The sequence below is a fragment of the Chanos chanos genome, chromosome 4, assembly GCF_902362185.1.
Source record: "Chanos chanos chromosome 4, fChaCha1.1, whole genome shotgun sequence".
NCBI lineage: Eukaryota > Metazoa > Chordata > Actinopteri > Gonorynchiformes > Chanidae > Chanos > Chanos chanos.
In genome coordinates, this window is record NC_044498.1 from 23,670,626 (window position 1) to 23,934,104 (window position 263,479).

Genomic DNA, 263,479 nt, shown 5'->3' on the forward strand with positions numbered 1-263,479 from the left:
AGATGGTGATTATATTCCGGTAGACTCCTCTTATAGTCATCAGGTAACCCTGCTGTGCACAGTTTGCAAACCGTCTTTAAACCACGGTGAAAATCAATCTGGGGGACCTGAAGAGCATGACTGGAAATTGAATATGCACTTGATGTCTGCAGTTGCACCTTTTAAACAAACACTGTCGTCATTTTGCATATTCGCTGCACAGACTGCGTCAGGTTGGCAGTGTCTCACACACACACACACACACACACACACAGGCCTGTATTTAGACTCCCTGTAACAGAATCTGTGAGATGCTACAGCTTTTTAAAGGTCACTACTTAAAGCTCATTAGAGAAATAGTGTCACTCAATCCTGGAATTCTGGCAGTCTCATATTCACTGGGAAATGTGAAGCAAACATGCTAATCAGGTTGGAGCCATTGTAGCCGTGCCAGTGTGGGGAGATTTGCATGGTAATGAATACTGAATGCACTTCATTTGTGCAAAAAAAAAAAAGAAAAAGAAAAAAAGAGCTATGATTATGCCAGTCCATCGTAACATTGTAACAATAGCTTGATTAATATGTGCAAAATGTGTATATGCTACATCAGGTTTTGAGTTGGAGTTACTGGACTGTGCACTAAGCATGTTCTATTGGCAAAGCTGCCGCTGTCCATGGTGCTGAAACACACGCTGAAAGGCGTGCATTTGACTGCAGTGATAAAAAATAGATTAAATTGCTTCAGCCAGTTTTTGAGACTAATACTGTAGATATGTTGTTACTGTCCATTGTGTCTTTAGGGCTTTATTATGACTTTTTTTTTCTTTTCTGTTATAGGGTGTGATAATTTTGACAGTGCTTCAGGCTATTACCTTATTAGCAATTTGCATGGCAAGGAAATTAAACAAGAGAAGTGATGTGGTCAGCTTCTCATTTTGTCCTAATTCAAATGCTTTTCCAAGTGGGTCACTTTGTTCCCTATTCAGATGATTATAAATCATAGCTGCATCATAATAGCATTCAGGCGCCGTGTAGACATTTGCACAATAGCTATGTGACAGCTATGTGTGAGGGGCATGGAGTAGCCACAGTGACAGAAGTTAATGTGCTAGATGCAGGAAATAAAAACAAGAGAAAAAAAAAAACAAATTTCTGACAGTGAGGTTCATGTAAACGTGTTTTGCTTCAGTGACGCAGTCTGAATAGTTTCTTTTGGACAGGAGAGCTCTCTACATTCACCAGAGTTCTGATTGTACTGAGGGTCTCTGCAGTCAAAATCTTTAAAGGAATAACTGGCAAAGTTCCATCCTAGAAAAAAAAAGAAACAGGGATAAGAAAAAAAGAAGAAGAAGACGAAGAAGAAAAATCTTGTCTCACCGTGTGAAGCCTGTGTGGCCTCTGTTTTTTTTTTTTTTTACTAGACTGTGTTCAAGGATTTTGACCATTTATTTGTTTGTTTACAGTTGAGAGACTGAAGCAATCAACAAAACTCAGGGAAGAAATGTGAAGAGGCTGAGAAACTCTTCAGAAGTTCTTTTCTGTTTCTCTTTACTGCACAAAGGACTTTTCTTATTTTCCCTATAAAATGATAACACTTTTCATTAAGTAACTAAGCAACAATTTATCTAACTACAGAATTACCTCTCAAACTCACTAACCATTTAGCTGACTACCAAGTCAATGCTCTTCACCTGGGGCTCGTAGACTTCCAGTTGGTTCATTTTGAATGGTGGTCATTTTTGGGGTAATAGATCCTGTGAGAACTTGTCAATGTGTGAGTATAACACACCTACAGTGTCAACACAGCCAGCAGGCTAGCATTTTATATATGCACTCTGTCATTTAGCTGAAATGAGGAAAAAGGAAATTCAAAATGTATTCATCACACATACTTAATTAGAGCACTGTGTGTGTTCTGTCACTTGTCTGGCCTTGAATAATGTCTCCCCTTCTTTAGTCGTCTGTGTTGTCTCTTGGCTTTGGTGGTCTGCTGTATGTATGTATGTTCCCTTCTCAACTCTGCACTCTCTCTATCAATGTTCTAATGATCTTATATCTACAATGAGATGTGGACTTAGGACAGTATCTTTGGACTCTCTGAATTTCTTAAAAGAGAAAAAGAGAGAGAGAGAGAGAGAGAGAGAGAGAGAGAGAGAGAGAATGAATCCTTGTGCTAACTATGATTGTCAAAAATAACAGTTAGAAGAGTCAATATATTTACAGTCCATGCAGTTAAAGATCGTAAGCCTTTTTTTTTTTGTTAAATACTAGACGATCATCCATTCTGTTTAAAGCCTATGTCTTTACATGAGTCTGCACTCATATTTGAAGCACTGTCTTTGGTTTATAAAATCAAAGTCCTCACTATGTTGTATTAATGTTTTTCTCATTACTAAGCACCGGCTTTTGTTTCTGGCCTAGTCTTTTGGTAATGGGTCTCACAGCTGATCTTTCATTCACTTCTCTCATTACTCTGACAATAATGTGAGAATGACTCTTGTGTGCCTTATCCCTCCAGTGCGATCAGGCTCATTCCTCAGACTCATGGGACAGGGAAATAAGAGCCAACGTGGAAGAGACACCAAACGATGGCTCTGCATTAGTGTGTGAGAGTAATTCATACCACAGTCGCTGAAACCTTTTAGACGCTGTTAAGATGCGCTTTTGTCACTGGTGTCAGATCATCTTTCATTACTGTAGAAAATTACTGTAGTATTTTTAACATTGTATTTTTTACATTGCACAGGTAATGAATGTATAGGTTTTTTTTTTGGTTTTTTTGACGGGTACTCAGTAGAAAATGAATATTCACGATCTCTTCATTGGTGAGAGAGCGTATAACACAATGTCTTTTCCTTAAATAATTCAGAATGTTTTGGTTTGTACTGAATTTCACAGTGTCCCCAACCACCCTTCATTGTTCTGTCATCTTTCTACGCATTTTCTATCCTGTCAGCGTTGATAAAAAGCCGTTTGCATAAGCACCGTCCCTTTCTCCTGGCTTGCTTTTGACCCGCCGACCTGCAGACATAAAAAAAATGACTCAGCTGTGAATGTGCACGGACAGAAGATTACACCAGATGACCATTTGGTAGATTCCATGTGACACGCTGATATTACCTCCAAAAGACTGAGCACAGGGACGGACACAGTGAGTGACATAAAGCAGTGCGCAAACAGAAAACACTGAAATAGTCGGATCACTGGAAGATTCGTCTTCATAGGGTTCTTCCCCAGCAGCGCTGCTCTACAAGTAGATAACAGGACATCACTCTTTTATTACTTAGCTTTCGGTTCTGCCTCATTTCCATCAGCATTGCTTATAGGTTAGACTGTAAAACGGGCCAGGAGCCATTGATTAACCATTTACACCAAAGTAAAATGCCAATACCTTCTTATCTGCTTAGTAATAGCAGTAACTCTGATAGATATCTACAGTTAAACCCAAGGCTGCCTCCACCATCAGTTCTCTGATAGAGGATGGGCTAAGAATTATAGATAAAGCCTCATGTTTAATGGGATGATCCATGCTTTAACATGGGTCTGACTTTGGTTGCCTTGGGTTAAATAGGTATAGGTGGTAGATGAAATGACGATGATGTTTTTTCTACATATTGTTGTTGAGAGTTTTTGATCTGCAATCTTTTCACAGTTAGCTAAATTCACTGTATGGTTGTGTTTTTCATGCCTGTTAAATATTTGAAGGGATGTTTGTACTGGGAAACATAATTACACTCAGTCAGTCACAGCCTTTGTGATGGAAAAGTGTCTCTGCAGTCGACAGCTGGGAAATAGTGTGTGGGTCAGGGTGTGTGTGTGTGTGTGTGTGTGTGTGTGTGTGTGTGTGTGTGTCAGAAAGTCTGTCCACTGCGCCTAGAGAAAAGCAGCAAACTGACTTTGGCACAGCGAGGGCAAACAACCCTTAAACGCCCTGCTGATCTCCGACAGAGGCTGCCTCATTTAACTCGCAGTCAGCTCCATCCCAAAAGCCATCAGACATGCTCAAAACCCAGCCCTGTGTCAGACTCCTGCTAAAGTTTTTCAAATAATTTCCCTTTCTTATTGTTTTGCTTTTAAATAGAGGCTCCCTCCTTTTCCCAAAGCAGTTTCAAACAGAAACACATGGTGCCCACTGTAAGATGGCGTGGTGGGGGGCGGGGGGGGGGGGGGGTGCTGAAAGATGTTCTGCCAATGCACTGGATGGGTGGCAATGCAGTCTGCGCACTTTGTGGTTTTGTCATTTGATAGAAAGAGGAAGAGGGGAAGCCATCTGACAGTTCTGGCGAACGCACCGCCGAATCCACATTCCGACTGTTCGTCCGCAGGACTGAAACAACCGCTAATGACTCTGTCGTCACAACGAACAGCCATCTGCTGCTAGGGAGCCTTTTGGGGGGAAACATTTCTCTGACTGAGCGTAGTTTCCTTTTTCTTTCCACAGTCAAATTTTCTCTGAACACTTCAATAGTTATGCATGTAATATATTTTATAAGGGTGGTGGGCGGGTGAAGGAGCAGACATGCCTGAATATTTCCAGAAAACTCCGTGCTGGATTGGTTGTTTGGAAAGACTCTAAACCTTTTCTTGTTTAAGAATGGCTTTGTTCTCATGTCAGCTGGTTTGATTGGTGTTTGATGAATATTGTTTCCAACAAATGGGAGGAAACCCCGTTCTTTGATTTAGAGCCGGTGCCTGACTTGGCAGATGTGTCTTTGATTTTCTCTCTCTCTCTCTCCCTCCCTCTCTCTCTCTCTCTCTCCCTCTTTCCCAAATCTCACATACCATCTCAGTTCTAGCCTAGCTACGTTATGCTAAAACCTCAGTCTCTTCATGCTCTTATGGAGAGGAATCTAAGTCTACTCCTCCTTGTCTCTGAATCAATTGCTTCCCATTTTTCCTTTTTCTCATCTTTTTTTTCTTTCTTTCTCGAGCCGCAGGCACTTACCCTCACTTCCTCCCTTCAGGGAGTTGCACACGGCATGGGTGCCAAAAACCCACCCACTACAGCTGCAGTGTCGGCTGCTTTTTTAATTGTTTGTCATGCCTTTTTTTTTTTTTTTTTTGCCTCGCAGACAGAGGCTAAAATATCGACATGACCGTACGTGTCAGGATTCTGAATAATTAGCTATCAGAGATTTTCACCATCCTGAGACCTTGGACTCACAAAAACTCTAGTACTTAGATCATTTATTGTTGTTGTTGTTGCTGTTGTTGTTGTTGTTGTTGTTGTTTCTGTTGTTTTTCTCATATTTTTATATTTACCTAACAAACAAAAATAAACAGAGTGGGTATTTGACTGATTATAAACTTCAGGCGCAATCCTTAAAGTCAACCTGCTATATATGAGTATGGTATTTATTTATTTATTTTTAAATAAAAATATCTCTAAAACCTAATAATAATACATTTACCACTTTGCAGTTGAATCCAATGGCTGGAAAACTGAGACCATGATACAGCATCTCTGTGCTTTAATTGTCCTCTGCTTATGAATGAATACTTGAATAAACAGAGTCGCATCAGCTGGTGAAAAAAAACACACACACAAACATTATGGAGGCTGGTAAAAGATACAGCTGTCACCTGGAGTGTGGACGCCACGGTTAGAAACATCTGAACATAGAGGCACAAAAGATGGTTTTCACCTCACACACAGCTCAAGCAGTACTGTCAGTCATACGCGTACCCTCAGGCATCTCCCAGCATTTCACACACCAGTGTACCTGCCCACTGCCAGTCTTCCCCATATGCCAATCTCCAAGTCTATCGCTCTGCCAGGCTCCATATGTCCCTCTCATCCAAACAGTGAGAGTGGAGGGTACAGCTCTTCTCGGCTGAGAGATGCTGTCTCCATGGAAACAAAGTCAAAGAACTTTGGCGTCTCAGGGAACGAAAGCGCTTTGAGTGAACAGACCTCGCCCTTCCTCTTACCTTCTGAATGATTTTCTCTCCATGAAACACCGTGCATGTAACTCAATAGGAGTCAGCGAGAGGAGAAAACCCGAGCGGATTGCAGCTTTAGGCAGTACCACAGGCTCTCTGTCTTAAACCGTTTCTCCTGAGTCACCTGCCAAGCTTTTAATGAACTTTCATTTTGCGTTGTGCATAATTCATTAGCACACGACCTGACACCAGCAGAAACAACACTCAGACACATTTTAAAGTGTATGTCTATGAATTTTCATGTTTCTGAATATGTTTTACAGTAGGTTTTATAACACCCTGCACAAATCCCAGTGTGTTTGCTTAAAAGCCATAAAAGGTCATGTATATTGAGGAGAATATTGTAGTAGTGTATGGAAATGCCTGTCACTTTCAATGCAAGCTTGGTCACTTGGACCAAGAATTCCAAAATGTCTATATAGTCTTGGACGAAGGAGGTTGTAGAACGTAGGAAAATAAACAGCCAACTGAACAAAGTAATCAGCATCCCTTCTTCCCTTCCTATGTGTGTCTGTGTTTGCCTCTGTCTGTTCACTCTTTAGTCATTTCTGTAGCGTTTTTCTGGTTGGGCTGTTTGGCTAATCTGTGAGAAAGTTGGCAGGATTTCATTGGAGTGAGAGCTGCAGTCTTTGTGATCTGTGGATTGTTGGTTATAAAGAGCTTTACATTAGAAAGAAAAGCAACTGGCAGCTATCAACTGTACAGCCTTCCAGACCACACAGCAATACGAGGTTTAATCCTTCAAAAAAGAAAAAAAAACATCATCATCCTCTCTCTCTCTCTCTCTCTCTGTCTTTGTCACACCCCACCCTACTTTCTCCCTCCTCCCTCCCATGTGTACTGATGTATTAGAAAATCAGGAAGGCAAAGGTGGCCATACACTGAAGAGTAGAAAGTAGTAGAGAGAAAGCAGGTTTTTAAACAAGATTTTAATAAGAACTGTTTGTGGCAGTGCTGATCATTTTTAATATGTGGGATATTGATGAGAGAGATGACTGGATTGTACAGTGATTTCCCTCGATACCACTTGTACCCAGTAAATATTTGAGCTCTGACAGCTTGAAGGGTGAATGCTGAGTAGCAGGACAGACATTAGAGGATTGTGAGTGGATTTCTAAAATGTTGTGCTTACTTAACAAAAAAAAAAAAAAAGTCATTCATTGAGTATGCAGTGAGAACGCTGAGTGAAGTGTCAAATAGTTACAGCCTGAATTTTCATCTCTCTTCGAAAATGCATAGATTTCAACCTTGAAGAATCTTAATGTCTGATTGGAATTACTATTAAAGTCTTAAAACTTATGTTTATATAATAAACTCTTTTTTTCTGGCACTCGATGAAGGCTTAAGAATGGAAATACAAGGTCAAATCAGCCCTTCAGCATTGAGGATTATGCCTAGGCTTAGCCTAAGGAAATGTAGCTTGATCTTGGTGAAGTTAGTGTGACTGGAATCGACTTGATAATGCAGTGTTGTGTCAGAATGCTTCCTTCCTTCTGCTTCTTTAATTAGTCTTGCAGATGAGGTGTTAGTAGATGGAAAAATGCATTGCACTGAAACGTGAAGCTGGAGCACAGTAGCTAACCAGAGAAAAGCTGTGAAAACAGGGACTGATTTTAGCTTTACTGAAAAGCAAATTTCCTGCAAAGCCTTTGTTAATTCATAGTCTGCTTTTTTTTTTAATATGGGGGGTCATGAAGAGATTTCTGGAATAAAAATTTGATGAAATAGTTGAAGGAGAAGCCACTGACACAGAATATGACTTTAGTTTGAGAAGTCTTTTTTTTTTTTTTTCCTGCTCGTTTCTGGAAATCGTCTTTGAGCTTTTGAGATGAGGACATCTGTCGTAATTCCACTAGAATTCCTGATTTAATTTACTTTTGAATCCCAGAGACCTTGAATCTAAAAAGGGAAGCCATCTGCAGTTTTTGAATTCTGCACTGAGAGAATGAGGCAAGCATTCTTATGGAGATTCCACACCACATCAGACCAATCAGAGCATGATCATCAGAATCCTGGCTCTATTATTGGCTCAGAAGATCATTCCAAGCAACAAAATTAGCATAATCACAGCACATTTCATATTGAAATGATAGAGAGAAACGAAAAATGAAGGCTCTAGCGAGTACAGCAAAAAAGCCAGTGAGATTTTTATATTTTCATACAAAGAAGAGGAGAAATAGCTGTGTAGACTGACAGCGTTACTGTATGGGACATCAGTCAATTTCTTTTTGGATTTGAATCATCTGTCACTCTCCTGACTGTGTTTCAAAAGAGGATTGATGGAGCAGTGATTCTTTTAAAAAAAACGGCTTGTGTATAGTGATGGCTGCTTCCTGAGAAAACGCAACACCGCAGGCCAGTTACACACAGCACGTAGATGCAAAGCCAAGAGATTTCATACAAATTAACCCCTTAAACCCTCTCTCATACCAGCATATTGTGGTGACGGATCCTGATTCTTGAGGATAGGCCTTTGCTGGTTTTAGTTTTAGTGTGATACTTACAGGGAACTACTGTGTACTAACCTGCATCGTAAAATGTTCATTTCTGATGATAATGACATTTTTAGATGTTGTCCCGGTATTTTTCAAAAGCAAAAAAACATTGTTTGGTGCTCTTTCTGCTCTTTAAAAATCCATAAAGAAAACTGGAATTGAGTCTCTTGTACACCACTCTGTACATGTTCTGGATGATGTGTTCCTTTAGTGCTTATTTAAGTCTTTAACATTGTGCACCATGGCTCATCACCAAAAGCCCTGCTAAAAGTCTCAGATCCTGGATCTTGGTTTAACTCCTTGCAGCTGTTCACTTAAAGGTGAGGCATGTGGACAGCATCAGATAAATCAGTCACGGCGAGCTCAGGAGGGAAGATGTCTAATCTTCAGAGAGGTATGCAGAAGCGGAGCGTCATAAACACTGGCTTTAAGATGTAGAGAAACTCCGTGATTTGTGAGCAGTGAGAGTTCCAGAATAGGAAAAAGGGGATCAGACTTTTATGTTCGACACAAACGGTGTACGTTTACTATTCCTCTGCATGAACCTCTGCAGCCCAGTTATCTGCCGAGATGGAGTTTTTATTGGGCCTCAAGCTTGCATAAGGTTTGCATAGCTGCTTTAGAGGGGCAGTAAAAAGGGGACAGTGATTTTCCAAAACTTACTCGATATTTGCGAACAGGAGCCCCGTCCTGCGCACAGTGGTGATTTTAGAGCAGTAAATGTCTTCTGCTGAGTTTGTGAAGAAAAATGGATTTGATTAGTCGTCTTTGCAGTATTGTTGTGTTGATTAGAAATTTGCCATGTGAAAAAAAAAAAGCAATATACTTTCTGTCACAGCTTGAGGATCAGTGCCTACTTACAATTAATTTACACCATAATATGCAAGAGCACCAAATGACATTATGGTCTATAAACATGACAGACTGTCTCTCTCTTTAACGGTTAACGCTGAACCTCAGACCTGGGGGATATATATCTGTTGACAGGAAGCCTCTGCCCGTTTTAGCTTGAGTCAGCTAATGGCTTCTGTCAATGTTTTACAAGTCTCTTAAAGTGATGCAGTCCTCATCTTCTGAGTGTCTTTAAAAGCACAGATTCCCCATACTTTACAGGTCATTTGAATTTTTTTTTAAGCATGGATGCCAGAGTATGTTCATTGTTTTGTTTTACTCTTCTGAAGAGATCTTAAACAAAGCACCTAAATGGGTTTTTCAGCTTGTAGAATAGGTCGTAGATACTCCAGTAAAAATCTCCTTTGCTGTAAAGTCTTGTTTTACTCTCCTATGTGATACATCCAAACACACACACGCACACATGCACACACGCACACACGCACACATACACAGATAGGTAGATAGGTAGATAGATAAAGAAATAGCCAGACAGACAGACAGACAGACAGATAGATAGATAGATAGATAGATAGATAGATAGATAGATAGATAGATAGATAGGTTGAATAGTAGAGACCGTGGCATGTATATCACAAATATTGCAGCTGAATGCGTTTGCATTTGAACGGATTTAGTGAAAAGTTGAGACCCTCATTTTACCATAGAAAATATCTCATTAGCCAAGATCATTTGTCTGTGTCTCACAGACATCATTAATCTGTGCTCCCACATTGTATGTTTTCACTTTTGTATGCTCAGAGCGTACCGATAGTCTGCATATTACACTATGATTAAAAATCGAGATAGACCATGTTGCTGTGCAACTGCTCATTAATTGATTGCTGAGTTCATCTGGTTGTCCCCAAAGACGAGAAAAACCAACAAATAGAATCACAGAATTCTCATACTGAATGTAACTGGATTTGTGAATCGACTCCCTCTTTACTCGATATCTAATATGACAACAGAGGAGAGTCATTAAAATGAAATGAGCAAATGCTGCAGTCTCCTTGTCTCTCTAAATATTCCATGAGTATTGATCATTCCTGATATTTTGCAAATTAGGAGAATAAAAATGTCAGTTAAGAGGAGCCCCAGTCTCAATGATTGGACTGAAAGCTGGTGCAGACAAACAGAGAAAATGATATTTCTACTATTCCTCTGGTCTGTTTGTCTGGATTAGAGGTCAGAGTATGTGCTTGGTCAAGGCCAGTAACGTTGACCAGAGAATGTTCGATCCGAACGAAGGTCAGTAACCATGCAAAGGTTCTTTTATTTATAGCATGTGAACACCTCTCTGAAGGAGGTTCAATCAATGGAGATTCTGTGAGTTCATGTCCCCCGTTTGATCAATTCTGCATTGGGCAAGGTCCTTATTGAGAATCTGATTGATAAACAACAAACATCTATAGCCAGTGAGTGTGCAAAATGCATTCAGGCACTCCGCTGGAGCTCAGACATAGTCTACGTTATTTCATGTCTTGGCCCTGTGTTTATTACTATAAAGGGCAGTTTTCCAGAATTAAAAGATTAAGACTGCCACTGGACAACACCTCATTCTGTAGAGGTTTTCAATTAAAAATGAAGTTTAGTCTGAGGCTAGTCTTAATCCCTGTCTCAGTGGATAGCACTCCAGGGTCGTGTTAAAGAAAAGTCTCTGTGTGTTTTGCTGTATGGAGAAAACTTGTCCAATCTCATGCTGTTTGCCTCATTGTAATAATACTTTTCTTTCTGAGTTAGACCAGAGCAGGGCAAAAGAGGACAAACTTTGCGGGGGAAAAACAGTGATGTAGAGGAAGAACTGAAAGCTTTTGGTTGAAATCGCAATTTCAAACGTCTCAGGGTACCATACCACCTGTGGTGCTAACTCACCTAATTTTAAATATAATCAAGACACTAAGACAGACAGCATGAATTAAAAATGAGAGAGAAGATCTGTAGATAAGAGTTTGAAGTTGTGGTTAGATGAAAGAGCGATAGAATTATGCACATTGAAAAAAAAGTCTTTGTGACATTTTGGATTTATTAACATTATGTGAAAACTTCTGAAGCTTTGGAATTTTCAATTAGAACATAAAGGACTAAAGGTTGCCCCCCGCTGTGACAGAATACACAGAACTGCAGGGAATCTAAGATCATAAACTCATCACAAAAGATTCTGCTTCAGCCAAATTGGATTAAATTTCTGAAATAAAACTTTTAATCACATCAAAGTTGTAAAAAAAAAAAAAAAAGTGATTCCATCAAGGTAAACAGAGTTGTTTCCAAGTAGAACTTAGTAGGAACCTCATTCACACATTTTCATTCCTTGGTTGTCGTGCCTGTTCCCCCTCCAAGCTTTTCAAAAAACATCTATTCTGATGATTTTTTGCGCTGCCCCTCTCAATCCCTTGCTTTTATTTTGAAACATTTTATGTGGATTACACAAATTGGAATGTGCACATGATTACTCCATGGCTGATTAGTTTTATTTAATAGCTGTGGAACACCAAAGTGTGGTATAAAAAGAATGACTCCTTGTGACCTCAAAGAATTGAAAAAGTTCCTCCCATATATATATATATATATATATATATATATATATATATTTATATATATATATTTTTTTTTTTAAATTCTTAATGTCAAACATTCAGTGACTAAATTGGAGGGGAAATTATTCAACTCATACAAATAGTTGAGGTGAAAAGCTAAAATCTTTGCCTTCTCCTGAGAAGTATCTGTGCAGAGGGAACATCATATTAAACAGAATAAGCAGAAAATCCACACTGAATTTTAAGAGCAATCTATGAATAATTCATAAGTTCTCAGAAGAGAAGATCAGTGAGGAGGATGATGTGTCCGAGGTAGACATCGCTTCCATAACTCTGGCTAAAGCTAAAGCAGAGGGCTGCTAAGATCATGTTCTGCTGACAATTACCTGATAAACTGCTGTTGTTGAGTGGTTAAAAGAAAAAAAAAAGAAAGAAAAAAGAAAAGAAAAAAAAGGTGACCTTCCTCTGAAATGAAGGTTGCACTGCTAATGAAGGTCCCTTAATATGTTTGCATTGATTTTTTCTCCACTGCGTAGTGTGAACTGAGTGTAAGCAGACCCACAGTGATAGGCCAGGATGGATCTAGAGCAGAGCATCCACAAGCAATTTACAAAATGCTTTTCATATCTAATAAATAGATATGAACGTCATACAGTCTTAACTGCGAAATGTGAGAGAGTGCAGTTCTAGCTCTGACTGCAAGTCAGTCATGCATAATCAGTTTCTCCCTGTTTGCTTTGGTGAATCAGGAGCAAAGCACAGCTTTCTCTACGCTACTTAAGATATTTTCGCATCTTAAGAAGAGGAGAAGCCTCTTTGCATCTCAGATTTGACACTGAGTGCAGTACATATTTGACATGAATATCGTATTTGCATCAGATCTGAGTATCAGATCTCACTGAACTTGTCTCTTCTGATTGAATCTAAGCTGGGATAAGGCACAGAACATACAGTAATTCACCGATTTGATGTCTCGCTGATGTGGTTGGTTTGAAGTCTCACTCTCTGTGCTGACTCTCTCATAATGAAACCGTGCTCTTTACAATCGTGGTGTTGTGGTTTTCAATCATTCTCCTTTTGGACAAAACTTCCCAGCCCTGGTCAACCACAGGACGTGGGTTCTGACATGGCGTTTCCTCTAGAGACTGATCGGACTTCATGCTTTACCTGACTATTTGCCCCAAAACCCGTCTCGCTCCGGGCGATTGTCCAAATCTGTCTGGGCTCAGTCCCTATCCAAACACATGAGCGTGAATAAGAATGACTTATTCCCCAGCTTGGCTATGCAGCCCACATCTCTGCATGATCAGGTGATTAGTGGTGTTCACCTGCCGTGTGGTGACCGTTTGAACCCTGTGCTGCCTCTGCCGCAGTCTATGCTTTAGAGAAGTGTGTATGTGTGTGAATTCATTCAGGGTGGATTGAGGGTCGCCCCAGGACTGTATGAGGTCAGTAGGGGTCATTTACGTATTTCCCAATTATTCTGAACTGTATGACTGAGCAGGTTGGTTTAATGGGGAGATTTTCTGCTCTGCTTCACAGACTGGTACTGGTGCAGTGGAACTGCCCTCAAAATCTAGACAACTGATTAATGGGGGAATAAAAATAATCAGCTTACTGTGTGAGTTGATTTTTTTTTTTTTTTTGTCACCAAGTCTTTTGGAAAAGAATTTATGACATATAATTCTGAAACCTTTTGTCACAGATTTTACTGTAGTTATTTATTTATTTTTTAACCTTCCAAATGATAAGGTCCACCATTAACCCTGAGCAAAGTGTGGTTAGTTTTGAGGAACTTTGCTTTGAAGATCTCCCAACAAACACACAAGTCAGGAGAGAGAGAAAAGAAAAGAGCCAAAGATAGATTATTTCCTTTGAACCCATAGCTGTAGGGCTGATTCCTCTGTCTTCTTCATGGGAATGATATCACTACGTATTGAAAGCAGGTATAATTACAAAGACCTGTGACTTTCATATGGAGGTATGTCTTGCCTGTAGACTCAGTGGGGGGTAAGAAATGAAGCCTACAGTAGCATCCCAGTCTACTTAACATCTCCCACTGTTATGGTAATGTGCTTTTCCACTACTCGACATGTAGTTACCTACACGCCTTCTGTCTTCTTTTCCCTTCATGTTTGTTTCAACCACTGTCAGAGCAGTGAAAACATCGTCTGATGCAATGAAACACACTTCCCTTTTTTGTGATTTCTCAATACCCAACCCAAACTGTATAATGAAAGACTAATAGGGCTGCATTGGAAATCACTGACAGACAAAATGAGAAAGAGAAAAGAGGATGAGATTGGTATTTCACTTGGAAACACATATTTTGGACAGATGTGAAAAATTGGAAGTGTTTTTTCTTTCTAATATGGGCCAATCCATATTACATTTAAAAAATGCTTTCAGCGTTTCTAAATATGTGTTGTGTTGTTCTGAAATTATTCATAACCTTTCAAAAATCTCCACTCAACTCCATGGTTTATTAGAAATATTAACTTTAAATGTGGTTCGCCTTGAAATTGCACATTTAGAAAGTATTACCTTCAAATGAAATTTTTATTACTTTGTTCTTTCCTGATACAATTGGCAGGGAAAGGCTGCTGCATAGAGATCTGTGTCTCTAGGTAGAAGCAGCCTAAATAAACAATGATACTTTAAAAAAGAGAAAAGGATGCCCAGGTTCAGAGGTATGGAGAGCAGGTGGTCCTAACACTTTGTAAATATCCCAAACTTTATAGATCTTTGAACATGAAAGGGACTAATTCACCTTCAGACCCACGAGGCTTTGATCTGTCACTTGCCTCTCTTGTGAAGAGTTTTACCACATGTCTCTTCTTTTTAAGGTTTGAAATATGTAGTAAAGTCCATGTCTAGTTTCTGAGCAATGACAGAAGTGCGCTGACATACCAAGGAGGAGAAGTAGTCAGCACGCCAGCAACGACTGAACCAAAAGCCACTGAGGCTTCTAACTGTCAAAGAGTGTGTATGTAGGTCAACCACATTTAGCCATTTATCATCACACACCACAGATTCTCACCATTTTGATGCATTTAATCAGCATTTTCATGAAGATCATACTATGTTTACGAATTTTATGAGTACATTTGACCCACTGAACATTTTCCCTTCAGTTCCTGCAGGGACTGCTACTTTCCTTCAGATCAGCATCATTTGCTCTGCTATGCACAAACCCTCAAGGGACTCATCTCATTCCTCATACCTCATTCTTTGTCATTCTCTCTCTCTCTCTCTCCCCTCACATCCCTTGCCAACGCCTCAGCAGCCTCCTTGTGCGATGAGGGAGAGTTTCTTTGCCGGGACGGCAGGTCATGCGTGTCGGAGAGTTGGATCTGTGATGGAGAGCCCGACTGTCCAGATTCCTCGGACGAAACGCTCTCCAGATGTGAGTATACACCCTCACCTCCAGTCAGCATCTTTTCATCCATTCAGGCCCGACTTAGGCTATTACTTAGAGTTCTGAGGACAAGGAGTTTCTATCGTTTCCAAATGTTCAGTTTGAAGTTGGCCTAAAGCTATGAGAGTTATGAAAATAATGCTGTATTGTCCAGTCTACTAAATGCCTAAAATGTCTGCTTCTCTGTGTGACCATAGAAAAACTTGTTTTCTGTGTAGAAAGACCTTGGGGTAAAATTATTGAGCAAGGTAGAGAGACTCTAAATGCAGGAATGGAGAGGCATTATCATACACGACAACATAGAACTCCTTTGGTCTAAAAGACCTCACATACCCTTACTTTGCTGTAACATCCAAAGTTTTGCTGTTCCTTTAGTGAGAATACATAAATTTGTGGTATAGATTAAGATCAGAAGAGTGATGCTGCATATGATCTATCTGAAGACAGATCTCAGTTTTAGGTCTATGGCGAGTGCATTTATTTGCCAAATTTTCTTTTTACTGTAGTCTTTGTTGTATTAAATAAATGTTAATTGGGATATTGATGGTGGTGAACAGACAACTTTCTTTTTTCTTGATTGTGTTGAGTGAGTTTTATTCTTGCCTTTTATTGGAACGTTTCATGGAACTTTTTTACACACAAGTTAGCCTGTGAACCTGAATTATTTTTAATGGCAAAAACGTGCTGAAAGAAAATGAAAGGGGAAGGATCTGAAAAGGAGCCTGTTTGTTGCTCTCACAGACATTTCTGTACTTGCGGTAGGTTGTATGGATGTTGTGCGTGCTTTAAATACATTTAAAACACAGATTGTTATGTTTGCCTCTTAACTTGACCTGCAACAGGAGCTGAAAAACTGCCAGGTAGCCCTTTATATAAAAGCAAGGCCCTTCTATTCGCTTCTATTTTCGGATCAAATTTAGTTTTCACTGCAGTGCAATTTTTTTTGAAGACATATGTTTGAGGGCAAAACATTTGATGGATGACAGTAGTGAGATAAGAACTAATGGAGCAAGGCAAACTACTCTGATTCAGTGGACTAGAAAAAAAAAGAAAGATTAATCTGGGACAGATTATTTCTGTCTTTGGTTTTCTGTTTAATTAAAGTGTGTTTAAAAAAAGAAAGAAACATCCTAATGTGGAACCCATTAATGAAGGCATTTTTCATTTGCGCTAAATTTGGCAAAAGTCTTAATGTTTGGTAATCACAATTAATGCAATACATTTTTTTTGCAGTTAATGTGATTCACTTTTAAATCATTTGAGACCACTAATTTAAAGTTAAGTGGCAAAGCTGCATGAGTCTCCAAATTAAATTCTACACAACTGCACCAAAAATAATGCTAACCACATGGCTACAGGGACCACTAAAATCCCTCTCAATAAACATTGCATTAGACTGTTGTAATTACATTGTCTACCTGTTTAATTCCTTGCAAATTATTTTAGTGGGACAATATTTACCATTTTTTAAAGCAACTTTCTGTCATTGCACAGTCTAAGACAATGACATTGTGTGTGCTGTGCCTTGTAAACTGTGCACAAATGATAGAAAGCATGCTAAGGGGTGCTTTGGATTTTTTGCTACTTTTAATGTAGCTGAAAGATAAGGATTATTCTGAAGATTGTTTTTTTTTTTTTGAGGATGGAATTCTTGCACTATACAAATCTGAACTGGAGTTGCTTAGGACAACCAGCTGTGGGCTGACTGGACAGGAGAGTCCAGAGAACGACAGTAAAGCAGAACCACAGGTTACTCACAGGTTGGACAGTGATGAATAGTGTAGCTGAGGGAGATACCAACTACTGTGAGCTGACTCTGCCGCTGTGAATGGGACCTGGATATATACTTTATTTAACTGCTTCAGCTTGGAACCCTTTTCACATTTCAAAAAGTAATTTTTTTGGAAAATTGCACTCAATATACCTGCCACACTTTATGTCATTGTAGCTTTGATTATGTTTTAGGTTGTTATGGAAAACAACTGTACACACACAGACACACACACACACACAAGAACGTCTGAGGTGCTGACAAACTCCAGTGTTAGAGTATTTATTGGCACTTATATCAAAAGGTGAATTTCCCTTTGATGAAAAAATTCTGTTCTGCACTCTTTTTACACTACTGTGTATAAAACAGTGTGATTTGGTTCTGATAATCACGATCTAATTAGCTTGCTAGTTTATTATTCCTTTTAATAAAACTTTACATGTAAAATACCATGGAACCATGTCTTATGTTGCAGCCAAAGTGGAGAAGAGCTTCAGACAGGCTGTACTTTGAGTGATGCTGGTTTTATTTTTGTTATTTATCTGTTTGATGGTAATATTGCTTAGAAAGCCCTACATAAAAGCGACCGTTTCATCAGAATTGCTGACTAGTTTTTCAGCAGAACTGCCGACTAAAGTTCTGGCAAGTGCCCTAAAAATTCCGGAAATTCAAATGAAATCCTACAGTGAAAACATTTTTTTTTGGTTGTTAGCAAGTCAACAGTCAGGGCTTTAGAACACAAACAAATCTGATATATTATCCACCAATGGACTAGTTTTTGAAGTTTCAGATTCCTCCCTCACATAGTATAATTGATGCTTTTAGAAGTTTCCTGTAGCCATATTTCTTTGTGCCACCATGTACTGCTGTGTTATTATCTGCACTGCTATTATTATAAATTTTTGGTAGCAATTTTTACAATGCAATTGTTTGAAAATAGCTTCTCTTTCAAGGCAATATTCAAAATGCTCTAGCAAACACTTTTTCCATCTTTTCTGCCACAATGACAGTGGAGTTGTCAATCTCAGTGCATATGGACCTGTTATTTTAAAAATGGCCTGAGTCTTGAAACCTGGAGAAGGGAAACAGAGCCATTTACTCACAGATGGAGAAGCTTTATTCCTGTGTATTCTTTGGAAAATTTTTGGTGTCATGACACAATTAGTCAAATCAAAACAGAACTGTACTTGAACATAGAGCAGGGTTAAACCACACTGAAGTGTGCAATTATTTCTGTTCATAAACAGAATCAAACTGCTGTTAAATGAAAAGCTCTTCAATCCAAATACAACCTTTTCAAATGTTTGTCTTTTTTATATTCTGACGCATAAGTGCATGATGTTACATATTCTGATGTGTAGGCATGGTTACATAGCACACTGACCTAAAGGACTTTTTACTCATTTATTATCTTTGTTCTGCAGATAATGTATTAATTCAATCATTTTACATTTTGCAGTTGAGCTGTGTCAGCTTGTCATAACTTTATTTTATTTTTTTTCAGTAGGAAGTTGTCTTAAAATGAAAAGATGTGAATAAATTTCTGATAAATATGTTACCTGTGCTTTTCTCTGTGGTCATTTTGCTAGGGACTGGTGTTGATCTTACTGAAATGTGAAAATATGAAATCAACAACTAACTCTGTCCTCATGAACACAGCTACTGATGGCATCTGATCCAGTGCTCAGTCTGCTGGGCTGTCTATGTGGACATCAGTGGATTCCACTGAGAATCTAACCTTTGAGTCTTGTCTGTTATGAAACCTGTCTTACCCTGAGACCAGGAAATATCATCAGGTCCTTTTGCGATTTGTGAACGTGGTGATAAATAGTTTTATAGATGTAGTCCAGCACTGACAACAGTTTTATCGTACAATATGGAAGCTACAAGTGTACAATCAAAGACACTTACAAGTTTAAATTGACCTTGCTTATTCAGTCTATTCTGATTGCCAAAAACAGTTATTTTTAGTGTCTTACTGTAGGTACATACTGTAGCAAGTTAATATGCTACACAGGAAATATGCAGTTATCTACCGAGATGTTTTTACAAACTGTGTTAGCAGCTATCAGTTCTAATTGGTCTTAACTCTGTATTATCTTAAAGCAGAGAAAAATCCAAGAGGATCTATCGCCGAATCTCCTCTCTTATTCAGTCTCCACTCCTGTCCCTTCTCTAAATATTTTTGCTGTTATGGCAATTTGCTAGAGATATATCAGCTGGTATGATATGTTTTTAATTATTTGTGTGTTTGTTTTTAGTGGATGCACATAAATCTGCGGTTGAAGGAAAGGAAACACTTTTTGTTTTTCTTGTAAATAGTGGAATGTTAAGTCATTTTATATTAAAAATCAGGCTTTTTTCCATGAAAAGCTTTGACTTAAAGTTCACTATCCATCTCTCCAGTTACAGAATATACTGTAGTCTAGATAAGGGCAATTATTGTCTGTTTTTTATGTTGTTTGTTACTTGCCATGTAAAGATTCTTGTTTAGAGCTCTTTTAATCCAGTATCATTTTGTTTACTTTACAGTTTTGTTATATTATGGCAATAAAATATAATTACCTCTTAACCACTGCTTAATTACGTTATAGTATCTGGAACCCAGTGTGAGTGCATGGGCTAAGTCAACAAAACATTCCAGTTTTAATGATATGCTTGCAACTGCATACATAAATATGTAATTGTGTCACATTTCCCAAAGTTTGAGACTCATCTAACTGTGATTGACATTGACAGTACAAAAACTTGACAGCACAAACGTTACTCGTTGCTTTCTTGGAACATCCACTTATAAAGCATATGATGCAAGGATTACACTTTTTTTTTTTTTTAACCGAGTTCTACCTTCTCTATGCGGCTATATGTTGTTGCTTCCACCTGGATATCTCAGAAGTTCATCATTTACATAGTATTATCATCTTGATCACTGTGGTTCTTTACCATCACAGGACTGTGACAGATCCCTTGTCCAGAGACAGGTCAGAGGAGAGCTCCCATAGCACTGTAGTTTCTTTTGTCGGATGGGCTGTGAGTTATGCAGAGCCAAACCTGTACTTCACTTTCAGGGGGACTCAAAAGAATTCTGCCGATACTGACACATCATGCTTTGTTTATAGTCATACCAGAACTCTGCAAGCTATTTATAAATTCAACAAGTCAACTCTTCAGTGTTGCTTTGTTGATAATCTGTGTTTGCAATGTTCAGGTTTTTGGGCAGAAGTTTGTGAGGCCATGAACCTTTTTGTTTTTTTGGATTGCAGTTTCTAATTTGACCAGTTTGCAGAACTTTAGTCCTTCTCTTCTTTAGTCCTTATGTTTTTTTTTTTCAAATTTATCCGATTATTCTGATAAGTATGGTAGCAGTGTATATTTGTTGTTCTCTCTGTGTATTTTACTATATTTATAAGAAATGCTGCTATTTGTTCTTTCATTAAATGAAGCCGTGCTGGCTTTGTGACTGTCAGAATGTGTAACCATCCAAAATGAATGTATTGCTCAGCTGGAATGCTTTCCATTAATATCCCCCTCTTAATACATTGAAAGCACCTACAATGCTTGAATTGCCGTTGGTGGTGGTGGTGTGTGTGTGTGTATGCATATAGAGTCTTATCCAGTATGCCCATTATAATATAATATAAATATATTAACAATATATAATATAAAAAGCTAATAAAAAGTGATGATATGAAATTGGTCATAATTGTTGTGCGGTCGTACAGGGCACCATTTTTTTCATAAGGTGTTATTCATATGGATGAATTATGCCTGCCTACTATGGTGTTCAGAATCTGTTGTGACCTCATCTTACAGGGTTAAAAAACACATTTATAGTGCATTTCTATTATATTTCTATTATAAAAAGCATTTATAGAGCATTATGGAGAACGTGTTCACTGAGAGCATGTTTTGGTAAAGTAAAAATGGTAGAACATTTTCTTTGATTTGATTTGCTTTTAAAGGAAACAGTAGGATCTTTTGTTATAATATATGTATTTTGTATGAAAATGTTTCCATTATGTACCATATATTGCTCAGCTTCACATAACATCTTTATTTATGGAGTGTGAAGAGATGCAGCAGTGGTCTTTATGAAGTTATGAATGGATCATTTCAAATGAACTTCAAATGACACGTCTCTGTGGATGACAAGTACTTCAACCTTTGTCTTAACATTTTGTCAGTTCAGTTTCTAAAAAAGATATTTGCTTAGGCCTACATCTGACATGTCTCTTTGATTCTTTATTTTTAAAGAAAGACAGCTTGTTTTTAAGCACAGGTATGAGGCAGCTGTAATTTCAGTCTGCCCATTGGGTGTCTTCTAAAAACGAATTTATCTGTCACTTTTTCAAAATGTGGCATTTTCAGTACCCTACACTTTGTAGCAAGGAAAAATGGTGACATTTTTCACACTTAGCAATTAATTTATTGAGCAGTGTGTTGGTTTACGCAGTGGAAGATATTTATTATTAAAGGTTCAGACAATATTGCCCTATTCTGAAATGTATGTCGAAAGACTGTTATAAATAACTGCATAAATATCATCAAACCACACCAAACTGTGAACATTCACCCTTCCCCCATCACCCCTCCCAGTTCTCCCACGCCAGATGAGAGCTGTGTTTATTAGTTTACTAAGGGTGACTTTGTTCGTGGTCTCTCTCCGATGGAATGAATGGTTTACAAATGGACCCAGTCCTTAGGAGCACATGTCTGTAGGATGGAAGGATTTTGGGGAGTAATGCTGCGTGATATTGTGTTATTAAAGGAACGTTAGAAGCACTGGGTTTCACGATTCAAATCGTGGGTAATGTCTGTGAACTTGGTTTACATGCATGTGAATATGTTTTCTGAGGTTACTGGACAAAGGTTGAGAGGTACCGTGAATGTTCTGTACATTCTTAGACATGTTTGATTTGGGTCCTCATTAGAAGTGGAGAAGCTACAGTTTACGCAGATGGCATCTGATGTTTCAGCTCCTGTGTGTCAATGTTTTTTTGATAGACAGGCGTCAGTTTTCAAGTTAGTAAGTTGTGTGTCTTTGTTTGTGGAAAATGTTTACTTATTATTTAAGTTGTACTACCAAGTGAGGGCAACTCCCCAGAAATTTCATAGATCATAGAACATAGATCAATGAGGTGCTTCCCACTTTTTAAGAGGTTTTAATAAAAAAAGTTGGATTTTAAATCCTGTTATACTCTACCAGTTCATCCCAGTATCTCTCCCTCCTACACTCTCTCCCTTCATAATTCCACAAATTTATATGTATATATTATTTAATCTTTATATGTTTTTCTCACTATTGAGGCACATATTTGAATATATTACTGTGAGAGTCTCCACTGACCTCCATATTCCAACATTGCACAGAAATAGCAGGGTTTTGGGCTTTGAAATCCTTTTAATTTCTTCTCAGTCTTTCACTCCTGGTTGACTCCTCCCTTGTGACTGGTGCCATCTGCTAGGGGAGGAGAGAGACACACAGGCAAGCAGAGTGCCAGCCCAGGCTGAGGCTGTGTGAGGGATTACAGTCTAAGTGTGAACAAGGGGGAAGAGTTCAAATAAAGCGAAGAATAGAAACACGTAGACCAGTGAACTAGTGTCTTAAAGAAAGATGCTTTGACTTTATTGCAGTGCAGTGATTCCTGCATGGTGTGATTGATGGATAGTGACATGTATTGGCACTGTAAGGGTACTGGTACTGTCTCTTTCAAAAACACACACACACACACACACACACACAAACACACACACAGCACACTCTTCACCAAAACTATTCTTTAACCCCTTTGATTCTCTTCACCTTTATAGAACTTTGTACTTGTATATTTAGACAGAATTAACATACAGAGACCTTGTAAAACAACCTGACTACTGAGACTTCAAAATACAGCGAACTGATCTCGTTAGGGATTCTAGAGCAGTTACTAGACATTATACATGCTATACATACTATCAAAGACATAGCAATAGGGGCATTTTTAGGACAATATAGATCTAATTATCTAATCAAAACCGCTTTAATAAATTGTTTATTTTTAGGTAGGTCACTTTTCTCTTTTTTTTCAGTTTTAGACATACATACAGTAACTGTCCTCACATCGATATGTAAGAAAATAACAGTGTAGGAGCATTCCTACCGTTTCTCTAGCAGATCAAATGGTTCTGGGCTAGGAAACAATTATGTTCTGCATAGTTGTAATGTGGCAATAAGCAAATAATGGGTTGTTGAAAATGTTTTTTTTTTTTTCTGCCTCTTTGTTGAAAGTGCACTCATAAATATTACTTTGTGAATTAAATCAATGCAAAGGGGACCCCTGGGCACTGAATGAAGTCATTTATGGAACAGATTTAATCACGCGCTCTTTATGGAATGCTTTTTACATCTTCTCTTTCCTCCAGTCAACATGCACCAGACAGGCTTAGATGTTCTCTGTTCTAGCCAAGGCAATTAAGGACTGGGTCAAGCTCAAGAATTACTGGTGTTTCTACATTGCCTTCATTTCTCTGCCACCGGAGTGCATTTCTGAGATGTTGAGTAAGTAAAATGATGGAAAGATCAGTTTTGAAATAGCAGATTTTATTCAGTGCATTACCAGTTCCCAAATGTGCACCAAACGTCACCGAGGTACAAATGGGCATTAGCTGATAATGAATAATGTTGTTTCTTTTGATTATGTGAATGAGTCACACAGTAACCTGTAAATGCTTTCATATCTTCTTTATCAACCATAGAGCTTGGAGTGGCAGCCACAATATGCAAACTGATGAATGGAACCAAATTGCTGATTGCACTTTTAACTAATCAGCCACTGTTCCTGAAGTCATCAAATCAGAACCTCACAGCTTGGCTGAGGGGTGAAGTGATTCAAAAGGTCCATTAAACTATTTTGGCCGAATTAACATTATGTCCTCCAGACATGATGATGATGATGATGATGATGATGATGATGATGGTAATCTTTAGCATTGATCTTACCACGTTCTTGTATAATTATAAGGACTTTAATGAGCCACTAATTATTTTGTTTAATGGTCGTGTGATAAAAAAAGAGTAAACGAAAACCCTCCTTTTTGCCTGATAGGTGTGTTACATGTGTTAACTGTTACCCTTGAGGATACATACTGCATGTATTTTTGTTTGTTTGTTTGTGTGTTTGTTTTGTCCTAGAGAAATACAGTGTTAAAGGTGCTATCTAACAGTGCAGAGGTGTATTGTGCATGTGGGATTCACCGTTTAAATCCCAACTCTTTCACACTGTGGCCAGTTCCAAGCAGACACAATTGGCCCTGCTCCCTGAGTAGGTGAGTCAGCCAGGAGTTCTGTGCCCATCACAGTCAGCAGTCATAACGGACGCTTGGCTTGTGAGTTGAATCAGGCCAGTAGCACTCCACTTCCAAGTGTTTTACGTCACTTGATGGTACTACAGAACTTGTTGTCTGGAAGAATGAATGACTGAGGAAACGTGTGCAGGGCTTTTTCTCTTCACCTGATCTGACCGCTGTGTGTGTGTGGTTGGAAGGACATTTGTCATCATGAGAAAACAAAGCAAAACTTGAAGACAAAAATGTGCCACAGATATCTGTAAGAAATGTTTTGTTAATGCGGTAAAACACACGTAACACATGTACCCTGTGTTGTTTCGTATACTTTACGATACTATTTGTTGAGATAATCTGTGGTATTTGAATGGCAGAAAAGCTTTGTGGACATTTGTATTTTGATTGTATTCAGAAACTGAATACATTTTTTTTTTTAAATTCATATCCACTTGTCTCATTTAAAAGAAGAGAAAACTATGAACACTGTTTCAATAAGCTGACAGTCAAAATCAGCAATTTTTTTTCCCCTCTAAAACTTAAATTCTGAAAACCTTTTCACTCATTTTCTCCCATTAATGCAATGCATATACTCTGATGAATGGAAAGTTTTGGGTGCACTAATTTCCCTTCCACACCAGTGTTCCATTTGAAAATATTCATCTACATTACAAAAAACTTGAAAGTCTTTAGTTTCTCTGATTTTTTCTCCTCTTCTTTATTTTCCAAGAAAAAAGTCATCTCTCAGCTGTGAATAGCCATCTGTCTGTCACTGTGTAGTTTTGCCCAGCTCCTGCAGATCCGTTCTCGTAATCTCTTTAGATTAGTTTCTAATCCATTTGAAAAGTGTCACCAGAGGAGCAGTAGTTGCCAGTGCTGTTTCCATAAATCAGCGTCAGCTCACAAATCACATACAGACTGCTCAACCAAGTATCCACTATCCACGGGAAAGAACTGTAGCTACTGGTTGGTTTGTGTCCTAATAAGTAAAGTGGCTGGCTCACCTGGTGTGCACTTTTTCCAACATGGACATTTTACAGATACTCACCCAATGTCAAGCTGAAGTTTGGAGACTAATTAATGGTATGAATATGGTTTGCTCTCAAAAATCACCCCTCTAACTAATTAGCAAAGGCGGAGTGGTATTTGAATTAGGCTCCTAATTGCAACATTAACTTAGCACATTCTGTGTTAATTAATTATTTAAATGAGTGCAGAGAGTGATTGGGAGGCATCTAATACCTCATCTTGATTGAGCAACTTCGCTTGCTTCACAGTAATCAGTGCCTCTTTGACAGATATTTATGACGGTGAAAGCGTCCAAAAATGTCACACCATGCTGTTATACACTGAATACCCTCAGGGCTGACGGATGACAGCAAATGAATTCTAACACAGTCATGAATCTGGTGGGATACTCTGAAACCAGTTCACATTTAGAGTACAGTCATCTGGTTTCAATAGAAAATGAAGTAGAAACACCATAACATTGCCTGCTTTTGTGGGATTTGCCTGTTGGTGTGTGATATGAATTACAATTTTGGCGTTGCTATTTAGCCAGTTGGCGTATTGCACTCTAGTTGCTTCTTTGTTTGGCCTGCTTAAGAAATACATTGCATATTTGTCAAAGTCCAGTTCTTTTAGAAATGGAGTTCACTTTTCTTGTTAAAATCACTGATGACACTCTCTGTAGCTTTATAAAGATGAATACATGCGTATGAATTGGTTTTACATCTGCAGCTTTAAAAGGGTATACAGTCATTTCCCAGGGCTGCACCGCTACACTTACCATAGGGAACATGTATGTTGGCACTCATATGCATGAAGGGTCATGTATTACCTACTAATACATATGAATCATGTGTAAGCCACTAATGTACATGTAATGCATCTCTGTTTAATAAATGAAATATTCAGGGAGAATAGAGAACAGGCCTAATGAATGATTAATAATGCTTAAAGCACACCTTATTAGCCACTTACACAGACATGTATTTGTTATATATTAGTAGCTAACATGCGATCCCCATACTAAAGTGATACCAACTACAGAAACAGTGGCTTGTCCTTTGGCTGACCCTAAAACGTTATACTCTGTTGAAATTATTGCATGAAAATAATGTTAGACCAGATGTTTTCAACCTTTTCCAGTCCAAAAAAAACACAGGACAGGGGGTTTGGGGCCATATACAAAAGTAACTTGAAGAAGTCATACCTCAGTGAAATGACTGACCCTGATGAAGGACACAGGGGAGATTGGGCTTCACAGACAAAACTTACAAAAGCTCTCAGAGCGCTGGTGTCAAACTGCATTCGTTTTTCAATCAAGGATTCAGAATGCATTTTCGCGAGGACTTTTTGTTGCCAAAGGCAGAAGGATCCTCATGCTTTTGTGGTCAGCCAGGGGATTTCCCTCTGGCAGCAGATCCAGTGCTGGAGGAAAGGTCTTGAGTCTTATGGGCTCTTGGGCGCGCTGTCTGTGAATAGTTCGATCAGTATGTCTTCCTCAGAGACTCTTTTTTTTTTTTTCTTTTTGGTGCATTTTCCTTGAATTGAATTTACATTTATTTTGTCCTCTTAGCAGCACTGAGCCCCAGAAAAGAACTTGAAATTGACACTCAAGTGTCTCCAAAAACATTCAAGGACTGCACTTGACCAGAATGTTCCATGACTCATTCTTTCCAATTTGTCATCTTTCTTAGAACATCATCCAGTTGTTTACAAAGCTATACTGCACTGTTCCCTTGTATGTAATAGTTCAAGTTTGTTCAGATTTACAAAATATCCATTAGATACTCTAGTTTCATAGCCAGAATGTCAATGTCAACCACAACAAACATATGTTTGTTTCTGAGTGACTCTCTGCTCTCCAAGAAACCATTGGACTTTAGCATGGAATAGAGGAGCAGTGTATTTCACCTCCTTAGCTTCACATTGTAAGGAAAACAGGCACATCTGCCATGTTCTTCCATGAATCAAACTTTTTGCTGTTATAATTTGTTGCCCAACTTTTACCACACTGTGTAGTCCGTGGGCTATTTTTAAGCTCGTCTTAGCTTCTGAGACATCATGGTCATTTTCTTTAAAAAAAAAAAAAAAATCTATCGTTCACTCCATCAATCTCCTAACATGATGTGAGTCAGGCAGAAATAACAAGACAAAAATAATAAATCAAAACACAAAACATAGCACTGAATAATATCAAAGCAAGTACTGGTTTAAACATGTGTACTTTTCCCCATCAATATTATGATTACTTTTGTACCACTAAATGAACCTGAAATAAGTATACTCTCATGAACCCACTGTATTACCTCAAAGGGTGCCTAGGAATCTTCTGACCTCTGGTGACATACCCCAGTATTTGGGTTTCATAAAACATGAAGATTCGCTTATCTACCATTTGTTAACAGAATGGTTCAAGTTAAGGCGTGGTGAATTCAAAGATATTCTTTTTGATGATTTGTGAGGTGATGAAATGTAAGATTAAAATGTGGCAATTGTGGAAGATCTTTTGAATAATATACGCTCATTCCTGAGATGAGAAAAGCATGTTGAGCACTGTGCTATTTATTTAATTTAGTTTCAAAGTCAACTCAGAGAATATCATCACCCAAAAGCTTTTCTGTGCTTTATCCTGCCTTTTCTGCCGAGACCCTCAGACTAAGCACAGGAGAAACCGTATTCCTGAGAGAGAGTGAGATGGAGAAAGAGAGAGAGAGGTGGTATTTTTAAGTTTTCACATTTGTTAAATTATGTATATGGCTTTTGCTGAGATCATGAATGTGGAGCAAAAGTCCGTTGGGAAGAGCTTTGGGGAATCTGTTAGGTTACGGCCAGTTCTCTCTCTCTTTCGGGCCAAAAAAGCTGAGAAGCAGAAAAACAAATACATTGCACTGCCTGAGTTTTAGTGCCCATTTAGCATTAGCAGGCAGTGAGTGACATGAGGAATAATTAAATGTGACTCATCCCATATACTTTACAAGGACTTCCTTTGACACTACAGCAACTTCCTGTGCATTCATTTTATCATCAAAATCCAATCGGCAGCAGCATAAATGCGAGAGACAGAGGATAATTGAAAATTACTCGGACGCTTTTGTGAGTAAATTAGGATACAGCTGAAGACAGTGAATTTCCTCTGACCTTTGTGTTGTAGCTGGGCATGTGTTCTTGAACCATGTGGTTTAGAAATATTTTGGGGAAACTCTTAGCACCCAGGGGTGAGGCACTGAGATGTGAGGGAACTGCAGATGTTTTGTTTGTAACTGTCCTTTTTCCCCTTTCCTCTAGGCTCGCAGGAAGTGCTGGTTAGATGCCCTCTGAATCATATGCAATGCATCGGCACACAGGAGTGCGTTCACTTCAGCAGACTCTGTAACGGAGTGGCAGACTGCGAGGATGGCTATGACGAGGGTGTTCACTGTCGAGGTTTGTTCATTTTGACATATTTGTGTGATGAAAATTGCCTCAGCTTTGACCTTGAATTTATTTGAACAGCTGAAAGACCGTCAAGCAATATGACCTATGAGATTGTGTTTTTCTTCAGGACATGGACCTCAAAACTTTTGGAAAGTGGTTTGAGAAAACTACTACAATAGACTAACAAGTCATACTTGCACTACACAGAATTTTCTGAGAAAAATACTGATAGCCAAGTTCTTTCTATTTAAGGCATCAAATGGTGTGGACTTCAGGTAACAGCTCCAAGAAAGACTGAAGCTGTCTCAGACCGTTTTGTGAGAATCTGAAAAAAAATGAAAATCTGAAAAATGTTGTGAAATAAAAATCTCTGAAACGATTTCAAACTGGGGAAAACTGATAAAATTCATCTTTAAAGTTAAGAACTATTAAATCAATACTGCTCAAATTAAAATCTGGAAAGGGTACCTGAAATGTTAGCATTTCATGATTATGCAATTATAAACATGTGAGAGATGATTCATTTTTAATTGTCATGATGACTGCAGATCATAGTAGTAGTCAGCCAGCCCATACCCATAGATCTGCCGACAAAACGGATAGATTTTTCAAACCAAATGGTCCTAGCTGTTCCACCACCATCTCCATCCCTATTGTCTTCATAGCAGCCGTGAACATGTATAGACAGCAGGAAAGCCAGAGGTGTCGAGTAACACGCTCCTCAGGAACAGCTACGGGAAGATTTACATATATATTTGTTTGTTTCTTGGGCTCTGAGAAAGTGGTGCGCCTTGAGACTTGGTCAATTTGCTTATGTGTGCTTTGTCTGAAAAAAAAAATGGGTTTAAGGCTAAGAAATTGTTTCTGTAATTCAGTGCATTAGAAGCCAGGTCTTATCCAGGTTCACTGATTCAAGCATAGCTGTGTTCACATGCACTAAATAATGCTAAGAGTGAGAGAACGATGTGGTCCATGAAAGCTATTGACTGATTAATGCCCAAAGTTTGCTGCCATGGTGATGGATTGCAAGAGAGTAATCTGGGATACAGAGAAGCCATTAGGTTCATTGTTCCTGTCGGCAGAATATATGTATTTAATTATGACTCTTATAAAATGAGCATATGGGGACATTTATCACTCTCACCTTGGTTTGAACCGTAAAAAACACATGTCAGCCCATTCTCTCACTAACTGTCGTACAAGAAAACGTTTTCCCCCTCCATCACGTATCATAAATCTTGACACCGTGGAATGCATACCATATATTGTTGATATTACACGCTGTGGTACTGTCTTGGTCGGATTTCAAGCTAATCACCCTGATCACATGAAAAACAGAGAGATGGGGAGGGGAAGGGATCAGGGAGCATGAGAGAAATACCACTTTTCTCTCTCTCTGGTAAGTTCTATTTCTCTCGGTCTCTCTCTCTGTGCCTCCTATGTCCTGCTTCTTTTCTTCTTTTTTGTTTTGTTCTTTTTTTTGTTCGTATGAATGTATTACATTCGTATTACAGTTCGTATTACAGTTGTGGTAAATGAGGAGTCTTCCCTGGAACCTGACTGGTAATGACTATGAGTGGTTAGACTGTCATTTCTGAACATGTGCCCCATGATCTCTCCGGAGTTTATCTCTGCCATGATTCTGTGTGCTGGCTGAATCTAGGACAGGGGTCGGAAAGGGGTGGGGGTGGGGCTGTCTGTGGGAGGAAGAGGAGGAGGAGGAGGAAGAGTGAGTTTTATGAAGCCAACTGGGCAAATAGAAAGTTTTTCGCTCTCTCTCTCTCTCTCTCTCTCTCTCTCTCTCACTCTCTCTTTCTGTCTCTGTCTCTCCCTGTGCATGAATATACATGACAAATCAGACGAAGCACCTTTGGAACACTGACCGCATGAAGAAAAGCAAACCTACAGTATGAATTATTCATACCTTTACACTATAACTAAGACCCACAGTTCTGCTGAAATTATATTCTGCAAAAACAGAAAGAAAAAAAAACTGCAGGAGTGATTAATTCAACCGTGATGAAAGATATATTAAAAAATAAATAAAATCACTTTGCTTTGATTTTGAACACAGTTGGCTAGTCCAAAGATGACCACATCATGAATAAGTCTCTCCATACTGTTTTTATTTTCTGACTGAGGCCAAAATGAATGGAGGTTGAACTGAATGGAAACACTTTTAGTAATTACTATGCAGACCATGTAGCGGTTATTTACCATTTGTGATTTCGCTATACATTTTATACTTTTATTCTAGACAACAGGGAAATAACTGAGTGGAGCAAGTGTAGTAGTTTCTGAAATGAAAGACAATCAAACACACACACACACACACACACACACTCACACACACTCTTGAGTATGTTTTATTCTTTGGGATTTCTACCATGCTGCTTGTTGTCTATGTTTGTGTCTGTGTGTCTGAGTGTGTGTGTGTGTGTTGCAGTATCTGTTTGTATCTTTCTGTCAGTGAGAAATGGTACCAGCTCGCAGATGACCATTGCTTGTACACTGGAGAATTAGAGGAAAGGAAAACACTATAGTTGTTCATGGCAGGAACCCCTCCCACCCTAGATTACTTTCTTTTCTTTTCTCCCCCACACACAGTGTATTTTTAGATTATGTAAATAAGTATTTTATATTCTGTTATTCACTTGAAAACAGAATGAAAACAGAAGGAGTAGATATGAAGTGTGAAATGAGGAACTTAGAAGAAGTTAGAAGAAACCAATAACCAAACATACACCAGAGGGTAAAAAAATGTGTAATACATATTCACACATTTGATTAGTTAGTTTCTCTCTCTCTCTCTCTCTCTCTCTCTCTCTCTCTCTCTCTCTCTCCCTCTGTCTGTCTCGCACACACACACACACACACACACACACACACACACACATCTAAAGCGTGACTTTTGTTAGTCCGAATAAACTCTTTATTGTAATAATCTGTCAAATTATATGGTTGTTCCATATTGATCCATATTTCTCAGTCCAGATAACAATAGTCCTTAATAGGCAATTTCAGTTGCATACTGACCTACGTATCAAAAGTGTTTATATACACTTTGATTTTCTGTCTTTGAATGTCAGCTTTGCTGTCCCAGAGACTACATTTCTATGAAAAGCTTACACACACTGAGGACACTATTGATTTTCATCAAGATGATTCAGAATGGCTTTGCCTGAAAGCTAAAATTCAACAATTTGACATCCATCCATTTCAGTGGCTGAGATGTAATCTCCTGTTATAACTGCTATAGTCAACACTTCCTCAATGTTATGCTACTAAGGAAATGCTTTTTAACTTGAATCCAGCAGTTCTAATATTTTCTTCATAAGCCTGTCTCTCTAGTCTTTGTTCTCTCTCTCTCTCTCTCTCTCTCTCTCTCTGTCTCTGTGCCCCCCCCCCCCACGCACACACTGTAAAGACCTGAATTTTTTTTTTTTTTTTTTTTTAATTAGAATTTCTCAGAACTTCTCAGTCCAGATGTAAGGTACATTCACCTCTGCTCTCAACCTGGGAGTTCAGCTTTTACATTGTGTTGAGGGAAAATGAATCATCGGAGACACACAAGGCTGTTATTAACGTATTAATGATGAGAGCTAGCTTCTATTGCTGCGGAATGCAGCTGCTGTCTCTTAGGTGACCTGCATTCATCCAGACATGTCTTTGATTTTCTGTCACCATATTCTGTCTGTTCAGAGCCTATCAAAGTGTCTGAATTATCTGTGTGTATGTCAGCAATATTTTGATACTTTAATGCTGCTTTGGAATGTGATTTTAGCTGTTCTTTGTCCTTACCTGTTTGTGGATGTGAATTCAGATGATCTTATAGACTGTGGTCTCAAAATGTTCTTCATTTGTGTTTGTACAGCTGTTCTCCACATAACTGACAGAATCCACTATGTTCCTGCAATGAGTTATGATGTGCATTTAAACCTTAACTCTGTTTAGAGACACCAGTAATAGTATTAAAGAGTAGTTGATAAAGAATGAAAGATTGCAAGAAAGTTCAAGAGCTGGAGCAGCACGACCAAAAATTCAAGCAGATCTCAGAGCGCACATAGACTGCTATACCGCAGCATATGAAAGGAAGAGGAAAGTATTCTTTGTACACATCTGACAAAGATTAGGCAAAGACTGTTTTATTCTGCTGTGTAAATGTTTAAGCAAAATAACAGGTGGTTTTGCTTTTCTTTTTGGTGGCCTTGCTACTTCAGTGATTCATTCCTTCTTTCTTTTTTTTCTTTCTTGTTTGATTTTTCTCCCAGGCGGAGTAAGGCAGTAGTTTTTATTTTTCTCTCAATGCCTTTCACATATTTGTTTGTTGGCATACTTTTGAAAGGCACAGCAGAACACAACCTTGGATACACCGGAACTTTCTGCTTTGAATTTTTCAGATTAGTGCTAACAAGACGTGTTGCTAACACAGTATTGTAAGACGGAAAGGGCCTTGCACTGAATTTGTTTGTGTTACTGGAAGTAATGAAATGCTTGTTCCGTTCCGATGCCGCATTGTCTGTCACTGATGAATACAAGGAATTGTGCCAAACAATATACATTGTCCTGTACCGTAAATTAAATAAAAGGCAGATGAAACTGGAAATAGAAAAAAAGCTTTGGTGGGAATTACAATGGGCTTTTATATGCTGTTCTACTCAAATCTCTTGCTCTTTTGCTCTTTTGTTGGACTTCATGTCAAAGTCAAAGGCATGTACCGATCACCCTTCCTGCAGCATTTATATCTCAAAACCCACTGACACACTGCCATTCCCTCCTTTCCACTTTGAACTGATTGATCTAAATAGACCCTCCTCCTTTTTATTTTCATTTGTTACCTCAGTTTAAAAGTGGGCCAAGAATTGAGACCCATTTTGAGTGATTTGCCGACCTTAGTCGTGTCTGCGTGTCAAACGTGAATTCAAGTTTTCTGGTGAGCTAATCCTCCACTCTACTCCCCTTCCAAAGTTCAGCTAACATTCAGCTAAGGAAATGTCAAAGTGAATGTCCCTCTCTAGAGCTTTATAATAAGGTACAGTGATTCAGGAGTGTAATTTGTCCACTTACAAAAAGGTCTCCAAAGAAAGGATGACAAGCTCCATTTGGCCTTCATTTCCCTGTTTTTTTTTTTGTTTGTTTCTTTGGTTTGGAATATCCCAGTGGAGACAAGGTTTTGATGCTCTTAATCAGAATTTGAGAATGAGAGACTGCTTGCACTCATGTACTTGAGGAAATATTTAAACATATCCTCACATTTTTTTTCTCTTTTGTTCTCTGTTCTCTAAATTGGATGACATTGTTGATAATCCTCATTAGCAGATTGTTATCACTCTGAACATCTGTAGTTTCTCCAATTTAATAAAACATTCTCTGCCACCCACTATTTCCTACGGTTAAATTGTCCTGGCTGTACTAAATAACAACAGCCAGGGTAGGAGAAAAAGAGAGGCTAGTCTAAGTTTGTGCTTTCTGTCATTGTATTCAGTTATCCCATTCTGGGCCTTATTACTCTCCCTTGGCTTGAGCTAAGCTGGCTAATGTGGTTTCTCTGTTGTGTCTTGGAGACTGGATACATCTGATTACATCTGTCAGGTAAGAGGTGTTGATTAGACGTGAAACCCAGCCAGTCCTGAATCACACTTACATCTCCAGCTTTTGCCGTTTCTCTCTTTTATTATGTATCTCAGTTACATCTCCAGTTTCACTGTTGCCTGTTTTATTTTCGTTACTTAGACAATTTGTGTGTTTTTTTGGGTTTTTTTCCAGTGCTTCATCGAAATGTCTAGCAGTTTTATTGAACTTGATTGTAACGTATTCTTGTATTCAGAAACTGTGTTTACGTACATAAAACGCATCTCCCATCTGCTCACTGAATGATTAACATGGTCAGGTTAGCTTACATTGGATTAGAGAAAATTGTATTCTGTGGAACGTCAAAACTCTAGCTGTAGAAGCGTGGTGCACAAACTCCGTTGTTCATCTTGTTTTTCCCTAACTGACAAAGTAGTTTGGTCTCTGACAGCGTCCCACGGTTTGTATCTATATTTATAAAGGAGGCTTTTCTGTTTGTACTACGGCTCTCTGGTCACCCACCTACCGAGTTTCTGAGAATCATCTTTCATCGATGATGGGGTGCCAGTCCCGCACCCCCGGAGGGGGCTGGCCGCCCTAATGACGGGGGGGTTTTAGGTGATCCCATAGCATTTGAGTAATAGCACTGTCAAAAGACTACACCACTCTACTTTCTATTCCTATGGTTTCCTGTTGAGTCTTTCCTCTTCTTCCACCACCCCATAGAGGGTTTCTCTGTATGGGACCAGAGACTGGGGCCTGAGTAATCGGCCTTGAGCTTCAGAGTTTGCTCACTGGCCTTGGATTGCTGTGAAGGCACCTGGCAGTGTCGTGGATTGCTCTCGTCTCAGGACCCCTGTTGGCACAGCGCTTTATTGACTTCCCTTCCCAGTCATTGTGTGCAGGGTATCAGTGTCCCCATGCGGGCACACACAGCCAGAGGGGGAAGAGAGCTGGAGCAGTACAGATAGAAAGCTACCGAACCCCCCCCCAGTGCAGGGAAGCAGCACTGTCTGCCTGAGCTCCTACTTTAATGGTCTCTTTCGTAGTCAGACTCGATTAGTATGCATCATAAAGGCAGAGAATAGCCAACTCAGCCATGCGAAACATCAGTTTCACTCAGAAACGCCATTGTTTTTTTGCCCCTCTGTGTGCGAGCTGATTTAACACCATATTTAGGGTAAATGATAGTCTCACTCTGTTTTCCAACACATTTTGGCCGCTGTAAATAAATTATTTCTGTCTAAATACTTTATAGTGGAGTCTAGTGCACAGTGTGAGATATGAAAGGAATCACTATTCAAAACGTTATGATTGTTGGATGTATTTTGAAGTTTTTTATGAATGCTTCTTAAATGTCTGTTCGGTCTGGAATCTCATGGATTCCAGACAACAGTTTTAACGTAACGTCTCGCTATTTATGATTTCGAAATAATGCAATGAAAAGAAAGCATGACAGTCTGTTCATATTCTGAAGAGTCTGTCAAGTGCACAGGCAAAAAATGTTCCTAATGTATGTGCATAGGTGTATAATCCTCTTCAGAGGAGTCCTGTCTGAAAAATTGGTACATTGGTACAGTACAGACTAATTAGGACTTGAATGGGGTTTTTTTTGGTCATATTCCATGGGAATATGCATATTTCAGTAATTGTATTACATCAGTTTCTGTTCTGTTACACTGGAACTCCAGAGCATTCTGTGGTTTTATGTATATTGATTCAAATGTATTCAGCATTCAGTTAAACTACTTAAACCAGTTCTTTAGGATTATGGGATTAAGTCCCCAGTGTAAAGCAGTTAAAGTTTTCTGCATATTAGAGAAATATGTAATGCATCATTTTACCCCTTAAGTCTCGCACTAAGAGTGGCCAAACTGGCCCTTCTCTAAGCCTCATCAGAGGAAACTGCACTCAGCACAAGTCCCTGCTGCTGATTGGTCAGTAAAGCCGCTCTGCTCCTTGGGAAATTAAACACAGCTCAGAAGCTTTTGGACAGTTGGGCTGTGGAATTTTTTTTTTTTTGGGGGGGGGGGGGACTTTTGCATTTTTTGTACATTTTGTTAGTTTAGTCTATCAATGCAAATAAAATAATTTTTGGGTAGAGCTCACAATACTAATATATATATATATATATATATATATATATATATATATATATATATATATACACACATACACACACACATATATATTTACAGGCCATTCCGCCGAATCGGTGCCTTTTCCATCCCCAGGGCATCACATGGATGAACATGCATGAAAAGGATCTGTATAGTATATTATATTATCAAGCAAAGTGTCCTACACTTTGTCCTAATTGCAATTTGAAGTTACATCACATATAACCTTAACAAAAACAACCTAGAACGCTGAAAAAACAGGATTTTAGCCTGTCCCCACTGTATATACACTCTACACTATACTTAACTATGAAATATAATAATTAGAATCCTTCAGAAATCTAATTTTTTGTATATTTATGTGACTGTATTTCCAATTTAGACATAAAATACATTCTGTCATCGGAAATTCTTAATATGTTAGTTAAAATATACATTTTAGTCATGTCCCCAGGTTTTAACTCAGTCACTCTGACACATTCCCCCCTTTGGAACCCCCCCCCCCCCCCCCCTCTAAAGTCATACGATCCCACTTTATTTCAACATGCCAGAAGCTGCTCACCTTGGAGACCTGATGCAGATATGACTATGGCCCAGCGCAAGAATTACACCAGACTCCACTAAAAACATGACATTTTCCAGGGCGTGGGTCCCTGTCTCAGGGCAAACCCATTCCAGGGCACCCTGCCTTTCAAAAAAAGGAGAATTCTTCCCGGGGTCCCTGCCAACGTATCCAGGTTCGTTTGCGTTACCGCACTGGCTGGCTTTGCACAGCCGCCCTCTCCACACGCCTGGGTTCTGGAATCTTACCCAAACTCCCTTTTGATCGTTGGGGTGTGACAGAGGCCAGAGGCCTGTTCTTTCGGAACAATGTTCGCCTATCTCTTAGGATCGAGTAACCCATGTCCAAGTGCTGTCCACATGGACCCCTTCTCCACTTCGACTTTCAAGGCTCCCATTTGAAAATTTGTTACGACCATCAAGAATGGCGGCTTAGGTACTGGTAGTCAATGTAGAGATCTGAGGACATGCTTAATATGGCTAGCTTTTTGTATTTGTTGTTTTTCTTGCCTTTTGTAGAGGAATATGGAGAACCCATACTGTGGAGAGGCAGGAGCCAGACACACATGCTGCAGGGGGAGGAATTATACCTCATATGCATACGCAAAAGCACACGCTCACATACACGCACACACACTCATACAAAAGGATGCACACACAGTTGTTACTACTTTTATGTTGTTATTTAGACTAAGGTATTTTTTGCCAAATATTGTCACCTCTGTTTTATGTTTGCTTAATTGAAAAAAGCTCTGTGACATCCAGTTGTTCTCACACACACTAGCACTCATTCCTGTTACTCAATGCTCATCCCTGTTACCAAATGTTCATTCCTGTTAATTAATAGTTTTTTATATATAAAAAAAGATAAACCACTTATTTTTCAATTATGTTTGGTGCCTCATCTAAACAACTGTTTGTTAAATCACATGATAGATTTTTGATAAAAATTGAGGTTGGGGTCTCCCTTAAAAATAAAAAATGTTTTTTTGTTTTTTAAAAAAAATACACGTAACCAATTATTTCTTTAAAATACCCATTTTATTGAGGGAACAACGAAGAAATTAATTGGCAGGACTTTTAACTGATATTTAAACAGCTGTAAGAGTTTTGGTAACAGGACTGAAAAAAATGCAACCATCTTCCATTTAGAACCTTGTAAAAAAATAAATAAACTGGACCATTACACATTTTGAATAGTTAAACATGTGTGTTATTAGATGTAGTGCTGAAAAAAGATAAAGAATGAAGTTTAATTTTGAAAAGATACAACATTCAAATGGCACCGAGTCGGCAGAATGGCCCATATAATGGCCTTTCTTTCTTTCTTTCTTTCTTTCTTTCTTTCTTTCTTTCTTTCTTTCTTTCTTTCTGTCTTTCTTTTTGTTTTTGTTTGTTTGTTTATTTGTTTGTTAGTAACAATACAATAATTCTCACAAGGTGACCTGCCAGGCGTTTCAGTGGTAATACTAACATATGAAATAAGTTATTGATATTGACCTTATTAAAATTGATTGCAGCCTGTGTTGTGCAAGCACTTGTAAATCACTGTGATTTTTCAGCTGGTTCAGGGATCGATGAATACAAGGGGAAGTGAGGGAGTTTTTCCAGCAGTGGGCGGCTGTGGGACTGCTCTTGGAAGAACGTCTATCATTATAAACGCTAAGCGCTGTTCAGGTGATAAATATCACAAAGAGGAGCGTAAATTTTCTGTTTACGGCTGTGTATGGACAGATACCTCTGGTTGCGCTGTACTCTGCATTAATGTCACTGAGGAGGAGGTCTTCAAGAGGCACTAACTTCTAACAGCAGAATTATGTTCCTGTCACAAGACTTTATCTGCTCCCGGCATTCATCATCCTGAAAGACACCACTCTTTCAGTGAACTTTTCTTTCTTTTTTAACAGTTTTGTCAAGTTTGATTAATCTATTTATCAAAGGCAACTAAAGTGACACACTATCCTCTACTGATTTCTTAGAAATGAAAGGACATTATTCACAAATGATTGTTTTTCAGCACGCTAGCCTGTAATTAATACAACTTAATAACTGACCTGATACAGTTTTTTCTCTCGTATACATTGCACTTTCTTCAAAGAGCATCAGACTTGATATCAATACGAACTATGTACCGCTTTTTCATTGTTTTTTGTTTGTTTGTTTATTTGTTTGTTTCCTGTGTGTTTTGTTTACAGAGTTATCAGGGAGCTGTCGTGAATTAAGGTGTGAGTACAGCTGTGCGATCATGAGGAATGGCACGACATGTTTCTGTGGTGATGGATTCGAAGTGAAGGAGGACGGGAGAACATGCAGAGGTGAGTCTGCCGTTCTAGAGAGCATGGTGACTTACGCACGTTTCCCACCAACATAAACACACCAGGTTATGATCCCTATTTGAATCTAAAACACTATTTGACTGAAATGTGATAGCAGTGCTAGATCATACAGCAAATATTCACTGTTTTTCTCCGGGGTACTGAAATGTGCTCCAGTCCAAACAATGCACACCTCTCTCTCTCTCTCTCCATCTCTCTCTCTCTCTCTGGCTCTGCCTTTCTCTCTGGAGGTAATGCCGTTTAGTTTCCCTGCCCATGTCGATACGGCAGGTTAATTTGGTTATTTCTGTTGCAATGAAGCAATTTAAACATGTGCAGTGAAACCGAAGACTCTCTGTCAATCTCCCATCAGAGGAGTTATGCAGCTCTAACAATGACTAGTGGCAGCATAGCTGGTTCACAGCAGGATTACCAGTGAAATTAAGGATGGGACACAGTTTAAGCTATGGTAGGCTGTAGATCACATTTCTACAATAACTCTAACCCTAAAGGTGTCCAATCTGCCCTCTAGTTATTTTTTATTCTAAAAATTGTCTGTTCATTACCGTAACCACATAATTTATGTATAAGTTACAAGTCCTCTACACATCACCTGGTACTGTACTCACTGTACATGCATAATCTGCATGGCATATTTCCATATTCATAAAGGCATAAGTAGGGACGGCGTTGTTGGACTGCACTTAAATGAATGTAATGTATTTGGGTCAAGTCTGAGCATGTGCAGTAAAAGAGTGTGGTGTTGTGTGTGTAGACTATGATGAATGCGCGGTGTATGGGATGTGCAGTCAGTCCTGTCTGAACGCCTATGGCTCGTATCACTGCAGCTGCACCGAAGGCTACATCCTGCAGCACAACAGAAGGTCCTGCAAAGCCAAACACGGTGAGACAATACATCATAAAGGTTATTTTTGGACTGCTGCCTAATAAGCATATATATTTTACATACATCTCATTATCACCACAAATGTGCAGTAGAAGATGAAAACCAAACTAACAAAAGACAAGGAATTTAAAAGTTTGACCGGAGTTTTTTGTTTGTTTGTTTGTTTTTTCCTAAAGTGTTTATACAGTGTTTATAACTTGTTATGAAGTTGTTATAAACAATTTGTAATATAATGAATAATAAAGTAATATGATATAGTAAACATATAGTAAAGTGATTGTAAGTTAATACCAGTTAGTAAACTCTAAATGTAATATGCATGTTTGCTTGTGTGTGTGTGTGTTTTAATACTTATGAATTTGGAAGCCTTTGTCCTGAAACCAACCTCAGAATGAGGTTTCCCATAGACTGCAAGTCTCATATGGAAGAGAAGTAGCATAAACCTTAAAGACTTGGCCTGACCAGATATGACTTTTAGTGTGGAAAAGGCATGTGGACAGAAGGAGGGCAATGTGTTGGGGGGGGGTCGCTCTTTACAATGAGATTTGATATATTTCACTGTAAAACCAAACTTTGACTGTCATTTATGTTTGAAGTCGTCAGAATGCAAATGAGGTAAGGAGCACAGGTGTGTGGGAAGACTGTGAGATAAATAAGTTAGGACTTAATGAAGAGTGAGTGAGCCCCTCCCAACCCCCACCCCCAGGCTTCATGAGGCAGTCTGTGCAATTTATAATAATGATTTCACATCTAATTACAGTGTGGTATGTTCATTTGGTGTGGTGCAAAAAAAAAAATACAACAACAAAAACAACAACAAAAAAACCCCAACTCTGTCCTGAAGTTTATAATGAAGCTAAATTCAACCAGATTGCTCTGCTACTGAGTATCTCATGTGTGAATAGGCTTGTCTCTCTGTTAAAAGAATTCAGCGAAGGAATTTATGACAGGTCCACATGCTAGGTGACACAACTGGTAGAAATGGCCATTGCTGATGGTCATGTAAAATATTATTGTGTAGTTTGATTCATGGGGTCCTGATGAGAAAGTTTGTTGTCTATCTAGAAACTGATACACCAGTCTTTCTTATTTATTTATTTTTTTTAAAAAAGTGTATTGAAGTGTATTGAATGGTCACTTAAAGCTTGGTAAAGGCCAGAGCATGTGTCTCTCAGTGTGTGTTTGGATGCAGTTTGTTGGAGATTGCCGGAGGCCTGATGCCGTGTACTCTGATGGAAAGCTGACTGAAACTCTGCTTTTCACTCCATCTGACAGCTCTCCTACCACGAGCAGATGAAATAGCTCTATAGACAGGACTAGACTTCAAACTCACCATCAGAAACTCAACTTAGATTTTAAAAAAGAAACAAAGAACAAAAGAAGAAAAGAAAGAAACAAACAAGAACATACACACACACACACACACACACACAAACATGCACACAGACATGCACACTGTTGAATTTCAGTGGTAATAATCAGACTTTTTTTTTTTTTTCATATTTTCCTATGATGGAGTTTTAATGCATTGCCAAGCTCTGAAGTCATGCAATGATAAAAAGAAAAAAAAATCTGTATATAACTAAACCCCCGATACCAATATTGTGATCCAAAATACAACGTTTACCAGCGATTTCTGTCAATTTCTGTGAATTACTTCTTGTATCTCTTGTGTGCGATAGAGTCTCTGAACAGAGATGCTTAAATGGATTTTGCCAGAATCATTTCCAGGTGGTGGATCCAATTTCCCTCCACAGAGAAGGAGCAGATCAAGGGGAGCAGACGCCGAGAGGGAAGAGTAGATGTCAGGAGATAAGAGAAAAGCATTTTTTTTTTTTACAAAGAGGGGGGAAACGTGATTTATGACGTGCATTAGTCAGGCCCATTGTGTGCTAAACTGTGGCGGATTGCGGGGGATAAATCTGAGCTTGTCCTGCTGAACTGGGCTCTCCATGTCTCCCAGCAACTACACTTGCCCTTACTGCATGCTATTACTTATTGCTGTAAAACACTCTCTCATAGGTTTTAGACCACAAAGACGTTGCCTCTAGAGCATTGCTCAAAGATCACCTTTCAGCTGAGCTTTATTTAACTGCCTTTCTACCTGTATTATGTGTCTTAATGCTTTTTAGCCTTTGAAAAATGATGTGTTGATAATTTGTTTCTTGTTGTGTGGGATTATTGAATGAAATGAGAAACAGTCATCCGATACTATCAGTGAACAATATTTATGTTGTCTGAGCTGATTAATCTCTGTCAGATCCAGGCTTATATCACCTCCAGGATAGCACAGCAAGCTGTAATGAACAGAGTTAATTTGATTGTGTAAACATCCATCTTGGTGTTTCCTTTCTTCCAGAACCCGGGGACAAAGCTCCAGTGTTGCTGATTGCTAATCTTGACTCTATGACAGTCACCTATCTTAATGGATCCTCTGTGCCTAACCTGAGGTCAGTGGACATGAGCGGGATTCGCACTCTGGACTTCAGCCATGGAGAAGAGACGCTGTGTTGGCTCTCCAGCAGTGAGTCAGCAGGGCAGCTGTGGTGTGCCAAGATGACCAAACTTAAAGGGCTCTCTGAACCTCGCCACATACGGGTCGGACAGAACATACAGAGTAAGCCAGTCGTTTTATGTCAATGGTTTAGGTTATAACTTTGTTTGGAGATGTTATAGTGCGTGTGTGCCTGTGTGTGTGTGTGTGTGTGTGTGTGTGTGTGTGTGTCTGTGTGTGTGTTTGTTTGTGTTAGGGGGCATTGTGTGTTTGCATCCAAGTTAAATAATCACAATTTCATTTAAACACAGTTTTATTAGGATTTTCACATGAAACAGTGTGTGTATGTGTGTGTGTGTGTGTCTGTGTGTTTCTCTGTGTGTGCATGTATTCTCTTTTACGTCTTTAGAAGGGCTCCTCTCAGAAATTTGTATAATCACATTCGTCAAGGTTCTGATGTCAGAAACTTTAATGACCGAGTCCTTTTGCAGCCTTTGACTTTGTATTCATTCATATTTGTCTTTATCTTCATACATAGAGGTGAAGTTCAGTACAAGGTTAAGATCAATGTCAGATCATTTCATGAAATTCTGATAAATATGTCCTTATTCCTCAGGTCAGTCTTATCCTTAAAATCATCAGCCAGGACTGGACTTAATGTGCAGTATTACAAAGTACACTGGAATTTTGAAATTATACAAAGCAACAATGCACTGATTAGCCCTCAGTGCTAATACACTAGCTTTATTTCTCTTTCTTTAATATTTTATTTAACATGGTTTTAATTCTGATTATTAGTTCCCTTTGAATGTAGTATCCACAATGAATCAGATATACAAATTCCTATCATAACAGCCTTCAAAGCACTTGTATAACATGCAGCGTCTTAGATGTTATGGTGTGCCACACACACACACACACACACACACACACACAGGCTTGCATGTACAGAACTAAAATGTCTCATAGTGGGCCGCAAAACTCCTGTAATGTACAATATCATCACTACCTTGTTTCTAAGTTTATTAATGCCAAAAATAAGGAATTATGTAAACCTTTTGATGCTTCCTAAATGCATGTAAAATGTGTTATGTATATCTGTATTCATAAGACGCTATGCCCAATAAATTTATGACACTGTTGATCAGCCGTATGACTGACAGTTCAAATGAAGTCCTGAACATTTTCCTGGCCCGAGACATTAAAGACCAACATGAATCCCCTGAGGGTGAATTAGGTTCAAATTACTATCACATCAGTGTAGCAGCCTCATACTGAAACTTAGTGTCTCTCTCTTTCACACAAACAAACACTCTAGGACATAGACCAGGACACCGTTTCTCTTTGATGATTCTGTTATGTTTGGCATTAGCATCCTGAGCAGTGTTTTAAACAAGTGTTCTTGGCAATTTTAAACGGCTTTTGAAGTTCACTACGAACTTTGTGTGCATGGCAGCATGCAGTCCATTCACTAATGAACCTGCACTGAAAGTGTGCAATTAATCAAATTTTCATCTCCGATTTTATTCAACATGACCTGTTTAATTTGGATTTAATGAAGAGAGCTTGTGTCACAGGGTTAAGATGATCTAATTAAGCTACCATTCAACTTATGGGGGGGAGGGGCAGTGCTTTCATCTCGTAATTTGACACCACTTGAAAGTATGAATGTGATTTAAATCCTTTACATGCTGATGTGAGTTAAAAGCAGACTCTTTGTAACACAGAAAAACAATGAAGGGTTTAGGGTTTGGCGTGAACATTTAGATAATTCATTATTAACAATAACACAGCTGAGAAAAGTACATGGATGTCTCACTGTGAAATCTTGTCCGTCCTGCTTAAAATTGTGTCTGTTAAAAGAACCCCACATGAAGCAGTGTGCATAAATGCCAACTGTAGAATATGTGTTTCTGTCTTCATCTTGTATTTTTTCTCTCGACCAACAGATGTGGAACACTTGGCTATTGATTGGCTGACTGGCAACGTCTACTTTGTGGACAGAATCAGTGACAGAATATTTGTATGTAGTGAGCAGGATGGTACCTGTGTTACCATTATAGACCTGGATCTTCAGAACCCCAAAGGGATCGCCTTGGACCCACTGATGGGGTGAGTTAGTGTGAGATTGCACCCTTGCCCTGTACGCCTGCATGCAAACCTTTGAATGAAAGCTTTGTAATAGCTTTGGATGGGAGTTGACAATTTTATTGCCCATATACATATATACATACACACACACAGACACACACACACATATATATGCGTGTGTGTGTCTGCGTGTGTGTGTGTGTGTATATATATATATATATATATGCGCAATAAAATGATCAACTCCCATTTGCTAGGATCCGCTAGGATTTTTCTTGCCTGTTCAGTGTCCGGAAAGAATTTATTTAAACTTACCTGTCATGCTTCAATAATGGTCTATGTTACAAACGCAAATACAATGTACACCTAGGTTGACAAAAGATTAGCAATGACTTCCAATCAGTTTGACAATTTAGTGAACAGTAACGATTAAGCAAAACAAACAATGATGATTGAGCAAAACCTCAACATTAGCCGCTAAAATGTAAGCTATTTCGAAACATCTGTAGCCTAAAAAGGCCAGGCCTACATGGCATCTGATGTAGCCTATACACTACCAGGTAACAGGTAACACTTTATTTTCTCCTTTTTTCATTGCGGCAAAGTCCTCTGCTACCGACTTGAAATCAAATGCGTCCAATGTGTCTTTGCAACTTGCAATGCACATAAGCCGCGTCACTCTCTCCTCCTCCAGACGACTTTGCAGCACTGTCTTAATTTGCATTATTACCGGACATTTTGACCGGCAAGATTTTTAATTTATCGTCCTTTTTTCTTTAAAAAAAAAAATTTACCAGGCGAAGCCGGTAACTACCTCCTAACAGTAACTCTTGTGTACACAGACACACATATATATATATATATGTGTGTGTGTGTGTGTGTGTGTGTATATATATATGAATGTGTATCTCTCTCTCTCTCTCTCTCTCTCTCTCTCTCTCTCTCTCTGTCTCTCTCTCTCTCTCTCTCTGTATACAGAGAGAGAGAGATAGAGAGAGAGGAAGTGAGAGTGAAAGAGATGTTGAGAAAGAGAGATATTGAGATGTCGATAGATATGAGTCAGAGTTTCATAAAACCCTAACAAAACCACAGTCTGATTAGCAAACAGTATATATTCAAGAAATCTGGACAACAGAGTCACTATTAGTGATTGAATGATGGTTATGCAGGTGCTGAATTGTCTAAGACATTTGGATCATTATTGATCATATTCATGGGCCTCCCAAAGCATACTGATGGTGTACCACAGCAATAGCTATGAATGAGAAACTAGCACCATAGCTCAGACTCAGCAGGATGGATATTTCCATATTCAGTGCCCTATTGCCTGCTCTCTGACACACTTTGTTCCAAAGTGAAATGAATCAGTGACACCACTGTTCCAGTAAACAGTCATTTGTATGCAAGGCTAAACACTTGGCCACTGTCAGGGTTTTGTGTGGCTCTTAGCTGACTAAGACTCTTTTTCACCCAAAATATAGCTCAGGTTTACAACCTGAAATGCCTGGCTGTGTGCTGAGATCGCTGTGGATTGCTCTTACTGTACTGTTCCTTTATAAAAGGCTACAGATTTAAACCTCTCTCCTCTCAGACTGAGATTAGCACTTCTTCCTTTCCAAAGCTGTGCTGTGGTGAAATAAGACATATTATAGGTGTAATAGTTATACTTATTTTCATGAAAAAGCCAACATTTCAATTTTATTTGATGCATATATGATTTTAGTACCACACTATAAGTAATATTGCAAAAACAGCTGAGCTCACATGTAAAACTAAACCTTTGGATAATGTGTTTCACCTCAAACTTGGATTTTCCTTCCAGAAAGCTCTTTTTCACCGATTATGGAAGTGTAGCCAAAGTGGAGCAATGTAACATGGACGGAACCAACAGAACCAGAATAGTGGAGTCTAGAACAGAGCAGCCTACAGCTGTCACATTGGACCTGGTGAAGAAGCTGGTCTATTGGGCTGATACCTACTTGGATTACATTGAAGTTGTGGATTATGAAGGCAAAAACAGACAAACCATCATCCAGGGGACTACAGTGAGTACACACCTACGCTTACTTTGGGACTGGCTTTGAATTCCCTGTTTTGGGAATCTGAATGTAATTGAATTCATTCTTTACCTGTGAGAGCTTCAGAGGGAGGAAAAAAACAAAACCGAAAAACTCATGGCCATTTTGAAAGTATGTTGACATTTTGAATAGACGCATACATGAATATAAATTGTTATGAATTTATTAGAAATGCAATGTGCTTCGTAGAAGCTGTTTGCATCTTGCTGAAAAGCTTATTGATGCGTTTAACCCCGTAGGGTTTTTCTTCAGACAGTACATCAGCAGGACAAGGACAATTAGTTGGTCTTATGAGGCGTCTGGCATGTTTTAAGGGATCTCATGTTGCATGCAGAATGTTGTTTATGAATTCCATCTGCTCATACACGGAGAGCAGCTCTCCTGCAAGCCCTCAATCTTTAATAACCATTACCCATTTTGGTTTAACGCGAACCATATGTAATATTTTCATCCGTCTCGTATTCAGTTCTTTGATAAAATCTATTCGTCCGTTGTTTCTAAACTACTCTTTATTTTCAAACTTTGAATTGAAAATAAAAGACAATTACTTGCTAACAGGCTATTCATCCATTCGCCTTGCAAGGTCTTAATGTCCACTGACCTTTCTTCTCAGTGGATCAATCTTTTTATGAGTGGTAATTCGTGTCTGTATCGTATGCCATAATGTATTACAAATAATATTTTTAGCATTCAGGGCATGCTTTTAAAGAGTTATGAAAAGAGTTTTCAGTGGAAATCTTTCCATTTTGGTGAGCTTATCTATTTGAATGTCTGATTAGTTTAAGATTTGGCTGACTGTATCAGTTTGTGAATATCGGGTATACCTAATGAACGCAAACAACTCTGCTTTAGTGGCCTGGACTCCGTGAAAAGGATTTTGGTTACCATCTAATGCAAATGTGTTTTTCCAAGGATTAAGCTAAAGCGCGTGATTCTCCCCGTCTCACTCCTCTGCGTCCTCTTCCAGGTGTCATACTTGTATGGATTAACACTCTTTGAAGATTATTTGTTTGCCACGTGTTCCGAGTCCTCTCAAGGTACTAAAGTGGACATTTTGAGGATAAATCGCTTCAACAGCACAGACGTTCAGAGTGTCGCCTCTCTGGAGCATTCCAAGGCGATTCGTGTATACCACAAATTGACCCAACCCACAGGTAAACATACTGCTTTTGTAGCCCTGCTGAGTTCCATCCCACTGGATGAATTTAATCTGTAGTGGTAAATGCAAATGTTTCATCTTTTTGGGAAGTACAACTCACTTGAAAGATTTGCTTTTCTTCGGGCTCAAGGCCAGAGTCTGGATGTGTGGTACAGCTGAGCTATTTCCATAAAATTAATCATGCTTAAAAGAGACTTATTTGGCCTCAGATCCTCCGCTAAATGATTAAAATGCCACTGACAGCTGTATGTGGGGTTGAATAAGTGTCATGTAAGTAACAGAATGCTGTATGATGTTTTATTAGCATTTCCTACATTGTCTGATTAGTGTCAAATTAAATGACATGTCACAGTGACACGAACATACATCTTATGGATGCTCTACAATAGCTATGAATGTCAAACCACATATGCAGCATAAATACACCACGCTACTGTTTATATATGACAGCATTATTCATGCTCTCACATCTACAAGCATTGTCAATACTGCAACTTCTCTCCCTCTCTCTCTCTCTCTCTCTCTCTCTCTCTCTTCAGTCAGGAGTCACGCCTGTGACCTTGACCTGTATGGAAAGAAAGGCGGATGTTCCCACATGTGTCTTCTCAGCGGTAGCTACAAATCACGAGTGTGTCGCTGCCGCGCTGGTTTCATCTTGGGAACGGACGGCAAATCCTGCAGAAGTAAGACAACAACTAATCATATTCGGCTGTCTCAGTAATGGGCCATGGAGCCTATACGCTCAGCAACGGGAAACTCTGACGTGAATTATTTTGCTGATGTCCTTAGAAGACTGTTCACTGGCATCCATATCATATATCACTCCTACATTGCCACGCATGGGGAGAAACTGAAATTCAATTGAAATGACATAATTTATTGACTGCTTTGAAGATGATGCGCTGATATCAGCTCTTGGGAATGGATGTGTTTGGCATATTCTAGGAGTGGACTGTTTTGAAAACTGATACCTGACCCTATTTAAAAATCTTCTGCCTTGATCATCTGAATAAGCGATGTGTGTAATCTCCAGCAGGGTTGTGACTGTTGCTTTGTCTTTAGGGATTGATGCTGTTGGGATGTTGTTAAGATAATGAGGTAACAGCCACTCCATTGACTTTAATGGTAATGTGACTGTGTAGAGATGGTTCGCTGAAGGCGTGTGGTGTTTTATTTGGCCAGATGTACCCTAGCTTCCCATTTTTCTTTCCATCTCTCTCTCTCTCTCTCTCTCTCTGTCTCTCTCTCTCCCTCCCTCTTTGTCTCTCATATTGTATAGATCTCATTGCTATGCTACTCATGCATGGTAATTGCATTGTTCTGTGATTTTATTCAAAAATTGTCTCTTGGGTGTCAAGGCACTTTTCTCCACCTAATGAATGTGTGTGTGCGTGTGTGTGTGTGTGTGTGTGTGTGTGTCCATTATGTGCATCATGATAAGTGGCTTAAAGAAAACAGACAAGGAGAAGAATCAACTGCTCATGTCACAGTACCAGATACCACACTCTCAGATAGTCACATACACACACATACTCACACACACACTGAATCTCTTTCCTCTCTCTCTCTCTCTCTCTCTCTCTCTCTCTCTCTCTTACACACACACACACACACACACACACACACATATGCACTATATTCACTTACACATTCTCTCTCTCTCTCTCTCTCTCTCTCTCTCTCTCACACACACACGCACACGCACACACACACACAGACTCTCTCTATCTCTGTCTTTGGATCTATGCAGGGCTGCTCAGTGACACAGGTCTCACTCTGTTAATGTAGGCATTTGATTGCAGACATCATTTTATGCCAGAGTCCCTCAGTCTCTGTTTGATGCCCCTTTCAATCTATCCCCTAGTCTTTCTCTATCTCCAGAGCCTGTCGCTCTGTCATATCCAATGAACAACCCAGTCAATATAAACAATATCTCAGCAACCTGCTAATGAATTGTAAAACAAACGTCAACAGTATAATGTATGTATGTCTGGCTCAGGTTCCTTCTCTCGCTTGTCCCAATAGCATAGCCACAGCTATTCTTGTGCTGTTTGCAACTGAAAGATGATTGATTTGATAAAAGCTAATCAGTGGAACTAATTCCTGTTTTAATTAAGGTAATGTAATTAGCTCAGTCGTCTCGCTTTTGGATACATTTTGTCAAAGAGTTTAATTTGCAGTGCTGAAAGAAGGGGAAAAAAAGGCTAATTATGTCAATTAATTAGACACTGACAGTTCTCAGGGTAAAGAAGATTAGTTTCTGTTGGTTTGTTTATTTTGGCAATCTTGTCTCCTTAGAGCCGAAGAATGAGCTTTTTCTGTTCTACGGGAAAGGGCGTCCTGGGGTCATCAGGGGCCTGGACATGAATATCAAATCAGCCGATGAACACATGATCCAGATTGAAGGGCTGGTGAGCCCCCGGGCGCTGGACTTCCACGCCGAAACTGGACACATATATTTCGCCGACACCACCAGCTTCTTAATAGGGAGACAGAAAATTGACGGGAGCGGGCGTGAGACCATCCTTAACGATGGTGAGTCCTGAAAAGGCCAAGCCTAACCCCTCTCTTTTATTTTGATGGAGTATTTCTAATCCATTCTCTGCCTCTTCATGACTGCCTGAAAATATGAGCTCTTTCTCGAGCGGTCCTTTCATTGTTGCATAATAAATGGTTACTCTAAAATGCCCTAGCACCGCATCAGCTGTGAATACATCTGGGCACATGGCATGATTCGTATGGGAAGTTATCTATCACATGTTTTGCAATAAAGCATTTTTCATAACGGCATTGCTTGCTTGACTAAATCACGTACCTGCAGAAAAAGAGAGAAGTGATAGATCTGTTTGTCTCAGGGCTGATCAGATGGAGATAACGGCTCTCTTTCTCTCTCTCTCTCCCTCTCTCTCTCTCTCTCTCTCTGATGAATGTTTTTACCTCTGTTGTTTTCTTTCACTTTGCCAGACCTGGACAATGTGGAGGGAATTTCGGTGGACTGGGCAGGAAATAACTTGTATTGGACGAATGACGGCTATAGAAAAACAATTAGCGTGGCTCGTCTGGATCTGTCCTCTCAGACCAGAAGAACTCTGCTGGAGGGAGACATGTCCCACCCCAGAGCCATAGTGGTGGATCCTCTAAATGGGTAAGACTGTCAGTAAACTGTGGAGCTGTGTGAACTATAACTCACATATTTGTCCCTTCTGACCCAGTTCTTCATACCCAATTAACCACAATCTATTAATCCCTGCCCCACATCCAATGCTTCACACCCAGCGCACTCACACACACACACAGACATACACACACACACACACAACGTCCCCTCACATCGTGGTCATCACAGTTGAGTTGAGTGAGTTCTCTACCATTGACACACGACATAATCTCATGTGGTGGAGTGGGAGCCCATTTGCTCAACTCTGTATTAAACAAAATAGACGTGAGAGGATTGTTTAACCCACAAAGGCAGCGTGTCTAGTCCAAAACGCATGGACTCCCGGTCAGCGTCTGTATCACAGTCGAGAACTCAGGGTGGGAACATCAGATCGAACACATGCGTGAATTGTTACCCAAAGCATTAAGAGGGTGTGCTTCTCAGGAGTTCTACAACACACATCATAAATGTTTGAGTGTTTGGCCTTAGACTTAGAATGTACCTTACCGCTTAGCAGGTGTGTGAGGGTACATACTTGTCTCAATGTAAGTTTAAGAGTGAACAAATTTGACAAAAACGTTTCCCGGGGTTCACTGTATTTCCCAGGAAGCATTGCTATTTTGATGTTATCCTTTGTAAATCTCTTGATTTGATCAATGTCGTGTCATTTGAGAGAAGGTCATTTGAAACGGGCGGAAGATTGACAGTCAGAAATGCTGGTAAAGAATTGAAGTGGACATCATCACTTTGCGACAGTAATCAGAGAGAAATGTTCAAAGCAAATCTAACGACGATGAGGATGTGAACTGCCATAGAGGCAGCACTTACTGAGTCAAAGAGCTAACAGACTTTGACTCTCTCTGACTTAAGCAGCTTAAAGATTTAAAGGCAGGTATCAGAACTGACTCGAACTTCAATGACGCCTCTTTGGTTTGTCGACTGCAAACCATTTAAAAGCGTCTCCTCCCCTCTGCCTCACAGACACACACACACACAAAGACCCACACACACACACACACATACACACACACACACACACACACACAGACACACATGCACACACACACACACCATAGTGTTGCATTTTCAGAATTCTTTACAGTAGTTGCGTCCCTTAATAGAACAGCTGCTGCTAAAATCACTCCAGTACCTCGAGACGCTCATTGAGAATAATTGCTAGGAGACATCATGAAAAGAAAAAAAGAAAAGAAAGTTCTGTAAAACCTAAAATTGGTTTCTATTATCAGGCTATACAAACCAGTGGAGGGAAACCAATGAATGAGACATAATGCACTTTCAGACATGCATTGCAACCCTGAACTTATCTAGACATTACCTGGAGTTGTATGTGAGAACGCAAATGTCCGAATCATTTGGATCAGACATTAAACAGGCTGTACCCTACCAGCTCCCTAGTACAAAATCTGAGTAATGTCTGATTGAGTCCATGTGTGAATAGAGCAGGTCATTGTCCAGAGAATTCACGGCAAGCAGGTGTGCATGTTGATGCTGTTTCTATCATGCAACTGGCACAAATCCAGAACAATACAAACATCCAAGGGTGAAGAAGAAGGGTCATTTACACAAAGACGCCAATGAAAATGTCTAACTGGAGAGATGACGAGATTCGGGAACTTCTGTCAGTAAGGGCCGATGGCAAAATCGTCAGAGAAATTCAAGGAACCGCAACAGACTTGGCTGTTGATGACCAAATTACAAACCGGCTACTGCTGTAAACAAAACACTGCAACTTCTGCAGCGTACTTTTTGCATCACGTCCTGCCTCCTGCATGCTCTACACACCTAAGCCAAACGGAATAGGTCCAGTAGGTGAGAACACGTCTGACATCTCCGGTTGTGTGCTACATGTGTGAAAGGGCAACTCTGGACAATGTCCGGACCTGATTTTCTGGACATTGTCCGGAGTTCATATGAGAAAATGGTCATACTGAAAAAAGAAATATATATGCTTCCCAATTTTGGCCAGCCTCTTATGTTTTTCTACATTTCATGTACTTAATCCAAACAGCCAGTGTTATCAAACATCATCTGCATCCAAGCTGGCATTGTCTCTTTATTGTATAGAAATTTCTTGATTTGTTATTAGGAGTTGAATTGGAGTCATAGCATGTCAGGTCCAACCTCTGTATGCAGTGAAAGTTTATAAATGCCTACATCTGTTGCTGACCATCTCAAAGGACCGGACATCTTCAACTATCCTCTCCTCCTTAGGGTGGCCTTCCCTTTTTTTTGTTCTACTGACATCCCTTTTTTTCTCTGTCGTCCCTCCCTCCCTCTCTGTTGGTGTCTCTGTCACTACTGTCTGTGTTAACATGATAAGATGGTGGATTTGCTCTTGCGACTTCCTGGCCTTAATCGTGGTTTCTTCCCAGTGTCTCCGTCGGCCGTTCTTCTTTTCACAGCACGGGCCGTCACTCAGCACGCCGTCTCATGCATAATTCAGCAGCTTGCCCAGACACTAACTTAGTAGTGGAGTTTGATTCTCCTCGCTGTCACTTGCCACAATATACATGTTCTACAGTGTTAGTGTCGTCATAGCACAGACACTACAAAGAACAAAAGGGTCCTTTTAATTGAGGTAGGAGTGGAATTCTTTACAATAACCCTTGAATGTTTTAAATGTTAGAGGTGAAAGAAGAGACCTAAAACACTTGAACTGTGTGACTGGCCTTCACTTGACTGCCTTCTCTTTCACTGGAGAAACATGTAGAGTGTAATGCAGAAACAATTCATATATGAAATCTTTTGAATAACACTTCTACTCAACTATTCAGATCCATTTATATAATGTTCTGTCTACCTCCTCTAAGAAGCTGCTGCCCTTGATTCTTAAGTTTGTCAAACTTGGCTTTTTTTCCTAACTGACAAATCAGGTTCATATTTTCATGTAACTTTTTTTTACTTCTTCATATGTAATAAAGCTATAGAAACACAGTTGAATAAAACTGAAAAATTATATTAGATCCAATGATGTTCAGTGATGTGATTGTTTCCAGGTGGGCAAAGTAAGACTTTTTAGAATGGTCGTGTGTTGTGGGCTATTGGGTTAACCTTGGATCATTTGTCCAGAACCACGTTTTGGTGCAACACTTAATAAGACCACACTTAGAAGATTTATCCAAACTTAACTCACAGATATTCTTTTTTTGGAATACATTATATCCAGGTCTGGTCACAAAACAAACAGTATTCATTGGCAAAAACACAAGACTTCTTTAAGGAACTTAAATATATTTCTCTTACCAAATACTATTGGCTTCAACAAGTAAAACTCTACTGTATTCTTAGTAATCTGTCTGGTCTTATTGTTTTTCAGGTGGATGTACTGGACAGACTGGGAGGAGGATGAGGTGAATGACAGTATTGGGAGGATAGAAAAGGCATGGATGGATGGATCTCACCGTCAGATCTTTGTCACATCTAGCATGTTGTGGCCAAATGGGCTAACCTTGGACCACGTGTCTGGAACCATGTTTTGGTGCGATGCCTATTACGACCACATTGAGAAGATTTACCTTAACGGAACGCACAGAACGGTTAGTGAGTGAGTGAGTGACAACTTCTCCTCTGAAAAACGACAATAGCGACCAAACAGTTGAGCATGAAGTAGCAAGAACAAGGCTTTCAGATACATTTTCAGCTATATTTGTCAACAGTGATCTCTTCAAAGTGCTTCTGATTCTCTTGAAATTTGCTGAAAGCCTCTTAACCTTAAAAAAAAGGAAAAAAATAACAGCTTTTTTATACAGTGCGGTAAGTATAGAGCTTTATCTTTTTTTAAAGCCGGCTGTCCTGTCTTTTCATGTTAAGGTGGTCTACAATGGGAAAGAAGTGAATCATCCATTTGGAATTGCCCATTACCAGAACTATATTTTCTGGACGGATTACATGAACGCCTCCATTTTTCAACTGGATTTGCAGTCTGGAGATGTCACTCTTCTGAGGAGTGAGAGACCTCCCCTCTTTGCGCTTCAGGTGTACAACGCACAGAGTCAGCAAGGTACATACTTTAAACTCAATATGAGCTAAATCTTTGAAAGATATTGAGTTGGTTCGTGAATTCTTGACAGCAATTTCTCCTGAGACTGCATTTATCTGAAAACCAACTTAAAAACCACATAGTTTAATTTGAATGTAAAGTTTTATGTGTGTGATTGTGTGTTTGACCTTTGAGGTGTGGAATTAGCATGTATAATATATAGAATATGTATGCTGTGATCCTCATTCACCTTTTAAAGGGCTAAATATTCCAGAGAGTAATGCAACCCAAGCGTTGCTCTAAACTTCTCGTAACGAGTTTCCAGTGGTTTACGATGGACATTCTGCTGGTAAAGTCGTTAATGATAATTTTAACCTTAAGATTTTGTGACTCAAGCAGTTTTTTTGTATGTTCTTTATCCAATAAGTTTAACCTTTCTCATTTTTTGGAGGGGGGGGGGGGTCATTTGATCATACTTTCCCCAGATTTTTGGAATAATAATTGTAGGTGGTTTTGGCAAAGGTTGGTAGTCCAGTGGTCTTTGTCTTCTTTCATTCCTGGTAATGCAACACTACACAGTAATGATAAATGACCGCACTGCTGCATAGCAAATGGCCGACCCATCTCATCAAGTTCATTGCTTTCTGTTCTCGTGATATGTTTTTTGAGTGATCAAATATTTACCAAGTGATTAAAATGATACGATATCACTGCACACAGGAGACTGATGTTGAAAGACATGTTGCAATAGATCTAAAAGAATGCAATAGCTGTCACTGTCATGAGTGTATGAGCCTTTTCATGCTATGGATATACAGTTAGAGTGGATGTATGCTGCTAGTTTACGGTCTAATGACTTGCCATGCATTTGTAGGCCGTTTTAACTTCACGGTCATGCTGTGCGTCTCCGCCATCAGACTTTGATCCGTTTTTATCGTTGTGACGGCTCCCGCTGAGAGAGAATCATAGATGTTATCCTCCCAAGTTTGGGCCTCTCATATCTAATGACAGTCACGGGTGCAACAGTCCACACAGGAGCATCTAAGCAGAGAGTATGTTTCACTGGGGTTAACATGGTTTTGAATATTGCCAATCAAGAGTACTGGCTTTATTATTATTATTATTATTATCATCATTATTAGTAGTAGTAGTATTATTGTTGTTGTTGTAATTAAAATTGTTGTTTGATGTCAAAGCAGAATCCAAATCTGTGTGCTGGAAGGTTTGTTTGTTCATTTTAAAAATAGCTGATGACAGTTCATTTCAAAAGACTAAATCAGTTATCATAGCGATTAGAGATGCAGGCCTTTATTTAGAGGGTCAGCGATATTGCCTGTTATCTTTTTCTTTTTTTTTTTTTGGTTTTATCCTATTTAATGATTGCCTCTGGTCGTGTTTCCAGAAGAACAAATCTGGCCTCTAAAAACTAAAAGCATGATAATGTGGCCATGAGGTCGGTTAGAGTTATCAGATATTAATGCTTCTTTATTACATATTATGATACATAATGTAATAGCCAATATGACTCTATTATATCCAGCAAATCACTGAGTGTTACCATGGACACCATGAGATTATGGTATGACACTTTCCCATGTGACCAAGGAAAGGCATATACTCATAAGTAGGTTTTACAGAAATATGTAATCTTCACTTTAATCCTTTAAAGAAGTAGTAGGTAAGTCATGTTGATGCTGCAACATTTTTAGAGGTGTTTACTCCATCTGGCCTTGATTACACTTATTGGCAGGCACATATACCTGCCGGAGAGCATTATGGGAAGGTGAGAGTCTGCAGTAAAGCACAATACTCAGCAGAACACCCGCAGCCAAGTCTCAAAAACAACATGCTGCCCAGTTTCTGTCCATTTTAAATGTAAAACAGATCTCCAGCTCCAGTGTACTTACAGCATGTATTAAATATATTTAATGCTGGTTTTGCTGTTGCTGCCATATGCTTTGTCATTGGTTCGTTTCAGTCTAGTTCATTGCCAGTGTTGTGCTGACAGAAGTGCCAAGTCGTTCAATTTGGCAATTGCCAATACCAAGGATTTTAATCACATCCTCCATTCATTTAGGATTACATCATTACAGTTAATCTATAATCAAAATTTTGAGTACTATAGGCATTTCATTCCTTGTATTGATGTTATTTTAGAAAATTTGATAAATTTGATAATTACATTGCTGCTATATTTTACAGATTCTGTAACTTTTCAGGACAATAAGGAGGGCCAATGAGATTCCATGCTTGGCAGCAGCCAATGAGAGCCACTCTTTTACAGAGCTCCTTGTATAACAGCATCACTCTTCAGCTCGATTGTGCCACCACGGCAGAAGAGTAATAGAAATAAAATGTTTTGATTTAGCCAATTTTGATTTAGAAAATGAAACATAAAAATAGTATTGAACATAACAGATAGACAAACTAAACTCATTTTGATTAATGAGGAGGGTGTGTCAATGGTTTGTGTCAGTCATTTGTTCCTGCTTTGGTTTTTATAAACATGCCTCCTCTACAAACACTGCAAATGCCTCCACTACAAACACTGCCACAAAGCCATATTAACAGTTTTGCTTTTAAACAGTAAAAAATGTGACACCTATATGGCAAAGAAATTTGTCCAGTGCATTTTAATGCACTGACCTGGTCCCTGTTTGTGTTTTCCTAATAATGGCCTGTAATATTTTCAAATGGACTGTATTAGTGTGTATGCTTATAAACATTCTTTCAGCTATATCTTCCTCTGGGCATATATAAAAAAAATCCAACTATTACTTTTTGAATTCAGTGAGGCTAGGAATCTATACCTTTGTGTTTTACCTCATGTGTCTGCAATATTATATATGCCTGGAGATCAAGAACAAAGAGGATCTGAAAACCAATATTATTTTTATCTTGTCAGAAAGGCCCTGCTGACTTAATAGTTCATTGCCTCAGTTGCTTCTTATGTCATTTAGCCATAACCTCTGCTAAACGATTGCTAAAGTATACTGCACAAAAAAAAGAAAAAAAAAAGTGAAAGAGACACATAAAGATGGTACGGGACGAAGACATTCCAGAATTTGTAGATACAAAAAGACGTTATGTCATTTTCACCACAGCCACTGTGGTTTTGTTGCTTTTTTGTCATTAAAATCTTCTGCTCTGATACTATCATTAAATGCTCTGTGCCACTCAGACGGCTTTGTGTCCTCAGTTTGCAGGACCACTAGACATGCCCATGAAGGCTGTTCAGATCATGGTGACTAATCTGACCTTCTATGAAAGACTGATTCATAACCGTCATATATATATATACATATATATACACATCCAGGAGCTATATAGTGTATGTACATTAGTATATATATAATAAGAAGAGCTCAGCATCAGGGTCCTAATAAACTATTTAATAATGAACTTTGGCAAAAATGTTTGGCCAAGATGAAGTATTGAACTCCTGAGGTGTTTTTCTCTGGGTTGCCTCTGCAGGTGAAAACGCCTGTCGGATTAACTACGGAGGCTGTGGCACACTGTGTCTGGCCATCCCAGGTGGCAGAGTGTGTGCGTGTGCTGATGGACAGCACCTGGATAACAATAACATGACCTGCTCTAGTAAGTTCCACTGAAACATACAGGTTTAGCTGTGTGAGCCACACGCTGCTCAATAACTGTCATGACTGATGGGTTCAGTGAGACCATATCAGATGTGTGTATGTGAGACTGAATATGGCCACTGAACTGTGGCTTCTGCAGGGGATTTACAACTTGCTTTTCACTTGTTGCCTGGTTCTGAGTCTTAACAAACAAAGATGAGGTTTTTTTTTCAGTCGGATCCTGCTTTAGTCTACTCTGAGGCTTCTTTAAATACACCTTCAATCCATTTTGAATCCTGTTTAGATTCACATTGAGTCTTTCTGTTTGTGTAAAGTTTTAGTTAATTATTGCTAGTTCTGTTCAAGTTAAAGTAGCCTGAGTTCAAGTCTTGTTTCAGTTTTTTTTTAAGTTTGATTCTTGTTTGAGGCTAGGTTGAGTCATGTTCGACAATTGCTTTTATTCACTCTGTAGCCACAGCAGGAGGTCCATGGCCAGCGAGGTGTGGGGGCGATGAATTTCAGTGCAGGAACCAGCGATGTATACAGCTGTCCTGGAAGTGTGATGGAGATGATGACTGCCTGGATGGCAGTGATGAAGAGGCACACTTATGCTGTATGTATTTCCTCTGTGCTATCACCAAGCTCCACCCCTTATACAATAAGCCCCACCCCATACACGATCCATAAGAGTCATCAATCAGCCAGGCCAATATATTTCAGTCACACTATCTGTGTCCCAAACAAATGTATTATGCAAAAAGTACTGCATGTTACATGATTTTTCTCTTATAGAGGATTTTTGAAAACAAAGACATTTGTGATTTTTTTTTTCAAGTGAATCGGACTTGTCCCGTGGATCAGTTTAAGTGTCTGAACAATCGCTGCATTCCTAAAAGATGGTTATGCGATGGCACAAATGACTGCGGGAACAATGAGGACGAGTCCAATCTCACTTGCTCTGGTGAGTCCTACTTCAGAGCCCTGTCCTACATGGAGCCCAGCGTATAGGGAGCCACTCAGCCGAATCGCAGCTCCGAGAACGCTTGGCGACTCGGGGATACTGCGTGCGCTCCAGGCGACGAGCGTTCAGAGTGAACGCCGTTTGAGAATACCGAACGTGAGACGGGGACAGCTGTGACATGACACCCCTGCATAATTTCCCATGTTAGAGGAAGTGTGTGTATGTGGCTAATTCCCCTATGGCAGGGGTGCCTCTGCAGCAAAATAAAACTATATTTGCCAACCTAATTCATCATGTGCATCCAAACCTTCATATACTAGTCAAATGTTTGAGCTTCAGTGTGTTCTTGGCCTAAGAGAGAGTGAGACAAAGAGAGAGAGAGAGAGAGAGAGAGAAAGAGAGAGAAAGAGCTGCTGATGCTGAGGGGATGGTGGGAGCCAGTGGCTGATTTTCAGATTAGTTTTTTCTATTTTTTTCCACGCCTCTATTTCATCAATACCCCCTCAAACGGAGTACGATTTCCTTATGAAGGGGGCAATCTGGGAGGATTAGATAAGAGAAAAACCACAGCGACAGTCCTGAGCCATGATAACTAAATCTCAGAAAGACATTTTCCGGAACAAACGATCACACCTTTGTAGCTGCTTTGAGTCAAAGATAAATCTGTAATCCTCACAGTCAATAGCACAGTAGAATGAATTTATGCTACACTTGTAGTACCGTTAACTGTAATACAGCGTGTAGAATATTTTATAAAACAAGTTACGTACAATGTGAACTCGATGATGTTGATTGCTGTAACAATGGAAATGAACTTGAATTTAAAATCACAGTGTCTTTAAATCACACCTATTGACTGTAACTGAAATGAACGGAACATATAATTAAAGGAGCAAAGTTCATTAAAACAGTTGGATCAAGACTGCTAGAGAAGGCCTACTTTATTTCAGCAGTGTATGATATAGACTCTTCAAAGTGTTGTATTTATTTCTTTATCTTATTGTTTCCCCTGATTCTTTAGAAGATTACAGTTTTTCACAGCAAACACAGTTAGTCTTCTGAGACCCAGAACGAGGGGAAATGTGGACAGGTTTGCTCATTTGCAATGCTGGATGATTTTGAATGGAGACAAAAAAAAAAAAGAAAATTATCTGAATTTTCATCCTTATCCTATTTAAGTCAGTGTGTGATTTGCAAGAGGAAATCAATTAAATTAGGCCATTAAATTAATGTGTTACAAAATACATCTCTTTATTTTTAGGAAAGGGACTAGGAGCAGCCAAGATTAACTCTCCCTGGAAGCCTGCAGCAGCAGTTGAACTGTAAAACATCAAAGGCTCACACAGAACTTGGAATAACAGTCCTATTAATACGTCTCATTTTATCATCACACTGTTTTTAAATCACATCTATTCCACCAAGTATAACTGCCCAGACATTCCTCTGTTTTTAATATGAGAAAAAAAAAAAGAAAATAAATGTTGCTCTAAGGAGAAGAACTTCAAACTGAATATTCAGAGACACTTAATTTTGAAGTATTAGAAATTTTGCCCTTAAACAAATTAGGATGCAACATAACTTTTCAGCAAAATAGCGTATATGGTTTATTAAAATGTTTTTTTTTTTCATTTTCTGAAAGAAATTATAGAATATACAATATGGAATGACATATAAACCTATGCTTAGGAGAATGCTCTGTTAATGAAAACACTGTTGTCTTGATGCCTATTGTCCTGAGCCTACAGTGCATCAAGAAAGAGATCCTCAGGTTTCCAAGCCAAATCAAAGTTTACAGACATTGATCAGATACCTCAGCAGATGATGCGTACATGATACCATTGATATATTCATAAATTCTTAATAACTATATGCTCGCAGACTTTGATATCGCTGGCCAGGTAAGAATCCCCTTCCTGTTGGACTTATAGACTGTCTCTGTCTGGGCTGTTTTCTTGTTCCAATATGCATGTATCTGTAGCCAGATGTTGTAAATCATATCTCCAGCTCAGAGCCAGACGGTCCATCAGGAAGGAAGCTCTCATCCATATCAAAAACCCCGTGCTCTGCCGTGGTGTCTGGGCTCTGGGGGCAGATTAGATGGAGCCCCATAGGAGAGCCAAGCCAAGCCAGACCAGGATGTAGCACTACTGGAGGAAGCAGAATCGAATCCAGATGTCTTCTGAGGGTTACACTAAGCTCCCAATAAATCAAATATTTATGATCATGGAACATAGCAGCAGATTTTTAAGTGTTCTAGGCTCCGTTTAGTCCATCCACTGTAATCCAATCATAGTGAAACAAGCGTATTATATAATTATCTATCAAAGGTGTAAACATTTTTTTAGTTTTTCTCACAGTGATAACTTTTCTGAGGGTGCTACACCAGGTACTGGAGACTCCTTCAAAATATCTCTGTGAGTGATTTCCTTGTTTCTATGTTTCCAGCTCAGACTTGCCAACCTGGACAGTTTTCCTGTCAGAATGGGCGATGCATTCCGGAGAGCTGGCGTTGTGATCGAGATGATGACTGTGGCGACCAGTCAGATGAGACTTCCTCCTGTGGTGAGCTCTTTACTTACCAACTACCTGCTCTGTACTTTCGGATTCGTCTCTGAATTTCCTTTTTTTCTTCTCTCCATATCTCTCTCAAAACATTGAGACAATATCAAAAGAAGGAATTATATTTTATAGAGGCCTCTAATTAAGAAACACTTACACTGTCCAAGTGAGTTTCAGATCTGTTAATGTCATAAGCTTCATGCTGTGACCAGGGCATTGAGAGAAAAAAACAACTAGCCAAATATTTTGAGTGCTGCATTGCCAGATATTATTAAGATATCTTAGACAATCTGTCTCATTTTCTAAAGTAGTGCAAGTAACGAATGTTTTGTTCTGGGGCTTCACATGCAGAATTTTGATGCCCGTTGCCTACTAAGCCGCGTCTTGCTGTTTTCTCGTCTCTGCAGAGAAATCTGAGCCTACTTCCACTTGGAGTATTTCTGTAAAGACAACATCTTTTGGGAAACAGCAAGAGATCGATGGCTTCGTAGTTGAATTTTTGAACGCGAAAACACTCCTGCTCCGTATGACATGAGAAGGTGTTTAAAGACGCTGGTGATTCTACGATCATTCTTTTTTCCCCATGAGTGATTCGCTGCTTGTCATGATCCTTCTATCCTTTTGACATTTTTAGAGCTCATTAAGAATTTAAGATCCTGAGGCCAAGCGCTTGGTCTCTGTCGGTGGCTGTTTAATTGAGTCGTACTGATCTGCTATGGCTATATTTAATGAGACAAAGAGCACCTTCTTTAACGAGAAGGTCACAAACCCTCCTGCTGCTATCACCTTTACCTCTCACCTCAGACTCTACCGCTGACCCCAAGGTCTCGGAGGTCACACTAGTACTGTGAGCAGAGAGTCAGACTGATGATCCCCTCCATGATGATTGCCCCCACAACATCCCACCCCTCAGCCACTTGCTAAACGTTGCGTCTTGTACTTTGGTAGTCTTCAGTCGTACAATATGTGTCACCACATTACAGATTGCTCTATCACTGAGATCTAAAAACCAAACACACTCCTTTGTTATTTCTTTATTTAAGAGAACATGCTAGTGCACCTGGAATGAATCAAAGTTGCTGTGCAGCATTATGTGCGGTTACTGATGCTAAAATCCGACTCCTGAAGCCGAGTTTTATGAATGAGAAAAAAAGAGATCTGTATCCACACATCTACATGGTAGAGGCAGGGGAGTAATCTGTGCGTTTGATTCCACTGCTGCAAAATGTTGCACCACATTATTGTTTATGTTTCCTTTGGAGGAGCTTATGAAGCGGTTCACTTCACAAGCACAAACAGTCGTGTCAGGAGTAATTAAAGTTCATGCTTGGCTCCCTCGAATCAAAATCTACCCGACGCTGGAGAGCATTTTGTCTCTCCGCTTTCCGTACGGGAATCTGCAGCCGTTGGCTACACGCGCTGTTAAACCCCCCCCCCCCGCTACATGTGCCAGGATGAACGTTATAATGGTAGATACATTCTTTGAGACTCAGAGGGAAGCTCGGTTCTGTAATGTATCATGAGTTTTTCTCAAATTACGGATTCCCCGAAACGCAATCACTAATGCATGCATGTGTTTAATTCTGAAACATCCCAAGTACCAGTGGAACCCAAAGCTGCTGCTTCATTTTAAAATCTACCATTGCCAGATGAACTGTCTCTAGAGAGATTAGCCCAAGTGCCAGAATGTTCTGAAGGAAAAACTTCCTTCCATTCATTATTGACAAGGCGTGAGACAGAATTTTTATGGTTTTAAAGCCTTATTTGGGGTTCTTGCAAGAGTTAATTATGTTTTTGGATGTTCCAACTTTGTTTAGCTGATTTAGCCTTTGTTAGCTTAAAGTTTACCTTGCTTATTCATGTTTGAAAATTTTCAGATTTCCCGACTTGCCAGCCTGTTACCCAATTCAGCTGCTCCAACAGCAGGTGCATCAGTATCAAATGGCACTGTGACTCTGGTAAGTGTTTATTCACACATAATTAGCCCGTTCCAATTTAACAGGAGATTGCCATTAACCGAGCAATTCGGCGAGTGTTTTGGATTTTACTGAAGGCTGTATCGGGTATCTGAACATCTGTTTGCGCCGAGCCGTACTTTTCTTTTTGAAGAAGATGAGATGGAACGTTGAAGGTCTGTTTATGGAGTTCGGTAACCTCATGTGCTTTTGTGAGACAGAGTTGAGAGCACAGTAAAGTGCATTATAATGTCTGAGTGTAAATGCTTTTACTGTATAGAACACAGTTCCTTAAGACCTTTGGTGCTGGCACCACATCTGATGTTTACTTGTGTCCGTCTTCCAAAGAGGAAGACAGGTTATATCAGGCTATTCACTGATCCCCACTCACACAGGTCTGGTACACTGTTACTAAAAGCACAGAGCTTTAAGTGCAATGGATAAATGGAGTCCAAGAATTATTGTTAAGGAGAAATAGTAGTCTACTGCTTTCACCTTCTTTTTTTTTCTTCTTGCTGTTTTTATTTGTCTTCTTTTTCTTCCTCCTGCCCCACTGCCTCTTCCTCCTCTTTCTCTCCTTTTGTCTTTCTCACCATTTTCCTCTTCTTTCTCATCTTTCTGCTTTTTACTCACCTTTTTGTAAACTTTGCTTTCTTTTCATTGACATTAACCCACCCTTTTCCCATGGTTCCATTTTCAATTTCTCTTCCTTCTCACTCATTCCACTGCAATATGTGGACCATTTAACGATTCACTGATTATGAGAAATAAAAGAAGTATTGCATAGACTCTCCCTATATCCTGCTCTTCCTCTCTCTCTCTCTCTCTCTCTCTCTGTCTTTCTCACTGGCTCCAGACCCAGCCACATGTCCATAGAGTGATTTACAACATTTAAAAAAAAAAAATCTGTGATCATTGTGCACAGTAAAGACTATGTTTGACAAGTGGCCTGAGTACCATCCCTGCCAGTTGGCTATGTGCTAATAAGAGTGAATTACCATTAAGATCAGATTATCTCAGATGGTTGCATCCTATGGCCCAGCTCCCAGCACCCAACTCCTCTCTCTATAGTCTCCACTTATGTGTAGAGCGTGTGGAATAAAGGAAAAATTAACCCACGTGCCATTGTGAAATGATTTCGTGCATAAACGTAAAATAAACCCCGTGACCATGAAAGCACTACATGGCTTTGTAATGTGAGGACAAGCAGGTAAATGTAATTTTCAGAAGTTTTAAATTGATTCATATCCAAAGAGTAACCATATTTGGGGTCTCTGAAAAGCATTGAATGTCATTGAAATGATGAAGCTCATGTTATTAGATGACGTCTCAGATTTAGGAAGTTATTTAAAAAGACTTAAATTGACTTCTAATTCACGCAATCCAAACTTTGAGGAGTATCTCCTCTCTCTAGATAGAGATACCCCTAAATAGGACAGCAACTCCTGTTGTCGAAACAGATATAAAATCAAAAGCTGTTGTTGGCCACCCTCCTATAATTCCAGACTCCTAGACGCAGTCGTGGCTGAGCTGGGCCTACTCCTCTTCTCACTTTCTTCTCCTCCCCTAACTACCATTAATGTAAGAAACTCCACTAGAACATCACTCAAACAGCTTCTCTTGGTTAGGTGTGCCTCTAACAATTACTTATTAATTCATTCATTAATACATGTACAAGGTTGTATCCTTCTGAAGGTAGCATGTTGTCACTGTCTCTTCTTAGAATGTTTGTGGTTCCGTGTGTAATTTATAGAGGTTTGTGTGTGTGTGTGTGTGTGTGTGTGTGTGTGTGTGTGTGTCCATTTTATTCAACACAGATTCACTCTGTACTGTTTGAGTGTAACTGTTGTAATACTGTCTGATTGCGTCATAAGGTATTTCTTAGTTTGTTGAATGTGGTGACTATTATTATACTTACTACCTTAGTGCTATTAATTAATATATGTTAGTGCTAACAAAGAATTATTTCAAATAATGCTTGTGTTCAGTGTTCAGAGTACTGAGCTTTACACAGAACTGTTCAGAGTAACTGCATTTTAACTGGGGTCAGATTCACAAGTGAAGTTATGGTTATAGCCTAGTGATTATTTGTAGGGAGCCTAATATTCGTTGTGAATCTTTGACCATACCTTATCTATAGCGTTGACATGACAACATTCTACAGTGTGTCTGCTTTCTCTCTCTCTCTCTCTCTCTCTCTCTCTCTCTCTCTCTTGTCCTCTCTGCCTGTCCTGTAGAGGATGACTGTGGAGATGGCAGTGATGAGTTGGGCTGTGTTCGTGTGTGTGGTAAGGGACAGTTTCAGTGTGCCAGTGGGAAGTGTATTCCTGATCACTGGATATGTGACGGGGACAATGACTGTGGAGACCTCAGTGATGAGAACACAACCTGCACTGGGACAGGTTAGTGTTTCCACACACTCACACCTAATCTACAGTGTTTCAGTTTGACCACGTCCATGTAACCATTTCAAATCCACAAATGTCAAGCTCTTGATTGTTAAACAAATAAGCTCATGCTGTAGATATTAGTTATTTTACAAACGTTAAGCAAGCACGTATTCAATTCAGATTATTAATAAAAAATGATTTAAAATAATAAGAAATAAAACTTAAGCCAAGGTTTCTGTGTCCCTCAGCTTCAGTTCCTGTTAACGACTGCAGTGTGGAGGAGTTTTTTTGCCGTGACGACGGCACGTGTGTCCCTGAGCGCTGGCGTTGTGACGGCGATAAAGACTGTGAGGATGGCAGCGATGAGGAGAGCTGTGAGGGAACCAGGCGCCCATGTGACACCACAGCCAAGTTCACCTGCAAACTCTCAGGTTAGTGCTGTCCTCTTATTTTCTTTCTTTTTTCTTCTTTTCTTTTTTTTTCATGCAAACTCTTAGCATTCTGATGATTTCAGGATAAACAGGTTCTCTCTGGAACTTTTAATGTTCTCCTCAGAAGTTGTGAGGATGTTATTTTTCATAAGTAATAAAGTGGCGATGTGAAAAAAAAAAAAAGAAAAAGTATTCACAGTGCAGTTTCTCACAGTCACATCATACATATGAAGTATCACAGTGAATATGAAACATTTTTCATTATGTAAGTGAGTAAGTAAATTCTTCCCAGCTTCAAAAAGACAAGAGTTTTAAAGAGGCTTGCAGTCTGTCTCCAGCATGTATTTATGATATTAAATGTGATCATTTGGAGCTTATCCTCAGGCTTTCTAAACAAGTTCCACATGCCTCTATAACTCAAAGCAGACACTCAGGTTGTCCTGCTTAGGGAAGGTGCAGGTGAGCAGTTGAAGTGAGACTGCTCTGTATGTGTGCACTTACCTGAATATTGTATCTTTGAGTAGTGAAAATTTAAAAAATCAGTGAAAAGAGAGAAAAAGAGAGGGAAAAGATGGAGTTGAGTGGTTGTCCTCTCAGGAGGTACTGATTAGAGCCAGCACAAAGGCTTATTTCCATTTAGTCTCTCTCAATGCGATTGAATGATAAGCATTTTCCTCACTGCTGGACAACTTCCCGCATTACACAAATCTCAAAAATTCATTTTGCACAGTGTCGGACACCATGCAGAGACTGGTGCCAATTTTGCTGCATTCTTGGCTGAGGTTGCAGGTTTTATTTTATTAAGTGTGTGTGTGTGTGCGTGTGTGAGAGAGAGAGAGAAAGAGAAAGGTTTTGGCTGTAATTAAAACACACATCTATTAATAACATTACTTTGCTTGAGAGTATGCGTTTGTTTACATGATCACCTGAACCTAATTAGCATATAAATCTGAACCCTGTAATTCTGTTAAGCTGAGTTTTTTCTTTCCCTTTTTTCTTTTTTTTTTTTTTTTTTTTTGCTTTAATTGGAGTAATTGTGAGGTGTTGAAAGACAGGCTTGAATAACAATGGGCTCTTCCCTCTGTTTTATTGATTGATCTGTATCCTCAAAGGCGTGACAGGAAATCCCTTTTTTCTTTTTTTTTCTTTCTTTTTTCTCTTTTATTTTAACACATTTGACCAGAGGCCAGTGCAAACACTGCTGTCCAAACAAATGCACTATTGATTTTTGGTAGTTAGTGTGTCACATACGTTAGTCCTTTAGAATAACGGAGCAATTATTTTCTCACAGAATATGATAGCTTTTATCCTTGTCATTGACTTTTAATAAGTTTTGCCTTTAGACAGTCTGTTCAATTTTTTTTAGCCTAATGAAAGTAGCAAATCATTTTGAAGTCGTCATACAGAAGAAATGAGATTCATGCTTTGATGGATGCCGGATGCTCGGAGGGTTTGGTCAACGCATCTCTGTTCATATTTATTGTTCAGTTGTTTTCCATGTGGAGGGTGCCACCACAAGCATCTCTGCATTCACAACATGAACATAGGGCAGATTGCTTTCTGGACTAACAAAAGGACCCCTCTGAAACATTTCATTTGATTTGTGCTCATTGAGTACAAAGCAAACTACCCCTGTCACTTTCCTTTCTCATTAGAGCAGAAGATCCATTTTAGAGACAGATGTACTAAACTTGTTGTTAGGGCTTTGCACAAACTAGATAATTTTCTTTTCCTGTTCAGAGATGCAGTTTACCAGGATATCTCTGATCATATTGAGCCTCCTCTGTAGTAAACGGTCACATGATGGGAACAAGCAGCTGATCCCAGTCAATCTTCTCTCACATCTCTGTTGCTATCACAACACTTGGGACTTCTCTAAGATTTCAACAGAACAGCTGTGGTTTGCCCCCCGTCAGCAAAGTGTCTCTCAGTTCTTTCTGTTGAGGATGCACGGCAGTTTTCCATGCAAACAAACAATAGAGTATTGTTTTATTTAACTTAAAATAATCTAGTGATTTTTTTTAAGGGTAGTGTGTTTTTCTCTTTGCACTCTGGTCTAATTGGAGGTATACTTTCAGTTCATGGCCACTTCACATCAGCTATTGTATTTCTAGTTTGTTTTAAAGAATGTCTCAAGTCTTGTGAAAACAAGAAAAAAAAATGTGTAATTTCAAAGATTCTTCCATCTCTAATAATGCCTTCAGTATTAGTCTGAGAATAGATTGCCTTTAGTGGTTAATCAATGGGATTTTTTTTTCCGTCTGAGAAAGTGGAACACTTTGGGGTAATCAGTGCCTCTCATTGTTTTAATAACCCTTGTCAGTAAATGCAAAAAGATGGGGGAGGTGACTGCACACTCAATAAGCAATGTTTTTCCAACAAATTGGAAAACAAGTCATTAGCCCTGTGGTCTGGCTGTGTTAACAAGCGATCTGAGCTAAGAGCAACATGCTGCGTCTCACTGTAGGGAAATGCATTAGCAAGAGCTGGGTTTGCGACGGCGACCACGATTGTGAAGACCTCTCAGATGAGGAGGGGTGTGAACTGTTCATCTGCAAACTCCCGAAATACCCCTGTGCCAATGACACCTCTGTCTGCCTCCCGCCCGAGAGGATCTGCAACGGACGGAGAGACTGCGCTGACCAATCAGATGAGGGGCCTTTCTGTGGTGAGTCAAATTCATTCTTTTATCAAGAGGTCAGTGGTTATGAATCATCCCCGTGTAGAAGAATCTTTGGCCAGTTATGTCATATATATGTATCCATCACCCATTCCATCAGAAGTGTATGGACCCAGTCAGTCATGGATTTTACAAGTGAAAGTTAGATTGATTATGGTGGAGTTGGATTTGGGAATTGACATGGAATAATTAAAGTGCCTGGAAAATCAAATTGGCATTTGCGGCCTGGTGCTCTCTTGGTTTAAATCTTATCTCTCTGAGAGAAAGCAGTGTGCCCGCTATAATAATGTGACCTCTGAATACCGTGAGCTTAACAATGGTGTTCCTCAGGGATCAGTCATTGGCCCTGTTTTATTCTCTATTTACATGCTCCCTTTGAGTGACATTATTTGTAGTTACAACATTAACTTCCATTGTTATGCTGACGATTAACTATCTTAACTATCCAGCACAATGATCGCTCTGAACTGGCTAACCTTGAGGCATGTCTTTGTGCTATTAAAGGTTGGATGTCTTCAAATTTCCTGATGCTTAACGCAGGCAAGACTGAAATGCTGGTCATTGTTCCCCCTACACATAAGCATCCTTTTAATGATCTTACCCTAAATTTTGACAACTGCATCATCATCTCTCAAAACTCTTCAGCTAAAAACTTTGGTGTGATTTTTGACTCTGGTCACTGCCTTTTATCACCTCTTCAATATCGCTAAAATTAGGCCCTTTCTAAGTATGGATGATGCAGAAACCATCGTTCACGCATTCATCACATCTCGCCTCGATTACTGCAATGTTCTGTACTCTGGCCTGTCTGCCTCTAGTACCAAAAGTCTTCAGCTGGTCCAAAATGCTGCTGCCAGAATTCTGACCAGAGTAGTTTGATCACATTACACCTGTCCTGGCTTCCCTTCATTGGCTCCCAATTCGTGCAAGGGCAGATTTTAAGGTCCTCTTATTAACACATAACATTTTACATGGACTTGTGCCTTCCTACCTGTCTGACTTAATTACACCCTGTAACCCCCCTCGCACCCTGCGCTCTCAAGATTCTGGACTATTAGTCGTTCCAAGAGTTAGAAAGAAGGCGCAACCAAGCCTTTTCCTACCGCTCCCCCTTCTTCTGGAATGGTTTACCTACACTCTCTCCATACCTTTAAAACCAGACTAAAGACTTATCAATTTTTTCAAACTTATGTATAATATAATTTTGATTTGACTTTGTTATAGACATGTAAAGCCCTTTGAGACTATAAATAGTGATACTGGGCTCTAAATAAACATTAATTATTATTATTATTATTATTATTATTATTATTATCATCATTATTATTATTATTATTATTATTATTATTATTATTATTATTATTATTATTAGACAATAGCAACAAGTCTAATTAAAGCCAGTGTAATTTGACTGATCCTGTAGTTTTATTTACTTCAGTTATTATTACTCTATAATAATACCATTATTCACTACTTTCACTATTACAGCTATCATCCATAGATGCCATGTTGTAATGAACTGTCTTTCCAGCCCATTCCTCCGTGTGGATTGCGTGCTGTGTACCGGACACTCCTGTTAAGGACATGGTGACTTTCTGAGCAGTTCGCTGACTACAGTTGGCGAGCTGGCTCCAGTCCTCCACTCCCTCTGCGTTGAGAGCAGTAGAGCAGAGAGCAGCCTTTGAGCGCAGTGATAATGTAATCCTGACAGCCTGGGATCCCAGGTTTGCCTTGGCCGCTCTCCACCGCCCTCACAGTCGGACGGACGGATGGATCAGGCATATCAATAAGAGAGTGATTAGGACAGAAACAGAGAGGAAATTCCTGTGGATTAGAGAGGGGTCTTTGACCTTCTCTGCCAGTTCCTGCTAGCTTCTCTTCCCCTGCTCAGACAGCCAGAATGGACATCAGGCAATGGGTTTACAATGAAGCATAAGCGTGGTCCTCACTTTTACAATGAAAACAGCTTTTCCTGAGAAGAGAAATGGCAGAGTGGTCAAAGTGCACTATATCTTAACGGTGATTAGAAAGGACAGCAAAAATGTGTGCCTGTGTGTGTGTGTGTGTCTGTGTGTGTGTGTGTGTGAGTGTGTGTGTGTGTGTGTGTGTGTGTGTTTTGACAGGCTTGACATTTTGCTCTGCTGATTTTGATGTAAATTCATGTCCTTTTCGTGTATTTGGCCAAATGATGAGTTCAACTCTAGGACCTCTCAGATTGCCAATATCAAATGGCAATACCCACTCTGTTTGGGATTATTTTTTATCACCCTGAAATCGTTTTTAAGAGATTTTTTTTATTGTACAATAAAGACATGGTACAATAAATCTTGTAATGATTTGAACTATAACAGAGAGCCATGAAAAACTTGTAATTTGCCCAAATGACAGAGCTGGGGATTTTTTGTGTGGCATTGCTTCACCGTTGGGGACCTCAGCTTGTCAAAGCAAGATGAGGAAGGATTTGAAAGTAAAGTTCATCTCCTACTGCGTCAGCCAGCGAGGCGAAGGGCCCATTCCCCAGGTGAGCAGCGGATGCGCTGAGCTGAATAAGGCTCGAGTCAGCTTAAAGCCAATTATGCCTCTCTCCCCACCCGTCCTCCCAGCACCTCCAGAGATTGATTAATTCAGTGGAATATGCAGCAGTGTGTCTCCAAACGAACCTCAGAGGGTCTGAAACCGACGCTGGCGAAGTGCACCTGGAGGTTCCATTGGACATTAAAAAAGAGAGAGAGAGAAAGAAAAACCCAATTGGTTCTTGTTAAGCAAGCAGGGGATGGCTTAATCATGACTCAGAGGGTCCTTTTCGGAAGTCATTTCAAACTGTTTGGTTTGCTTTCTCGACCTGTTTGGATTTAAGTGGGACCATGTGCTGGAGAGAGATGTAGAGTGAAATAGGACACAGGCAAAAAGAATAATCTCTACGATTGTTTAGTTTTTTTCCTTCAGGCTGTCTTTGCTGCACACTTTGCTCTAACATGAAAGTATCAGTAAAAGTAACAGCAATAAAATAACAACTAATTAACTAATTGATTCAACTATCTAATTAATTCAGAGAGCATGGATGACTATAATTATCATGTAGTTTATGTAATTGATTTTTCAGCTCATTGGAAAGGGCATATTTTGAGTAAAATGGTGTGGAAGCCTTATTTTCTCCCTTTGACTGGTACGTCACAAGCATTTGTCCTTTTTTTTATCATATTTCTAATTGATCAATTTCCATCCGATGTCTCAGATTTGATTTCTGTGATCGGATTCTGTTTTGATTTGAAATTTGGGGCAGAGTTTGATTTTGTTTTGTGCAGTTTCCTTTGAGTTTTCCTCTTAGCTTACTAAAAACTTGCAAAATGACACACAAGGCTTGATAAATTAAAATGAATTGACAGAAATCAGAAGAAAAGAAAAAAATGAAAAGATCTCTCATAGAAATGCACTAAGATGGAGTCTCCTTTGCCTGGATATTTTCTCAGAATTGCTGGAGGACTAATCCACATTTTGGTCAATGATGAATATCAAAGCTTACTCTTTCACCATCACTCTATTCCTTATCTAAAGAAAGGAGAGAAACCTTCACCTTCAACGGTCACCTTCTTTGTTTGTGGCCTGAATTATTCACACTTTTCCTCAGTGGCCTGCTGGCTGGTTTTATTCCCACTAAGGAGATGTGTCTGCCAGCAGTGGCCACCACACAGCCGTCCCAGATTGACTTCTGTATCACTTTAAGCCTGCCAAAGTCATGTTTTTCTTTCAGTCTAATCCATTTAATCTGTGAGATTTCCGCCTTCTTCTTCTTCTATCTTCTCTCACTTCTTCTTCTTCTACTACTACTACTGCTACCTCATTCTCTTCTTCTTCATCTTCTTCTTCTTCTTCTTTGTCTCATTTCTCTTTTTGTATTTTTCATCTCCCTCTTCTAGCTTCTTTATATCCCTCTCGTTCTCTCTGTCTGACTAGTATTCTTATTCTCTCTCTTTCTCTCTCTCTCCTTCTGTATCTCTTTGTCTAGATGAGTGCTCTCAGATGAACGGCGGCTGTAGCCATGAGTGTGCTGTAGCTCCTGGTAAGGGCGTAGTTTGCTCGTGCCCGGCAGGGCTGAACCTGGGCTCTGACGGGCGGACGTGTGAAGTGCTGGACTATTGCAGTAAACACCTGAAGTGCAGCCAGGTGTGTGAACAGGACAAAAGCACAGTGAAGTGCTCCTGTTACCCAGGCTGGAAACTGGAGCCGGATGGAGAGAGCTGCCAGAGTACAGGTAAGAGTCATTCCAGAGTGATGTCTGATAGGAACGTGGGAATCTGTCCCAAAAGGGGTTCAGTGTCTGTGCGATATGAGCTTTTGGTAGAGATAGAAATTACAGCAGCGCTGATAAAAAAAACACTCTTCCATCTTCTCAGATGTGAAGGAATGATATAACACCGTAGAGGTAAGTTTAAGAAAAAAAAAAAAAAACAGTTTTCAAGATCTGCCAACCCCCACCCCCATGTTAATGACATTTCCTGCCACAGCTGTGGGCTGATCCCAGACCAATCACCATCCATCTACCAGCCTTACATGTTCCCTCCAGCTGTTCCCAGGTCTGTCTGACTCATTCGTGTAGTGATGAGTAGTAGGCCAAGCAGTAAGACCAAAAAATATTATAGAGTGCAATGAGGTAATCATACTTTACACATTAATATTTCTTTTTTAAACATGCACACCTGAGGATAACCATAGCTTATAGCCAGCTCATAACTTTCACAGCGAATGATTATAGAATTTAGAACTTTTTCTGTGTTTCATTGTGTGAATATCAGCATGGACTAAATACAATACTATTGTTTATATTACATGTAAATGGACCCTTAGTCTGCATATATAAATTTCCAGTTCAGCAGGCTGTGTGAACAATTTATTTCATCTCGACAGTCACTGAACTACTTTCAGGTATGATTCACCAGTTTCTCATTTTTACGTTATTGTGTCCTCACCTTAAAACACCTCTCTCTGTCAGGGAGTTTGATACATTCCACTTACTACCGCAGTTGAAAAATCAAGATTTTAATAGTTAGCATTCATAGCTGGAGACCTGATGTCAGAGTATGACCCCCCGGGTTTGGCTTGCACATCTCTTCTCCTCATGTGCACTTGTGATATGTCACACCAAAAACCTTTCTTTGAAGTGAGGTACATCTGGTATTGACAGAGTGGACAGTGCGACGATGAGTATTTCAGATGATGGCTGCAAGGGAGTTGCAAGGGAACTGGCGACGACTAAATGCAAAAGGAAAAAAAAAAGCCCATGAAAATGACCTGAGAGTGTATTGCTGTAATAATTGGCTCCCTTCAGATTCTCAACAGAAGATGATTCAGCATAATTACCCTGCAGCTTTTTGGCATCCTCCGTACATTCCTCATTAACTTTATCCTGTTCACTTTGTTCATTCTGTCAGTGCTTACAGGTCACAGAAAAGAAAAGAAGTCTGACTGACTATAGAGGTTGCTTTTATACTTACTATCCTTCACTCACCCTCAACCTGTCTGAGAGATGTGTACCAAGAGTATCCTCTCTTAGCATCCCATGCCCTGTGGGGAACAGAGACTGACTTTAGGAGTGTGCTCTTGTGTTTGCAAAAAAAAAAAAAAAAGAAGAAGGCGGAGTAGGTATCTGGTTACAGAAGGTGTTGTATGTGTGTGTGTGTGTGTGTGTGTGTGTGTGTGTGTGTGTGTATGTGTGAGTGTGGGAGAGGTGGGTAGGACATCTGTGTGAAGGAAGAGATTATGGTGTATAAAAAAAACCCCAAGGGACAGAGGCCCTGTTTACTTGAGAAATGTAACTCATGTGTGTGTTTTCTACTTGTTGGTCAAACTGAACTTATTTTTAAAAACATGAAAAAATATAGTGTCAAAAAGAGCTATTTTCCTATTACGAGAAACTAAAGTTTTCATTCTGGAAAAACAGGAAGAAAAAGTGTGTTTTAGTGATGGTGAACATCAGGTTATAACATAACAGAAGAAACAAAGTGAAGACTGAAATGATTATCATTTTTTTTATCTTTGATTTTGTGTGAACCATGTCACAGTTTTTGTTTTATATATTTTTTTCTGGTCATATTCCCTTGCTGTAACATGGCCCTTGGAGACCTCATTGTTCAAATTGCTGAAACAGTGATGAAAGGGCAGGCAAGTCCAATTTACAAAGGTTAACAGTGTTAGGAGAAGTGTCTGAGAATTTCAGTACTAATGGTATTGCATCTTAAATTTGCAAACTGAAAACTAATTTGTATTCCTATTGCACTACACACAGAGATAGGAGAGGTTTCCTGAGGTAAATCTGATACTCATGGATATCAGAGATATTTGAAATATATGGATAAAATGGCATGGTTCACAGCAGCGAGTTTCCAATTCAGAAATATGCCTTTTTTGAATTATAACAATACAGACAACTTCTAGTCTGCATCTGAGTTCAGACTGAGTTAAAGTTCACGTTGTTACCTACTGTTATGTTACATTTGACTGATCATCAGGCTATCGCCCGATTATGAATGGACTCCATATTCACACCTCATTTATATAACCCTAAATTAAGCTCTTGTATGTACTGTAGATTAGAAACAGCTTTAGATTAGAAACAGGTTTTCAGTATAAGACCACTGTAAGATGTGCCAAAATGTACACTCATCAGATTGTTAGATCTTTAATTTCTACAAGTATCCCTGTCTACACTCTGACCAAGGAGACAGATATTGACTTATAGACAAAGCCTTGGAAAGTTCTCTCTAAACCCCCACTGTTTCATAAAAGTGCACTTTAGTAAGAACTTTTATTGATGTTAGATGTTATGGTAATGTTTAGTGTTGATGTCTTTGAAGCAAGACAATGGAGATCTAATTGATAAAAAATAGGAGAAGAAAAAAAAAGATTGTGCACCAGGCGAGAAATGTTCCTGCCAGTTTGTCAATATTTGACAGGGAACCTACTAAATGGCTATACTGCAGCAATACAGTATGAATGATGATTAGCACTGAAGTCTTGGCTGGACTGGGCTAGGCCGGAGTCTGTGAACCCGATGGCTTGTAGACATGTAGAGGGTTCAAACATGAGTGGAGGGAGAAGAAAGACAAGGGATGGCCTTGAATGTTTTTTTTTCCCTTTTTTTCTTTCTTCTTTTTTTTTTTTTTTCAAAAAGCCTCAAATCACGCAAACGAAGTGGTCAAAGTCTGCTGAAAAAAGCACTGAACTTGCAAAATCTGACAAATCGTTAAAAAAATCTCACCTTGACCTTTTTCTTTAGATTTAATTCACAAGCATTTAATTTAGGTACTCAGATACAAATGAGTCAGACTAATAATGTACCAAATCAAAAACATCAAAATATTAAATGGAAAACATCTCTAGCTCTCGCAGAAAACAGTTCAGCCTCTAAACAGCATGGAAAAGATCAAATCTGTAGTCAAAAACAGACAGCAGAAATTAGCCCAGGGAAGAGAGAACGAGTGAAAAACAAAGAACACCAGGAAGGTTGAGGAAAAAAAATGCTCTTAGACAGCAGCTGGAGCTACAGCTAATTAGACAGACTGCTCTGAACAAGAGGCTGACAGCACCAGAAAAAAAGTCAAACCATATTATGGTTACCTTGCATGCTTTGGGGAGTACAATACTTTTTGTAAAGGCTTGAGCAGTTTGACACAACTGGCACTTAAATTCACCATGGAAAAACAATTGGCCATTCATTCATTCATTCATTCATTCATTCATTCATTCATTCATTCATTCATTTTACCATTCTCTCTGCTGTAACCTAGAAGGTGCCTGCTTAAAAGGACAGTGCTTTCTCATGACCTGTTTGATAGGCAATACCATTGCCATTGCCTTTTCTTTGTTCTTTCAGAGGTCCTTGTGTGACCATACCTTGACATATCTTTAAGCCTGAGTGATATTGTGTAGTCTTGGAATCCTGCTTTGTTCCTGGTTTGTGTTCCTGTGCCTCTTTGTCTTTGCCTGCCCTGTGTTAATTTAAAGTCCAATTTCTGACACAGGGACAGAGGAAGGGCTGGTATTCTTAACATAAGTTGATAGACTCAGAAATAATTAATAAGTTTGTGTGAAACTCTGCCAAATTAATTACTGTTGAAGAAATTTTGATCAATGATAATTTTTTTATTGCTTATCAAGCATTGACAAATGGATAAAGGTGAAATATTTCATTTATTTAAAATTGATGAAGAAATTATTTAGTTAAAAGTTGAAGGGAGATGAACTCAATAAATCAAACTTCATAAATCTTAATTGTGTTTGTTTTTGTGTTTGTGCGCTTGTGCTCCAGTTTAATTTACTTGATATGAAATTAAATGAGATTTAATGTGTCTTGATCTATTAATTTTTGACACGAGCAGGCTGGATTTAAACAAAGTCTAAAGTTTCTTTAACGGTCAAGGACCAGCTTGGAGGAATGACTGTTACAAAAAAAAAAAAAGAGAGAGAGAGAGAGAGGCCAGCTTTTGCACTCAGAAAGAAAAGATGCTTTGGAAGACAACAGTGGATCGGAGAGGGTGAAGCCATGAACATTACCCCTTTGGAAAGTTTGGTCAGCATCCGAATTCTGATAAACAATACTTTTTTTTTTTTTTTTTTGATCTTCCAGATCCATTTGAGGCATATATAATATTCTCCATAAGACATGAGATTAGACGGATTGACCTCCACAAAAGGGATTACAGTCTGCTTGTCCCCGGCCTGAGGAACACCATCGCTCTCGACTTTCACTTCAACCAGAGCCTGCTCTACTGGACCGACGTGGTTGAGGACAAAATCTACAGAGGAAAATTCGCTGAGAGTGGAGGTCATTCCATTTTGCATTGTTGTCTTATGTATACCTAATTTAAATCCATCAGTCATAACATTGGATGCTCTGGGCATAATGTAATAAAAACAAGCAAAAAAACTTGTGTTAAGATTTCTATGGACAGTAATATGCTGTTGGTTTTGCAGGACACCCCTCCTCCTCTCTGTCTCCAATAATAGATCTACTGTATCCATATGTTAATATTTCAAATCTCTCTGAGAGATTTCAGCGAGAGAGGATAATGGTAGACAGTCAGTTTATAAAAAGTTGGAAGAGCTGTTAATGTTTAATGGAACTCTGGGGAGATGTTGCTTCCTTTTGTCAATTTAATCTCTGCAGGATCTTGACATGTGTAGAAGAGTAACTTTTCTTTCCCCTTTTTTTTTTTTTTAAACTTTTCAAACAAAAGCATTGGAAAGTCATTTGTACTCAGTCAGTGGTGAAACCAATTATGAGAGCAACAGAAATAAATATAGAGAGAGTGGCAGATAGATATGGGGGGAGAGAGAGAGAGTCAGGCTTTTAAACAGGCCCTGTTATCCTGTCATTTTCTCAAGCACTCATGTCTTTTTAAAGGAGTCAGTGGGATTGAGGTGGTAGTACAGCATGGCCTTGCCACTCCTGAAGGGCTGGCTGTTGATTGGATAGCTGGGAACCTGTACTGGATTGACAGCAACCTGGATCAAATTGAAGTGGCCCGGCTAAATGGGGAACTGCGTAGCACGTTGTTAGCCGGAGGCATGGAACACCCCCGGGCGATAGCTGTGGACCCAGGACAAGGGTGAGTTCTCCCAACACAGATGGAAGTAAGGCACAACACATGAAACTGGTCTACAAAGTTAAATATGCTGTAAAACATATGGTTACTACAGTATTGAAATTGTGTTTATCATACCAAAATAGACTGGTCTTCGAAAAGCATTTGAACCACCTTAATTTGAATGATATTATGACTCTTTGATTATATTATGAAATATCAGCGATATTTCACAACAGTACGAACAGTATTATGCATGAGAGCTTTGTTATATAATTGTAAGTCTCAGTTTTAAAGGAGCTGTAATGAAAATTCGATTTGACATGCTAATATGACTTTAATAAAGGGAGAAAGAGAGGACAGAGGGGGGCTTTTCTTTTTTCTTTTATAGGTCCTTTTTTACTGACCGCTAAGCAAAACAAAACTATGCAAATATTAAAAAAAAAAAAAAAAGACAGCTAAAAGCTCACTAAAAGAAAATGAAGTAAAAAGCCCAAACCAATAGGGAGATTGGAGGTCAGGCTTGGGAGAAGAGAACGAGGGAGAGGTTGAACTGAGGTGGGACTCCAGTCTGAGAAGCCTCTGTTTCCTTTAGAGTTCTCTTTTGGACAGACTGGGATGCCACGTTCCCGCGGATCGAGGGAGCTTCCATGAGTGGCCAGGGACGCCATGTGGTCTTTAAAGACATGGACTCAGGAGCCTGGCCCAATGGGCTCACCCTGGATCACATGGAGAAGAGAATCGTGTGGACAGATGCCCGGTAGGAATGCTAGCACTTTGCTACTTTTATAGAGAAGTGCTGTCTAAATATTTAACGATTTTTTTTTTTTTTTTTTTTGCCATGGAGACAGTGTAAATGTGAGTAGGTTGGAAATGCAGTTCCCTGCTGATCAACAGCTGTATTTATGTAAAAGCAAGATTAGCAAGCTGAAAATATACTTAAAGTATTGCTTATGGAGAAAACTGCTATCAGAGTTTAATGGGGAAAAAAAATAAATAAATAAAATGAAAATCTTAGTCAGTTCAAGTTGCATTTCAAGTTACGTTTGAAGTGACAATGCCTAAATGCATCTCCCTTTAACCCTTTTCTGACTGAGCCATGAATACATGGACACTTGTAATTGTAAGAAATTATTGGTAAAAATGACTTACTTTATATAATTTAAATTCAAAGAGCCGCTGATAGATGCTGTTCACTTTAGTCTATGTATTTTCTAAAGGCCCAAAATGTGATAGCACCCCAAATTTAATAACTTATAATATTTTGGGCCTTAACATTGCATTCTCAGACTAAACAACAAACTCAGACAAGTATGTTTCAACGGCAAACTTTGCCTTGTAAACTGAAGTAATGTAAAAGGAGGAGGCAGGAAAGCAAGAAATGGGCGGGAAGGCAAACAGGCAAGCGAAGGGTGTATTTTCATAGGGTTGAAACAGCAAAGAACTGGGTAGTGTCAACATCTTCCAACATCTTTCTTTGTCTTACTCAAACAAACTTAGATGCCATCTTTATTAAATTTCGCTTCATACAGCCCCAAAATACTACACAAGTGCAAACAAAAGGATTTACCATTATCCCATTTGATGAACATAGAATGTAATATCTCATCTAAAATCACTTTCAGTTGTCAGCAATAATTTTATTGGTCAATATGGTTCCTACCATACAGGGATCATTGTAAACTGTTGGCTGTTGTTGCCAGTTGCCAAACTTTAGTATTTGACTGTTACACCTTAATTTATTTCGAGTATAAACCAGCATAAACATGTGGACAGATGTCTTTGAAGTGTGTAATGACTAATTTTTTTGTAGACAAGGTTGGTATAAAATAAGACATGTTTTTTTTAGCTTCTCATTGTTTTGTGATGACAAATTTTTCCATGTGTTAACCATCAAGGATTAAACAAATTCAAAGGAAAACTTAAAGCATAATGCATTCATATTTATATTGTAACTTTCAGTTTCTTTGTTAATGTGTTGCTGTTCTACTATTCTAATAGCATTGATGAGCTTGCTCTAGCTTGATAAGCATTCCTAGGTTTGTATTGCTGCACCTGTACTATGGTCTAATCTGATCGGATACTTTTATGATGCATAGTACAGCAAAAGGATTTTCCCTTTTGGGGGATAAGGAGATGTTTTTTCCTAATAGATTATGTAATTTTAGCCTTGTTTTATGCAACAGAGTGAAGTACTTTTTTCACCATAACATACCCCCTCACAAAAGGTGGTGTCTGTTGAATCTGTGGTATTCAACATTTTCAAGATGTGCTAGTGTGGCAATACTGAAGCAGTTGTTTGTCAGAAAATGAATGAATGATTGAATGACTCATTCATTCAATCGATTGACCAAATCAGTTGACCTGTCAATTAGTCTATCAGTCAGGTCAAACCAAGATAATCAACCATTGAAGGTCACATGTCTAAATCAGGTGCACTCCATCTATGTTCTCTAATTCTAATGCATTTCATTTGGAATGTACAGCAATCAAAGAACTTTCACAAAGCACTCTCTCTCTCTCTCTCTCTCTCTCTCTCTCTGTGTCTCTCTCTCTGCCTCTCTGTGTCTCTCTCTGTCCCTCTCTCTCCCTCTCTCTGTCTCTCCTTTTCTCTCTGAAGTCTGTTGATTACAGGAAGTCAGTGTCACCTATCCTGGCTCTCAGATTCATCAACTCACATGTCAGATTTTTTAAGACACTGGCTGAATGTTAACGTGTTTGATAGAACCTTGCCTCTGAAAGATTTTTTTTTTTTAAGTCATGGTATTGGTTTTTTTTCAGTGTCTCTAAATATTCTTTCAATAGTTGTGTCACAGTATTAGTCTCTGAGCTGTTAGTCCAATTAATCTTGGTTTAAATACTTTTGCATTAGTCACCTTAAAATAATTTTGGCAAGTGCAAATGTTTTTACAGATCATACAAATAGAGTGGTCTTTCTATGAGTGCATGTCATTATCTCCAAGGTCAGTCTGATCACATGCTTAATGCTTCAGTCACAATGGAGCATCACTCGTGTTTCATTTCCAGTGAAGAGATCTGTGCCTTGTCTTTTCCACAGCTCAGACGCGATATACTCCGCTCTGTATGATGGCAGTGGAGTTATTGAGATACTGAGAGGACATGAGTTCCTGTCCCACCCGTTTGCTGTTTCGCTCTATGGTGGAAACATTTATTGGACAGACTGGAGAACCAATACGCTGACCAAAGCCAATAAATGGACAGGTTCCAACGTGACTGTGATCCAGAAGACTAGCGCTCAGCCCTTTGACCTGGAGATCTGCCATCCCAGCAGACAGCCACAAAGTAAGACCCTTTGAACAGCTTTCACCAAAGTTAAAAATCACAACGTTTTCTCCAGTAAATAAACACAAAGCAGCTTTTGGTAGGGATCCAGGTTGTATTCTTTTGATGTGTTTTGGAGTTTTTAATCACAAGATATTTTGGAAAATAAAGCATAAGAGAATTAACCTCCTAATGATATGAAGCAGGTTTATGTTAAGACTGGATGTTGGAGAGATGCTGAGGAAAAGACCAGAATGTTGCATGCTTTTTTTGGTTGGATGTGAATAAGAGCAGTGCATCGCAGTTAGGCAAGCGGTCTTGTAAAAAATCGAATGTTATTCCATTAGGGCATCTGTGATGCATCTTATCTGTGTCAGTATAGGCCACCTGAGCTTTCAAATCATACTTTATTTGAAGGCGATGATATCATGAAAGTTTTACACATTATTCATGACAACCCTCATAAATATGACAGAAAGCCTTTAAATTATTTGTAACTTAAAGTTGTGAAGAATGTATAGATTGTGTTGGGCGTCAGTATGCTTTGAAGAGATCGTGTGTTTAATGAATTGGTATGTTTGAATTGTATTTGCTGAAAGTGGAAGGCTTACATGCTTTTATGCAACATTAATGAATGACCTTGTGGAGTTTTACACTTTTTGAAAAATCACAGCATTATTTACGTTAACCGTACATGTATGTCTCATATTTCAGTTGTGAAATATGAGACATAAAAGCGTGACAAAAAATTGTATAAATCAGTGAATATTTCACCCTGTAAATGCATAGCAGTGTTTATTATTTGGACACATTAATTGGAGCTAGAGTATATTCATGAGAAGCTTTAAACAGTACCTTTTGTGCTGAGTCGAGAGAAGAGTTGAATCAGGCAGGGCCACCTAATAGCCACAGCGGAGGAAAGAAAGCAGGGCAGGGTTTGGCTAGAGAGTCATAAAGTCGCAGGTTGGAGGTGAGTAGCAATTCAAGTGTGTGCAGTTTCAAAAGAGGTATCCGCTCTCTGAGTTCAGGGAGAGAGAAGGTGAAAGGCAGATGTTTGCTTTTAACACACGCCAGTCAAAACTGCCGAAATTGAAGTGAGTGAACCAGAACCAATCTGTTAAGGGACCTACGGACTGTGAATCCTAAATTTATCTTTACAGAGTGTTGTACAGCTCTGTAGTATGGAAAAGCTTTCCCAAGAATACACCGTCCAAAACGATTTGTTTGACATGGTCAGTGAGTGTATATTTGTAATATTAATGTGAAACATTAAATAAAGTATTGTTAGAGTAATTTTCCTGCTGCCAAATTATACTGGTCTGATATGACTGACAGGCGTGATTGATGAATAAATGCCGCTTTTCATTTGGAAGGTTATGAGCTGAAATTTAAGTGGGTGATGTCTTGACCTGTATCATGGTCGAGTGAAGTTTGACATAATGGGAAAAAAATAGAAGAAAAAGGAAACAAAATTGAGCAAAATCCTAATAATTCGTACTTTTGATTTGTTAATGATTGTTAATGAATGTGTATCTTTAGCTACTGTGGTGTCTTAGACGCTCAAGAAACTCCTCAATATCATTGGATTAGATGAGACTTGGTTGTATTTAAATTTCATACCAGAACAAGTCCTACCCTACTGTTTTTACATCCAAAACTGAGGATATTCTGAAACATATGAGTGAAGATTTGAAAATTCTACCTGGCTTTAATTATTCATAAAACAGTAACCGCTCCTATGGATACCATGTGCATAGTTCATAAAAATGAGGCATTATAAAGACTGCATAATGTATTGTAACATTTGACATAGCAGTCATGCCGTCCTATAACTTTTTTTAGCATTTTTGACAGAATAATTTCTTATGCACTCTGTAATGAGCTTAGTGCATGATAGCACACACATAAAAAACCATGTGTGTCAAACAGCTTTCAGCTCAGTATTGTTAGAACTGCTATAATTTTTTATATGTTCAATGGAAATAATTTGTGTTATTAAACTGCATTCAGCAGACATTAAGTGTACTGACATAGTAGCATTGATGTTTTAGGTCACAGATAGTTTTGCTGGCAAGATATCAGTAGTTTTGTTTTTGTTTATTTTTTCTTTTTTGGACATGTCCTGCAGTATTAGTGAAATGCTGGACAACAGCTGTAAACTGTAATTCCAACTTCAATATTTCTTTCTTTCTTTCTTTCTTTCTTTGTTCCTTTCTTTCTCTCTTACTTTGCGACATTTTCTTTGATGCGAAGTTGTCCAAATCTATCCTGTTGACATCAATATGTACTGACTTTACACCCATCAGTTACAATCCATAGCATTACCTCTGATACAGTTTTAATGCCTAATGAATGAGGAGTAGTAATATAAAAATGTTTTTTATGAGCATGTGGCGATGGATCAAAGCAAGTCTAGCATTTTATTTCTCAGTAGGACTATAAGCAATTTGAGCATATCCAGCTGTGGGTATCTTTTCCATGTTTGCTTTAATATACCGGGTAGAACAGTGCAGAACACATTAGACCTGTTTCATTCTTCTGGCTTATGCGTATTGTTATGAGGCAGCATAACTATTTGTCAATTTCTTAACAACTTACGCAGACTTTATGAGATTCTATAAAGGCTCTATAATGTCTCTCTTACAATGCGCTTACAATGCATTGTGAATGTGAAATTCATCTGATATGTTGTTAAAGTCGTAACAACATGTTCATTAAAACCTTCATGTTATGTTCATCAAATCTGTATAAAGTCTTTTGAAGCTCAAGTTTGACTGCGTTTAGCTTTTGTTTGGAAAAAAAACAACAACAACAAAGGATCACCTTTTGGTCATCTTGTTTTTACCTAACTTTAAATGGCTGAAAAAATCCAAACCTACAGAGAAGAGATGGTCTGGAGGTCTTTTCAGAGGGAAATTCATTTGACAGGAAAATCATGAGGGTTAGTGTTCAAACAGGTGGATCATGTAATATTTGGAGAGCAGTGCAGTGAGACATGTCAGGCTGTATTCATTTGGTTGCAGTATAGATATGGGTTACTATGTCTTTGTTTTGGGCAGTGCTGGCTTGTCTTTATGCCGACCGTCCTGAAAAGTTTCCTTTGGCTGAACCTTTTTTTGGCTGCTGTGAGCGGATGTTTCAGGTTGATCTGTTGCGTTTCAGTCCAGCTTCATTCCCATGTCCAGTTTGAAAAATTAACTGTTGCTGTTCAGTTCTGCTGTTCTCTTTTCTCCTGTTAGTGCTCAAGTGTCAATCATTTACTGAAAAAAAAGTATGGAGTAAAAGCCATTTGATTACACATTGATAATGTCTGTGAAAGATTTTGCTGCTTTTCTTTATATATGTTTACATAGGTGTTATGTTTATGAACATAAGTTGATAAAAAGTTATTTCTTGACCTAAAATTCACTTTATTTTACATATATAAAGTGTGTGTGCATGTGTATGTGCTTGCATGCGTGCATGCATGCGTTTCTGATGAGTTCTTTTCTATTAGCTAACTCTCTGTCTGTCTGTCTGTCTATCTCTGTCTCTCTCTTTAGCCCCTAACCCCTGTGAGGGGAATAGGGGCCGTGGGCCATGCTCCCACCTGTGCCTTATCAACTATAACCGCACTGCTTCCTGCGCCTGCCCCCACCTTATGAAACTCTCTGCAAACAACCGCACCTGCCAAGGTAAGGACCAGCTTCACTCTATCAAAATACTGTCAAACTCCACTCACTGTTTCCCCTCAAGGAAAACATCCCATTTTCCAAAACCAGTTTCTGTAAGCAGAGAAACTGGTCAGAGAAAGTGCATTTTAGACCAGCTGCTAAGAATTTCACAGCTTAAAGGCTTTTGGATAAATGCATATTCTTCATAAAAAAAGAGATCATTCAGGCTTTCATACAGCTTAGATCAGTAGGTATCTGTCTTTTTCTCATGCCTTATAATAAGGACATTTTTATGAAATGTTGTCACCCGATATAATTAATATTATCAGCTTTATGAAACGTGCAGATAATGAAGGCTGTGGGACTGTGCAAAAGAAAAAAAAAAACAAAACTGACTGCTGAACTCTAGATTTTTAAAGAGAGTGAAAGAGTGTTCTTGAAACAATTATAGCTACTATCAGGAGACTTCATCGACCTACCTAAACCCATTTGGAGATCCTTTTTGAAATTTCCCCTTTGAAAGCGGCAGAGAAGGAGGTTTGGCGTGGAGGAAATACATACATTTCATCCCTTTTTAAAGGCCTTGAATCAGAGCAGGGTCAAACACTTATTTTTCTAAGGGTTTCAAATGACTGGCCATGTTCCAATAGAGTTACAGCTCTTTCTTCACTAGATTCTTTTCCGACAGATCTTAGATGAAGCGATACATTCAGTTTGTTCACTGGTGTGGTAAAGAATGTAAGAATGTAGCTGTATGGAGAGAGCTGTGCAGGAAAGAGTTGCTCAAGAAATGCAGCTTTAGCACTATTAATATTGAACTCAGGTCTCTGTGTAGAGCAGCCAAGTATTGCTATCAAATGTTGACTTTCTAAAGCCAGTTTATCAAAGTGTGTGGTTTGTTCAAGCACAGATGTAAAACCACACAAGGGGACTGAGTCAAATGTGTTTAAACAGTTTATTTATTTATTTTTAACTTAAGTTTTCTCATGGCAGCTTTGAAGAGATTTCTACTGTATGCAAGGCGCTCTGAGATCAGAGGTGTGGACATAGACAACCCTTACCTCAATATCATCACCGCCTTTACCATCCCTGATATTGACGACATCTCCAGCATGGATTACGACGCGACGGATGAGTGGATTTACTGGGCCGACGTAAAAACGAGAACAATAAAGCGAGCTTTTATTAATGGGACTCGTCTGGAGACCGTTATAACAGGAGGTAGTCTTTTGCCCAGGCCTGTACACTCCCATGTCATCAGCTCAGGTTGCTTTCATAGCTCATGTTTCTGTGTAGCGACAACTCCCACCCTTCATATATTTGATACTGGATGATTCTGTCCCAGTTTTGACAGTGATGTGATTTAGGAATACAATACTCCCACAGATAAATTCTGAATCTTGCGTAATGCATTTTGCCAAAATAACACATCTACAAAGATATGAGAGATTGTCCTCCATAGATCTGTCTTAAGCTGTTTTATTGTGGTACAAAGAGTGAACAAAATTGAGATCCAAGTGATGAATGTAATCCATCAAGTGTAGAAAGAACTGTTTCCAGGGCACATTTAGGAACACCTGCAGTCACATCACTGTTATGTATGTGTGTGTGTGTGTGTGTGTGTAGACTTGGTGAACGTACGCGGACTGGCCTTGGACTGGCTCTCTAGGAACGTGTACTGGATGAGCACTGACAACGATGAGACGCAGATAAACGCAGCACGCTTAGACGGCTCCTTGAAGACCTCTGTGGTCTACGGCATTGACAAACCCAAGTGTCTGGTCTTGCATCCTTCCAAAGGGTAATATAACCTTCTGTATATGAATCATGTTTGTTCAACATGGTGCTGATTAAATAAACCAGTCTTTCTGTTGCTGATGGTAACACAAAGAAAAGACTACAAATAGGTCAGTTTGATCGATCAGATTCCCAGAAAGATCATCCTGTTATATGGGGAGGGTGTTGTACCGTCTGCCTATGAAGATGAAGAGAAGTCATATGGTGCCTTTGCCGTTGCTGGGTGTATGTGTAAAGAATGGTTTGTCATTTTGAAATACCGTTTAATATTTCTCTGTCCAGTGGTGAAACTTTGTTCATCTGTGTGGGCTTGTTTGGCGTTATTTATGTCTTCTGCTTTGTGATGTTTCATTAGCTGTCTTGCTGGGTTTTATTTCTCACTCATATGCCGCTCCTGAAAGTCATCTGTCATAGCTGTTTGAGAGCCTTGGCGGAAACAACGTACGAATGACAGCTTCACTCTAGCCCGTGGTGATTTTATGACGATGAAGACGTTTCTTATTTCCCTGCTTCTGGTTCTCTTCATTTTTTAAAGAGACAGTGTTCAGCATCACAGCATGCAGCAGCTCTCCATACAGTCATATAGTCCTATCATTTTTATTTTATTATTTTTGTTTTGTTTTGTTTCATCTCTAGAAAAATGTACTGGAGTGATGGAAATACTATTAACATGGCTAACATGGATGGAAGCAACATCAAGATTCTACACCAGAACCAAAAAGACCCAGTTGGTAAATTACACCGTATGCACCAAAATAAGCAATATGCAATGCAGTTCTATTGAGCACGTTAGAAGACATCTGTTGGTGGTCCATAAAAGGTGTTCCATTTTAAAACTTGTTTATTAGCTGTTTCTTTTTTTTAAATAGCATCTACATTATAACCTTGTAATTATCACACTCTCATAAAAGATTATAAAATACAGCTGAATCTCAAGGTCAAGCCCACAGTTTCTTATGCACGTTGAACCAATTTTCATACTCTGGCTATGTGTGTACTCCATAAATCAAGCTGTTATAAGATGCTTATGATATCTGTCTGAGCCAAATCTTAAATAATAGCAATTACCATTGTGATGTGAGTTGGGGATTTGAGAGAATAAATTGAAAAACAAGTTAGAAGCCAGTCTGACCTTTCCTGGCTCCACAGCATCATAAATAAAGGCTGTTCACAGTGGGAAACAGTAGCAGATCAAAATAAAAACGGCAGACAGAGAACAGCACGAGTGACTTCATATCACTCTGATGGAAAATATCAGAAGTGGCATTCTCTCACATCTTTCTCCCCTCAGAAATGCCTTTTAGAAAGAAGGTCGACTCATGTCTAATAATAATCTGTTTTATGGTTTAAGATTTTATTTCTAGTGCCTCTGGAGGATCTGGTGAGTTCTGTTCTATTAGCTAACTCTCTCCCTCTCTCTCTGTCTCTGTCTCTCTCTCAGGCCTGTCAATAGACTACTCGGCCAATAAGCTTTACTGGGTCAGTTCTGGCAATAGCACCATCAACAGATGTAATCTGGATGGGAGTGGCCTGGAGGTGATTGATAGCTTGAAGAAAGAGTTGCTCAAAGTCACAGCCCTGGCCGTCATGGGTAAGAGAGAGGTAGCTGTGTGTGTGTGTGTGTGAGTGGGAGTGATGTTTAAGAGTGAAATGAGGGATTGTTATTGTATTGTCACTGGGTTGTGACCCTCAGCCTTTTAGTACATTTACTGTGCTGTGTGTGAGACGGTTAAGGCAGACTGTAAGGCAGTCAGGGAGTACATTTGCCTCATCTGCTTTTTGATTGATTTGAGGAATGGCTTAATCAGTATCAGAGGATTCTTTATGAATTCCTTTTCCTTCTCGCAATTCACTCTATGGATGCAGGATTTCATAATTGGTTTGAAAGTAATCTCTGTATATTTTTAAATATGTACATTCAATTATAAGATGTTTCCAGTGGATTCATCAACTGATTTATATGTTAAAGGGATTTTTGTTTTGATATCTCATTGCAAGCCTTTTACCAAGAAAGACTTACAGCAGTATGATTTTAACATCTAAATAAAATCTACCTTTGGCCATTTTTTTGTAAATTATTTGCAAGACATAAAATGAAAGCAGCTAACACTTTCACAAAACTTAAGGAAATTTTTTTATTCCATAGAAGTGTTTTCACTTATTTAAACTCAGCAATACAGCCCTGATATAGCCCTCAGTTAACGCCGAGAGAAAAGGACACAGAGAACACGGGGTACATTTTTCATCATTTAAGGGCGGACACTAATCTATTCCAATGTGAGGCAGATGGAGCAAGGTGGCTAAGATCGTCAACCAAAGACATCAATTCTGACTCAAAGCATCTGGTGCTGATTTTACATCCCACTTTTCACCTTTAGCGTTCACGTTTTAAAGCTCATTCCCCCACAGAGATGACAAGTCTGTGGACTTCATGTTATGTCTAAGCGCTAAACACATCTCCTCTGAATGGGTCGTAGGCAATTCAAGGGGAATATCTCGACATACGCTTGGAGCAGGAAGAAAATCACATAACAGTAAAGTTACCTTGTAAGTCTTGGGATCTAATTTAGTCAAACCACTGTTAAAGCTGTAATGTGACAAGGAAATTTTTAGCATTTTGTTATCAAATAAAGAAGTAAAGTTAGTTCCTATCTCACATCACACTGCATTACCTGATGAAGCAGTAACCCCCCCCCCACCCCCCTTTTTTTTTTTTTTTAAACTTGGAGACATTTTTCCTTTGGGCACCAGATAGGGTTTTTGATTGTCTAGCTGTTTGAATCTGGGCTTCAGATTGCTTATGAAAATTTTAATGGTAACCATGGAGACATCTGCAGTAGTTTCCTTCAACAAGATTCCATAGCTGTCACTGTGTCTTGCACAGACTCCGATCTCAGGCCTCCCGTTCTCTTGTCAAGGACCTGTTTAGATGATGCTAAGCTGATTTGATTACTTCCTCACATGCTGTTTATCCCTGGCAATCTGCTTGCATTCCTCTGAGTCTTCCATTTACACTCTATTCATATGCCTAAACCATGCCAGCAGAGTATACACTTGACTTTCCCTATCACTCTCACTCTGTCCTCTCAATGTGCAATCTATACCTCTTTTAAGGACTGTTCCACTGAAACAATGCAATCTATACCTCATCTAAGGACTGTTCCACTGAAACAATGCAATCTATACCTCTTCTAAGGACTGTTCCACTGAAACAATGCAATCTATACCTCTTCTAAGGACTGTTCCACTGAAACAATCGGTTTACTTTTTCCCTGTTCCTCGTACGTTGCTTGAGAGAGAGAGAGAGAGAGAGAGAGCGTTCAGGAGTCAGAATCCTTTGTTTCGGTGAACTGAATTTCTTGAGGAACATGCCGTCAATCAGTGAGTATGGTCATTTTTGATAACAGTAAGTAAAAGTAGAGCTGGCAGGTGTTTGCAGGTGGTAATGCAGCCAATCAGACACAAGCAGGCATGGAGTGCTGCTTCCTTCTTCTCATTAGAGCCAATTTGGCTGATGTCTGAATTTGGCTGAGAGGACTGGAGTCACCTCTGGGGAGGAGTGAGCAGTGGTCATTTGTAACACATGTACTCATCTTTTCCAGCGTGTATGAAGTAAAGCAGATGGATGAAATTTGATTGGCCATTTGTCCAGTTCTGAAAGTTGAAACATGAAACGCTTGATGCTAATGTTTTCAGTATTTAAGTATTGTGTGATGTGAGGAAAGTGAACCAATAATTCATCTTAGCCTTTGCTCCTTTGCTTTCCTGTGACCAGGCACCTAATACTGATTGCAATTAGACGTTTTTTAATTAGCAAGTGTTGGATGCATCATGTTGCTTCCTCGGGTGCTTACTTAAACAGCAAAGTTTCTCAGACCAACATGCATTAACTGAATCAATCAATCTCATTTTTTTTTCCTCCACTCTCTCTTGTCTCTTTACGCTTTGATTGTTATACTCATTTGTTTAATATTAATAGCTAATTAACCTCGATTCTTGCCCGTCAGTCCCCGGGGTGGCAGAACAAGCAGAAGAGGCTATTAATTATTGATGCATAGACTTCTATTTCCATTTAATTCTTGTTTTTCATCTTGTTAGTATACTGGAAAAAAAATACATACTTCTTGGATGTCTGCATGGATTACCTCAGATTAATTCACATTTGACATGCTGTTTAAGGTGTGCTTATTTATGTATTTGGTTGGTTGGCTGGTTTAACAAATTCTATCATTTGAGATTGCCTTTCCCCAAATTCTGCCTCTTTTATTTTGTTTTGGTTTTTTTTAAACAGCAGTTTGAGTCACAGAGGTGTAGTCCAGGATCAGAGTCAAGAATGATGTGGCATTAGCCTTCTGTAGGCCACTTAAGCCTGGCAGAGAAACTCTCTCTCTCTCCACTCCTGTAAGGCCACACTGGTCTGTCCTCAGGGACCACGACAGCCGAGATTATGTGGTATTTCCCTCTCCCGCTGGGGATGGCTGAGTCTGACACACACAGCTCATCTGTCATGGGATGAGAGGAAGAGAAGAAAAGAGCTAATTTAGTAGGATGGAGGGATAGTTGAATGAGGGGGATGTTCAGCATACCTCTATTTCCTTTATTCCCCAATGGGAGTCGCCATTCTTGGATTTGAGGAATGCTCTATCTGTTCTGTCTGTCCCCTGGGTATGTATGTACACCCTGCAAACAATGATATATCTCAAGCTCTCTGGCCTCTCTTCAAATCAATTGTGTACAACAGCAGTACAAATTTGTCCCCCTCAGACCAAGTCAATGTGTATGTAGATACATGGTCCACGACACATCCGTCCACAGATGCATCTAATCATTATTCATAATTTAGGAACATCAGCTAGCGTGGAGAAAAAAAGAAAGAAAACAGTCAATATGGAATCTGTTCATCTCTGTATTGTGTGGTGTAGTGGTGGCCAAGCAAACTGTCTCCACACTCTCTAATGGGAAACCCTGGGAGGCTGCTGCATTTTCTACTGCCAGCGCCTGCTGTCATCATAAATGTGTCACAAGGTTGGTGGTATTACCCAAATGTGAAACGCTGGTTCCACAACTTTTGCATATTTCAGTGCTTTTATCAGGTTGTCCTACCTTTCCCTCATAAAAAAAAACCTGAAGTCTTTCCAAACTTTAGATGTCAAGATAGGCGGCGCATTGAATATTATATCTATATCTGACATTTTTAGAGAAGCTTGATGGTAGGTTGTTTAGGCCATAAGAGGTTGTTGAAGGTTATTGAGAAGTTTGGCAATGCTTTGTCTTAAAAATACAGTGGCTCAGTTAGTCCTAAATTTGACTTGTGTGAAATGTTTGGATATGTCTGCTACAATAATTAATTTTTTTTAAAATAATTCAATTGTTTATGTTTTTTCCCCTCTTTTGAACCAGATTTAGAAGTTTGTCTTGGTGCTGCAATATCCTAAGCATTTTAATTGAATCACTGACATGAGTTGGCTATTTCTTTTACCTGATATGTACGAATTTATGCCTGCTTCATGCATTAGCAAGTCACTGCAGAGAGGATTTATCAAGTTGAATACTTTTCTATTTTATTACAAAATGTCATTCGCAGCAGTTATAAATAACCATGGACACTCTAGAAAATGTTCTGATATAACTCTTGGCAATGTAATTTCTCTCACAACAGTTTCATGTTTGGCAGTAGGCAACAATCAACCACAAAATTAATCTCTAATGAAGTTATGTGTAAATATTTAATCTATTTTTTTTTCCCTCTAGGTGGAAAGTTGTGGTGGGCAGATGATGTGTTGGCTCAGTTGGGGATAGTGAACAAGAAGGATGGGAAAAACTTGGTGGTTTTACGGAACAAGACCACAGGAGTGGTCCACATGAAGGTTTACGACAAAGATCGTCAAAGAGGTAGTTAAAGAGTGCTCTGTCTTAAGCAATGACATGTAACTTCCAAATGAGAGTCACACATTTTGAAATGTGTACTGTTTGGGTAACTGTCAAGAAATTCCTTTAAGATGATAGTTAGCTTCTCTCTTATTCATAAGTGCAGTATTAAAAATACTTGTTTTATTGGAATACATAAATGAAAAATACACTAGACACGAGTGCTTTACATGAGTAGAAATATGCTCAAAAAATATGTTAACCTTTCACACCTTCAGAAAACGCTCAAAGCCTTGAAGTATCAAGTATAAACATTTTCTCCCCAAACTTGCATCCAGGGATCGATTAAGATGCACTCCCATCTAAGAGGTAAATTCGTCGGAGAGTACCAGTCAGACAGTGATTTGAGAAGGCCACAGTGTAAGGTTAAATACCAGACAGGATCTTTCCTCAATGTGAGCCATTGACAGGAACATCCATAATAATGACAGCTCCATTAGTGATATTACAGAGGATCTCCTAAACGCTCCATTAGTACAAAATATGGCAATTAAGGACTCTTTAAGGTAAATCTTTCTACGAGCCTCTCAAAGTTCTTCAGACCAATTAGCCAGTCCATTCATCTCTCTGACACCGGCCTCATGGGAGTGAGACACTCTCTCATTACTGCTCCTCAAATGAGCTAACTGGGCAGTGTCTGACGGGAGGCCAGGGAGCAAAGACACAGCACTGTCTGCTAGCTTTTTTCTGTGTGTGCATGTGTGTGTGTGTGTGTGTGTGTGTGTCTTATATGTAAGTTTCACTACTGAACGTGATTTGGGGAAAAAAAAAAAAGTTGGCGTTTCCCCAGTACATCTGTTCATGATGTTCGGGCTAAACTAGACTGACCACAGAATGTCTTTTTCCCCCTTTATTTATTTATTTATTTCTAAACCACAGTATGGCAGTTTGATGGATGTCAAAACTACTGTATGTTGGCTAAAACAAAATTCACGTTTCTTCCCTCAGGTCAGAACCCTTGTCAGGTTGGTAACGGAGGATGCTCTCAGCTCTGCTTCCCGACCTCAGAGAGCACACGCACCTGCTCCTGCACTGTGGGTTACAGTCTCCGCGTGGACCGACTGACATGTGAAGGTAAAGGAGGCTGACCTCAGTTACACACACACGAGCGCACATGCATGCACTTTCTTTTCCAGGGGACAGGGAAGTTCCACCACAGTTAAAATACACACAAGCTCTGTGTGAGTGTGTGTGTGTGTGTGTGTGTGTGCGTGTGTGTGTGTGCAAGCTTTCTCTTCCAGGAGACAAGGAAATTCCAATACAGTTTCATAGACACATGCACACGCCCCTTTTTCCAGCATGCAGGGACATTCCACTACTATAACACACACACACACACACACACACACACACACACACAAAAACCACACAAACTTTCTCTTCCAGTTGAGAGGGAACAACCACTGCACTAACAATGCAAATCAGTTCAAACTAATTTGCCTAATGCGTTTTTACAAAATCACTACAGCAATAATCCAAATTAGAGTCATTTCATTTGTGCTGTGCATTTTGTAAAGTGATTGTCTCCATTTTCTGGATTAATATAATGTTGAGACAGCTGAGAAAAAAATGCGGTGTTTATATCTTTGTTCATTTGCTTGTTTGTGAAGGTGTGGCATCATTCCTAATGTATTCAGTGCATGAAGGAATCAGAGGAGTGTCTTTGGAGCCGAACGAAGTCTCGGATGCCATAATGCCCGTGATGGGCACAGTGCTGGCTGTGGGTGTGGACTTCCATGCTGGTAGGGCTCTCGGGTGTAATATGACATCCTTCAAATATAGTAATGCTATTAAAAAACAAAACAAGACAGAAAATCGTTAGGATTTTTTCTTTCCTTTTTTCATTTTTGAATTTTTTTTTCTTTTTTTTTTTTGAGTTTTGCTCATGAGAAATCACTTAGAAACAATGAGAAGAAACACTGACTTTTTGTCGGAGCTGTGTTTCTGCATTGCGAAATCAAAAGCATGTAATTGTTTTTAAGTGAGTGAAAAATCTTGAAATAACTCAAATATGAAATTATCTCTGGCAAAGTATTCGTTGTGTTGTATGCAATCAGAAGAAATGTGCAGATCCTTGATATACTGAAAATAACTGTTATTTTGAAGTGCATTTACATGTGTTTCACAAAATAAGACAAAGAGGCAATGACTCAAAAATCACAGGGCTTAGAAATGGGGACAGTTTAACGTGACTTTCCTGGAGATACATTGAGAACATCAGGGATGCACGGAGAGTTACGATGTGTCAGATTATGTGGTAATGTGTGAGAAATGCACTGCGTATTGGTGAGGCAGCTAGGGTCTGTTCCAGACATCAGACACAACCTGGAATATGACCAGAAATTTTTCTGTCTGATGACCCTTATCACCAGATAAGCAAGGCGCACAAGTTGGGTTTGTTGCATTCTCTCCAATTATATGGTGAGCAAGGCCTGGAAAGTGTAGGCCTTTGTCAAAGGAATGACACTGAATGGTTACCAAAGAGGGGGCAAAGCATGAAACTCTACATAATGGCTGAATGATGCATGGCATTGAAAGGAGAGTGCTGGAGAATCCATTCATGATCACATTTCTCTCTCTCTCTCTCTCTCTCTCTCTCTCTCTCACTCCATCTTTGCCAAAGTTTATTATTAAATACCTCACAGGAACCTGAAGTCTGTCTCTCTTTCTTTTTTCTGTGTAGGGCTCTTTGATTGATTTTACTTAGTTGTAATTGTTTGGTGACTTATTACACCTCTATAATTATGTTACAATGCTATAACAAGTGGTGTATTAACTGAAAAGGGTGTTTGGTGTGTGGAATAACATTGTCTTCATATTGTTTCTGTAGGAAATGATACGGTGTACTGGACAGACATGGGCACAAACAGAATCTCCCGTGCTAGCCGTGATCAGACATGGAGAGAGGACATTATCACCAGTGGAATTGGTCGAGTGGAGGGAATAGCTGTGGACTGGATTGCTGGTACATTACTTGCACGTTTTCATCTCGGTCATTTTGTCTGTCTTCAGCAGGCTTAACCGAAAGCTTCCCGTTGCATTACATTATTGCTTGTTATAAGCATTCATAGCTATGATGTCTTGTAATGTACAGCAACATGTTGTAACCTTCATTGGATTAAGAAAAAGAAAGAATCTCGTCTTTTCTCTAGTTGGTACCAGATCACTGAGAATCCTTTGTAGAACACAATCAAGAACTCAGCTTGCAGTGCTTCATGACTTATTGTCTTATTTACACTGTGCACAGCCTGGTCTCAAGGGAAGCATCTGTTTTGGAAATATTTTAGATGTTGTTGCATTTACTGTTTCTCTGGTGGTCCAGGTTCTTTGTTGCTTTTCACCCATAGGTAACATTTACTGGACGGATCATGGCTTTAACTTGATTGAGGTGGCGCGGCTTAACGGTGCCTACCGCGCTGTGGTGGTTTCAGAGGGACTTGACCAACCCAGGTCTATCGCACTGCATCCAGTTCGAGGGTGTGTACCATGTTTTATTTGTATCGACCCTTAAAACGGCACTCTTGATTCATTATTTACCGACGCCTTTCAGGCTTGCTTAGAGTGTCTTAGGATGGCGTGGTACACAGACACTAAAAATGGATGAAAGCTCTCTCATCTTCTAGTCCCCTGACTCCCAGGGTTTTCCTTTGAATTAAAATCTCCAAAGACTGTTTCAAATGGAAAGTGAATGTGTTTTAGGGAAAAGCAAGTCCCTTAGATGACGTTTTTTTTTTTTTTTTTAAGGTTTCTTGACTTCAGATAAACGGCAGACAGGATTATGTAAAAAAAAAAAAAAAAAAAACCCTCACAAATCCCAGGCTAAGCCCCCACATTAAGAAGACAGGCTATAGAATCAGCCCACACACAATAAGAACTGTGTGTAATTGCTGAGTACTTGAGTATGGTGACTTCATCTCCAACATAATGACAACTTATTTTAAACAAATAACAGTTTCTCAGAGCAGGTACAAAGGCACTGGGATCATCCGAACACTGCTTAAAAAAAAAAAGAAGCCATTCTTCTTTAGCTGAAGACTCACAAGTCCATATAGCAACATTACGCATTGCCCCTATATTGTCTGGTCTTATCATATTGTCATTGTATACATATTTTAATGTACTGAGCTGGATGGCCATGTTAACTATGTGTCCAGGAATGAATCAGTATTTCTAAATTAAGGAGGGATATTATTCGTTATCTCTACAGTGGTGAAATTGAAATTGCTTTGCTGTCTCAATCTTTTCTCCTTTTTTTATTGCCAGGCATAGATCAATATTCCCTTGTCAAATTAAGAGAATGAATTATCCCTCTTATTTTAGCTCTTTCAAAGACTGGAGAGAGGAGTATAATTTGTAATTCCTTTTCGATTGTGTCACATCCTGCATTCTTACACTTAGAAATCTTAATTTATCAAACTGAAAGCCCTTCAATTTGGTAAATGTAAGAGCGATGTCAGAGGACGATCCTCTGTGTTTTAAAATCATACAGATAGTTTTTCAAAAATCCTCTGTTCCCATTCAGCCACAGAATATTAAAGGTCTGTTTCATAAAGACACATCCATGCAATGTAATATGAGAATACAAAGACAAGTGTCATACAGTTTATGACTGCTTCAATGCCTTTAGGCTAAGCACAGTATAACAGGTTACCATTGTGGTGAGGTGAAAATATCAGCATTTCATATCATACCTTTTTTTTTTTTTTTGTCACCCTGTACTGAACTTTTGTCTCCTATACAGGTTCATGTTGTGGACAGAATGGGGCCAGAACCCCAGGATTAGTCGGGCCTGCATGGATGGCTCTGACTGGACCGTACTCGTCAACTCTGAAATAACTTGGCCAAATGGACTCTCTGTAGACTATGAGGTGAGTTCTGCTTTAAAACTGCTCACACAGCAGTCTGTGGGTCATCTGATCTCAGCTCAAACTTCGGGGGTTCCTAAACCCCCACCCTCTGTATATAAGTTTTTTTGTTTTTTTTTTAAAGTTAATCCAATGTTCTGATAAGAACTCCTGGATGAGGTTTGTTTTCATATCGTATTCCAGGAAAACAAATTATATTGGTGCGATGCTCGCACTGACAAAATCGAGCGGATCAACCTTGAGAGCGGCAAAGAGCGGGAGATTGTCGTGTCAGCGAGCCACGCGGATCTGTTTTCAGTGGCGGTCTTCGGGGCTTACCTCTACTGGTCTGACAGGTAATTTATTTTTCCATAAATGTTACAGGCTCCAGAAAAAGGGTGCTTGCTGAAGCCAGCTGCTTTACCCTGGTAGGATTAGCCACCTCCTCACAAGGTCACAGTGAGGGAGAGAGAGTACTTTGTCATTCACTGAGAAAAGACACAGTTCTAATGTAAATTACACAAGGCTCAATGTCATTGCAAGGGTGGGTTTCTTCACCTTCTGTCGGACCAGCTGTCTACTGTATTTTAATGAGTTCTTTGATTTTAATTAGTTGAGGGCCATTGATTAGCCTACGTCAAATTTCTTCCTCTCACTGTTCTCGTCTTGCTGGGATACAACAGGGCTCACGCCAATGGCTCCATCCGGAGGGCGCTGAAGAACGATGCCATGGAAACGGAGATGGTCAGGAGTGGGCTCGGGGTCAACCTGAAAGACGTGAAGGTCTTTAACAGAGTGCGGGAGAAAGGTTGAGGTTTCACTTAATGGCTTCGTTTATTCCTCTGTCACTAAACTGCTGCTTCTATAAACACAATCACACTCTCACAGGAGGTTTTAAAGTAGCTGCAGATAGTCATACGATGCAGTGAACTCACTTTAAAAGTACAAATTGTCCAAAATGTTTACAAAAAATATTTTTAAAAATCCCCAGAAGATGACTTTATTGTTTGAGCTCTTCCTCCTTTCAAACTTAAAAACCTTATTTCTCTCTGCTCTGAAAAATAAAATGACAAGAGAAAAAGTCACTTAGATTTTGAATACATTTCTAACTTGTCTGATATCACAAGTAAACATGTAAAGAACCCCCTGGACAGTCTGCAGACCTCACAGAGAGGTACAATGTAGTGACATTATGTATGCTGTGATCTGATAAGAATATGAGGAGATTAAACTTAATAAATAATGGGTAAACCATTAACGGACTGATTTCCCACCTCAACTCTTCCATAGGTACAAATCCCTGTGGCAGGAACAACGGAGGATGCCAGCAGTTGTGTTTTTATCTAGGTGGCGGGAGGAAGACTTGCGCCTGTGCCCACGGATACCTGGCTGAGGATGGGCTGAGGTGCCACCGGTATAATGGGTACCTGCTTTACTCAGAGCGAACCGTCCTCAGGAGTATTCATCTCTCTGACGAGAAGAATCTCAACTCGCCCATCAAACCGTACGAGAACCCGGCTTACTTCAAGAACATCATCGCTCTGGCCTTCGACCATCGCCAAGGGACCGTCGGCGCCAATCGGATCTTCTTCAGTGACGTTCACTTTGGGAATATACAAATGATCAATGATGACTGGACAGGACGACACATCATAGCTGAGAGTGAGTGATTTCAATTTTTTAATACAAGAGTACAAACTGAGTAAGTTCACTGAAAGAGGATGGTAATGCTAAAATGTATTTTTAGGTCTTTGTCAGTTTGCTGTTCTGTTCGTTGTGATTATAATTTCTGAGAATTTTTTAGTTTTTTTTTTTGTGGTTCTTTTGTTCTGGTGTTGCTAAAGCTGACATTGATTGTCTAAACACAAGAACATGAATACAGTCAAAACAAAAGGACACAGGAATATGCACATACTTCCAAGCTGCCGAGAACAGCACAAGAGCATCTCTCCATAACATATGTGTTTTTGCCCTGAACTGGCATACTGAGAATATTTGTGTCCTGTTGTTTTGACTGTCTGTATTCTTGTGTTTGTTTTGTCGTGTTGTGGCTTTTATCACACCACCCCTTGCTCTGTTTGTGCTTATTGCTTATTTTGTGAGGGAAGTAACCTACTGTTCAGTTTGTTTAGTTTTGTGTAGTAAAGATATCCAATCCATGTCGTGGTGTCATTGTCCATTTTTCCATAAAATAACTGAATGAGTGAAATCTTACAGATGTCTTTTTTTTAATGCTCAGTATACTTGCCTCTCTAATATGAGAAAGCTTTGCTGTGCATGTGAAGCCTCAGAGGACTGATGCTGAACCAGAGAGAAGCTGCGTGAGCCTGCTGTACAAATGGTGATTGAAAGGCTTAGACATGTTTTAATTGATCCCTGAAACAAAGTTAGCTCATGTCTTGTGTAATCAATAGGTTATTAACCTGTGTTTCAGACAGGGCTCCATCGTAATGTCAAACCCCATGAAAATAATCGAGAATATCCATCAGATGAGATTACGCCTGTCAAAAAGGACATGACCCAACTACACTGTTTTTGGTCCAGTTATTGTTGCGGCGCCTCTGTTTGCGTTATGAAGATCAGATACATGTTTATGGAATTGTATGGAATATTTTACTTTGACTTTGCTGCTGTGGAAGGAAAGACGTTTGCAGTTTTGTACAAAATTGGAAGCAAAAGTTGCTAATGTTTTGAAAAAAGTGACATTTTCTTTATGCTTTGGCCTAGAGATAAACTTTAATAGCATCAAACTTCACTAGATATCAGTTTAAATGACAGTTCTTAGGAAAATCAGATTAGCTTGCCTACTGGCTAATGTGAGTCATTGTGCTAAAAAGCTACTGACAGATTAAAAATTACTTTTATAGTCACAACCCCACAAAATCTCACAAATACTTGTGATTTTTGAAGCATGCCAGTTATGTTTTTTTTTTTTTGAGAGAGAGAGAGAGAGAGAGAGAGAGATTTCTCTCTGTTTGGTTTTATAAGTTACGACCAAGTCCAGGTGATAAATTCATTTGAGCCAGCAGACTGAATTGACTGGTTTTATGTGTGAAACAGAAGTGCAAGCAAAATCAAAGCGAAAAAACACACAACACATACATCAGTGTGTGTGAGTGAATGCTATTAGGAAAGTTTGAGATTTGTACTTTTTTCCTCTCAAACAGCAGTTGAAAGACTTTAATGACTACCCAATGGTTGTGCCAACGGTGTTGGATTCAGTTAAGACAGTGGGAATCCTTCATGTCTCTTCAGAAATGTTTGTTGCATGCGATTCATCGATTGCCCCAGTGATTCTGTCTCTCAGACCACAACAGATGAGACCAGTCAAAATTGTCGAGTAATTGTCCTTGTTTTTTTTTTTTTTTGTTTTTTTCTGAAAATAGCAGCGTCTGCATTTTCAAAGCTTCCAGCTACCAAGATTCACTGTCTGTCCATCAGAAAGAGCCATCTTGCTTCTAATCTCTCTCCCCTTTCATGTTTGCTTTCATCAGAGCCGACACTCTGACACAGTTCAACTGCCTCAGATGTTCTTTGTTTTATAAAGTTAGTGTCGTACTGCAGACAATGTACGGTGCGGGAGGTTGCAAGGAGAAACAGAGGGATGAATGAATGAATGAATGAATGAATGAATGAATGAATGCTTTAACAGATGAATGCATGACAATGAGCAGGGAAAGAGATGGAGAAAAGAGAGACTGGTGGGGGAAGAATGATAGCTGGTGATGAAGAAAGAGCGAGTCAATGAGTGTGTGAATAAAAGAAAGACAGATAAAGGGTCAGGGGGGTGGTTAGGAAGTAGGAGTAGGTGAAAGACTGAGTGAATGACAAAAGTGAGAGAGAGAAAGACAGAGAGAAAAAGTCTTTGGTGGGTGAGTGAGTAACCAGAGAGAGAGAGAGAGAGAGAGAGAGAGAGAGAGAGAGAGAGAGAGAGAATATTGACAATGGTTGGTACCCTCAGGGGGAAATCCATCTTCGTTAACAGCACTAAAAGCTGATGGATGGCACACCGTCACTGATCCAATGGCACCTCCACTGTAAATCAGACAGGAAATGTTTCCTGTGCCCTGTGTCTTCTCCATCACCCCTTGTCTCGCAGTCCCATTCCCTCATCACCGTTCATTAACGCTGCATTAAAGTTAGCAAACTTTCTGATCTGCCCTGCATTTCCAGCACTGTTTAACCTCTTCTGCTTTTCCCACTGTCATCGCAGCTGAGGCCTCTGGGCCGGTCATCATCAAAGTAACACAGTTAAAACCAAATACAGCCAAACATCTTTTAGAATCAGATACATCCAGTCTTCTGTGGAGAACAAGATTTTGTTCTCCCTAAACGTCAATGCTCTCATGCAGTCAAACCACAATAGATAAATAAGTAAATAACTAAAATCCAGTCTAGGTTCCTTCCAGAAGCCCTGTTTACAATAAATAATGTAATAATAGTTCAGTGTGGGATGGGTGTTCTCTGTCTTCCACTGTTGTTACGGGAGAGAAACCATATGTAAGATGTACCTTAGCCATGCACTGTATCTGGGTTTCAACAGATCATATATTTATGGATTCATTCAAGAGTAATCTTTGTGCTGATTAGGCTAAAATAATGAGATGGTGTGTGTGTGGGGGGGTGTTTCTAACTCTGAACAGGGATGGTGCTATGGGGAGCAAGTAAGGGCAAAAGAAAAGAGGAAAGAGAGGGCGAGACAGATGGATGGTCTTGCTGTCCAGTAACGTGCTTGTGGTTAAAAAAATCTGACAAACTCTAGCCTTTGGGATCAATGCCTAAATTGTAGTGACAGGCTTTATTAATTCTCCAGTCCATGATTCTTCAAATGTATGTACTTCAAAAGCAAATGCACTGGACATGCAATACAGGCTATGGTATATTTCACTAGTTTAAGGGATTATTATGAAATATATATTTTCTAAAACGTTTTTTTTTAATCTCCTTGGTGTGGCTGAAGAAGAGGGTTTGAGAACATGAATCATAACACTTTTCCCGAAAGGAGCAGTTAATTTTAAAGCTGAGTTTGATTTTTCTGTTAGCTGTCAGAGCTTGTGATATTCTAGCCAAACTCTGTTAATTGTACAACTTGTCAAGTTGTGGGAAAGAGGCATTTTGGTTGTTACTGTTATAGTCTTTTCTATGAAAAGTTCTTTTTTTATTACCTTCACTCTGTCATATAACATGACAAATAACAATTAGCATTCTCTAATAACACAAAATCCAGTTAGAAACTATTGAATTATATTATAACCAGATGAACTCACTGAGATCTGTTTGCATAAAAAGGATCCGACTATATAATGTGAGTCAGTACTTTTTTATTTCCTTATTTACATCAGATAGAATGTACTAGACACATCATGGTGATAGGGGCAGACAGACAGACAGAGAGAGAGAGCGAGAGAGAGAGGAGTGAGTTTGAGCTGAAATGAGTATGGTGTGATAATAGTTGTATTCATTTTGGCAGACAGTTCGACTGGATATTGAATGTTTCTAAGTCTGGCTGTCCTAAGGAAAGCTTGACTTTTAGTGTTACCCGTATCGACAGCCTGTCACGTTAGTCATTTTGTTGGCGAAAAGCTCAAGTTTTTAAAAATTCTTGGCATTGCAATAAATATGCACAGTGCGGTGGCAAGAGTGACATAACATAGCTGTGACACTGTTTGTGATATTTAAAATAAACCTAATTACACAGGTTTATTCCCACGTTAAGATGTGTTTTAATGGCCCTAGTGTTTTATATTCTGAGTTAGACTCTTGTTTTGTCCTCCCTCTTGTAGATGTGGGATCAGTTGAAGGTTTGGCATACCACAGAGCCTGGGACACCCTTTACTGGACCAGTTCTACCACCTCCACCATCACCAGACACACTCTGGACCAATCACGTCGCTCCGCCTTTACCCGAGACGCCGTGGTAACCATGTCTGAGGAGGACCATCCGCATGTACTTGCCCTAGATGAGTGCCAAAAGTAAGGACTGTTTTTTCCTTTGCTTTTTATTAATTCATTGGACTTTTCACCTTGTTTTTCTTTTCCCCTTTTATCTGTGCCATATTGAAATGATATATGGATAAAATGAAAGCAAATATAAATTCAGCTTATTACTTTCAACAGAGTGTTGCCGACGAAAAGTATGTGAAATGAAAGTGTAGGTCTGTGTGTGTTTGTGAGAGAGAGAGAGACAGTAAGAGAGAGAGAGAGAGAGAGGAATGTTAGGTGCTTGAAAATGTTAACCAGCTTCTCTATCCAGTCCAGTGCTTTTCAGTGGTAACTTATTTTCAAAATTTTTATTCATAGAATCATGAGATGACACACAGAAATTATTATCTAAATCTGTTCCCAACTGGCCCCTTGTCATCTTCTTTCGGTTTCTCCAAGAGTCTGTTTAATGTGACCCGTGTTGGAGTGTTATAATGGATGTCTTTCCAAAGGTTAGGTAAATGGGAGCTGTCTTCTAATTACAGTTGAGTACTAGGACACCGAAGCACCTACAGAGTGTCAGTTTCACTTCAGTGAGTTCGTTTCTCAAAACAGACACAGCAGTTGCACTCAGAGTACACTGACCTTTCGTGTGGATGAGTCATTATGCGAATGGAAATGGACTGTATGCTGACCAGTGCTACAGCACCTCTGTCGATCATTTTCCTGCCTCCTGTGTTAGAAGCTGCTAATTAAGTGGTATTTGACGTGTAACCTCTACTCTTCTGTGGTTTATAATTGGATGTTTTTGTATGACACTGCTTTTCTGATACATACTTTGACGCAGTGGATATGCAGCTTTCTGGTCAATGTCATCAATTATTTTATTTAATGAGTATTTATTTTCAATGACCTTCTAATTTGGAGCATGTACCTTGTGTCTTGGTATATTATCATTCACCCAAAAAATGATCATGATAAATTTTGTAGGGTTGTTGAGAGAGTGACACAGAGAGACAAAGTGTGAGAGAGACAGTGTGAGAGTGTGAGAGAGACAGAGTGAGAAATAGCGTGCAAAACCACAGGACCTTCAAAACCTTTAGCCAGTTTATGAGAAAATGAAGAAAATATTTTGTTAATTAGGCAGTATTTCCTTCACTATTCTGTCCTCACCACATGCCATCTCACACAATTGGTAAAATCTCACGGCATCCTGTTAGAGTCTGCACGCTGCGACCGTTAAGTGGACAGCACAGCACCCACCCTAGTGAGAGAGAGAGAGAGAGAGAGAGAGAGAGAGAGAGAGAGAGTGCAAGAAGAGCAGCAGTGTGCTTAGCTGTGACACTGTTAATCGACAATCCACACGTGCCCAACCGCACTCCTAATGTGCTGTTAGCAACACAACACTTGGGTGGTCCTAGCTCTAAACTCAGTGCTTTTGCAGAGAACCTTCCAGAACATTAGAGACAGAGAGCGCTTAGCCTTCTGGAGTATTTTGCGATCACATCTAAGTTTAAGATCCTGACTCTACATAAATAAGTTCTGCAGCCATTTAATTTTGCAAGTAGTAATGGAAGAAAAAAGAAGATAATTGATAAATTAATACTTATTGCCTCTTTTTCAAAACAATGATAATTACGGTGTCTTTTTATATGAATAGAAATAGAGAAATGAGATTCTCACATCTTTCTGTTGAAACTGGATTGACTGAGGCTAAATTGACCAATAACATCTTGATTTTCACACCCATATATCTCTCACAACAGTATCCTCTAAGAAACCAGTCTTAGCTACAGTTAACATAGTAAATAATTGATTTCTTATAGAATTCTACACTCTGTAATAAGTGCATGCATCTCTCCTTTACACTTTCTCTTTCACAGTTTTATACTTTTGTATACTAATGGATTTTTCTTTCTTTCCTCAACAGTCTCATGTTCTGGACTAATTGGAATGAACAGTATCCAAGTATCATGAGGTCAACACTAACAGGAAATAACATCCAAGTCATTGTTAGCACAGATGTTGTTACACCTAATGGACTCACTATTGACCACAGAGCCGAGAAGCTTTATTTCTCTGATGGCAGTGTGGGGAAAATCGAGCGCTGTGATTATGATGGTTCACACAGATATGTGAGTAGAACACGACTTTGTATTTCCTATAATTGAATACCAAGGCTATTAATGCATTAGGCCTAAGAGTTAAATTGATTGGGCTGTTCATGGGCAGAATTATATTAGTTCTTATATTAGTTTTTGTTAATGCTCTCACAACTTTGTTTCCTTAATTTTTCCAGAGAAAATGCTTGAGATAATATCAGATGAAAGTGAAATTCTTCACAAGCTCCTTTGTGTGCACTGGAGACAGTATTTCCTAATCATAACCATTAACAAGTCTGAGAAATGGTATTGTCAAAAGGTCTGGCTAACCTAACATTGTAAAACAACTTGCTTTCGAGTACAGTTGTCTTTTGGGTCCAAGCAAACTTAACTTTTATATCAGACCAAGTAGGTAACTTTGGGTAACTTGATTTTTTTCACACACCTCCATTCATGCCAACTAACCAGGAGAGCTGTACTCAGCCAATTTTCAGAGAATATGTCTGAGTAACATTAATGTAATTCCCTCACAGAACAGCAGTAAAAAAGACTAGACACTTTTGTCAGTTTCAGGGGTAATAGGGTGTGTAATATTCATCTTCAGAGAGTATGGGGAACTTTAATGGTCTTTCCAGTGTCTTTGGACACTATTCTGTGGCTATAGTTTGGTGACCAACATCCAAGCAACCAATTAAATAGCCCACCTGCCAACCAATTAAATAACGCAACAGCTGACCAATTAAAAGGTGTAAATGAAGTTTAGCGGGTGGGACTAAGTCATTTGGTGTCCTGTCATGGGTAGTGCTGCCCTGCTCATTGGTCAATAAGGCAGACGTAGAGCAAAGGGGGAGAGAGAGAAAGAGAGAAAGAAAGAAAGAAAGAAAGAAAGAAAGAAAGACCATTACACTCCAGACAGACCACTCCACAGGCAGCTTTGTCATGAGAGTGTATTAGCGACAGTGTCTTGCTGTGTTTGTTGAAATTGGGCCAGATTCGGCTCAGCATGCTCATTGCCTTTATATAAGGAAACTGAAAGGTCCACCACACCAAGGACTCAGACCTGAAGACAACGTGTGGTTTTGTGTTGGGGGATGGGGGATGGGGGGGGGGGGGGTCCAAGACCAGATTGAATGCTACCTTGTCATTTAATCTGACAGGGATATGACGTCAACCGTAAGAGCATCTGATTACCATGCGGTGCACGTGGGACATCTGTGTCATGTTTGTGGGTTTACAGCTAATCAGGAAGGTGTTTCTAGCTTAAGAAACCGTGGTGTTGCTAGTCTCATGCCCCACCCTGTGACAGTGCTGAAATGGGAAAACACCTTGCTTGGCTCCTTGCCTCCTGTCAGCTTCCTAATCCCCTGTGCTGAACTTATCCGACTAACAGACACGGACTAACGTGCGTCTGAAATGAAGAAGTAATGGTGACAGGAGTCGGCTAGCAGAGGAGTGTTTGATATGTTGTCATACTAGATTAAAGTTCACTGCTCCAGATAGATGAAGTTTTAATGCCATGAACAACCAGCTGACATTCAGGAGTGTGGTCCCCAGGGAAGGTAAACTGGTCTGTAGTGAAGAACACTAAGGAGTAGACACCACATAGAGTGAGTTAGAAACGTGCCCAATAAAAAAAGAGAGAAAGAAAACAAATAGCCCTACAGGATCATAAGGGTAATGTCTTTTGCATAAATGACTGATTTTATTTCCAAATAACTTTATTATTTTACTGTTATTGTTATCAGTAGGTTGACATTTCATTTTCTCTCTGTATGCATCAGTAAGAGCAGACCACCTGACATTTTACATAGTATAAATATCTCAAAATAAGTTTTTTGTATTTAACAACTTATCTGCTTAGATTGGTTCAGATAAAGATATGTTTATAAACAACCCCAATCTTTCCTTTCATTCACACCTGATTAAACCTATGATCATCTGTGTGAAAAAGATGTAATTTTCCGAAATATTTTTTTTTTCATTCAAGGATTTTTAACACTCATTTAGGTCTTTCTATTAGCTTTCCATTTTTTTTCATTCGTCATTATCCACCCATTCTTCTCCTCATCACCCCTGCATCTCTGTAGTCGTGCAGACGGTCCTTCTTCCATTATGGTTTGTGCATGGCTCTCTCGCTCTCTTTTTTTTTTTTTTTTTGGGGGGGTGGTGTCTGAGGTGTTTCTCAGAGCTAACGTTCCCTCTGAATGTCTTTGATGCATTCCAATGACAATGCCATTTACACTCTGTGGGAACTGGGTTACTGCTTTAAAACCACTGCGATAATGGAGTGGCACCTCACTACGCTGTCCCAGTGCTTTTTACTGTCATGCATCATACATATTGACCAATCACAGTGAATAATACAAAAACCTGACAGTGACACTGGCAGAATATGTAGTTGTACACTGTCAAATGTTTTTGTGTTTGTGTGTTTTCAAAATGCCTCAGAGCTTAGTCTCGGATTGTCCTGTTTGTTAGGTTTTTCTACATGATCATTACACCATTTTGTTGAATGTTCTTACAGTGAATCAAATTAAGACCTCAATGCTTTACCCATACCTGAGTACATGTTCACACTACCATTTTTTTCATTCTCTTGTTCTTTCATTTCTAGGTCATTGTCAAGTCAGGTCCCGGAACATTCTTCGGCTTGGCAATTTATGGCGATTTCATCTTCTGGTCTGATTGGGTGCGGAGGGCAGTTATGCGCTCCAATAAGTTCACAGGAGGGGACGTGAAAGTGCTTCGATCAGACATTCCACACCAGCCAATGGGAATTGTTGCCATTGCTAACACCACCAACAGCTGTAAGAGATTTTGTTTCAAATAAAGCTATTAGGGAGAGAGAGAAAGAGAGAGAGAGAGAATGAATAGAACTGTTATTGCTTTATATTGTAAAGATTTTGCCCAGACCTGCAAGTACTCGGACATACTTGCCACTTTTTAGCTGTAATATACAGAGATAATTGTATCACCAACACCGCTAATTCAAGAAACTCTGTATAAAGCATCTCAGGCTTTGCCTTGTATTCATACTGAATGAAGAAACAAGAAACAGAGGCTTTAATCTTGGTCTGATTAGATGCTCTTTTGTCAGTGACATATGGAGAGTAAAACTTTCCCTCAGCTTCTTTCAGCTGCCTCTCCCATGCTTAGGGTCACATCGCCCCCTTGTTCCCATGGTTACTATTGACACCTAAACTGCCATAGAAACGGTAATGTAGAGCACCAGTGAGAATTCTGAAAGAAAGTACCTAATGTTAGTCGTTTTGAGGGTCATGTTCAATCTAAATGCTGTCGGTGAAATTGCAGTCCTAACACAGGGACACCAAAAGATGTAGGTGTGATAGGATTAATAAATCAGTCTCATAAAATTTATTAACCATTAATTTGGGTGTTCAATATTTTATTAATTAAACAACCAAGATCAATGGATAAGCTAGCTGTAACACTGTGCTACAGTCTTAGAGAGTATTGAAGTACTAATGTATTACAATTACACTACTAAATCCATAACACTCATGAACAACCAAGTTGGTGAAGGTAATTGGGAGTGCTTTGATGGCAGAGGTTGGCATTCAATGAATACTGTGGCAGAAACAGACAGGACAACAGTTTATTTCAATGATACTATTTATTAACACAATCACTACTACTTGGCAAACTGATACTGATGTGGTACAATCAATAATCAGCAGCAAATAGAATGATCAAAGGGTAAATGGTAACAAAATGGTAATGAGTCTATGTACAGGTATTCAGTGTAGGACTGAATGAGTGTTAGACCAGAGATGAGTGAGTGTGTGTGTGTGTGTGTGTGTGTGAGAGAGAGAGAGAGAGAGAGAGAGAGAGAGCGCGTGCGTGTATGTGGGCGTGTGCCCAGCTGCGCACTGAAGAGAGAGGGAGGAGTTCTTTAGAGAGAAGCTGTGCGCATGTGCACAGGAGAGAGGAGGAGGAGCGAGGGAGTGAAACTGCGCGCAGGCGCACAGCTAGGAATAGGCGCGGTGGAGGAGTGTCGTGTGTGAGCGTTCTTGCTCCGCCCCAACGAAGAGGGGGGATGGGTAGCAAGAGCGCGTGCACGGGAGAGGGACAAAGGATCAAGATTTAGTCTTGACTAGGCCCTAAACCCACAGTTCAACCTTAAGCTACGCCCGAAATCCCAATGTTGAGGTGTGTGTGGTGCAGCGAAGAGAGTTAGAGATATGAAAGAGAGAGAACGCATGCACGGTCTATCTAATAAGGATACTGCACAATAGAACAGCTACACATACGGTCTAAGACCGAATCAAAGTGAATCACAATGCAGATATTTAAACCACGAATGAATTCAAATAAAACACTTTCCTCACTTCTCTAAACACAAATAAAACTAACACTGCCCAGATGCCAGCCTTACTTGGGATCGCTCTTGCTTGGCGATCGGAGGTGGGTCTCCTGTTGTCCGGTGAACAGCGCGTAGCACAGGTCCAGAGAAAAGTTCCTTTCCTTGTCACTTGAAGATCTTCGGGGCTCGGTGGCTCGTACGATGATCTTGAAGGGTTCTTGGTTTAGTTAATCGACGTTTAAAGAAATAAAAAGGGATCCGGTCGCCTTTTCTTCCGTCGAATACTGTGCGTTACAGTGTAACTAGCCGGTAGAAGTTAAAGTTGCAACTGCGCAAGAGAAAGTAAATTAAACTTCGGTTGTACAAATGTCTCGCTTCGTTATTACTTTGTCATTTTCTTCGGCAGAGAAAAGAGACACCCGCTGCTAGCGAGCTGCTGCTAGAGAGAGCCGCTGCTAGGGAGTTGCAGAATTGCAGAGCTGGAAAGAAGAAAGAATTTGGAATTTTTTTGCAATTTTCGCGGTTTTATGGCGAAAATTGCGTCATCACTGTATGGTAGCTGCTTCATTGCTGTATCCAATACCGTTACAGTGAAACCTGAGAAGATGGGTACAGATTACCCATGCGGTCAAGCAGGGAATTATGGGTAATATGGTTTACGGGCATGACGACCCCTACAATGCATTTTGATAGAGGACTGAGCACTGAATGCCATTCAGCATGCCATCATGCCATACTGCAAGAATGGAAGTTCCAGCACAGTTTGATTGAGGACCGTTTGGAGGTTTTTTTTTTTTTTTTTTTTTTTTTTTTAACTTCCCTTTCAAGGTTATCTGGGAATGCTTTCTAAGAGAGGCAGGCAGGTGGCCATGGCTATAAATGGTTAATTTATCATAAAACACAGTCCCCAACAAATTGGTACCCCAAGGTTGTGAGAAGATTCAGAGACTTCCCGATTGCCATTATGATAATCCACACAACTCTACGTAGTATCTTGAGTGGAGCATCACTTGTTCTAAGGTCAGTTTCTATTGTACAGAGAAATTACATTCTTGTTTCCCCCATTTTCTTTGGAAAGGCCTTTTTATGTCACTTATGCAATTTTCTAACAGTTGTAGGTTCATAGAAACATCTTGAAATATTACAAATCAAAAATAAAAGAAAATTCTGCTCAGTTTTTTGGAGAACGTTGTCACATTTCATGATAGTTGTTGAAATAATCTTTTTAAATGTTTAGTACTGACTTCACAAATTCATTTGCTCAATGCTAAGGGGAAAGCACTGAATGGGGCAAACTCCTCATTAGCTGGGTGCTAACTGGAGCCCTGCTGTGTTAGAGGTCCTTATCAGGAGGCTTATTCTTTTTCATAAAGAGGTACTAATGGTCATTCAGTGTTTTAATAACAGATAAAGAAAATCAGACTGATTAATCTAAATAATTAAACTAGTTATTAGGACCAGAAAAACATGTAGCTATATCGGTAGTTTACTTGTGTGACACGTAATTTAGATATGTGACCACTGTAAGACTCGTGTTACTCAAGTTCTGAACATAAAAGTGCAAGACAGTGTTTGAGTCTGTAAGGGTGACAGTATGAAATACATATTTGTTTCATCCTTAAAACATTTGCTGTGGTGGTTCACATGGTACTTTTAGTTGTGTAATTAGGCTAGAATAGTTTCATAATCACTTCCACATGATAGACTACTAACACTAGGTATTTTTGGAGTCATAGGCTGTATGTGGTTGGAACTAACAGCTTCTTAATTATTCTCCCCTTTCACTCTCATTAGGCCTAATATTTTCTTTGATGATTAGTGTGTCACAACATGTAATCAAGTGTTTTAGGAAAAAAAGCCCGGCATTAACATTTTATGAGTGATACGATATGACATGACATCTGCTGATTTTGCAGATTTGGGCCGACTGCTATTAACTGATAATGGTTAAGATAACTGGTCAGAATGTGCATTCCTAGGATAACAGTGTGGCACCACTGTGGTCTCAATTCTGCATCACATTACAAAACCAAGCCTGTTCTGACTCATGTCAAATAATCAGTGTTTTGTTCATGCAAAAGGATTAATTAATGCTTTTCACTCGATAGTTACCCTTACAGAAATAAATTGATTAAGACTGCTGCAGCTGCCATAGATCATGGCTCTGGTTTTATTGATCTGAGATCAGTTGATCTGTACAAACGGTCCTTTTTAAGTTGATATAACAGCTACTCTTTCTTTGCTTTTGATGGTCAGTCGCTTGCTGGAAAAGCAATTTCCCGTCCTAACTTCTGTATGTCATGGTGTGATTTGGTCTCTTTGAGAGGGGTTGAATCTCTGTGGCCATCATTGCTCTACCTGTAGCAGGCTGCTCATTTCATTTAGGGGTATAAACTGGAATACGAACACACACAAACACACACACGCACGCACACACACACACACACACACACACACACACCATTAATGTGCATATGTAAGCGCACCACACATATAACTGCTCACAAGATAACAACTGCTAAAATCGGCATTTTCATTTTGTCATAAAAGTCAAAGTGTTTCTCTCTCAGTATGTTCTCACATTTAGCTGAGAAAATATGCTGGTAGCTGGAAGAATTCAGATTTTTTGGGATGTTTTTAGGATTTTATTGTAATATTAGATGGATGCATCATTTTAAAACAAGGCTTCCTCTAAAAGTGTCCTTTAAAGGAAGTGTATTTTTCCTCCTTTTAATTAATGACCAACTAAACTCGGACACTGAAGAGTCACATGAAAGACGTATCTTCACAATGCTTCAGCACTGTGTTGCCGTGGCAATTGTGTTTGGCCCTGGGCAGTGATGTGAATCTGCGCCATTTGTGTAAGGGAATTCTCTCTCCCTTCCCCACTCATGCTTGGCAGGCACTCTGGTGCGGGGTGGACACGGGGCACAGCTCGGCTCTCTATGCCACCGTCCATGCCAAACACAGTTCACCGTGCCGCCCGTCGCGGAGCGGAGGAACACGCCTCCTACACTCCACACAACTGGCACATACTTGAAACCTGTGCAGCTCCCTGCTCTGTAGTCAGCAGGCATGCAGTGTGTGTGTGTATGTGTGTGTGCGCGTTTGTGTGTGTGTGTGTGTCTGTGTGTGTGTGTGTGTGTGTATGTGTGTGTGTGTGTGTGTGTGTGTAACAAAAGCTATTAAGTTTATAGAGATATGAGGACAGATCCTCTGAGAGAGAGGTATATTAAGTAACCAGATGCCGCTTCAGTAAAACCATATTGCAGTTTATGACACTGGAGATTTTTACATTTTGCACACCTTAGACACCCTGCCCATTCAAGATTGCAATTTCACAAACAATCTTAAATGGGAAGAGTGTCTTATTTTACAAACACCACTTTACTTTTACATTGCATAGTTGCTGGCATAATTTATGCTATTAACAAAGTAGCGACTGTGGAGCTTCACATTTTAGTAAACAGTGAGGTTATGCAGAGGAGAATTTTGATTGAACACTGAAAACAACGTTAGTGATCAATCAAGAAGAGTCACAGGTATTCAGCATTCTGTTTTTTTAATAGGGGGTAGAGATTGTCTCTCTCTGGATGTTGAATGTTGTCTTCTGTTCTTTTCCAGGCGAGTTATCTCCCTGCAGGGTTAGCAACGGAGGATGCCATGACCTTTGTCTTCTGACCCCACAGGGTGTGGTAAACTGCAGCTGTCGAGGAGAGAGGATTTTACTGGATGATAACAGATGTGTATGTAAGTCCTGTTCACATTCTCCCAATCGGGATCGAAAGATTTTGATCATTCATTTGAACTCAAGACATTCAGAAAATTAGAAGTTTCATGCTTTGATGTCTTTGACACGTTGTCCTAAAACTACTACCATCTTGGAAGTTTTTTGTCGGTTTTGCTCAGAGAAGTTGTCCTCTCTCTAAAGATCATACACTGAAGGTCAATAATTCATTTAGTTTTTCTGTGTTATTGTCAGGAAACGTTCACATGAAATATTTAACAATTTTTAGTTGAATTAAAAAAATCTGTGTCGACTCATAAGACAAGAATCTAAGTCCGGGATCTGCTTGGCCAGTCGTCATAATGGGAAAATTTGTTTCTATTTTTTAATCCATTATTTATCCTCCATGCTGTGTTGAGGGCTATGGAAACAGAGGGACCATGCTGCTCTCCTTGTGTAGCTTGAGTTTAAATGTCTTATGGCTTAAGGGCACCATCACAGAAGCTACAGGGATAACAGGAGTTAGTGCCACGGAGTTAAAGGTTCTAATTTCTAAGCATCCCATTTCCTAAATGTCTTGTCTGGGATTCAAACCAACAACCCTCTGGTTTTTAGTATGAGGGTCTAACCCACCCACTGTTTGCTTGTTCTTTTAATCAGAATTGCCTTGTTTTAGATACAGACATATTTTCTTAGCAAATGAATTCATTCTATCTTGTCTGACTTGAACAGAGCTAAGGCTTGGTTTCATGAGATGCTCCTCTTGAGATATGAAGAGGTTATATTAATACATTGAAGTACTCTAGAAGTTAAACTTCCTGATTGGATTATTGCTAAATTATTAAACTAGTCAAGTGTAAGCATCCCATCTATGTATGCAGTGCTGTTGAGGTTGAGAAGAGGAACAGAACTGGAAAAGATGTATACCAGCTCTCACCAGCAGGATCCAGACACAGCTGATCAGGGAGCCCGGCTTGGAAACCTAATTACATTATGTTCTTTCTGCAGCTCAAAACTCTTCTTGTAACATTCATACGGAGTTTGAGTGTGGCAATGGAGAATGTATCAACTATCAGCTGACATGCGACGGCGTAGCTCACTGCAAAGACAAGTCGGACGAGAAAATGCAATACTGCGGTAAGAATTTGGCTTCCCTCACCACAGTGCTTGTTTGTTCTGGTGGGGGACACTCACATCTGGATCGCAGCCTTCACAAGGTCACAACACCGATCCATTTCTCATCAAACCGGTCCAAGCTCTGCCACATCCAAAACTTTCCACACTAGCGTTGATGCTATTGACTCACTCCACATCTGTGTTGTATAAATGTGGTGTACAGCTGTGGATCTGCCTTACAGTGTTTACTTTCTTTCGCTCCTTCTTTCTGTCTTTGATGTTTTCTGTCTTTTGTTCTTTCTTTCTTTCTTTTTTAATGATCAGATAACCGAAATTGTCGACAAGGCTTTAAGCCATGCTACGGCCAGCGCTGTGTGGCTAACAGCCGTTTTTGTGACGGAGTCGATGATTGTGGAGACAGTTCGGATGAAGCCTTTTGTAACAGTGAGTACATGTAATAGGATGTCATGTTTCTAACATCAGGTTTTGTACCATTGTCTAAATCACATAAAATGTCCTGTAAGTCATTCCTGCAACAGCCAACTCAGGATCAAATGTGATTCTGTCCCAAAGAAAAATAATCTGTGACAACCCTAAAACAGTTTTCCTTTATACTAACAGCTGTTGCAGCTTGTGTAGTGCACTCTTGTACGATAAGAAGCCAAGTTTGGTTTGAATCTTTTTTTTTTCACTGATTCCCATTTAATGCGTCCTCACCCAGCCGTAAAGACTAAAGACCAACATTAAGCTTTAATGAAGAAACACATTTATTATACAAAAGTACAAACCAGTCGGCGCCCTAATTAGAGAAAATCTCCAGGATTCTTCTGGGAAGGGGAGCTGAGAACTTGGAGGGAAATACAGCGCTCCAATCTTTTCTAGAGACATTAACTGATTTTTCATCTAACCTTCTGGACAACAACCAAAACATAACTATCAACGCTGTATCCAAACACTGTAGCCAGTGACAAAATCAGATTCTAGCATATGCCAGATTTTCATAGTTTCTTTGTCTTCTGAACAGTAAAAGCTGAAGATGTAGGTGTCATGATGTCCTTATTTTTGTTTCAGATTCAACATGTTCGCCCACCGAATGGCGTTGTCAGGATGGGCCATGTATTCCTCTCTCGTCCTGGTGTAATCAGATCATTGACTGCGCAGACGCTTCCGATGAGAAGAACTGTGGTAAGCTAAGCCTGCGTGAACATGCATGCTGTGTGTGTTCACACTGAGGGTCTGTGACCTTTCTCTCTCTCTCTCTCTCTCTCTCTCTCTCTCTCTCTCTCTCTCTCTCTCTCTCTCTCTCATGCTCTCTCTCTCACTCTCTCTCTCTTGCTCTCCTCTGTCTTCCCTTCTCCATCTCATTCTCTCACCATCACCATTTTTTTCTCTCTCTCTTTCTCTCTCTTTCCATCTCTCTCGTTCCATCTCACTCACTCTCTCTCTCTCTCTCTCTCTCTCTCTCTTTATTGCACGCTCCCCTTTTTGTATGTATATATGTGCTTATCTTGTGGGCTTTTGAATGTGTCTGTTGATATGCATTTGTAGTATGTGCACAGCTATGTCTGATACTCAGGCTGGAGCTCCTGTGTTCTCCCAGATAAAACGGACTGTGTGGATTACTACAGACTGGGCGTGAGAGAGGCAGCCTTCATGAGCTGTAACTCCACGTCTCTGTGCGTTCATCCGTCCTGGATCTGCGACGGAGCCAACGACTGCGGGGATTATGCAGATGAAGCCAACTGCCAGGGTAAATGCCTTCACATTGTTTTGCTGTTTGTTTGTTTTGTTTGTTTGTTTTCTAAGCACAAAGTTTTTATACTAGGAATAGAAAACTGTGCAAAGGACACAAGCTGGCTGAAGGAACATGGAATGTGGAATGTGAAAGGCTACAGCATCCAGCCTACAGCTGGGCGAACAATTTACAATTATGTTTCTGTCAGCTCATTTACCTGTCACTCTTTTCCAACTTACATTACATCATGACTATCCACGTAACACACGCATCCACAAACACACACACACAACCCTTTGGGGCCTTACAGTGAGCAGCAATCACACTTGGGATTTGCATTCACAACCTTGCAGTCAGGCCAACCCCCTTACTACTACAAGAAGCTGTGAAACATTATATGTAAAAATTGTGCCAAACTGCAGAGCACGACTGCACTGACTCAGTTTCCCCTGAATACCGTAAAATGGTGATTAATATTGAAGAGCTCATTATTTACACAACATGTTGTTTTTGCTGTGACTGCTCAAGAGGCTAATCCTCTGTCTATATGACTTATGTATAAGTTTTAAACCAGTCATGCCTGGATTTAGCCTGCACCTTACCGTTATTCTGCACTCAGTATTATGAAAAATTGGTCTGTATAGACACAGCCAGACAATAGCAAGCTCTGGTATTCTGCTGTAGCATCCTAACGCAATCTTGTGAAATTAGGCGTAATGAACTGGGCCTCAATCGACTAACTCGGGCTTGGTTAAGGAGGCTTGGCTCTACGCAAGTTAATTAGAGACTTGAAAAGAGTATTTGTAACTTTGTGAGATCAATACTTTTAAGCTCTGAGTATCTGGCTGATGTGGATCCTTAGACATGAAAGTGATATGACTTTTTCTGTCACCATTAATTAGAGCTGCTTTGCACACATGATCAAATTTGAGTAACAGAGACCGAATCCCTGATTTAGAATCGAGTCTGTTATAGTACTGACGTTTAATGAAAGCTAAGCATTCGCTTATTGCGAGTGCTCACAGCAGTCTGAGAGTCAGTCAGATCTGTTCGATGTGGAGTTCTTATCCAGGCCCTCAGTTTAGCTGAGGGTGATTCTCTTGAATCTCTCTCTATTTTTCCTAGTTTCAAGCAGACACAAGTGTGAGGAAGGTCATTTTGCATGTCCAAGTGGGAACTGTATCTCGAGTGTGTGGCTATGTGATGGACAGAAGGACTGTGAAGATGGTGCGGATGAGTACCAGTGTGGTAAGCCCCCTGACCCCCCCCAGCACACACACACACACACACACACACACACACACACACACACACACACACACCTAGATGTAATGAGTAGTAGATCAGTTGTAGTTGTGGTTGTAGATTAATTTTCTGTCTGACATGCATGTCCAGTACTTTACACAGACAGCAGTGAAGCTGTCTTGATTCCTGTTAACAAATATATTTAGATAGAATGATGGATTTGGCTGCATTCACCACGTATAAATGGACACTGAAATTGTGACTCCTAATGTGTCTTACACAACCTGACAAATAATGATGTAGCATTTGGTCAAATTATGACTCTGTTCTAGTTTGACATTAATTGGAAACAGAAGGAAAATATGTCTTGCACTTTGAAAGCAACACCACAAAAGTTGCTCTTTACATTATAATTTAGGACACTTACACAAAGAGCACCAGCCGCTATGCACAGATCGAACGTCTACTCGATAATTAAGTACTGACACGTCCGTATGTTCACACAATAGTTCTGTTGAGAATTCCAAAACAGAGACGGAATGTTCTTTTAACCCATTACAACCTAAAGCACCCTCTAGAAAAACAGTCTATCACCTAAGGCATTGTTTAAAACAACCTCCTAAAACCTGAGGGTTTTCTGAAAAAAAAAGGCAGAACTGTCAGTGTTCACCAAAGCCTTTATTTCTCAGCCTCTGTGGCAGATAGAAACATGACATAAAAACCATTTGACAGCGTAAAGCTGTGGCTTTAGTTGGAAATTGTTGCCTTTGCCCTTATGTTCATTAACATTTTTTTAAAAATCAATAACCAAAAAAAAAAAAAAAAAAGAAAAAGAAATAAATAAATGTATTTTACAGTTAATTGTTTATCCTGTTTATACGGTCACTGTATGCCATTATCCTACTGAACTGAAAACGTTTCATAACTGAACTGAACTGAAAATGCAACAAATGTACTTGTTGTTTCCAGCCATATTTTCAATAAAACCGACAAACTGGCAGTGGTAGTGTAATAACTATATCACAGTTTGTTCACAGTGTACACAGTTAGTGTATGTCATCATCCTACTTTAACTAAAGATGTCGACGGACATGCCTGCCAAAGCACTCGATGTGTATAGCCTCACTACACTGTCATCTTTGCCACAGACGGCCCGTGGTCCGTTTCTTTCGTTTCCTATTTTTGATCTCAGCATTAAATCAAAAGTACAAAAAACAAACTGTTAATTTCTTTTTGGTTTCTATTTCATAGATGAATAATGAAATAATGAATCATTTTTTTTTCATTTTTCAATTTTGGATTCTCAATTTAATATGAAAAGAATGAGTGATACATGGATTCATTTCACCTCCCCCACGTGTATTTCAGCTAATCATTTCAATTTTTAATCTGGTCTTTATGTGTTAACGATGAAATCCTGAACAGTTTGTTCAGTTGGCCTTGACAAGTCCTTGAAAAGTCCTTCATGGAACAATATCCTGAAGGCCTGAGCTACTGTATTGGAATGGGTGACCGGGCTGTCGGTGTTTTGAGAGAGAGAGAAAGAGAGAGAGGGATGAATCACCTCAAACTATGTGAGAGTGGCTTATTAATTGTGAAAAATGCCACTCAAGAATAAAATTCAGTGCAGAGTTCCTTTTGAATGATTACACAGCGTTAAAAACATTGGGCTGGAGCACTGGTTGAATTGAACGCTCTTTTTCGGGGGGGGGGGGTATGCCTCACAGGATAAACCCACTCTGAGAATTTGCGATTATCATACAAAAGGTCACTGAACAAAGAAAATCAAGGACTTGGGGAAAAAGAAAGAATTTAATCAGCATTTTTGTGAGAGTATTTGTTGCTGTTTGAGCAGACTTATGAACAATCAGCATAATGTTGTGTTATTGTGTGAACTGATATTTATCTTTTAAAAAGGCAGGAGTGACTGTCATATGATAAATATGTTCTTTAGAGAGCTCAGTGATTACTATGGCAACCTAGACAAGCTGTTCCTCATACCTCAGTGAACCAATATATCCAAAACAGAGGAATAAAACACTATGAAGGCTTTGTTTGGTGGAAAATATGTAAGATTATATAAATATATGCAGTGTTGGGTTGCCATTTGCCATGACTTATGATTAGGTCATACAAAAAGATTGTTTTTCAGAGGAATCAAACTCGCTGCCTGCTGTATAGATGAACTGTGAGATGTGTGCATGAATTCTCGCTCACTCCAGCACTTTTATATGGATGCTGACCTTCCATTGACCATGAGTAATATTCCAGATATCCCATCAGAATATAAAGCCCTCCTTCTGTTACCAGGGGGGTTAACATTTGTTTTATCTTCTCCTCCGTTGGCATTCCATATCGACACTGTTGTTTTGGGGGGGGTGGGGGGGGGGGGGGGGGGTTGGTTGCACGATAGTGAGGGTTGGAGGGTAGGCAGTCCTGGGAAAGGATTTGTGGGAGTTTGGGTTTATCCCGGTTTCGTCTCTCCCGCTGTGACCAGTCCGTTCTTTTGTTTTTCGCTTGGGCCCATGTGGGAATCCCCTGAATCTCACTTCAAAGCTCGGGGCCCTGATGAGGTCAGAGCTGTGGAGAGGAGTGCCTGGGCGTTAGGCTCACCAAAGCAAGCCTCAGCCTACTGACCCATACCGTACAGCAGGGGCACGTGGGGATGTGGTCACTTTGGCGTAACAAATGCACTGGAGCTTTATTTATTCAATTATTTATTATTGTTTAGGAGAGGAGGAGCTCTCTTTGTTTTGGTTTTATTTTAGTTTGTTTAATATGTCTAGGAAACCTCTCTCACATGCAGTCTATCCCGAACCTCTCTCTCTCTCTTTCTCTCACACACACACACACACACACACACACACACACACACACACACACACACACACACACACAGCCATACACACACATTTCTCTTTCCATCATTTCTCTTTTGCTTTCTCTCTCTGTCCCTTTCTTTCAATCTGTCTCTGTCTTTCTGTGGATGTGCCAGGCTTTTGTTGACCTTAGTGATTTTGAATCATAATGGCTACATAAGCTTCCAGCAGGGCGACTCTGAGCTATCACTAAATCGATTTGAAAATCAAGCAGGCAAACAAGCAGGCCCCAAACAGAGGAAGCAATGTGCTGACTCCACTATATTTGATTAACCTCACACTCTCTCTTATGCTTCTATGCAAGAGAACAATTGCCTGGAAAGTGCTAGTGAACAAGAATGCGACTCAAAGACATATCCTCAATAACAGAGAGGTCAGCGATGCACCAACTTTGATGTAAAGTTGTTACATAAGCATTTCTCCCATTGAACACTCTTAATTTCTTTTCGTATGTTCAAAGCAGGAAATGATGTCTGTTTAAGCAATGTTTGCAGCTCCTGCCTTTCAGTGGTTATAAAATTGTATGTTTCACTCTGGATTTTTTTTTTCAGAAGTGGTCCTTTAAAAAATAGAGACATTCCTTGTCTTTGGTATCGATTTGAAACAGAATTTTGTGAAGTGGAAATCTAGATTTTGTTGTTTTCTCTTTTGCCATTTTATGGTTTGGTTGTGAAGCGCTGCAAGGCTCATGTTATTCCTCACAGACTCCTCCTGCCTGTGGAACCAGTTTGCCTGCTCAAAGAATAAATGCATCGCCAAACAGTGGCTGTGTGATGGAGAGGACGACTGCGGGGACGGACTGGACGAGAGCAAGGAGATTTGTGGTAAAGTGTTTGCCATTAGGGGAATTGTCAGAAGATATATTAGCAGGCGAGAACCAGGGACAAACCTTTAATGTCTTGGAAACTAATAGACATGCTGTCAGGGAATTTTTTTATGACCAACCTTTGTTGAAAACAAATGGTACAAGATGTCTTCTGTGTCTTAAACTCAATTTAGTCCTCTCTAGAATATTTGGAGTACTGCTCTTTTAGGAGGAAGGATGGAGACATAGTGAAAGCTAATTTCCAAACTTTTCAACATGCTATTTTCAGTCTCTTAATTCATACTTAAATCGTTAGCTTTTACACAGAGATGGCATGTTTCTCTTTCCATCCCTTTCACACTGTCACTCACTCTCATTGTTTTGTCTCTGTTTTCTCTCTCTCTCTAGGGTCAGTGACCTGTGCTCCAGGGTTGTTCAGTTGTCCAGGCTCATATGCCTGTGTACCCCAACGCTGGCTGTGTGACGGAGAGAGAGACTGTCCTGATGGCTCAGATGAGCTGGCTGTGGCAGGATGCGGTAATATCTGACGAGTCCCCCCACCACACACACACACACACACACACACACACACACACACACACACTCACACAGACACACTCACACACATACACACACACTCACATACACACACACTCACACAGACACACACACACACACACACACACACACACTCACACACACACACACTCACACACACACACACACTCACACAGACACACTCACACTCAGAGTGTGAAAACAGGTTGAGAGTCTATACAAAATGTTTGTGTATAAAAGCAGATACCAAAAGTTGTGTTCAGAGTCACTGCTAGACATTGATGGAAGTGAGTTAGCATCGGGCATTGCTCTGACTTTCAGTTTTCTTTTTTAGCACCCAATCACACTTGCGATGAGGGCTCGTTCGAGTGTAGGAATCAGAAGTGTATCCCACGGCGATTTGTCTGTGACCATGACGACGACTGTGGCGACGGCTCCGATGAGTCGGCAGAATGTGGCAAGTGGCTCATCCTGTGGCTTATTTTTGTTTGTTTTGTTTTGGGTTTTTTTACCCTCTGTCTCCATGACAAATGCAGCTTCTTATCAGCTGCGCTCCACTCTTACGACTCCATCCTTACTCAAACATGAGTTTCTCAGCACCTGGCTTTTTCTGATCCCCACTTTAAAAAAAAAAGAAGAGGAGGAAAAGAGCAATTGAATATAGTTACCTGATACTGTTTGTCCTGCGTGGTATGGTGACTGTCAGAAAACCAGTTAAAGAAAAAAAGAAGATACAGATTAATTTAATTTCTTTTCACTTTGTTCTGCAAACGTTTAGCCTCATTGCTGCTCTAAGGCTTGTGCTGTTGTTTAGTTTTGTGTTACTAAAAACATGAGATTCATGGATATCATTCATTGAACGCCTCTGTTGTAAAACAATACAAATGTGTTTCATCTAAAAGCACAATCAAACTCCCAAGATCAAACAGAAAGAAAAGCTGAAAACAAAATGAAAGAATTTATTGAGTGTTTAATGACTAAATCTATGAAATTATATTGTGACCCTGCCAGTAAATTCTCTCTCTCTCTCTCTCTCTCTCTCTCTCTCTCTGTGTGTGTGTGTGTGTGTGTTTGCACACGCGCGTGTGTGTATATCTGGTGTTTTTCTGCGTGCAGACTATGGCTCCTGCAGGGAAGGAGAGTTCCGCTGTGCAGATGGGAGGTGTTTGCTGAGCGCCCAATGGGAGTGTGATGGATACTCAGATTGTCCTGACCAATCAGATGAGCTGCCATTGAACCCAAAATGCTCCGCTGCAGGCAAGGCCTCTCATGTGCTGTATAGTGTGTTTGATTGATAGATCCTGTTCTCCACTCCCATATGGGCTTTGTAGGAACACCTGTTCCACATTCTCTGTCTCTGTTTGTCTGCTGCCAGCACACTAAAGGTTGCCATGATGTAAACAGTAGGAGAGAAAAAAAAGGATATAGTATGTGATGTTCTTTCATTTTGTTGTCGCAATATGAGACAAACACATGAGAATAGCTGCTTGGGAGCCAAATATGTAAAGTTTTTGAGTACCCATGCACGGACACCATCATCACACTAGCACAGCACTGCCCATCATAATGATCCGGGTAACGTGTAAGGGAAATGAAATGGAAACAAATCAAAACCATCAGTCATTCTTAAAAATACTGTCATGGTTACAGGCGTCGGCTAACGCTCTCTTCCAACATATAAAAATTCTCTACTAAAGCCCCCCTCCGCATTGTCTCTAATTGTGGACATTCTTTTCTCTTTAGAAAGCTTGTGCAATGGCTCATTTTTTATGTGCGCTAACGGGCGCTGTGTTCCCTTGCGGAGCGTGTGTGATCAGAGAGACGACTGCGGGGATGGCTCCGATGAGAGGAACTGCAACCTCAACGAATGTTTGAACCGAAGAGTTAGTGGCTGCTCCCAGGACTGCCAGGACCTTCCTGTAGGGTACAAGGTATAAAGCTAATGGAACCGAACGCTTTTCGTGTAGTTCTGATCTCTATGGCTAGTTAAACTGCGCCGATTCAGTAGGATGCATGCTCTGAAGGTTTTTAAAGCACATTTTTTTACTGTTAGATATTGGTCTCTAACTTGGAAAAAAAAGGAAAACGTCCTATTTCATAAGGACACAAAGTCTGTCTCTTACAAAACTATTCTGTTTTTGTTGGATATTAGTCTGAGACTAGCTAAACCACTTCCAAAAGACGTTTCAAAACAACATCTGTGCTTATTAAACTTTCTGTTTGAATACCATGTCAGATATGATGCTTGTTAAACCATTCTGATTTCAGCACATTTCATGTCCCTAAGCTAACTAAACCTCTGTGTTTTATTTGGATGTGAGATCTACCATATAATTTCACACGCACTACAAGCTAAAACTACTCTGCTTCAGCTGCATCTAAGTCTGAAGCTGGAAACTGCTTGAACATTTTAGCAGGATATAAGGTGTATACAAAAGATATAAGGTTTAATAATATGTAAGGTCATGGAATCCCACCTAATCCACTTGTCGGAACACTGTTCTCGGTGAGATTGGAAAATAAAACAGAGGTCTGTTTGTTTTTATTCAGGATGTGGTTCAATAAGTGAGCCTGCACCAGTGTTTAAAGAGTCTGCATAAATAAACCTTCACACTAATATCGAAACAAATCTTACATTCCACAAATGTTTGGAGCAAAACACATTCTAAAATCTTTTAAGTTATCAAACTATATTTCCCTGAAGCTTTGGGAGTCCTGAACTCATTTCCTGGAACAATTAGGACAATTTCACATCATACTCTCCCTGTGACGATCTCAACTCTACATGCACACACACACACACACACACACACACACACACACACACACACACACATACACACATTCACACTTTCTGAGAAGGTGTAAATGTAATTTGGAGAGAGACTAAAGTAATGAATCCCCTCAGCCTTTGTAAGGAGGCTGAAGATTGACAGGAAGGACAGAGGAGTTTGTCACATGTCACCCCTGGCTCACCATCGACTATGACAGAATATACTAGAGTTCAGTCACAGGCACAAGGACACAGCGTCGCCACAGCAGAGTCAAAGTGAAAAAACTTCCTCTCTCATTTCCTCACTTTGTAATTCTTCTAAAAGAAAATTTATGCAACCTATTAAGTTCCAATGAGAGACGCTTATTGTAGAATTACAAAGAAGGAAAAGGAAAAATTGTATGAAGTTAAAAATTAGTATTAATTGCGGGTCATTTACATTTTACTTTGCCTCTAAGGTCTTCCTTTCTTTTCAACATCACTGTTATGGATTTAATAAGCTGTAACCCTCAGTCAGTATTTGGTGTAAGTAGATGACATCTTTTTTGAACACCATCATCAGAGATGAAAAATAACATGCATATTTTATGTAGTTTAACTTTTTTTTTTCTTGTCTTCCAGTGTACATGCTGGCCAGGGTTCCAGCTGAAAAATGATGGTAAAACGTGCGTTGACGTTGACGAATGTTGGCCTGGCTTCCCCTGTAGCCATCACTGCATCAACACTTACGGATCTTATAAATGCACATGTGCAGATGGCTATGAAGCCTTGAACAGTAATCCAAATAGCTGCAAGTCTCTTTCAGGTACTGTTCCTCTTTCCATTAGCTTGTGTGTGTATGGCCGAGTCCTTTCAGTCCTATTTGTCACTGTCTTTTGCAAACACACAAACACCCAAACATCTCACTGTGTATTTACTGCACACTAACAAGAGATCAGAGTGAGATTACCTCATAATGTGGAGCTGATTCCTGATTGGCTGAGAGCTGTGTTGGCACACTGATTGACAGGTGCTCTGAGCGGTCCGTCAAATGCGCAGAAAGTGTTGCAAACACACCACACACACACACACACACACACACACATACACACGCACACACACACACATGCACACACACAGTCTCCCTCACTCCAGGGATAAATCTGGGTTTATGTATGATTGACGTCTCTAAGTCACATCTCTGACAGGATGTGGATCCCCAGGTGTTGGCAGCTCACAGGAAATCAGTCTCTGATCCTGGGACATGCCTCAGTAGACACTCAGGACTTCTAGCTAGAGCGCACCAGAGAGGATCTACAGTCCTGTCTTCACTTTGACAACCAGAGTCTGATATATGAGCATAACTGTCGCCCCGTCTCTCTGATATTTTCTGTTCTCCTAGCCGACGAACCTTTTCTCATTCTGGCTGACCATCATGAAATACGAAAGATTAGCCTTGATGGATCAAATTACACTCTCTTAAAACAGGTAAGGCAATCCAGGACTTCACCAAGACTGAACCATGACAATGTATGCAATCTGTTCCCTATACTCCACTGTTTATTAATTACTTGACAGCAGATGGTCGAATTTTATCAATATTAATATCACACACCATTTCAAAACGTCTGTTTAAGCACCTCCTTCTTTGTAAAGCCTTAACAAACAGAAAACCCTTAAGTCTCAAACATATGGAAATGAATAATGGGATCCTTTCTGGGAAAAAATATATGTCTCTGGAGTATTCCACATCAACCAGAATCATATTCAAAGACATGGCCTCATAGAAATTTTAAACTTTGAAAGCATATGGAAATTAACGAAGTCACTGTCTTCATATGCATCTCTGATATGCAGCCAGCATTAATTTCATATCGTGATATGCAGCCTTGTCAGAGGTGTGCTTGAAAACACAGAACTCAGTTCCAACTGTGTCCGGTTGTTTCAATATCTCAGAATAGAAGACGTGTAACAGTCTGTAATTCTGGAGCAAATTAATCTCTGAGTTCCTTTGACAACGCACTTATCACAGACTAACTCATTCTCCATGGCTTACTTTGCTTTGATGTACTGAACCTGAAAATGAAATCATGGTATATGAGAGATATGAGAAGCTAGGCTGAAGGAAGCAGATCTACATCCAGCTCCCTGCTTTGCTGGGAAATGAGTGTGAAGCCAGGGAAGGAACTGGTGCATGATCGATTGAACCAGTTTGAAAGTGTCTCACCAGCAAAGAAGCCATTCATTTTGAACACTTAATTATGTCTCCCTATAAACCATTTATTGCCCCGGGTATGTGTCAGTTTCTTTTTAATGATAACGTCTTAAGTCAGATGGTTCACCCGTGTATGTTTCTGCTTGTATGGCGCTTTTTTTTTTTTTAAAACAAAGAAAGCAGTTTCTCACACCCTTTCACTTTGAAGAGGCTCAAAGCACGTGTTTAGCAGTCACAAAAGTCTTCATCCCAAGATCTTCTATTACTCTATAGATACATTCCATTCATAGTTGTATTGTATAGTCTTACAAAGACATACTGATTGGTTCTTAGAAGCTTCCAGTTGTATGAAATGGAGGACACTGGTTCTGTAGCACTGGTTCAGGACCATATAAATGTGTGATTTGTTTTATGCAGCATTTCACAATGACTTAAGAACCTCTTCACTTTTTTTTCTTTTTTTTTTTTTGTCCTGGTCAGTCTTTCATGGCCTTCTTGAGTCCTCTGACCAGGTTTATTTGGGCATTCCCTCTCATGGTTCCTTGTTCGCCTTGACATTGTGGTCGATCATAACAAATTCAGGTCTGCCTCTGGGCTATAACATCATACTAAACTTGTATGACCTTTCTGAAAGGAGAGACAAAAGGAAAAAAAGGAATGGGGAAAAAAAAAAGGTATGTGTGTTAAATCTGACAGGAGGTTATTGCGTTTGACCTACCAGATCTAAAATGATCAGAACAGAACAAAAACGTTCACAAATGCAGCACAGTTAGGTCAGCCAGCATACAGGAGCAGTGGTCTTCTCGAAGGAAAGAACTCAAATGGTATGTCTGTGCTGTTGGTCTCCATTGCACTGCTAATGGTGATATTACGCTTGAGTTTGAAACATAGCCTGCTACTGTGGGATCTGCAATGAGCCATATCTTCCTTACATCTCAGAGGATGAAGCCTACAATGATAGGGGCGTGTTCAATGAGAAATGGATTCTCTGTTGAGCACTGAGTTCAAAGCTCTGCTGGTTTCTTTCTGGGCGCTAATGTTATTTATTTATTTATTAATTTCAGTTATTTTGTAATTGGTGGACATGCTGTATCTTAAAAAGGGGTACAGTTTTACATTTAGCTGCTTTGAATATGAAGACCTCAGACAGAGACTGGATGCATGTGTACACACAAATCCCTTTTAATAACAAAATCAGAGTGTACAAAAAAGAACAGGCAGGATACACGACAGAAAGAACATGACCAAACAGGATTTCAGGAACAAAACATGGACAGGAAACAACTCGGGTACAGTGATACCAATTCTTTCAAACTGGAATAGACAGCTCAGAATCTCTCCAATGCCCTCAGTCAAGACTTCACAACAATACAGTGAAAGACAAGTGCACACAAAAGAGAGCACTGGGGTTCATGAACACAAGACCTGTGCAAAGCACGATTGTTTCACTGACAAATTAAACCAAAGACACAGCACTGATTGGCCAGCAGAGGGGAGAAGTGAGGACAGAGGTGTGACATACATGTCAATATATTTTGCTATTCAGTGCACTCTTTCTTTTTCTTTTCTTTTCTTTTCTTTTCATTGATTTTACACCACTAGGGAAAAAATATTGTACACACTAGAGCATTTATACATATGTAGAATTGGGTATTTTTTTTAATGAGACCCCCCCCCCCCCCCCCCCTCCCCTCTCTCTTTCTCCCCAGGGGTTGAATACTGTCATTTCATTAGACTTTGACTACAGAAAGGAGCTGATCTATTGGATTGACACAAGCCGACCCAGCGGACGCAGGATAAACAGAATGAGACTAAACGGCAGTGACCTCAAGGTAATGAGGAGAGGAGCTTGGGTGTCCTCCACTGTGTTTGTATTTTGGTGTGTGTGCACGTGCATTAGCATGTGCGTATCGAAGAGTGGAAGTACTTACAAGGTCCTCTTTTTACTCTACATCAGTGAGGTTTCTCGTCCCGTTCCTCTTGTGTGGGTGGACCAGCATTAAACCACCAGAGACAAGAGTATCAGAAAGGCTTTTTAAATCTATAATTAAGCAGCCTTTTTTTATGGAGGAATTTGAGCATGTCCACGCAGGACCATTACCTGAAAGGTTAAACGGAACCGCATTAAACGAAAGCATTGCTCCCTAATAGGAGATTATAGCAGGGAGTAATGTAATGGCACATCATAATCTCTCACATTTGGGTGTAAGAGGTGTTGTAAAGGAAGCTAACGGTGAGTCGTTTAGGGAACAAGGTCGTGAATTTTTAGAAAGTGTGCTTTATGCATGGTTAACTCAAAAGACAATGGTGTGATATGGATCAATGCTTTGACTTGGGGATCTCTGAGAATTTTACTCAATAAACAGCTTTTATTACGCTACGGAGCCTCTTTGCCATCCAGTGTTTTAATGAACCAGGTATTTGGCTTCGCTTGTCTTACCTCCCTGTGTCCTCCCCTTCTGTAGTATTTAGACAAAAAGGGAAATGGTTACCGAGAGACACAGCAGACCTAATGAAGTGATGGTCTAAAAAGAAAACTAAACTTAAAAAGTTTTGGATAAGGAGTGTTGGCGAAGATGTACAGTTTATATGCTATAATACTACACAAGCAACACCATCAGTCAATATTAACAAGTAATCATAATGATGACAAAATCTGGACTATGTGAAAATTGTGTGTGTGTGTGTGTGTGTATGTGTGTGTGTGTGTGTGTGTGTGTGCGTGTGTGTGTTTCTGTTGTGTGTTTCCGTGCACACATGCATGTGTGTGTCTGTCTGTGTGCACATTTGTTTCTGTGTCTGTCTATGCACGCGCGTGTGTGTGTTTTGGTTGACCTGAATGCCATGGCCCTCTCAGTGCTCTGACCGTGGGCAGGGCCTGAGTGTGGGTAGTGTGTGCCAGCCTCGCCCCTGCCAGTCCCTCAGAGCTCGTTATCTGTAATATCAGGCTATAATGACTCATTAAGCTTGATTGAACTGGGGATCTCTCTCCCTGATATGCACCGCTTTGCTTTGCCAGCAAAATCCAGATTCGCTGTCTCTCTGCTTATTAGAACAATGTCATTGTTCTTGTCAAGGCCGCACAGACCTTCATCAGAATGATTACATATCAGGCCATAATGGACAAGGCTGTGTTTAGGTTTTTGAATACTTGATGTTTTTTTGCTTTTTTTTTTTAATTTCCTAACAGGGACATAGTATTGCTGAATCAGACTTTTTTGTTTCTTTTATCACTGCTAGCGGTGTGTTGATGATTTGCAAACAGCAAGAGTGAACCCAGTGTTTTGTCTGTGACAGACGTCTGTGGACTTCTGGTTCTGGCAGTGAAACCGTCCCGGTTCCTCATTTTATTAATCAGCTTTTTCTTTTTTTCCTCAGTGGTTCGAACACATGCTTATTATCGTAGGAAATGTTTCACTGAAACCACATTTGTAGATTTGTGGAAATACATTTAATTATGAAATTTATAAAAATTAATCTGATTTTCTCAGCTTGATTAACTTTGCCTAAAATAATAAACAACGCACAATCACTTTGATGAACTTTTTAATCAAACTTCCCTGTGGGAGCAGATCCACTGTTTCAATCGACTTGTTAACCTTTGTGTTTCAGCAATGACTACAAGGCCAGGCTTTTTTTTTTTTCGCTGGAATTTTTATTTGAACATTTTTTCATCATTGTTAAAAACCTACTCTCCCTCTGGCCTGTCTGTATTTGATGAACTTAATCTTAAAACCACACTTTGATTAAACACTTGTGTTTTTATTTTTTCCATCCCTCCCCGCAAACACCACCTAATGCAACACACAGATCCTAACAAATGCTGGCTTTTAATTGCCACTGCAGGGATGGCTCAGTCCATTGTAGACCTGCAGGAATTTGCTTCTACAGCTAAATGACTAACAACGGCGAGTGGGCTATGGTGTTTAAAAGCTCACGGCAGGGGGTGGTGTTGGAAGTCTGGTTTAAAGGTACCGTGATCAAGAGTTCTTTTATACAGCAGCTGGTAAAGTGCACTGTTTGTGCCAAACCAGCTTTTCGGTATGAATTACATCTTTTTTCTAATGTTTTATTTTTAAAGTTACAACTATTGTGGATTACTGTTTTTCTCTCTCTCTCTCTCTCTCACCCTCTCTCTCTCTCTCTCTCTCTCTTCTTTCGTCTATGCAATAATAGTAATAATATTTGCTCACAGGTGTTTTAGAGTGGCTTAAATGAAGAAAATGAAGAAAAGTTGCAGTTGTAACAAGATGATGATAAAATATGTGTTGTGATAATGCACTCAGTGTAGTTAAGCTCATTTTCTTTTCAAGTCTGGAGTTTGTCTTCGTCTTTCAAACACACCTCTGCTCACCTCTCCGTATCCAATATGCTATGCTAATAACCATGTGAACATACACTGAAAAAGAGCAAATGTTACATCTACTTAATTTCATTGTGGAAAGTTTTTCTACAAAAATAAATCATGTTCCTTCAAAGTTAAGTAATTTTGTTGATTTAACAAAATTAAGCAAGATGAAATGAGTGTAATTTACTGTGGTAACTTCAATTTCATGTGATCAAGTTAGATGAACTTGATTTATTTGAGTAGGTAGTTACTACAGCTGTCAGTGATCCAGTTTGAATATATGGATTTAACAAATAAATTTAATCTAGCATTAACTCATCAATGCTAAAACTGAAGACTTAACTGAAACCATTTACAGCCTACTTGGTCAGGACAACCAGTGTTTGCAGCATTTGTTCATTTTCAAATCGGCTTATCCTAGTTAGGTTAGTGGAGGATACTGGAGCTGACCGGGAATCAAACCCAGGACCTAGTTGTTGTGCAGCAGTAACACTACCTGCTGCACCACCATGCAGCTGGCAGAAAGCTTGTAATTTAAAAAATCACAGAATAAATGGACACATGTTTGAAAACTTTCACAGCAGAATGAGATACATCACACACATAAGTGGCACAAGTGCACAGTGGTATAAGACATAAGTGGCTCAATCAGTAAACATGTAAGTTATAAACCTAATGACAGATTCTTTGTCATTTAAATGGAAAACCACCTGAAAAACCACAACAAATCTGTTGTTATAGGTATGCACTAAGAATTTAAAACCAAGTCCCGTGATACTTGGATAAACATAATTAATTCTAGAGCATTTTACATGACTGGTTTTAGTTGGTTGAACTAGTGGCTTATGTATGCTCTTTCAACTATAACATTTCAAGTAATACATGGAAATTCATGAATATAAGTTATTTCAACTTGATTTATTTACTTTAGATATACAAACATCAGTTTTTCATTTTTTTTTGAGTGTACACAGAACCTGATGAAACAGTGTTGCAGGTTTTCATTTTGGTTGTCAGTCCGACAAGATGAACACCCATTTTGCAATAAAAGTATGGTTATCTCGTTTGTTATAGAAATATGTTATATGGTTATTTGTTCTATGGTTATCTCATTTGTTATGGAAATATGATGATCTCATTTGTTATAAAAACTTAATGAAGGTGGTTTTATGTTTGTGCTAAAATTTGTCTGTTGATGCTATAAAGGTGATGCTGGAAATAATGCTATGAGGGCCCTGACTTCCTGTCTCTAAATTCAGAATGTAATCATCTCATGATTTCTGGCACTGTGTCCTGTGTCTCTCTCCCCAGATTGTTCACAGGACATCGGTGCCCAATGCCCTGGCAGTGGACTGGATTGGGAAGAACCTGTATTGGTGTGATGCAGAGAGGAAGAGTGTGGAGGTGTCAAAGGCTAATGGACTCTACCCGACAGTACTGGTCAGCTCTGGCCTCAGAAACCCGACAGATCTGGCCCTGGACACACTAACTGGGTACAAACTGACCTACTGAGCTCTCTGTTCAGTCTACACACACAAAAGTTTCTCTCTCATATTATTCCTAATATGAACCTTCTATCCTCTTCAACGCTTAAGCTGTATGACCAAAGAGAAGATCTAAGGGCAGCCTTACCAAACCTCACTGACAACTCAGTCTAATCCCCAAACATATTACTGACCTTAATCAGGTCCCTTGCCTCTGTCCAAACCTATACCTCCAGCCAAAATCCTACTGCTCTCCTGTGGCTAATTCTTTGGACTGGACACACTGTTGACTGGGTTGTTTTTTTCATGTCCCCTGATAGATACATTTTCTGGATCGACTGCTGTGAGTTTCCTCACATTGGCCGTGCTGGCATGGATGGTAGCAATCCCAAAACGATCATTGACACAGGGCTACACCGTCCCACGGCCCTGGTCATCGACTACATCAACAAAAGACTCTACTGGGCTGATGACAACCATATCCTCTTCGCTAATATGGATGGCTCAAAAAGACAAAAAGGCAAGTTATGGAGTTGGACTTTTTACTATTTATCCATGGTTTTTTCTGTCATGTATTTTCACTATATGTATATTTAAAGAAATAATACATTGGACATTTTGATAGTTTCCTTTCTGAGCAGATAGCTTCAGCCAGCGTGCAAAACAATTTTCAAATGTGAAGTGAAACGTTCCTGGTCTCTCTCGATGAGGGAGAAGTGGTGATATTGTAATGTCTGATTTATTTCCCAAACAAGCATTTTCTCTTGGAGTCACTGGATTGCTTTTAAATTTGTCTTTCAGAAGTATTTATTTCTCTTAGAGTGAAATAGACTCTAAGTTTTAGAATCTAATGGATCGCTTCATGAGGAATATGATTTTTCAGGGAGGTGTTTCTTCAAGATTTCTTTTTTTTATTATTTTACTTTAATTACTTAAAAATGAAATGACTAAAAACTCAAGTAAACCTGATAGCCTTCATCTACTGCAGAAGAGTATAATATTGTAGCTGCTAGAAAGCTGATTAATTAAGTTAATAAAGTCTCTTTGCATATGAAGTCATTTCACATAGAGTCAGATCATATTCTATTTGGATTGCACTACTAGGAAAGATTAAAGAAACAGTGATTCTAAAGGCATTTCATAGTCCTTCTGTCCAAAATAAGAGCTGATGGACTGATTAATTTTGGACAGTAGAGTGGTGAGTTTGAATCTCCTGCGGTAGTAAATGAAAGAAAAACAAAGCTCTGCAAACCTTCACTACTGACTGGGGAAACATTACTACAGTGTTTGTGTCTGCCATTTTTCTGCCAGACAGACAGTGTGAATGAGGAGAGGTGGGGGCGAGATAGAGAGGCAGAGACAATGATGGAAAAAAAAGTGAGTGAGCAGCGAGGGAGAGAGAGAGGGGGGGGAGAGAGAGAGAGAGAGAGAGAGAACAAGCTATCCCTGCTGGCAGTGTTCCAGGACCGGCCGTAATTAATTTGGTCACGTTCTATTACAGTGCCTAATCAAGACATCCATGGGGTGATGGCTCTGGCCTTGTTTGAGGACTACGTTTACTGGACTGATGAGAAGTCCAAGTCCCTCAGCCGGGCCCACAGGACCTCTGGAACACTGCACACACAACTGCTGAGTGCCTGGCAAACTATCAGAGACATCACGGTGTATCATCCTCTACGCCAACCTGATGGTACTGCACACGTGTGTGTGTGTGTGTGTGTGTGTGTGTGTGTGTGTGTGTGTTTGTCTTTTCCTCTTATTTTAACGCCATATCTTTAAAATCACCTACTGCTCAAAAACAGATATGCAATTATATAGTGGTATTAACAGACTAATTTATTTCTTAAATCTTATATTGTTGTTATTATTATGTAATAAATGTAAGTAAGGATTATCAGTTTAAAAGATCTGAGGTTGTGCTAGTACATGGCTGTGACTCTAATAAGCAGCCAGCCCAGCTGCAGCATCCACAACACAAGCTCTGAGAGAATGGGAGGGCTGACAAAAGACCATGGCTTTAAAAAATGTGTTAACAAGCAGTCCTGAGTTAGGAGAAATAATCTGAAGATGCTGGTTGAAATGACACTGAAATGCTCAGCTTTGACAGTGATGTTTGCTGCCATTTCTTTTTCTCTCCCTCTCTCTTTCATTCACTCTCTCCTTCACTCACTCATTCTGTGGACTGACAGTGCCAAAGCACCAGTGTCAGGTGACAAATGGGGGATGTAGCCATCTGTGTCTGCTCTCTCCCGGTGGAGGCTTCAAGTGTGCCTGTCCCACCCACTTTTACCTGGCCGCTGACAACAAGACCTGCCTATCCAACTGCACCGCAAGTCAGGTCTGGGGCCCACGCCAGTCGTTCTAGTCCATTTCAGACCTTTTTTCAAGTATTTCAAGTGTTTGAATGACTGGGCTGTGTCCCACTTCCCTCCAGAGCTCCCTTTAGCTTGTAAACTTAACTTAAACTCTCTTAAGGGGATAGCTGCGACTCTGTAAGGCATTCAGGTGATGTTTGTTTTGTACTGTTTCAACCACAAGCAGTCCAGTTAGAATTGTAGTAAATTTAGTAGAAATGGACACAAGGAACAGGAACAATGTTACAAGGGCTGGGACAGCTCCTTAACATTCAAATTATTCAAACTGTTTTTTATCCATGTCCGTGTTAGTTTAGGTCAGAGTGCAGTAACCTTTCTTCCATTTGGTTTACTGGTATTGAAGTTGGTTCAGTTCACTGATATTCGTGTATTGTCGCTCTGAAACTTCGGCAGTGGCTCCATCTCAGTGACACATGAGCTAGCTGTTCAGTAAACAGTGTGTGAGTTTATGTCTGCGTTTCCTAGTTTCGCTGTGGGACAGACGAGTGTATTCCATTTTGGTGGAAGTGCGACACAGTGGATGACTGCGGTGATGGATCTGATGAACCAGCGGACTGTCGTGAGTCACTTAGCTTGACATCTGAAATAATTACAGCTAATCTGAATTTACTAAATAACCATTATCATAGCAATTTTTTTTTTTCTGTGCATTCACATAACATTGCATGGCAACAGTAACAGACGTTGTGGGTCAAACATCCATAATTTCCTTCCATTTCAGTGGGAGAAAAAACAAAAGTAAGCACTAGTTTGGTCTATTTTCCATGACTGGTGCATATGATAACTCCTCACCTTAACCTATAATTTACCAAGTGTTCTCTCCGCTTGTAAGTGCCAAGCAATTACATTAGTCTCAATTATGTATGTCAGTTCTATGGATACTTTAGATATGCTGCTTTGTATTGTGATTGATCTTGAAAGGGTAAATTAGCATAATAGAACCTCAGAAATAGAGCTGACATGCTCTTTAGCGCATATTCCATTCCACATGATTTTTTTCCAATTACCACACACGACCAGAAGTTCTTGAAAGAAAAGTCTCTCTCTCTCTCTCTCTCTCTCTCTCTCTCTCTCTCTCTCTCTCTCTCTCTCTTTCTCTCTCTCTCTCTCTCTCTCTCATGAACATGTGGGTGATTTTTTTTTTAATTTTTTTTTTCTTCTTTTTCATTTTCTCCATAGCGGAGTTTAAATGCCAGCCCGGGAGGTTCCAGTGTGGGACAGGCCTGTGTGCTCTTCCGCCTTTCATATGTGACGGAGAGAATGACTGTGGGGATAATTCAGATGAAGCCAACTGTGGTAATAATCACGGCCTCGATTCAGTATCTTAAATCTCATACTATTTTATAAAGCTTTTTGCTTCAAACTGACATATCAGACATTCTTCACTGTTACACTAGTTCATTGTGTTCTGTATCTGTTGTGAAATATAAAGAAAAACCCTCTGTGATTTATAATGAAAGTTGTTTAATTTTGGTAATTAAAACTTGAACATGTAATTCTAGAGCTTCATGACTTTGATGAACAATATTTTGTTTTTCTTTTTTTTTGAGCTACAGAGAATGGGGATGATTAAATTAACATCTAGTCTACCACAAGTTGAAAGTGAGCTCACGCACATAAATTCTTTTTCTTTCTTGCTTTCTTTCTTTCTTTGCAGATTCATATATCTGTCTGTCAGGGCAGTTTAAATGCACTAAGAAACAGAAGTGCATCCCGATTAATCTGCGCTGTAACGGGCAGGATGACTGTGGGGATGGGGAAGATGAGACTGACTGTCGTAAGTCTGGCACGGCATTCACACTCTCATGCGTATATATTAACTTCTTCTTCGCCTTTTATTTATCTGTGAAAGAAGGAGCTTGCCTGTGGAAAAGTACTAAACACACACTGCTTGCTTTAGTGAGAAAGGAGGGTGGCCATGAGTGTAAGTTACTCTAGGGCAGAGCAGGAGATTCTGCGGACTCCATATCCTATCCTTACGATTGCTCTGATTAATATCACTTTCTCCCGTTTGTTCCCGTTGAAGGAGTCCCATTTAATTGAGTGTTGGCTGAGGTTTTTGATTAATCTCGCTGGAGGTATTTGGTTTCATTCACAAGCTACTTAAAGTTTGATGGAGAATGTGATTAGAAGGTGCTTTTGCTAGGGGAAAAAAAATGTATTATTCTAATTCTGTTTCACCGTGGATTATGAGTGGAATTACTTTTATGGGTGAACCAGTGCTACTGAGGGTACAGCAACATATCCCTGTGGTGTATCTGTTCGTGCATAACCGAATTAGAACAATAAAAAAAAATGACAAACTTTTTCAGAGACCTTTTCTCTCGGCTGTGCTGTGCAAGGCTGAGAAAATGTGGTGGGGATCATGGCAATGATAGTCGAATTTCCATAAGACATGTTGACAGTCTTAAGATCTTTTATAACTGGGGCAGAGACTAGTCATGGCTTTAGCGCTTCAGTGCTAGGAGACTAGCTTGGGTCGATACTCTTTCTCAAGGGAGAAATTCCCCATCTGAAGCCGGGGTTGGAATTTAATCCACAATCCTCTGTTGGAGACGTGTGGAGCTCCGTGCTGATCCCGGGGAAGAGGGAAGAACAGCTGGTAAACGGCCTAGCAGGGGGTTGAGTCTAGGGGAGACCTGGGGGTCTGCCGCAGATTTGGCTGAGCGGAGATCCAGAGGAGCTCAGGTGTGCCCCAGGATCAGATCAGGGGTTTTAACAGGGTTAATCTCATTGGGAGTACAGGCATTAGTTACAATGTTTAGGCTCACCAATGTGCTGGAGAGGGAGACCGGCAATCACTTGGCGGTTACGTACTCTATTCTATATCACACAACAGTCTGTATTCAGATGTCATATCTGGACAGATGTGATTTTTTTACCAGAAATAAATTTTTAGGAACAAGAAGGGACAGGAAACTAAAAAGACCATTGTAATTCTCTACCTTGAGGAAGCACCTACAAATTTGTTGACTAATTTTAATTTGCTTACCTCTCTCTAGCTGAAAACACATGTTTACCAAACCAGTTCCAGTGCAAGACTACAATGCATTGCATCTCCAAACTCTGGGTTTGCGATGAAGACCCTGACTGTGCAGACGGATCTGATGAGGCCAACTGTGGTAAGTCACCCTTGAATTGATCCTCCTCTGCATGAATTAACTCCAGGTTCAGACTTCTGCATCTTTTCCCTGTGGAAAAAACGTCCGCAAGACTCAGTCATTAAAAAGCAATGAAATTCTTATATTTTTTTAATTAATTTTTTAATGCTGCATAATATTAGCATGATTTGGTTGCTGGTTATTCTCAAAGCATGTTCTGATTACACAGTGCTTTAGCCACAAGCTTTCTGTTTACAGTCTCAGAGTGAAAGTTAACGTCATTGAAGCGCAGGCCATTTCAGACTCATTCAAACTCATTCACCCAAACTGCAGAAAATTTGCTCCAAGGGGGGGGGGGGGTGTCACACTGCATTATGCTCAGCCTTTGAACAGCTAACTGCTAAGCCACCCCCCCTTTTTTTTTGGCTCCAAACGGCTAATTTAGTGCGATAGCGTTATGTAGCCATCAATGGAACATTTTACGAGCGATGCCCTCATTAATGCCGGCCGACTTTAATGTGCCTATAAAAGCACTTATTGCATCCCGTGCACTTGATTTGTGGGTCTTGACTTCCACAGACTGGCTGGTCTTGTCTATACACACTGCAGCTGGGAAACCCTGACCTTGATATTTCCAGTTCACTCGTGGCTTCTAATGGTGACATTCAGATCCAGATAAGAGATAACGGAGAGGTCTTTTGCCCGTTCTCGTATTCGACCCTGTCAGCACTCTGACTGACAGATTGCAGGATGAACGATCCCGTGTGTAACGCGCGATATGAGAAGGGTTGTCCCACTCCTACATGTGCTCATTCTCTGCCATGCTGACTCAGCATAAAATGAGCATTAAAATTTCTCTCTGGAAGCAGAGCTGACCTGTAGACCAAAGAGTCTTTGAGAAGGACAATCTTTGCACTGTGGTAACAGCTGAGAATAAATGTGGTGAGACTGATGCTTGTGCTCTCTCTCTCTCTCTCTCTCTCTCTCTCTCTCTCTCCCCCTCCCTCCCTCTCATTCTCTGTCTTTGTCTCTCTGTTCTTTAAATATTGTTTTCAGTAGTTCCTTTCTCTGGCAACTTGTTTTCTGAATCTTCTTTTATTAAGTGGTTGTTAATATTTTACATTCAAAGATATCTGAAATAGTTGTCTTAAAGGTTGTTTTCCAAGGTATCAGAACAGGGTTGGTAGGAACAAAGCATCCAGGTTACTGAGTTACCGTGAACTGTGCTAGAAGCAAGTTTTAGAGTAAAATTGCTTCTACCACAGAGTAGAAGAGAAGACGTATTTATGAAACGTCTTCTTACTTTAAACTAGGAGTGAAATTCACTTCTAAAGGTGTCTGCAACATTGCAGCTTTCAGCTTCACAGAGGGTGTCAACTTTCTGAATGTGGTTGAAGTATCGTTCTCCCTAATTAAGTCTGTCACAAACTCTATGCCCTCTGTCAAACCTAGGCACTAATACAGCAGCATTGTACAACTGTAAGGCATGTTTCCTCTCGTGGTAGGTCCTCTAATGCCTTTTTCGCACCACCAATAAAGCAGTTCTAAGGTACCTTTTTTTAAAAATCAAATTAGAAGTCATTTCAGGCATTTCGAAGGTAAGATGGGGTAGAAATTGTGTTATTCTCCGATATTTTGAGCAACTGAGATCACTTTCATACTCAGAGATGCTTTATGAATGATATCCATGGGCAAAAGGGGGTCACATGACTCACAGGTGGAACAGAAAGAGTGACTTTGTCTTAAAGAGAAACATTTTTGAAGGTCTATGGGATCTATACTGCAACCCCACCCCACTACCCAAACCTTGGACTGGGTGATTCAAAGGAAGAACTACTTGTTTAAGTATCTGGAAGCTCTTCCCACCTGCAGTGTCAGATTTAAGGCCTCATTAGCATGGAATAAGCAGAAAACCCAAGAAAACAGCACTCTTCACGCCAAACAACTGCTCTTGTTTTTCATTTATGCTGGGCCTAGTGTACTGCCAGCAAAATCCTAAGGAACTTCTGACAGATAACCAGCATAGAGCTGAACAAAGGACTAAATCTGCATTTGGTTAGCTCTGGAACAAGTGTACTGTACTTAAATCCGGAAAGAACCACTGGACAGCGGGTTCACATCAGCATTGTTCTCATTGTTCCCATTAGTTCTTCAGCTGATTACCTCATTTAAGACAGTAAGAGTGGACTTTGGATACCAAAGTTATAGAGGGGAAAAGAACACTATGTTTTGCTTAAATTCTAAAAGTAACCAACACTAGCTTTAAAACAAAAGGGTTAAAAAAACTGCCGTTACTCTCAGGCAATATGTACCAAAATAAATCAAAATATCCATCCTCCTCTCCCCCACTGTAGAGCTGTACTTCTGTACTTCTGTTTGATATGGGGAAGTGAATGGCTTAAAAAAAAAAGGAAAGAAAGAGAAAACCAGCATGTATGTGACTATTACACCAGCATGTATACTGACTGACCTCACTTACAAAACACCCTTTTACTCAGTGGGCATCTCACAGGCATATCCAGAACAGCCTCAATTAAAAAGTCTTGGAGCCAAAAACATGTAAGACTTAAAATAAATAAAATTTAAAAAATTCTAACAGATTGCACACACAGAGATGAGAGGTCTCGACGTTGTAAGTAGCCACTTCTCAAGTATGCTTTTATCTCTGCAGCTCTTCTTCAATTTCTGTTAATACCATTGCTGTTCCAACCCAAGGATATATAACCAATGCAAAAGAACATTAGAAGACACAAGGGTCTCTGCTACTACTCATTAACTTTTAGAAATGAAAGTGAAAGGAAAACTCAGAACGAACACAAGGTCAAAGGTAACTCCAGAGCAAGTTAGACAGAACTCATATTTAATATAGTAAAAGTATTATCTAAAGTACTCAATATTCCCAGCGAAAAAAAAAAACAACAACAAAAAACTGTTTTAATATTCTGAATAAAAAGCTATGCAATGCGATACATATGATTGCTGAGTAGCAATTCCATGAAATGCATATTTTAGTTGAATACAATGTTCTCATTGGCTGGTCTGATCCTGATCCCATCTCTGAGATATGTCTGTCAAGTCAAATAACTCATCAAGGAGGAAAAAATGGATGTGGTCTGACTGTAAGAGCTAGTACCCTGCAGTGAAGCTTGGTTTGATACTTGGCTATTGACAGGAAGACGTGGTACTGATGACTGATAGAGACTGGTTATTACTCATTCCTCCTCACTGATGGACCATCACACACTGTGTTGTAGGAGACTTGTTCATCCTGTGGCAGGTGAAAAATCAGGGTCCGTTCCAAATAGGGCTTCTGTGTTCATAAGGGATTGTATGGGCCTCAGGTTTGATTGCTTATTATACAGATTCTGTTTTGTCATAAAAGAATATAATAGATGGTCTTTGTCATAATCATACATGTGCTCACCACTGTGCTGTTTATTAGCATGTAATTACACTATAACAGATGTGAGCGTTCATTATACACAAAGTTGAAGAAATCCCTGTTCTGCCTAATTCTCAAACTAATACAATCCATAACCCTAATCCCTGATGTTTTATTCTTATTGACGTGTCAACAGAGTTTTACATTTATGCAACCCTGAGAGTTGATTGCAGTAAGTCCTAGTATGATCAGTGCATGCATTTTTGCATATTTCTAATGACGAAACAATGTTCTTGAACACAGAAGTATCTCACTAAAGTACAAACATTTTGTTTGTACTTTAGGGTGCTGCAGGACAGTATTTGTTGAGAAACTGTAATGTGCTTATCTGCATTGAAATTTTAATTCATTTAGCTATTTGACTTCCTATTTGATGCAGGGAGAGGCATGGGTTTTATGTATTTCATTGCTGTTTACACTCTCGATAAAGTGGATTTGCTTTTATTTTGGCTAGCAAAGCACCATAAGTGAGTAGGATAGTTTGTTGTGAGTTGAGTTGTTGGGCTATGTCATAGCACAAACAACATCCACCAGTGTTAGGTGCAGTGGAAAGCGTAACTAGATCAATGTTGAAACCTTGCTGATTGTGGTGACCCAGCACCGTCAAGAATTCTATTCTCACAGTAGTCATACAGTTCCTTTGATGTGACATTTAGCAATGCAATTAGAAATCCAATGGGGCTGAACTTTGAGGAACAATGCTGTTTTCTCTCTTTCTTTTTTTTTTTTTTTTTGTGCCGTGTTACTTCTGAAGATTACGTTAGTGTTGCTGTATCTTAATGGTTATTCTCATCTCATTCAGCTCTTATGAATAATTCAAATCTCTGCCACACTGAGAAACAGTTTGGATATGTTCCTAATTTGTTTGATATGCCCTCACACTGTGAATTCTGATTTATATGTTTTTATTTACGTATTTTTCAGATGACATATTTTTTTCTTTCTTTGTCACACACTACTGTAAGTTGGCTTTTCTGTGGCACTGGACACTTGAAATGCTAATGAGAATGAAAAAAGCATGACATTAATTTTAGATTCTGATGCAGTATACATTCTCGTTAAACAATCCAGAAAACTTTTATTTTGAAACATGTTTTCTCATTATTGTTTGCCTAGCAAGGATGTGAGAGACTACCCGTCTTTTATTGTGGAAATCCTACCTACAGCTCTATTATTGAGATTTATTAATGAAAAAAAAATCATTAAATTTTACCGCCTGGAAGATGTGTGTGTGTGTGTGTGTGTGTGTGTGTGTGTTCTCTTTAGCAAGACTGTGTAATTGCCCCACACTCATTTGTCTGTCTGTCTTTCACTACACAAGGTGAATTGAGCCCTGAAGCAGAAAGCAGAGGGGGTAGGAAAGAAGAGAGGGGTAAAAAGAATAAAACTGTAATGTTCCAGTCTAACAGCAGCCAAATTAAAATTCAGTTGATGTTGTTATAAATCTGGGAACTGGCACTTAAACAGAGCACTCCGATAATCAGTGAATCATGTATTATGTATTATTTTTTTGCAGTGATAGCTGTATGTCTGAGAGAAAAGTAGATATTAAATTGTGTATGTCTTATAGGAAGACATGATGTAGTGCTGTAGGAGAAGGGGAAAAAGTCATTTTACAATCGAGATAGGAGAATGAGAAGATGCTGTTTTCTTCCAGTCTTAATTCATCCCACAGTGTTTGTTGTTGAAATCAATACCAATGGCAAACAGCGTCTCCTCATCAGCCTGTTGTTGAACTGGATGAATAGGAAATAATGACCGTGGTCTGGTTCTCATAGAGATAACATGTCTCATTTCTGAGTAGCTTTGTTGTGTTTGCTCAACACAAGGATCCCTTCACTACATGTAATGTGTCAAGTTGTGGAGTTTAATTAATAGCACGTCTAGCGTATCCAAGAGATGTATGTGATGTTCATTTAAAATTCATATGAGATGTATGTAAGATACATTTGATATTGTTTGTTTCAGATTATTTATGTGTCTTTTCCCATGCTTTGTAGCTAAACAAAGTGAAAGAGAGAGAGAGAGAGAGAGAGAGAGAGAGAGAGAGAGAGAGAAAGTACTGTCAAAGCTGAGGTGAAATCCTGGGAAACAGAGATATTACCTAACTGATTGTGAAGAGTGAAGATATAATTGCATGTGAGTGGTAGTGGGTTTATGTTTATGTGTTTGTTTTCTTGGCAGATGAAAAGACCTGTGGCCCACATGAGTTTCGCTGTAAAAATAACAACTGCATCCCGGACCACTGGCGCTGTGATGGGCAAACTGACTGTGAAGACAACTCAGACGAGGAGCACTGCAGTTAGGAGAACTTTCTCTCTCTCTCTCTCTCTCTCTCTCTCTCTCTCTCTCTCTCTCTCTTTCTCTGTCTCCCCTACACTGTATGACCCCTCTGCATTATGTCTCTCTCTGTCTTCTTCCTGTGTCTCCCCCTCCTTCCCCTGTCATTTTGTCCATTTCTTTAGTTCACTGTCTCTCTCTTTGTCTGAATTTTATGATCTGCTCTAAAATGTTTTGAGGGTTTTCACGTTCATAACGACTGAATGTTCTGTGCGCGTGCATTTAGCTTTGTTACACTTGCACCAAAGCTGGAATGCCCAACTCGGGGCCTATGGTAGAGCTCAGACAGCTCCCGTCTCTGTACCAGACAACTCAAATAACTATAGAAGCGCCGCTCAGATGGCTCCTAACTATGTAGCGGAGCTCGTGTAGAAATGACAGGCTTCCACTCCAGTCCCACTCTCATCTCTGTGACAGTGAGTTGCTTGGGAAAACCGGGTCATTACAGGACCCCACGGCTACTGCAGCCTGGAGTAAACACTCACTACACCCTGCTGATTCCCTCTTCTCCTCTTCCACACCCCAGTTCACTCTACCACCAAGTTCAGACTGAGAAACACTAACAGCTGTGATGGTGATCAAATGATGTTTTTTTTTTCCCTTGTTGTCAATTGTTTAGCAGGCTGTAGATTAAGTATTTTAATGCTCCTGAGAGGTCAGTTTGGGATTCAGGCACCGGACGGCCGGAATGATGGACAGCACAGCTAGTGAGGTGCTCCGGCTAGCAGGAGAGCGTATCGATTGGACCGTGAACTGTAATTTGTTTTTAATGGCCTGCAGTTGTGTGTGGCAAAGATTCCTGATATGTGGCAAATTAGGTGCAGGCTGGCACAGCTACGTTTAATAGTTTTCTCATAGTGGTTTTAGCACTAACGTTTTGAGACCATCCATTGACCTTTTTATAATTTTTTTTTTCTTTTTATCAAACTATCACAACCAAGCCTGCATTGCAGTGAGTTGAATATTAATACTTGCCCTGAGCACTAGCTCTCTGAACAGTTTTGTTTGAAGTTGTCCCATCACACATCACCTGTAATTCTACACAAATCCATCACGTCTTTTCCACTCTACACCTTTTCCCCGCTGCTACAAACCATCCCTCTCAATACCTGACAGAAAAATCAAATGCAGTGAAGGCTGGCATTCAGACTGTGTACAAAGGTAGAGAGCAAGCATTCACAATAGTATTTTTCACCTGATGGCCCAGGTTTTGGTTTGGTGTTAATTATTAAGAGTATGAAATAACATTGAGTATACAATGTGTATCTCTCTTGTCTCAACAGTTGCTCAGATGACCTGAACTGTGTGTGTGTGTGTTCATGTGTAATTGAAGTGGTCTATCACCCAGATAGAGAACAGAGCCTGTCCTGTTTTTCCACCACTGCAAACCTGAGACAAATCTCACACAGACTACATTCCTAACCTCATCTACTTTTGTCCCTCACTGCTTTCTTTCTCTCTCTAACACACACTCTCTCTCTCTCTCTCTCTCTCTCTCTCTCCTTCTCTCTCCCTCTCCCTCTCTCCCCTTGCTCTATCTCTAACTCGTTTTCGCACAGTCATACACAGATAGATGTGCACATTCCGTACTCACTGTTTTACTTTTCTCTCTCACCCTCTCTCTTGGTATCTCTCTGTTTGTCACAGACATTCACACACATCTTTTTCACACATACATTCACATAGGACTGTGCACACTCCCTCACATACTTTATTAGTGTCTTTCACTCTCTCTCTCTCTCTCTCTCTCTTTCTGTCTGTCTGTCTGTCTGTCTCTCCATCTCACAAATGCACTCACTCACTGTCTGTCTCTTTCACTTCTTTTTCTCACAGTCATACACAGATAGATGTGCACATTCCGTACTCCTTGTTTTACTTTCTTATGTCACTCTCTGTTGGTATCTCTCTTTCTCTCTCTTTCTCAAAGACATGCAAACACTTCTTCTTCACACATACATACACACAGGAATGCACACACACACTCACACTTTTCTTTCTTCACACAAATTCAGACACATGAATACACACTCTCTGTTTCTCATGCCCATGCAGAAAGGCCAGGAATGATGAGCTTTCAGTTTTGAGGCAGTGGGGAACAGTGCGGGCGGCTGTGTTTGTATGCAGGAGGTTGCCACATCAGGTGTATTTCCCCTGTGTTTGTTTCATAAGAATAATGAGAGCAGGCTAATGAGAGAAGCATGTCAAAGCCAAGTCAGTCTTTAGAGGGTTAAAAGGCAAAATTACTTGAGACCATTTGCATATGTTTCCGTGTGCAAGTCGATGTTAGTTTTTTTGTTGCTGTTGTTGTTGTTCCCCCTCCGGTCTTTCTTCTGTAACACTTCCTATGCCAGCATCCATTTATCATGAATCATAAGTATATCTGTAATACCTCAGAGACCATAATGCATTTGAAGGCGTAACTGCTCGTAAACATAAAACAATAAGCTCCAATAAAAATAAGTGTTTTGGTGCATCTGTAGGCACATGTCTGTGTAAACAGTAGGGATGTACATCCCCATCACTAAGGCCAATGCAATACACATCTCGATGCATTGCCAATGATCCGATACATTAAAGGTACGTGTGAAGCAACTACTAATGCGATATGATACGATTCACCTCTGTTGCGATGCAGTGCGATTCGACACGATTTGATTCAACACAATGCGATTCAACGCGATACGATGCAATGCAAAAGAACATGATGCTCTTCAACTCAGTGTGGTACAGATAGTTTAATTTTATTTCTTTGGTTCTTCTTAAGCAGACAGCAAATCATAAATTAACTAAAAATAAATGCCATTTTTACTTCACATATTTGTTTCTCTAGTACTGCAGCACAGTCACACCATGTCACTGCTTCGGCTGAGTACTTCAGTTAGTCGTGCTGCCTGTGTACTTTATAGTGGCATGGCATATTTTGCTAATTGCATACATCTTGTCAAATTGTCCGTCTCTCCTGGAAAATCTGAAGTGTCACCAAACATTTGATATGTAGCAATTCAGTGTAACGTGTAGCTCTTCCTCCTCCATGGTAATCTGTGACTGGCCAAGACACGCCTCCAACTCGCGTGAGACTTGGCCAAGAGACTTAAGGAGAATTGGCCACTGACAGCAGTGGAGATGAGAGACGAGAAACAGAGAGGATGAATTAATCTAAATATAAAATTTTTGGTCACATTTCTAAATAATAATGGAATTAGGCCTCTACTAATAATTATATATAAATAAATTGGATATTACCAATGAAGAGATGTTAGAAACGCATTGTGAGCTCATCCCACTTTTTTATTCGGGGCAATCACATTGTGAACTTTTATGCTGGTGCACCGATGAGTATCAGTGAATCTTACCATCCCTAGTTAATAAGCATCTATATGAGCCCACATTAGTGTTAATGAAACAGTTTGTTTAAGAATAATTGTATGTGTATATGTCTGCCTGAAAAAAATTATATATATAATGACTTCATATCTTCCCTGTGTAATACATTCCCAAAGTCCTCTTCCTCTTTAAGTAATGGAAGGCAGAAGATTCCCCATTAGGTTTCAGTCACTGATATCGCTGCATATGATTGGTGGTGCAGTGTGGCCACATGCTGGGACAGTGATAATTGGCCAGCGCTGCAGGCTTCAGAGTCTCTAACATAAGATCCACACGTGTTATTCTGCAGGTCTGTTTCTCTCTCTCTCTCTCTCTCTCTCTCTCTCTCTCTCTCTCTATCTCTCTCTCTTAGTTAGCAGTCTCTGCTAATGAGTGCAGTGCTAGAGAGACAGTTCTCCACACCTCTGTGTAGTGCTGTGTTTTTATTCAGCTGGAGTGAGGCAGTTCACACAATTCTCACTCTTCACACACTCTGTGCATACGCAACACTCTCTCTCTCTCACACACACACACACACACACACACACACACACACACACACTTTCCTTTTAGAATGTTGATCAGAATGTTGACACAGTAGTTTAGTTTGCATGTTCTTTTGTGACTGGGCACGTTAGCGATGCTGCTGGTATATTAGGAAAGCAGAAGCTTTCTGAACATGCTAAACGGTCTAGTCTGTTTCAGACTGATGATGTGCATTGCCGTAGGCACAGATATGTCCCCCAGGGCATCTGTAAATTTACTGTTCCCATTCTGTTTTGTCATCTGTTCCCTTTAAAACCTCCGCTTTTCCTTTTGCACCACAGAGCCAGTTACATGCAGCTCAAAAGACTTCCTCTGTGCTAACGGGGAGTGTATATCTTCTCGCTTCCGCTGTGATGGAGATTATGATTGTGCCGACAACTCTGATGAGGTAAGTGGTATGTGTGTGTGTGTGTGTGTGTGTGTGTGTGTTTCTTGGCTGTCTAATATAGTTTCCTAGTTTAAGCAGAGCTGTTCACAAGTTTGAAAAGAGTTGCTGTATTCGCTGCTTACTGGACTGGCTGGGCTAACTGGGCTGAAACAAATGGTTAAATCACTTTTTTAAATGGGCCGACTAATTACAATTTATCATGAAAATATGTGTAATCCATCAAAGACAAATATTTAAGTAAGGAAGGACTGTTACAAGAATACAAGAGCTCCCTGTCTATAAAAGATTGTTAGCCCTGTAAAGTTTTTCCTCTTTTTTGTTTTTCCTCTCCTTCCCTCAGAGAGGATGTGAGCCTCACTGTGCTGTGGACCAGTTCCAGTGTCTGAATAATCTCTGTATCTCTCTCAAATGGCTCTGTGACGGACAGCAGGACTGCAAAACTGGTGAAGATGAACTCAACTGCCAAAGCTCTGGTACGTATCATTGTATCTGTCCAGTCGACCCAGTCATCAGTCTTACAACAACAGATGTCGTCACATGACTTTACTCTAATACACTGGTAATTATAATGCAAGGATGAGGATAAATGTGCATTGTAATACAGGAATCTGCTTTGTTTTAGGCCCTACCATAATTTTGTAAAGCCCTGATTCTAACAGAACTATACTAAGTACAACATTGTTATAGCACATGTAATAACACAGGAATAGGCTAAATAGTACTTTGGCTCTGTTCAGTGAAGTCTATTCACAATATGTGCACAGTCTGACATAACACAACCTCAGCAGGTTTCAGTAAACTGTATGTCATTATCATAGTTCGCTGCCTTTGGTCATTTAAGTATAAGTTGCTTTTTCTTTCCTTTGTTTGTGGTGGATGGAGTGTCAGTGTCAGACCTTTATACTGAGAGGCACAGACCCTCTCCAACCCATTTCTTCTGAAAATCACTTTGTTCTAAAGTGTCAGACATGAAAATGCAAAAAAAAAAAAAAATCACTTCTCAGCTTACATATGAAGTAAACCAATGTCAAGCTGCACTGAGATAGCTGCATATTTTACCAAGGTTGTCTCGAAGAAGATTTCAGCAAGTACTGTGATTAAAACGAGAGGACATGGTATTTTTTCCACATTTGGTCTTGAATTTTTTAGCAGTGTGTGTTATATTGAGAGTACCTGAGGACATCAGTGGCTTCAGCCACACACACACACGCACACTGACTCACTGGGATTGCAGAGGTGCCGGTGAGACTTTTAAAAGCCTTCTGTTTTTTTTATGATCCCTTCCCCAACGAATACCCTCTTTTTTTGTAAACTTTACCTCAGGTTAATATTGATGATCCTAGAATGCCCCCAAAAGTGAATTCAAACTCTGCCATTACAAGGACAGAAGTCTTGACACTATAAAAACTCTTTAGTCTGAACCAGTTTCTCACCTCATCTTACTATTGAAACTGCTATCCCACTAATCTACATTGTGCTCTGAAAAACCTTGTTGTTTCAAACATAAGCTATATTACATTACATTTATTTAGCCAATGTTTCAGTACAACTATATAATGCCTAATGTACTATGTTTACTTTATGGATTATAGCAGACATATTTAAGACATACAGGGTCCAATGTCAACATCAGTATCTCCAATGACGAAAAATAAAAGTTGCATGACTAAACTGCTTTGTTAAAATGACAGGCAGAGTATACTGTCCGGTTGACCTTTCCAGAACCTGAACAGTTGTCTACTTTTTGCCTCAAGCAGAGGTAACACTGTGATTTGGACCTGTAACTGCAGTGTTAATAAATTAGCAGTACACCACACAGGTGTCTTTGTTAGCTGGCTTTCTCCTGCGTAGCAAAACTGTTTGGTAAATCTTGTGTTAGGAACGGGAGGGGGTTTTTTTTTGTTTGTTTGTTTGTTTTGTTTTTGCATATGTGATTTTGTGAACATAATTAACTCATCAAAGATGTGGTATAGTACATAAACAGGATTATTTCTGTTCTGTTGGTTTTATATTCTTTACAGTTTTCTGCTTGCAATCTCGTAATTGGAGCTGTTTATCTGTTTACTAACACAGATAAACAGGGGAAAATATTAGCTTGGCTCAAATGAAAGATCAGGATAAAAGATGGCATTGAAGAGTTCATATATTTAATATGTATTGGATGGACAGTACTGAAATACAGCCAGCAGCAGATATTGTAACAGCATTTGCTGGTATGTCCAGTTATAACATTTGAAGTGTCATTACCTCCTGCCTAACCCACAAATGTCAGTAGTTGATATCCAAATGTAATGTTGTGATGTGCTGTTTTTGCTATTTCACACGTTATGCAGGCATTATGAGGTATTAACAATGGTTTTTAAAGTCTTATACATGTATTTATAACTCATTAATTGTATGTTTAACTCACACTTCATAACTCATACAGTATTCATACAAAGCATTTCTGGGGTTTTTTCCCCCACAAAGTTTCTATATATGTGTTTTCCAAACACCTGGAGAATCCAAGCATCATTTCCTTTACAAAGTGTCATTTGAAATAAAATATCACACTTATCCCTAGTCATTTTGCCAGGTAGGCTGAGGAGCAGTTCACCACAGTTAACAGTCAGTCCACACTACTTTACCTCAGCAACAGCTTGGACTCTTTTTTCCCAATAGCATACTGAATACTGAGTCTTTTGTGATTGTATCTTGCATACATTGTAACAGTACGTTTTCAGCTGTTGCAAGTGTTCAGTTTTCTCTCTCTCACACTCTCTCTCTCTCTGTCTCTCTTTCTGTCTGCATTTGTGTACCCTGTAGTTGTGCCATCCTGCTCTCTGAGTGAGTATGTGTGTGCCTCGGGAGGCTGTGTGTCAGCTAGCCTACGGTGCGACGGGAAAGATGACTGCGCAGACGGATCAGATGAGGTCATCCTTCTCTCTCTCTCTCTCTCTCTCTCTCACACGCGTGCGCACACACACACACACACACACACACACGCATTCCACAGTCCACCTCTTCAACTTTCCTTTTAATCTTTCCTTGTCTGTCCATCTCGTCCCCCTACACACACACACAGAGAGAGCGAGAGAGCCTGGCACATTTTAGAATGCTGCTGACCTGCAGTGACTGCACAGCTGCAGTCTACCCCCTGCTGTTCCATCAGTTCACCACACTGTCTTGATTATTTAATGTAGCTAAAAAAAAAAATGAATAATTGAATTAAAACTATTGTGATTTCACATTGCATCACACTTGACTGTTGATGATTCCAAAGATCTAGTCACACAAGCAGTGCTATATAGAGACAGTGCTGCCCTGTATGGCTGGATTTGAACAGTCCTCCTCCAGTGCCTTTTTTTTTTCTCTTTTCATTTTTTTTTTCTCTCTGCAGAGTCCCATTTAATCACCACTACTCAGTGTCCGCAGATCAGCTAAATGTACCTGTCGTTTTATGGACAGTGCTAAAATAGGCGTTTTCTCTCTCTCTCTCTCTCTCTCTCTCTCTCTCTCTGCATGCCTGGTCCTCAGGAGAATCCCCACTACAGCTCTCTTCCATATGTAATATATTACAGCCAATTTTACCAGCACTGAAGGCCAAAGACCAGCATTGAGTGGGAACACACAGGTCTTAATTTAGCCAATCACTCATAAGACTTTCAAACGTATATTTCACCATACACGTCTAATTCAGGAAAATGGATTGAGGCTAGCTTTTTTTCCACCCTAAATCTTAATGCTGCAACAGGTTTTGTGTGTGTGTGTGTGTGTGTGTGTGTGTGTGTGTGTCTACAGGTGGACTGTGTGAGAGAGTGTAAGGCAGATGAGTTTCTCTGTCGGAACCGAGCCCACTGCGTCCCCTCTCGCTGGCGCTGTGATGGAGTCCTTGACTGTTTGGACCGCAGCGATGAAGAAGACTGTGACCAGGGTTAGTCCATTAGCATTTATAGCTACTTATGGAGCCTTTTTTATATAATCATTATCTCAGAATTATCACAGACACGTCATCTGAAGAGTTACCTGGTATTAATGCTCTCTATGACATCCGAACTATACATTTCACATTACTGCACATTTACTGCACATTGTCATGATAACCTCATGACACAGTGTTCTGATATTATCTCACCCTACTTTACATGACTTTAATTTTTTTCTTTGTTTGTTTGCTTTTTACCCCACGTATTTTTCACCTGGGTCTGTGTAATTGTTTAACCCCTGCTGACATTGGCCTTAATACTATGCCCAAACATGTGTGACTTTCATTAGAAGACAGCATTGTGAGAGCCTCGCTAATGGAAGACTGCATTGGATCATTGCATACCCGTGAGAGCAGTCATTTGCTGGATATTTGTGAAAATTGGACAGATGAAAGGTTTGATGATACTTACATGGTGTTTGACAGCCAAGTACATGAAAGGCCTAATTTCACTGTTTTGAAAAATTGCTGTTGTTTTTATGGTTTTGAGTGGAGTGTAAAACCTCACACACACCTGTGGTCTTTGATTGACTCACACCAGTGACGAAGCCCAGCTACCAAAGCTTTTTTTTTTCTTTTCTTTTTTTTTTTACCTTTATTAGAACTTTTTTAAAATGTAATTTCTAAATATCAGTGTTGCCAAAGGGAATCATTCACTTCTATTTCAAGCTTTTCATGTGAGTCTCCAGAGATTTTCAGAGAGAGCGAAGTACTGAACTTTGTATCCATTATCAGGTGTTCTAGAAAAAAGAGAGAGAGAGAGAGAGAGAGAGAGAGAAAAGAAAGGTGTGTTTGATCTTTACTGACTAACACTGCATTGTCTGAAACTTTCATTCAGTGTACCCTGGTGAGTGGGGAGTAATGTGGTTGCATCTTTTTCATGTGGCTAATAAATTGGAAAACTTCTTTTTTTATTTTATGAAGGTATTCACTCATGGAACCACTGTGAGTTCTGTCAACTCAGTTGGCATGTCTCTCTTACATTTTTAATATTGATCACAGCAAGAGGTGGTGTGAATACCATTGGTATTTTAAGTGATATTTGAGACCTTATAAAGCTTTCATACCATGTTCTAAAGACCACATAATGTGTTATAACATTTGACATTGGAGTTCAGTAAGTGATCATGATGTCTCATCAATGCAAGATATTACAACAGAACCTGTGTTATGTCTTGTGCACAGTGCATACACACATGTAGAGGACACACTGGGCTGAATGTGTCCTAACAACTCAAAACAGTCGTAAGTCATTATATATAATAACTACTTGAATCCATTACTGTATCTCCACAGGAAACTTTTTGTGTTTATTCAGTGGAAATACATATTACCATGGGTTGGGACTGGCTCTATGATGCGTCATAAACAGTTTATAAAGCATTATATCTGCTCGTTGTTGGCTTTGACTTGTTATCATTTAAGTTGCAATGAAATTTCTGATAGTATTTCTCATAAGTATAAATCTGTTTTAATATGTATGTGGCCTTCACAGGAAGCAGCTTTGTGAAAAACTATGTTGCTTTACCTCTGGATGAACATATTAAATGTTTCCCAGATTAAGTCCAGCATTACTGTCTAACTCTGACATTTACACTTGTCAGAACTAGTTACTGTTGGGCTGACAAGCAGTGCTCAAACATTAGATCTGTTCGCCACAGTCAGAAGTGATTATTGAAACCATGTTGAGCTGGTGAAAATGGAGCATGTGCTTAGATCCCTCTCAGTGAATGCCATCACACTGTGAAAGAGCAGGATGGATGAGTGTGTGTGTGTGTGTGTGTGTGTGTGTATGTGTGTGTGTGTACAAAGGCACCATTACACTGACTCTTTCTCCCAGCCTAGCATATTCCCTGCTGGTGGACAGCTAGCAGAGGACAATGAAAGATAGCAACAATAAGCAATTTTCCTCTTTTTTTTTTTTTTTTTTTTTTTAGTTCTCTCATTATTTTAGTCGATCTAGGCCACATCTTTCACAGGAAACCATTTTTCTGTACAATCTTCGGTGAAAGTAAGAGGGAAGAGATCAGTGAATTTACAGTATACAAACCTTCACATTATCTCACCTCCTGTGTGTGTGTATGTGTAGTGTGTGTGTGTGTGTTAGTGTGTGTGTGTGGTTGTCTATGTGTGTATGTGTGGTGAGTGTGTGTGTGGGTATTAGAGCCCGACCGATAACTCGGCGTGCTGATATTATCGGCCGACGAGCTATTTGCAGATAAATCGGTATTGGCGTTTATAATGGCCGATAAATGACAATTAAAAAAGAAACAGAGAGACAGATGATGGATCCTTCAACCATGTTCTGACATTCATGTAAGACATGCGTGGTTTTGCTGCAGTAACGTGAAAGCCGGTACAGTCAGTCAAACATCAAAATTGCCTTTAAAGTTAAGATAGTTGAGTGGTGTAGGCTAAGCTGCTGACAAAATTGATTGTAGGTTTATTTATGAAACAGTGTGGCAGTTCTAGCGAGTAAACAAACAACGGTCCTGTCACTTCTAGAAATTCTCTGGCAATGTCGCTTACAGCTTATAGTGATGTCCATTGCTAAATTGGGTTACCCGCAAAGCTAGCTAATGCTGTGTTTATCAGTGGAAGACGTTAATGAATGGTTAAACTATAGCGTATAAGTTAGTCTGCCTAAATGAAGCAATGGTAAATATATCTGCATGTATGTAGTAACAGTCGGTGCCTTGGAAATTATTAAACCAGAGGGGACATGTAAACAAACAAGCATCTACCATGACTTCGTAGCCGAACAAAGTTGTCTTCTCTTTCAAACGTGAAGTGAGAAATCCCAAAGTCCTCATTGCAGACAGTGATGTAGTATTAGATGCATTCAACAGAAGTATTTACTGCAGGTCACTTCATCAGTTTACTGCATTATTTATCAAAACTTTAATATATTTTGTTGTACTTTTGTTCAAAGTGCTATTTATGACAACACAACAAGTTTATTTTTAAACTGCATTATCCCATGTTATCTTGGTGAGGACTAAATAACTACACATAACAAATGTTTAGGAAAATGTTTGTTCCTGTTATGTGTTTCTATAATAAAAAAAAAGGATTTCAGCTGATATATCATTATCAGATTTTTAAATCCTCAAATATCAAAATCGATATCGGTCAGGCTGTGGTGGGCATATGTGGTGTGTGGTGTGCATGTGTGTGTGTGTGTGTGCGCTCTGATCATTTTGATACTGTTTGGTATTATTTTATCAATGGCTATTTGAGTGTGTCTGGAGTTGAGTGGCATTAGTCTGCCATTGTTCAGATATGATAGGAAATGGAACAGGTGAGCAGAGGTTTTTTTCTAGAAAATACTGAAATAGCAATGATCCTTTCTCCTGGGCCGAAAAGAGCAGTCATCAGTGAGTATCCAGCCCTCTTATTTAAAGTCAGGTGCCAACTTTTTTTTCCTATGTGGCAAACATGATTGAAGTTAAATGTTCATTTAATCATAGTTTGTGTCAGATTGTATTTCAGTACATGACATTGTTTAGATCAACAAACCTTTTAGTTTACAATGTAACTGATTGACTTAATGTCACAAACATATCTGTTGCACACATGATGAACTGAATGTTCAGTTGTGTGTTTTATCTGATCTCTTGTATACTTTGTCTACTTAGCTTTATTAGGAGTATTCACCAGGTTTTCTTTTGATAAACAAAACAATAGCAAAAAAAAAACCATACTCTCACTGCTTCATGTCCTGGCTATTTTTCTCTCTCTATTTTTTTAAGAGCACCAGTATGAGCAGTAGTAAGCACCAGTAAGCAGAACCAGTACGGTACGATCTAAACACTCTGAGTTCTCTATTACTGATGTATTAGCAAGACGCAGGATGGGGTTTTGGGAGAACTTGGCTGGGGAGTTTTGTGCTCTGCATTTGCTCACAGAAGGCTTGCATCTCTCAGCCATATGGAAGTTCTGTTTGAAATTTGATTGCAGAGTCTTGGCAACAGCTACTTATCACCTAATATAAGTAAAACTTTGTTGTCAAGCAGAATTTACCAGTAAAATTAGCATTAATTTTCGAACATTGCTCTCTTTCACTCTCTTTTTAAGAGCTGTGAGTTTATTAGGAGGTGTGATATAGGCAGAATTGCCTTGAGAAAGAGCTTTGACCAGAAAGTAGCATGTTTTTAGATTGCGGTTTAGATCTGGTTTTGCAGTGTACAGTTACACCTTCATTCTCTCAGTAACCTGAGAATACAGCAATAACGTATATTACGTTACAGTAACAGCATTGGCAAAGTACAGAAACAAACTGGGGTTGGTTTTGTTTTTGTTGCGTATACTGTGTATTATGTAAAATCAAATTTTACAAATCTGTAGTGGAAATGTGTTTGAAAATAAGAGTTTAAAAAAACAAACAAACTGTTATTTCAGACTTTCATAATCAAGGCACAGCAGCAGAAAATCTTCCCCCTTTCATTCTCTGGTACTCCAGTCTCCTTTCACATGTCTCTCAGCATTTAATAGGATGTGAACAGTCTGTGCGTGTGTGTGTGTGTGTGTGTGTGTGTGTGTGTGTGTGTGTGTGTGTAAAACATTTGATATTGTCTCATGAGTTGGTCATGAGAGATGAATTTGTGACTGATGGAGAAGTCCATTAGCGTGTAAACAGCGTCACGTTTGAGAGATGATGTTGTCATTGTTGTTTTAATGCCCAGTAATTGAACTGGAACAGACGCTGATTACCGGTTTGATTGCATATAGGTACTTTAACGAGACTTGACCTCTTGTCAAAGTAATGTATTGGGACGGCCCTTCTGTAACTATGGCAACTGCCAACAACTCCTGAGCAACAAAACATTTCATGTGATTGCCTAGTAATCATAACGTGACAGAGGTGCATTTAACTTATTGGAAAAAAGTAACCTTCTCTATATGTTCTGTTTGTGTTGTGTCCTAATAAATTGGTTCACAGGTGCATTCTTTTGTCGGCCAGACGAGTTTGTTTGTAACAACACGTTGTGTAAGCTACATGTGTGGGTGTGCGACGGCGAGGATGACTGCGGTGATAACTCTGACGAAGATCCTGATATGTGTGGTATGATCCAGTTTCTGTGCAGCCACCCGAGCATATAAAATCACTTCCTGGTCATTTTTCAGCTCATATTTCACCCTGTTGGAAAGGGTTTTTTTTTTGTTGGATGTTTGTTTTGTATTTTCTTTCCCTCTCAGCTGTGGTTAATCTATCAGATAAGTTTCAAAGTGAAGCTCTTTTGTTTTCTCAGTGTTCACTTATTTTCAGTATTTTCACTCACAGAGAGAAAGAACGCATGATAGAAGACACAAGTGTAGACTGTATATATAATGCAATTTTAATTTGTGCTTTGATCTTTTACAAACCAGAACATTATTGTCCACATAATCAGTGAACCCATCCAACAAATTTGAATGATTTTTCCTCCATGAAAGTCAGTTCCATCAAAGTTAACTCCTTGATTTGTACCTTTAAAGTCTCTGGAAATTCAGCTCAACTGCCGATCCATCTTATATGAACAGACAGACTGTATGATTATTTAAAATCAAATATCGACGGGTAATGACATGGTCTTTCTGTGTTTTATTCTGTAGTTAAGTTCCCATGTCCACCAACAAGGCCCTTTCGCTGCAGGAATGACAGAGTGTGTCTGAGAACAGAACAGATCTGTAACAGGGTGGACGACTGTGGGGACGGATCAGATGAGCAGGAATGCAGTGAGTGTCAAAAGCATATGCAACAACATTACCTTTTCACCACATCACCCGTCCTGTGGATTTTTTTCAGCCTGTCTAGTTTCTCCCAACCATCCCTTGGTTTCCTCTCTCTTGGCAAATGCAGTGTTTCACACATTGCGTAACACTGTTAGAAGCTGGTCAGAGATAGTCTTGGTCTGAACGTCTGTCTGTAAACACAGATCCTGAGTCACGCATGTCAGGAGGATAGTGTTTCTGTCCTGGTGTTTACTACAGAGAATTCAGTACAGATTCAGATCCTAACTGCTGAATCATGTGGATGCCATGATTGTGTGAGATTCAGAGCGGACTAAATCCAGATCTTAACTGCTGAATCACGTGTGAATGCTGTGATTGTGTGGGATTCCCAGCAGACTAAATCAAGGACCTAACTGCTGAATCATGTGTGAATGCTGCAATTGTGTGGGATTCATAGCAGATGGAATGGGGAACCAGCCCTAAGAAGCAGAAATGTCACGTTTGATGCTGTGAAGTTATAAACTCACTCCTAGGGTAGGGTAGCAGAGACAGCCAGCCAAATCCTAAGGAACCTCCTCTTAGTTTACTTTAGTTCAAAGTAACTACTTGCATCCTCTCTAAAAGATGTGAGTAATTGATATATAATTTTAACACAAGAATTTTTCTCATCTCAGGTTTATCTATCTATCTATCTATCTATCTATCTATCTATCTGTTAGGGGTGTGGCCGAATCTGAATACGGTATTCGGCAAAGCATAAATAGTGGGTTTTTACGAATATTTATCTCGTATAAATATTTTAAAAATTATTCATTTCCGGGAAGATTAAAAGCCATGTCAAATAGCTGGTGTTCTCCATTACAAATACAAATACAAATAATTTTACTGCCTTAACAAATACAGATATAAATACAAATACTGGGCTCTCTGTGCATCCTATCTAGCTATCTATCTATCTATCTATCTATCTATCTATCTATCTATCTATCTATCTATCTATCTGTCTATCTATCCATCTATCTGTCTTTCTGACTGTCTGTCTGTCTGTCTGTGTCTTTCTCTATCTGTCCTCTAATAGATTGTTTCATAGAGAAACAAAAGAGAGCTGAAACAATGGTAGTGTTATGCTTCAAAGTGTGCGTGAGTGTGTGTGTGTGTGTGTGTGTGTGTGTGTACCATGAAAAATTTCATGCATTATTCTAATCACTCTGTGTGAAATCTGCATTTAGATTTTTTTCTGTGAGGAGGACCAAAGCTCCTGAGGTTGATTGAAAGCTCCACTTTTATCTCCTGATATTACTGCCTGCTATTACCGCCATTCTGAGCAATCTGATCAGACACATACATGTGTTTCATCCTTTTCTTCATCTGTCTTTTGCTTCTTTCTTTTTTCCCTGTTGAAAAATAAAATGTCAGCCCTCTGAAGGGAAAGAAGAGGTTTAGAAGTTGGAAAAGTGAATTTGAAGAGAAGTTCTGTTCACAGTGTCTTTATATTTCTATACAACAGATCACTGAGTCGTTCATCAAAGCAACAAATGATCAGTCATGGGGTTGAGCTGCTATCAGGGGCAATACTGGGAAAATCTAACTCCCAGGATTACCTTGTGTTTTTTCTCAAATTTCCCTCAGTGACCCCTCTCTTATTGTGCCAAACCTCACACTATCTCTCATGCCTCGCCTCTTCTCTTCTCTTCTCTTCTCTTCTCTTCTCTTCTCTTCTCTTCTCTTCTCTTCTCTTCTCTTCTCTTCTCTTCTCTTCTCTCCTCTCCTCGCCTCTCTGTGGCCAGACTCAGAGGAGACGGTGAGGAGACGCAGGCCTTGCGGGAAAACGGAGTTCAGCTGCAGTAACAGCCACTGCATCCCGGCCCATCTGCAGTGTGACCTGTTTGATGATTGTGGGGACGGAGGCTCAGACGAGCAGGACTGTAAAGCATGTGAGACTACATCCACTTCCTCTCATGTCCTGCCATGACTGTTTCTCTCTCTTTTTTCTTAATCAAGCCTGTATGACACATTCTCAATAAAAGGTAGTGGAAAAATCCAAAATAACAAAATGAATAATTAAAACAAATCCAAAGGAGCCACAGGCATTCCTTTGTGTAGTGTTTTGTAATCCATCAACGTTAAACCGGTCTAGCCTTTGAATCAAGCCATTGTCACTTTGCTAAGGTCCCATGACCTTCTGTGCATGCTTACTCAGTCTAACTCAGCTCTAACCCCCTCCTGCCACACAGAGATAGAGACATGCTCTGGCATAAATAACCTAGTCTCTAACATGGATAATCTCCAATAAGAATGCAGTTTAATCCAAGAACAAGGGAACAATCATCTAAGAAAGCAGCCCTGTAGTTGTATCAGTCTGTCCAGAAGACGGTGTCTCTGAAACAAAAGCTGTTTTCTGAAGCAAAAGCTATTTTCAGTTTCTCTTATTTTAACGGTCGATTTCAAGACGTGTTTCTCAGTGGTTGCCGAGGGCTGATAGCCGGGCTTTTAGAAGCCTGCACTGTTATCTGCATCTTTTTTTTGAGGAGCTGTTGTTGTTGTTATTTTTTGATCCTCTGTTTTGCAGTGTCTGTGGAAGATGCGTGTAGGGGGAAAGTGAACTTATGTGGAGATGATGCACACTGCAACCAAACGAAAACAAACTTTGTGTGTCAATGCAAGACAGGCTTTCAGAGGAATCAAAGGACCAGACAGTGTGAAGGTATGCAGAGAGAGAGAGAGAGAGAGAGAATGGATGTAGAATGAAAGAGAAACCTGAGGCTACTGTGGCCTCTCTTAATGCTTAATGTTTTTCTAATAGAACAATTCCTCTTCATCTCTCTGTTGCGTACAGTTCAGCCTTCATAGTGTCTCTCAAGAATAGGAAAGCAAGATGCACTGAATTAAGAAAGCAATATCTCTTGACATTTCCTGTGTCCACAGGTTCACTGGGTTTTACAAAGGCATGACTGCTGTCTATTGAGCCTACAGGGAAGCAGCACACTGTAGCTGGACCTTACATTATGTTCTTCCATTGTGTGCTGAAGGGGCTGATTGTTTAGTTCTGTTGAAATCCAGAAGACTGTCAGGCACTTTGTCTGATGAAAAGCACCGTGGAAATTTCAGATCGGGTTTTGTGTTTATCTGAATAGAGATGTGTTGATAAACAGAGAGAATATGATTGATTTTCCTGGCATTTTTTGGCTGAGAGAAAAGTATACCCTAGTAACTGAAATGATACTCTGAGAGAGAGCAAGGGGCATTTTTCCTCTTGAATGTCTTATTCAGTTTTTTCAGGTGTCTGTGCTGTTTAACTTCCTGGTAGTCAAATGATTTTTTTTCTTTTATTGAACTGTGATATCAGTTTGCACAGTCATTCTTATGACTGAAGATGAACCGCATGTTGTGTTGGGAGAAAAATGCATTTGTAGGATCATTCCTGTGAACAAAAAACAGCCCAAAAACATATCTGCCTAATTTCTTTTTTTTTTTTCTTTTTTCTGCAGAGGTTAATGAGTGTCTTCAGTTTGGCACCTGCTCTCATTACTGTACAAACACCAAAGGCTCATACAAGTGCACCTGTGACAGAAACTTTAAAGAAATAGATGGTGAATGTATTACTAAAGGTAAAACAACTGGCTTAGCATCTGCTTAAGTCCACACATGTATATAGAAAATAGTTTTCTACCTGTCATATGCTGTTTTAGGTCTGTCAATATATCATGCCGTACAGTAATGAGCACCTGATATCCATGTTGTGTACATTGATATTAAAAATGTGTTGTACCCTGTTTTTCTCTTACAGCTTTTCTCTTTTCGAGTTTCTCTGCATGTTAGAAATGTGTTGACGTTCTGTGATTAGAAGTCTAAAATTAGTTTGTGTGCTAATTGTTCTTTGTGTGTGTGTTTGTCAGTGAAAGTTCAGACACAACTTGTTCTCGTTATTTGTGATTTTGTTTTTTGTGATGGACAGGACCCGAAGACCCCGTACTCTACATAGCCAACGACACGGAGATCCGAAGTTTTGTGTACCCGTTTAACCAGAGTCACGGGCACACGCTTCTGTCTCGTATGGAAGACAACGCACGCGTCATCGGAATGGCCGCTCTGTTCCAGCGACACAAGTTTGTGTGGGCCACGCAGTTTAACCCTGGAGGGATTTTTTACAAAGAGCTGACAGACCGGAGTCAGGCCAAAGCACCCAGTGGAATCATTGTAAGGATCTGTGGGAAGACGTTAGAAGTAAAGACTGTTTCTGAACACACTGTGGTTCACACTATTCAAAGCAACAGCTGCTCTATGACAACATATTTTTATACTATTTAACACCACTTATGACTCAGATACTCTCCCTTTGTCTTTGTCTTTCTCTCTCTCTCTCTCTCTCTCTCTCTCTCTCTCATACACACACGCAAACCCTCCTTCTCACTCATTCTCTGAAGTGAGAGTAAACAACTTTATTCAATAGAGGCAGATGAGCTAACATTGTTTGCAAATGAAATATTTGATGATTTTTAATAAGGTGTATTCTCAGCCAAGAATACAAAAAAAGATGTAATAACCAGAAAAGTTATTATTCACAAACACTGTGACTTAGCAGATGTTTGTACTCCACCTGTGTTTTGTGTGAATATCCCATCCAGCGAAATTAAAAAAGAAAAAAAAAAAGACATTAAATTATCCTTTTTTTCTGCCCAGAAAGCAGTTGGGTCCTTCATATGGGTTGGGTTAGATGTGAGAGATTATGTGACGTGCTGTTGAGTTATTCTGGTTGAAGGAAGAGTTGTGAGAAACAGATGAAAGGGCCTTGAGTGAAGGTGCTGCTCCCCTGGCTAACTGCAGCGTGCTAACTCTCAGTGTCTGTCTTCAGAGCTCAGTAGGGTTAGGAACTGTGCTCCTCTCTCCAGCAGTGACATTAATGACTTTGATTTGAACACAGGGTGGAGAGGATAACTCCTTCCCTAAAGATTTATGTGGGACTTCAAAGACAGAGATCCATATTCTTCTATGTGTGTGTGTGTGTGTGTGTGTGTGTGCGCGCGCGCACACGTGCACATATGTGTATGCGTCTGTGCGTGTGTGTGCGTGTGTGTGTGTGTGTGTGTGTGTGTGCGTGTGTGTGCGCATGCACGTGCGTGTGCGTGTGAGTGTGTGTGTGTGCGTGCACGTGCATGTGTGTGTGTGTGTGTGTGTATGTGTGTGTGAGAGAGAGAGAGAGAAAATGAGAAAGAGTGAGGACACACGGAGTATCTGTAGAGTTTGGCTGGGAGTGTATGACAGAGAGCAGTATGTGTGTAAAGAGAGGAAGAAAAAGGGTCTGTGTGTGTAGCGGTATCTTGTCAGGCATGATTGTCCTGCTTGGCTGATGAAATCCTAACCCCTTTTCCTCTCTTGTCGATTTCAGTGTCCAGATTTCCGTCGGCCCAGAGACATCGCTGCGGACTGGGTGACAGGGAACATTTACTGGACAGACCACTCTCGCATGCACTGGTTCAGTTATTACACTGCTCACTGGAGGAGGCTCAGATACTCCATCAGCGTGGGCCAGCTGGGGGGTCCCAACTGCACGCGGCTGATAACGGACATCGCCGGAGAGCCGTACTCCATAACCGTTAACCCGGTTAGAGGGTGTGTCTGCTGCTCTCCCTACAGGCCTGACAGCTTTTAGGCTCAGATGCCTGCAGATTTGTGTTTTCCTTTCCTTTTTTTCTCCTCATACTACAGATTTGATCAGTAGTATCCACACAAAAATTAACACCAGGAACAAACAAAAAAATGAATCAGTTCACTGTTATCACTGCATTTTCCAAACTGGCAAGGATAATTGCACTGAACAGCATAGTCTCATTTTCTTGAATAGCAGAAGAACACCTTCAGAAGACGTTTTGTGACCACAGGCATTTAAACTCCTAGGGTCACCCAGTAAGCGATGTCTAAATATCAGCTCGCTTATTCACACACCTCTCTAATATGACAAGTTCATGATGAACAAAAATATGAGCCAAAATGTGGGCAAGAGAAGTGAAATTTCATGTTAAGCAGTAGTAATAATAATAATAATAATAATAATAATAATAATAATAATAATAATAATAATAACTACAGCAGCTTGGGTGGTGAGCGCTTTCCCAATGTGTTTTTTATGCTGTTAAATTGTATAAGCCATTACTTCTCTTATTCTGGTCATCAGCATAGTAATGACTGTCTTGGTAGACACACACACACACACACACACACACACGCCTGTCTTGTCCTCCTCTTTGTTAGTCCTAATGTCTGCTCATTTCTCTACAGCATGATGTACTGGACTGTGATTGGAGATCACTCTCACATTGAGGAGTCATCAATGGACGGTTCCTTGCGTCGTGTTCTCCTGGAGAAGAACCTGAGGAGACCCACAGGTATGCCCGTCTTTAGTCGGCTTATTTTTCTGCTGCGTTTGAAACAGCTCTACTGCGGCTCCCAGAAAAAAGAGCCCTTTTGTTTGTAACGGTTCAGCATGGGTCTGGGGAGCCTTCGGCAGGGAGTTCTCATCCCTGCTCTGAGTGAGAGAGAAAGAGGCACTGTGCCAAAACCCACTCGTTAGCTTAAAGAATCATTCATTAGATACGCACATGGTTTTTAATAGTCACCTCTTAGTGTCTACGAGACAAGATCTCTCTCTTTCTCTCTCTGTCTCTGTCTCTCTCTCTCTCTCTCTCTCTCTGACAGTGTGAGAAGAAAGTAATTAGGCTTAGTCCAGTCATAGTCCATCATTAAATGTGCTCTTATATCAATGGGGGGTAGAGAAAGGAACATGAAAAGCACCAAAAAAAAAGGAAAACAAGGTTTTTATGGGGTTTTTTTTAAGTCTTGGCATAGATGGCACACTGTTCAATCCAGATACTTTTAATGACTCCTGCGTTCTTCTCTCAATTCTCTCAGGGTTGTCAACACAAGACGCAAAAATCTGGTGCTTTCCAGACCTGGAAAAGATTAGGGATATTAATGAATATAAACATTTTTTGGGATATCCATGGAAATTCACCTTGGTTATGCTCAGTAACATCACCACTGCAATCTTGTCTTAAACTGCCAGCCCTAATATACATTGCACTCATATGTTTTATTATCTTTGATAAGAGCTACAGAATATAATAGACAAAAGTTTCACAAGTAGAAAATGTGGTCTCACATTGTATTTTCTTGAGCATAACCTTTAAAATATTTTGAACAAAAATAAAGGACAAGACAGTTTATAGAAAGCTCTGGAAAATCCATGTGGAGATTTAACATTTTTCCTTTGAAACGGAGGCAAACAGAGCATGAGATTATCTGAATTTACCCTAATATTACACTATGAAATAGTTACATCAGAATGTCCGTTATTTTGTAATTGGAGTGAGTGGTTTTGAATACCCAGGCACCTTTGTGCCTGCAGACAACCACTTGGATGTGAAGGTTGGCGTAGGACATTGAGTCTAAGGCTTGATTAACTTCACATTATGTGGTCTACAGTTTATTTCTCTATTCTGAGTCGGTCTGTTAACCTTGTTCGAATAATGAAAAGCTCAAAATTCATGCATTTGTACATTCGTCTCTGATGACAAAGTCAGTCTCACTGAGAATGTGAATGCTATTCAGGAGAGCTGTGGTGGTTTAATGCAGGAGGAATATAGCAAAGGAAATTTCTTTATTACTCTTAATCGAAATGAAATTTTTATTTTACTATCCCTTTTTTTGCTTTATTCATTTTTCTCCTTTAAATGTTCCTCACAGAAGTGAAACAAACTTGAAAAAAAAACTGTCGATGAGAACATGGTACAGTGAAGCCGCACTCCAAAAATTGAAGAGAGAGGATTATACGGAAGTAGCTTTATGTATCAGCAAAAGCTGTTATTAAATACACAGAGAAAATACAGTAGAGTCCACAGCTGAACAAGTTGAAACTGTGACTTGAGGCTGAAAATATTCTTAAATATAGTGTTTATACCAATGGGGATGTTGAAAAATCCCCAGAAAGATCTGCCCCAGAAAGATTTCTTTCTTTCTTTCTTTCTTTCTTTCTTTTTTAATGTTACACCTGAAAAACCGTTACATGTCACTTCAGACCATCGTGTGTCACAAGGGGAGGATTTCCATGTACTTTCTCACGCAGACGTGAAAAATAATCGGATTTGTTGTGAATCTACAGGACTGACAATTGATTATTTCAACCAGCGGTTGTACTGGGCTGACTCAGAGCTGGCTCTGATCGGAAGTGTCAGATTTGACGGTTCCGACATTGTGGTTGCCGCTAGCAGCACTCACGGTAAGCTATGATTTGTTCTATCATCCACATCACACTCTCTGTCTCTCTCTCTCTCTCTCTCTCTCTCTCTCTCTCTCTCTCTCTTTCACTCACTCCATCTATCCCTCTCTCTTTTTTCTTTTATCTCTCATTCACTCTGTGCATATCCATCTTCTGTCATCTAAAATGTTCACCAGAACATACCAGAACATTCACAACATGAATGACACTTCCTCACTTTGATATTTTGCCTGAAGAGCTTCTATGAGGCCTTCCAAAAGATTCTGCACTTTCTGAACTCACACATGATTCCTTTTTGTTAGTTGCTCTCATGCCATTGCAGAATTCCAGTGAAGAGGTTCCTAGAAGAGAAGGAAAATGAGAGTCTGGTTTCCTTTGTGATTCTAAACTGTTTTTTTTCTGAGTATAAACAACACATAGACAACAACACATAGTTGGTAATTAGCTGTTTTCTTTCTGAATATGTGGTCAGTAGATTTATCCACCCCTCTTCATTATGCCAAGCAGCTTCGTCCCTGTTTGGATGTGATTTCTGTAAATAGGTTAGAGCTCCTCCCTCGTTAATGGGCATTTGATATTGGTCTCCATGGTTCTGTCCCAGTAGGATACTCGACTGTGGCTAAGCCTTTTTTCACTCAGCCCATGTTTTTATGGTCCTCGTGCATAGAAAACATGATTAACTCTGTTCATAAAAAATACTGGACTGTTCTTGTTTCACTGGAAATGCAGAGAGAACCAAATTGGACAAAAACAGTAACTCTCTGTTTGTTTGTTTCTTTGCTTTCTCCAGGTATTTCGCAGCCATTTCGAATAGATCTCTTTGAGGATTATATCTATGGAACAGGACTGAAGGGTGACGTGTTCAGGGTCCATAAGTATGGGAAATCCCCTGTGGAGAGGCTCCATCTGGGAGTAGAGAGGCCCTCTACCATAGTGGTCTTCCATCGTTACAAACAACAGGATGGTAAATCCCCATCTCTGTTCTTTAAATGAATTATAATATTTGTACATTCATAATGTGCCTGTCAAAGGTTGAAATGTTGAAATGGTCTTAGTAGGCTTGCACGTTGAAAAGGAATATGATTGTTGAGTGAGAATCCATGGGGAAAATTCCATTTCAAGAGTTTGTGAAACAGGAATCAAATGTTCATTAGTAAAGCCAATCACACACACACAAACTACATTACATAAACAAAATTAAATATGAATCTTCTGTGTTGTCTGTGTGTGTATAAATGTCATTGTCCTGTGTGCACTGTTGAAGACAGTTAACTAAAACTCACTTGGCGGTCATCATTTGTTTCCTCATCTGTTTTCCTTTGCAAAGCCAGGCAGTAATGAAACCCTGAGGCCAGCTGGACAGTTCCCGGGTCTCTTCCTCCCCCCCACCATTCTGTTCCCCCACCCTGCTCCCCTGTCCCCTCCTTCTGTCCAGCTATGTGTTTTGGCTGGCGAAAAAAATCCAATGCTCCAACACAACAAATCCACCCAAAGTCAGTAAATTATATTAGCAAATGGAGAGCAGGTTGGCAAAGCTACTTACCCATTGCAGTCCAATGCAGTAGTTAAAACAGCAGGAGTTTAACCTGCATGGTGACTTGAGATATGTTTTGGACTTTGGCATGGGAGTTTTTCCTCTCTCTCTCTCTCACTCTCTTGCTCGCTCACTCAGTCCTTTCTTTTTTCTCTCTCTCCCACACTCACTCTTTAAGACTGCTAGTTTAGCATGTCTCTGTAGTATTGTGTTGTGAATACGGAGGCAGGCTACTTTCCTTACTGTCTCTGCCTCCTTTAATGGTGAGTTGTATCATTACTCCCTAATGTTTCATTAGCTGAGGATCCTGTTTGAGAAAGCTCTCTTACTCAGCTAACGAACACTTAAGAAAAAAAAACGTGACTGCATTTGTGTGACAGCACAAAGCCTACACCTTTGAAAAGTTGAGGTTTTTAATAGTAAAGTTACAGTCATTATATGTTCTGCATTATAGGGACCTTTATATCTGCCAACACACAAAGAAAGTTTACGAGTGTGCCTTCTTTTTTCTCATTTAGACTGAAAGAACAAACCACTCTGAGAACTTAATGGACAAGTTTAGTGAAGAGATCATAAGTTTAACACAAAACAAACTCTGAATCATGGGCCCTCATAGTTGGCTGTTGCTTATTTGAAGTAGAGGATAGCTGTGACTGACTAGCGCCTCACTGTGTGCAAAATCTGTACTGCTTTTGACATTCCCATGAAATGTAAAACAGCTCCAGACAACTGTCTCCCAAACACCAGATAATTATGTCTTCATTTTCTCTCTCTCTCTCTCTCTCTCTCTCTCTCTCTCTCTCTCTCTCCCTCTCTCTCAGTGTTGAACCCCTGTCTGAAGATGAACTGTGAGTTCCTGTGCCTTCTCAGTCCTAGCGGTGCCAGTTGTTCATGCCCAGAGGGCAAAGTTCTGGCAAACAGAACCTGCGTTGACACCAATGTGTCGGGTAAGCCCGTCAGAACATTTGCCGTGTCCCTCTGGCCTGTTTGATTATTAATATCCCTTAAATACTCAAATGCCATGGTGATGAGCTTTGCTCCAGTGCTTCAGAGCGAAGGGCGTACAGCACAGCTGAATCCGCTGAACTTCTGTATCCTGACTGATCTCTGAAATGATCGTTTAATGCAATGAATAATCTATAAGAGGAATTACATAACGTCAAAATGTATTTGGTGGTTTGTGAACTTTTCTCCAGTTGCCCACTCTATCTTTCCAGATGTCCAGATACAACTGGACAAGCCACTTTCACAGTGATCATTGTTCTGTATGGTTCAGCTGACAAGGACATGTACATGGAAATAAGCACCACAAAACTACATCTGTGCCCACAGCTAGCCATAGGTTCTCAGATAGTGGGATTTCTCAGCCGTGTAGAGATGAAAAGCCCTATTGTTAGGTTTCTAAAGACCATTTCAGATCAGATCTAAGAGAGCAGACCAGAGACTGACAAGAGTGTTGGAGGAAATTTCCTGCACAAGAATCATAGACTATAAATGTTAAAAAAAAAAAAAGCATAAACAACTAAAATGACCACAGGGATCCGTTTGCTTTTGTTTTAAGCTGTTTAGGTTGGTGTTATTTTAAATAATAAAGCAGATCCTCCAGTCAGTTCTCTGACATTGATTTGACATTGGAAGAAAATTTTAGACAGGAAATTCAGAGAAGCTGTGATTCACAGTTTGGTTTCCATTTGGTTTCATTTATTTCACTTTAGCTCACAATGGCTGTACGTGATAAAGTAATTTTCTCTGCTCTGTGTCCTAGGAGACTTATGTCGGCCAGCGTGCGAGAACGGTGGTCACTGTGTGGTGAACGAACGGGGTGAGTCACGGTGCCTCTGCTGGCCAAATTTCTCTGGGCTACGCTGTGAGGTCAACCACTGCAAAGATCACTGCCTGAACGGGGGCACCTGCACTGGGTCCCCACTAGGTAGGCAAACCTCCCACCCCACAGAACTGTCCACTCAGTCTCCATCTCAGTACACTCTGCCCGGGCTGTACCCACACTCCCTCCCTGCAATGGGAAAAGGCCATTCTCAGTGAGAGCCGTGGTCCATCTGTGGTTTGGCCATTTGAATGTCAGCTAGTGGGTAGCTGCTGTTGATGCAGTAGCCAGTGGGAAGCCATTGAAGGCAATTGCCAGTGACTGAGAGTATAAATGTGATTTTTATGACTTTCTCCTATGAGTGCATAGAGTCATTGGAAATGTCCAGGTTTGGGATTCGGTGAGCTAAAAACGTGTTTAATTTTGTAAATCCAGTCTTATGCTTTATTTGAAAGTAAAAGAAGCAAACACATGCCTGTCTGCTTCTCCTTTGCTGTGCTCCTGTAATTTATGGTTTAAGTAGTTGTTCACCTGTGTTTTCAGGACTTGATTTTCCATTCTGTAGCTGGAGGTTGTGGCACAGTTGGTATTATTTGATACATATGTTAATGTAATTATTTGATTCCTAGGTGCAAATAACATTCATTTGTGTGGTTGCATATTATAATGAGTGGTTGCATATTATAATGGTAGGTTATTAGAAATACTCAGATATTGTGTATGTAAAGAATAAGAAAACAGACATGCAGGGAATTTGGGAATTGGAGAATGAGCATTAATATTTTAGTATCCCAAACACACTGAAGATAAAGAAATGTCGAAATACATGTTTCTGTTTAAACAAGATTTTTTGTCCTTATCATGCATAGCCTATCTAACTTGATTTGAAAAGAAAGTGAATGAAAGAGAAATTTGTCTTAGACTGCCTAAATGATAACAGAAATAACAGGTGTGGATTGTAGTTTGTGTATTTTGTGTATGTTAGTTTCATACTATCACCTTTTGCAGTGAGCTAACCAACGTTTCCCATGCATCCTGCAAACAAGACAAATAATACTGTGTGTTGTGCTAATCTACAAGGCCAAGTTGTTTCTGTGAAGTGTGGAGATTGATAGAGAGAAGGGGAATAGAGGAAAGGGTGGGGAGAGAGGGGGTGGGGGAGGGGAGAGCCCGTAGAAAGAAAGAGGAGAGAGAGAGAGAGAGAGAGAGAGAGAGAGAAAACAGAACAATAGTTAGAGATAAAGACAGAAAAAGACTGACTGTGGCTGACACTGTTGCACAGGTTTTTTTTTTTTTTTTTTTGAACGGATATCCAGTTGAGAGACTCGATAAAAATTCACATCATTTCCATGACTATGAGGGAACAGTGAGCGCAGTGACTCACTGCAGTGCTGCTCACACAGAAGCTCAAATAGCTGCCGTGAGGTTATTACCATGGGAGCACGCGTGAGCCTGTGTCACTGAAGGAATTCAAAGCAAGCCCAGCTCTTCTCACACACCTACCTCCATAAGGACATTTTAAAATCACAGACAAATTCAGACACAGTGCTGATATTTGCTTCGGTACACAATGTTTGCTGTTAATCTTGATGATGCTGTAATTTTCAGTAGTTAGCTTAATTTTTTCTGTTTGCATGATGCGGAAGATGAGAAAATACATGGGAAGCACAGGCTTGATTGATTGCAAGAAGTTTACTTGAAATCCATGGTCTTAAATGAACATAGAATGTCTTTCTTTGGCTTCTTGTATAGATTTGCATAAATTCATTTCATTCATTTCCATATTGCCCCAGTTTGTTTTCCCAGTTCTATAAGGCTATTGTAACACCAGAACCACTCAAACTGAACTCCCTTTGACCTCTTCTGTTGCTTTGCTGTTTGACCAGTTGTGAATATATTTATGTGTACACAAAACTGAGATTATGCCAAATACTTACAGTAGGGTATACTGTAGTCTGTTTGTAGCTGTCTTTAATTAGAGAGAGTGAAGACAGTTTGCATGGATATGAGCAGAAGCTGTTGAATAATTTATCAACATCATCCTACTTTACACTCGTAGACACTTGCTCTCTCACGTAAAACCGCTCAAACTGGCCACCTGTGAGTAGTTTCTCTGTAAACCCTGTTCCCTCTGAAACTAGGGTTTCTATGAATATGGAGGGAAGGATAGGTTTTCTGTGATTTCCAGCTCACTGCGGTTGTGAAAACACCCAACCGGGTATAAAACGCTCTCTCGCTCCTTTTCTGGCTAAACAGCAGCCAAGTAACAAGGCAGATTTGATTACTTCAGTTCCTCTCCAAATAAACTGTACGGAGCATTTAAAAGAGCTTCGTGAATAGGTCACGTCTCATTCTCTCTTCTTCTTTCAGAGGAATTTTGGCTGAAGTTGATGATCGGGAAGAACTGGTCACACATTTATGCAGGAGATAACAGTAGAATGTTTTTGCTGGCTCTTAAAGATGTCGAAAACATAAGTGATACAGGTTTCTATGACGCACCTGCACCAGGGAGGGGAATGTGTCTTCAAATCTCAGGGTAGCTCTTCAGAGCCCAAGAGCAACAGATGGACAGACTCCACAGTTTCTGCAGAAAGTTGGAACAGTGCTGAAACAAGCCAGGGAAAATAAGCAACTTCTTGCTATCACTGAACACTTAGCTGTCTGTTTAAGAAACCCCAAAATTCCAGCTCTTTATTTGTGTGTTTTAGACTAATGGAGTTGTTATGAGGTTATTAGTATGAAAATGGTATTATCACAAGGCTTTAGAGGGCTTTTCTTTTTATGTTTTGTTTTTATGTGTGTGTGTGTGTGTGTGTGTGTGTGTGTATTATAAATTCTTCAGAATTTAGCTGTTAGCGTAACATTTCACACATGACAAAGTTCTGTCAGTTGAATCCAGTTTTCTATCTATTGACAAATATGTGCTGTCTCAAGATAAAGACTGATACAGAAGGTTGGAGCTTAAGAGCATGACTATTGTGTATTGGAAGAAGGTAATCCATAATTCATGTTTTTGCATTTGAACCAGTCCTTTGCATTTTGATTATTGCCGTCTGCATTTGCAGCTGAGCTGCACTTTCCAAGCAGGAATATCTAAATGTTGAGGGCGGGGGGGGTATAATAAGCGAGCCAGTGATAAAAGCCCTGTGGAAGACGGAGGGGAAAGAAGAGAGACGAATGTGGCTCTTTGCCTGGAAAGAAACAGCTTTTTGTACATAGCAGTATTCTAGCCTGTATTGTAAATGCACTACTGCTGAAGGACAGAGAAAGAAAAACTAGTTGCAGAGCTTGAGTGGGTGCACAGAAGATAATGTTTGAAGGCTGAACAAAGAGGAGGGACACATGAAGATGCAGGATAGTGCAGGTTGTGCTGGAGTCCATTTATACAGAATACTCTGCATTGGGCAGTGATGTTGTCTTCTGTGTAAACATTCTGATGGACTGAAACCATTATGAAATGGTGTCGGAGGTTAAACAATATGCTGTTTTGACACATTTTCATGATTCAGTCATTTTCATGATTCAGTTGATTCAGTCATTAGCTGGTTGATTGGTGGATTCATTTGTTTTGTTTGTTCATTTGTGTACATTCTTCGTCTCTTGGCACATATATTTCAGCGAAATTTCATTTTTGCTCTGATAACCACACGTTTCCCCGCCTCATTTGTTGTTTTGTCGTATGACTTTGACTCCTGTTCCGTGTGAATCTCGTGTTTTGTTGAGCAGGTAAGCCTACGTGTCGCTGTGCTCTCGGTTTCTCTGGCCCAACGTGTGAGATAAGGATCTGTGATGGCTACTGCCTGAACGGAGGGACCTGTGACGTCACGACCGGGAACCAGCCGCTCTGCCACTGCCTGGCGGAGTACACGGGTCAGCGCTGCCTATACCGTGAGTTTCTGCCCTGTGTCTGCATTACTGTTTATGCCAGTCATTCTCACCACTCTCTCACAATCACCTTCAAATTACGTAAAACACCTTCAAATTACATAAAACTCCAGCCACCACCGTGATGAAAAACTTTTCATCTCCTATATTCTCCACAGAGAAACTAATTGTCTCCTGACCCTGATTTAGTAAGAGCCTTTGATTAAAAAAGTTGAAATTAAACTTTTGTAAATCCAATAAAAGCACATAAAACAGTGTAGTCATTACTGTTGCAAGGATAAATTTAAGACAATAAAAAAATTGCACTACAATGAAATGTTTTCAGAAACTGGTTTCTATAGAGATTCATGTGGAGTATTCAGCTGACATACAAACTTGGAGCTGCATGTGAAAGCAGTGAATGAACAGTCTGTGCAAAACAAGTAGCACTGATCAGAGCCACACAGAATGTGTGTCCTGTCTAAATGGAAAGTCAGCTCATTAAAAAACAAATTAGTATCTTTTAAACCAGAAAATGAAGAGCTGCTAAAAACAGTGACTGAGCCATTTAACTCCTAATAAGCTTAGCTTAGCGCAAGGTGTTCCTTGACCTTACACAACTTTAACGAAGAGACTCACTTACTCAAATTAGTGTATTATGTTAATGAGGCTAGCCAAGGCTTAATTAGTTGACTCTCCTGCTTACTCCATTTGGGGCTAGATATTTGCCATCACTACTGTGTGAACTCGAGGGCGTGCACGCTGTCCAGCAGTGGTCACGTGGAGTGTGTGTGTCCGACGCGATACGAAGGAGCAAAGTGTGAGGTGGACAGGTGTCTTCGCTGCCATGGAGCTTTGTGTATTGTCGACAATGACACAGGAGACGTGGCCTGCAAGTGAGTGTCACTCTTGTGTGTGACTCTGTGTGTGTGTGAGTGTGTGTGTGTGTGTGTGCATGTATGTGTGTAACTATTCCCCTTTTCTTTGATAACAACAATGCTTGTCATTGTAGATCCCTTTTTCATAAGTGTAAACTATCAGAGAAATGTCATTTCATTTCCCTTTTACAGAAAAGAAGGAATTTCAATCATGCATACTCATTACTCACTCTCTCTGTGTGTGTGTGTGTGTGTGTGTGTGTGCGTGTGTGTGTTGTTTGTGTGTTGTGTGTGTGTGTGTAGCTGCACCAACGGCAGAATCGCTTCGAGCTGTCAGCTGTGTGACGGTTACTGCTATAACGGGGGAACATGTCACCTGGACTCTGAGACAGGTCTCCCTTTCTGTCAGTAAGTCCTGATTTAATGACCTCCTCTGTCAGTCAGAAGCCTGTCATTGTTTATGTTGCTTCATTTCAAAAATGGACTCCTTGTCTTACTAAGGCACTCTCCTTTACGCGTGTGCTTTTCTCCCTCTTACTTTGCTGTGTTTGTCTGAGGACAGTTATCATGAGAGAGAGAGGGAGAGATAAAGAAAAAGAGAGGGGGAGAGAGAGAGAGAGAGAGAGAGAGAGAGAGAAGAGGAAAAGAGAGAGGGAGAAAGCGAATTCAAGTCAGAGAGGGCTGAATCTCAGCAGGAACAGAGCTGTCACAATAGGGGTCTACAACCTTAAAGTCGCACTCTCTCTATTCAGACTGGGAGCAAAGAGGGAGGGGTGCTGATAGAGAAAAGGAGAGATTGAAAGACAGCTGAAAGAGTGAATTACTGAAAGAGAACCATCCTTGGAGAGAGAGAGAGAGAGAGAGAGAGAGAGAGAGAGAGGATAAAAGAGTATGAAAATGGTCATTTTGGTTGAAGATTATAAGAGGTGTGTGGGTGTTTGTGAGAGAGACTTTGCAGTCGGAGGCAGTTGTCTTAACAAAACCTACAAAGACCAGCCGAGCAACCACAGTGTCCATGGATAAAATCAGTCTGACCCTCACTCCACTCACTCATGTTTTATTAGTGTATTAGTCCATTTCCCAGCGAGAGAGACAGAGGCTTTGCGTATGTGTAGAAGAAGCTTCCTTTTGTCTGACCTGTAAAGACGTCGACATTTTCAGAGCTTTTAACGTCATGTTCGTCGCCTTTGGCTCTCCCTTTCAGAGCCGTTTTAGCCTTTTTTTCCTCCTGTCTTCCTATCAGAGAAATAAATATTTGTGCGAGTCCTCTGTCAGAAGAAAAGAAGTATTTCTGGAATGTCACATACCCTTGCCTTTAGCATCCTCTATTAACACTAGTGTTATTTGGCAAGATTCAGTTTTTATGAGGTCCACACAATACCGTCTTGGTTTGCATTTCATCTGCTATTCTGTCTACTGGACAGGTTGACAATTCATTAAACAGTGTAGATCTTAGAGATGAATCGATTTGTCTGTGAATGAGGCTTATATATCTCGCACAGGGTTCAGAGGTCATGGAGTATAGGTATATTCATTGACTAGCAGGCAATAAAAAAAAAACAAAAAAACAAAAACAGATGTTCACGTCTGTCCACTACTTGTCATATTCTGTGTCTTTTCTTTTCTTTTCTTTTCTTTTCTTTTCTTTTCTTTTCCGTTCTTGTGGTTTTTGTTTGTTTCTTTGTTTTTCATTCTTCCGCTGTGCAAAACACCCAGGTAGAGTTAGTTTATCTCTGTGTCCCTAGACACAATCTCTGTTTACAGAGGAAGAGAAAAGGCATATGAAATTGTTGTATGACAGGATAAGGACCTTTTTTTTTAAGCTGAATTGTTTGTTTCTCAGAAATAACACGTTCGGTGTCTATCATCACATTCATCATTAACACTGTCCCTAAAGCTCTTGCTTTCAAAGCAACACATGAGTGGCTGTATCTTTTTGCAAGTCTGTGCATAGGTCTGGAAATATTTAAAAAATGTTTCATTCAAGAATACAATGGGGTTTTTTGTTGTTAGCATAGAAGCTGTAATATGAAATATGTAGCTGAACACACACATACACACACACACACGCACACACACATCGTTATTGTTGATTCTGTAACAATTGGATGTCTTAATAGCACATTCACCGTTGGACATCATTGTTCTTTAGGTGCTGTGAAAAACTGTTTCCTCAGTAACATGAAGAGACTATTTGGAGCTTTGTGCATGTGCGCGTGTGCGTGCGTGCGTGTGTGCATGTGTTTGGGTGCACATGCATCGTTAACCGTGAGAGACTGTGTGATTACCCTGAAGTGCTGTGGCCGTGTTCCTGATGTCTCCATTGTTGGATTCGATCTCTGCAGCTGCACAGAGGGGTTCAAAAGCCAGCGTTGCGATGAACGTATCAACCCGTGTGATTACTACTGTCAGAACGAAGGGATTTGCACCTTAAGCGCCTATAACAAACCTCGCTGCAAGTAGGTCACGTTTACCGCATTTGACCCCTCTCCTGACCTCATAACCCAACAGCGGAGGCCTCAAAGCCAGGTCTCTGCCCAGCATGAGCCCTGCAAACAACCTCCGCAGTGATTCATGGATGCACACTCATACCCTGAAGCACTCTCATATACCCACTGTGATTTGTTAGCATGGCACACCACCAGTTTACTACGCATCCTGTATGATTGACCAGAACACACACATCCCTTTGCACTGTGCCGCTGGGAGTGTGTGTGTGTGTGTGTGTCTGTGTGTATTTTATATCACGTGTCACCATCAGAGGCACCGCCTCATTTGTTTTTCTTTCATTTGTCTGATTTTTAACATGATAAAAAGTTGCAATGTAAAACATTAGCATCTGATTTGAGCTAGCGGTAGCCTTGCAGCTGCTTCATTGTCTCTCTCACTGGCTGTCTGCTGATTAGCCCGTCTTAATGGGTTTTGTCATTTCCCTCCAGGACTCATTCATTTAGGTCCTCTGCCACCCTGTGAGAACATAGCCTACCCGCACAATCGTGTACCGAAAGCACGTTCTAATTCTAACACTGCCACCGTTCCGCTCAATTCGCTTTGATTTCACTTCATCTTCAGCCAATTGCCTGTGTCCAAGTAATTGTTTTGCACTGCAGTGCCGTCTCTGGTCAGAGAGGGGATGTTGGTTCCTCTCCGCCTCATTACTGGCTGCACTGGAGGTCTGGAACTGGAAATCAGTCAAACGAGGAACGCACAGCTGCGCTTGTCATGGTCTCACGCTAGTGCTAACTCCCCAGACCAAACAACACATGTCCAGTCTCTGTCCCTGTCTCACCCACTGAGTAGAGAATGTCCTGTCTAGTCTACCTCTATAGAGACAGGGCCAGTGGTCTTATCCCTGAAATACAGTATGTTCATGTATATGCGAGAAAAGTATGGTATTATTGTATAGTTGGTGTGAGTGACATGTGATTATCATTGTGGTAGTGCTAACACAGGTGATCTTTGGAAAAGTTGAGTCTTTATGGGTTCTAACACAACATCTCATTCATATTCAACCCCATCACCATTTAAACACAGACCTTTGTGTACAGTGCTTCTATGTGTTTAGGGAAATACTGGCTTCTTATTACAAGTGGTGGGATGAGTGTGTGTGTGTGTGTGTGTGTCTGTGTGCATATATTAGTACCACAGCAGGATTTCATGGGCTGTTGTTTCTCATTTCAGGTGCTCAGCTGATTGGTCAGGCACACAGTGTGAGAGACCAGCCCCAAAGAGCAACCATGCCGACAATGTCAGCGGGAGTGAGTGTCTGACACACACACACACACACACACACGCACACACATACACACACACTCATACACAAAAACACACTCTCATACACACTCATGCACATACACACACTCATACACACACACGCGCGCACACACACAGACAGGAGTCTTTCAGCCTACACACATGCTCTCTCCCAGTCTTTTGTATGGTGTCAGCTCTTGTGTGGATTTATGAGAACAGAAGTGCTGCTCTCAGGCGTCTCAAGACCTTTCTACCATCCCCAACCCATCGGACATTTCACAGATCTGATTTTATTTCAGCTACGCCCGCAGTGTTGGCATTTTGCCATGGACTTAAGCCTGGCATTTCAGCAGCCTCAGATGCCCTGTGAATTAACGTAGTGTGGTGTGCCATCTTCAGGGGTCAAGCAATAACTACTTATTGATGCCAAAACAACATGCCTTAACAAGGCAGAATGCATTAAAACAGACACCTGCCTAAAAACAGACATCTGCCTAAAGTCTAGCATGCAGATATAGTATAGCATGTGAAATACTTCCAGATTCAAGTACAATAGCTTTTGATTGTCTAAATATTCCTTTGTGTGTGTGTTTGTGTGTGTGTGTGTGTGTGTGTATGTGTGTGTGTTTTAGGAAGTATAGCCATCATCGTACCACTGGTTCTGCTGGTCTTTATCATAGCCACCGTGGTTGTGGGGATCCTCATCTGTAAAAGAAGGCAAAAGTATTTACGAAAAAACAAATTTGTTTGTCTTATTTTTACACCTGAACCTGTTGGTTCATTCACTTCATCACAGTGCTTTTTATGTACCGTAACCCATACCACTTGTGCTGCTGTGCCCAGGGGCAAAGGTCAACAGCGCCAACCAATGATTAACGGAGGACTGAATGTAGAGATTGGGAACCCGTCTTACAACATGTACGAGGTCGACCACGACAATCACGTGGGTCACTTCCTTCACCCCAGCTTCACATTAGACCCCCAAAAGGTGAGAACAGCGCCACCTGCTGGCCATCTGACCTGCCACAATATGTTTTTTTTTGTATTTTTCATGTTTAAGACAGCTTTAGTCCATAAGAGTGTCATTAGTGCCTATTTTCAGAGACGTTTTATTGGTCTTTTGGAACTTGTGCTTCAAAAAAGTTTTCTTCAAAAGAGTTTTCTTCAAAAAAGTTTTCTTCCAAAAAGAAATGCTCAACCACCCCACGTCCGTCTCGTCTCTCACACAAAACGGCCGCGTCTCCATGAAACAAGCATTGGCTGAGTTATGTGTGAGCCTGTAATCCTAATGTTCTTTCACACATATCGAAAAAGCTGTTAAAAGACTCTTGTCTGGAACTAGCTTTTCTGCACAGGCAGGGGTTTGTCTTCCAGAACTAATTGATGCTACAGTCCTATGGAAAATGCTGCTCTCTTTAAGGGCTTGTTTGAAAGGCACTACGTTCTTTACAATTTATTTCAGATCCCATGGGTAAATTTCATGTTGGCTGAGAGAAACCCAATTCATTTTTCTTTGAACAGGGCATTTTAGACTTGGGAGGTTTGTAAACATGGCATATTGCTGAGCTTTCATTTCTGTTACAGCTCTCCTGCTTCTGCTGCTAGTCCTACTGTTCTCTGCCAATTATGTTAGCCCAAATGTAATTAACATTATTACTTCAGCTTTTATTGCTATTAATGGTACTATTTAAGCTTTTACTCCATCATCTGAACCTGGATTTTCTTTTATCAATAATAATAATAATAATGATAATAATAATAATAATAGTAACACTATAACTATCTATTCATTATACAAACCCTCACCTACTAAAAGTAATAGTACTAACACTGTGATTAACACTGTAGTAAAGATGTATCATTCCTGAATATCTATTTGGTTCTGTGGGAAGAGGAAACAAATATTGATCAGTATTTGACTTTTTTTTGTTGTTGTTGTTTTCTTTTTTGGAAAGAAAACGTCAGTATCTGAAGTGGATGAGATTCCATACCCCATCAGAGGCCACTGTTTCTCCTTTTTCTTTCCTTATTTTCATATTAACATAATGTCACAAATGTCATTGTTAGAGCCAAGATCCCAGGAAAAAAATAGTCACTCAGGGTTGAGGTTACGGGTTTGGGTTAGGATTAGCGGTACTAACTTTGTAAGTTTTCACACAGTCATTTTAATGACATTTCATACAACTTTTAGATGGCTGTGTCTTGACCTGTATGTCAAAATTTGTTATTTTACCAGCGTCAGCATGTGACGTCTGTTCATGGAGTCGGTCTGTGAATGCAGACATTCTTGTAAGCGTCATGTATCATTTTTAACAGCACAGGCTGGGTTTTTATTAGCGAGCTGTGCACCTGATTTTCCAAGTATCTGTTTGTTTCAGGGTTGGTGTGTGAGATCCAGTGACCCTCGCAATTTATCTACACATTCTCTGCCCGTACACACACTCCCTAAGGAACTCATTCCAGGACAGGTGAATCTCAATGTACCTGTATCTCTCTCACTCTTTTTTCTTTCTCTTTGTCTCTCTCTTCTTTTCTCTCTCTCTCTCTCTCTCACTGTCTCTCTCTCTTTCTCTCACTGTCTCCTCTCTCTCTTCCTCTCTCCCAAAATATAGGGATGTTTCTCTCTCAAATAACAGTTCTATGCTTTTATGCAGTAATGTAGTATATTGACAGTATAAATCATGAAAATGAGTTTTCTCATTTTTACATGTTTTCGGTCCAAATGCTCTTTCTCCATATCTTTTTTTTTCATGTCAAATTGAAGCATTTTAACATGTCATGGCATCATTACGGTGTATTTTTAACAGACAGTTATTGTAAACATGGTGGCAACTTAGCAGCAGATGCAGTTACCGTCGGGGGGGGGGGGCTAAATGTTTTGACATAGATGGTAAAATGTATGTTTGTGCATTTTTCAGATGAAATGCGTGTGTGTATGTGCGTGTGTGTGTGTGTGTGTGTGTGTCTGTGTGTCTGTGTGGGTGCGCGTGCGTGTGTGTGTGTGTGTGTCTGTGTGCGTGCGCGGGCGCGCGCGTGTGTGTGTGTGTGTTTGTGTGTATGTTGTCTTCCATGTGTTTCAGAAAACAATGTCAACTTACCTAAATGAGATGGTGAATTATTGCAAAACACCAGGTGTTTTTATAAAACCATTTGCATCTGAGTTGCCACAACTATTGATATCATTTTAAGTTCTCATTATCACCTCCACCACCCACCTGCACACGTGCGCGCACGCACACACACACACACACACACACACACACACAATACAAGCCTCCCTCCCCTCCATCCAGCCAAGACTGTGTTTCACACAAAGCCACATTGGACAGGAGATGTTTCTTTCCACTGACATTGCTTTCTGCTTGTTTGCATGAAAACTGTGCATCCTTCAGAGAAAGATCTAACATCTGTTTCTTGTTCCACTTGAGCAAACATTGTCTGCTGTCACCTGGTGAGATGTCAGTGTCCTTGTCACAACATGTCCTGATTATACCTCTTTTTTTCTCTCTTCCTTTTCAAGACTGAAAACCTCAGCATTCATAACCCCCCCACCACCCCTCTCATCTCTGTTTGAGGTGTAAAACTCAGGTTTAAGCTAAAAGCATATACTTTGCAAGTGTTTAAGGTCTTCTTCTCCTTTTGGCTAGGCCATGAATTACTCAAACCCAGTTTACGCAAAGATCTACGTGGAAGAACAGCCGTGTCGAAAGCCCGTCATCAACATCAGTGAAGGAAGACAGCTTTTTTCCAAGAGACTGGAAGTGGCAATTCGCGAGACCGCTGCATAAAAATACTTCTTTATAATTTGTCTGTTTTGTTTTTGGGTTTTTTGGTTTTTTTGTTTTTTTTTAAGAAAAAAACATGTATAAATGTACAGAACAGAGAAGAATTGAATTTTCTATGTCTAATCAGGTTCAGATTCATCCATGTTGCTCTGGGGTTTTTTTGGGAATTTTTCATCTGTGCCATACATATGTGCCACTGAGCAAGTGTGTGTGTGCTTTCCTCTTCTTTTCTCCTCCTTAAAACAATGGACTGTCAGATCAATTTTTGATTGATTTTGTTCTTGGCTTTATTTGTAAGTATGTAACAATGCACTATTCAAATACAACAACAAAAAATAAGATGAAGCTGCTGAACTAATGACCTTATACACTTCAAAGTGAAAAAAATATTCAGTATGTCAAAGATATCTACAAATAAGTTTATTTAGTTATACAGTTATATCTGTGTGGTTGCCGCTGGATTTTTCATAGCCAAGGCATAGAATATATATGGAAATTGCCTCTTTGATTTTAGTAGTACTATAAAAAAAAAAAAAAAAAAAGAGAAGCACCTATTTAACAAGATCAACTGAAATGCGACAGAGTGTATTTTTGATATCACCGAATGCGTCTGAATACGTCTCTCCAGTTGGAGTGACACTTTTTATTCTTCTTCCTTCAAAGTAAGTCATGGTTGCATGACATTGCTAAAAATAAGCGATGTTAACTTTGAAAAGAACCTATAGTGACAGCGGACCAGGCAATGAAATAGGAGCTGAGTTATTAGCACTGTTTCTACCATTACAACTCAACTTTTCCCTTATTTTTCAATATTAATAGAGATGAAATGTATGTGCACATGATGAGGTCTTGTCCCTGAATTTTTTAATCTTTGTTTGCATTCTTGCTTTTTTGTTTGTGAGTTTTTTGTTTGTTTGTTTTCTGTTTGTTTTTCCCCTTACTCATTGTCACCAGATGCTTGTAGGCGGATCTTTGAGACACAGTTGATTCATGGATATTTTCTGAAGATGTCCAAACCAAACCATATGGTCATCTTTACCTAACAAGTGTACACACTTAGATTTACAAAGTTTTATAATTTTATATTTGATTTGTATGTCCAGTTGGCTGTATTTTCAAGAAAATGTATTAAATGTAATACTTTTATACAAGTGTACATTATATGGGTTCCACTTAACTTTTGGTCATGAATATTAGTTGGTATTTACTTTATAACTACAATTGCAGTTGCAATGTATGTTGCAAGAACATTACAAAGCACTTACGAATAAGCATTTACATAATTACACAAAGGCATAAAAATTACAATATGTAAGTACTGTGTTATAACATGTACCTACATAAGCAATTTGATAGTTATAATCTAAATGCATAAGTATTTGGTAACCAAATGTTAAGATGGACCAGTACATCAATACAAAATAAACTGGTTTTATTGCCATTTGAAATGCTGTAGTTTGTTTTTTTCCAGAAAAATCTTTTTTTCCCCTTCTTCCTCCAGTCTTTGTAGCTGATCCCCTCAAGCGAGAGCTGACCTCACAGATATAGCATAGAGCACATTAACATCTGCAAATGAACTGAGGACATGCGTAGTGTACTGTTCCCTTAAACCTTTAGATCAGCACTAGACTTGGACATGCCAAGGCCATCAGCCAGAGAGAGCTTTGGGTAAGGCAATCCATCAGGAACACAGTCTGTATCCATGGATGCTCTGAGAGGAGCTTCATAGTGAGTGAAGAATTTCAGAAAGTAAGTCCTTAGGCTTTCTTTGTATCTCCTCTTCTGTCTCATTCTCCATGGAAACAGACTGCTTGTGTTTCTAACATTGCAGCAAAAGGTCATTCTTTCATTCATGTTTGGCAGCACTGTGTCCGTGAGGTATAAACTCTCTCCCCCTTACCCTCCTTATTCATCTACCTATGACTTAATATTTCAGTACACCAGGCAGTCAGAGAAGGAAGTATAGCCACTGTAAATATTGTGCTCAGGTATGTGAAGCCTTGAATTGTTAAAACATGATAAGGGCCATGTAGTTTGTCATAAAACCAGCCTTCAGGAAATCCTTTATCAGGCCACTGTCCACCACTGAGATGTGTCTCCCACATGAAAGCAAGTGAAGCCATTTCTGTGAAGTAGGATGAGAGTGCCTTTCTGAGTCAGGTGTCAATCTTTTGTTTGTTTACTCTCCGGGCTTTTGGTTAACTGTCAGCACGGAACATTGTGGTTATCTTAAATCTGATAGCAGAAAAGAAGGAATGTGTGAATTTGACAACACTAAGAGGTTCAGAGCAATCAGAAAATGTGTCCAGTAGACTGTCACAGATATTTTTCTTCTCTCTCATCATCAGTTGAATACAGAGTATATAGATAAAACATGACATAACCATAACAAAGAAATGCGCACAAGAAAGCGCATGTACATTTTTCATTTTCAATAAGAATGAAATGATTGGCATATTTTCTTTTTCTGGTTGTCTGCCATTTAATGAGCCAAAGAGTCATAATTTTTTTTCCTTGCTACTTTTTCAAGGCAGGATTTTTCTCTTTCTCTCTTTTCTCTCTTTTTTTTTCTTTTTAGGACAAATGATTAAAACAGAAATTGTATTTCATACTTTAAAAAGCTTGAGCTTTGTTAATCTGACTAATGAGGCATAATTCATCTCTCAGTGTGCATCTGTTGGAAGCCTCTGGCAGATGATCTCAGACACTCATGAGATCTTCTGAGACATGAGTTTTCTGAACATGACTATAATTCCCGTACCAAATTATTTCATTCTCTGGTTGCAAAGTTTTGCAGGCACCTATGTGTCTGTGAACACCGTGATGGCTAGTCTTTTTTGGGTGAGTTCTATGTGGGACTTCACACTCACCCCCTACCTTTATTAGAAACATCTACATTTGATCTGCACTTACTGGCCATCTTTTGATGTATACCTAACTGAGACCTACACTGAACATGTGCACAGCCTGTAGCTCTACTGTTGCCATGAACAGTTTATCAGCTCCCCACTACCCTATTCGTCATTGATCAGTTTCTGACCACAAGACCGCTGTTGAACAGATATTATTTGGGTGACAGAACATTCTCAACACAGCAGTGACACTAAGTGGCATGGGAGTGGGTGTCACTCTAGTATGAGTGTATCACACACAGCAGTATTACACACATCAGGGTCACTGCTGTGTTGAGAGTGGCTTGCCACTCAAAAATGTCCGGCCAACAGTGATATCCTGTGGTCAGAAAATGACCAATGGTGAAGGGCTAGAACATGGCTAACACAAACTACATGGCGACAGATAGGCCATTGTCTCCAGCTGGACATCTACAAGGTGCACCTTCAAGGTCGGCATCTCTAATAAAGTGACCAGTGAGTGTATACTGTATTACCTGAGATGTTTTATGTGGGGTGTTAGGTACTGAAATATGCCCTTACAGATGTCAGACTGTAGATGAGAAGAGTCGCAAATTAATAGGCCCATAGATTGACAGCATCTGTTTTTCTCAGAATTCCAGTGGTTTTATAGAGTTATGTTTTTCCTGACACATTCTGCTCTGCTATATTGTACTCAGGCTGAACAACAGGTAAGGTCTGGGGCTATAGTGAAGGAGCTTTTAATGGAGCTTGGTAAGCATATAATAACCATAAGCATGTTACCAAATAATCTGATTGTGAAGGTTACACTGTTGGCTGCTGTGAAATGGAATTTGCCCTTTTAATAATAATAATGCATGACCAAATTGGGCAATACTTTTTTTCTGCCAAGATAAAAAAATTATATATATGTTCAGTTAATTAGCCCTGTCTAATACTCTGAAAATCATTAAAATCTTATGCCATACATTCCTGAACAAAGAGATAAAAGTGTGTGATAAGAATGTGAGGTACATTCCAGAAATACTGTTTTATGGGATGCATATTCCAGTCTTGTCTAGTACGTTAGATTTGGGCTTAGACGGTCCTCCTTGCACTTGACTCTTCTGAAAAGTTATGGGTGTTGTTGTAATAGAACTTTTGAGAGGTATTCTTTTATTTAGAGACCTATATGAAAGCTGAAGGCTGAGAGCAGAGGGGATATGTAACTTTAGAGGAGTGTGGTCATTCTGACATATGGGAGATGGGTAGTCACTATGTTGAAGAGTCCAGCCATTGTTTGGCATTGTAGTAGATATCTGTGGATAGATTAATTGAGATAAGCGATCCCAGGATATAAATCCAGTTGTATTCCTTAGGAATAGCAAGTCATCTGCCACAGTCTCTGAGTGGACTGATTCAGAGGAGCTACTTCAGACCAGATGGCTTTATAGGTTTGATGCTGCAGGTAAGGACAAATCTGGGTTTTCTAGACAGAGGAGTGTGTCCTTTCTTTTGTGTTGTCTCTATGTCTCTATAATGTTGAATAAACAGTCATTGCACTAGTCTGATACAACCAGAGGCTTTGTGAAGATTGCAAAGAATGGAGAAAATCATCATCTTTGTCTGGTATCACAATCAAATGTGAATGGTTTAGAGATGTTTTCATTTATGTTGGCAGATGCTCTCTTTTAACTATACAGGCTTTCTGTCTTTTTCAAAAGCCTAGATCTACGCCCAGCGTCTTCCGTTTATAGAAAAAGACAAGTTAACCATGCTGAAAGTCTTTTCAGCAGCCCATATAGTGTAGAATGTTTTTTGTTTTTTTTTTAAGTTGCCATGATTTTGCCTGAGGCTCCAGCAGACTTACTATCTTGGTTGTCTGTACTAGTAGTTTTATGTTCCCATGTTTATGCTTTCTTTCTCTCTTTCTTGTTTGTTTGTTTGTTTGTTTGTTTTTAGGTAAGCTAAAACCTGTCCTGACTTCACATTAAGATATCAGAAATTCTGTTTATTCCACCATTTTTCTGTTTACTTAGTATGTTAAACTAAGAATATTTTTAAAGATGAATATTTTCCTGTTCTTCATAATTTCTCTCAAAATCACTATGTTTCCTCTACTTTCTTTATTAAGGCTCTTCTTTCAAGGGGACAGGATGAAAAGAAGGCTTCCCAGAAACTTTTTTTTTCACAACAGCTCTTTCCTCAGAGATAGAAGGTGCAGAGACTGCTGAAGAGAAACCTTCTATTTGTAATGGCTCTTTGCTTAAGGACACACAATGCAATGAAAGCTTGGATGTTCTGTCTCAGATAAATGGGTTTCCAGCAATAGATGTATGTTGGCCTTCATTTTTGGAAAAAAGCTTAAGACCTTTCTTCCTAATTGGTGAACTGATGCCACTCATGTGCACTATAAAAGACTGAATGTAGGGGTTTGGGACATAATACAGGAAGACCATAGTGCTTTGGGGAAAAAAAAGTTTCAGACATAGTGTATGAGGAGGGTGCTGGTGAGAGAAATGGCTATGTCTGTGTAATTCCTAAGGCTCTGTAGTTGTCTTTTGGGAATTGTCACCTCTCCAACAGCGAGTATTGACCCTCAGTTCTCCACCATTGGACTTTACTTTTCATGTTGGTTCATGTCAATTTTGTCCATGACTGTCTTCCAGAAAACTCTAGTTTATGACAAATGCTAAGGTTTTGAGTGTCAGAATATGCATTTTTTGTAGTTTGTCTTTTTGCCTGTTCTGGTTACTGTGTGAGAATAATAATTTCATGTATAACTGATATTAATTTTGATTTTCTTTTTAATAAAAGCTTTTTAGCTATCATCCTTAATTTAGGAGATTATTGAGAAAATAACAGAAGAAAAGACCTCTTAACAGAAAAGTTATGCAGTATATGCATAACTTTTATGGAGTAGATGTTTTCATGTTTAAACCAAGAAACAATTCCCTCTGCAAATCCCTCTTAATCACGTATCTTATTCAGGCTGTGAGAGAAGAGACTGTTAGAGAGAGTGTCAATGAGTGGAGAGAATAAGAAATACCAAAAATATTATGTAACACATCATTTGACACGAACAGTCTGTTATGCCGTAGTCTTGACACATTGTTATTGTGCATGCTTCAGTTTTCCTTTTGACATTACTGACACAGCCTCCTGTGCTGTCAAACACTCACTGTCAAATATGTCACCAAGTTTGCTATGATATGCACTGAAACTTGTCCTAACGTGTGGCATTAATCATGCACAGTCATTTCTACTAATGAAGGGTGTTACATAATGTTATTGATTGCCTTTGACATGTCATATATTCTCCACGTCAAATGGACTGTTTGTGTCCAACCTTCTGCCAAGCTTAATACATGCTGTCCATCTGGGCAGACAGACATGTCCCTGTTTTCATTATCCTAATGGGCACTGCAACTTGAATGACAAATATAGTGTTACCACAGGTCATGTGTATACAGTGTGAACTAATCCAAACTGGGTGAAGATTGTGGGTGTAGAATCAGTACAGTAAGAAGTTCTGAGGTAGGTCTCTGGGAAGATCTGAGAGATACAAACCTGCTGTTATGAGTGTTTGGCCATCTGTTCCTAAAAAGAAAGCAGTTCGGTATGATCTTCCAACATCTCCTGCTAAACAGATTACATGCTGAAACAGCTGGTTTAATAGTTTGGAAGAATTCACTTAACATCCTAACGGTGATCACCAAAGGCTTGTCAACTGCTCAGCTCCCCGTTCTTTTTGTTTTGTTTTTTTTTCCAGGTGCAATGTCACTGAAAATAGAAATAACAACAGGAAAGGAGTTCCTTAAATTCAGGAGTTCCTCAATATACAGCTTCAGTTTTTTTCTTTGTTTTTCTTTTGTTTTTGATAAACTTCACACATATGTCCTGCATATGGATGGTATGTGCTTCTTCCACTTCTCTGTGTAAAAAAATTTTTTTCAAAGCATTAAAAATCTTTCAAAGCATAGTCCCAAATCCAAAGAGTTCTTCAGTGTTTGAAACTCCCAAGTTGTTTAAATTGGGAGCCTATTTCTTTTTCTGAATTTACATCATCACTTTTAAAAATAACACAAGTGAAGGAAAACACACAAAAATTTATTTAAGAGTTTGCTTATGATGAGCCAGGTTTTCAGACCTTTATCTGTTTTTCTTGCCAGTCGTAGCCTTCCTTGTGATAAGTAGAGAGCAAAACTTTCAGGAAAAAAATAGCAGCTTCCAAACAAAAACCAAGGAGTTGATTCACTTGAAGCTTTGTGACACTAAAATTCAGTAGAGGACATCAGCTGAGGGGCAAAGTGAATTCCAAAGCCAGTCTACTGTCCAAGCCACCTTACATTAAATTTTAATGCCCCTGCCCAACACAGAAGCCAGACCAACTCTTGAAAACTTTTATGATTTGAGTTGACACATACATAAGTGTATAAGTATGGAGGTTAAAGATTACAAAGAAAGTTTTCTTTCTGATTTAAATACTGGAGAGAGGGTGGATAGTTGGAGAACAACAGAATCAACAGAAGAGATTTACCTCAAGCAAGCATTCCACTGCACTGTTACCAAACAAGATTGTATTCAGTCTATACCATGTTTGTCACAAAGCCTTCGCAGAAATGAATGTAAAATATTAAAATAAGGTTGGGGTTGTTTTATACTATCTGTGATGTTTTTGTGTTGTCCACTTAACTAACTCTATTTTCCATATATTTCACAAGCGCACCCTCACACATAATGAGTTCAGCAGATTCACTCTCTCCCAGAATGGTTGTTCTAGTTTGAGCATTAGCTTCTGTCCTTGGGCATTGTGTGTTCAGTGTGTGAGAAAATTGTGCTGTTGTTTCCTTTAAATGACTTTCATGTTTAGACTTGTCCTCCTTGCTCCTACAGTGTGAAAGAATTCTAAAGGTCAATAGCAAGGAAAAGATGGTATTAGCAAGGGTTTCCTTAATGCAATCATTTTTCCAAATCGTGACTCCATAATCATCCACTATCTATCTATCTATCTATCTATCTATCTATCTATCTATCTATCTATCTATCTATCTATCTGTCTGTCTGTCTGTCTGTCTGTCTGTCTGTCTGTTTGTCAGTATGCCTGTCCATCTGATTGTCTACCTAACTATCTGTCTGTCTATCTTACTGAGAGAAAGAGATCTAATTTAAATCATTACAGCTCAATAAGTTTTAGTCTTCTGAAATAAGTTCTCAGTTTTGCACAATAAAGTATAAGGCATGACTAATTCCCACACTTTTACATCGGTGATTAATACTAGTTCAAAGGCAGCTGGTTTGAGATCATCGTGCCTTGGATCATCTATAATTGCACTCATTCATTGTGTGTCATTGTGTGGCCTTTGGCAATCAGCAAACACTATGAGCGGCTTTTAATAAGCAAAGAGGAACTATAGTCGTGATAGGCTTTTGTTTGTTCAACAACCTACAAATTTTCCTAATCACCACAATCATCATAGTTAATAATACTACAAATAAAATGTATTTCTACAGCATTTTTCAAACACAAGACATGCAGAGGACTTGTGATTTCTTTTATTTATTGTTCCAGTAAAGCCTTGTTGGAGGACTTTGTGCTAGCTGAAGACAGGAAAATTTTTCTTTTTAATTCACTTGATATGCAGGGAGCTGCATAATTCTGACCTAATGGAGATACATGAATAACTTTTTTGCAAAAGGTTAAATTATGTCAGGAGTAGGTCAGTTTTGTAAATTACTAGAAATTGGGTCAAACAAACAAACAAACAAATAAACAAACAAACAAAAAGGTATGCATTCATTTTTGAGGACATTGGGCCTCATTCACCAATATCTTCCAAGTTTTTTCTCGAATTTGTTCTTGAGAGAAGTCCTAAGAAAAAGTCTACGTCAGATTCACGATGTGTTCTTAAACCGCAGAACTGTTCGCACCTTTGTTCTTATAATGATGAATCTCATTGGCCTCGTAAATTGAAAGCGCGTGCAAAGGTTACAATGGCTGCATCTGCTCTGTCCAAGTATTTTAATATTTATCCATATGAATAAAAGTAAAACTGTCAGACACCTGCTTTACAACCTGTCTGATTTCAGATGGGATAACCCGTAAGTAGTGTATGTAAAACTACTGTTCAATTACTGTTCACATTGGGCTTCATTTACCAATATCACCAATATTTTAAAAGACCATGATGCTTTGTAAAATAATGAAAATATTAAAAAATATTATAAATGATGAAAATATTATTGTAATTTAAATCCTATAATATTATACAACTGTGGAACTGAAGAAAATGCAATAAACAATTATTTTGCACAAACATGTCAGCACTCAAATGTGTGTAAGTGTGCTCTTGAGTGTGCATAGATTCTGTACTTACCTAAGAACAAATTTGTTCGTAAAAACAGTTGGTGAATGAGGCCCGTTGCTCTTAAAGTTGGGTCAGAGCAGAATGTTACACCAAAATTCTTGGAAGTCATTTCTGCGCTTGAAATGCGCTAAAAAAAAAAAAAAAAAGAAATGAGCTCTCCGGGGATATATTTGATTTTATTTAATGCATTCCCTGGTCTGAAAATCCAAATTTTGACTTTTTGTGTTTAAGTGAAAAAAAAAAAAATAGAGGGTATAAATCAGTTAAAACTGTAGTGAATTCCAAGCTACACTTCTCTCCGTAATTTGGAGTCACAGACAAATCTGTTGAGGTCTTCTGGATGAAAATGAGAACCAGTGTCTTGTAGCTAAATGAACTGGCTAGCACAAGGGCATGTAATTTAAAAATAAGATGAGACTTAGCATTGAGCCTTGAGGTTACCTCACATTTAAGTTTTCCCTCTGATGATATAAAGTCTCCATCACTTGCTGAATTTTATTTGTCAGACAAACTGAGTCAGTTATGATCAGTTTCAGCTATTGTTACCCCATTTCGAAGATGATCAATAGAACTAAAAAAAAGTTATCATTCACTTCAAAAGCTACACACTGAGATCAAGAAGAAACAAGGCTAAACATTTTCTTGTATTACCTGTCATGACACCTTTTTTGAACGTATGCACTCACAGAGATGTGGTGTGTTATGTCTCCATATTACATAGTTTGAGAAAATGAAATGTTTTTGATATGATGTGAGATATGGTATGACCTGTTTATAAAGGAAATTAACAGGAGTTTGAATGTGCTGATTATAATTAGAGATATCATAACATATTCTCTAACTCTCATAGTTACACACTTTGAAAAATTGTGTTAGAAAAAAGTTATTCATTCTCAAGCCAAATCATAGTCATGATGTTGTATTTACATTGTTTTTGTTTTGGACTTTATTGTTTTTGCTTGAACAAACAATCTTAAAAGATCACATATCCCAGGCAGTATTCATCTGCCATGCAAGGAAGACATGGAGATAAATGGTTGGTAGTGTCCTGGGACAAGATTTCTGGGTAGGGACTGAAAGCCCTGCTCCCATCTTTCATTCACTAACTGACTGAGTTGACAGCCTTTCATCCTTGACTCTGTGGCTCTATAAACAAACACAGGATCAAATGTCCAGGCCAAAGCCAGAAGGAAAAGCATTCAGGTCTTCTTTCAGAGCATGTAAACCAAAGCTTCTGTGTCCAATTACATGAAAACTGACGTTATCTTAGGTTTGAACTCTTTATCAGACCAACATCTTATTAGTAACAAATGTCTGATTTTTATGTAATGGTTTTTTATGTATTAAACAAAGGGAAAGCACTTATTAGCTTAATCTCATTATCAGTACATTAATTAAACAATACATTACTTTTTTCTTAATGAGACTGTTCCATTCGTTGCCATATCTCTTATTTGTGCTGATCACTCTTGAGCGCTTAATCTCCACAGCCATTTTATCTGTTTGTTTGTTCATGTAATATTTATTGACTTCTGGGTGTTCCTTCAGGGAGTATTTCTCTTGGTCTTACAGACATGGCCTTAGCTACTGATTCTTATCTTACAGTGCACTGCAATTGGCTGGTTGTTCTGGTTTGTCGTGTGTGTGTGTGTGTGTGTGGGTGTGTGCACGGGCCTTCTATTAAGAACCTGTCAAAAGCAGACCTAACACTGAGATCAACTTGTTCTTGTCAGCCAGGGTCAACTATGATAAGTGATAAATCAATACCAAATATATATGAGGGAGGGTATTTATTGGGGCAAAAAATCAATGACACATTAGTGTTCCCAATTGAAAGTCTTTCTAATAATCAATTCAGCAGAATTGTGTCCATCTGAAGCTGGTCTTGACACGTCTGCCAATGACTGATGTCTCTCTTGTGTGTCTGTGTTCTCTTTTCTGAATGAGGTTCACGTAAAGGTTAAATTCAGAGATCTCAAAGAGAGCAGATAGAGGTTCTTCCAGGTACAAAAATTTGTCTCGACACATCATCTGTCCCTTCTGCCTCATTTTTACTCTGACTTTTTCATGAACTTTTGTACTTTCTTTGTTTGATTCGAAGGTAATTCTGCTTACCCTCGGTTTCCAGTGCCCAGTCATCCAAAAAATTATTATTCCAGGCCTATTTTTCTTTATTGCCATTGAATTGAATTATCTGTCACTAACATCTCTATAATATCGGATCTTTGCTCTGATTCATTCTCTCCCGCAAAATTCAGTCATAATTACTGCAAAGATTGAATTATTCTGTGATTCCGCCAGTCAATCTCTCTCTCCTTCTCTCTCCCTCTCTCATTTAGCTCTCCCCCCATCTCTCCCTGACATACAGACTCATGCCTGATCTTGCCCTAACATCCAATCACTTGTCCTCTGCCTACAAAGTCTATAGAGCCCCACAGAGAGCAGTGGTAATTACCTTGCAGTTGAGACGAATTATAGATTACATGAATATGCTGCCGCACTGAAGTTTTTTTTTTTTCTTGACAGTATTGAAAAATGGTTGAAGCACTCTCTCAGTAATACCACCGGCTGGGTCAGTGGGCCCAGAATAAGAGAGCCAGCTGGGTACCAGGGTACTGTCATTGTGCTTCAGCGATTCCTGGATCGCCTGGAGTCAGAGGATAAAGCTTGGACCTCCACTAGCACCATGTTCCCTGGGAGATGCTTGTAAACCTGGGCAGCTGAAAAGAAGACATATAATCTGTAGCAGAAGACAAATAAGCTGGTCCTCAAACTGCTGGATGGACAGAGGAGATACCATGCGTTGAAGGAATGTTTTAACACAAGGAATTGGTCTAAAAAAATCTGTAAATTTGTCTGACAGTCTTAGAAGCACATGTTAACTGGGCAAGTTTGTAACCAAGGCCAATACAAACACCTGTATGTAGCATTCACCTGTACACTGTACAACTCCCTCGGGTGCTTGGGTGGTGCTGTGGAGATGATGCTAGCCAACCATCCTGAAGACCTGGACTCTGCATGGAGACCTGGATCATGGTCTCCATGCGTCTGGCCTTACCCTGTGGAGGGGGCACATGGACACAAGTGGCAGGGTTTGCAGGCGGGGACACAGCAGGGGATCATCTCATCATTGCTACAACCGTGAGCTGGTTGAGGCTCCAGATCAGTAGTGGGCACATCTAGAGACAGGATTTGAACATCAGCAAATTGGGAGAGTTTGATTTGGGCATCAGCAAATCAGGGGAGAAAAACATGACTGATAGATCACTTCTAAAATTATTGCATATTTCTTCGAAAATTGCTCAGGGTGATAAGATCTGACAATCTGAACTCTCTTGATCAGGTTATTTGACTTGTCTGACGGTTTACCTCACTGTCCTTGTTTTTATGGTTGTTTGTTGTGATCTAGTTATATTCGTAAGTTCAGGTTCTCTGACTCACTGGCCTCCAAACTCCTAGAAGGACTGAAGCAGACAATGAGGTAAACATTGCTTATATACACAAAATGACTCTGGATAGCGGGACAGCAGGGGACTCACTGAAAATTCTTTCCAAATTTTATTGAAAATTCCTACAGTGCCTTACAGCTTACCTGAGGTATTTCTACTGCCAATCTCACATGCTGACATTACAAAAAAAAAAACAACAACAACAAAAAAAAAAAAAACATTTTTTATGTTCACACCCTATAATAACAGTATCCAGATGCCTCTATAATGGAGCCCAAAGTGCAGTAGTGTTTTCCTGTTTACTGTTGTTTGAACATGAAAAGATAACTTCCCCTGATGGGATGGTAGAGGCTGATGGCTGAGTTTTAACTGTTTATACAGTCTGTTTAAAGTTTAGAGCATTTCCCAATGTACAATCACTTAGGCTCTACACCTGAGGAAAAAAAAAAAAACATCCAAGCAAATTGAGATACAAAAAAATCGCAAAAAAACAAGTGTTAGATTCTTCCGAATCCTGTTTGTTTGAATATTGGCCACAAGTTTGTTTGTGTGTGTGTGTGTTTGTTTAGCCATTCAACTATTTTAAATACTTTCAAATACTGTTCATTTGAATATGGGCCATATTTAATGTATGCATGTATGTGTGTATATAAGTATGTTTATGTATGTGTGTGTATGTGAATGCAAATACGTATGTATGTGTGTGGGTGTCTGTGAGAGTGCACATGCACATACGTGTGTGTCAGTTCATCTTCTGTCATAAGAGAATGTTCTAATATTTTTTGTTTAGTTTTTAAACACCAGTAAATCACAACGGACACATAGAAAATATTCAAGCAGAGCACAAAAATTACACCAGCACCCTCTGTGGGTTTGGCGTTTTGCTCAGTTTCATGAGTCAGCAGGCTTTTGATTGACAGCTAATGTCAGTGCAGTGTTCTCCCATTGTCATTATCACAGCTCTGATTTTCCCAGGTGGGGGTGGTTTGTGACATCTGGAATGATTTGAGGGTTGGTCTGAAATCTTCCCGGCCGGCATTCCCATAGCCTGGGCTAAACATCAAAGCCTTCACACAATGTTTTCTTGCTTGTAAAGTTGCTTTAATCACAGAGGCCATCGAAAAAAGAAAAAAAAAAAAAAAAAAACACAATCAAAATCCATCAGACACACCAAGCCCTTAATGTTGATGACTCAGCATTCCTCTTCAAGGAAGTGGCCCCATTTACCATCATAATCTTTAAAGCTCATTTTAACAGCTTTTTAAATTAGATTCCTTCATGTTCTGCTGGGGTGTAAGCAAGCAGTAAAGTCAGAGTTTCATATTATAGGAATTTGCTCAGTGGCATGCTGATTGGATGACTGTGTAAACATATTTTTTTAGAGTTTAAACGTAATTGTCTGCAAATAAACCCAGACATGTGCATTTCGATTTTGTCAATAACTGGGCTCCCTGTTGAGGTAAAGTGCTCTAGATAGTCTTTAGATGGGCCACAGTGGATGACATTTGTGGAAGTACTCCGTATTATCTCCATTGTGTGCTGGAAAAATGAACAAAAACAAGTCATTTTCATTCAGTCCTAAAACACACTTTTTAATCTAAGACTGAGTGCTTTTGTTTCGTCTTGTACAGAGCTGAGGCACGTGCAGCAGGAAGTGCATTCAAATGCAGTTCCTTTCTTTCCTGACTAGCAGACCACTTCTCCATTGTACTGACTTTAGTGCATCAATTCAGACAGGATTTAATTGAAGAAAAAGAAGAAATGACAGACTCTGCACATTATCTAAATGGCTCATCTCTTTTAAAACAGGATTGGTCAAATTTTTGGCTAAAAAAAAAATTATTCCTGTTTTATTCCTATCCCCCTGAGACAACTGTGCCCTCTCTACAGCAGCTTGCTCACATACAGCAGGAGGAAAACCTCTCTCTCCCCTCCCCACAGATAAAGGTTATTCACACTTAGAGCAGTCAGTCAGTGTTTGGCAAAGAGTTTCACTGAGGACCAAAAGTCAAAGCCTTGTGATAAGAATAGCTTCTCCTAAAAATATCCTGACGGCAGTAAAAGAGTGAGTGATGTGAAGAGATCGCTCTGCCGAGATCAAGATAGACAGAGAAAGAGCCAGAAAAAAAAAACACATTTCAGACATGACTCTTTCTAAGAGTCAGGAGATCGACCGAGGACATGTGATGTTGTGAAATGTTGAGGATTTGCCAAAAGCATCATTGAACAATAGGTTATTCCTTCCATGACCAAATATTAAGTATTATTATTAATTAAGTATTATTATTATTCCAAAAAGATCATTAGTAAAACCCCTTATATTCTTATCTTCAACAGAAACTACTGTTAAGTTATACTAATATCTTCAAGACTTTGTTTTACATTTATTTCATATTGCATGAGATTCTTTGGCTGCACTACATATTTCCATTGGATGATGTGAATTGCAGATTAGGCTCAGCTGTTCATGTTTTAAATGCATTCTGGTACTTACACATCCATTTTACAAAAAACAAAAAAAAAAACACACAAACAAAAAAATTTGCAGGAAAGGTGAGAATAACACTGCATTTTCCTGACAACTGTTTTATTGCAGATGGTCGGGGGGGGGGGGGGGGGGGGGGGGTGTTGTCCATGTAAAAAAAAAAGAAGCAAAAACAAACGGGAGGGGGAAATGAAAAAAAGTGCATCCACAATTTATGGAACAGCTCTTAAGAGCCTGAAACAAATTAATGCAGCGAGTACTCTCATCGTGCATAAAGCATCAGCCTTTGTACCAGTCACCCACTGCACCAAGTTCAGAGAAGTGTGGCTAATTGGGCCATATCCTTATTGATTACTCATGCTCTCTGCCCACAGAATGCCAAGGACTTTGGAAAGAAGATGAGTAAGAAACAACCCTGGATGGATAAAGCTCTCTCTTCATTCTCTTCAAGAAGGTCATTCCAGCACACTTCTCACTTTCTTTCTCTCTCTCTCTCTCTCTTTTTCTCAGGTGCTCTTTCAATTTTGCTACATTTCTGTGGGTAAAAAGACATTTCAAATGTTATACATATTGTCTTAGAGATCATCTTTGTAGGGCTGTGAATAGTAAACTCTGAGGTGGTGTAAAAATTGACTGATAATGACATGCTATAGGCAGTATGCTTCTCCTTATGGTCCTGTGAGTCCACTGATTCCAATCTTTGCAAGCTTTTTGAGTCTTTATTCAAACCCTTACAATAATTAAACAAATATGTTGTTACTTGTGGCAAAAAACCCACTACTGAATGTATTCACCAATATTCATGAGCTTTCCAAACCACATCAACAGTAAAACTATTAATCGATGCCAGTTTTTCATAAAGCTACACTGGTAATACAATTTTAAACACACACACATGCTTTAATCTGGGGTCTCTTATTATAGTGCTGATGACTATGTTTAAAGCATCTAGAAAAACATTTATGAGATGGTAATTTCAGAACTTCTACTGCCGGTGGCGATGGACGGTCTTTCCCATCCCTGGCATGCAAACCACTTCCAGATTCAGAAGATATTTAGTCATGAATCTTGCAGAGAGGCTGTAAACATAACTCAGCCCAGCACAGAGTCCCATCCTTCTGGTCTGTTTAATCTCTATAAGGCAATTCCAACCCCTATGGCTAAGGGGAAATGCCCTCGCCCCCAGACCCGCAAGTTCTGGCACGCTCCAGAATATCAAACAGAGGCTGTATCAAGAGGTTCTTCTGCCATGCCATCCACAGAGTTCAAACCCTGAGCCAAGTAAGACAAACATACAGGGGGGAACAGCTATGAATTTATTTGAGGTCACAATGTAAGACAACTTTAGTAGTCCAGCTCAGAGAAGGGAGTATTAAGGGACTAAAAATCAGCCTGGAACTTCAACACCATGGCAGGTGGCGGCACACAAAGAGCGGGCCAAGAGCGGTATCAAACTTAAGTCTGTTTGGCTGGTCATTTGGTCCAGTGGCTGAAAGAGAGAGAGCATGAGGCAAGGTTGTGGCAGAGAGAGAGAGAGATCAGATGAACAGCAGGGTTGTTCAAACAGTAGCAGATGTCACTTGTCCGATGCCCAGTTCTAACAGGCATGTCGAAAACATGAGAAACTAGGGTCCCAAGTTATCTCAGAATAATCATTGGCACCGTAATTTACCATTGCCGTTGTCTATCATTGTCAAAACTCAAAACAGTCTGCCACAATTTAATAAATATGTCAGTAATTAATTTGACTCCGTCCGTTAAAGGGTGTTTAAAAACCATCTGAAGCTTGTGTATAAATTTTCTGTCAGGTAAAAGTTTACCAAAGCAGGTAATTCACTCGGCCAAGACACTTCGTAGCATCGTTCCTGAAAGTCCACCTACTTTCAAGTTAATTGGAGACTTGGGTGACTGTTCTCCTTCCAGTCCACAAGACGGATTGTTGTCTCCTGTCGAAAAGTCGGTAAAAAACATTTTAACGCATTCATAAACTTAACCACTATGTTGTATTCTAGCAGCATTTCAGAGACCTCGACGGGATATCAACAATAAGCGCGACGCTGTGGAATAGCGCGAACTGTTTGGACTTTGCAAAACTTTCAAATGGGAAGCTCAGCTTATCAGAGCGTGATGCGTGTTGTTCGACAATAAAACCCAGTTTATGAACTCAGTTATGGATAAAAGATTTTGCGTTGCGCGCGCAATCATAAGTGGACACTTGTTCATGATGTACTTTTGTTTATTCCCACTGGAGTCATATACGCAGTTAGGTAAGTGAAACAGATACATAATTGTTGAAAAAAAAATGTATTTTTTTGGAAAACACCGGATTAGTGACTGGTCTAACTTAATTCTGAATTCGCAACATGCTGATCGTTTTTTTTTTTGTTGTTGTTGTTGTTGTTGAGACAAAATAACGAACCATTTGAAGGCGTTCTTGTTTGTTCATCTGTTGCACAAGTTTCGCATACTCTGCCCTAGGTTTGTGCTGTGAACTCGAACACATGTTACTTGCAAGGCTGTCCCACACAAAGCCAACAGTACAGTAATGCAGTAAAACCTTGCCTTACATCGTTATGATGTGAACTTAGCTCAGATCGGCCTGTGTTTATGAATTTAATTGGATCATTTCTGCACGTTGTCAGTCGACAGATATTAGGGGATATTTTCAAGCCTCTCGAAAAAAGTTAGATGAGTCAGATTCTTGGCAAGCTGCGTCAGTGCCGTTACTTTGAGGGAAATGTGCTTGTAATCCTTTAGAGACGTTGTTTCCATTACTGCCCAATATCCAGTCCCTGTACTGTTAGACCTGGGGGAGGAGAACAGCTGTTTGACATTTGAGTAAAATTTCCTCTCTAACTCTGCATATTGACATCCATTTGTGTTCCAAATGGTAAAGATGCTTGTGTTAGTTTTACACATTGTGCACATGAACAGAACTCTCTCTCTCACAAACGCACATCACATGTAGACAACATTCACTCTCTCTCTCGCTCTCTCTCTCTCTCTCTCTCCAAACTCTGCAGATGTTTTAGAAAATCATTAGAGCAATTCTCTTGCCCCTGGGGAGAGGTGTAATTGTAATGTCAGTATGTCAGTCACATCATGTGGGAAGCCCTACATGGCAGGTCAAACTGATTAGCGGAGCTATGGCAACTGCTCCTCTGTCATTTACTCCTGCTGATTTGAACTAAAAAAAAGGGACAAAGAAGAAGAAGAAGCTGTAATTCAGTAAGGAAGCTGGAATCATTGGGTTAACAAACTAGCTGAGAATGGTTTCTTGTGGCAGATGTAATGTACAATTGTCAGTAACTATGTGAAGCGTTAAATATATATTATGCTTGTTCCGGCTTGTGTAATTATCATGTTAACACATTTTTTTCATCTGAATATAACATTCTCTACATTTTTTTTTTTTTTGAACATTTGACCCGAATACGATAAGATCTTTGAACTAGATTTTTCAGACAAAGATTAAGACCAGTCCAGCCCTCAACTAAATTGCATTTTGAAGAGAGAATTTCCAGTCAGAATGCAGTTTAGTCCAGCGCTTAACCCTTGTCTGAGTAACCCAACTTTTGCAGCGAAGTGGCTTCAGAGTGCTTACGTGATCCTCATTCCTCTTCCTCTCTGCAGTAAGAGAGACCTACGCCATGATACAATGACAGAGTGAGTGTGTGTTGCACCAGCTGTGTTCCTGAATTGGAGAAGCTGAGGTCATTATTAAAGAAATGACAGCTGTGTGTTTTTGGGTCAGAACATTCATACCACTCACTCAACATCAGAAATGTCTGAGGGTGTGGGTATGGGCGAAACTTCATATTAGTCTCACAAACAAGTTTCCCCAGACACTGGGTGAGGACCCTCCCACGGCCATGAATGGAAAAACTGTGCCCGTTTCATCAGAACTGTTCTCTCACTTCAGTGTTTTGGTGATACTTTAATCTCACAATCTGCTCTCTCAAAACATTCTTTGCCTTGTAATGTTGCACTGGGGATTGTGCAAGATATTGCCAAAACCATACTCATATAAAAGAGGAAGTTGATATGTAATGATTCTGTGATATTGAGATGGTTTTGGTCTAGTGGCATGTGGTTGGATTGTACTGAAATGAACAGCTTGTTGTGTGACTGGGTATGAGAGATATTAAAAAGGTGATGAAGGCATGAATGAGGTTACCTGTGTTTTACTCCCCCCCCCCCCCCCCCCCCCCCCCCCCCGGTTTGTAATCAGCACTTGATTTTGCCTCCCAGTCTGCCTGTCACGGTAGGCAATTTGGCATAGTTACAAATTCTGCACCCCACCCCCTGGCCTCAGTTCGGCACAATCAGACAAGAGCTTTCGGTTACAGGCCTGTTAACGACCCCTAGCACGTAGTCCATGTCTGACCAATCTATTTCCCTGGATCTCTTTCACATAGCTTATTTTAATAATATTTTTTCAAATCAGTGATCTGTACTGAAGGAACCAAATTTCGCATGTTTCCACCGATAGATTTAGCTGAAAGAACATTAAACCCCAACTCTGGTTCTTTTTAATCTGATGTACGAGCATATGGATGTGAGCAATATTGCAGTATCTCTAGGGACTTGTATGCAACCTGTTACAAAGCAATGACATGTCACGCCCGCACAAACCACAGCAGATACTGGCCAAATCGAACACCAGTCAGTGTTGTTTTGTTACTGCTGTATAAAAAAACAATGGTGATTCTGTTGACAGCATTGAGTTGCATCACCAGTGTGAATTATTTATTATAAAAGGCTCTTTGTATTCTCATATAGTGTTAAAGGGAATATTCTGTTTTTTGAATCAAAGGGCAGGATGAGGATGTGATTTCTGTGGAGAGGGGTGAATTTTTATGAGAGAGTACGCTGTCTGCACCTGGAACCTGTACTGGAATTCTTCACAGAGGATTTATTGGCCAAATGCTCCGTCCCCCACCTTCCCGCCCTCCTCTCAGTAAACAGATTAAATGGGCAATTTGAGTAGTTTACCCAGCAGCGTGGTCTTAGTCTTTGTCTTCTCCCTGAAAACACAGGCGTTTGTAAAACCTCTGACCTCGCTGTGATGAATGGTGGGAGGAACAGAAGTGCCTGAGGTGCTTGCTCAGACAAACGCCAAACACTACTCTGCACCCACCCCTCACCAAACTCATCCCACCCCCCTCCACACACACACACGCACACACACACTACCCATCCTACACAAAGCCTTCTACCACAGAGACATATCTCAGCTTTCCACAGTTTTACAGTAAACAACATCTATTTAACTAGATGAAGCAATAGATAACAACTTCTCATGATCTGATCAGAGGCTTGCTTTGAACCTCTAATTACCCCAACAACCTAATGGCCCCTATCTAATTTACAGTATGTTTAGGCTATTTTGTGTCCTTTTTTGTCCTTCCCCCTTTGCTTCCTTTAATATGTCATGCCAAAAGAATAGAGGTGTGTTATGTAGAGCTGTGTTTCAGCATGCCACAACCATTTCTTCATGCCTATAATGCCTATAACATACCCTTGACTGTAGAAGTCCTTTGAAATTAGCAAGTGCATTAATAGCTGATAAAGCGGGCCTTAAAATGCCCTGGGGTTGCCTGTGTGTTGCACTTGCATGGGGAAAGTTGCCTCAAGCTGTAATTGGGATGTAATGATTCTGGAATTAAGCAGTAATGCAAAGCATTATGATCTCTCTGCCAGCTGAGACATGACTTCATCAGGGTTCCTCTCATGTGTGACGACTCGGAACGGCTCAGAGCTTAGATGAATCGGGTCTTAACTAAAGCAGGCAGGATTAGGAACTCAATCTTCAGTGCTTTCCTTTCTCATGCTGGTCAAATATCACAGTCTTTTACCATCATTATGTGTTCATCCGCCATCTCGTATGATCACTATGTGTTTTACCTCAGCTCTCAGCCACAGGTCACAGCCAAAGTAAAGAAAGGCCAACGTAAAGTGTCTTGATGGGGCATTTGGCCAGCACAGCACAAGTGTCTGGAATTCTACTGGAGTGATGTCACACCGATTTTCCATCAGCCTCTTGGCGATGATGGAAGACACTCTCTGTCAGTTATCAGTCTACAGTGTCCTATAAGTTGGATTGAGACCCAGTGACTGAGACAGCCCTGGTTCACATTGTTTTTCATACTCATCAAACAAGTTGCAGATTTATTTCATGTCCTGCTGATTGTTGGCATGGTCCTCCACTTGCACCACCATAGACATGCTTTATCATTTTTGTATACGTGGGTGTTGAATTTTCCCTTCATCCTTGCAGTTTATCTTGAGGAAGGAGTTCCCAAAGTGTGCCAAGAAATTCCACCCCATCCACACCTTTACCATATGAGAGCCAGCAAAGCTCTTCACTATGTTAGTTTTTAGCTATTTAGACATCATGCCCTTTGGTTACTTTTGCAGAATGTACTTGGTGTAATGAAGGCCTTATGCACTGTACACTTACCATAGCATATCTGTGTTCTCAGTTGATGAGAATACCTGTTCACATACTTGACTGATGACTGAGCAGCTGAGCAACAAAACCAGTATAGGTATGTCACAGTAAAGGAACATGTGCTTTTGATAGTCACAGCTGACAGTTGCCGATAATGTCTGTCCTGGAGTATTCCATGCTAAGATCTCTTTAGCCACTGTTCCTCATGGAACTTAGGTTAGGTTTTCTTTGGTGAGGCTGCTACCCCAACAATCATCTTCCACATCACTCAGATCTCTTCCTTTGTCTATAGAGCCTAAAATACTGGGTGACTGAACTATCCCAGCATTTGTATTCATGAAGTTACACATTACTGCATGTTAACTGCTTAATTAACTCAGGAAAGTGGGTGTGGGAGCACCTGCTTTCGGTATACTCAATGAATATATCTCCTTTACTCAAGCGTTTCCTTTGTTTTGCTGCTTACTTCCAGTTTTATTTCAGTTGTGTAGATCAAGTAAAATTACTGAATTGATTTGACTTTGTTTCGGTGACATCTACATTAGTAGTACAGGAGACCTTTGTCATTTTTGGCTTTTCTTTTGTCATTGAGTTATGCAGTGTTTTTACAATGATTAAACTCATTCAGTTTTGTCAAATATATTCACCTTTATGGCACATAAATGATGGCACATCAGAAACCAACCAGACACTGTAAAGAGTTACATTAGCTTCCACATCAGCTCTGCCCATGCTACTTCAGTGCAGAATCTAGATATAGCACATAGCAGAAGCAGCATTCTGTTAGCATCTGTGGGATAGCATGATAGGATTAGCAGGGCACCCTCGGAATAAGGAACTCAGCTACCTGTCATAATTAGCAACGGTGCTCACCTCTGACCTACTTTAGTTCCGGGATACTCCAGAGTGTACGACTTTTGGAGGTGCACTGCCTGTGAAAGAGCAGTCGGATTAAAAAGGGTTGCCTCAAAAGTCATTCGTCTATTTTAGTCTGTCTGTTCTGCTCCAAGGTGTTCACAGGGCCTGTCACGCGTCACCAGCTCCTCTGACCTTTCCTGTGTAAAGTTTAGAGTAGAAAGGGGTCACATCAAGGTGTGCTATTTTTACCTTTCTAAACGTCCTCTGCACTGAAGGTCATACAAACCTCCAGTCAGGTTTATAATGAAGTGTCCAACATTTTCTCATCGCTTAAATGACACACTTTTTTACCCTTTTTATGTTGTTTTTCCTTCCACTGCACTCTCTATCCCAGTTGCCCCCTATCTTTGACAAAAGCTCATAATGTCTCATTATCTGAAGTGATCTAATCCTCAGAATATGTCTTTTGGTTACCCCCTCTTTTTGCCCTGGCAGCTCCTGAGTGTTACCCGGGTGGGTACCGGACCTTGCGGAACCCGTACAGGAGTGTGGACTTTGACTCTACTGAACTCCAGCATACAGCCATTCAGGATCTGATCTGCGATCACTCGCTGGCACCAGGGTGGTACCGATTCACCATTAACAACAAGCCAGCTGAGATGCCCACTAGCTGTGTGGAGGTACGCTCCCTAAGTACAACATTCTCCCCATGTCCATACATCTGACTCGGGTAAGGCAGGGGTGTCTGTAATGTGGGAGGGGTGGGGAGGGGGGAGCTCATGTAGGTTTTGACAAAATTGTGAAGACATTTAAGCACTTTTGTGGGTCCTTTCACCTGGTTTCCAAAGCCTGGATTGGTAGCTGAGAGCTGAGGACTTGGTCCCAGGGGTAGACTATTACATTATCAAAAGAAAATAACACACTTCTTTCACAAAGAGTGTGAAAAAAACTGGTATTCAGATGACATAAGGCTTTTATGACATGGGCCTATGCATGTGTACAACTATATGTGCAATTAAACAAACCCAAGCATATTGAAAAATAAATCTAAAAATTATTTCTAACCCTGTGAGACTGTTATGTAATGAAGCAGGACTACTGTTAATGTACAGTGTAAGGATGCAATACAATGGCTACTATTTTTCAGTTATCTGATTTTCCATTGCTTCTTACCTTGATGGTGTGTATGGGTTTTTTTTTGGGGGGGGGGGGGGGGGGGGGGGGTTGCGAGTTTGTGTCTGCATTCTGTGATGAGGAAGTTCTGCTGTATAGGTTTGATGTTTAAATGGTGGGGGGTTTTTGTAATTTCTTTCCTTTTTTATTTAAATTAAGTCAGTAAAGCACCTTGGTATTTCATCATCTGGGACTGTGGTCTCTGAAGTAATTTCTCATTAATTAGCTGGTGCAGATAATTAGAAAGTAGAGAAATCACATGCTTCTTTATTTGGACCATATGCTCATTGCTTTTTACATTTTTTTTTTCCAAGACTTTTTTTTCTTCTTGATTATTTACTGAGTCTACATAGACTGCCACATTTTGAAATCAAATATACTGTTGTATAAAGTCAAAACAAGTCTAACAATTTCATACTGTATCAATTATGAAGTATTTGAAATGCTAATTAGAAAGCTCATTGTCTCTTTCATACCAACTTGGTCATAAAAAAAACTTTAACAGAAGGTTTCACAAAATATTAACCCTTTTTATAGTGAAAGGCTATAGCTACAATACACAACTAGCAGCTTTAATGATATATTAATTGAGCAGAATGTTTTCACAGCAGTTCTCAATATATATAAATATGCTACGAATGCTTATGTACATTAAAGCTTTGTAATCGACTGTGAAAAAGATTCATCTATTAAACATGGACAAAACTTGTGCCTTCACATTCCTCACATCCTTTTAAATTTTGTTTTGCACTTTGCATTTTGCATTATGTGTAAATATGTTGCAGTAGCATCTTCATGTCTTAACCTTTTATGGCAAAATAATTCAAGACAGAACTTAAAATCACCTAAACCATGGCTTTCACATTAAACATTAGAAGGATGACATACATGCTCATAATGCTTAACTTAACATTAGGACCACACTCTAAAGCATTACTCACACTGTTTTTAAGACACTCCCTTGATTTTGTGTACTGTGGGTATACTTGCTCTGTCTCTGTGTATAGATGAATCGCTGTGGGACTCAGGCTCCGGTTTGGCTGTCTCTGAAGGACTCCTCTCTCCCTCAGCCCGGGGAGGTCCGTCAGCTCTCAGCCTGTGCCACTTGGCAGTTCTTCCACGGAAGCACTAAGGACTGCTGTCTCTTCCGTATCCCCATATCCGTACGCAACTGCGGCGAATTCCTCATCTACTTCCTCCAGCCCACCCAGGGCTGCATGGGCTACTGTGCTAAAGGTAAACCTCCACGCAATTTTTTTTTTTTTTTTCCCTTCACGTTCTATCAGCAACATCATACACGCTCAAAATATCCACACCTTGTATGGAATATGGTCCTTAAAAACAAAAAGAAAGAAAGACTGCAAGTAAAAATGTGGCACAAAGCAAATAAACAAAGAGAGAAAAAAGCTAGATTGGTTCCTTGATTGTCTCATTTGTTTCAGAGAAAATTCACATACAGTCCTCTGGAGAGTAAACTTAGTTTTTTAATGTCACCAGGATAGTATTGTTTCTAAAAATGTGCTACAGTGCATCCTTGTAGACTTTCCACACAAGCCACAGAGGCTTTTAATCTCATTTTTATCGTCTGAATCTGTTTTTGAGCAGTACTGATTGTTCTGGCTATTTTGCCAACATATTGTTCTCCATTTGCAACCTTAATCAAACTCTAGCCTGACAAATGACCATGCACATAAATTATATGCACCGGTTATTCATGATTCAGGAGATGTGTCTTTCATGATTAAAAACCTGCTGAAGCATTTCACATTTCTCATAGTTTTATGATACTCCAACAACTGTTTTGGAAAAAATGTCTTATTTATATCATGGAACTTTGACAAAAAGAGAGGCTGAGACTTCGTTTCATTCCATTTACTGAGCAGAGTACACTTACAGACTTTCAAAGTTCACTCTTTGCTAACAAATCAATCACTAGTTTAATTTTTATTTTAATGCCTTGATCAAATGTGCTGCATACATAAACACCTGGGGAAACTCATCATTGGCTGGAAATATGAATGCACCCTGATTTTACCTTTAATGAAATAAATGTATGCCATTGTGATTGATGTATACCTCAGAAAGTACAAAAGCCACATAAATCTGTTTTGTTTTAGTAATTTCAGAGCACACACCAAAACAATGCCTGCCGGGAGAAGTTGAAGTTGACGGTGTATGCAAAGGTAAGGACTTGTGTCTGTGAACCAGAGAGCTCAGAACTTTTACCTGCTACATTGTATAATGATTAAACAAATAGCATTAGATCATGGACTCTCTTTACAATCAGACAATAACTGATACTTCACTACCAGCTCTTGGACTGACATTACTGCCAGATGGTTTGTGTGGTAATAATCCATGAGAACCAGCTGATTTGTGGATCATTTTACTTGTTGATTGGTATGATAATGTTCTGTGTCTAGCAAATCTGCTCTCCCTGCCCTCCAAGCCTGTGGTGACCCCGGAGCTGATTGGTAGCAGTGTCCATCTTAGGTGCTCCTATCCTGGGGTGACATCCAGCCATCCAGTGGGATATGTGGTGGTCTGGGCCCGCTACTCATCCTCAACAATGAAGGTGGAGATCAGGCGTGACACGACCACACAGCTGTTTTCCCTTGTGGAGATGGACGGGGTTCACTTTAGACTGGGAGAGACGGTAATGCGCACCAGACCTGCTCACTCCGGTCCCCATAGGGGCCGACCCTTTCCGCAGGATTCGCCAGTAATCCCCTTTGACCTCTGTGAATGAGTTCAGTCTGTGCTCAAAAGAGAGACAGAGAGAAAAAAAGGAAAGTTCAGCTGAGTCAGAGAAGAAGCCAGTCAAATTAAGGTCACTGGCAGATCGAGGATGGAAGGAGAATGCTACGTGCTGTCTTACACAAAATCCAAACATTTGTTGGAAGACGTTCTTTTACTCTTTTTGTCTGGTGTTTGCAGCACTGAACTTGCATTGCTATAATTTAGGATGTTTACTAATACTGGCCTTATGCTAACTTTTTTTCAGGTGACGTATGCATAATGACATTTTGACTCAAAGGCAGGCTTGGTCATGTTCTGTGTGACCCATGCTCTAGCAGGTTTTCTGTGAATGTGCTCTGTTTCCAATCTGTGGCATAAGCCTTTCCCCCCCCTTTTTTCATATCCATCTGGTACATTTTTTAGCTGCTCTTTTCCGTTCATTGCGACTGAATTAGGTGAAAGCAATTTTGAGGTAGACAGTGATAGCACAGAAAAACAAATGAAACCTTACACAACAGACATGAAAAGGAAAATTCCATTCCCCTAAAATCAATACGGGCTTTGGCAAAGACACCTTAAGCGAGGGGCTGACTCTTAAAGAATCTCAGACAGTCTCTTCCTTTAACAATTATGTTTTGTGAAGGTGGTAGACTCTGAAGTAGAGTTTGACCTGAGAGGCAGAGGGTGTTTAAGTGTCAGAAAGTCATACACATCTAGTCTTTTGGAGCCTATGCAGATCTAGTGCAGACTATGATGGCTGTGCTGTAAAACATGTGCTGGAACACAGCTGGACTAAGTCAAACATACGGCTATACATTACACTCAACTAAACACAGACGTCCATATGTAAATCCTTCTCTCGCTGTGTACACGTCACACAAACCATCTCTCCTGGTTCATGTCACCCTTTGCGTTTATTAGTGCTTTTTGTTTGCAGTCGGTGTTAACCACATGCGTCTCCCCGTTGGTCTTCTTGTTATGTCCTTGTTTTCTTCTCAGCCTCCCATCACTAAGGAATATGTCAGTGTCCATTTGTTGATACATCTAATGACTCAGATCACTGATTTGTAAAACTCTGATTTTAATTGACAGTTCTCCTGCAGCGTGTCCACGTTCCTGCTGAACTCCTCGTCAACGCAGTCTGCATCCAAAGAGAGCGCTGGATTTTTCACTGGTGTTAAGGTGAATCAAGTCATACCCCATAAATCACTATTTCCCACCTCCTACTCCTAGAGGCTCACAGCACTTCACATGTCAGATCTCTCCCTTCTTCTAACACTGTCGTTTCAACACGTTAGCTAATTACCAAGTCCTTGTTTAGTGGAAACAGGTCTGCTGCAAGGTTGGGAAACATAGATCTAAATATAGATCACAAAATCATATGCCGTAACCAATGGTACCAGTTTAAGTCACTTGTGGCTGTTCATTACACTCTATATCCAGTATAAAAGGTCATTTAAGGAGGTAAGTCCTGCTCACGACAGTCTTATGATGTGTTGTTCCTCAAAACCGTTCCCTGTGGATTCCACACACCTATTTCCACTCACCAGCTAATTATCAAGTCCTTAATCAGCTGAATCAGGTGTGTTAGAGCAGGGAGATACCTGTAAATTGCAGAGCACTGGGCTTCCAGGGCCATGATTTGAAAACCTTTTTATAACACACTATGGCTTTGTCATAGTGTGGCTTTGTGCGTGTAGACTATGAATAATATAAATATTGGCATGTTACCATGTGATGTCTGCATTCCAGTCTATTATTTCATATCTTTGGTCTGTCTGTAGTTTGTTCCAGATGTTCTACACATCAGGGAAGATGGGAAAACGCACTCCTTGACTGTTCTTAGCACAGTACCTCTTTCCTGTCATGGGCTGGAGCAAAGCCGTCAGTGCAAAGTCACCGTGGCACTCAGCATCCAGGACTCAGGTATGGGTCACTGACAGCATGTTCTGGTTGAGGTCAAGCCTGAAGATCACAGTGCACTTCAATGGAGAGAGAGAAAAAAACAAAATGAGGGATGATCAGAGAATTTTGAATATGAGAAGGGAAAAAAAGTATAGGTTTATTTTTTAATACCTGAGGGGTATTAGAATTTATATGGAAATGTTTTATGTTAAGGAATTTAATCTTTTTGTGTCTATAAAACCAGAGAGATGTATATTTTATCATTTCATGTTTGCACAGTGAGAGATTTGAAGTTCTGAGACATTTCAAGGTATATTTTCATTGAACATTAAACATACATGTGTATGAATCTCTTTGTGTGGGGAATGCATTGAACTCAACCTTCACCTTCGTCTTTGAGCATCTTTCTTAATAGATATCAAGCTTAGGCAGGGTAAGGCAATGTCTGCAGTTCAGAATAATGTCTTTTAAATTGCACAGCTTCACTCAAAACAGCAATCAGTGAAGAAGAGTTGTTATGAATGCTTTCTAAGGCACTATGACAACACTTCACATAGAGAAAAAATTCCTTTAAACTTGATGGAATGTTCATATGTACTGAGATTCCACGGTAAAGCACATGGAATTCATAAGATACACCTAAGATATGACATTCTAGGAGTAGCAACACCTTACCTTAAATGGTAATTACACCATATGTGGTATCCTTGATGCAAATTACACGTTACAGCTACATAAGGCCTATATGACAGTATTCACCTGCATTGTAATTAGTTCTGTAATTGTCAGCTGAACACACGGGTCTCTGATAATATGCAGTGTGAGTGAACGTTCCAGTGATGTTTCAGTGTGATCTGTTTCAGACAGCCTGATCCAGGAGACTCCTAACGTGGCCCTATCCTCCTGCCACATGGAGCTGCTGTCTACGCCTTGTCAGGAGGGTGTCTGCGCTCGGGGCTCGGTTCTGCTCACAGCCGTCACGGACTTCACCCGTGACGGCACCCGGGCCAGCTTCCTCAACTTTGAACCCACCAGAACCAGCCCTCGTCTCTGGAGAAATTACACCCCTGCACCCCTGAAGGTCAGAGCTGGAGCTTCACTTGCCTCCAGTTTAAATGTTTTATTTGATGTCACACACCATTATCAATTCATTATACATGGCTTAGTGTTTGTGGGGTACTTCTTTTTTTTTTTTTTGCATGTTTAAAGTCACCGTAAATATTGATATGCATTGTGGCTGGATTATGAAGCATTTTACAAGAAAGCTTTGAGAGGAGCAGTAGAACGAATTCTCTGCATGCTCACTGGACGTTGGAATCGAGGGAAAAACTCTTGTTTCTTCAGGCAGTGTATATTTTTCTTTTTTTCTTTTTTGTCATTATAGCTTGTTGAGAGACAGACAGCTTCTCCTGTAATAAAGCCACTAAGCCTGTGAAAGATTCAGAGTTGAGCAGATAGTTGAAAGAGCACAGAGGGACTCATACCGTCTCTGTTGCTTCTCGGCTCTAAAACACACGTCATGGTGCGCAGCAGTGCTCCATCTGTGTTTAGTGTAAACACCAAAGCCCTCTGTCTGCCGTGTTCTGCCCTGTAATCACGCTCGGCTGCAGTCCGCTGCTTTTTAATCAGAACCCCGTCGCTGCTGCTGCTGCGGTAATGCTAAGCGTTGTTTTCCCTTTTTTTTTTCCCAGGTCACGGTTCAGGATGTTCCGAGTGCCAGCTGCTATGTTCTGACTGATCCACACATCATCACATTCGATGGCCGGTAATGACTCAGCTGCCTCACGCAGAGTGATAGATCCATACTCAAGACCTCACTCAAACACACATTTGGCTCTCTTTTGTCACAAAGTGTATGGTTTATTTTCTTTTTTGTGCCATAGCATAGTAATATTGACGTGATACCATTATGTGAAACATGATGCTACATGACCAAGAAGTACTTGGGTTTTTCATTCTTTGTCTTTCACTTGATGAAAGTCCGTGAATGAGAAAGACACAGACGATCATGTCAACTCAGGCTTCGAACTCAGGCTTTAGTCTTTTTTTCCTGTTGATGCGTTTTTTTCCCCAGTTCCATTTTTTGTTGTTTTTCTCTAGTTCCTTTCATCTGTCTAGCTCACTTCATTTACCCACTTTCTGAACTCCTTGAGAAGGCCTTTCTGATGTCAGAGTTATAAGTGATGTGATTTTCTGTGTTATATCTCTTTTTGGATTGGCTTAAAGGGGGAACATATGGAAAATGTCTTCATTAGTTTGTCTGCCCCTGACAAGCACTGAGACCTTGTGTCCTTAAGGCTTCAGTTCCGGAATGCCAACTGCTTGGAGAAGAAAATGACTATGTTGAATGGAATGGAAATAATTAGCATAGTTTTTCTAACAAGTTTTTTTTTTTTTTTTTGTTTACATCAAAGGCTGCTAGCCTCATCTTCTTTCATATCAGGGTCATGATGTCAGATTTTAATCAGTGTGTTATACAGTAACATAAACTCAAAATGGGAAAAGGGAGCAGTTTCATTTAAAAGGAGTTTGTGTCGTACAGATGGTAATCAGTTTCATTTTTACCTGACATTAAAATTTACCTTTTGCCATCGAGTTCAAGTACTCTTCTGAAGTGTTGCATTTAGCTAACTGCCAATGTCTTCATCTAACAAGGTTACAAAAGTCAGCTTTCAAGAGTTCTCTGGAAGCTAGTGTACTAGAAATAATTTATATTCACTTTTTAATTAGCAGGTAACACCAGCACATCTGTAATGAACATGGTTTATTAGGTCAGACAGATTTTTAAAGTGTTGAAGTTGTACCTTTGGACCTTTACAAATCTATGGACCTTTCAGTTAGTTAATGAAATAAATAACTTTACACATGCTTGTAGTGTTCTGCAATGTATCGTATTCACGATGCTAGAAAAATCTGAGAAATCAGAGCAGAGATTATCACCTTGAGATTAACTTTTGAAGAAGGGATTTTCCCATGGTAGCAAACTATTCAAAATGCCGTATGGAATTTGTGAAAATATGTCAATAGCTTTCAAAGTTAAGCAGTAATGTTTTGCTTATAATTGATACTTACACCTTTTACTTTTTTATCTTTATTTGACATGCTCAGGCGTTATGACAACCATCAGACAGGGACGTTTGTGCTCTACGAGAGTGTAAGTCGAGAGTTTACTGTACACACGCGGCAGTGGGACTGTGGTAGCCGGCACTACGCAGTTGCCTGTACGTGTGGTGTGGCTGCTCGCGAGGGGAATGAGGTGGTCACCTTTGACATGTGCAACGGCCAGGTGCAAGAGACCCGCCCAAACTTATCAGTCCAAACTTTGGGACCAGCACCATCCAATAGGGTCAAGATCCATGAAACACATCATGGGAAGAAAGTCACGGTATGTCATTATGTACTGTTATTCCATCAATAGATTGTAACCACAGATTTCTCTCCATTTGAAAATGTGCACAACAGCTTTAAAACACCATAAACAGCTTTAGAACTCCATAGAATCATATGTGGGCCATTTAGAATAGGACAGGTAGAGTGACATACAGTACGAAAATATCACCAGCAAAAATTTGTCTTCAGGGATTGCATCGTCTTCAAGGATTGCATGCATTTTGTTAATGACAAATATACGATCAGTGGCCAGCATGTTAGGCACAACCATATAGCACAGGATTAGGCCTCATTTTGCCTTCAGAACATCCAGACATCTTCAGGGCATGGATTCCACAAGGCATGAGAAACATTCTGAGTTGATCAATGCATGACATGGTGACATCTCACAGTATCTGCAGATTACAAGATTACAGAATACAGAATACTGTTTCTCAGTTGGTGTCAAGAGACCAAACATGTACCTGGGAAACATTCCACACACCCTAACACCATTGACACCAGCCTGTACCAAGACCTGGTTCTGCCATCAGCATTACACAAAAGAACCCAGGATTATTTTGTCCAAGCAAATAATTTTCCACCATACTGTTGTCCAGGGCTGTCAGTCATGTGCCCACTGGACCCTTCTTTTGTAATTTTTAGCTGACAGTGGAACCTGATGTGGTTGCTATAGCTCACCTGAGAAGGGGACCAATGAATTTTGCTCTCTGAGTTGCTGCTCTTCACATCACTGTTTTACTGCTCTGATATTTGCCTGATTGTGGCCCAGCCTGCATGAGTCTTGCCATTCTCCTTTGACCTCTGTCAGCAAGCTTTCTGTTCACCACTGCCACCGGCTGGATATTTTTTTGATCATCACACAACTTTGAGTCGTCCCTATGCATTGTCATGCGTGAAGAGTTCAATTAGGCAGCAGTTTCTTAGATACCAGACATAATGAGACTGGCACTGACAACACTGCCTCACAGAAAGATGCACAGATCACATGCTTTTGGTCTATTCTAAAGTTCAAATGAACAGTAACCCACATACCTGTATGTCTGCTGTGTACGGGAAATCATAGTCATATGACTCACTGTCATAGGCATGGTGGTGTAACTAATTAACTGGCCACTGAAAGTGTAAATAAAATAACTTTCTATGTTTATTTTTTCTCATTACAGGGGCATTTATAATCATTATATTCTTATCCAGAGCAGCCTACATTTATTCTGTGTGTAAGAGGTCAGCTTACCTTGCTGAGGTATAAATCGACAGTGAACCACATGTGCTTTGAATCCACATCCCTCTGGTTACCAGGCCTCCTCCTTTACAATTAAACCATTACTGTCCCAGTGCAGCACTTGTAGATGTGTTATGCATGATTAAAACAAGGGTCCTCTCATTAAGCATTAAAAAAGCTTAGGTCTCAAGGTACATTTACATTCACTTAGTGAGCGATATCTGTTTTTATTAGTAATACTATTGCTGACTCCCTACTGTAAACCTCATACAGTTCAGACTGAAGACAGAGATTTTCATTTTCTTTGTTGGAGCCTCTGAAAGGAAAAATAGTGCTCTTCTGTTTTTTTTTTTGGTTTTTTTTCTGCTTTCCAAGGTCATGTTTTATGCTTCTGTGCTGACAGCTCAGGAGAATGTTATCTAATTATCACACATCACTCATGTCAGAGATTTATCACGACTAAATTGCTGAAAACTTAATTTCCTCAGAATGTTATGAGTGACCCCCTATGCAGATTAGGTGAAGCTCTCACCATTAGAAGCTGAGAAATTGCAATAAATCGCTGAAATTCCATAACAGAAACAAAGGTAGACAAACAAACCACAGTGAGACGGTCTAATAGGCAGTCGGGAAGTATGTGTGTGTGTGTGTTGGGAGGGGTCTGATTGATTACTCATTTGATTACTTGATTGACTGATTGTTTGAAGTTGATTTAACGTAATTGGAAATGTGCAGATTCTGTTTCCCTCAGGAGCGTTTGTGAGAGTTGATGTCAGTGATTGGGGCATGAGCCTGTCTGTGAGGGCACCCAGCCGGGACTTCAACAGCACACGTGGCCTGTGTGGGGCCTTTGACCGAAATACTCACAATGACCTCCATGGTCGGGATGGCACCACTCTCCACAGAAACGACCATGAACGCTTTATTGAGGAGTGGAGGTAATGGTTTTTTCATACCAGGCAACTCCCAATTTACTATTTGCATCATTAATGGCTTCAGACCCTATAAAACATTTCTTAATGAGTTGCCACATCCACTGAGATGTCACCTCAAGAAGAAGAACACAAAGGTAACTAAAGTAATTGAGTTGTGAATTGTAAACCTTTGCCATAGGATCTTTAGTTGTTGTTTTTAAGGAAATGCAAGAGAAGCTTAGAATGCAACAGCAGCTGTTGAGTTTGCCCTCTAATCTGTCATGAATCCGATTAGTGTAACCTTGAGTTACTATTTTATGTGCCATAAAGAATAAAGAAGTAGAAGACTTCGTGGCTAACCTTTATAAAATCCAAAATCCTCTGTCAGTTCAGTGTCTCAGGGCTTAACACAAAGGCTAATATGATGGCTCATTTTGTATTTCTCTTGTATTTCTCGGTGTCAGAATTGCACCGGGAGGAAGCTTGTTTGACAGCATGCCGCCTGCCGTGGATGAGGAGATAAAAAGGGATTTCTGTCGATGTCAGCGAGGCTACAGTCTGTCTGTCCATGTTTTGGGTGCCACAGATGCTATGTTTAACAACCCTCCCTTTTCTCGCTGTCTGTCTCGAGATGACGTGGATTATACTTCCTTTTTCCCTTTCAAAGACACCACTGCTGAGTTCACACACCTCCAAGGGTTTAGACATAACCTCCAAAAACGAGAAACTTCAGCGCATCTGTCAAAGTCTGCCAAGAGTCCCAACACAGACAGAAAGCTATCATTGCTCTCTCAAAACTCAACCTTGGGAGTTGAAAAACTAAGGTTCCTCACTTTAGATGAGACAGATTCATTATATAACCAGACAGAGTCCAGCTCTAAAACTGGAGGGGCTATACAAGAGTTCGAAAGCAGACGTAAGAGGCAGAGTCTACCTGACTTCCAGCCAGTAATAACCTTCCAGAGTTTGACCCAAACTGACCTTGAGAGCTTTGCCTACTTCTTCCCTGAAGATCACCTTTCTGCGAGCCGCCCACCGGTGCTTCCTGTGTGGCCCACCCCTAGTGGCCTCACTTCCTCCAAAGCTCTCGAAGTGTGCCAGCTGGCTCTTGCCAACTCCACAGTGGGCACATTTTGCCGGGGACTGCTGGGTCGCCGCCTGGACGAGGCCGTGGATCTCTGCGTTTTGGACCTACAGCTAAAGGACGACCTGTCCTGGGAGAACGCACTTTTGCCCTTTCTGGAGAACGAGTGTGAGAGGAAACTCCTGGAGAACCGTACCAGGCGTTCCCTGGAAGGCGGCTCCACCGGAAGACCAGGGGATGTGGTGATGGCTCTACGCTGCCCAAACTTCTGTAATGGCAATGGACAGTGCATGGAGTGGGGCTGTCAGTGCTACCCAGGGTACAGCTTCTACGACTGCAGTTTGACCATCAGTAAGTATTTTAACCGGAGCTCAACCATTGGGCAAAAGCACTTTTCCTTAGATTTCAAACTATAAGGTAAAATTAGGGAAGTTCCAGACGGAAAAAGGTTAGATGTCTTCCAACGATCCTCTGAGAGCTTCACATTTCTGCTTTGCTCAGCAAAAATTCCTAAATCTAGAAATCACCACTTTGATTAAATTGGACAGGGAAATCTCTTGACAATATTTCTTTGTATTGTTTTTCTAAAGTGGATTTTGTTGAGCATTCAACTTTTTGTACCATAATTCCTCAAAACTGCACTTTTGTGTACCTGTCAAATTAAATGGTAAATGGAGTAACGTCTGACCATTTATGTGAAATGAATTACTGCTTTGAAGATTTTACTCTCCGGGGTTTAAAACTGCCGTCAGACAGAATTCACTCTCATAACTTTGTCCCCCTCAAAAAATGGGTTTTTTTTCTGTGCTGATAGCCAAAATTGGTTTAAATACAACCCTGTTGGTGTATAAAAGAACAACCCTGTCTGCAGCTGCTATAACCAGATGGCAGCCAAGATGCCAGTGCTGCTATATGGCTGCAGATCAAGATACTTTCATTGGTCTTCTTCTTTTAATCCCAGTTTATATCATCCCTATCTCTACTCTCTCACTGGGTATATGCCTCTTAATTATGTTCTCAGTTGGACAGCATTATCTTTCATCCCGGTGCTTACTGTACATTCTTGCGCTCAGTAACAAATACTTTTCTGTCTCAGTATGTTGATCTCTGGAGATGGAGCAGATGGTAATTTTAAATTTTGTGTGTCTGTGTGTGTGTGTGTGTGGGGGGGGGGGTTTAAATATTTGAATTATTGGAATTATTAATCATGAAATATCTATGTCGATGTGCTCTGTATATCACATATTATGCATAGAAATTGCCCAAGTCTGGAAGGAGACCCTGAACAGAGATAAGCACCTCTCCTCTCCCAGAGTCAGTCCTTCTCTTCTCTCTGAGAATTAGTTATGCAGGTACACCAAGACCTGGCCTACAGCCAAACAGGCAGGAACGCGTCACCGATTAGCATTGGAATCATCGCTAAGCCGCTATCGAGCTCAAGGTGTCTGCGAAGTCCCAGGGGGCGCCCTCGCGCTGAGCTGGGGGGTTTAACACAAATTAGCGGGCAGATTAAGAGCATGGAGATGGAGAGCGCTGTTTATCACGGTCCTCCATGGTCCGACCCCTCTCTGTGTGAGCTCTGATTTATGGAGGCCATACCAGGATCAACGTTGCAAGGGAACGTGCGAAGGGCGACGAAATAAATCCGTCTAATTGCTCAACTGATCATCGGCCGACGCCGCAGTTCCATCTGGGCTTGGCGTGTACGCTGGGAAAAAAAATAAAAAATTCATCTCAGCTTTTTGTTCCCACGTCTCTACTTGTTCTGTTCAAAGACAGTCAAGCTTGACACCCAGATTATGCTCTGTTATTTCTGAACCCTCAAAACATATTGCATTTTTTGGCTGTGCTTCTCTCCCTCTCACATTGCTGTAATGCATTACCCCAAATCCCCACAAACATAATGCACCATAATACGTGCTAAATATTGCTTTCTGCTCTTTCAGTTATGGTACCCGTCTAATTCCCATTATGGTAATGTGTCATGTTGAGCTCCTGTCAGATAAGCTGTTTCACTACATACAACTAGCTGTTAGTAAAGCGTTATTACAAGGTTAGACATGTTTTCACTGTTTGACATGGCTGACAAGGCAGTCCTTTCTGCTTTTCCCTGATAATGATCTTCTTTGACATTGGGGATGAAATGTCATCTCTCCAAGAATCTGATTTAAGACGAACTGCCCCTGTTTAATGAAGGTGGCCTTTGCACTGCCGATAAGACCGGTGGGTGTGAAGACATGGATGACGGTGCCAGTGTGTTTGATGTGGGTGAGGGCTCCTTAATTGAATAGTCTCACTAGAGCAGTAGCAAAGAGTTCACTGAAGATGGTTCTGTGTCATTTTTGAGGGTTGTGGTGGGGAATATGAAGTCCTCTGTGAGCATATTTCCATCCACTAGAAGGAAAAAAGAGAGTGTATGGGATGAAAGAGCACAATCAAATGAGTTTCAGCAGAAGTGAATATCAAAATTGTATTTGACAAAAGAGCATCGCGCTTTCCCAACATTATGAGGTGACTTTCTGGATGATGGTTTGGGTTATATTCCTCTTTCACTGATGTATTGCTGTGAATTCGACTGAAACCTCGTTTTACAATCTCTGCATGAGGTCCAAACCTAGTCCTCATTTATCACGGCTATTCAAACCCAGGGCATTCTTGCTCACTCCTGCATCTGAGAGAGAGAGAGAGAGAGAGAGAGAGAGAGATGGACAGCTTATCAATCAGACAGGGACACGGTGATTATCAGTGTCTCTGCAGGAGTTTCGCCTGGATGAGATTTGCCTTACAGGGCTCGAATGAGTCATGACTAAGATTTTTTTTCAGGGTGTTTGGAGGTGAGGGGGGGGGCTGACTCAGATGACTGGTTATATCTGTAACAAAAGGGATTTGAACTTTTAGTTCCTGTAGTAACGCTTACTGAGATTGTGCGGCAGATGAAAGTGATTTTTGGATGATTTGTTCCTGCTGGCACATGTTCAGATCAAGTAGTGTATTCCTCACATACTACTTTACTGTTCAGAAGAATCACCACAACCTTAATGCCATTCATGTTTGTTTGTGTTTTGGTTTACTGACATTGTAAATATCTATAAATATCTATCATTGTATAAACATCTGTATCTCTTCGTGTTAAAGTGATGAGGAGTCCACAAAAGGAGGACACACTTTACCTCTTGAAAGGACTTAACAGATTTCCCAAAACAAGTTTTTCAAGTTATATGAAACAACTTTGACAGATACCATCTGGGAATGTTTGAAGATTAGTCTAATACTCCTTAAGATGCACATTTTAACAGTCATCTGAATGTCTCATTGCCTCCAGAGACGTTCAGAAAGCACCACGAGTTATGCCTCAGAAATTAAGATACCATATTTTGTAGTTCTCCTTTTCCTTTTATTTATTTATTTATTTATTTGGGGGGGGGGGGGGGGAGCAGAGAGGTGCTAGTACTGTAGTTTTATGTGTTAATCATACTTATAGTTGGTAGAATACAGTCATTTCCATCTGTCAGTGCAGCTGAATTGAATTTTCCCTCCTTGTTTGGTTAGCCCTTGAAAATAGAAAGCAAACCCTCATTATGCACTTTGCATAATGCAAGAAGCACCAATTACAGGAAATGTGTAAATATCCTTATAATTGCATTCTAACATGTACAGTATGTGCCCATGCTGTCTTTAATGACAAACAGACCTAAGCAAGGTCTGAATATGTTTGTCTAAATACATTGCGATTCATGGCTTTGTGGACTGGGGTTTTGTTTGGTTATAGCTATGCACTTGAAAACAACTTTCTACTGCTAAGGCAGTATCTGACTTGGCTTGTGTTTCTGGCTTTGAATATTCTAACTTGTTTTTCCTTCTTTGTTCCTTTTTCGTGCTGAAGGACAGTCGTGGCTTTTGCAATGCCGTGCAAGGATCTCAGGGATACAATTGAATTTTGGAAAACTGCATTTGTGTTTTAGAATGCCATGTGCCATGTGGTTTGTGGTAATTAATGTTTTTTTCTTGCATTGAAAATGATAAACAACTTCCTCTCTGGACTTTTGATGTTTTTAGAGAGCCTTAGGGTGTAGACTAGACAGACAGATCTGATATCCACATTAGAAATACCACTACGAGCACATGTTGTCTGAAAGAATGCACGGTATGAAATAAATGATGAAGAATATAAATGTTAGCCATAGCCAAGCAAATACTTCTCATCACAGTTGTAGCTGCAGAAACGAAACTAAAAAGAGTAAAGCTCATTATTTGGTGTAGGTTCTGTGTGTGTGTGTGTGTGTGTGTACGCGCGCGCGTTGTATGTTTTGTAGAAATCATGGGAATCACATTTTCTATTGAGGTAGTAAACATCTGAAAAAAATTGTGAGTTACAGATTCTTTATATCTATCTATCTATCTATCTATCTATATCTATATCTATATCTATATCTATATCTATATCTATATATATCTATCTATATATAAACACATTGACCTCTATGGTATTCTGTGTGTGTGTGTGTGTGTGTGTCTGTGTGTGTGACCAGGTCAGCCCATTGAGTTGACAGATCTGGAGAACAGTGGACTGTGTGATATTCGTGCATTCAGCTGCGACAGCGTTCGTGTCTTTGGGCTCGGCTTCATCGACTCTCCCGACCTCGCCTGCCACACCACCAGACTCACGGTGAGATTTGTCCGGCATTGTATGTGTCAACTACAAAGACTCAAGTCGTTCTCAAAACTAACATTACCAAATGTGGCTTTATAAAACAAATGCCATATAACGAGTCATGGGAAAACATCAATATTTGACATATTTTTGTGGTTGTAGTTCCATACTCTGTCAAAATGGTTAGTTCTTCATTCACATGATCACCTGGATGTCGACAAATAGGATGACCTACACTTGGAATATTGTTGTCGCAATTACAGCACCGCAGACTGTAACCGTAGCCTAACTGTGGCATCCTAGGTACTTAAGGGGCTCAAGAGAACTGGCCTAATCAGACAGAGACACTCCACTCATCCCTTTCTCAGTCTTTCCATTCTCTTGTATAATGTACAATGGTAGTCTATTAATGAATGTTTTTTTTTTGTTTGTTTAGTTCTTTTGTTTGTTTGTTTTCAAAAAGGAGATTTTCCTGCTGTCTTATAACTGTCCTGTAGGTGCATTACATGTGATACATATTGAACTTTGAGTCAAGTTATCTGTGATCCATTCTTATTTTGTTGAATCAATGATTCTAAAACATTAACTTTTATTCTCTGTTTGGTATATATGTATTTTTTATGTTTATGATTTCAGCTGATATTACCTTTACCTGGTCTTATCTGCTCAGCACTCCATTAACAATGTTTTTATGCTTGATATGACAGCTGATTTTAATATCTACTTCCATCTGTTTCTATTTATAATTAAAGGAACAATGTGAGGAGAGGCAGAGAATGTCTGGTAAACTGCAAAGTGACAGCAAACAGTAAATTAGTCAAGAGAGTTGCGTATCCCACTGGGAAAATGAATAGGTCTACTTTAAATGCCGTAGAAATTCTCATGCACAGGCAAGCCAGTGATAATAAGCAGGGAATATTTACAGTCAGTACGTGCGTTGAATTCTGAAGTAATTGATTGTCTCCATATTGTCTGTTCATTCAGAGGCCTGGTACCGGTCCTGCTGAGCTGAAGCATATTAAAAGACCCATTTCTCTGTTCCTCCAAAGGCACTTCCCATCGCTGATGAGGAGATCCTATTGTGAACATGTAGTTTACCAGCTTTCGGGGGAAAATTATTATTAAATTTGCAACTTTGCTCTTCTACTTTCATCAGAAGGCCCAGGAACGTCAAACTCTTACAATTAAAACAGCCAGTCTACATATCCCTGTCTCTCGCCCACTTTTTCTCGCTCGCTTTCTCCTCCCCACTCTCCTTCTCTCTCCTTTTTTTCTCCCTTGGGTATTGTCTCCTCCAATTCTACAGTGTTCCAGTTGTGGAAATAGGCGAAATGTTTTTTTTTTCCTTCTCCTAATTGAAAAAACGGCAAGGGTTACAGCTTCTTTGATTTATCATCTCTTATCACCTCTCAGAATACAAAAATACACTCCGTCTAAATATTAATCAAATTTGTTGAAGCGGCTTTATGTTGACGTAAGCGTGCAGGAGAAAAAGTAGAGCTTGAGGTTTTATTTGTAATTTACATTTGTAGTTTATTTCGAGACAGTCAACAAATGATTTGTGCCTGTGAATACATTTTGAGGTATCACTAAATGTCCTTGGGTAGATGAGAAAAACACGCTTACATAATTGTGGCGCGCTTGGATGTTGCAAATAAAATGATCCACTGCCTCCAGGGAAAATTATTAGTCCTAGAAAGTTGTTAAATTACATAAGAAGCCATCCAACAGCTACGGAGCTAAGTTCCATGCAGTTATGTGTATTTTGAGATAATGTCAATGTGCCTATGTGTTTTGTAGTTTGCGAACAGTAAGTGGGTTCCAGGGGAGCAGAGAAGAACCAAAGCCAGTTTCTTGAGCTCCAAAGCGGTGGACTGCACTGTCCCACAGTACACCAACATGGCTACGGACACCATTGACTACGTGGCAGATGACCAACCATACGCCCGCTGGGAAATCAAGGTACCACACCCAAGATCTATTTAGTGTCAGTTCTGTCATTTAAGAATACTAACCAGAAATTCAAATAAATAATTATAATGTCACCTCTCACTGATCATGAATAGTTTTCAGTTGGTAAATCGACATTCTTTTGAACATATTTGGAATTGAATGGAGATTAACTCAGATTGCCCCTACACCTTGCAGTCAATATTGGAGCAGGTTTGGTCGATTTAGACCGTAGGGTTAGGAGGGTTGCTTTCGCTCTGTGACAGGTTGAGCTATTTAGAGCGTTTCTTTTCAGGAGTTAAATTGAAGAGCAACGTACTGAAATATAATTACATGCACTATGTGGAAGGTCTCCTTCACAGCTGTGACTTTAATGATGGCGGCATTGGCAAATGATGGGAATTTATGCTTCAGAGAGACACTGTTTGATGAGGGGGCCAATGATGCGTCTGAAGGGCCTGTAAAATATTATAACTGAGCAGGAACAGCGATATGACTTTATGAAACAGCAATCACGTCAGTTCCTTTCAAATGACAGTCATAAGAGCAACACTCTTATATTTATGACTTATTGCGTACCTGGCCATATTCAGGCTGAAAAGACAACCACTCCACAGATATCAACACAACATTGGGAAAAAAAAGTCATTCCAAACCTCTTAAACTCAAGCACCCAATTCACAAAAGCCATCCTGCAAGTTTCTGGATGTTCTTGACCTTGTTTTCCAGCTAAGCATACATCACCCTTTGGATGGCCCCATTGCGGCCTGGGCACCGTGTTTACCAAACATAAAAAATGGACAGCGTGGAAGTTGTGATGGAGAGATTCATTAGCGGAATTCTGAATGTTGTGCAAAGCCATGGGGTGCTTCCTCAAGGTTATTGGCAAAGTCAGGACTGCTCAGTGAAATGTATTACGGAAAGGAAAGTTCTTCAAAACAACACCGATATCACACCCTCCACTGCCATTAATCTAGCGATCCTTTGGGATCAGGAGTCATTCTAAGGGCAAGGATATGGGAGTGGGTAGTGGATTGGATGCATACAACTTGTAGTGTTTACTGAGATCAAAATTGTGTTTTCCGCAGTGGCTGGATGCTTTGAGTTTGTTTGTAGTTGAAAACAATGCTTGCACAGAGGTTGATTATTTGAGTAGACCCAGAATCCACAGCCTAGTTCCATTCATGAAAGTTTTGACTGTTTCTGATGTCTAACCCACAGAAAAATCCATAATGATAAAAACAGTAATCTCACCTTTACCAGCTTCAAGGAGTCGCTTGTTGTACAACTATACACTGTGCAGTTTTTCTCTCTCTATCTTTCTCTCTCTGCCTTCCCAGGTGACTAATGATGGCAGTGTGTACAGTGAGCCAAAGGTTTTGACTCTCTATGATGGTATCTGTCAGCAATGCTTGCCTCCTCCTTCTGGACTCTGTAAATTAAAGGTAGTACATACTCACTCTCTAGCTTTTACACACTCTTTCACATAAAAAAAAAATCAATTCAATTCAGTTCAGGTAAGTTCAGGTAAGTTCTGCTCCATTCCTTTTCTTTCTCTTTCTCTTTCTCTTCCATTCCGTTCAGTTCAGTTCAGTTCAGTTCAGTTCAGTTCAGTTCAGTTCAATTCAGTTCAGTTCAGTTCAGTTCAGTTCAGTTCAGTTCAGTTCAGTTCCATTCAATTCAATTCAATTCAATTCAATTCAATTCAGATCAGATCAGATCAGTTCAGTTCAGTTCAGTAAAATTTAGTTCAGTTTAATTTAATTTGATTTGGTTTGATTTAATTCCAGAGTGTGTATAAATACACATTGTCTGACACAATAATGTCAGTGTGACGTTGTGTTAAAATGATAACTACATGACAGGCATACTTGCTTAGAGGGGTATGAGAAAATAAAACCTGGATAACTTTTGACTCTCTAAATCTCTCTCTCTTTGACTGTTTAATGTGTTATCCCTCACACATAGATTCTTCCTGTACTTTACTGGCACTGAACATGCCACAGCTATACAGTGTTAGCATTTTCCAGTGGTGTTTAGGTCTCAAGGGGCAGTTTGGAGATGCTTTGTGTAGTGGTGTGACTGTTTACTCCAGGCTGTGTCTGTGTGTGTATGGGTAGGTGGAGGATGGGGGCTGCTCTGGAATACAGCTTGTTCTGTGAATGATTAAAACAGACGAGCTTCAACATTGCTCTAAACACCACGACCACTCTCACACTTCTCCCCAGCCCCTTACTGAACACAGTGAAAACACACTCTCTCTCTCTTTCTCTCTCTCTCTCTCTTTCTCTCTCTCTCTCTCTTTCCCTAATGCACCACCAAGAGCCCCACAGCTAGCCCTCTCCCACCAGAAGCGTTTTAATCTGCAGTCTAAAATGATGTATCACGAGGAGATGAATTTGTGTTTACTTTTTGTTTATCTTTGCTGTTCCGCCATTGAAATTCCCCCAGGCAGAGTGGGCTTGGTGTCCGGCTTGATATTAGAGGCTTAGGATATATTGATGGTATCTGAGGACCTCTTTATATTTTTGTGATTAATGGCAGAGCAGATAAGTTCTCTCACAATGTTTCAACAATAACTTATACAGCCCTGGTGACAGCCACAGCAAAACATATCTAAATCTGTGATGTTTCCTCAGTGTGATTTATGTAAAGAACAATGAGAAATTCAGTACCAAAGTGATGAATCTCACTCTGTCTCTGTCTTTGCCTTTGTCTCTGTGTGTGTCTCTCTCAGGAAAGGACATGCAATATTGAAGGAATGTGTTTTGCAGAAGGAGACACCAGCCCTACCAGTCCTTGCCTTCTCTGTAATTCAACTGTGTCCAGATTCACGTGGTCTGTCAGTCAAGGTAAAGCCATTTCATCCAACAACCATTCATCTGATTCAAACAGTGGATGTATCCACAAATTATGATGTAAATAAAACTGTAAATAAAGTAATTATATACAATACAACTGATTTGTACGAACAGTGAGAACAGACCAAGACCACCGGTGTAGGTTCTCTAACAAGACAGCCGGTGTAGGTTCTCTAACAAGACACCGGTGTAGGTTCTCTAACAAGACACCGGTGTAGGTTCTCTAACAAGACAGCCGGTGTAGGTTCTCTAACAAGACACCGGTGTAGGTTCTCTAACAAGACACCGGTGTAGGTTCTCTAACAAGACAGCCGGTGTAGGTTCTCTAACAAGACACCGGTGTAGGTTCTCTAACAAGACAGCCGATGTAGGTTCTCTAACAAGACAGCCGGTGTAGGTTCTCTAACAAGACACCGGTGTAGCTTCAGAGAAGACAGCATGACTGAATCTATAGGCCTGAATGCTGGATGTCGGTTGTCTCCAGCACGGAAGCCACTGTTAGGCAATCAAAACGCCGAATACACCCCCCAGTGCCCTCTGTCTTATCAGTGAGATTAGACTGCAACTCCCCTCTACCAGCACACGCACACACGCCAACACACACGCACGCACACACACACACATACACTGAAGGTGACTGTTACAAACCTTCACCTCCATCTGAACTCAATTTCCCCAACCATGAGATGTGACTTACGTTCGCTTGAACATCCCCCTCCCCCACCCACCCCACCACCTCAATTCCTGTGCTGATAGCATACAATATTCCGTTTGACCAGCCTGAGAACTGCAGGTTAGCCATTAATTGATGCTATCTCACTGCCTGATCTAAAAACACAGCACATCAAAGCACTGATCTAATTTAGCTCAAGATAACAGCAATTTTGCCATCACGACAACATCATCGATTCTTTTTACATCCCTCTCAATGTTTCTTCGGTAAATTGCATCGATATTATATGATATTTTGATAAACTAAATGTGTCTGTTTTCACTAAACCTGCACTGGCTAGCGGGAAACCTCTTTTGAATAGTTTACATTGAGAAGATGAATTTGAGTTGTATAATAAGAGCAGACAGCTCTCCTTTGTTTTGTTTCTCAAGGATGCGGTGTTTTTTATTTTTTTCCTTTTTTATTTTTGAGAAGCATTGAAGAAAAGGCTAAAGGAAAAAGAAACAGCAAAAAACAAACAAACAAAAAAAAACAACATCAACAAAAAAAACATAATGAGAGTGTGTCAGTAAAAAGCTTTGTTTGTAGCTTACAGAGTTTATTATCAGAGGACAATAGCCGCAATATGTGCGAAACAAAGATTTCACTACATTTTATAAACAAACTGAATTAGAAGAAAATGTGGCACAAAAGAAAGAAGTTAATGTTCAAAAATGAAATTGTTATTTTAATTGTTGCTGTCTGAAAGCTTGCTTGTGTGTTTATGCATGTGGGATGTTATGTGTTAACAATGTTTTTATCTTTTACATTAGCAATCTATTTTCTCTTTGCAAGAACAAAAGGGGAAAAAAATCACTCCTGAATTAACAACCCTTTTGAATGGATAAATAAATAAAATCAATACATAAAAATACTTCAATAATGTAGATACATTTTCTTAAATTGTGTAATACCTTAGCTCTGTCTTCACCAATAAAAATGGCAAGTGACAAATGGTGGATGAGAGTATAATGAATATTTTTTGTTTTTTCCTGTACCTCACCTCTCTCCCTCTCCCTCTCCCTCTCCCTCTGTTTTTCCAGTTAATCAACCCCCCTCCCTCCTTGAGCCTCAGCTGGCTCTCCAGACATTTGTAGGGGAAGTTTTTGTGTACCAGTTCAGCGCTGTGGATCCTGAAGGCTCGGCCCTTCTCTTCACGTTGGACACGGGCCCCACGGATGCCTCTCTCTCCCCCGCTGGACTGCTCATCTGGAGAGTCCATTCAGAGCAGGCCCAAAGCTTTCAGTTCACTGTGTCGGACGAGTGTAACGCGCAAAGCCGACACACCGTGGAGGTGAGAGAGAGAGAAATCTAATGTTTTAAAATGATGGATATTTAAAGGGAAATCATATTGTCATTAGGCAGAACACTAAATGAAAGACAGAACAAGCAACCTAATAAAGAGAGAGAGGAAAAGGCGGCAAAAAAGAGAGAGAGAGAAAGAGAGAGAGGGAGAGAGAGAGACTGTGTTTATGGAGCACTCTCTCCCCCAGTGGTGTTCCAAACAAACAGAGCAGGGCACTGGCCAAGACCATGACAACCGCAGACCTCTGTCATACACAAGGTCTCTATCAACCTGTCAAGACACACACACACACACACACACACACACGTCATGGCAGCTCGCCAGTACTCCACACACATTAATCCCCTACAGCAGGCACTCCTTCAGGGGAAAGAGAGGATTAATGTGGCATGTTTCTAGAGTGACTGCATCACATTAGTCACAATCCTACAGGACAAATTATTATATGATTCTGAAAATGGTTAAGCTTAAAAAATAATATGATAAAATAAACTTCTAATTAACATATGACAAAATAAAAGAAATTTCAGGTTGCATTAATGCAGATTTTTTTCCAAATTAAAAGGAAAGTTTAAATGAATGAAGCAGACCCTCAACAACCCATGTGAGTTTTGTGTAAATTCTGAAGGCAATTTAGAATAAACTATAAAGTTTATGTGTGAAAACTATTTTAGAAACATCTCTATGTGGTCAAGATGAGTTTTGGCTAATATAGACATATAAGCCCACTTGAACCGTTGTCCACGTTAAGCCACAAAACATGCGTATGCCTTGTGCTTGTTAGCCATTCTAAGAAAAGACTCATCTCCACGAGCCAAAGTCATATTGAAGGTGAGTGGGCCAAGGCAATGTAATTATCAGCAGTGGATCAGAGCTGCTCATTAGAGCTCTAATGACAGATGAGGATTAATGAACAGTATTCATTCAGATTTTGTCTTTTTGTTTTGCTTTGTTTTGTTTTGTTTTTATGGCCAAATATAAATTGCAATGAAGCAAAACTAGCATTTAATTACATTCCTTTTTCACTTGGAAGAAAGTAATAATGAGAATAATATTAACAAAAAGGTTATGTAGCAGTCTAAGAACATGAATCATAAAGTTCTTGGTGACAATCATATGTTATCTAAAAATATTTTTGTTCAGAATGTTGATACTGAAAAAAATTTTTTTTTGTGTGTCAGTTCAATTCAGTTCAGTTTCATTTGTGAAAAGTTTTCTTTTCATAATCAAAAAAACAGTCACAAAGCAGCTTTTCAGGAGACCTGTCCTAAGACCCTCAATGAGAAAGTCTAAAAGGTCAACAATTGAGGAGAAAAACTCCCTATGGTCAAGATAAAAAGGAACCTTGAGAGGCGCCAAGACTCAAAAGGGGGAACCCATCGGTACTAATGACAGACATTCTAATGTTCTACATGGCTTAGATATACAGAGAGTGAGAAATCCACTTACAGTGCTGCAGGAGAGCAGTCCCCGGTCAGGTAGGCGAGCAGGGGACATGTAGAGTATTGAGATGTAAGGGCTGATAGTACTGTGAGAGGTTGTCAGTGGCCACGGGGTACGATGCAAGGAGCCAGATCGGATGAATCTATGCCTCCAGCCAGTGCACCCTGAGAAGTGATGGAAAAGATGGAAGAGAGGAAAGCATTAGTAATGGTGTGAGGAAAGAGAGCGTATGTGTGGTGTGGTCAGCAGACTGCAGTATGAGATTCCTACAGGCCTAAGGACGGCAGGATAAATAAAATGGAGGGTCGTAAGATGCAGACCACCACACGGTTAACTAACAGGACACAAACATTTACACGCACTAAACCTCACCAACACCTCACCAACACACAGTCAACTAACAGGACACCAGTATTCATGTTGTATTTGCATTTGTTTTTTTACATTTATGCTTTACCTGTTATACCATAATCTAAAGAGTTAATGTCCAATTCTAAATAATACCCATCACAGATATCAAGAAAACTATCAACACTCCACCAACACATGGTCAGCTGACACACATGAACACTCTACCAACACACAGTCAACTGACACACACCAACACTCCATCAACACACAGTTAACTGACACACACCAACACTCCACCAACACACAGTCAACTGACACACACCAACACTCCATCAACACACAGTCAACTGACACACACCAACACTCCATCAACACACAGTCAACTGACACACACCAGCACCCCACCAACACAGTCATCTGACACACAAACACTCCACCAACACGGTCAACTGATACACACCAACACTCCACCAAGACACGGTCAACTAACACACCCCAGCACCCCACCAACACATGGCCAACTAACACATACCAACACTCCACTAACACACGGTCAACTGACACCCACCAACACTCCACTAAGACATGGTCAACTAACACACACCAACACACAGTCAACTAACACACACCAACACCCCACCAACACACATCAGAGTGAATTATAAGAAACCGTACTTCACCATTATTACCAAAACAAGACAGTTAACAATATATGTACCAATGCATCTGTAACTGGTCTTTTTGGTGCCCCATTCTGCTCTCTTGGGCAGGTACTCAGTACTGTGGTGTCATGTGCAGAAATACGTAAGCAAGAGATCTCATTATCGCACTAGTTCGTTAAAGTGCAAGATCTAATTCTTTATTTCTGAAACACCACTTGGCTACACTAATTTACATACATAAACTGCTGATAGAGAGACAGATTAGGATTGGCTCATTGTGTGTAGTTTAAACCTATTTATTCCATCAACAGTTTTCCTCACTGGTTGATTGTAATGTGAACTGAATTGAATTGAATCATTCCCTCTCTGACTGTTGACGCGGGCACAGGTGGGTGTGAGACCATGTGGATGCCTGAATGGTGGGACGTGTGTCACCAACATCAACTTCCCTGCCGGCAGTGGCGAATACCTGTGTGTGTGCCAGGCGGGTTACCACGGCGATCTGTGTGAGGACAACATCGATGAGTGTCAGTCAAACCCATGTGGTGGGGGAGTGTGTGTTGATGCTGTCAATGGATTCCACTGCCAGTGCCCAGCTGGCCTCAGAGGTACACAGACACTCCCAGTCTGTCTGCATTTCTGTTTTTCTATCTGTCTGTCTATCTCTCTTTCTTTCTTTCTATCTGTATGTCTGTCTGTGTTTCTATCTTTCTATCTATCTATCTTTCTATCTAGCTAGCTAGCAAGCCATCTGTCTGACTAGATATCAATATCAATACTGATATCAACATTGATATGACCTGCTGAAGTCTGTGGAACATACCAGAGAATACTGAAAATTTAGTGAGAGATTCCAGTCCAGACATCTGAGGCTATTCAAGCATCTTGATCCTGGATGTTCTTTTTTATACTGCAGACACACTGTGTGAGCATCCTGCCGGGTCTGTTGAGAAGATAGTTAGTTCCACTGAGTATCCTCCCTGCTGCTCAAACCAAGCTAAATCAATGTCATATCTATTTAACACACACATCTAACTGACCTTTGCCTGCCACAGGAAGCCATACGTCCTCACCCATTATGGGGTCACATCTGTTACACTTGAGACAAGAGTATCCCTCTCTCTCTCTCTCTCCCTCTCTCTCTCTCTCTCTCTCACACACACACACACACACATACACACCGACACACACATACACAATGGTCTAAATTATAAAACACAGAATGTTTTTAAACAGTAAGTGGTCACAATGTTATGTTAACCTGAATGATTGAATGATTAGCTTGGCCAAATGGTTGTGGCCTGAGCTAAAGTTTGGATTGTGTTACACAGTCATCGTCTGATACCGTGTGGTCTGAATCTCAGCCTTAGACTGGTTATGAGGCTGGGTTTTTTTTTTTTTTTTTTACCAAATTGATTGGTAGTTGTTATTGCATGGCATCCTTTCAGTATTTCAAAAGCTCAAGCCTGAGTGGTCTTCACAAAGAAGAAAAAGAGAAAAAATAGACAGTCTGTTTAGATGCTAGGAGCTGTCTGCAGTGAATGAAAGGCAGCATGACTGCTTTTCAAACAAAAGAGCTAAGGGCAAATAACATTGACTAGTATTGTCCTTTTCTCTCTCTCTCTCTCTCTCTCTCTCTCTCTCTTTCTCTTTGTGAAACTTTTCTCTGTGTAATGCTGTGTTTTTTCTCTGTTGTGGGGTTCTATACAGAGAAGCATAAAGCATATCTGTATGTTTTAACTAAGTTAGCCCACAGCATTCGTAGAGCGTTTGTGATGTGGTTATAGATCCGTCATAGAGCGTTTGTGATGTGGTTATAGATCCATCCTAGAGCGTTTGTGATGTGGTTATAGATCCGTCACAGAGCGTTTGTGATGTGGTTATAGATCAATCTTGGAGCGTTTGTGATGTGGTTATAGATCCATCCTGGAGCGTTTGTGATGTGGTTATAGATCCATCCTAGAGCGTTTGTGATGTGGTTATAGATCCATCCTAGAGCGTTTGTGATGTGGTTATAGATCCATCCTGGAGCGTTTGTGATGTGGTTATAGATCCATCCTAGAGCGTTTGTGATGTGGTTATAGATCCATCCTAGAGCGTTTGTGATGTGGTTATAGATCCGTCACAGAGTGTTTGTGATGTGGTTATAGATCAATCTTGGAGCGTTTGTGATGTGGTTATAGATCGGTCACAGAGCGTTTGTGATGTGGTTATAGATTGGTCATAGAGCGTTTGTGATGTGGTTATGGATCCATCATAGAGCATTTGTGATGTGGTTATGGAGCCGACATAGAGCGTTTGTAGTGTGGTTATAGATCGGTCATAGAGCATTTGTGATGTGGTTATGGATCCATCATAGAGCATTTGTGATGTGGTTATGTATCCATCATAGAGCATTTGTGATGTGGTTATTGATCAATCATAGAGTGTTTGTGATGTGGTTATGGATCCATCATAGAGCATTTGTGATGTGGTTATAGAGCCGACATAGAGCGTTTGTGATGTGGTTATAGATCTGTCATAGAGCGTTTATAATGTGGTTATGGATCCGTCATAGAGCGTTTGTGATGTGGTTATAGATCAATCATAGAGCGTTTGTAGTGTGGCTATAGATTGGTCGTAGGACATTTGTGGTGTGGTTATAGATCCGTCGTGAACAGAGTAATGCTGTCTCTCTTGTATATAACATAAAGCAGTGGGAAAGCTATAGGTAGAGACATGGGTGTCTCCAATTCCTAAATATTTAGTTTTCATAATTAACACACAAAAAAGACTTCAAATCCCAAGTCTTTACCCTCAGCTGTGGCTCTCCTCTCTGTAGCTGAGGTGTTATCATTTTTTTCTCTGTCATCACTGCCTCACTCACAGAGAAGAGCGCAGGGTTGTGACAACTGCTGTGATGTACCCTCAACAACCTGCCCAATGACTCTTGCTTTTTAAAAGTCTACAAGATACAGAGGAACCAAATCAAGATTCAGCTTTCCTTTCTTACCATTATTTTTACACTTCTTCTACAAAGGTCATTTTCTGCTTCACTGTAGCAAACATTGTACTTTAAATATATTTTTGATCACAAATCTTACCAGTGTAAATAACAGCTGTGAATGTTATAAATTCACATAGCTGTGAATGTCATGAATATGCAAATTATCTGTGCTGCATGTTATGAATATGCACACTGTATGTGCTGATTTTATGAATATGCACATTGTCTATGCTGCATTTGTACTGTTTTCTGGCACTGGGAAATACATGGAGAAAGCCTGCTTCCACCATAGCTGAACACTAGGGTTTATGGGCATAAAGGTCCATGATACAGAATATGTGTTTGCCTCATGTTCCTGAATTTTTTTTCTCTGGTGTGTATGAATATGTGTGTTGTGTTTACTGAAAAGGATGTTGGGTAGAACCCAGCAGAATTGTTGAGGTCAGTGAAGCATGAATTGTTTGAAAGTTCCTTTTGTACCATGGTTCAGAAAGCTGCACTTTACCAAGTGTGTTTTTCCAATCACCCACCAAGTGCCTCTGACATGTCTCTCACAGGATCCACAGAAAAACAACAACAAAAAAAATGAAATAAAAAAGCAAACCTCCAATCAAGACAAGTTGCTGACAGCATATGACAGATTGCTGGCTTCATGCTAGTTTTGTTGTGTGTTTCAAGTAAACAAGCTTCCATTTTCATTCCATTTTGTTTATTCCACTTATTGTTTATTCTGCTGAGGGACAAAAAAAAGATGTTGATATAGTATGAAACAGCAAGGCCTGAACAATTTGACTTGAAACACAGATTTATCAGTCTCTCTCCGTTCAGACGGAGGGAAAGCGACAACAGCCCAGAGACACAGGTTTGAAGTCCAGACTGAATGTTAGGCTGTGAATCAGGTGGAAACTTGTGTGTCTGCAAATGTCAGTTATTGTTTGGAGATATTAGTCAGGAGAATAAACAGTGTTTCGTTGGCTGTCCAGCAGATGCAGAAACAGCCCATAATGAATACAACACAATTTCAATATACTGTATGTATACCATCTCTCCTCATTTTCAGCAGTGTGTTTCAGTACAGAATGTCCACTCCAGAATGATAATGTTCTGTAAAAAGCAGCTGCTTCTGCTTATTTTGATATTATTTGTTGTTTTTGTATTTTATTGTAGTTATCGTTGTTGTTCCCACTATCATCTATTAGTAATTAGTAATAGAATTATTTTCCTCTTTTTTAGGGCCTACTTGTGAGGAGGATGTGGATGAGTGTGATGGAAGTCCATGTTTCACTGGCGTCCAGTGTGTCAACAGTTTTGGCTCATATAGCTGTGGTCCCTGCCCGCCGGATACACAGGGGAACGGGTCCACCTGCACCAGTGAGTCACTTACCTGTTCCTTACTTACTCCAAACCTGTACTCTGCAGGAGTGACACAGTGTTGTAAGCATTCAAATGTTTGTCCAGATGGCCAGCAAGAAACTCAAACAGTTTTCAAAGGTGTTCAGTTTTAGGGTTAAGCACTTGCAAAATGATGTAAGATTATGATGAGTTAACAATTTATTCTTAGTATATGACATTTTTCGATTTGTTTCAGTTCAGTTTGTTTGAAGTTCTATAGTCATTTGCATTATAAAGCGTGGAACATTTTTGCTGGTCACAAGTTAATAATTACCATGCTCTCAACTGTGGTTATAGGAGAAAAAATAACAAATATCCTTTCCTTTCCTCGTCTTGGTTTCACACTTAAAAAAATGTTTTCATACGAATGCTCTGAATGGTCCTGACAGCAGTCTGCTGGTGGTGAAGATTTTTGCCCATCTGGGAGAAATGCAAGTGCACGGTTGATCATTTCCATCCCAGAAACAGACACAGGGTGAATGTTGTGTTTAACTGTGGCTGCAGACCATTACAGACTCTATCTGGATGATTACTCCACTTAGAAATATTACAAACTACCGAGTGTTCCGGTCTGCTTACCTGCTCTTGTAATTAACCAACGGAACCACATGAGGACTGCATTAGAAACACACACATGCATGCATACCACACTTACTCTCTTTCACACATATGCTCGCACTCTCTCTCTCTCTCTCTCTCTCTCTCTATCGCACTCTCTAACCTCTCTCTCTCTCTCCAGCTATCTATTGCTCTCTCTCTCTCTCCCTCTCCCCCTCTCCCTCTCTCTCTCGCTCTCTCTCTCTCTCTCTTACACACACACACACACACACACACACACACACATACATGCACACACACACACACACTGCATTGACTTAAATGTCCAAGCTTTTTCTCCTGAGTAGCATTTTACCCCATGCTTACTGCTGGCTGACACAGGGGTGATTCTCTGTCTCTCTGTCTTCAGAGTGACTGACTTAGTAATGTCCAAACAAAAAGCCAAAGCTGTGAGTTTGTGGAGAGCTCTGGAGACTCAATGCTACCTGAATTCTGAGAGATTTACTGACCAAGCCACTGGGCTTAAGGACCCGTGGGCCATTGCTAGGGTCATAAAAACTGGCCAAAAAGAGTGTGCTCTCTCTTTCCTATTGATTCATCATCCCATTCTCACCCAGCTAGTATTTTTTACAGCTCACGATAAAGAGCGGAAATCCCTGTGAGACACCAACTCTGTGAGCAATCAATGTTCCCAGAGGATTTTGGATAGTTTGTGTTTCCAATCTCTCTCTTCCTCTCTCTCAATTGGAAAGTGATTAAAATAGGAAAAACGGCATATGAGATGACATTGTTTTTAGCCTCCCTGACTCCAAGTCATTCCGTATTCTCACCTCCCTCTCTCAGTCTCTCTCTCTTCACCCAGACACACCTCTGTCTCTTCATTCGTCTCTCTTTTCTTTCAAGCCACTTCGGGTGACTGAATCTCCTCATGGCTTTTTCTGGTCGGAACTTTTTCTCCACTGTGCACACTTTATTCCAGATGCCATTTTTACCATCTGACTTCATCAGTCACAAAGCGCTTACCCCCCCCCCCCCCATCCCCCGCCCCTTACAGACACACACACACACACACACGCAAAAACACTCACAAACTGTGTTACCGCCCTAATTGAGGATCTGTACACCTTTCAAACTGATTCAGCAGTGAGGTAAAAAAAGGTTTTTTTTTTTCCTTGCCATGTCACGTCATGGCTGTCTGTTAGAAAAGACTATATGTTTATTGTTCGCTGGTGTGGCTAATTACTACAAATACCTACAATCTCACAGACTAACAGGGTTAGTTTTGAAGTTCATAGAACCGGTACATACATGGAGTGACTATGTCAGCAGGGGTTCAGCTCCTATCCTGGAGGTGGTGAGGAAGTGAAATCATTGGGTAGTCCAAGGGCAGTATCAGCAGAATTGTTCAGCTGTATTATCTGTGGACTCCAGCTCTGTGGACACAAGCATAAGACAGCTTAGCTCAGCAGCTCCTGATTCTCTTACACTCACTAAAGATACACAGTGCACCTGCTCACTCCTGCTTCTCCATCTTCTGCAAAAGATATGATTTTTTTCCCTCTTTCTCTCCACTCTCTTCCTCTGTTTCACATACTCACACTCCTCCTTCCCTTCACCACTCCCTGCAAATGCACACACACACACACACACACACATACACACACACACACACTCACTCTCACTCTGTCTCTCTCCCTCTCTGACTGACAGTGTTGACCACAACAACTCCAAGCAGCACCAGTACTACCAGCGGTCCTCCAGCAGCTAGCTCCTTTACCAACGTGGCAGCTCCTCCTGCCAGGACAACATTTGCTGAAGGCGGACACTCAGAGACCCAGAGAGCCTCTTCCAAGCCCTCAGTACCAGAACCAGTATCCAGCACTGGCCACAGAGCAGGCAAGTCTGTCCCCTAACCACTCTGGCCTGTCACTATTTCAGCTCCTGTTTACACAAAGCAGACAGGCGAAGAGATTTCAGTGTTATCATTGCAAGCCAAATTACACCCTGCTGGAAACAGTGCATTATTGAATATTATTTTCTTTAATTACCTCTCCATGTTTGTGTTAATTCCTCATATATTTCTCTACATTTTCTCCTGGGCTTTGTGTGATATTTGAAGGGGAATGACTTTGCTTTACAGCTGCAGTGAGTGCAGTCCTGGCCTTGTCATTGTTTCAGTGGCTGTAACCTCAGCATGTTGTGTCTGAAATTACAAGCACTAATGAGACATGTCAGTCCCCATTTCCCAACATCAACCTCAGCAGGATAGGGTTAGACAGAGGACGGTGCTCTCTCTCTCTTTCACCTTCTTCCCTCTCTCTCTCTCTCCCTCTCTTTGACTTGCATTGCATATGCTAAGGTCATCCTGGTGTTTGTACACCATGGACCAGAATTAACATAGTAAGACATAATATAACAAAATATGAACGATAAATCGGGAATCCACCTGGTTCCAATCTTTGTCATCGGACATCGCCAGAGAGACAAGTGGAAAGCGCTCTCAAAGGAAATGCGTGAATTTGTTAAATCCAGTGCCTACCTCCTGTAGACACACGACTGATTACCTGAGCAGTCTGTCGGGTAAGGAAACAGCCGGTCGTTTGAAAAGGCATTTCATTCTCTTTAGACTTGCTTTATGGATAGAGTAATACAAAAAGTCTTGCCAACCTCACACAGGCTAAATGTCAGAGACCACACAACACTTTGAATGAGCAGAGATGTAGCAAAGGAGCAGGACGATAGATCATTAAAACATAGTGTCTTTTTTCATAAAACACTGAATAGAGAAGGTGCCATCAGATTTTCCTGTGGTTTTTTAATAGTTTCCAAGAGTGACCTTTAAAAGGAAGGCAGTAGTTACAGCTTATCTATCAATGGTTTATTAATCAGCTCATATTTCTGTGACTAGTATTGTAGTTTAATAGTTGGGAGAGACAAAGGCAAAAATGTAGTAAAGGTACTCGTAAAGTTAATTGGACATTAGCCATAGCTACAGATTCATACGTCTCTGAAATGAAAATGCAAATGCAATTTCTGTTGCTGGTATAAAAAGAGAAGGAGGTAATTGGGAAGCAGCCGGTCCTGTAATAGCTTTTGAATTACAGCCTTGATGATGTAAGGGTGTGATTGGAGGATAAAGAAACTATCAATGGTGAGAGTGAACATTTCTGACAATTCCACGCTCTCTTCTTGAAGGTTAAGTGCATTCTTGACATTGGCAGGTATTCACAGACTTTCCCTTCAGTAAATACAAATCGAAATTGAAATTAGCAAGGGCCGTCCGCGGTCAGTTTCGCCCTCCCGTTTCCATTCGGGATCATTCGGACAAGGCAGCACATTATATCCGCTCTAATCGAAGCCTATTTCGTCTTCTCTTCACTTGTCCTCTTCCTCAGCTAATTGCGAGCGATGGAGTCGGAGTGGTGTTGGGTGGGGGAAAAAAAAAAAAACAGTCCCTGTCACTTTTACAATTCTACAGCTTCACCCTCTGCACAGGAACACAAGGCTGGCGCCCAAGGTCCAATCAGATTTCCTGTGAAGAGGATGTCACTCTGCGTGCCTGTTCATTGGTGTTGGCAGGCAGGCTAATACAGTCTGGTCAGCTTGCAGATTGCCTGTCATCACACTTAGAGGAGGTGATGGAATGGAAAAGCACAGGACACAATATGTCATTCCGCCGCAGCCTGTAAATCCACAGCCATTGTCTGAGGGATTTGTGCTGACCTTGTTGAAATGGGACACAAATCGTCAGCAATAAACCCTTTATATGTCTAATCATAAGCCCAATAAATCTCTTTTTAATAAAAGACAGCTGCCTCCTATTCACACCTTTTTTTTTCTTTTCTCTCCGCCCATCGATGCATTTTTCCCCCTGGCTCTTCTTTAAACACAGCAGATTTTGCTTTTTGTAAACACATTCACATATTAATAGTAATAAATAAACATCCAAATAAGACATATGTTTTCATGCAATTATTAATCAAGACACAGGAATCACACCCTGGAATATCATGTTCAGTTTACCAGACACAATATACAGATACGTAGATAGATAGAGAGAGGGGCAGAGAGATAGATAGATAGATAGATAGATAGATAGATAGATAGATAGATAGATAGATAGATAGATAGATAGATAGATAGATAGATAGATAGATAGATGAGCGGACATTTCATTGATTTCTGACGGGAAATTCATTGAATTATCTGTTAGCTGATCTGGTTTTCCGAGGGACCCTAAAGAAGATGAGAACGATTCACAACAACCTCAGTCACCTTCTCCTGCCATCAGCCCATTTTAGCGTTTAATGGACACCTCCAGAGCGCCTGACTAATCGGACAATTTTGCTAATTCCTCATTCATCTGTCGAGAGCAGCGAGAGAGCAGAGCAGCAGCGGCAGGAACAGAGGGCACAGGTTGCTGAGCCAGCGGGATTGTGGGTAGAGGTTGGAGTAAAGGTGAAGGGACAGGACACAGGAGGGGAGCAGCTTTGCCTCTCGTTGTCTGCGGGAGGTCTGACTTTCCTCTCGTACCAGTCATCATCATCCTCATGCTCTCAGCCCAGTGAGACAGAAGGAAAACACTAAGGTGCTGACACCAGTGAAAACCCAGAGTTCTCCATTGATGTCTGATGGTGTGAGCGACACGGGGTACTGAGAAGAGTGATGTGAAACTTTTTTCTTTTTCTGGTTTTTTTTTTTTTTTTTTTTTTTTGGTAAATTGTAAATTTCTAGAATGCAGCAGGAAATGCCTCTGGGGTAATTTGAGGTCATTTCAAAGCATATTTACCACAGTGTGACACAGATCAATTTTTTTCCTATTTTCTGTTTTGAATTCTGTGTGATCATATTACATACAACTGAAATGGCATTCTTCAGAAAGCCAATGAAAGAACTTTGACACAGGGACAAACCTAATTACAGCCATTCTTACAGACAGACCTACATAAAGCCAACTGTCCTTTACCGTTTGTGTCTCCCTGGGACAGGATTGAGCAATGCACTGAACGCCACGACAAGGTGTGCTAACAGGCCATGTTTCCCAGGAGTCCAATGCATCGACCTGAGACCCCCGTATGTGGGCTTTGTCTGTGGACGCTGCCCTCCAGGCTACCGCGGCAACGGACGTATATGCACAAAACATTCACGCACAGGTAAAATGAATTTGGTTCTGACTTACTGTGTCTTTAACCATTCCTGTACTAGACTATGTTAACACTGGTATATAGGTCCTCTATATGTACGTGTGTATGTATGTGTGTATGTATGTGTGTATGTATGTGTGTATGTATGTATTTATGCCATTTTCAAAGCTGAATTCAGTTTAATTCAATTTTGCGATTCATTTTAATTGAAAGCACTTTAGCATTTTTTTAATCAGTCAGTCAGTCAGTCAGTCAGTCAAACAATTCAAAACTGGGTCAGTTTTTTTGGTTTGATGCTCTTATTAATGTGAACAAAAGCATAGTATACTGAATTGTAAAAGCATCAAAGAATGAATTCACACCAAAAGTTCAAACATTTCTCTTCAGCTTTCCATCTACAACAACAACCAAAAAATCTGACTGTCTAAAAGAAAAGACCTGTAACATTACCATAGAGTATTCCCATAACAACAACAACAAAAAAAAAACACGTTTTCATATACATTGCATCATCTGAGAGAAATTATGTGCTTCCAAATTTATCCCAGCTGTGTTTTTTTTTTTTCTCCCTGTTTCTCAGGTAAGAGAGACCAGAGAGAGCCTGACTAATTAGAGAAAGAAAAGGAACACAAACAGAGACAAGAGACATCTCTGATGCAGAGGATAAGGGAAAAGCCTTCTAACATCTAATGTTCATTCATGCACTTACTGCACAAGGTCGTTTATTGACCCCGTATGTGCTAATGATCCACCTGCTATGGCTTTTAGGCCTATTAAAAATAAAGCAACAAAAGAAAGAGAGAACACGTATAATGAATGCAGATGACCCCTAGAAAAGCTCTGTGTGTTCTTTTTCTAACCCTAAGGTTTTATTAATGTTGCATTTTCATAATCTGTCATCATCTTATTATTTCTCTGGCTTCAGCAGAAAGACAAATGTTTCATGTTTGGTTTGGTTTAGTTGGCTACAGTGTAAAACCGTCAGAGATGGGCTTGTGCCGTTGTGGACTCTCTGGGGGTTTACCATACCCATATTCTCCAAGACTCCCAGATGATAAATTGACATTAGCAGGAAGCACTCTTTATATTTCATTATCGCTAAGTCTATATTTTATTCTGAGCTGGACCAGTTGCCCCTTTTGGAGGACAATGATGTCATTACTCTTAGAGAAACTGATGTCCTGGGCATTGTTTGTGCATATTTTGCAGTTTAAAAGTTCCCTTTTCGCTGTATTTTCTTTTAACATCCCTGTAGAAGAACAAAAGAAAGCATAATCATCTTTTGTTTCAGAGTGACTGTTTCATTTAATCTTCTCATAAACGCCTTTATAAGAATGGAAGGACATGGAGTCAAAAGTATGTGAGCAGAAAAAGATTCTAGTCTTGTGTAATGACTAACAGTACTTTTTTTCCCCCTCCTGTCAACTTGTTCCCAGCAGAAACGCTGCACTCTCCTAAATGATTTCTTAATAGAGCATTAATCAGAGGGGAGTTAAAACAGCTTTGCTTTGGCGGGAACTCTATGGAGAAAAAGTCTTTGCTTTTTTTTCCCCTTCATTGTTCTTCATTGTCTTCATTGTTCTGCAGTGCTAGAGCAAGTCTTGATTTATTCTCTTTGTGCCCTCTGCAGTCATGGGGCATAAGTGCTTTTCACATACATTCTCCTTCAGCAAGTCTTTCCAACTCTCTCTCTCTCTCTCTCTGTCTCTCTCCCTCTCTCTCATAAAGAGCAAACTAAATCAGAACTCACACAGTTGTTAGAGCTCTGATTCTGTTGAGTCCTTCGTTTCTCTGTTTTTTGTCATTGTAGTTTGTTTTGGTTTTTCTTGGATTTTCTTTTACACAGTCTAAACCTAAATCAAAGTTGCTGAATTTTCGACAAGTTAACAGCAAAAACCTCCCCCTGTCTCTTCCCCTGTCTACAACATTACAGCATCTCTGTTTGTGGTAACAGTAAGGACTAATTCATCAAAAGCTTCAACTGAAAAGCTTATATTGACAGAATTACATTAATAACCTCGCATAAGTTTCATAGACTCGAGATTGTTTGCAAGCGAAGAAGTGCTGAATCATCATTTTTGTTTCCTTGTCGAAGTTTCATGCTTTATAAGAGTTTTTTCTGAGTTTTGAGTTGTAGCTCATTTGTCATGCTGTTTGTTTGTCCTCCTCTCTCCTCTCTTTGTAGCTCTTCATCCATTGTTGGTTCAGCAGACTCAGGCCAAGAGCTTCCGACTGCAGGCGGACAATACCAAACCGTCACACCTCCACCTTCCGGCCCTACCCTTCAGACACACACACAGACATCTGTCTCCGCCCAGTCTGAGGGTTCCCCATAGCACCGCCCGTGCGCCTGTTACCCCTCCCAAGACTCCCTCTACGCGGCAGGGTGCATCACTGCAGCTAAGACAGACTCCAACATCACCCGTCAGCAAGAACAATCTAGCAGCCCATATACACTTAAACACAATGCCCAGAAGCTCACACACATACCGTGACACACCTCCCCAAGCCTCACACACGCACCCCAATACACTTCCCAAACCTAATGACAACCTAAGACAAGGTTACACCTCTTTTAAGATTCTGACTGGAGGTTTCTCAGAGGTCGCACCTGGAGTGACCTCTAGGGTCACTTATCCTCAACCCTCAAAACACACAGAGCCGTCGCCACAGCAACGCAGCATCATGCTGTCCACCCAGACAAGGCCGTGGACCCCCCCGGAGAAGAAGCGCCCCCTCACGGCAGCTCTCACAGCTCTCTCCTTCTCTCTGTCCGAGTTGGACTTCTCAGCAGACGGAGACCTAGGGTCAGAGTTGCCCGAAGCTTCCGAACCTGATCTGCACCCCGGGAAAAGACTCACCACGCCAGACAGACTCACCATGGTGGACAGACTCACCATGGTGGACAGACTCACCACGGTGGACAGACTCACCACACCAGACAGAGTCACCATGCCGGACAGACTCACCACATCTGACAGACGGACCTACACGCCACCCTTCCTCATCATCCCTTCTTCCCACGTGCGGCCGCCCAGTGGTACGGGACATGTGGAGGTTGTGGAGGAGAGAGGTCTGACATGTGCGGATATGCCCTGTTTCCCTGGAGTGCAGTGCCATGAGTCCCGTGAGGAGGGAGGGTACCGCTGTGGGAGGTGCCCCGTTGGGTACATTGGGGATGGGAGAGCATGCCGAGGTAAAGAGCTACACTCACTCTCCCTCTCTCTGTGAGGCAAAAACAGGCATTCTTACACTGCACAACAACTTATCTCAGTCACGGTCTGCATGACAGTCATCACCGTGTGTGTGTGTGTGTGTGTGTGTGTATCATTACATATATTCACATTTATTATATATATTAATGATTACACCTACTGGTGGTTGACAGGTTGTAGCTGCCCTTTAACAGTGAGCAGGCAAATGATCTAAGCTAGACAACAAAACATACTTTAGAAAGCAAAAGCATATTTGGTTTGCCAACCACCTACTGTAATTAAATAGATAGTTAACTTAACCACTATCATTCTCCAAATTTTATGTATTTAAAACATATGAGACAAGGAGCACAATGTCAGTAAAACACTGGATATGGATATGGTATGCTACAAATAACTCTCCAGCACAAAGAGAAAACATAATGCACACATCCACCTAGTTCACCTGGTAATAAAAATCACTATTATCACTCGCTGAATTAGCTTAATAACACATACTTGTATATATTCACAGACCCATTAATAATAACATCATAGTGAATGAGAGTGATATTATTCACTTCAGTAGGTCTTATTACATTAACGATCTGCATAACTCAGTGTACAGCCACAGAAATGGTACCTCAGCGGGATTTTAGAAAAACATATCATTTAGTCTAGTTGTACTGATGTGCCAGACAGCAGCTGGGGAGCTAAAGAACGATCCATAAATTAAACACAAATTCATTCTTTTATTTTTTTCCCCTCCCTGTGCTGATTTTGTGCAGTTTGGGTTCAGATCACTAACAAATTCTTATGTTACACCTTATGCACAAACAGCATCCAGTAGTAATCCTCTTACTTAAGATTTTCACTACAATAATCAGTATACCCCATGAAAATATTTCCCAGGCCAACACACTCATTTATACTGCACGGTTACAAGCGACTCCTCTACTGCACTGGTTTATAAAAGGTGAAGTTTGTTTGACCTTCTAGGTCAGTGGTCCACAACTCCAGTCCTGACTTTAGGGTAGAGCACTGCATATGGCTGAGCTCATGACTGACACACCTGATTCCACGGATCAATTAATCATCAAGCCCTTGTTTCAATTAATTGTGATAATGAAGAGTTAAAACAAAGGTGTGCAGGACAGGGGGTCCTCAGGACTGGAGTTGAGAACCACTGTTCTGGGTTATGGCTAATATCCATAAGTGTTAGCTGATCTGACAGACACAGAGAAGGGTTGGGGATACATTTGCATAAATTGGCAGTTTATTACACTCATTACAAAGCATTACCCAGCGTATGGTAAATAAAGAAGAAGTTAAGGAGTTTGGGGATACAGTGTGTAACGGATGTATGTTCTGGATCCTTCTGGCTCCTACACCAGACATACGTGAATTTAATAATCTTAAATGAGGATATCAGCGCAGAAGAACTTGTAAACTGCTTGACGGGTTGAACCCTAGCCCTGGTGTGCGAGATGTGAGCATGGTGTGTGATCTATGTAGTCTCTTGGGGCAGGATGTTTGTATGATCTCTGTTAATTGCTGTGTTTTTGTTGATGGTGCGGCCCAGCTGTGTGCAGACGTGCGTGTGGCAGAAACATGGAATGCGCTGCCCCCAACACATGCCGCTGCAAAAAGGGATATATGGGCCCCAACTGTCAAACGGGTAACACACACACATACACACACATACATGCAGAATCACTCACGCACACCCACACACTCACACACTCACACACACACACACACACACTCGTTCTGTGAATAAGCACTCGTTTCATTAGAATGGAGAGCCAGGCTAGCTTGTAATGTTATATGTGTCCATCCACAGCTATCTGCAGCCCAGCTTGTCTGAACGGAGGAGAGTGTATTGCCCCCGATGTGTGTGAGTGTAAGACAGGCTATCACGGAGAGATCTGTGAGAGCGGTAAGAATGGTCATCATTATAATCATATCCTTTATCAACAGTGGACCGAGCCCCTGCAGTGTTCAAACATACAAAGCCAAACTGTCAGTAGACAGGGAGGGGTCAAAAACAGGCCACGACACTTCACCAGAGTTATGAAGCAGAAAAAAAAACATTCATCCCAGTACTCTAAACAACACTAATATTAATTTATTCTGACATCCAACATTTTGGACGAGGCTTATAATGCGTTTTATAATGCATGTGTCCGTCACTGCAAAAACTGTGCAAACTGATGCAAATTTATTCACAATTTCCCGACAAGCTTACGTATATGACACTGTAACTGTCTACCATAAAGGATGTTATGGTTTTCACTCATAACTCTACATAATTTGTGTGTGTGTGTGTGTCTGTGTGTCTGTGTCTGTCTGTGTGTTTCCATGTCCTCCAGCTCTGTGCAGTGTGCCCTGCCAGCATGGAGGAACTTGTGTGGGACGAGACACCTGCTCCTGTCCTTATGGTTATGTGGGGCCCACCTGTGACACCAGTAAGACCAAATTACCTTGTCCATACAGGACAGAATACGATAGCCACTGGGCCTCATCTCAGCACAGCACGTCTACTGCCCTGGCTGAAGAAATAAAGAGACTGTCATGTTCTTATGAAAAAGAATGAATGTTAAGATTGCCACTCTGTCTTTTCATTTCATACAGGTTCTCTGTGTTAGACTAAACAATAAAGAAGCCATATAAACATTGAACAATATCACATTAGAGACTGGAATATATATATATGACAGACTATCACATAGAGAGAATATCACATTAGAGACTGGGTTATATATGACAGACTATCACATAGAGAGAATATCACATTAGAGACTGGGTTATATATGACAGACTATCACACAGTGAGAATATCACATCAGAGACTGGGTTTTATATGACAGACTATCACATAGAGAGAATATCACATTAGAGACTGGGTTATATATGACAGACTATCACATAGAGAGAATATCACATCAGAGACTGGGTTGTATATGATAGACTATCACATTAGAGAGAATATCACATTAGAGACTGGATTTTTTGTCATACAGTAGCTTAAAGCAGGAGAAATTAAAAAAAAAATTTCTTTAATTGAATTGGTCATGTAAAAGCAGGAATTCCCAGGGTGTTAATATTTGCATTGGAGGTGTGTGTGTGTGTGTGTGTGTGTGTGTGTGTGTGTGTGTGGGGTCAGCAGAACGACGTGTAAATTGAGTGTTTCCTTGTGCATCTCCTGGTTTTATTCCCCAGTGGTTTGTAACCGTCACTGTCACAATGGAGGAAAGTGTGTGTCTCCTGATGAGTGTTCCTGTCTGCCAGGGTGGACTGGACCCTCCTGTGAGACGGGTAGGTGTTTGCGTGTTTGCACGTTTGTCTGTGTGTGAGTGTGTGTGTGTGTGTGTGTGTGTGTGTGTGTGTGTGTGTGTGTGAGTGTGTTTGTGCATGTGTGAGAATGATCCACTCCCATAGGGACCAATCTCCACTCCTGAATCCATCACAAAGGTGTGTTTGGTGGGAGGCACACACTTACACTTCCTCTCACTGGATGTGTGTATTTTCCTCCTCTACTATACACACTGAAAGGAAAAAATAATTAATTTGTATAATAGTTTTGTGCTCATGTCCGTGAACCTTTAAAAGCATTTATTATTTTTGTATTTAACACTCTTCTGTTCTGATTTCCTTGTTTTCCAGCCATGTGTGACCCTGTTTGTCTGAATGGAGGCACATGTATTCGGCGAGGCCTCTGTGTTTGTCCGCCAGGCTTCTATGGAGCACAATGTCAGAATGGTGAGACAGACTGGAGCTATATAACCTCCATTTTTCCCACTACCATTAATCCCCACTTTATGTATTACTCAGCGTTAGGCCGTAGGTTATGAGGTGCCTCTTGAGTTGAATACTTCCTTTATCATGATGGGTTTTTTGGGGTTTTTTTACAGAAAATTGTACACTTGTGTTTTTGAGTGTAGATTGATAGAGCAAGCCGTACATTTGATAAGTGTGCATCTATCAGGTATCTGGCGGTTTCCCAGCCCATCCAATCAGTGTGAAATTTTTCTTAGAAACTTTCTGAAGTGGACCCTTTTTTCCTGCCATACATTTATCCCGATGGCGTACTGCTTTACCTCACGAAAGTCCATTACATCCATCAGTGACCCCGAGACTACAAAGCATATCTCAATTAACGCCAGATCTCTCTCTCTCTCTCTCTCTCTCTCTCTTTCTCTCCCTCCTTTCCCGCCTCCCCACTCCGTCTGTCTCTCCTCTCTCTCTCTCTCTCTCTCTCTCTCTCTCTCTCTCTCTCTCTCTCTCTGTCTCAGCTGTCTGCAGCCCAGCATGTAAGAATGGTGGTCGTTGCATACGTAACAATGTGTGTTCATGTCCTGAGGGTTACTCAGGCCCACGCTGTGAGAAGAGTGAGTGAAACTAAACACATTCCTTATCCTCATAATCAACCTGCTCTGTGTGTGTGTATGTGTGTGTGTGTGTGTGTGTGTGTACACGTGTATGTGTGTGTGAGTGTGCACGGGCATGTGAGTGTGCGTATGAGTGCATTCATCTGTGCATGTTTGTGTGCCTGTTAGTATGTGTGAGTGGGTGGGTGTGTGTATATATATATATACACACACACACAAAAACACACTTATGTATGTATGAAGATATATATATATGCATGTTTGTGTGTGTGTGTGTGTGTACCCGCGTGCGTGTGTATGAGTGCGTGGCTGTGCACACATGTTTGAGTCGAGTGAGCTTGCAACAGATTGAGAGTTTGAGATGTTTCACCCCTCTTGTTAATGCACAGTATATTGAGTGAGAGACCGAACCATATGGATGGGGAATTTGGAGGAAGGATGCTGCAGGGGAGAAGCAGGGCTTTGGGAACATAGAACAGACTTCAGGGTAGAGTACTGCATATGGCTGGTGTGTCTGAGGATAGAAACAAAGCTACGCCAACAAAAAACTCTCTCTAAGCTTCAGAATATACAGCACACCAAGGAGCACTGGCTAGTTTAACATCAGCATGTCCTTATATCACCTTTTTCTAAAGGGGGATCTGTTCTTTCCACTGTATGTAAACAGCTCAGTTTATTTAACCTTCTTCATTTTTTTTAAGATATACAGCATGAATGGATACAGCTGTCATTTCATATTTCAAGTGTGACTGGCATTAAGTCATTTCATGATGGCTTCCTGTTTATTTCATGTCTCTCTGAGTATGATGACAGAATGAGGGGAGGAAAAAAAACTCTGCTCATTTTATTTCCGAAGGTGTGTGTGAACCCATGTGTATGAACGGTGGGAGGTGTGTGGGACCGGACGTGTGCGACTGCGTCTCCGGCTGGAGAGGCAAGCGTTGTGACAAACGTGAGTATTGCCCTCAGACGGTACCAGAGTCACCAAAGTCGCCCCCCACCCCCACCCCCACCCCCGCCCTGTGAACAGACGTTTACCTCCTGAGAGCGTGGTGCTTGCATATGGAACTCATTCGTCAAAGTGACTGTGAGGGGTAATGGTTTTACCCTCTGGCATTGCTGACCTCAGCATCACCCTCAGATGTTTACACCTGTTGGAATGAGGCTGCACAATTAAACAGTTATGCTAACAAGCTGATTATGTAGTGAGCTGATCTGAAATCAGCATATACAACTAACCTCACAGTGAGTTTCCCCTCAGAAAACTAGCTCTCTTCAAACAATTCAAATTTCCACTCAACGTTTGGCACAGTGACACGCAGAAAAGCTCACATTTTCGGTAACCAGTGTGAAAAATATGTTGTTAATGTGCGTGTGTATTTTTTCTTGGTCCTCAGCCACTTGTCTACAGAAATGCTTGAATGGAGGAGAGTGTGTTGGTCCAAATGCCTGTCACTGTAGCTCTGGGTGGCAGGGATCGCTTTGCCAAGTCCGTAAGTAATGTCACAAAGTAATGTGGTAAATGTTAGCTACACAGGAGGATTTCTAGCTTTTTACCAAATCCCCCATGTTTATAACACAACTCTCAGCCTGCATCTCTCTCTCCCTCTTTCACGTATGCAATGAAAGTATCTAAATTGCTTCTGTACTGATTTCCTCCTTGAGATGAAAGTGTGAAGTGATAAACCTAGAGATAAAAATCCCCCACTTCCAAAGTGTATGGCAGAAGCTCAAATCTCTCCTGCAGTCATAGTATGAACATAAACACACTGTGTGTAGGTGTGTGTGTGTGTGTGTGTGTGTGTGTAGGTGTGTGTGTGTGTGTGTGTGTGTGTGTCTGTGTGTGTGTGTGTCTGTGTGTGTGTGTGTGTGTGTGTGTCTGTGTGTGTGTAGGTGTGTGTGTGTGTGTGTGTGTGTGTGTAGGTGTGTGTGTGTGTCTGTGTGTGTGTGTGTGTGTGTGTGTGTCTGTGTGTGTCTGTGTGTGTGTGTGTGTGTGTGTGTGTCTGTGTGTGTGTGTGTGTGTGTCTGTGTGTGTGTGTGTGTGTGTGTGTGTGTGTGTGTGTGTGTGTCTGTGTGTGTGTGTGTCTGTGTGTGTGTGTGTGTGTGTGTCTGTGTGTGTGTGTGTGTGTGTGTGTGTGTGTAGGTGTGTGTGTGTGTGTGTGTGTGTGTGTGTGTGTGTGTGTGTGTGTGTGTGTGTGTGTAAGAGAGGGCGAGTGAGAGGGAAAGGCAGTGGATCCTGCTCTGTTAGCTTGAGACTCTCTGCTGAGGTTAGCCTTGTATTCTAAACATTAGAAACATCAGAGTGCCATTTTTAATTACAAATGACCATTTGTAGCTCAGTGCCAGTTCTACATGTTGAATTTAAGAATTGACACATCACACATTTTTAAAACAAATTACCTTTGATTTAATTACATTTTTGTATTTAAGATGGTTCTGATTATATGGTGTGTTTATTTGTGTACTTATATGTTTGTTAGTTTTTTTTATTTTGTTTGCTTATTTTTCTCTTTTCCCCTCCGTCATGTGTGCATAGACAGTTTTTCTTCATTTTGGTCAAAATGTCATTGATTTTGTGAGACTGTCCTTGTTGAGTTGTTTGTTCTCGGTGATTTGGGTGAGTGCATTCAGTTAACTGTGACGAATGTCTTCTCATTTAGCCTATTTCACATCCTAACAGAGCCCAGTGGGAGAAATGCTTTGTACAACCACATTATGAAGGACTTCATACTATGCTATTCTGATTCAGTCCAAGAACTTCACTTTGGCTTCACTCAGTGACTCAGAGTTGAAATGATGTATCACCTGCATTAATTTCTTTATTTATATATTTACTTACTTACTCATTCATGCATTCCTCACACTATTTATTTAGGTCCATTAAACCATTAATGGCCAATAGTAAATCTTCCAGGCTCTGTCGACATAAAATCTTAATTTAGAACAAGACTTAAATAAATGCACGTAGAGGTTTTATGTAGTTTAATTTAAACACACGTGAGACCAATTTGTTGGTAAAATGAGGTAATATATGTCTGTTTCACACCACCAAGTGCATTTAGCCCTAAACATTAATGTGTTTGTGAACAATGGGACAACAGTGTTTTGGGAGCATGAGTAATTGTGAGAATATGATCATTTATAAAGACATGAATGTGGGAATATGTACAAATGTGGGGTCAGCGGTACTTTGTGGGTGCATGTATCGTTTTAGGGACATGTATCATTATGGGGACACATGTGTTTGTTAGCATATTAATGCTGAAACATGAGTACATGAACAGTTGTCAGTGTGTGAGTAATTATGCAGACACAATGGCAGGGGCATGAATCATTGTTGGGATATAAAGACAGGATATGAATAATTTCTCTGACAAGTTGACTTGTTTTGTATTAGCACGTGTATTCAACAGCTCTGTGAACTCTGAACTTTAAACCTTTGGGATGTTTTACAGCGATCTGTGAACAGAGGTGTCTGTATGGTAGCCGATGTGTGCGACCCAATGTGTGTGCCTGCCGAGCTGGATACGGGGGAGCTGTCTGTGCCAGAAAGGTAACGGCGTCCACTGTTTCACCAAGATACCAAACAGCTTATGTCCCAGCTTAAGATCCCATTCTAAGATACATTTGAATAAGACATGGAATGTGTTTGATCCGCTTCTTTCCAGGCAGCTTTATGAGCATGGCAAAATCTAAGGCTTTTGGTTTCCGTGTAACACCCTTCTACAACTGACCCTGCAATATAAAAATGCGATTTATGTCTGAGTCACAGCCACACACTGACACATCAGAACATTTAACAGCTGTGCTATAATGCTGCTAAAACATATATCTGTCCAAGAGAAAGAAACTGGCAAGCTGTTGGCAGGAAGGCTAGCTTACTTGACAGTTGTATGTGAAACACCAATACATCACTGTGACATTCATAGAACTCCACTGAAGGTCTGTGTTACGCCTGACCCATGTTAGGTTTGTGCCCGCTCTTCAAGTGCAATGACCCTGTTTTTCACTTCTTCACACAAAAACTGCTTTTAGATCCAGAGAAGCAAATCATCAGAGGCGTGTTCTGCATCGCACATTTACGTTGCAATTTCAGTTTGACTTGAATCCCTACTGGGATTCCCTAGGAAATTTGAAAACATCTGTCTGTGACTGAGAAAGATACATCATACACACCTTTTTTCGACAGGCAGGAAGACAGGATGCATTAACAGAAAGCACTCTTTTACATTTCTCTCACCCATTGGCTCCCTGTGGCTTTTAACTCATGCGCTGACACTTCATACTAGTAGAGATTTCCATTGGACAAGCTGAAGATGAATCACAAAATCTTTGAAGTGACATCTTCCTCAATATCACCTGCTTAATGAAAGACAAAGCTTGAAAGCAAGTTGAGAAAGATGAACTGGGACCTGTCTTGTCTAGTTTTCTTCAGGACTCCTTGACTGGTGTGTAGCTTTCTGGAGTGGGTGTGGAGTCTCTTACTGTTTAAACTGGTGTATTTTCGCCTGGGTTTGGCATACTGTTTGTAACTGTCTTGACTCATTGGTGGCTGTTTTTGGTCCAGGTTAGAGTACACTAATTGTTTTTTACTGGTATGTGGCTTTTTTGGTCCCATGTTTTTGAATCTCTTCACTCTTCTGACTGGTGTGTGTATCTTTTTTGGCCCCGGTTTGGAGCACTCTAACTTATGTTTGCTTGTTTTTCAGCTTCCTGTGCATCAAGGCTGAGAATGGCAGTTCTTAGGAGAGCTGTAAATCATGAAGCACTGAAGATCCTGGACCCACGCCTTACTACATGCCAATATGTAGAGTTTACATGTTCTACAGCATATCCAAAGATATTAATTTATGTATAAGGGTATATTATAATTTCTTTGATGTCATTTGGTCATTTATTTTGTTTTTTTTTTCTTTCATTGTTGTTTTGTATAATAATACATGTATATTTTAAGTGTTCTCACAGACCTCTGAATGAGTGTCTGATGTTTGGTACAGTTTGGTCAGAGGTGCGCTCATGGCCAGAGAACTTTTCATGTCTGAAGAAAGAAAAAAAAGACACATGCAGACTCTCAAACACGACCCCATACATACATACATACGCACACACACACACACACAATATAATGTAATCTATTTTTTTTTTTTTTCCCTGATAAATGTTTTGGAACAGCAGTGTCAGAAGAGGGATTCAAACCTTGGTCACTCTGTGAAACCACTGGTTGTGTGCAGAAAGAAAGCTGCTTTTAACAAAATAATGTGTGAAAATGAACCGATCCCTCTGGCTTTGATGATGATAATAGGGTGCTGTTGCTCTCTCTAAACGGAAGAATCAAAGTAGTCATGAAAAAAAAAAAAGAAATAAAGAGTTTGTAGCCTGATTCATTCGCAGGGGAAGTATAGCAAAAAAGCCTTTTATGTTTTTGGCCCAGACCTTAAAAGCTTCATAAATTGCTTCTCTGTGTGAGTGTCTTAGACCTCAGTGACATGAGTTTTGACAGGAAAGGCCAATTTTTGTGCTTTTCTGCATGCTAACGATTCAAACCAACTCCTCCACTACTGCCTACACACACACGCCCGCACGCATGTGTGTGTAGGCACTCACACACGCACACACACACACACAGAAAACAGTGAACAGTTCCCTTGAGGTTCTGCATTTTATGTTAAATTTTCAAAGCGAGTGTGTTTGAAAAGAGAAAGTTGATAAACACTCTGTTTGTGTCCTGCCTTGTGGAGCAGGCATGGTAAAAATGGCTTTTAACATCCAGCGTCAAACAAATATCCACATTTCCCAGCCACAGTACAAACAAACATTGGAGGAAATTAACTTTCTTTGATAATGTTTGTTAGTATGCGAAACACTGCATCTATTTGTGTAGGATTAGCCAATGTACACAGAAATAACGCCAGACCATCTTCAAATTAAACTCACAGAAAGTAGACTGTGTGGGTGGACTGTTGCAAAAGGGCCACTTTTTATGCTTAATTTATTGGTTGTGAAATGTTTTATACTGCTTTATTGTACATAAATTTATATGATTTTATGCATCACTATTTTTGAACAAAAGAAGACCATGTCAACTTAACTGATTATATTTTGTGGTACTGTCTGTCAGGATGAAATAAATAAGAAAAAAAGAAGTTCACAAAACCAATTAAACTGTGTTTATAGTGTAATGAACTGATTAACTTTTATGCGTGCATTTCTTTTCAAAAAGATTTTAAAAATTAAAACACCGAGAAGTATAAATTCAAAAGCCGGCAACACATAATTCAATACCATAGAGTTATCAACCTACAAATCATGTGTGGCTCTGCTTTTTATCTAAACATTTTCTTTGTCTTTAAAAGGAAAGAAAGGATTAGAATTTGACATTTTCATTTAAAATGTTCTTCTGCTTCTGCTGATCATATTTCAGTAGGTTTCTTATCACCGTATCTTAGAATAGCATCGCACAATCCTACTTTGTAATGTATACATTTTTTAGATATGACAGCAAGACTAGAAAGCCAGTTTCATTGTACGAATCCCGTACTATATTAACAGACATACATATGTTTGTCCCTGCATTCTGTTCTGCATCTCATTGACTGAGTTATTCTACAGGTGTCTGGGGAAGCCATTTGAATTAATGAAGGACCCAAATGGACATTTAAGAAACAGAACGGAATGATTTATACAAACATTCTGCTACTTAAATCAAAGCCTTCATAATGGTTTGTATTAAAGATGTTTTCACGCTAACCATATCTGGTTTGCTTTCTCTCTGCTGCTGTATCAGTAGACGCAAACCCTCTCGCTCTTTCTCTCTCTCTCTCTCTCTCTCTCTCTCTCTGTCGCACTCTCTTTCTTTCTGTCTGCAGGTTATGGCTTGCAGATATAAGACTGCTGATTTGTAGAGGCATCATTCATGCTTTTTTTTCTCTTTTCTTAGAGAACACTGAGGAACAGACCTACCTTACAGTATGTACAATAGTTTCTCTTTTTGCCTTTGTTTCCCTCTTTGAAAGAACGCAAAAATTCAGATATGTAAGGGTCTTTAAAAAGAGTGCGCGATACCTCTGCAAGCTGAAGAGTAGTGTTCTCATTTTCACCTCTCACTGTAATGCTGAGAAAACATTTCATCACCTAACGGTAAGAGGGCATAGCTCAGTCCCTGTGGCTCTCCGTATCTCACATCAGAGTCTTCTTCAAACAGAGATCATAGTTATAAAAAAAGAAAAGAAAAAAAAACTTGCTCATTACCTTGAACCAACATCTACATTTACCTAAATTAGGAGGTCGACGACAGAGCGTGAATAATACATGTATCTTTATATCTATATCTATATATCTATATCTATATACATTGTGTGGCATATGAAAGCTATTGTTCTGAACTAAACTAAGTAAGCTTCAGATGAGTTGTGCTGTAAAGATATGCAGGGAGTATGTTGATATACTTGCAAAAGAAATCGTTCAGTTGTGTAACTGTCTGTTTCATTCACTTTTCCTCAAAGAAAAAGGTGGGAAAAGTGTGTTATGAAAATGGTGGTTGTATCCATCTCTCTCTCTCTCTCTCTCTCTCTCTCTCTCTCTCTCTCTCATTTGTGCTGAGAAGAAAACAAAATCAGAGAATATAGTCCTAAGTAAACAGAAAACTATGCTAATTTGCAGTGACAGCTTTACCATCCAGCAACGTCCTCCTGTCACTCAAAACCATGACAACTTATTTATTTTACGTTGTTGGCCATGGCTGAGGTTTCTCTCACAAACCTGAGTCTAGAGGACGTGATGAAGAACGAGACTAAAATAACGTGAGATGTAATTACAGTAGCTTGTATTGGGCAAAGATCCTCTCCTACTCCTGCTCATTCTGCACCTAGCCTGTTAATTAAAGTATGTTTACATCAACCTGGACTTGCTCAGGAGAAGACAACCTTCTAAGACTTGCCATAATTGGATCTGTGGGGGATTGCCAAATATGTGCTGAAATCTCTATGTGTCTTTGCTATAGAGCTTGAGACCTGTTTGACTGTGAGTGCAGAGACATGCAGGGTTTTCTTTTTGGTTTTTTTTTAGATTAATTAATCACTCTTTAACTTTTCTTCCTGGCATAGTAAACTTCTTCTTCCTTTTTTTTTTTTTTTTAACACGGGATTCGACTGGCAAGGGATTCAGGATTCAAATGGTTTTGTTTTTTTTGTTTTGTTTTTTTAGGACTGGTTTCTCCAAGGAAGGATTAACCATAATTCTTTAATACATGGCATCCTTAATGAATTCAGGCCACCTCATGACTGCTCTTAAACCTTGACCAGGACACCAGCCCTCAGGTTGTTCATTAGTCACAGAAATAACACAACATACCGCAGACTGTGGTGAAATATACATATAACTCATTTGAATATATATGTGCTTTTTACAATCCAATGTAGTTTCCATGTGTAGATATTTGTGAGTAAAAACAAAATGAAACTCAAGAGAATCCAGTCTTGCTATTGCTTAACATGACATACTGTGGCCAGAATGCAGAATTCCAGTACTGATGGAGCAGCCCATGGTTACAGTCACGAATTTCACTCAACTGGAATTCAGCGGTCAACCAAACTTCCAAACAGTACCAGTGCGTCTTTTCTAGTTAAACAGCTTCGGTTCTTCCCAAGATGAGTGGGCTCACGCTCCTTCTGCTTACATTATTTAGAGTCTATCTGTTCTGCTCCTCCTAAGGGGGAGCTCTTGCCTGTCCTATAGGGACAGAGGGAAGCAGCAGGGCTGCGCTGGAGTCAGATAATTGCCTCGGTTCCAGGAGTCCCCTGATGTTCGACATTCAAGCCCGTCTTCTTCTGCCTGAAAAAGGCAGAGCTCTAAATCCAGCTCGCACACACACACACACACACACACACACACATGCACGCACACACACACCGCACATACACACACACCGCACAATTGAGAATAAAGAGTCCAGGTAACGACTGAGAAATTCCAACATGAATATACATGCCGCATGTATGAAAAGACGTATGGTTGGTTTTGAATTTAAAAAAGGTCTTTATTTTATAAAACATTGGGGAGTTTTGTATATAGATCAAAATTGCATATAATTAGTTGTTACTGTGTGCTCTCTGCAGTTTTATGATGACAGATATAAAAACATCATGTCATGCTTAGATGGGTGCCCTGGTAAACAACTACAGTGAATTTATATTTTAAAAATACCATAAATGATTCATGGTGGCATTGCGCCTTTAGCATACCAGTTCAAGGAAAGTTCAAACCGTGATAAGGCCTCAACGCATTCGGTGCATGTTGTAAAGTCTTAAGACTGGAAAGAACATCTTTCTCACAAATCAGGTGCATGACTCGTGACTGTTTAAGGGAAAGGCATTTGAGCCATTGATCTCTTCTGTAAGTGTCAGCTACAGTAACCAGCACCTCTGTCTGTTGCTCACCCTCACACACACACACACACACCCATACGCCTGTCTGTCTGGTGACTTTGAAAAGGAATGAAAAGGAATCAGTCATGTGACTGATGATGCTGTTTATACAACAGTGCACTCTGAGGTGTGTTTGACTGCATTTTCAATAGCACTCACCTAAATATCGCCAGGGCTCCAATTAGCAGCTGGAGAGAGACTGGGGCCTCTGCTGGACTCCCCAGTATACAGATCTGCTCTGGGGTAGAAGAGGTCACTAACTTGCTTTTGGCCCCCAGTCAACACTACTGAATTTCTATAGAGTCTTCTCCTCTCTCTCTCTCCCTCTTTGTCTTGAGAAAACCCTTAGCCCAGGCCTTTTGATATTTGTCAAAGTCCTTAATGGTTACCGCGGGAATGGAGCATTTTTCTCAGTGGGACTGATTTGGTTTGAGTTTATTGCTATGAGTGTGTCTTGCTACACAGCTATGGGGAATAATTAAAGCACTTGTGTGGCAGGTTTTTTTGTGTGTGTGTGTGTGTGTGTGTGTGTGTGTGTGTGTGTGTGTGTGTGTGCATGCGCGTGCAAGGGGACTGTCTTTCAGGACAGCGACCAGGCCTGCTGAGTTTTCTCAGGCTGGAAGTTAGGAGAAGTTCTGTGAGTCAGCTTGCCGTTTTTAACAGATCATTAATAGAGCAGGAACTCATATTGACTTTAAAGTGAGATTTCCATAAGAACTTTGAAAGTTCTGCTCTATACTGTGGGAGTACTCCCTCCTCTGACCTTTTGGTGAGAGGATGAAAAAAATCTGCTGTTCAGCTTTCACACATCTGTACAGGTTTGTAGAACATGGAGAACTTTTTTGATGTTGTAATAACAGTATATATGATCTTAAGATCCATACCTCATAGCCATCAGACAAGATGCTGTGACCTTCCTGAAGCATATGACTTTGGATCCTGTAGGAATAAGCGTGTGTCTCAATACCAAAAGTCTGTGCATGGTGGGAATATGATCATAATTTGTGGCCATGACTTTATCGATTTTATTTGTTGAGGTCGCAAAAACACTTCATTCATGACCACAATTTAATGTTTTGTTGAAACAGGATCCTTTTTCGTGGCCATGCCATATCTTGTGGCCATACAATGTAAAATTGGTAGTCATAACTTTCTTTTATCTATGTGTAAGCATTGGACGACTATGGCATAACACAATATGGACATTAGTAGGTTTTCATGCTCTACAGTGAACTGAAATGTATTCGGCTATGTATAAAATTACATACTCTTACAGTCTGGGAAACTCTGCCCATTTCCCGTGAGAACATGGTTAAAATGGTGCAGTCTAATCATATGGCCGTGCTTCAACGGTCGTGACTTCAGTGTGTCTTTACATACCACTTCAGGGCAAACAAAAACAGCATCAGTTAATCCATTTTTTAAGCTAAACTACAGCACGTCTACGTTTTTAGACAATGAACACATTTCACGTTATCAGCCAAACCTGTTGAATGTATCACGTAACCAAGATATATTTATGTGTAACCTAGATACAGTAATGTAATATCTACACTTTATGAAATTGTCTCAGAAAGGTATTAACTTAACAAGATATGTATAGCAATAAATTAAACAAGTTGTGGCCAAATGATTTAATAATAATAATAATATAAAAACACTCCCCATTTCTGTGTGTGTGTGTGTGTGTGCGTGTCTCTGTGTGTGTGTGTGTGTGTGTGTGTTGTCAGATCAAAGTGTTAGTCACACAGTGTAACACAGTGAGTGTGCAATGTCATATACTGTCAGAGTGGATCTTCATAACCACCCCACCACAAAGCAATAGAGGTTTTGACTATGCCATTTTCTCTACTGGTTTTGAAGCTTTTGTTGTTGTTGTTGCTCTTCTTCTTCTTCTTCTTCTTCTTCTTCTTCCTCTTCTTTCATACTCATTTCCAACATCTTCAACCTATGGCTTCATTACATTTCCAACAGTTTTAACCTGTGGCTCCATTTTAAACCCTAGCTGAAGCAGGCTGTGTGTGAGTGAAGGCAGAGGGTCAGTTTGTGTGTTTGTTGTATGAGGGCCCTCACCCTAACTCACTGTACAAAAACATGCACACACAGAGGCAGTGGATGCTGACAGGGTGACGGCACGGTGAAGAGTTACTGCTGACAGGTGCACGACATGTTTGGGCCAGTCTCTCAGTCACTAATACTGTTGACAGACAGAGATAGAGATAGAGAGAAAAGGGGAGGGAGAGAGTGAGATATAAAAAAATTGGGAGAAAGGGGGAGATTTGATGAGAGAGAAAGAAATGATAAGGGAGAGAAATGGAAGAGAAGAAGAGAGAGGGAGATGATAGCCTTTGACAGAATGACACCCCTGTCTTTTTTGCTTTTAAACAAAGGATGAAGTAGGCCCCCTCTCCACTTAAGACAGTGTGAGACAGCACCTGCACTAGAGAGGGTCACAGTCCCTGACCCAGGTACTGAGCCTCTTGCAATAGAGATCCACACTGGATTAACTGCAGCACCATGTAAACCTCATCTGTTCACTTACATGCCTTGTTTCAGTGTATGAATTTAAAAAGCAATGTCTTTTTATGAACTTTCTTAGATAGATAGATAGATAGATAGATAGATAGATAGATAGATAGATAGATAGATAGATAGATAGATAGATAAAGAGGGAAGATATATGTTGTTGTCTGCATTGAGTCCATCTAGAACTACAGCTTTTAATGGAAATCTATGAAATGGACATCATTTTAAACTAAATACTTGTATCTAAATTACACTGACAGGGTAAAACACCAATTGTATTTGCAGGGTCCTCTGAAAAATTGTACCTTACTGTAAACTAACTGAAATGAAACAGTTCAATTTAGTTACTGATTTGTAAAACAGACAGAGACTCTTTCTTGTGGTTTATAAAAACAGTACTAAACAAGAGTGGTCACTATCTGCCCGCTCAAACATGAGCTTTTTTGGGGTTTTTTGTCTTTACTCTAAAAAGATCCAAAAAATATTCTACATTGGTGTATCACTGCCATCTAGTGGCAAGGAGTCAAAAAAAAAACAAAAACATGAACGGGCTGTTTCTGTCAACCTTAAAGTTTTTGTACAGCCTACACAATTAAGAAGAATTGCAGATTTTATGTTCCATTTAAAAATACTGTATGTTATTAAAGCAGTCTTTTGATAGATACAAACATCATTCCATTGCAGGTTTATTCCCTTTTTCTTACTGTTCTGTCATGATTTTTAAAGAATGTCCTGTGATATTATTTGTTAAGCATAAGTGAAATGCTGTGTTTCCTGGGCTCTATTTTCCAGTAATTCTCATTAATACTGGAAACAGTGTTGTGTGTTTGTTTAGAATGGGCCTGATGTAACTGTCTGAGTAGGACTTCAATGCAGTCTTCATAAAACACAGACTTCAGAACCTTATAGTGTAGAGTGTCAAAGTCTCACCATGTCCGCTTACATACCACAATCCAGACTGATCACCTATGTTGACTATATCTTAGGGTAGGATGGGGGTTAGTTAATACCTCTGCAGGACTTAATTCAGAGTGAAGAGTTTTATTCGTTTACCTGATCACTGGGGCTGCTTTTCATTCTGTGTTTTCCCACTTTTTCAGGACGATGGGTTCACATCATGTCATTACCGAGCCCTTGGATGGCACTGACTAAACGGTCTGCTCTGTGATTTCTGTGGTAACCCTATATAAGAGCCACAAACATACATAGATATTTATACCTGCTCTAAAGATGGCAAAGAGGCAGGAGTGAGCAGCCATTACCACGGGGACATTTAGAGGGCGTGTGTGTGTGTGTGTGTGTGTGAGAGAGAGAGAGAGAGAGAGAGACACCTGTAGTACTCACTCAGGAGAGCCTGAATGCAGCCAAGGACAGCAGAGGACGAAGGGACTTGGTTTATCTGTTTTAAAGATTTTCTTCAAAGTTCACAAAGTGCTTGAGGCTGCTGATATCATCACAATTAACATTAAAATGAAGATCTAAATCTGCATTTGACTCATCTTGTTTTTAAACTGTTTTGCAAATCCAAATTAAACTTCCTATTGAAACTGAAAGAAATTTAGGAAACTGTGAGGGGAGCACAGACCAAAAGAACAAGGTCAATATCCCATTCCTCATCAACTCTACTCTTCACCTTTGCAGGCAGCAGAGGTCACAGGGTCACAGAGTGTGTGCCCTGACTTCCCACTGTTCAGGCAATGGCAGATAAGCAGTTGTGCACAGTGTGTGTGTGTGTGCGCGCGCGTGCATGCTCGTGCGTGCAAGTGTGTATGTGTGTGTGCATGCATGTGTGAGTGTGTGTGTGTGTGA

At 40.0% G+C, this 263,479-nt stretch overlaps 2 protein-coding genes across 2 annotated transcripts; both read left to right on the forward strand.

Annotated features, from left to right (window-relative positions):
* The first annotated feature begins 14,519 nt into the window (after positions 1 to 14,519).
* Positions 14,520 to 183,228, forward strand: lrp1ba (low density lipoprotein receptor-related protein 1Ba). The gene is made up of 93 exons (XM_030772190.1): positions 14,520 to 14,535; positions 15,129 to 15,251; positions 28,648 to 28,785; positions 39,224 to 39,343; positions 40,119 to 40,247; positions 42,610 to 42,867; positions 44,694 to 44,856; positions 46,658 to 46,880; positions 47,881 to 48,067; positions 48,612 to 48,755; positions 50,371 to 50,607; positions 51,037 to 51,217; positions 54,567 to 54,786; positions 55,061 to 55,250; positions 58,704 to 58,826; positions 59,280 to 59,420; positions 59,643 to 59,768; positions 62,214 to 62,330; positions 64,205 to 64,285; positions 66,520 to 66,684; positions 66,837 to 66,839; positions 66,921 to 67,103; positions 69,571 to 69,771; positions 73,790 to 74,035; positions 78,407 to 78,604; positions 79,184 to 79,388; positions 79,960 to 80,124; positions 82,423 to 82,667; positions 86,189 to 86,320; positions 87,293 to 87,520; positions 87,926 to 88,100; positions 88,733 to 88,827; positions 89,538 to 89,687; positions 93,848 to 93,988; positions 94,973 to 95,098; positions 95,635 to 95,766; positions 96,855 to 96,989; positions 97,372 to 97,501; positions 98,766 to 98,892; positions 99,073 to 99,224; positions 99,552 to 99,676; positions 100,159 to 100,530; positions 104,652 to 104,841; positions 106,721 to 106,925; positions 109,507 to 109,699; positions 114,841 to 114,966; positions 115,952 to 116,080; positions 116,384 to 116,503; positions 117,131 to 117,244; positions 117,660 to 117,809; positions 118,920 to 119,042; positions 122,623 to 122,742; positions 123,132 to 123,260; positions 123,616 to 123,738; positions 124,398 to 124,538; positions 125,025 to 125,212; positions 126,676 to 126,859; positions 127,436 to 127,521; positions 129,958 to 130,080; positions 133,908 to 134,089; positions 134,401 to 134,600; positions 135,582 to 135,770; positions 136,270 to 136,418; positions 136,921 to 137,014; positions 137,635 to 137,751; positions 138,113 to 138,232; positions 139,458 to 139,577; positions 145,183 to 145,299; positions 149,529 to 149,635; positions 149,976 to 150,108; positions 152,441 to 152,547; positions 153,416 to 153,548; positions 158,542 to 158,664; positions 159,195 to 159,317; positions 161,108 to 161,248; positions 161,884 to 162,018; positions 162,803 to 162,922; positions 163,270 to 163,511; positions 164,701 to 164,924; positions 165,591 to 165,697; positions 167,470 to 167,586; positions 168,377 to 168,550; positions 169,942 to 170,067; positions 170,886 to 171,050; positions 174,672 to 174,833; positions 175,531 to 175,705; positions 175,991 to 176,095; positions 178,033 to 178,146; positions 179,369 to 179,445; positions 180,073 to 180,163; positions 180,284 to 180,428; positions 181,819 to 181,908; positions 183,088 to 183,228. The coding sequence occupies exons 1-93, from the start codon at positions 14,520 to 14,522 to the stop codon at positions 183,226 to 183,228; spliced, it is 13,857 nt and encodes a 4,618-aa protein (XP_030628050.1).
* A 12,250-nt stretch (positions 183,229 to 195,478) lies between these two features.
* On the forward strand, positions 195,479 to 253,329 carry si:ch211-246m6.5 (von Willebrand factor D and EGF domain-containing protein). The gene is made up of 34 exons (XM_030772191.1): positions 195,479 to 195,586; positions 198,754 to 198,781; positions 206,187 to 206,371; positions 207,872 to 208,100; positions 208,982 to 209,047; positions 209,288 to 209,520; positions 210,696 to 210,785; positions 211,388 to 211,529; positions 212,372 to 212,589; positions 213,200 to 213,273; positions 214,617 to 214,893; positions 216,859 to 217,061; positions 217,502 to 218,472; positions 222,651 to 222,787; positions 224,573 to 224,734; positions 226,063 to 226,167; positions 227,460 to 227,574; positions 229,339 to 229,589; positions 232,446 to 232,665; positions 236,277 to 236,414; positions 238,704 to 238,889; positions 241,315 to 241,557; positions 241,982 to 242,146; positions 244,323 to 244,950; positions 245,065 to 245,333; positions 246,914 to 247,009; positions 247,175 to 247,270; positions 247,704 to 247,799; positions 248,554 to 248,649; positions 248,998 to 249,093; positions 249,627 to 249,722; positions 250,579 to 250,674; positions 251,120 to 251,215; positions 253,178 to 253,329. The coding sequence occupies exons 1-34, from the start codon at positions 195,479 to 195,481 to the stop codon at positions 253,327 to 253,329; spliced, it is 6,363 nt and encodes a 2,120-aa protein (XP_030628051.1).
* Positions 253,330 to 263,479: the final 10,150 nt, after the last annotated feature.

Bases quoted from the DNA above. Each gene is read 5' to 3' on its own strand.
- lrp1ba (XM_030772190.1), top strand. The intron at 79,389-79,959 runs GTGAGTTCTCCC...TGTTTCCTTTAG, and splicing joins GCTGTGGACCCAGGACAAGG to AGTTCTCTTTTGGACAGACT. The intron at 165,698-167,469 runs GTATGCCCGTCT...GTGAATCTACAG, and splicing joins GAACCTGAGGAGACCCACAG to GACTGACAATTGATTATTTC.
- si:ch211-246m6.5 (XM_030772191.1), top strand. From the start codon at position 195,479: ATGGTCTCCATGCGTCTGGCCTTACCCTGTGGAGGGGGCACATGGACA. The intron at 198,782-206,186 runs GTAAGAAACAAC...TTGCCCTGGCAG, and splicing joins GGACTTTGGAAAGAAGATGA to CTCCTGAGTGTTACCCGGGT. The intron at 224,735-226,062 runs GTACCACACCCA...CTGCCTTCCCAG, and splicing joins ACGCCCGCTGGGAAATCAAG to GTGACTAATGATGGCAGTGT.